Source organism: Ovis canadensis, chromosome 17, assembly GCF_042477335.2.
Source record: "Ovis canadensis isolate MfBH-ARS-UI-01 breed Bighorn chromosome 17, ARS-UI_OviCan_v2, whole genome shotgun sequence".
In the NCBI taxonomy this organism is placed as follows: domain Eukaryota; kingdom Metazoa; phylum Chordata; class Mammalia; order Artiodactyla; family Bovidae; genus Ovis; species Ovis canadensis.
In genome coordinates this window covers 74,032,232-74,276,024 of record NC_091261.1, presented here as the reverse complement: position 1 = coordinate 74,276,024, position 243,793 = coordinate 74,032,232, and the positions used below count along the sequence as shown (strand labels likewise).

At 50.3% G+C, this 243,793-nt stretch overlaps 5 protein-coding genes and 1 long non-coding RNA gene across 12 annotated transcripts; 3 read left to right on the top strand and 3 right to left on the bottom strand.

Moving 5' to 3' along the window:
- The first annotated feature begins 19,320 nt into the window (after positions 1 to 19,320).
- On the top strand, positions 19,321 to 60,126 carry MYO1H (myosin IH). Its single transcript, XM_069557021.1, has 31 exons — positions 19,321 to 19,476; positions 20,253 to 20,368; positions 22,257 to 22,455; positions 24,393 to 24,473; positions 26,911 to 27,090; positions 28,165 to 28,263; positions 29,201 to 29,314; positions 29,663 to 29,734; positions 30,769 to 30,888; positions 32,180 to 32,247; positions 32,596 to 32,701; positions 33,003 to 33,083; positions 34,251 to 34,342; positions 38,684 to 38,778; positions 42,714 to 42,760; positions 43,178 to 43,258; positions 44,007 to 44,112; positions 45,604 to 45,721; positions 47,922 to 48,035; positions 50,782 to 50,858; positions 51,332 to 51,400; positions 52,658 to 52,742; positions 53,406 to 53,565; positions 54,358 to 54,441; positions 55,218 to 55,311; positions 55,524 to 55,579; positions 56,385 to 56,520; positions 57,066 to 57,136; positions 57,502 to 57,599; positions 58,785 to 58,884; positions 60,007 to 60,126. The coding sequence occupies exons 1-31, from the start codon at positions 19,351 to 19,353 to the stop codon at positions 60,124 to 60,126; spliced, it is 3,165 nt and encodes a 1,054-aa protein (XP_069413122.1). The 5' UTR covers positions 19,321 to 19,350.
- A 688-nt stretch (positions 60,127 to 60,814) lies between these two features.
- KCTD10 (potassium channel tetramerization domain containing 10) lies at positions 60,815 to 95,984 on the bottom strand. Of its 2 annotated transcripts, none has more exons than XM_069558028.1 (7): positions 95,900 to 95,984; positions 82,459 to 82,672; positions 76,019 to 76,188; positions 73,122 to 73,208; positions 72,741 to 72,793; positions 71,123 to 71,318; positions 60,815 to 63,558 (listed from the first exon to the last, which is right to left on the bottom strand). In XM_069558028.1, exons 1-7 carry the CDS (start codon positions 95,900 to 95,902, stop codon positions 63,334 to 63,336), a joined length of 948 nt encoding a protein of 315 aa, XP_069414129.1. In that variant the 5' UTR covers positions 95,903 to 95,984; the 3' UTR covers positions 60,815 to 63,333. The 2 variants fall into 2 exon arrangements, with proteins under 2 accessions (XP_069414129.1, XP_069414130.1); XM_069558029.1 differs by having other exon boundaries at positions 73,122 to 73,211; positions 95,900 to 95,973.
- A 43-nt stretch (positions 95,985 to 96,027) lies between these two features.
- On the top strand, positions 96,028 to 143,784 carry UBE3B (ubiquitin protein ligase E3B). Of its 2 annotated transcripts, none has more exons than XM_069557977.1 (28): positions 96,028 to 96,419; positions 100,262 to 100,364; positions 101,678 to 101,859; positions 102,381 to 102,501; positions 104,224 to 104,283; positions 105,084 to 105,188; positions 106,680 to 106,776; positions 108,360 to 108,445; positions 109,318 to 109,400; positions 110,568 to 110,673; positions 110,948 to 111,068; positions 112,063 to 112,240; positions 112,681 to 112,844; positions 113,979 to 114,146; positions 119,017 to 119,188; positions 120,801 to 120,919; positions 121,731 to 121,845; positions 122,626 to 122,725; positions 124,853 to 124,972; positions 129,296 to 129,472; positions 129,581 to 129,691; positions 131,490 to 131,627; positions 131,980 to 132,045; positions 135,227 to 135,285; positions 138,124 to 138,306; positions 138,790 to 138,901; positions 140,501 to 140,593; positions 141,426 to 143,784. In XM_069557977.1, exons 3-28 carry the CDS (start codon positions 101,699 to 101,701, stop codon positions 141,615 to 141,617), a joined length of 3,207 nt encoding a protein of 1,068 aa, XP_069414078.1. In that variant the 5' UTR covers positions 96,028 to 96,419; positions 100,262 to 100,364; positions 101,678 to 101,698; the 3' UTR covers positions 141,618 to 143,784. The 2 variants fall into 2 exon arrangements, with proteins under 2 accessions (XP_069414078.1, XP_069414077.1); XM_069557976.1 differs by having other exon boundaries at positions 96,030 to 96,430.
- LOC138422684 (uncharacterized) lies at positions 128,564 to 130,929 on the bottom strand. Its single transcript, XR_011249977.1, has 2 exons — positions 130,503 to 130,929; positions 128,564 to 129,715 (listed from the first exon to the last, which is right to left on the bottom strand). It is a non-coding gene; the product is annotated as an uncharacterized lncRNA (long non-coding RNA).
- A 10,437-nt stretch (positions 143,785 to 154,221) lies between the features above and the next one.
- On the bottom strand, positions 154,222 to 165,518 carry MMAB (metabolism of cobalamin associated B). The gene is made up of 9 exons (XM_069557570.1): positions 165,279 to 165,518; positions 163,468 to 163,529; positions 162,764 to 162,857; positions 160,625 to 160,682; positions 158,095 to 158,167; positions 157,762 to 157,859; positions 157,134 to 157,198; positions 155,220 to 155,279; positions 154,222 to 154,621 (listed from the first exon to the last, which is right to left on the bottom strand). The coding sequence occupies exons 1-9, from the start codon at positions 165,392 to 165,394 to the stop codon at positions 154,522 to 154,524; spliced, it is 726 nt and encodes a 241-aa protein (XP_069413671.1). The 5' UTR covers positions 165,395 to 165,518; the 3' UTR covers positions 154,222 to 154,521.
- Positions 164,979 to 184,230, top strand: MVK (mevalonate kinase). Of its 5 annotated transcripts, none has more exons than XR_011249903.1 (11): positions 164,979 to 165,766; positions 167,013 to 167,104; positions 168,377 to 168,524; positions 169,648 to 169,792; positions 170,878 to 171,033; positions 174,026 to 174,129; positions 174,732 to 174,777; positions 178,418 to 178,508; positions 178,872 to 178,988; positions 182,377 to 183,194; positions 183,518 to 184,230. XR_011249903.1 is itself a non-coding variant. In XM_069557565.1 (11 exons), exons 1-11 carry the CDS (start codon positions 165,616 to 165,618, stop codon positions 183,667 to 183,669), a joined length of 1,356 nt encoding a protein of 451 aa, XP_069413666.1. In that variant the 5' UTR covers positions 164,979 to 165,615; the 3' UTR covers positions 183,670 to 184,230. The 5 variants fall into 5 exon arrangements, 4 of the variants coding, with proteins under 4 accessions (XP_069413666.1, XP_069413667.1, XP_069413668.1 ...); XM_069557565.1 differs by having other exon boundaries at positions 182,377 to 182,530; XM_069557566.1 differs by having other exon boundaries at positions 165,656 to 165,933; positions 182,377 to 182,530.
- The last annotated feature ends 59,563 nt before the right edge of the window (positions 184,231 to 243,793 follow it).

Sequence of the window (243,793 nt, the reverse complement as noted above, 5' to 3'; positions counted from 1 at the left end):
TAGCCTTGACTAGACGGACCTTAGTCGGCAAAGTAATGTCTCTGCTTTTGAATATGCTGTCTAGGTTGGTCATAACTTTTCTTCCAAGGAGTAAGTGTCTTTTAATTTCATGGCTGCAGTCACCATCTGCAGTGATTTTGGAGCCCCCCAAAATAAAGTCTGACACTGTTTCCACTGTTTCCCCATCTATTTCCCATGAAGTGATGGGATTGGATGCCATAATCTTAGTTTTCTGAATGTTGAGCTTTAAGCCAACTTTTTCGCTCTCCTCTTTCACTTTCATCAAGAGGCTTTTTAGTTCCTCTTCACTTTCTGCCATAAGGGTGGTGTCATCTGCATATCTGAGGTTATTGATATTTCTCCCGGCAATCTTGATTCCAGCTTGTGTTTCTTCCAGCCCAGGGTTTCTCATGATGTACTTGCATAGAAGTTAAATAAGCAGGGTAACAATATACAGCCTTGACGTACTCCTTTTCCTATTTGGAACCAGTCTGTTGTTCCATGTCCAGTTCTAACTGTTGCTTCCTGACCTGCATACAGATTTCTCAAGAGGCAGCTCAGGTGGTCTGGTATTCCCATCTCTTTCAGAATTTTCCACAGTTTATTGTGATCCACACAGTCAAAGGCTTTGGCATAGTCAATAAAGTAGAAATAGATGTTTTTCTGGAACTCTCTAGCTTTTTCCATGATCCATTGGATGTTGGCAATTTGATCTGTGGTTCCTCTGCCTTTTCTAAAACCAGCTTGAACATCAGGGAGTTCACGGTTCACGTATTGTTGAAGCCTGGCTTGGAGAATGTTGAGCATTACTTTACTAGCATGTGAGATGAGTGCAATTGTGCGGTAGTTTGAGCATTGTTTGGCATTGCCTTTCTTTGGAACTGGAATGAAAACTGACCTTTTCCAGTCCTGTGGCCACTGCTGAGTTTTCCAAATTTGCTGGCATATTGAGTGTAGCACTTTCACAGCATCATCTTTCAGGATTTGAAACAGCTCAACTGGAATTCCATCACCTCCACTAGCTTTGTTCGTAGTGATGCTTTCTAAGGCCCACTTGACTTCACTTTCCAAGATGTCTGGCTCTAGATTAGTGATCACATCATCATGATTATCTGGGTCGTGAAGATCTTTTTTGTACAGTTCTTCTGTATATTCTTGCCACCTCTTCTTAATATCTTCTGCTTCTGTTAGGTCCATACCATTTCTGTCCTTTATCGAGCCCATCTTTGCATGAAATGTTCCCTTGTTATCTCTAATTCTCTTGAAGAGATCTCTAGTCTTTCCCATTCTGTTGTTTTCCTCTATTTCTTTGCATTGATCTCTGAGGAAGGCTTTCTTACCTCTTCTTGCTATTCTTTGGAACTCTGCATTCAGATTCTTATATCTTTCCTTTTCTCCTTTGCTTTTCACCTTCTTTTCACAGCTGTTTGTAAGGCCTCCCCAGACAGCCATTTTGCTTTTTTGCATTTTTTTTTCTTGGGGATGGTCTTGATCCCTGTCTCCTGTACAATGTCACCAACCTCATTCCATAGTTCATCAGGCACTCTGTCTATCAGATCTAGGCCCTTAAATCTATTTCTCACTTCCACTGTGTAATCATAAGGGATTTGATTTAGGTCATACCTGAATGGTCTAGCGGTTTTCCCTACTTTCTTCAATTTAAGTGTGAATTTGGCAATAAGGAGTTCATGATCTGAGCCACAGTCAGCTCCTGGTCTTGTTTTTGCTGACTGTATAGAGCTTCTCCATCTTTGGCTGCATAGAATATAATCAGTCTGATTTCGGTGTTGACCATCCAGTGATGTCCATGTGTAGAGTCTTCTCTTGTGTTGTTGGAAGAGGGTGTTTGCTATGACCAGTGCATTTTCTTGGCAAAACTCTATTACTCCTAATTTATCCCCGGCTTCCATGTTGAATCTTAAAAACAAAACCAAGCAAAAACCCAAGCTCATAGATATAGAGAAGAGACTGGTGGTTGCCAGAGTTGGAGATTGGGAGAAATGGTTGAAAGTGGTCAAAAGATACAAACTCTCAGTTATAAAATAATTAAGTTATGGGGATGTCATATACAGTATGGTAGCTATAGTTAAGAATATTGTAGTTATATTTGAAAGTTGCTAAAAGAGATCTTAAAAGTTCTCATCAAAAAAAAAAGTTCTCATCAAAGAAAAGAATTTTATAACTATGTAAGTCGGTGGCTGTTAGCTATAGTTTATGGTGACCATTTCACAATGTATTAAATCATTACCTTGTACACCTGAAACTAATATAATTCTATATGTCAGTTATACCTCAATTTAAAAAAAAATGTGTATGAAGGGAAAAAAATGCAGTAAGCATCCGAGATCTTTGTGCTGTATTTATTGGTCTAATTTGTTTACTTATTGTTGGGAAGTAGTAAGAGAAATCTAGCCCTTGCGTTTGATTTTTTTAATCCTCTACTTTATGCTGAAAAAAATGTATGCAGTTGCTTGCCCATTTCTTTCCCCACCTGGAACTCCCATGAAGCAATTAAGACCCTGTGAACTGTTCTAATTCTTACTAGGAGACCATCTAATCCCTAAGGTAATTTAGAAGCATTATTCTGTTTACTGATATTCATAATTATACACATTCAGTAGTGATTAAGAGGCTGCAGTTGAATAATCAAAAGCTGACAGTCTTCTTGTCGTTACAAGAAAAGATAGTCCTGCATTTCAGCCGTTGAGCAAATCGGATGCATAAAAACGTACAATATGATAATGCTCTTATCATTCAAGTTTAATCCTTATCCTTTCCACAGCTGAGACTCCCCCTTGAATCAAAGTATCAGACCTTGCTTTCTTTCTTGATGTATGTTTGATTCAAATTTTGGCTGCCACTGAGTAGTACCACCCTTCAGATGGTTTTCTTGAGAGCTAGAAGCATTGTTTATGGAGCGAACACACACTAAGTTCTCCTGGAGATACTGCTACCTGCTGTTTGCACAGTTAATTTGCTGTGTGTGTTTGAGCAGCTAAGAAGCAGCAGTGGGTCTGGAAAGGTACCATCTCACCTCGCGTTCTCAATGACCCTATTTTTCGACATTTAACAATGCTGGATATAAATATCTTAATTAAGAAGTAGCCCAGCCGTAAGTTTGAGGGATTCATCATAAACCATCAAACATTTGTTTGGAAAGGGTTATACTTGAAACTCCACTTTTTTTTTTTTCCTCTTGGTGCCTACAATTTTTAAATACCATTGATTTGGAAGGCTGGACCTTAAGGACTAGAGACATGTATGCTATATTGGATATAGAGTAGGGATCAGAGATTTTTTTTAATAAAGGGCCAGATAGTAAACATTTTAGGTTTTGTGGACCATTCAGCTTCCTTGGCAACTACTCAAGTCTGTCATAGCAGGAAAGTAGTCACAGACAGACGTACACGATAATCATGGCTGTAGTCCAATAAATGCTAATGGACACAGACACTGGAATTTCATACAATTTCCTCACGACTTAAAAAAAGTTATTCTTTTGTTGCGTCAAAAGCAGGCAGCTGTCTGGGTTCGACCCATGAGCCCTAGCTTGCTATTCACTGACACAGACCATCATAACTGTTTCATATTTTTAGAATTTTATTGACCTGACTGAGCTGCTGTGACTGGCTTCATTATGAATCTTGCTTTCTCTTTAAGTACCCACTGATTTTCTGTGGCATATTCTTGCCGTTTGACTCTGAAACCAGAGGCAGTTTCCTCTAACCCATCAGGATAATGATAAAAAGCAGGTATAACATGCAAACAGCTATAAAAAGAGCCATACCGTGACATGAATCATTTTTGAGACTCTAGGAAAGCCAAGCCTATCTGTCCTCACTAGTTTCTCATCAGTATATTCTGGAAGCATCGCTAGGTGATATACAGCCTTCATGTAGTTTGCAGAGTCGAGATGGAACTAGAGGTTTTTAGATTTGTACATATGCCCATACATCTTAATCTGCTTAGACTCTCAAGATAGGATCTTTCCCCACTACCTTAGGGAAGAATGCTCTGCTGTCAAACTATTTTATTCCGTCACATACCTTCTTTAAAAAATGGCTGTAAGATAAACGTTCCCCAACTTTTCCAATGACTCCAGATCCCTGGGTCTGAGTTTTCGGTTAACATTTTTTTTAACGTAGGCATGAAAGGAATATACATGCAGCCCATTGGGAGTGGGCATGTCGTCTCTCGCTGATGGAGCAAATGTTTCAGACTGTTGTTATTCAAGATGGTTTTCTGTGTCTGTGCCCCAGGAGATGGCCCTCCACTACGGGAGGGTGGGAGGTGACCGGGAGCTGCCTGGCTAAACCAACAGAAGTGCGGGCTGGATTTCTGGCCTGAACCCAGACGTTTGAGCGCCTCATAGCTCCTCGGGGACCTGACAGGCAATTGTATTATGAAAGCTGACATGCTGAATGGGCCGCTTTTACAGATATTCTTTACCTGTCTCTTTGTGTTAAAGTGGGAGAAAGCCAAGTAGCAGAGGAGAGAGTCGAGGCAGGCGGCGGGGAGCTGGCAGGTGGAATAGAATATCGGGCGGGTTTCATGCACGGAGCCCGATGTAGACTGTGTAACAAGAAAGGGTTGCACAGAACAAATCTCTTTTGTTCCCCGTCATCTTTAAATGAGTGTCAAAGTAGGCAGGGGGGCTTTGACCGTTAACCGCACAATTTAGCCGGCCTGTTGTGTCCTGCGGGCCCCACCTCCTCAGAGTTTCTCAGATTAGAAAAGAAGACCCCAGCCCCTTATAAATGGGCCATCTCTTGTTCTTTGTGTCCAGACTGCCCAGTGTGAAATCCACAGTGACGTTAAATGTTTTCTAATGAATAATTACTGAAAGGAAATGGAGGACTATATGTGTAATGGATTGTAGCGCATTAAAATGTTTTATTTTGGGCACAAAAATGTTGTCCTTCACAAGCACCACGATTGTTGCAAAAGGGCCTTTGTGCGGGACCTGTTTCAATGGATTATCTGCCAGCGTTTCCATCCCAAATGGGAATCAAAGGCCGCCTTTGGCAAACTAATGTTTTTCAAGATGGCAGCCATGAAACACATTTAGTATTTAAAGTTGTGGGGTTTAAAGGAATGTTTGAACTCCGGAGATTTTCTCACTTACTTTCCCCCCTTTTGATTTGGGAAAGGGTGGAGGCTCTCCCCACCCCCACCCCCTCGTCCTGCTCCAGCAGCAGCCGGACAGTCTGCCTTTACCAGACTCTCGGAGCGTGTTTCATACAGACGGGCAGGGGGTCCCAGGCATGGGTGGCTGCCGCTTTCTCTGGACTAAATATCATTTTATTTTTTCCTGAGTGTGTGTGGGGATGATTATGAGACTGAAGAGTATCTCAGATGGCACGTTGCGGTGAACTTGCTGACAATTTCCCAGTGGGTTTTTGCTGGGGAAACTGCTGGGATCTGAGTGGCTATTCAGTGTTGAAGCATTGAGATCCTTAGGTCTGTGTACCAGCTCTAATCGGTTTATGACAAAACTAACAGGAGTTTCTGTGCTGCTTGAATTGGTGTGGAGATGTCAACTTCAGAGTTTCAATGCTGCTTTGTTGCCAATGAGACAAGTGCCATAGCCAGGGTCTTCTCTCTCTCTCCCTGGAATTTTCCTAATATGAATGTTAGCGAGATGAAGGCAAAAATAGCTGTGACTGTCTGATGCTCATAGGTAAAATGATTCCTGGAAGGTGAAACACTCCAAACTCTTGGGTCATCTACCTTCACAGAGTGGAGGGTGAATGTGTTTGTTCCCTGGAAAACGTCTCTGGTCCTCGTGGATGTAGCCGAAAACATCCACAGTCTCAACTTTTTTCCATGAGATTAATCGTATGGAAGTATTGTACTAAGGAAAAAAAAAGCTAAGCATTTCTCATCTGTGAATTAAAGACGTTGACAGAAGTGGGTCTTGCTTACAAGACTCTGCATGAAATCCTCATTGGCTTTTAAGCTTTAGGTATGAGAAGCAGCCACAGGATTCTGTGTTAGAGGAGAAATAGATGCAAGAATCAATACTTTTAAAAGCTGCAACAGAATGTTGATTTTCCTTCTGACATGTGAACATAACTTCCATCCTCCCAGTCTTTCTCTTTTGGTTTATCTTGTTTACCTGCTGTCTCCACAAGTCTACCTAATTTTCAGTGAAGCAAAGCATTCAATGACTCAGCTTCCTCAGCTCTGATTTTATAGCGAATAAGTGAGAAATAAACATGGACTTCCTCATAGCCACTGCTGCCCTACATTCTTTGTCTTGAGAGGAAACAATAAAGATACGATGTTTTCAACAGGTTTTTGACTGTGGGCTGTAACCCACACACTGAAAAATATGTAAATAAAAGTGTGTGCCTGCACGCTCAGTCACTCAGTCATGTTTGACTCTTTGTGACCCCGTGGACTGTAGCCCACCAGGCTCTTCTGTCCATGGGATTTCTCAGGCAAGAGTACTGGAGTGGGCTGCCATTTCCTTCTCCGGGGGATCTTCCTGAGCCAAGGATTGAACCCATATCTCTTGCATCTCCTGCATTGGAAGGTGGGTTCTTTACCGCCACGCCCACAGAGAAGCCCAGATAAATGTGCAGTTTGATGAATTATCATAAAAGCTCGCACCCATGCAACCACCATCTTGGTTGCCTCTTTCATTCAACTCCTTTCATACTCACCAAAGTGTGAAAGTGAATTTGGCAGGTGGATTCTTTACCACTTCACCACATGGGAGCCCCTCCCCCCCAGATTTTCATGACTTAAAAAAAAATCATTTGCTGTGCAAATAAAAATTATACTTTTCAAAAGAAATCAGACTAGTGGAAGCATCTAGATGATTTTAAGTGGTATGGAGATGGCATAGTTGTGTGTTCATGTGAACTGGAGAAAAGAGCTGGCAAACCGGGTACATCACCTTCAGATCCTACACCTGAGAACAAGCCAAAAGGCCTTGTCGTGCATCTTGAAAAAGGCAGGACTTGGACACGGCAAAAGTCACAGCTGAAACGTGGAGTGACCAGATTCATTCATGATTATCTTTTGCATGGAGCCGACTGCTTCCAGTTAAAGTTCGGAAAGAGAAAACAGACCCAACGGCCTTTACTCTTCAGCCACCAAAGGCGTTGTAATCCTGTCAGCAAAAAATGAGAGCTTTTACCCACAAGCTACAGGTCACCCAGCAATTGTTTGGGAACCTGCAGGTGTGGCCTTGTTATTTAGTTGATGGAGGGAAGGGACCTAGTGATCGTGAGATTTGTTGACAGGGCCTTTCCCTGCGTCCAGCCTTGTCGTTGTTCAGCCGCCAGTCATGTCTGACTCTGCAACCCGATGGACTGTACACAGCACAACAGGTTTCCCTGTGCCTCACCATTTCCCAGGGCTTGCTCAAAAACCGTACAGTTTACAATTTGAGCTCCAGTTTGAGTCAAAAGATCATCTTTTTTCTTCTGGGTTTATTACAATTCTATCCATTATGTTATTGTTACCAAACCTAAGTAATACAGAGTGAAGCCAAACCAGAAACCTTGGAGTTAGGAGCAGAGAAAGGTTTATTGCAGGGGCATGCAAGAAGACAGGTGGCTCGTGCCCCCCAAACCCCAAAGTCCTTGAAGGGTTTCAACAAAGCAGTTATAAAGGCAAGGTAAGGGAGGGGCATGGTTAGTTGTTGCAAACTTCTCAGTGTGGAAATCCTTTGTTTTTTGCAACTGTCCACATAAGCCAGGTCTTGTCAGTTCACTTCTTTTCACCAAAACTTCTTAAACCTGTGCCCATCAACTTTAGACACAACAAGTGAGCCCAAAGCAAAAGGATCCATAGTGAGTTTTTAGCCAAAGTACAATCTATCCAAGATAGGGAAAGGTTTGGAGAAGTTTGGGGGTCCCCTTCTGTACCTGTACAGTCTAACTGCATAGGGATCTTTGAAACAGCCCTAGAACTGACTTTGAGACCATTGTAGCTAGCGGTTTTATTCTGTGGTTGAAGTAGGATGAGCAAATCTATTCAAGGTTCCAATTTCATTGCCACAGAATCAGAAGTTCCAAACGCAGAACAAATCTGTGGTTCTCACTCAGATGCAGATAAACCTCTTCTAACCTGTTATATACAAAAGAGATGAAGCACCATGGTGGAACATTGAAACAAACACGGAGAAGTGCTTGTATTTGCTATGCAAGAGGCTAAATTGAGTAGAGATAGAAGAGTGAGTTTAGAGTGACAGGTGTGTGTTGAATCCCAGCTGGGTCTCTAACTGGCTGTAAATTTAGTTCTCACTATTATTGGGTTGGCCAAAAGATTTACTTGGGTTTTTCCATAAAATGTTACAGAAAAACCCCAATGACCTTTCTGGCCAACCCAATATTACTACATTCATTGTTATTTTTATCATCTACTACTTCTGGAGAACAAACTACTATTTATTTGGTGCTACCTCATATCCTCACAAAAAAATCTGTTAAAGAAATATTATGACCTCACATTATATGGTAGTGATCTATTGAGAAGAATCTGTACCTCTATAGAGCTCCATTGTGCTGTGTTTTTTATTGATGAATATTTAAATTTTATCTTTGTGAGATCATATATAATAGATTAAATATCTATAAGTGAAATTATTACATAAAACAATGTGTACTTGATTTTTAAATATATTATCAAGTTACATTTCATAGATGTTCTATAATATATGTGTCCTCTCACCTGTAATGGATACAAGTAATTGTTTGCCACGCTCTCATGAAGACTGTGTTCTCAAACTACCTATCAGATTGCCAAAACTGAGAAATGGTATTTTAGTGGTATCTCAATGTATTTTAATAGCCTTTTTCTTTGGAGTGAGTTTGAGTACCTTTCTCTAATGTTTAAAAGACAAATTTTCATATTCATTTCTGTGAATTGTTGTTTATATCCCTTGCCCACTTTTGATGGGATGCATGTTGAGGGATGTTGAACTTTTTCTTATTGATTTATGGAAGCTCTTTATATATTAAGGAAATGAGTCATTTGTCTAAGATGTGAATTGCACTTTTTTACCCCAAAATGTTTTTATCTTTTGACTCTGCTTATGATGCTCTTCCTAGCCTGAAATTTTTCTTTGTAGTTGAGTTGATCAGTGTCTTTTTCCTCTGGCTTCTCAATTTTGTATCATACTTAAAAAGGCATTCCTCCCTTCACCTGTATTTTCCCCTAATATTTTATAATTTTATTTTTTGATGTTTCAATCTTTGATCCTTCTGGAATTTGTTTTGGTTTCTGTTCTTTTTTGATAAGTGTAATTATCAAGACAGTTGAACTGTATCAAGTGCCATTTCAGAATCTATGAGATGTGTAGTTTTCCACTCTTGATCAACTGATATGATGTCTATTATTAATAGATTTTCTAATATGCCTTCCTGGAATAAATCCCACTTGGTCACATTTTACTATCCCTTTATTGTTATATTGAATTCTGTTTCCTAATCACTTATTGAGGAATTTGGTATCGCTATACCTGAATGAGGTTGGCCTAGTTTCTTAGTACTTTTATTGCAAAATAACATCCATGAAGAAGAACACATATGCTTAACCTAAAGAATAATAACTATATTGTTTTTACCCAGTGTTAGATAAATACAATCCTTTGTTTTCCTGGTAGTTGGATCACTTGTGCATGTATCCTCAAGCAGCAAATTGCTTAATTTTGCTTTTTTGGGGACCTTGGTTAAAATAGAAAGAAACTACATACGTATGTGTATATTCTTATGTGATTTGCTTTTCTTTGAACAATGTTGTTTATTTAAAATCAAATCATGTTGATGAGCCTAATTGTCCTTCATTCACTTTCACAACTGTACACAGCATAATAGTTAAATTAAACATCTTGGAATCTCCTTTTCCAGGATCTGACATGTATTTCCATTTCTTGAAATCTTGTGTCCTTCTGGAATATGTAAAAAAGAGCATGGATGGTTTAGATTTGAATATAAATGGTTTAGATTTGAATCTCTGTCAACCCTACTCTCCTTGTGGCAAGCTATTTAACCTCTCTGAGCCTCAGTTTTCACATCTGAAAAATGGGAGTAAAATATCTATTACCTTATAGGGTTGTTGAAATGTTTCAAATGAATCCATATATGAAAAGTACTTAAGGCAGTGCATGGTGCTCTGTAAAGCTGTGAATAACTGTCTGATGTGATTATAGCATTATGCGGTAGTGATAGCCATATATTTTATTATTGTTAAAACTTGACGTTTTTTCCTGTTTTGAGGCTTTCCCTGGTGGCTCAGATGGCAAAGAATCCACCTGTAATGTGAGAGACCTGGGTTCGATCCCTGGGTTGGGAAGATCCCCTGGAGAAGAAAATGGCAACCCGCTCCACTATTCTTGCCTGGAGAATCCCCATGGACAGAGGAGCCTGGTAGGCTGCAGTCAATGGGTTCAAAAAGAGCTGGACACAACTGAACAACTAAGCCTATTATAGCTTGTTACAAATAACACTGCTGCTTGCATTTCATGTTTGTCCCTCGCTGCATATAAACAAGAAGAAGGAAGATGCCTGGTTACAGGGCATGTGTCCTCAACTTTTACTAGGCTGTGCTGAATTGTTTTCCAAAGCAACTATACCAATTTACACTCCTATCCACAGAGTTTGAGAATTTCTCTCACTTGACATTTTTGTTATCCTATAAGGTTTAAAAATTTTTACCAATGTGTTAAGTATGCAACTGTATTCCACTGAGGTAAAAATTTGCATTTAAAACATTTTTATTAGCCATTTTATTCTTCAAAATGCAAAACAAAATGCCTGCTAGTCATTGAGTCAGTTGGGTTTCTATTTTACTCATCCCTAAATTCTCTTTGTGTGTGTGTTAGTCACTCAGTCACGTCTGACTCTTTGCAATCCCATGGACCTGTAAGGCTCCTCTGTCCACAGAATTCTCCAGGCAAGAATACTGGAGTGGGTTGCCATGCCCTCCTCCAGGGTATCTTCCCAACCCAGGTGTCAAATGCGGGTCTCCTGCATTGCAGACAGATTCTGTACCATCTGAGCTCACTAGGGAAGCCCCAAATTCTCTTCATGCCTTATTTTTTCACTCTGTACTTTTTCTTTTCACTTTCTAAATATCTTTTGATAAACAAAAGCTCATTTTTCATACAGCCAAGATTGCATGTTATTCCCTTTATGGTTGAGTTTCCCTGGTGGCTCAGATGGTAAAGAGTCTGCCTGAAATGCAGGAAACCCAGGTTTGATCCCTGGGTCAGGAAGATCTCCTGGAGAAGGAAATGGCAACTCACTCCAGTATGCTTGCCTGGAGAATCCCATGGACAGAAGATCTTGGCGAGCAAATACTTTACTTCCCTTTATGATTGATATTCTTTTGTATAAATTATGAAGAAACTTTTCTCTACCCCGTGGTCATGAAGATAACTTTTACATTTGTTTCTAAAACTTTATAGTTTTGCCTTTCACATTTAGATCTTGATTTTGTGACAGTTTTGAAATCTAATTCACATACCATTCAGGAAATTCACCCTGTGAAGTACACAACTCAAGTTTGTTAGTATATTCAGAGTTGTGCAACCATCACCAAAATCAATTTTAAAACACTGTCATCACATTAAAAAGAGACCTCAACGGGGCTTCCCTGGCAGTCCAGTGCTTAAGACTCCATACTTTCACTACAGAGGGCATGGGTTCGATCCTAGTCCAGGAACTAAGATCCCACATGCTGAGCAGCCAAAAATAAAGAAATAAAATACATATTAAAAGGAAAGAAACCTTTTATCCTATAGCAGTTACTTCTCATTTTCTCTCAACCCCCCTGCCCTTGGTAACCACTAACTACCTTTCCATCACTATAGATTTGCCTATTCTGGACACTTCATATAAACGGAATCATATAAGTGATCTGTTGTGACGCTTCTTCCATTTAGCATAGTGTTTTCCAAGTTGACCATGTATGTATCCGTACTTCATTCCTTTCTTTTTTTGATATTGTTTAAAAATATGTATTTATTTCTGGCCATGTCATAGTCTTAGTGGTGACCTGCAGGATCTTTCACTGAGGTGTGTGGACTTTGTAGCCCCCTGGCATGTGAGTTCTTGATTCCCCAACCGAGGATCAAGCATGCATCTCCTGCCTCGGAAGGCAGATTCTCCACCACTGGGCCACCAAGCAAGTCCCATTTCATCCCTTTTTATTGCCAACTAATATTCCGCTGGATAGGTGTACTGCTGCTGCTGATGCTAAGTCGCTTTAGTCGTGTCTGACTCTATGTGACCCCATAGACGGCAGCCTACCGGCCTCCCCCGTCCCTGGGATTCTCCAGGCAAGAACACTGGAGTGGGTTGCCATTTCCTTCTCCAATGCATGAAAGTGAAAAGTGAAAGTCAAGTCGCTCAGTCGTGTCCTATTCCTAGCGACCCCATGGACTGCAGCCTCCCAGGCTCCTCCGTCCATGGGATTTTCCAGGCAAGAGTGCTGGAGTGGGCTGCCATTGCCTTCTACATTTTGTTTGTTCATTCATCAGCTGATGGACACTTGAGTTATTTCCACTCCGGGACCATTATGACTAACGCTGCTGTGAACATGTCTATTTGAGTTTTTGCGTGGACACATTCCCATTTCTCTTGGGTATATACCTAAGAGAAGAACTGCTGGGTCATATAAGAAGTCTATATGTAACCTGTTGAAGAACTGCTAAGCTGTTTTCCAAAGTGACTGCACCATTTTATATTCTATCAACAATATCTGAAGATTCCAATTTTTCTGTTTCCTCCCCAACACTTGCTATTGTCTGACATTTCGATTGTAGCCATCCTAGTGGGTATGAAGTGATGGCTTATTGTGATTTTGATTTGCATCTTTCTGTTTCACATCTTTTAATATGTATATTCTCCTACAGTGTTCTTCAGCAAATGATGAAGAAAGTAGATGGTCTGTCCCATAGAGTTTCCTAGTTTAAATTTAGGTGACTACTGATGGAAGTGGTTTTTTTTTATGAAAGTGTTTCTCATTCTTTGTTTTCCTTTGAACTGGAAATTAGATTCCAGACCTGTGCAGCCTAAACACTAGTCACTAGCCACCTGTGGCTATTTAAATCTAAGTTAATTTAAATTAAAAAGTAAGTTTCTCCATCCCATCATATTTCAGATGCTCAGAGGCCACATATAGCTCATAGCTGTTGTGTTGAACAGTGAAGCTACAGAACATTTTCATCATCTCAGAAAGTTCTATTCTGTTGAAGTGTTGACCTGATCAGATTTAGTGAGGCTTAATCAAGATTAAGCTTTGCATGATTTGAATCCATGGAAATCTGAGATTTGCTTTATGACCTAGGTTGTGGTCAATTTTTAGAAATGCTCTGTGTGCAAACCTTATACTGTATGATTGTAGGGTGCAGTATTATACTTGTGTTAGCTAATTGTTCTGTGTAGATTTTCTCTGTCCTACTGATTTTTCTGCCATGGTTTTCTGTTCATTTCTGACAGAGGTTAGTTAAGATCTTTTACTATTGGACTTCCTGAATAAACTATCGTACAGTTGACCTTTGAAAAGCATGCGGGGTTGGGGTACTGACCTTCTGTGTAGTCAAAAATCCATTTATAACTTAGGGTTGATCCTCTGCAGAGTCAACCAATCACAGATTCTGTAGTCCTGCTGAAAAGCATTTACTATTTAAAAAAATGCATATAGTGGACCCACAAAGTTCAAACCTGTGTTGTTCAAGGGTCAACTGTATAGTATGTACATACAATGGAGTACTTTGCAACCCTGAAAAGGAATGAGGAATGTCATCATAAACAGCTCTGAAGGGATCTCCTGGATAGATTTCCCAGTGAAAATACTGGTGGAAAAACAGCATTTTGAGTTTGCAAGCACATGCCTAAGAAAGGAGGAGAGCAAATCTTCATGTGTATTTGCTTCTATTTAAGAAAAGGGACAATTTTTAGTATTCTAAAGCTTTTGAAATGATTGTTTACAGCAGGAAGGAGGTAATAGGGCAGAAGGGACAAGTATGATAGATAGATCTTTGAATATGCCTTATTTTGTTTTTGGCATCATTAGGTATATTTTACATAATGATAAAATAAAATTTCAAAATCGGTCTCCCCAAATAAAACAATAAAAGTGAACCAAAATATGTATCTCGTTGCTGGTATAGATGGTCATGTGGAAATCAACTATTTAAAGGGAGCTTAAAGCACAGTAATGTGCCTGTACAAACCCAGTGAAGTACTCTGAAGACAAATACTTTAAAAAAAAATTTTTAATTTATTTTTGGCTGCTCTGGGCCTTTGCTGCTTTGCGTAGGTTTTCTCTAGTTGCAGCGAGCGGGAGCTATCCTCATTGTGGTGGCAAGCTTCTCGTTGCAGTGGCTTCTCTCTTCAGAGAGCACAGGCTCTAGCCGCACAGGCTTCAGTAGTTGCGATGCATGGGCGCAGTTGCTCCTTGGCTGTAGAATCTTCTCAGGCCAGGGAGCAAATCTGTGCCCCCTGCATTGGCAGGCAGAATCTTATCCACTGTGCCACCCGGGGTGTCCTGAAGACAAATAACTTTTGGACTTCCCTGGCTGTCCGAGACTCTGCACTTCCAATGCAGGAAGCAAGGGTTTGATCCTTGATCAGGGGACTAAGATCCCACATGCCGTAGCACAACCGAAAAAAACAAAACAAAAAAATAGAGAAGTACCTCTTTAAAAAATATTGCAAACACTCTCGGTAATCATATTGATGATTGTGTTAGTATTGCTGTGTTGAGACTGTTGTGTCACTTGTGCAATAAAGCCAAGGAATAATTGTGTCACTGAACTGGAATTTTAGATAGGAGAAAGGGGAAGAGATATAAGTAAAGTAAGTTTAAGTACAAACCCCTTAATTGTGTATTTAAATTGATAGAATTAGAATAAATTCATGTATTTTACTTTAAAAAAAAATACTCCTTGGTGTCTCTAATGAAAAGGTTTAGAAACAGTGAGCAACCCAGTGACGGTGAGCACCCCAGGTGTCTGGTTGTGGTATCTACCACCTCCCCATTGAAAGAAATCGGAGCTCCTTGGGCAGATTCAAGGTCCAGTTTGAGAACATATAAAATAAACCTAAAAGCAACTTGGCATTTTGAAAAGCAAGGAAAGCTATCAAAGACTGTTAAGGTCATGTCAAAAGGACTCAAGAGCCCACTTAAAGGGTTCCCCCACTGTCCAAAAGTGGGATAATTTTAGCATGTGAAGTGAAAGTCGCTCAGTCATGTCCGACTCTTTGCGACCCCATGGACTATCCAGTCCGTGGAATTCTCCAGGCCAGAATATTGGAGTGGGAAGCCTTTCCCTTCTCCAGGGGATCTTCCCAACCCAGGAATTGAACCCAGGTCTCCCACATTGCAGGTGGATTCTTTACCAACTGAGTTATCAAGGAGGCCAATTTTAGCATCAATAAGAATAAATAATTGCCATGGAATGAAATATATCAAATCCAGTTAAACCTGCAATCCCATAATATTAAAAGCTCATCGTCCCCTTTGAAGAATGGTATGGAACCAACTCATTCTGAAAACAGGCAAAGCAAGCATTTATCCTGCCTTTTTTCTTCCCAAACTGAACCTTGGGGCAACCAAATAGTTGATAAAGTTTCTCTTTATAGAAAGATTCCAGCTAATAAATAAAGAAGTGAAAGAGTTAGCATATTACCATTCTTGGCAGTCTCTTAAGAAAATCTGGATTGAGGCATGTGTATTAGAGCGCTGACATCTTAAAACATCAGCCAGACCTTATGTACTTCTGTTGGAAGTACACTGTACTGCCTATAAAACCTTTTTGCCTGAATAATTCAGTCTTGCATCTGGTAAGTCTTCTAGATCAAACTAGCAGTTTTCAGAAAATGCATGAGACAGAGAAACATATTATATGACTCCATAAGAAAGCAATCCACAAAATCCAGAATGTGGGGGATTCTGCAGGGCAAACTGTTCAAAAAATTCTATGTTTAAAACTTCTCTTGAAGAATTGGAGGGTTTGCAACACAAGCTGGACACCCCTGCCTGGTGTCAACCAGCTCACTCCGAGCAGTGGCTGCACGTAGATGGCCACTCACTCGCTAGTCTGCGTTGAGTCCTGCCACCTACAGCTTGACTCGGGCAGTACCTGCCCTTTAGGTAGCAGAGTCTGTGATCCCTGCTCTTTGTGTCTGCATCGTAGTATTTCCTAGTTTTATCACCCCAAAGATGGAATTCTTTCTTAGGTATAGCAAAGATCTTACTCTTTAATTTCCCTCTTGTCTGGTTGTTTATGGTATTAATGTCTTCTTAATGATAAAGTCTCTTTCGTCAAGATGAAACCCTTCAGTTTCTTCATTACCCTTTGTCCTGCTCCACTATTCATCTCTCTGACCATTCTTGTCAATATCATTAGGACCCTCTAGCTTGTCCATGTCCTTCTAAAGATATTTTGAAATAAACTAGATAAAAGGAATCCAGATTTTAGTACTGAAATACCGCAATGAACGGAACTCCAGGCTGACATGGATGCATTGTTCTTTGGCCGTTGCAAGTTAAAATCATTGTCACATTCTTTAATCTATGAGGTTTTATCAAATCTCTCTGGGCCACATAAGGCCCAGGGGCTGACTGCTGGACTCACTCCAGCAAGCATGTTGCCACTCCCCTCTCCAGGACCGGAATAAGAAAGAAGCTTTGTTAATCTCTGCAACCCTCCACAGGCAGAGATTGGACTGCTGTAATATTTGTGGGTGCAGCTCTAGAGATTACTTCAGACTCCAGTGAAGAATGAAGAGTGTGCATGCTCAGACGTGTCCGACTCTTTGTGACCCCATGGACTGTAGCCCGCCAGGCTCCTCTGTCCATGGGATTCTCCAGGCAAGAATCCTGGAGTGGGTTGCCATTTCCTCCTTCAGGGGATCTTCAGACTCCAGCCCACTCCCAGTTTCATATGGTGCTTGTTGACTACTCACCAGCAGATTTCTGTTTTGCTTTGTTACGATCTTGTTTCTAACAATCTAATTATTAATAATCATGGGGATGGAAGCAAGAACTCACAGAGCTGATATTGTCTCTGGCACTGTTCCAAGAGCTTTCCATGGTCCTGTTCAAACCAATAATCCTATGAAGTAGCTACACTTATGATTCCATTTTTACAGACAGGAAACAGACAGGGGCTTGGAAAGCTTAAGACTTTCCCAAGATTATACCACGCGAGATGAGATTTGAACAGAGATGAGATTTGAACCTGACAGACTCGTGTTCCAAAGTCTTTGCATCTTTCATCACTATGCTATACTTATAAAACATAAGTCTCTTATAAGACAGAAGGGGACGACAGAGGATGAGATGGTTGGATGGCATCACCGACTCGATGGACATAAGTTTGAGCAAGCTCCGGGAGTTGGTGTGCTGGAGTCCATGGGATCGTAAAAGAGTTGAACACGACTGAGCGACTAACCTGAACTGATACATCTCTTAATCTGAACAACTGAACTGATAAGTCTCTTAATCATCTTTTTTTTTTTTTTGGTCAAGCTGAAACCCTTGAATTTCTGTATTACCTTTCATCCTTCTATACTTATCACTATGCCTCGGTTATAAAAAAATTTTTTTAATGGGAATATTTGTAATCTACTAGAATGTGGGTCTCTTAGCCATGTCTGACTCTCTGTGGCCCCATGGACTGTAGCCCACTGTCCATGGGATTTCCCAGGCAAGAATATTGGAGCAGGTTATCATTTCCTACTCCAGGGGTCCTCTCAAAATTATTTGATCTAAATGCATAATTTTTATCCTTTGATTACTCCTTATTATCAAGATTACTCCTCCTTCTAGCTTCATTTGGCTAGTGTAGGGAGACACCTGGTGGTGATCCAGTTTTTTAAAACGTCTCATTATGGAAAATTTCACACACACACACTGGCATGCTGCAGGCCGTGCAACTGGACAACGACAGAAACAGAACAGATTAATAAATCCCTTCTATACCCATCACCCAGCTTCAACAGTTATGAGTATTCTGCCGTTCTGTTACCATCTTCACCTCCATCCACTGGCGATCCTCCACTCCCCATCTGATTATTTTCATGGTTCTTTTCAAAACAGAATTTACATGTATCAAAATGCACGACACTGTAGCCATTCATCTTGACAAATAGATACACCCGTGTAACTCATAGCTGCCCCACGTCAGGGAATGTTTCTATCACTCCAGAAATGTCCTCGGCCAGGCAATCCCCCATAACCAGGCAACAGTTGTGACTTTCACTGTAGATTAGTTTTGCTTGTCCTAGAATGTCATATAAATGGAATCATACAGCATGCAGGCTTTTGTGTCCGAGGTCTTTCGCTCGGCATAATGTCTGTGTCATTGGGCACACCTGTCGTTTCTCTTTCACTGCTTACCCATTCTATTGTATAGATGTTCCACTTCTGTTCTCTGGTTGATAGGAACTTGGATTGTTTCCAGTTTGGGGCCATCATGAATAAACTCGATGTAAACCTTCACGTTCCAGTCTTTTTGTGGACCTATGTCTACATTCCCCTTGTGTAAATACTTCGGAATGGAATTGCTGCATCAAAGGGTAGAGGCTTGGTTAACTTCATTAGAAACTGCCAGACCTTTCCCCAGTGATTCGTCCGGTTGATCTTCCTGCCAGCAATGTATGAAAGTTCCATCGTTTTACATCCTTGAGAATATTCAATGTTGTCTTTTTCATTTGAACTCTTCTGGTGGCACCTCATTGTGATTCTAAGGGTACATTTCTCCGATGACTAAAGATGTTGAGGACTTTACTATGTGCTTATTGGCCATCTGTCTATCTTCATTTGTGAAGCATCCATTCGAGTCTTTTGCCCAGTTTCTGTTAGGTCTGAGTTTTGTTTTGTTTTGTTTTTCTTTTAACCAAGCTGGGTATTTTATTTTAGATACAAGTTCTTTGCAGGTATATAACTAAACTCATGAACATTTTTTTGCCAGCTTGTGGCTGGCTGATTTATTTCTTAACAGTGTCTTCTGATGAGAAGGTTTATGTTTGATGAAGTCTAATGGGCATGATAATAGCACGTCATAGGGTGGGAATGAGGATCAATAGAGATAATACATGTCAAACGGTTAGTGTCATGCTGAAGCAGTGAATGCTGAGTCCCTGGCAGCAGCTGCTGGTGCTAGTTACTGCTTTTACTATCATTACTTGTATCCCTAACCAGATCATAAATGCTTAATGAAGAAAGCATAATGTAATCTCTGCTCTCAGCTATCCCCAGGGTCTGGGATCTTGCTATTTCCATACTAGACATACGATAAAAATGACATGATAAGTGAGTTGCTGAGGAAGGTTGTGTTTTCCGTAGAAAGAAGAAGTGAGACGCAAGCGCATCCGTCTGCACATGGAAGGCGCGCTGACCGCCCGGGACAAGGTTGGGGTGCAGGATTTTGTGCTGCTGGACGCATACACCAGTGAATCTGCTTTTCTGGACAACCTCCGCAAGCGTTTCAGCGAGAACCTCATCTATGTAGCGTAACTCATTTCTCAGCTGTTTTTCCTAGAGTGGTGGTTCCCTTCTGGTCCTTGGCCTTAAAAAAATTTTTTTTAATGTATTTAATTTGTTTAGCTGCACTGGATATTAGTTACGGCCTGTAGGATCTAGTTCCCTGACCAGGGATAAAACCCGGGCCCCCTGCATGGGGAGGGCGGAGTTGTAGCCGCCGGACCACCAGAGAAGTCCCCCGGTCTCTAGTCTTGAGGGCTGCGAACAGTATCACTCTGGGCTGACCATCAGAGGGGGCGTGCCCAGGAACCACTGGCAGGCGCACTGTGATCCTCTGTATTAAGGCCTTTGCGGCTGCCAGTGCTGGAGATCCAGCTGAAATCAGCCTAAGCCCCGAGAGAGAATCTGTCGACCTATGTAACTTCAGGGTCCAGAAGCAGATCTCTAGGGCCTAGGATGATGTCTTGAGGACTCTTTCCCATACCTTTGCTTTCTTTTGCGTCGGTTTCCTTCAGCATCAGCCTCTCTGTATGGTGGCAAGGCGGCTGCCAGCAGAACCAGGCCTTTCTTAACACACTAAGCGGGGCAGTCTTGATCACTCGGTTGTTTGTCTGCCCGTGCCAGCTAGGTTCCATGACAGTGGAGACATCCCCGCCCCCTACACACACACAACCTGACCTATTTATTGTGTTGTATCCCAGTACTGAAGGGGCACATGGGGATCATAGCACATGCTGGTCTTTTGCCAGAGCCATTTGCACCCTGGAATGCCTCACTAGTGCTTTGGTCTGTTCCTCTAGACATATATTGGGACCCTCCTTGTGTCTGTGAACCCATACCAAGAGCTGGGAATCTATACTCTGAGCCAGATGGAACTTTATCAAGGGGTCAACTTCTTTGAACTGCCACCACATGTGTAAGTAGCACCCATGGAATCAGAAATAGAAGTATTTTTCCCTTTCTGCCTCTCTTCCCCCCCGCCCTTCATCACCTATGTTCATCATATTACCCACCCACCTACCCATCTATCCACCCATCCATCATCCACCTCATTCATCCATCCATCCATCCATCCACGATCCACCCATCCACTTGTCTACTCATCCATCCATCCACCCACACACTCACCCACATACCCACCCATGTATCCATCATCCATCCACTAATCTATGCATCCAGCCATCTACCCATCCATCCATCTTCCACCCCATTCATCCATCCATCTACCAGTCCTATTCATCCGCTTGTCTACTCATCCATCCATTCACCCACACACCCATCTGTCATCCACTCCATTCATCCATCCAGCTATGTATCTACCCACCTACCCACCTACCCATCCATCCATCCACCCATCCATCCATCCATTCATATACCCAGCCATCTACATTCTTGATGCATGCTCATTAGGTTCTGTACCTCACTTAAATTACTCCCTTATTCTGAAATAAATTCAACACAATAGGAAACATCCGCAGATCATTATCAAATCTCATTTTAACTGTGATGAAAAGTAGAATCTTTGTATCACAGCTGTAGCTAGTTACCTTCTCTGGGAAGTGGACTGCTATAGTGCCACCTACTGGTGCTTGAATATCATGGCAGCTGAGAAGAATGCCGGTGACTAGGAATTTACCAAGACTGGCGATCCGTTAAGAAAAGCAATATTCTGCCTGATCTGTATCTGACTCTCGGGCTTTGCTGAATTTCCCTCTTCTCCTCTTTGGTTGACTTTTGGGCTATTATTTAGGGTCTTGCTTCCTTTTTCTTGGTGATTCACCCCCTCCCAAGGCATTTATAAATCTTTCTGCCTCACCACCACCAGCGATTACAGAAATACTCAGCTTTCAAACAGCCACATCCTAAGAGTAAACCCCCGGAAACCTTCATGCTTCAGTTTCTGATCTTGTATATAAAGCCTCTATAATAGTGCCCTAAACTTCTGTTTTTAAAACAGAAATTTTTAATATTTTTTTGTTTCCTATCTCTATATATTTAGTATTTTAGTTTTTGAAGGAAAAAAATGAGCTCTTTTATCTGTTGCATTATTTCATATTTAGACAAGATATTACTTCCACCTACATTTAATAGAACATCTCTTGGGGATGTAATTTAGTACATAGATTATTCTTAGAAGAAATGTTGATTGATTATTTTTAATTTGTAAATTCTGAAAAAATTTTTTATTCCTGCCCCAAGTCTTTAACTACTATTAGAGTTTGGGGACTTCCCTGGTGGCTCAGACAGTAAAGAATCCACCTTCAATGCAGGAGACCCAGATTCCATCCCTGGGTCGGGAAGATCCCCCTGGAGAAGGGAATGGGAACCCACTCCAGTGTTCTTGCCTGGAGAATCCCATGGACAGAGGAGCCTGGCGGGCTACAGTCCACGGGGTTGCACAGAGTCAGCAGGACTGAGTGACTAATACTCATTAGAGGTTTGCTACCTAGTGGGTAATGGTGAAGGTTTGCTAGCTTTCTGAGCTAAGTGCCTGGTGCCACAGTCTGGATGTGGCTTCTGAGAGTCCGGGTAGTTTGCCCTTCTGCTCTGATGGGCATCAGAGCCAAGGGAAATAGTGTTATAGTCACTTCCACTCCTTAAAAAAAAAAAATTGTTTGCCTGGTCTTTATTGCAGACATGGGAGCTTTAGTTGCAGCCTGTGAACTGTTAGTTGCGGCATGTGGGATCTAGTTCCCTGGCCAGGGATCAAACCCGGGCCCCCTGCATTGGGAGCTCAGAGTCTTAGCCACTGGACCACTAGGGAAGGCTCTACTCCTTCCGTTTCTGTCTCACTCCTTCTCCAGCTATGCCATAGCTGACAACGCTTACCGCATGATGTGCTCTGAGCTAAATAACCACTTCATCCTTATTTCTGGAGAGAGCGGGGCAGGGAAAACAGAGGCCTCCAAGAAGATCCTCCAGTATTTTGCAGTGACCTGCCCGATGACCGAGTCACTGCAGGTAGCCCGTGACAGACTGCTGTTCTCCAACCCAGTACTGGAGGTAAGTGATCTTTAAGGACCTAGAAAGGGGGGTTCCAAGGAGTCACTAAGTAAGAAGGGCTGCTGCTTGGGTGGGTCGGTCAAAATGGGCAGGTCTGGGGGTTAAGAAGAGAACAGATCACATGGGTAGTAAAATCAGTGGAGTTAAGAAAAGAACAGATCACATGGGTAGTATAATCAGTCCCTTACATACGAATGAACTGCATTCTGATAGAGTGTTCTAAAGTCCCGTTTGTTTATAAGTCCAACAAAGTTAGCCTAGGTACCCAACTAACACAATCAGCTATACAGTACTGTGCTGTAATAGGCTTATAATGCTTTTCACACAAATAATACATACATAAACATTTTTAGCCTTATAGTACAGTACCTTGAAAAGGACAGTAGTGCAGCAGCTGGCATCCAGGGGCTGGCATCGAGTGAACAGGCAGGAGGAGTTCCTGACTGGTTGGGGGAGAGGAGGTGGGACATGGTAGACCTGAAGGATCAGCAGCAGCAGGAGGTGGAGGGCAGCCTGTACATGAGACACGCACTAAGTTACGCGACTGGACACGCAAACGCGTGTTTGTATCTTTGAAAGCTCACACCTCGAAGCTTCGTACACAGGGGACTTACTATACTATTAGTATATAGTTAATTGTGTTAGTTGGGTCCCTAGACTAACTTCGTTGGGCTTACAAACATGCTTTTGGAACAGAACTTATTCATGCGTAGGGAACAGGTTCTGTATCGTGGTGAAGGGTGTGACCTTGAAGTCCAGCAGGCATGGAGACTAAGCCCAGGGTGATCACGTACCAGCGAGCTTCTGCATATCATTCATATGCTGGAGCCAGTTCCCCATCTGGAAAGTGGGCCTACTCATAGTACCTGCCTCTTAGGAGGTTTTGAGGATTAAACAAGATGAATGCCAAAGGGAAAAAAAATGTGATTTGTAGCTCAGTTGGTAAAGAATCTGCCTGCAGTGCAGGAGACCCAGGTTCGATCCCTGGGTTGGGAAGATGCAATGGAGAAGGAAATGGCACCCACTTAGTATTGTTGCCTAGAGAATCCCATGGACAGAGGAGCCTGGCAGGCTATAGTCCATGGGGTCGCAAGAGTCAGACACGACTTAGTGGCTAAACCACCATGCATAAAAAGCACACAGCAGAGTTAGTAAGCACTAAAACAATACGCTATTATTCATTAATATTTTTATTAATTAAAATCATCCTGATTATTGTTTTTACTACTGTAATTCTCTGACTTGTTGGATGATTTTGAATATGTTATTTTCTCCTGTGTTTTTGTTGCTCTTTGTGTAAAAGGCATTTATGGTTGAAGGGATTTTCCCAGTAGACCTTTGAGCTGAACAATGTACATCTATACTATAGGAAGATGTCTGCTGACGGGGGCCAGCAGGGATGCCTTCTGTAACAGCCAGAGCCTAGGGTCCTATCTAGCTCTCCTTGCATGCGTGCCAAGTCACTACAGTTGCTATAGTTGTGTCCGACTCTTTGCAACCCACCAGTCTCCTCTGTCCGTGGGATTCTCCAGGCAAGAATACTGGAGTGGGTTGCCATGCCCTCCTCCAAAGGGTCTTCCAGACTCAGGGACCGAACCTGCATCTCCTGCCACTCCTGCATTGCAGGCAGATTCTTTACCACTGAGCCACTAGGGAAGCCCCAACTTCTCCTTAGGCCGTTTCTAATCTATTCCTAGAATGGATTCTAGAAAGAAGATATTTTCCCCTTCTTTTCTCTGTGTCAAACCCCAATATTTCTCATCAAATGCTCTGTAAATAGTGATTTCTTCTTAGCAGATAAAGTGGCTTCCATTCCTGGCTCCCCCTTCTCTCCTCCAATGAGCTTGTCATTCAGGGTCAGGAATTCTATGAACAGGAGAGCTTCAGTGTCAGCAAAAGACAGATGGGTTCAGCGTCCTCTCCCTTTGTGTTCCAAGGCTTTTGGAAATGCCAAAACACTCCGGAATGACAACTCCAGCAGATTTGGAAAATACATGGACATACAATTCGACTTTAAGGTACATTGATGTTCCTATTACGGCTTCCTGGGGACCCCTTAACTTTGAGAGCAACAGAAAGTCAACTCAAGGCCCCTTAAGAAAGGGAGGGTTTTCTTCTTGGCTCGAATATTTGAAAAATTTAGGGTTAGCAATAGTTTTAGGAAATGCCAATAAAGACCCTGATGACATATCATATTAGTATGTGGGCAAAAATGAAGAAGCCTGGTGATACCAGGTGTTGGCAAAGATGTAGATCATGAGGAATTCCAACACACAGCTGGTGGAAGGGGTGTACGTTGGGCAAACCCATTTGGAAAACAGTGTATCATCTTGGGGTGCTGAAATCACATAATCTAAGGTGGAGCCATTCCACTCCTGGAAATATTCCTACAGATGGCTAAGCATGGCCTCAACAGCACTGCTCATGAAGGTGAAGGGGCTGGAAAGAACCACATATCTGGCTAGGACTGAATGCCCATCAACAGGAGAAGGGCCCAATTGTGGGGTGCTCACACGATGAGACATTTTATGGCAGCGAGAGCATGTGAATGCCAGCGGCATGCAACCTAGACAGGTCATGAGAATGTACTAGATGTCAGTGAGATGCCATTTCTTACAAAGCTTGAGAAGATTCCAGAGTACACACTCTATTGCTTAGGCATACATGATTATATGACGTGAGCTGGCAAACTTCCATGGATAGGGTCTTGGGCTTTGTGGACCATACAGCCTCTGTCCCAGCGACTCAGCTCCACTGTTGTAGTATGGAAGGAGCCAGAGAAGAAACATAACAAACTGTACACAGAGTTTAAATGGGGGTTCATGCAGTGCTCTTGCCTGGAGAATCCCAGGGACGGGGGAGCCTGGTGGGCTGCCGTCTATGGGGTCACACAGAGTCGGACACGACTGAAGTGGCTTAGCAGCAGCATGCAAGTAGGAGGGGTAGGCAGCGTTCTCAGGGACATGTAATTCCAAGTGACACCTTAGACTAGAGGACAGTAGCTGGCTGAGCGTTTAGGATAGTGATGAAGACAGACAGATTAAGGATTTCCCAGAGGCTGGAACATGAGTTTCTGGTCATGCATGCACAGACTGAGAAAATTTTAATAGCATACATATTTTTAAGCTTTTTTAAGAATCCAACACTAAAAAGGACACAGCTCATGGCCACAGCTCAATAAATTTTTCCATTTGAATCTACCTGTGTAACCACCACTCATCTCAAGATATTAACATTTCCAATGCCTCGAAATTTCTCCTACCCATCTCTGACAAATATCTGCCCCCCGCTTCCCAAAAGTTATCACTGTTTTGGCACTATAATCACAGACTCATTTTGCTGGTTCTTGAGCTTCAGAAAAAATGGAATTATATAGTTGTTCTATTTCATGTTTGGCCTCTCTGAATCAGCGTGTCTTGTAAGATTCAACTGTGTTGCTGTGTGGAGTTGTTCATTTTTTGATTGCTCAACGTTTATCACCATTTACCTGTTCTCTGTGATGGACATTTGGGCTGTTTCCAGTCTGGGGCTAGCTATTGCAAGCAGTGCTCTGAACATTCTAGTACCTCTTTTAGGAGATGTAAGCACTCATTTATGCCGGCTGTATACCCAGAAGTTGCCCTGCTGGATTCTTACCAGCGATGTTATAACTGAGTTCCAGTTTCTCCACGCCCTTGCCAACATTTGGTATTGTCAGTCCTTTAAATCTTAGGCATTCTGGTGGCATATAGTGGTTTCTCTGGTGGGCTGCCGTCTACGGGGTCGCACAGAGTCGGACACGACTGAAGTGACTTATCAGCTGCAGCAGCAGTTTTAATGAAGTTTTGCTCATTGGTCCCTTAAAGTCCCTCTTGTATATTAAAGTCTTTTGCTCATTTTTAATTGGGTAATTTTTTCTCATTGATTGGCAAGTGTTCAATATATGTCATGGAATACAAATCTTCATTGAATATATTATTTAAAACAATAATTAAGACAATAATAATTAGTATTGGCATAAGAATATATTGACATTAAGAGGCTGATGGCCCAGAACAGAGGCTGGAAGTAGCCCAGCTCTCCTTACCTATAAGGTCACCAGACTTATGACCAAAGCACCACTGAGATTCAGTATCGATAAAATTGTCTTTCCAATAAATGGTGGTCAACTGGAAATCCATATGGATAAAGAGAACTTTGGCCTCTGTTTCACTTCATATACAAAAATTAAATCATGATGTATCATAGTCCTAAACATGGATGGTAAAACAATTGATTCTAAATGAAAACAGAAAATATCTTCATCACCTTGGCGGCGGGGGGGGGGGGTTTAGGAATGGAACCCAGAAAAGGTGAATCTTAGAAGATGGATAGATCAAGCTGATTCAGACTCAAAATTTCAGTTCATCAGAAGACACTAGTAAGAGAGTAGCCTTGATTATTGTCTTGGCTGGATTTTTTTGTTCTCTTTTGAAGGGCATTCCTGTAGGCGGGCATATCATCAGTTACCTGATAGAAAAGTCTCGAGTTGTCTATCAGAATCAGGGCGAGCGGAATTTCCATATCTTCTACCAGCTGCTAGAGGGTGGAGAAGAGGAGCTCCTTGCTTACCTGGGACTGGAGCGAGACCCCCAGCTGTATAAATACCTCTCACAGGTTAGAAGGACCATAACCTGTCTCTGGTGCCCCTTTGGCGGTAGGGTGGGGCGGGGGCGGTGTTAGTTCTGTGGGATGTTCAGTAACTTTCTCATGACCGCGTTACCGGATCCTGATGCCACAGTGCTTTGGAAATGGCTCAGGCATTTCACCAGTACTATTTTGATTGATTCCACGATCTTCTGTGACTTTGGCAACCTTGGTGCCCGTGCTTTGCAGTATATTGGCACTGTTTCTAAACCTCTAGGTGTTCTTTAAAGTCTGACTTAAACTAGCCCTGTCCTTGAAGGGGAGGGAGTCCATGGTGCTGGTTGTGTGGGAGGGATATTTGGGAAGTTGCAGATTTAACATTCCAGTTCACTGGTGAATATTTTCATGGTATGACACCTTTGTTTTTGCCGTGCAACAAGGAACTCTTTTAAAATGATGAATCTTCAGGTAATCGGGAAAAATCTGTACTACAAAAGCAAAATAATAGTAAAAAAAAAAACCAAACCCTCATGTAGAAGATTTTCCCTTTAAATTGTGACGCTGGTAGTCTGTTACTTATTTAAAAGAAAACTTCTGGACTTAGTGGGAAAAGTCTTATCACACCTCCTGTATCATCTGTATTTCTCTAGATACAAACTTTCATTTCCTTCAGGGAAGCTCTCCTTCTATCTAATCCTGCCTTGAAGTTTTTGATGCTGGTTCCTAAGTGTATCAAGATTGTTTTCTTGAGTTTAAACACTGTCATTTATGGTATGTTTTGGTAGATATCTATTGAGATAAATGTCTTCAATTTGTTCAGCAAAAATAGCAAGAAAGCCTACTTTAAAAACCATACACACAAAAAGATATACCACTGATATGTATCTTTGAAAATTTTCGCAGAACAGATTTTTTTAAACAAAATCCCAAATTTGAAAAAGCTGCAGTTGGCAAATCATCAGGTGCTAGACAAGTAGAATAAAACCTATTTTTTCACAGCTCAGAACATTATAGAACTAGCTTTTTAATGCTCGCAGAGAAAAATTTTGACACCTAACTGTCCTCATGAAAATGCTGTTAAGCGGCCCAATGCTGTGTCAACAGGGTCGCTGTGCCAAAGAGTCGTCTGTTAATGACAAGAATGACTGGAAAACTGTTTCCAATGCCTTTTCTGTCATCGATTTTACCAAAGATGACCTTGAGGTATGAGCCCCTCGAGGGTGGAGCTCCCTGTGGTCAGGCTTGGGGTTGAGGAAACCATCCTGGTTTCTTGGTGATGACACAGAGTTGCCAGAGTGAGCAAATGAAGATACAGGATACCTAGGTGCATTGAATTTCAGATAAACACTGGCTAGGTTTTTAGTAGAAGTATGTCCCAACATTGCGTGGGACAAGCTTCATGCTAAAAAAAATTAAGACATTACTTACTAACACAACATTGTAAAGCATCTTTACTCCAATAAATTTTTTTTAACTAAAAAGAATTAAACATTAGGCATTGCTTATTTGAAATTCAAATGTTAGCTGGGCATTCTGCATTTTATCCAGCAGCCCCATATTTCCCCAGTGTTGGGTGCCAGCAGGAAGTCATGTTTTTTCTTCCTCTCAAACCCAGTCTCAAATATTTAATCCCCTAGCATGCTAGGAATAGCATTTATTTATGCTTTTATATTGGAACAAGTTGGACCAAATGGTAGGATTTATAAATATTTTGTGTTTACATCTTTTGTCTTTTTGGCGGGGGTGAGGAAGATTGTGAAACTGTTGCCCTTTCAAGGACCAGAATACAATTTAAGAAAAATTTACGTGTGTATGTGTGTATCCGGGGCCATGGCATTTGAACACTGGATGGCTTATTGGCAGGGGACAAAGGGAGATACCAGAGTAGTGGTGTTCCGTGCTGGACATAAGTGAGGGAGCATCCTGCCCTCCACTGAAGTTCCTTCCCTCTTCCCTTAATATCAGAAGTGGCTAAGAGCCCACAGGGCCAATTTCTGGGGAAGGATCTGTGATCTCCAGTCTGGAATTAGGGGTGCAGTGGGGGGCAGGTCTCCCCCAGGTACCACTTCTGATGACGTTTATCAATCAGGCGGCCGCCGTCTTCTCTCCCTGCCCTCCTCACCACTTCCCACGTTCCTAGAATCTCTTTGGAATTATTGCCAGTGTCCTGCACCTGGGGAACATTTGTTTTGAAGAGAACCAGCAAGGCTGTGCCTCTGTACCAGACACTCACGAGATCAAATGGATCGCCAAGGTGATGGTCCACTTTGGGAGAGTGAGGGTGGCGGGCAGGAGAGGCCCCAGACCCTGTCAGAGATGGAGGGGCGGGGGAGGAGAGCAAGACAGCCAGGTGCCCATGTCCCAGGTGGCTACCATCTCGTTCTCCCACTTGACACTGGTTAGGAGGTGGGCAAGGGAGCGAGTAAAAGCCAGTTGGTTGAAAGACCACACGTGGGCTGTGCTTTGCACAGATATGGTCTGTGTTGCACCAGAACACGATTAGCAGGTGGGAAAGATGAACCTGAGCCTGGAGACACCACCGACTTTTTACTAGGGAGTCAAGTTGGGTTGCTGAATGGCATTTTGTTTTCCATTTATTCAGCTCCTAGGGGTCGACCCATGGGTCCTTCTGGAAGCGCTCACCCACAGAAAGATTGAAGCCAAAACAGAGGAGGTAAAAATGGTTCTGGGGGGGAATGTGCCCACCTTCCCCGCTGCTGCTGCCAGTAGGGTGGTGGCCCCAGGAGAGGCCAGACTCCTGAATCCTGCCTACCAGGTCCTGTGTGGTCCAGCTTCTGTCTGCATCTCCGGCCTTCACCTCCCCCATCCCTTGACCTCCCACCCTCATGAGCTCTTGGTGCTTCGTGCTTGCCCCGCCTTCCCTCCATGGGGTCTTTGCATATACTCTTCTCTCTGCTGCAACACCCTTCCGTGTGCTTCACCTAGTTAAATCCTTCCCAGACTTCAGTTCCCAGGGATCACTTCCTCAGAGACCCTCCCCTGCTCATCCCTTCCTTGCCCTAAAGCGCCATGTGCATCTCCGTATAGCGCTTGTCACTTTCAGCTTCAGAACTCTGCGATGCTTCTTGGTGTGACTTGTTAGATGTTGTGCTGTGCTCAGCCACTCAGTCGTGTCCGACTCTTTGTGACCCCATGGCCTGTAGCCCGCCGGGCTCCCCTGTGCATGGGATTCTCCGGGCAAGAGTACTGGAGTGGGCTGCCGTGCCCTCCTCCAGGGGATCTTCCCAACCCGGGGGCCGAACCTGCGTCTCTTGTGTCTACAGCACTGGCTGGCAGGTTCTTTACCAGTAGTGTCACCTGGGAAGCCCTGGCTTGTTGAATGCCCTCTGCCAAATATGAGCCCACAGAGGCTGAAACTGTGTGTCTTGGTTGAGGCTGTATCTCAGCACAGTGCCTGGCACTCAAGGAACAGCACAGGCAGGAGGTTCTTCCCCCATCAAGTATCCTTCTCTAGTCATCTTTATTTATTTATTTGGCTGTGCCAGGTCTTCACTGCAGCATGTGGGGTCTAGTTCCCTGACGAGGGATCGAACCTGGGTCCCCTGCATTGGGAGCACAGTCTTAGCCCCTGGACCGTCAGGGAAGACCACCCCTCTCCCCCAGTCATCTTTAAAGCCTGGGTTGAAAACTCTGGGGGCTTTAAAAATTTTTTAACCTCTGTAATGATGTACATGTTGTTCTTCCCAGGTGATATGCCCATTGACATTAGATCTCTCTGCCTATGCTAGAGATGCAATGGCAAAGGCTGTTTATGGGCGAACATTTACTTGGCTGGTCAACAAAATCAATTCCTCCTTAGTGAACAAGGTTGGTCCACGCATATTGTGTGCCTTGTGCTCTTTAACATGGCCATGTTTTATAACCAACACCTTTAAAGAATTTGTGAGAATTGAACATAAGCTCCTGGTGGGCAGAGATACTGTCTTTTCATGCCTACATTCCCAGTCTCTAGCACACAGTAGGCTCACGAAAGTCCACTGACAAATGATCTTGTCAGGGTGTACCCAAGTCTGGGATGCACAGCATTTGAAGTGTACACAGAACCTTTTCATTTTAACAGTAGTATATTTTAACGTGTATAAGAAAAAAAAAAGACAGGTCCTTTGAACTCACCCTAAGGACATATTTCCTTTTTAAGCAGAATTATTTAAATTAAAAAGGGAAGGGTGGGATGATTCGGGAGAATGGCATTGAAACATTTATAATATCATATATGAAACGAATCACCAGTCCAGGTTCGATGCATGATACAGGATGCTTGGGGCTGGTGTACTGGGATGACCCAGAGGGATGGTACAGGGAGGGAGGAGGGAGGGGGGTTCAGGATAGGGAACACGTGTATGGTGTTCCCAACATGGTGGATTCATGTTGATGTATGGCAAAACCAATACAATATTGTAAAGTAATTAGCCTCCAATTAAAATAAATAAATTTATATTAAAAAATAAATAAACGTTTAAAAAATTAAAAAGGGGGCTGATGCAAAGCTGGAAGTTGAGGCAATGATATAAGGGCAACGGGGGTGCATGGATGCGGTGAGACTCATGGAGGAAATGTGCAAAGGATGGATTTGGATACATTGACTCAGTGCATCATACAGAATGCTACATAGTGTCCCTTAAGAACAGTCATATTCTTTTAAAATCTAGCCATCCTTGCCTGACAGCACTTGGCCCTCTGTTGAAAATGATCCAATGATGCTCTCTCTCCTGGGTGAACATATCTTCCTGCTGTCAATAGCTCCCTTCTTTCCTCATTCCCTCCCTCCCTCTCTCCATCTCTCTTTTTCTTTCCCTTCCTCTCCTCTTCCTCTTTCTATCTCGCTCTGTTTTTGGACTGAATGTGGGCTTAGGGGGCTGAGGAGGGCTGAAGCAAGGAAGTGACTCAGAAGGGGAAGGTCAGTCTCTCTGCTCTGATGATGAATATAAAGCAGGGATGGGACCTAGGGAGGCTGCAGGCTGGAGGAGGCAGGCTGGGAAAATTATCTCCACCCTGTTTCTTCTGAAAGCCACATCCCAGATTCAGGGGCAGTTGCCAGATATTGAGTGTTACAAAGTAAATAACCTCAATGATTAATGGTGTGTGTTACTTTGACTAGGACTTTCCTGGGAAAACTGTGATTGGATTGCTGGATATCTATGGGTTTGAAGTCTTTGACAAGAATGGGTGAGTTTGTTTGATTTCATTGTGATCCATTGGTTCTTCCTTTTCCTTTAAGGTCTGAGTCTGGTTTATGACATTTCTGATGTTATTGAAACTCATTTTCCTGTTCCTAGAAATTCTCCAGGTTTGCATAGCCCCTGCCTCATAAACTTTTCCAGAACCAGAATAACCATTAAAAATGCAAATGTCTTTTACTTTGACTCTTCTTATCAGTTTATTAAATTATTTGTTTAATAAGGACTTCAATTTTCTGTATGGAAAAAGCATCCTTAAAAATAAGTAAATATAATTTTTTTGAAAAACTTGGTCTACTCACGTAGCTTTAGTTACTTAAATCTTTTGCACCTCCAGTTTTGAACAGTTCTGTATAAATTACTGCAATGAGAAACTCCAGCAACTATTAATTGAGAGAACCCTAAAAGCGGAACAGGCAGAATATGAAATGGAAGGTATAGAGGTAAATGTTTCAATGTTTTCTCCTCATTTGATTTCTTAACCAAGCAAAAGACATTTCCGTGAGAAATATCATTTCATTGGAGGTTTTTCCTGATGAATACTGAGAATTATTTTTTCCACTCCTTCTCTGATTGTTTCCTGGGAAATTATTTTGATATTCAGCAAGTATTCTTTTTGAAATGTTAGAGATAAAAAAAATCAGATTTGGAAAAGAAAAGTTGGACAATCAATTTAAAAGAAATATATCTGATGCTCAATTTTAATCCTTCCTGGAGAATTCTTTTTCCTCATTGTCATTTTAGTGGGAACCAATTCAATATTTCAACAACAAGATCATCTGTGATTTGGTAGAAGAGAGACACAAAGGAATCATTTCCATTCTGGTGAGAAAATTAACATTCCATGGTATCCTCAATACTCAGAAGATCTTTTCTCCAGGCTTACAAAGAGTTAAGAGTGAAATCCACTGTATTATTGAAGGATGCAAGTTGAACTCTTTTGCTGAATTTTCACTCCAAGTTTTAGACTGAGCTTTCCCCTCTTATTCAAATTCATCTATGGTTTGCCATAGATGGATTCAGAGAGCATAGAAATGTTGCTTTGTAAGAATTGTCTCACCAAGCTGAACCCAGTTTTCTTGTTGTTTTAATAAAAGCTACAGGGTTGATTCATTCTAAAAAATATTTTATATTGGACTGTAGCGCTAGTTTCAGTTATACAGAAAGTGATTCAGTTACATATATACATGTATCTATTTTTTTTCAAATTCTTTCCCCATTCAGGTTATTACAGAATACTGAACAGAGTTCCCTGTACTATACAGTAGGTCTTTGTCGGGTATCTGTTTTAAATAATGTAGCGTGTATATGTCAATTTTGATTCATTATTTTTTAAGCTTTATTTCTCAGTCTTGTTACATATTATGGGTCTGCAAGTGGTGGGTGTAGAAGATGTTCTCTGCTGTCTTTCGGCCACAGTACTTGGCATGGAGGATCTTAGTTCCCTGACCAGGGATTGAACCCACTCCCCTGCAGTGGAAGCACAGAGTTCTAGCCGCTGAACCACCATGGAATTCTTTCGGTTCTTTTTTTTTTTTTTTAAGATGATCAATTAAATGTTATCACTGTTGAGGACCCAACATAGAAAGTAAAACAGCTTGTGAACTGGGGAAGGTTAGACTTAACTAGTTTTATGGCTTGCTTTTTCTGAAGGCTTTGCTCCTCATTAAAGAAGGTATGTTGTTGGCCAGCTGGTGTCTCAGTTGGTTGTGGAAGCTGCAAAGTGTCCCTGGGAAGTCTTTGGAAATAGACGTCAGATAGGCGGGAGAGCTGACTTTTCATTGGAGTTTCCAGTCCCTCTGGTTCCATGGTTCCCTAATCAGATTTGATAAGATGATTACCCCTTCTTCCCCCTGGAAATGTTGACCCAGACTTGTGCACAAGATGATATGGTTCAATCCACTACATTTTGCCACAGCTTCTGGGAGCATTTAAACTTGGAATTGATGGAATGTGGTGTTGTGACCGGAAACTTCTGTTTCTGTTTTGAAGGATGAAGAGTGTGTTCGTCCTGGTCCTGCTACAGACTTGAGTTTCCTGGAGAGGTTGGAGGAGAAAGTGGGGAAGCACGCACACTTTGAAACGTAGGTGTCTCACTTGCCAGGCTGTTGCGTGGGGAAGGCTCATGTAGTTGTGCAGTTGACTTCTAGTGTGTGTGTATATGGCTGTCCTCGGTCTTAGTCATGCCATGCAGGGTCTTTAGTGGCAGCATGCAAACTCTTTCGTTATGGCCTGTGGGATCTTGTTCCTGGACCAGGGATTGAGCCTGGATCTCCTCCATCAGAAGCGTGGAGTCTGAGCCCCTGGACCACCAGGGAAGTCCCCTGTATAGTTGACCTTTGAACAATACTGGTTTGAACTGTGCTGATCCACTTATACACGGGTTTTTCTTCTCAATAGTAAATGCTATAGTACTTCGTGACCCCATCCCCTGCTGGTTGAATCCATGGATACAGAAGGCCAGCTACGAGCTACACACAATTTGTTGACTGTGTGGAATCCCTAAGCCCCATGTTGTTCAAGGGTCAACTGTACATCATTTTCTTAGGTATGTGGACAGTTCTCCCCAGTAGTATGAAAGTGAAAGTTGCTCAGTCATGTCTGACTCTTTGTGACCCCATGGACTATACAGTCCATGGAATTCTCCAGGCCAGAACACTGGAGTGGGTATTCTTTCACTTCTCCAGGGGATCTTCCTAACTCAGGGATCAAACCCAGGTCTTCCGCATTGCAGGCAGATTCTTTACCAGCTAAGTCACAAGGGTAGCCCCCTTAGTATAGCTCCCCAATAGTATAGCTACTACTAATTTGGTTTTGGCTGTGCTGTGCAGCATCTTAGTTCCTCAACCAGAGATCAAATCCATGTGCTCTGTATTGGGAGCTCAGAGTCTTGACCACTGGACTAATTCATACATAGAAAGGCCCAGCTACTAATTCATACATAGAAATAGCATGATGATACACCAGCTGCACAACTTTCATTGGCAGGAGTCAAGCTCATGCAAATTCCAAGTAGAACTCTTTTTTTAAGATTTTGTATCTTTATTTATCATCATTTCATTTTGGGCATGTCCACATGCATGAAACAGTAAAAAAAAATTCAGGTGTAAAACACAGGCAGTGATGTGTGTAGATGTGAAGTGTGCAACCTGGTGAATCATTACATGTGTGTGTACCCACATCACCTCCCCACAGATGAAGACACAGAGCATTTAGAGTCCCAGGAAGTCAACTAGAAATGGAATGCACTCTGAGACGAGGAGGAGAGAATTTAAGGGCATGTGCTCTGGAGTCACAGAGACCTGGGTTTGAATCCCAGCTCAGACACTTAATAGACACGTGACTTTAGGCAAGCAGTAAGTACTCCTGAGTCTGAGTTTCCCCTTCTACTGCTGCTGCTGCTAAGTCGCTTCAGTTGTGTCCGACTCTGTGTGACCCCACAGATGGCAGCCCACCAGGCTCCTCCATCCCTGGGGTAATTAATATGCCTGCCATAGAGCATTTGTAAATGACCATGTAAATCACCTAGTGTAATTCCTGGTCATGGCAAACATTCAATATATGGTAGTGACTTTATCAAACCTATAGAATATTGAAAGGATAAGTGAGTGGAATTGGATAAGTATATGAATCAAGATTGGAAAAAGAGGACTTCCCTGGTGGCTCAGTGGGAAGGAATCTGCCTCCCAGTTCAGGAGACACAGGTTTGATCCCTGGTCCGGGAAGATCCCACATGCCTTGCAGCAACGAAGCTCACGCGCCACAACTACTGAGCCTGCGCTTTAGAGCCTGGGAACTGCAATTACTGAAGCCCTGGAGCCCATGCTCCGCAACAAGAGAGTAGTCCCCACTCTCCACAGCTAGAGAAAGGTCTGAGCAGCAACAAAGACCCAGCACAGCCAAGGATAAACAAATAAATTTTTAAGAAAAGATTGGAAAAATTAATTGTAACATCTTTACAGATTGGGATAATATATGGCCAGGAGAACGAACAATCTAAATGCAGGCAGTGATGTAGATAAATCACAAAAATGCGTAATCAAGAGAAATCAGACACACAGGAGCACACACTGTATGGTTCCACTTTCCTAGAGTGCTGCTGCTGCTAAGTCGCTTCAGTCGTGTCCGACTCTGTGCGACCCCAGAGACGGCAGCCCACCAGGCTCCCCCGCCCCTGGGATTCTCAAGGCAAGAGTACTGGAGTGGGTTGCCATTAAACAACCTGTTCTGTTAGATGTCAGACTGTACCTGGAGAGAGCTCAAGGTTGGGGGTTCTCAGGGACCAGAAATGTTCTGTCTTTTGCTCTGGTATTATTTACACAGGAGAATTCGGTTTGCAAAAATTCATTGAGCTGTGCACTTCAGATATGAGTGCTATCAATATACTTGTATATGCCTTTCAAGAACAGTTGTAAAAAACTGTAAATCACCCGAATCTGAAAAACAATGTTTTGTGAATATCTTAGTCTCTCCATGTCATAAAAATGTAAAGTAGTAAAATCTGTTTTGAGTCATCACCAAGAAAAATGAACCTTATTTCACTGTACAAATAAGTGTGTTTGTGTGGCTCATGTACGTTTTTCATCCCTCAGAGCTCGTGAGAAGGAAGGGTCTAATTTTAGTGAGACCTTGGTCTGTGGCCGGAAGAAATAGTTGAAATAGTGCCGGGGTCCAGCCCCGGTGGATTCAGGGTGATTCGAAGGTGGGGGGACGGAGTCGGCGTCTTTGGAAAAATACATATTTAATCACAGATGTAGAGAGATTAGAAATGGATAGTGTAGTAGGAAGATCAGTGGAGAAAAAGAGGCTGAATAACTTGGATTATGTGGAATAGCATCCATGCTCCAGATGGGAATTCAGCCAGAAAAATGGGAGCAAGAAAGAAGCGACATGGGGGAATCAGTCTTTCCGGAAACTGATCCGATTTCTTTATTTTTGGGTTTGCTTATATACCTTTTGTTACACATAGGGATGAATACAGAGTCACACGGGAGTCAGCAGTCCTGACCTTTATCAAAATCAGGTGCTTCACATAAATGTATAGAAAAGGTACATCATCTTCTGGCCATGAGTGAGACCTGCTGACATTTTATGACCCTTTCTTTCTGATAACCAAAAAACTTATTTCTTCTAAGCGTGTTTTTTTTTAAACCAGGCACCGCCCTCCAAATAAAGTTACATTCCTATAGGGTGAGGGTATAGTGAGTTACAGTCAAGAAAGGAATTTATTTAACCCAAGGTTAACATGATTCATCTTAAAGGTTAATACTTATTTCTCCTATATGCTTAAAGGTTAATGCTTATTTCTCCTATATGCTAGTTATATTCATTATAAGGGTAGGGAACATGGAGATTTAGCAGCAAACATCAGCCCAACAACTGAAAATCCTTTCACCAATGCTCCCCTTAAGATCTATTTAGTCTTAAGATATGATAAAGTTACATTTTTACATAGCAAGGACACAGTGATTTATAACAAAGTACAGTGATGTATTACAAAAGAGAAAATCCATTAACTCAAAAAGTCTAGTATTGCTAACATCAAAAACTACTCTATTTCCTTTGCTATATTCCAAATACATTGATTAATATATTCCCAGGTGCCTAAGGATATGGAGGCCTGGTGGCAATCATTGACTCAACAAGAAGAAAAAGCCCTATGCTAATTAAGACTCTCAAAATACTCCAAAACTCTCTGTGCTATTTATGGTTGAGAGGTAGTAAACAATCATGTGGCAGGAGTATGGATAATCCTGTCACACAAGCTAGTCTGTCAGCAGAGAGGTTTGACCTGAGACATCCTTGTCCCACCCAGAGCAGGGAATTAGCAGTAATTATTGACACAACAAATGAAGAACGCTTCACCAATATAATTCCTAACCAACCCACTATACTAATAATTTCTAATTCCCCAAAAGAATTTGCCTTTAGTAAGTCTAAAACATCTCGTGCCTCTCAGGTTGGGAGGCTGTAAACAATCACATGTGGCCGGATGAACCTATACAGGTGGGCTAGATAACCTTCAGAGGAGTCCGTAAGGTGAAACACTCTTATCACACCCAGGAATTTTTATTGCCTTGGAACTGCTTGTTTACTCCTTCTCCGAGAGAAACGGTTATGGGGGAGAGCCCCCCGTAAAGTCAGAGATGTAGGTGAGAGCATAAAACAGACTCTGGTTTTGGGGTTAGATGCTCGGGAACAGAGGGTTTCCTGAGGCTTGATCACGCCTTTGCGTATGCCAAGCCTCCTTCCTCATGACCTTTGCCATGGGCAGAGTTCCTCACGCTGGCTCCCGGCAAAATAGACTCAGTGTTGACCTTCAGCTGATCATCACAATCCTAAACAGCTTTTGCTTTATACGTTGGTGCATTTTGTTGCCGTGAGGTAGGAAGGTTCAGCCCCTGTCTGTTTCTGTCCTGCTATAGCCGGAAGCTGGCAGGTCCAAAGGGCAGAAAGAAGATTGGCTGGATGGAGTTTCGGCTCTTCCACTACGCGGGAGAGGTCACGTACTGCACCAGGGGTGAGTGTCTATGGGGTAAAGGTCATAGGTCACAGCCATGCAGGTGCCCCCGAGTCCACTCTAAACACGCTGCATATCCATCTCAAATGTTCCCTAGCCCCACTGCCATCACGGCATTTCAGAAGTATTTTAGGGACTTCCCTGGTGATCCAGTGGTTAACCATGCCTTAAACGCAAGCATGGTTGGGAGCTAAGATCCCTCATGAATCGCAGCCAAACAACCAAAACGTAAAACAGAAGCAATATAGGAAAAATTTTTAAAAAGAAGCAATATTATAACAAATTCAATAAAGACTTTTAAAATGTTCCACATCAAAAAAAAATTAAGCATTATAAAATGTAGTAATTTTATATATAACTACTTTCCTGAGATGATTCACATAGCCTCTGTTTCACTCACTTAAAGTGTGCAATTGACACGTGTTTAGTGTATTCTCTGTGCACTTGGACACCTGTCACCACATTCTATTTCAGAATCACCCCATCACCCCCAAAAGAACCCCTATGCATGTTAGCAGGCACTCCCCGTTTTCCCCTAGCCCATCTTCCAGAGCCCTGGGCAACAAACCAGTCAACTTTCTGTCTGGACATTTGCCTGTTCTGGACATTTCCTAAGAATGGACTTACACAGCGTGTGGGCTTTCGTGTCTGGCTTCCTTCCCCTAGAATAATGTTCCCAGGGTCCATCCGTATCCTCGCTCCTAAGTGCCAGATGGCGTTCCACCGTGCGGCTACGCTGCCCTTTGTCGGTTCACTCCTCAGCGGGTGGGCGTTGGGTCTTTGCACTTGTTGGCTGTTGTGAATGATGCTGCTGTCAACATGACTGTGTTTGTGTGGCCGCATGTCACCCTTTCTCTCGGGTAAATACCTGGGTGTGGAGTTGCTGGGTCCCGTGATAACTCTGTTCTTAATTTCTTGAGTACCTGCCAGACTGGTTTTCCAAAGTGGCTGCACCATTTTGCTTTCCTACCAGCAGTGTGCGGGCCTCAGTTTCCCTATTTCCTCACCAACGCTTGGCATGGTCTGTCTTCTGATTCCAGCTATCCTAGCGGGTGTGAAGTGGTGGTTTGGGTGTGAAGTGGTGGTTTGGGTGTGCATTTTTCTAATGCTTAGTGACGCGGAGCATTTTTCCTTGTGCTTATTGGCCATTAGCATTTCTTCCTTGGAGAAATGTTTGTTGCGTCCTTTACGCATTTTTAAATCGTTTTAGTTATTAGTGTTGAGTCGTATGGTTCTTTATGTTCTAGCTACAAGTCCCTTATCAAATTGATGGTTTGCAGGTATTTTCTCCAGTCTGTGAGTTATCTTTTTTCACTGTCTTGATGGCATCCTTCAAAGCCCAGAAGTTCTTAACTTTGATAAAGGCCGCTTTGTTCTCTATGACTTAGGATAATGGTTTCACGGTTCATCCCTGCTGTTACTCTGTTTTAATTGCCAAATAAGATTTCACTGCATGGTTACACCACATGTTGCGTATCCCTTCATCAGTTATGTGCATGGGGGTCGTTTCCACTATTTTGCTTTCATGAATAACGCTGCTGTGAACATTTTTGCAACACATTTTTCATGCATTTTCTTTTGTCACCTCTGCTTTAGGTTCCAGATAATGTTTACTTCTACATAAATTTATTTCACTAAAAAGTTTTAAAAAATAAAATACCATGTATTAGGGGTTTTTTCCCCTTAAATATGTAGAGGTATAAAAAAGAAAAGTGAAAGTCACTCAGTCGTGTCTGACTGTGACCCCATGGACTATACAGTCCATGGAATGCTCCAGGCCAGAATACTGGAGTGGCTAGCCTTTCCCTTCTCCAGGGGATCTTCCCAACCCAGGGATCGAACCCAGGTCTCCTGCATTTCACGCAGATTCTTTACCAGCGGAGCCACAAGGGAGCCCAAGAAGGAAAAAAAATGTTAAATAGGACAAATCTCTTTAAGTAGATAACCTACTGATTTTTGTTTAAAAAGTAAAGTAATAGGAAGGTAGGGTTTGCTTGGTGGCTCAGTGGTAAAAAAAGAAAAAAAAACAAACAAAAAAAAACCAGCAACAACAACAATCCACCTGCCGATGCAGGAGATGAGGGTTCAGTCCCTGGGTCAGGAAAATCTCCTGAAGAAGGAAATGGCAACCCACTCCAGTGTTTTTGCCTGGGAGATCCCATGGACAGAGGCACCTTGGTGGGTGCCATGGGGTCAAAATGAGTTGGACATGACTTAGTGACTCACCAATACACATGTAAGGCTAGAAATTGCTCACAATACAGAAAGGTACAGAAGGGAAACTAAGAACCCCTTTTACTCCTAGTCTCTCCTTTAGGTAACCACAAGAATCAACTGGAAAATAAAAATATCTTATGCATATAATTACATACGTGGGGACGTGTATGCCCGCATATCTAAAGAGCACAAATACACGTCTAAACAATACAGATGGCTATTTTGTGTTATCTCCTTTGCATTTTTCATTCAATAGATATTGGCGACGATTTGGACTCCAGCTAACATCCATTGAGCACTTTCTATGGACCAGGTCCTGTCCCAAATGCTTTACCTCTGTTTCTTGTTTAAAACTCACAGAACTCAGTCAAGTGGGCAGCATTATTGGTCCCTTTTTAATCTATGAGGCACTGAGCTCAGAGATGTGAAGTAACTTGCCTGAGGTCACTCAGCTATTAAGTGGCAGAGCTGGAGGTCAGACCCAGGCCTTTTGCCTCCAGACCTGCATTCACTCTCCATAGTGGCGGATTCCTCCGCGTTTCTTCTGAAAAGCTACATGCACGCCCCATGGGGCTGTGTCCTGCCACCTGTCTGAAGGCCTGTGGTTGTTTCCAGCTTTGTCTCTTGTCCTCTGTGTTTGACATCTTTGTATATTTCAGTTAGCCAGCCTGTGCTCCTTGTATGCCTGCTGCTGCTGCTAAGTCACTTCCCGACTCTGTGCGACCCCATAGACGGCAGCCCACCAGGCTCCCCTGTCCCTGGGATTCTCCAGGCAAGAATACTGGAGTGGGTTGCCATTTCCCTCTCCAATGCATGAAAGTGAAAGTGAAGTCGCTTAGTCATGTCGGACTCCTAGAGACCCCATGGACTGCAGCCTACCAGGCTCCTCCATCCATGGGATGTTCCAGGCAAGAGTACGGGAGTGGGGTGCCATTGCCTTCTCCGCCTTATATGCCTAGGATTAGTTTTTCAGAAGTGGCTTTGCTAAGGTCATCAAAAGTTTATTTTGACTACCTCTGGGTAGATATCCAAAAGAACTGAAAACAGGAATGTGAACAGGTATCTGAACACCCATGTACACAGGAGCTTTATTCATAGTAGCCAAAAGGTGGAAGCACCCAAGTGTCCATCGATGGATGAATAGACACACGAAATGTGCTCTGTCCTTACAATGGGCCATATTTCAGGCTCAAAAAGGCAAGAATTCTGACACTTGCTACTATGTGGATGAACCTTGAAAACGTGGTGCTAAGTGAAATAAGCCAGACAGAAAAAGAAATATGAAAGAATTCCACTTACGTGAGGTGTGCAGTCCAATCCATAAAGACAAAAAGTAGAACAGTGGTTATCAAGGGTCTCAGGCAGCGAGGCATGGGGAATTAGTGCTTAACCCGTACAGAATTTCCACCAGGGGAAAAAGAAAAGAGTTTTAGAGATGGATGGTGGTGATGCTTGTGCAACAATGTAAATTCATGAAATGCTACTGAACGCACACTTACAAATAGTTTAAATAGTAAATTTTACATTGTGTATCTTAACAGTGCCCAGGACAGACACCCAAGAACAAGAATGACCCAGCCCCAAATGTCATTATTGCCCAGTCTGGGAAACTCTTAATTAAGAGATCAGTTTTAGGATTTCCCTTTGCAATCAGTATGGAATTATATTTTTAATCAAAGCCATTGATTCAGGAGGTTTTTTTTTTCAATGTTTTACAGGATTCTTGGAAAAGAACAATGATCTCCTCTACAGACATCTGAAAGAAGTAAGTCTGAAACTTAACTCTGTGTATGTTTGAAGGTTATGAGATATCACTCAGAATACTGATTTGGGAGGTTTGGCCTTCTGGATTTTTCTCTTTGATGTATTCTATTAGAATTCCAGTACTTCATGGCCAGAACAGACAATTCAAGACCACCTTTGTTTTCATTTTTTGGCCGCACAACACACGGCATGAGGGATCATAGTTCCCTGCCCAGGGTTCGAACCCTCGCCCTCTGCAGTGGAGGTGCTGAGTCTTAACCACTGGACCACTAGGGAAGTCCCTTTTCCGTCCTCTTTTCAAGTGCTCCCAAGGCAAACAGCTCTGGTCCGTCAGAGACACACCGATGTGAACTTTCCTGAAGAGCCCTTCGTGATTTCTGAAGCAGCAAGTGTGGCGGTCACTTCTCTTTGCCTACAGGTGCTGTGCAGGTCCAAAAACAGAATCCTGAAGGAATGCTTCCTGGTGGCCGAGTTAGAGAACCGGAGAAGGGCACCAACAGTGAGTGTGTGTGTGGTTGGGGGGGTGCCTGTGCAAAATTGGAAAGGCAGCAGAAACCACCCAATTTGCACCAAAGTGCAATCACTTCACTTAACTGTATTTTGTAAGCTGTCCACTCCTTTTTCTGGAAATATCCTTCTCTAACAAGTTTTACTAAATATATATTTTCCAAGGTTAGCAACCAGTGTGTTCACTGGCGGACATTCATTGAACACCTACTGTGTGCCAGGTGCTGTGCTGGGCACAGGGGAATCCGGGAACAACCAAACAGATAGGGGTCCTCCTCTCCTTGTGGGGTTTACAGTCTATAGGAAGATATTACCCATCAAAGAAAGAAACTACGATAACGAGCGTCCTCTCATAAAGGAAGCTTGGTAACAAGGAGACTGGCTCAGCGGTAATGCTGGCTCCTGCAGGGCGCTTGCCATTCAATGAGTGACAAAACCATCCTGGGACCATGTTTGTCCAGCCTGTGCTGCACCAGACGGAGGTCAGGCTTCTCATGCCAGGACACCCAAACCCTTCTCTTCATTGGCAAAACGGCTCGTGACAGGTAGTAAGTACTGGGTTGGCCAAGAAAGTTCATTCCAGTTTGGCGGTACCATGCCCGAGTGAACTTTTTGGCCAGCCCACTAGAACTGGTCTGTTAAGAGTTCGGGTCTGAAAGACCAGTCTCCGCCTTGAGCCAGCCTTTTCTGTATAAACGGGGAGCAATGCTGTGTGGTCAGCTCATTCTGTCTCCCTGCAGGTGGGGACTCAGTTTAAAAACAGTCTGGGCAGCCTTCTGGAAATTCTCATCTCCAAGGAACCTTCGTACATCCGTTGCATCAAGCCCAATGAGAGGAAAGAACCCAGTGAGTTGAGAATCGTTTGGAACCCTGAGCGGAGGGAAGGGAGGCCGGGAGGAAAACCAAGATGGTAGCAGGGTAAAGTCCTAAAAACCAGCACAGGTTTGCTGCTTGTCGTTAGTATTTAATAACAGAAGGTAAACGGGGCTTCCCTGGTGGCTCAGTGGTAAAGAACCTGCCTGCCGATGCAGGAGACACAGGTTTGGTCCCAGATCCGGGAAGATCCCACAGGCTGCAGAGCAGCTAAGCCCATGCAGCACATCCACTGAGCCTGCGCTCTGGAGCCGGGGGGCTCTGAGCCCTGGAGCCTGTCCTCCGCCACAGAAGCCACTGCAACGTGAAGCCCATGCAAGGCAACTAACTACAACCTGAGAAAAAGCCTGCACGGCAGTGAAGACCTTGCACAGCCAAAAATAACATTTTCAAAAAAGAATGCTTTTAGAAACCGTATCAAAGAAATAGAAGGTAAATGAATAGGAAGGAAGGTGACTTTTGTGGGCCCTGTGAGCATGGCTCAGAGCCTGGCCAGTTTTGGGGCCAACGAAGCTGAGCCTGGCAGACCTCAGTGGCGAGGGGAAGCCACCCTGCTTCTTTCCAGCCAGTGCAGTTTTCCAGATGGTCTGCTGCTGCTAAGTCGCTTCAGTAGTGTCCGACTCTGTGAGACCCCATAGACAGCAGCCCACCAGGCTCCCCCGTCCCTGGGATTCTCCAGGCAAGAACACTGGAGTGGGTTGCCATTTCCTTCTCCAATGCAGGAAAGTGAAAAGTGAAAGGGAAGTCACTCAGTCATGTCCGACTCTTTGCGACCCCATGGACTGCAGCCCACCAGGCTCCTCCGTCCATGGGATTTTCCAGGCAAGAGTCCTGGAGTGGGGTGCCATTGCCTGCTCCGTTTCCAGATGGTCTAGGCCTGGGGTATTTGCTGAACCTGCGCCATGCTCTCACCATCAGGTCATGCAGCCAGGCAGGAAGAGCAAATGAGGGAAGCAGTCTGGCTGTGAGGCAATAGGGAATGGAGGGGACTGTGGCGAACTGCAGCAGGCACACCCTGTCTACAGGGCACCTATCGCCACATGAGAGTCTAGGTCCAGAATGACCAGATCTTATGGCTTTTCTGAAGATTTTTTTTTTTTAAGTCTTCATTGGATTTGTTACAATATTTGTTTTCTGTATTGGTTCTTTTGGCCACAAGGCATGTGGGATCTTAAGACCCTGACCAGGGATGGAATCTGCACCCTCTGCCCTGGAAGGTGACATCCTAACCCCTGGACCACCAGGGAAGTCCCATCATGGTTTTTCAAGAGAAACCAGAAGTTCAGATTTTCCTGATAGCCCCACCCCCACCCCCCGTTAAAAGAAACACACTTAGAACCTAACAGGACATATCTGTGGCTAGACCTAGTCCAGAGAGCGTCAGCGTGTAGCCTCTGGTCTTGTCTTAGATAAAACACGCCCATGTGCTCCTTTATCATCACTCCTCCTTCTGTGTTTCCAAAGGCAAGTTCGACGACTTCCTTATCAGGCATCAGGTCAAGTACCTGGGGCTGATGGAGCACCTGCGGGTGAGACGGGCTGGCTTCGCCTACCGACGGAAGTACGAGCATTTCTTGCAAAGGTAAAGTTTGTTTTGTGGATCTTAAGCCGATGAAGTGAGCAGCGATGAATAAAAGGTCATCCCCCCAGGAAACTCATTTGGTTCTTACCTGCTGCAGCTGTGACAGTGATGGCATTCCAGAGAATAGGAAGCTGACTTGGTTTACCACCTTCCCTTCATTTCGCTAAACCACTAATGCATTGGGTTGGCCAAAAAGTTCATTTGGGTTTCCCAAAACCCGAATGAGCTTTTTGGCCAACCCAGTACTTCTTTTCTGAGAAGGCAATGGCACCCCACTCCAGTACTCTTGCCTGGTAAATCCCATGGATGGAGGAACCTGGTGGGCTGCAGTCCATGGGGTCGCTAGGAGTCGGACACGACTGAGCGACTTCACTTTCACTTTTCACTTTCATGCATTGGAGAAGGAAATGGCAACCCACTCCAGTGTTCTTGCCTGGAGAATCCCAGGGACGGGGAAGACTTGTGGGCTGCTGTCTCTGGGGTCGCACAGAGTCCGACACGACTGAAGCGACTCGGCAGCAACGCAGCAACAGTACTTCTTTGGCATCTAGGAAGTACAAGGGCCAATGCACAGACTTGCCACCAGAGGGCAGACGTGGGCCACACTCCCCTGGAGTCAACTTGGCTGGGGAAGTCTATTCCCAGGGCTGCTGGTTTATTGCGGGTCATTCTGGGAGCAATCCCCTTGGCCTCATGGGCTGTCAAGACACGCAAGTGTTAAAAAAAAAAAAATTAAGATGCAGGGGTAGTGGTAAGAAGGTGGGCATTGGAGCCACAGATTCTTGGGTGGGAATCCCCGATCTTCCTCTTCCCCCGTGACCTAATTGCTCACGTGCAACACGGGGATTAAGCTGCTCTCAAGGATTTGGTAAGGATTTAATGATATATCCACCACCACCGCCATGGCCCAAATTGCTTGTGCATTAGTTGGGCTGCTTGTTGTGTGTGCAAACAACACATTTTTACCCTTTCAAGAGAAGCATAATAAAATGGTTGTTTTTGTAGGTTAACATGGTTGAATATTGTTATTCCATATTTTAACTTAACATTCAATTTCTTTTGAACTTTTTTTTTGGGGGGGGGCATGCCTCACAGCAGGTGGGATCTTAGTTCCCTGATCAGGGATAGAATACGTGACCCCCTGCACTGGAAGTGCAGAGTCTTAGCCACTGGACCGCCAGGGAAGTCTCTGAAGTACAGCTTTTTCATAATTATAAAAAGCACAGGCATAGGTTACACTTTAATCCAATTCCTTGCATTATCCCACTTACGTCAAGATACTACACTCTGAAATTTCAGCATTTTGGGATGTTTATTTTCAGTCTTCGTTTAATATCAGATTTTTCTCTGCCAATGGTGATGCTCAGTTGCTCAGCCACGTCCAGCTCTTTGTAGCCCCAGGGACTGTAGCCCACCAGGCACCTGTCCACCGGATTCTGCTGGCAAGAACACTGGAGTGGGTTGCCACTTCCTACTCTAGGGGATCTTCCTGACCCAGGGATGGAACCTGGCTTTCTTGCATATCCTGCCCGGCAGGCGGATTCTTTATCACGAGTGCCACCTGGGAATCCCTTTCTCTACCGAGGATCTTGCTGAATTTTCTCCCAGAAGCCTTGTGTCTTGATAATATGTTTATATGCATTTATTAAGTAACAATCTCTTCCCCTACTGCTATTTTAATAATTTACCTACCTGCTAATATAAACCTCTGATGAGCAGTGTCCTCCTGTCCCAAACTGACATCCACCCTCAGAATGTGATTCTTATCAGAAATAGGGTCTTTGTGATGTTGTCAATATAAAGATTGAGATGAAATCACACTGAATTAGGGTGGACCCTAAGTCCAATGAGAGGGTTCTTACAACAGAGAGAGACTCACAGAGGGACTCAGGGGAGAAGGCCATCTGAGGACAGGGGCAGAGACTGGAGTGATGCTTCTAGGAGGCTTCGGTGTGAAGTCTCCTCTGAGCGGTTGGCATGCCCAGAAGAGCAAAGCAGATCTCTAGGGGAGCTCAGGGAAGGTGTGTGCATGCTGTTGCTTAGCTGTGTTCTACTGTTTGTAGCCCCAGGGACTGTAGCCCACCAGGCTCCTCTGTCCATGGGATTTCCCAGCCAAGAATAGTGGAGTGGGTTGCCATGTCCTCCTCCAGGGGATCTTCCCGACCCGGGAGCTTTCTAAATGTGCCTGTCCTCTCCCCAGGTATAAGTCCTTGTGCCCAGACACCTGGCCGCACTGGCACGGGCCTCCAGAAGAGGGCGTAGAGCGGCTGATCAAGTACATTGGCTACAAACCGGAGGAGTACAAGTTAGGGAGGTGAGTCCCGGAAATCGCAGTCACAGTGTTTTACGCATTGGTTCGTCTCCATCTTGAGCCTGGAGGTTCATCCTTCAGGAGTTTACGTAAATTTATTAGCAGATACTTTCGTCCACTCAATTTAAATGCAGTTTTGTAAAGAAAATGCTCTCCTTCACTCTCAACACTTCACTCACTCAGAACCTTCCAACACACACACCAGCTAGCTGGGTGTCCTGCAATGAAACTCACATCTGTCAGCTCCCTGGGGGGTGTCATGTCCCGCAGGTGGGGGAGCTCAGTCCTCCAAGGCCATTCTCCCCTCAGAAGCCAATCACAAGAGCTGTTTGTCACCTGAGTTTCTGAAAGTTCTCATGACCCCTGTCTTGGGTTTGATTCATTATTCTAGAGCAGTTCAAAGAATCAAGAAAAATAGAGGGTTGGTCAAAAAGTTCATTAGGATTCTTCCGTAACTTCTTATGGAAAAGCCTGAATGTTTCACCAACCCAATATTTTACTTACTGGATTACCAGTTTATTACAAAAGGATATAACTCAGGAACAAGGGTAGCAGAGATGAACAGGGCAAGGTATGTGGGAGAGGGGAGGAAGCTCTTCGAGGTGTACCCAGAAGATCTCCAAATTGCATTCTTTGGGGGGTTTTATGGAGGCTTCATTACACAGACATGATTGATAAACTCATTAGCCAAGGGTCATTCATTCATTCCACCTCCAGCCCCTCTCCCCTCCAAAGCAGTGGGGCTGTAACTTCCAACTCTCTAATTTTTCTAAGACTGGTTTCCCTGGCGACCAGTTCCCATCCTTAGGTTATTGAGGGGCTTTCCAAATATCACTTGTTAGGTGATGGTGTAGTTGAAAGGGGTTTGTTATGAATAATAAATGATACCCAGGGAAAAGAAGGTCAGGGGATAAAATAGGAGTGCGGATTGGCAATATAAAACTATATATAAAATCAATAAACAGCAAGGTCAGCACAGGGAACTACATTCACCTTCATGCAATAAACCATAATGGAAATAAATTTTTAAAAAGACACCCGTTGCACCTGTATCGCTTGGAAGCTATTTCAGGAGCAAAAACCAAGAGTGTTAACAAAAGAGGCCCCTGTTGCTCTAATCACTTGGGAAATCACACAGGTTTGGGGAGCTGAGACACTGCAATGGGACAAAGACCAGACAGATCTCTTTTATAATAAAACCCAGTATCACAAACTCTAAATGGCAAGAAAGAAAGGCTACATCACTGCCTACTGGAGATTAAGTGTAAAGGAGCCCTGAGTTCTTAACCTGCGTCGGGAGCTGGGATGAACTGTGTGTCAACGGGCGGACGGGAGCCACGTGAGCCCCCTCACCCCTATGTGCCTGGATCCCTTCCTTTCTCAAATGTGTGCCCGACTTCTCGGGGGGTGCTAGGACTTCTGTGATGTGAACGCTCCTCCAGCTTCCCAGAAGGTGGTGTTCTGGAACCCGGGGTCCCATTACTGCAGAGCTGTCATTGTTGGCGAGCAGGAGGAGTCTCATTCATGTTGAAGGCTTGAGGCAGAGCTCAGTGGGGCCAACCAGGATGATTTTCGTCTGCTCTGTTGGTCATTTTGGTCAGCGTTAATTTGATTGCATAGGACAGGGCCCGGGCATGAAGAGGCTCCATTCTCAGGCTGCAGAGATGGCAGCCTTAGGGATCTCTGCCTTTGAATCTGCCAATGGGCTTTGCCTGCCAATTTGTATATAGCCCTCTATGACCACCCTGGCCCCATCCCATCCTTTATTCTTGTATTCTGGGCCCTACTCCCAGAGGCAGTGGCTTTTCCAAACCGGATTTCTGAGGGGAATTGGGCGTAGCACTTCTGAAGGGAGGTGGGTCATGGGGGTCAGAGGTTGTATCTGCCCCCATCCATAACCTCGGATGAGAAAGTGGGTTCCTGTGACACCACGCGGTGCTGCCTCCCAGTGGCTGCCTTGGGAAGTTTCCCTTGAAGTGTTGGGGCTGGGGGAGAGGGGTGGGCTGACAATATGAGATCAGTGAGTGGCTCACTGGTAAAGAATCCACCGCCAAGCCGGAGACGTGGGTTCGATCCCTGGGTCGGGAAGATCCCCTGGAGAAGAAAATGACAACCCACTCCAGTGTTCTTGCCTGGAGAATCCCATGGACAGAGGACCCTGGTGGGCTACAGTCCACAGGGTCGCAATAAAGAGTCGGACACAGCTTGGCATCAAAACATACACACATTTGTAGTTAATCTTTGCCATTTGGTGGGATCTCCTCTTAAACTTGGACCCATACTCTGTGTCGTCACCTTTTAAAGCTCAGGGAAGTAACTTGGGGTTTGAATGATGAATTAGTTTCCTAGGGTTGCATTACAAATTAACTGTAGGATGGCTGGCTTAAAACAATGGAAATTTATTGTCTCACAGTTCTGGAGGACAGAAGGCCAAAACCCAGCTGTTAGCAGGGTATGTTCCCTCCGCAGTCTCGCTGGGGGGCTCCTCTCATGCCGCTTCCAGCTGCCTTTTCCCCATGTTCCTCTGTGTGTCTTTCTCTAAGAACACTCTCATTGGATTTAGGGTCCACCCTAATTCAGTGTGTTTTTTTTTTCTCAATCTTTATGATGACATCTCCAAAGACCCTATTTCTGATAACAATCACATTCTGAGGATCTAAGTGGATGTGAATTTGGAAGAGGGGATACTATTCAACCCACTGCAGGCGGTGATGACCAGTGAATAATGAATTTTTTTTTTCATTTCTAGAACCAAAATATTCATTCGCTTCCCCAGAACTCTGTTTGCTACTGAAGATGCCTTTGAATTTAGTAAACATCAATTAGGTATGGTTTTTCCCTCAGCCTTGACTTTTGAGAATTTATCTATCGTGTTCGGCTGTGCTGGGGCTTCATTGCTGCACGTGGGCTCTCTAGTTGTGGCGAGCGGGGGCTACTCCTCATTGCGGTGCTTGGACTTCTCACTGTGGGGACTTTTGTTGTGGCGGGCATGGGCTCCGGGGTGTGTGGGCTTCACTAGTTGCACAGGAGTTTAGTTGCCCCGTGGCGCGTGGAATCTTCCCTGAGTAGGAATTGAACCTGCGTCCCCTGAATTGGCGGGTGGATTCTTAACCACTGGACCCCCAGGGAAGTCCCTGCCCTGATTTTAATAGGGTCCTTCCTGTCACACCCCACGGCTTCTTCGGTCACCTCTACCCTGCATGCCCCCAGGGCCACTGCTGATACCCCCTTCTGAAGGTCACAACTGCTAAGATGCACAATTGAAAGCCACTTCACCAAAAGCTTTGTTTTGTTTTAAGTTGCGAGAATCCAAGCCACGTACAAATGCTGCCTAGAAAGGAGAGCATACATGAGAAAAAGACAAGCAGGTAAGAGCTGGACAGGACCTCTCCAGTTTGCCAGGCCCACCGTTTCCCTGTCATCCACAGACCTTCCAATGAACACCCAGGACTGATTTCCTTTAGGACTGACTGGTTTGATCTCCTTGCAGTCTAAGGGACTCTCAAGAGTCTTCTCTAGCACCGCAGTTCAAAAGCATCAATTCTTCGGTGCTCGGTCCTTCTTATGGTCTGACTCTCATATCCGTACATGACTACTAGAAAAACCGTATCTCTGACTATATGGACCTTTGTTGGCAAAGTAACATCTCTGCTTTTTAATATGCTGTCTAGGTTGAGCAGAGATTATAACACTGCAGTCTCTACTTGTTTTGTGGACGTGTTTTATTTGATCCACAACATATATGTGTGTTTAAAGGACAATTTTTTTAAGGTTATTAACACCATGACTGTTCTTGGAGCCCCTCTGCTCTGTCCCTCCCAAATCACTTCTCAGCATCACCCCCTCCCTCCACACACACCACTCTTCTGAACTTCGCATTATTAGTTCCGTGTTTTTCTTTACAGTTTTATCATCTCTGGATGCATCATGAAATAATACACTTGTGGGACTGTTTTGAACTCCATAAAATTATACCACTTTTTTGTGTGTGTGACATTTTTGTTGCAATAAAACTTTATTTACAAACGGGGCAGTTGGTCCCGGGGGCCACAGTGTGCTGACCCCTGGTGCTCTATGAGCGCACCACAATTTAGCTGTTCTGTTGACAGACGTTTGGGCTGTTTCTGGTTGTTTGTTTTTGTAACAGTGTTGCCATGAGGAACACAAGAAAAGCACTTTGAGTTTCATAATTAACGGGAAAAAAAATCTGAAAAGCTTTTAAAAATTGGGACATGAGCCAAAAGTCTAATTTTTATATGTCCCGATTTTTAGCGTAGATGGCTAAAACTCTACACAAGATAGAGGCAGGGCAAATGCAGGGGTGGGACCAACCTGTGTCACCGAGGGCCACTCTGCTCCCTCAAAAAGGCCTGGGGACCCCGGCCCCCAGCACGGTTTCAGGCTTTGCCTTTATACCCCCCAGTTCCCTCTGCTCCTCTGTCCTCCTGGTTCAGGGGTCCCTCTGGGTAGAGACTGAAGACTCTCATCCCACTTTCCATCTCGGGGACTGGCAGAGTGCTGCAGCGGCGTCCAGGAGTTTGTGGAGGGGGTGCATCATTCTTGAAGAGGCTTTTGTATTTAAGGGATTGCGCTCACCTTCTAATGCCAGCGGTGACCTCTTTCAGCCATCACGCTCGAAGCCCACTGGCGTGGGGCCCTGGCTCGGACGGAGGCCAAGAGGAGGAAGTGGGCGGTGCAGACTGTAAGGAAGTAAGTTCTCCATCGACTTTGGTAAGGCGGGGAGGTTTCTGAGTGCTGCCGCCATACTGCAGAGGGTGGTCGTGGACTTGGCTGAGATTTTGGCTTTGGGCAGAGAACCCGTCTTTCCTGCAGGACGTCAGCCCTGAGGACTTCCATTCCATCTCCTTCCTTTGAGTACCCTCACTGGACGGTGATCATAGCTCACAACATTCGACGTTTCTCTTAGCCTAGTTCTCAAGTCACAGAGTTAAATGCTTCTGAGGCCAGGCTGGTGCAGCAGGTCTCATGAGCTGGGATGAAGAAGAACCATAGGGTGGGTACCGAGGCCAAAAGAAACCCTCAGTCCACCTCAGAGGGGCAGTCATCACCCCGCTTCAGCCCATGGCTCTCGGGCCAGTCTGGCCAGGCCTTTGGCTTTCTTTCAAGGAAAGCTGGAAATCTGGCTTTCATGCAATACCTCCCAGATTCAGGTTACTCAAAATAAAACCAAAGCATGGCATGGGTGAAATAGAACATGTCTTTGGGGGCAGGTTTGACCCGTGGCCCTACGTGGTGAGCAAATTTAATCTCCCATCGTTTTGGCTGACACTGACTCAAACCAGTGCAGGAGAGAACTCAGCGAAGAAACAGGAAGCGAGGAAATAGCAACTAACAACACTCTCTCCCGCACAGGTTCATAAAGGGGTTCATCAATCGCAACAGGCCCCTCTGTCCTGACAACGAGGATTTCATCGTGTTCGTGCGCAAGAATTACATCTTGAACCTTCGGCATCACGTCCCGAAGAACGTCTTGGACAAGAGCTGGCTGAGGCCTCCTGGCATCTTGGGAACTGTAAGGACCCTTCCAGAACACATGTGGCAGATGGCATGGGTGGAGCTTAGCGAAAGTCGCTCAGTCGTGTCCGACTCTTTGCGACCCCGTGGGCTGTACAGTCCAAGAAATTCTCTAGGCCAGAACACTGCAGCAGGTAGCCATGCCCTTCTCCAGGGGATCTTCCCGACCTAGGGATCGAACTCAGGTCTCCCGCACTGCATGCGGCTTCTTTACCAGCTGAGCCACCATGGAAGACTGTTGCTCTGTGCTGCCTCCCCAGATAAAGCATTTCCCCGTGAGGGCGATGCCTGAGCAACTGAACTCAGAATCTGTCATATTCTCTCTCAAAGCATGACACCAGAGGAGGTCTGTTTACACACGGCACTTCTGAATGGCTTCTGTCCTTATTGCAACCTTTCACATGGGTTCAGGGATGGTCGCTTAGAATAGTGTTTTTCAGAAGATGCTGCGGGGAACCTGTGTGTCTGGAGCACAGAGTGGGGGCGATTGTAAGATTCCTGGGCCCCCTCCCACCAGGGCCCCTGAGTCGGCGTCTCTTGGAACCTCCTAGCCAGCAATCCAGGGGACTCAAAACTCATTCAGGGTTAAAAACCACCAGTTTAGCCCTAAGACAGTTTATCGGAAAGAGTGGGAGATGAGCAGCTCTCTTTGATCAGAAAATATTAACGTGCTGCTTGTACATCACAGTGAGTTCGGCCCTGCTTTCAAAGCTTCTGTTTTGGTGGCTGAAGCCTGAAAGTGGGGGCGGGTGAGGGAGGCAGGTGGAAAACAGGTGTGTTCCCCACACAGGCATCCGATCTGCTCAGGAAGATGTGCACCAGGAACCTGGTCCGGAAGTACTGCCGTGGGATCACCGCCGAGAGGAGAGCCCTGGTAGGCACGCAGCATGCGGGCAGGTGGCAGGACCGGAGAGGGGTGGGTGGAGCCCCGCGAGGGCCCGCGGTCCTCATCCACCGTCTCACCTGTAACGAGGGTCACACAAGGCCCATGCCTCATACATCCCTTGAGGATAAGACGCACATGGACCACTTAGCACAGAGCCCTCCTGAGGTGGCAAGTGTCATAAGCACCATCACTGTCTGGCTAGCACTGTTACCATGGAAACACCATCCAGACGGCCCCCTCTCTGGAGGTGTGGTTTTATTTCATCTGCCAGTCAGCAGATTTTTTTTTTCCTATGAAGAGCTAGAGGGCAGTATTCCAGGCTTTGTGGGCCACACCATTTCTGTTGAAATTACTGTTCCACGGCAGCACACAAGCTGCCAGAGACAACCTGTAAATAAAGGGCACAGCCCTGCTCCAAAATATACACCACTCACAGCGCTTTACTGGATTTGGCTCGCGGGCTGTAGTTTGTCACCTCTGACCTAGAAGAAAGTGCTCTCTCAAACAGTGAACATTCTACTTCCAAGAAGTCAGTGCAAGTAGGGACAAGCCCAAGCGTCAACGTCAGTCTCTCAGCAGTAGAACGTTTGGAGCTTTGGTCCAAGCCAGATGTGTTTGACTTCTGCGTGCTCTGACTCCTCGGCAGAGGTGTGGCAAGGCTCCCCAAGGAGCCTGACTTGTTCAGGAAAGTCAGCGCTAACATGGACCTCTTTGGGTCCCCCAAGAGCCTCACGGCTACCGTTCTGTACTTTTAACTGTACCAGATGCAGGAAAAGGTGGTCACGAGTGAAATATTCAGGGGAAAGAAAGAAGGCTATGCAGAAAGCCTAAATCAACCCTTTGCCAACAGCCGAATAGGTAAGTCCCTTTTTCAATCTACATGCTCGTTTGCCCTATTAAAAAAAAAAAAAAAGAGTCAAAGGAAGATGTTTGACGCCTAGCATTTCCTGACAGCTATCTCCCAGCTTGAGGTCTAGGTCACAGGGAGACGTAAAACCAGCCAATGCCTCTGGCTTCTGCCCAGGGCTGGTACCCAGTGATGACTCACTGTGTTCTGGTTGCCTCCTTAGATGAAGGAGACATTAATCCCAAAGTGCTTCAACTCCTCAGCAGCGAGAAAGTCCAGGTAAGGAGCTGTGTGTCCTCGCCTGAGACAGGACTTCCCCTCAAAGTCTGAGAATAGGGTGTGTTTCCTACACAAAGCGGGGCTGGAAGCACTATCTGAAAGCAGGGGTGCATTGTGGGGCCCCAGCTCTCAGCTGTGCTGCTCCAGATGCTGAGACAAGGGGGGCCCGTAATCTTTGGTGCCCGTTGCTGTCCTTACGGCCCTTATCTGTCACCCCACTGTGTCTGATGTCCTGTGAAGTTGAGTGGAATGCGGCTATGCACGTAATCATTAAACATCCCGTTAGAAGCGGCGTGGCGGGGGTGCCGGGCACCCACGAGGGCTTCGTAACTGAGCTGTGCGACCCCTGGGCAGGTGACTTATGGTCTCAGTGCCTTTGTGTTTCTGTGAACGGGGAGGACGGAGGGTTGGGGGTGTGAGGGGCGCAGGCACGCAGCAGCCAGTGACCGTGGCGGCTCAAGGGCTGCTGGGTCACTTGGTCTCCTGGGCACCAGACACCGGTGACCAGGTTAGATTGCTCTCCAGCGCCCGCAGAGTGTCTTCATCTCTGCTGAGTTTTCAGAGCAGCCTGGTGAGGCCGATGCCGGGGCCTTGAATTCCTCAGGTCACACCATAGGCAGAGCCAGGAATCACGTCTATCTCACAGAGAGCCAGGGTTCAGGGAAAACCCATCTGTGCACCATCTGAGCCCCTCAGTTGAGTGCCTGAAGCCACGATGCTGGAGTCCGAGGAACTGGGGACTCGGTGGGCTGCCCCCTCCCCTGTGATTTGAGCATCCCTCGCAGTGACGGTCACCTCCTTGCAGTACGGCGTCCCAGTCACTAAATACGACAGGAAAGGCTTTAAGACGCGGCAGCGGCAGCTCATCCTCACTCAGAAAGCAGCCTACGTGGTGGAACTTGCCAAAATCAAGCAGAAAATAGAGTACCCCACCCTCAGAGGTAAGAAGCAGGCGATCTTAAGCTGACTCACTGGGTGGACTCAGCTCCCAGGAGCACCAGCAAGGAAGCAGCTCCTTCGCTGAAAGACCAAGTGAGGGGCTTCCCTGGTGGCAGTGGCTAAGACTCTGCACTCCCAATGCAGGGGGCCCAGAGGGCCCAGGTTCCCTGTTCAGGGGGTCCTGGACAGGGAACCAGATTCCCACATGTCACAACTAAGACCCAGCACCATCAGATAAATAAATATTTTAAAAATGACCTAATGAAGGGTGCCCACAAAACCCAGGGCAGCCAGGCCTGGCCTGTGCCTGATTCTGGCATAAAGGCCCATGGCATCTCACTCCAGCATCCAGGTAGGATGCCAGTCACCTGTGACAGCTTCTTATTCCAAGCACAGACGCTGACTGCTGGAGTATTTGCCTGCCACCCCATAAAGCCCAGCTAGGAGGGAAAAAGCGTGGGGTTGGGAACCCCCAAGCGGGCCTCTTTTCCCTGTCTTTGCATCAACTTGTCCAGTTCCTGGCCCCTGACTTTGCATCTGCCCTAAGGTGTCTCCACCAGCAGCCTCAGTGATGGGATCTTAGTCATTCACGTTTCGCAAGCAGACATCAAGCAAAAGGTAACTGCTGGCCGTGGGGCTGTTAACAGGGAGAAACACTGCCGATATCTTTAGCTGCCCCCAGTGAAACCTCAGTGGTATTTTTCCTTGAAGCCACTGTGACTGAAGGGCTTCCCAGGTGGTACTAGTGGTAAAGAACCTGCCCACCAATGCAGGAGACTTAAGAGAGATGCAGGTTCGGTCCCTGGGTTGGGAAGAGCCCCTGGAGGAGGAAATGGCAAGCCACTCCAGGATTCTTGCCTGGTGAATCCCCATGGACAGAAGAGCCTGGCGGGCTCCAGTCCATAGAATCACAAAGAGTCGGACACAACTGGTAACCGAGCACGCGCCGCTGAAATGGCTGTGCCCTCTCCTCTCTGCCGCAGGGGGATGTCATCTTACAGTGCGAACACGTATTTGAAGCAGTTACTAAGCTTGCCATGCTGGTTAAGAAGGAGAGCCTCGTAAATGTTGTTCAGGGAAGGTAGGTGGTTGCATCTCGACTCAGTAAGTCCCTCAGTGTTAAATGTCTATTATCTCATTATGGACTGGGGGAATTTTACCGAAACTAACACTGGTGGCCAGTGATTTTCATTTTGGCCGGCCAAAAATATAATTGTTAATTCACTAACTATTGAATATAACACTATTATATTCAACAGTGACACCTGACACGCCTGTAAAGCCTTCTCCAGCACTGCTCCATTTTCACTTTCCATATCAGAACCAGTCACTCAGGTTTTTTGTCTTTTTGTTGGTCTAACACGCACACCATCTGAATCAGAACTCTATTCTAAAGAGCTATCATCTTCTGAGACACTAGTATCTATGTTGCTCGGGCAATCAGAGAAAAGTATCTGCATAAGATTCACCAAAACATCCTTTTCCATTCAGAATTTCACGATGTGTCATTTTTGAAAACTTTACGGTAACAGACTTGGCATTTATGATACACACAAGGTTGGAACAAAAATCTGATGGGGCAAAATGTGAATGATAATGACAACCGTAAGTGGTGTAATGAACCTTTGATCAATTTTAAGCTCTAACAACTAGGTACGGTGATGTTAATTGCATCACTTTCTAAAAATGTATTGATACAACTCCAGTCAATAACATTTGGCTAACAAAAGACATGTATTAACAGATCAAGGAAGAGGCAAACGTTAATTGTTTCACCCATGCCTGCCCCTCCCCGAAAAGCAAGCACTGCCTGCCTGCAACAACTTTCTTCCCTCCTTGGCACCCAGGACAAGGGCTCCAAAGAAATGAAGTCAGTGATCACTCATTTTCCTAAGGGAACCAACAGGGGTCTTACTATCTAGTTTTCTGAAGAGGTGCATATGGTCTTAAGGGAAGTTGCCACCCCGTGACAGGGAGACCCCTGGGTCAGAGCAGGTGACAGCCACACCCCTGCTGTTGATGCCTATGGAAGTGCTGTGCTAAATTGATTTGAGAGTAACTCTAAGAATGCATAGCCGTTTTCCTAGCTGCAGAATTGGTTTTCTTCTGATTACTCAAATATACAATTAAAGTCTGTAATGAAACAGGAATTTGATCTTGAAACTAGTAAGCGTCACAAGTGAATTTCTTTTGCAGAACCAAAGCTGGGGGAGAAAAATAATGGAGCATGTCGGTAATTTATCACTTTGTGTATTAATATTTTAAGTTTACAGTTTTGTATTAGTCCTGGAAAAGAAGGCACAATAGTTTTTGACACCGGACCAGAGGAACAAATTTATAAAGATAAAAACGGACAGTTAACAGTGGTGAGTGGCTGGGTCTGGGGGAGGGAGGCGAAAGCTGTTTTAAATGAGACTATAGGTTAAAATCCTCCTAATTTCAGTCCTCCTTGGGCTTCTTTGGTGGCTCAGACAGTAAAGAATCTGCCTACAATGTGGGAGACCTGGGTTCAGTCCCTGGGTCGGGAAGAGCCCCTGGAGAAGGGAACAGGAACCCACTTCAGGATTCTTGCCTGGGAAATCCCATGGACAGAGGAGCTTGGTGGGCTACAGTCCATGGGGTCACAAAGACTCAGACATGACTGAGTGACTAACACTTTCACAGACTGACCAGAATCATCATCTAGTTTGTTTCTTCCTCTGTCCGAATCGACACTGAACAAGTCAGGAATGGGCGCTAGAGGGACAGATGCAGATGCTGAACGAAAAGGCAGCAGTTTACTCGCCACATTTAGTTGTCAGTGGACCAGAAGCTGACATTCTTCTCAGTATTAAATATCCAAGTCCAACTCTTTACTGAGTGGCGAAGGCCTGATGCCTTAACACGTGGTGCTCAAGCGAGTCTCCACGTGGGTAACTCCTGGCGAGCTTTGAAAAATACCAAGTGTTCATGTCTCCCCCGTCACCACCCCCGAGACACCAAGAGGCTACTGGCAGAGGGTGAGGCCTGGGCTCTGGGATGGGAGGAGGCTCCTGGGACCAAGGAGGAGAGGTTTGGGAAACAGGTCCATGTTAAAAAATCAAGCCTAGTACTCCTCCCTAGCAAGTCTGATCCAACCTGGCTGGGAAATAACTATTCCACCCCAAGGTGTTTGAATCTTTAAGATTATGTTGTATATGTACCAAGGATTGACAGTTTGCTACAAACCAATTTGAAAATGGTCTAACGACATGGAGCATCTCATACACATTTAACGATGAAATGGATTCTGTCAACAGGGACAAAATATTTAAGCGTGACTTTTACCCTAACGGATCAGGTGATTTTTTGGTTTACATGCTGTCCTAAAGCCTTCGCCCCGTATTTCTCCCTGGCTGGCTCAGGCTGAAGCTAGCAGGCCTCAGGGAGCCCATTTCTAGATGTGGCTCAGCTCATGGTGGGGGTCAGGCTGTGGGGATGGTACAGGTGGCGGGGCCGGCTGCTCACAGCTTAGCCGCGTCCGCCTCAGCCACGTGGGCGTCCTTCCAAGCGAGGCGAGACCTCAGCCCCGTGTGTACCCCTCGCCAGGTATCAGCCTGCACGAAGTCCTGACGGAAGATGGCATCTGACCTCGCCCATCGCCACTTTTGCTGCCACCGAGGAGAACGGCCAGGAAGCTCGAATCTGGGCCCGCGAGCAACACCTTCAAGCAAAGGTTCCAGCAGTTCTGGGAAAAGGATCATCCCTGAGGGATGGAAAAGACATCTCACGCCAACCCCTCAGATGTCCTGTGGCACTAGAAGAGCCTTCTAGGGAGCCAACCTCACATCACCCAAGGGGGTGCCTTTAAACGTCCCCAGTAGGACCTGCGCTCGACGGGCACTTGAGTACGTCATTACGGGGGGTGGGCGACAGGGTCTGTCATGCTGTCCCTGAGGCAGAATGAAATACGTGGTCTGAGCACATACGGCTGCAAAATGTGAATTCTGCTTTCAGTAAGTGGAACTCAGGAAAATCTCCAATTCCTTCACGGCTTTAGGCTCCGCAGGGGTGAGGCGAAGCTCTCCCCACCCCAAACCTGCACTCCGGGGCGAGAGCCGCTGACCAACCGTCCGCGTTTCCACCAGTCCTGGAGGCTCTCCACCTGAGACTTCCTGCCAGTGTCGGGAGTTCAAACACTCCAAAACATGACTCCACTCTTCCCACCCTAAGCAACCTGGAGGTGGGATCTCTGTTCTGAACCGCACCTTAGTGCAGCACCTCAGTGTGGTGGCCGGGCTGTTCTGAGCATTTCTGAAAAGATCCACACAAAAAAAGTTTAAGTAGAAGCATATATAACTTTTATTTTACATACATCCACAGAGGCTGGTACAACATACAGTGACTGCTTCTGAAGCTCAGAATGTACTTTTTCCCGTGGCACAAAGACAGAAAGGTCAGTGACACACGTGCTACGGTGACTCTGGGTAGTAGGGAGCACACATTCCAGACGGAGGGCTGGGGTACCTGCACAGCGACCACCCCGCTAAATCACTGCAAGGGGGCGGCTGTCAGGCCTGCCCAGGAATTGTCATGGGCAGAGGCCCCCCAGTCACCGCAATCAATGACTTATTTGGAAAAAAACCTGATTATGAGGGACCCAAAGCCGTGTTGGTTTTTCCCACTGTAAGTTATTACAGCGTAATAAAAACTACACTCTGTAACAAATCTTAGGGCCAGTAATTTGCTTGGATGGTTCTTAATAAATACAGGTATTGACTTTTGCTGACCCTTTGTGCTCACGTAAGAGATCAGTTCCTTGAAGTATATGTCTGATAACAGAGCCCTGGACCAGCCAATGCTTCGTCATCATCAGCTCACGGCTACAGGCAGCTAACAGTATCACTCACTGTGGAATGCTTTCACGAACTTGTTCATATCCCAGGGAAGCAAAGACTCCAGACTCCAAGTGCAAAGTTGGAGGAGAAGTGAAAACAGAGATGGCCAGAAACATCAAGTCATAAGGAGCAGAAGCCCCAACAGCTCAGACTGATCCACAAGCTCACTCTTCACATGAACACTTAAAAACAAGAGAGAACTTACATGATGGCTTTTCCGTTCCTACAGAAAACATCAGAACTGACATTCACTTTACCGTTCTAGAAAAGGATGACCCCAACAGCAGGGTTGGTGTTTAAAACTTCCACAGTAGAAAATATTTACAAACCATATTTAATTAAGCCCCCTCCCTCCCGTCCTCAGCACTTAATAAAATCCAGGTGGCCTATATACGAAAGTTGCCCGCGCAACAGTTTAAAAAGCATCTACCCCTGTACGTGATTTTTAGGTTCGATCATGATTGTTTCCAAGTTTTACTGTAGGCTTTGCTGCTGGATACAAAATAAAGGCATACAACTGTCCCAAGTAGGGCCGGATGTACAAAGTCTAAGCAGTAAAAACCATTTCAAAATATAAACTCATTTTTTGGGGAATACACTGTCAAAGGCTGCCCTTATTAATACCTTTGGTATAAAACAGTCACTTGAATAGCCAACAAAACCCATCCAGACCATACACACACCTTCACCTTCCTGGAACTACTCTACCAGCCTAGTCTCAGCCAGCCACATTCGTCACAACTTGCTCTGGGCCAGCACGGGCGTCGTGAGGCGGGGAGGTAGGTCACCGAGAACATCCGCCCCCCACGAGCACCGTGCCGGCAGCAGGGCTCCAGCGCGGGCCCCCCCGGGCCCCCCAGGCACACATCCTCATCCAGTCACGCACGTCCCTTAAACAATCATGAACACAGACACCGACTGGACCCCAGAAACCTGCACCACCTCTGGGTCTGCTCACTGACGGCCACATCACACTGTGGAAGACTCCGAGGCAGAGACCCGGAGGGCATCTCCGGGTGACAGTCATCCTGAGGCCACTGCAGTGAGCACTGGTCCTGCCTGGACGCCAGGACAGAGTCTGGGGCCAGGCTTCCTTTCTTCTAAGCAAAGGGGAGGGCATCCGCTTGGGGCAGCAAGCCCCGCTTAACAGGGGAGAAGGCGGGGGAGGAAGGAATGGAGCCCACCAGGCAACAGTCTGTGTGAGCAGGCCAGACGGCAGGCCTGGAATGGAGTGGGTCCCCAAGGGGGGCGGGGGGTGGGCGGCAGGGGCATTGCTCGCAGCCAGACCGCAGACTGGCTGAAGGAGCAACAGGCCTGCCCTTCGGCAGAGCTGGGCAGCCAGGGCCACGCTGGGAACCGCAGCAGAGAGGCAGGAACCTTCCCACTGCCAGGAGCGGTGGGTCTCCACCCACAAGCTCGGAGCAGCACTCATGGCTGGATAGGCGGCTCGCAAAGCCCTGGAGCCTGTGCCAGGCCGAGCGCACAGGAGCGGGGCCAGGGCGCTGGGCTGCAGGGTGGGCAGACGTGGGGACCGCTGGTGGCCACCGACCACAGGGGCCCGCTCCCAGCTGGCAGACTGAACCCTGGAGGGGAGGCCCCCGAGAAGATCAGAGAGGCAGTCAACAGCCACCAAAATAACTACTGCAGAGGCATTTCTCACACGCACGCCCCACCCGTTCACCCACCCCCTCCTCCGGGAGCAGGGAAAGCCCGGCTCCAGCGCCGCTCGGACTCTGAGAAACAGAGACGGTGGACCGGCTCGCTTACCAGCTGGCGTGCGTTCGCCCGGGCCTAAAGACATCAATTCACCGCGCCGAGAAATACCAAAATCGTTTGGTTTGTAGGGAAGTCTGTCCGGACACTGGGGGAAGTGGCAGGCGTCTGGGAGCTTGGGGGGGTGCTCGGTGCACAGCAGGGGGGGCAGGTGGGCGGGTGGGGTTGGTGGGGGCCCCCACCCGCTCACTGGTGGAGGTGGGCCCGGTCGTCCGGGCGCTTGATGTGGATGCGCCGCACGCGCTCGATCCGCTCCCGCTCCCGCTCCTCATCCTCGTCCAGGTGGTGGGAGCGCCCAGCTGCCCCACCTGTGGCCTCCAGGAGCGCGTTGTCAGGTCCCCGGCCATCCTGGGCCTCGTACAGCAAAATGTTCAGGGTCTCCTCGTATATCCGGGCTTCAGGGAACTCCACCTGCGGCCCCACAAAGCACAAGGCAGAAAATTAGCATCGCCCAGCTCCCCCACCGCCCACCTCTGCTGCTGCCGAGGATTTGAGAGCGGCGCCGTCTGGCCCCAGCAGGCCCCCAACAATCTGTAGGGGCACGTCCCAGGCGGTTATCGTTTTCAATGGGCAATGCCTGCACACGGCTCTGGAGTCACAAGCGACAAGACGGACACAGTGCAATGCGTCTCTCTGCCCCTTTCCTTGGACACTGGCATCACTCCCAAATAGGGCTGCACCCTTGCACGCCTGTCATTCCACACCTTAAGGGAGCGTTCTGTCCAAACAGGGGCCAGCAGCAGGGGGTCCTCATAAAACGGACAGTTACAATCCCTCCCCGCTCAGTAAAGCACCGTGTCTGTTCACCGCCCTTCGGGGTCAGGCGCCAGGAATAAGAGGCAGGTCCCAGGCACCTGTCTCAGGCAATAGAATGAATCAGTGAGAATTGGCAAAGCACCTGAGATGCTGCACCAAGGAGGATGGCAATGACGCAGAAACCCAAGTGGGACATCTGTACAGTGACTTGGGGCAACAGAACCCAAGTGTTGGCGCCAAAGCTCAGCTTCTGGAGATTCGGGCTCAAAGGAGGAGGAGGAAACAGTCCCTCTGAAGGGGTGGCCATCCCAACACCACCCCCCTGGAGACAGGAGCCTGACAGAACAGAATGCAGAGGGAAGGAAGCCGGGAAAGGGGTCCTGGCCACCATCCTGGCTCCACCACGAACCAGCTGCCCAAACAAGAGCTCAGGCTCACTCCAGAGCCCATCCAAGAATCTATACATGAGATCCGACCGTGAGGTCTCTCAGGACCTTTCCTGCCCCTTAAACTCCAAAAACATAAAGTAACTATTTTAAAGTTTAATCAATATGATGACTAGACTTTGAATATTCAAGGGCAGATTCAATCCACATACAGGAAAAAAAAAAAAACCAAACTAGGAGCACTTTCCCGGTATTCCAGTAGTTAAGAAATTGCCTTGCAATGCAGAGGACTCAGGTTCGATCGCTGGCCTGGGAACTAAGATCCCACATGCCGCAAGGCACCTAGGTCCAAGAGCTGCACTATGGCACCCACCCACTGCAGAGCCCACACACCACAGCCAGAGTCTAAGCGGACAACGAAAGATCCCAAGAGCTACAGCTAAGACCAGGACACGATGGGGAGTCCAGTTACTGGTGGAACTCACAGCCCTGAGGACAAGTTCACAGGAGAAAAGAACCACGTGCCTCCCCAGTGCTGGAGAAGGCGTTAGTCCTCGTGTGTCTGACTCTCTGTGACTCCGTGCACTGGAGCTCCTCTGTCCACGGGATTCTGCAGAGAATACTGGAGTGGGCTGCCATTCCCTTCTCCAGGAGATCTTCCAGACACAGGGATTGAACCCGGGTCTCCTACATTGCAGGCGGATCCTTTACAGTCTTAGCCACCAGAGACACGCCAAGTGAACAATTCTGGTCCCCCCAACTATCTCTGGAGGGAAAAAAAGAACCTCAGTGCTCTTCCCTTCCTGGCTACCTTAAAGCAATATGTATCTTTTAGGATATGTTCTACATAAATGAATAAAATCTTTTCAGAATTGAAAAGTTTTTAATTTCTGTTTTTTACTTGGTGGTCTGATTTTCTCATTTGCATTCTGCCTCTTGAGGCTGCTCCAGGAGCACACAGAGCTGTGGGCTTCTCGGCTACAGTGCAGATGACGACCTGAACAGGGGACCACAGACCTGTGTGAAGGTGACAGGGAGTGACCTACTGCATGCGTCCCTGGTCATCAGACTTCCCTTAGGTTGAAAAGGAGAGGACAGTGTATGATATGGTTAAAAACAAAACAGGGAAGCAATCAAGACGGCGGAGGAGTAGGATGCGACTGACGCTCACCTCCTCCCACAAATTCATCAAAAATATCAAAAACGGACACGTGTGATGATTCTCACAGATTGTCTACTGAATGCTGGCAAAAGAGCCCAGACTGCTCAAAGGGCAAGGAAATCTCCACAGACTGGGTACGAAAAAAGAAGAAAAAAAGCAAGAAACAAATCAGGATGGGACCTGTGCCCCTGGGAGGGAGCTGTGAAAGAGGAAACGCTCCTGCACCCTGGGAAGCCCCCCACCCCGGGAGATCTGCCGGCACAGGCGAGCCTGGGAGGAGAACACGGCGGCCAGAGGATGGAAGGCAGCACAGACGGCCAGTGGGCTTGGGCCGGGTGCAGCTCGGGCCGGGCGCTGGCACCTGGGCTTCGGAGATCAGAACCAGAGAGCGGCTGGGGGATGGCCACGCAGGGACAGACGGGGGGGGGAGGGGGCTGGAATCCAGTGCGACCGTGGCTAGAGTGCTCCCAGGGGAAATCTAGGCCACCCTAGAGACCAGCGACCTTAGCAGGGTGCACGTGGGGAGGGGCGGGACCCAGATTGCAGCCTTCTTCCCTGTGTGCACTCTCGCAGAGGGCAGGACACTGCCTGCACGGGCTCCAGGGGTTGGTCACAGGCCAGAAGCTCCCTCCCCGACCCCGGGAGTGGTTGGGGGGCCCCCTCTGCTGCCCGATGCCTCTGCCCCCATCACATGGTGCAGGGGTGCCTGGGCCGCCTGCTGCCACTGAGAACCCCAGGACAGGGCACCAGCCGCCGCACCTGCACACCACCTGTCAAGCGGCGAACCACCAGCACGTGCCAGGGAAAAGGTGACCAGCATCCATACTAAAAACAGCCCTGCACCTAATCCATCAAACCCACACAGGCTACACAGGACGACCCCACACAAACAGCTCTCCAAGACCACAGAAGACAACTGTTCCTCCTAAGCTCACAGAGCGGGAGAAGCGTGAACAAGATGAAAGGGCGGAGGAACCAGTCCTGGTTATTCCCCTGAAAGACCGACAATGAAGCAGACCCTCCTGTCTAACAGACACCTGCTTCAAAAAGAGATTAAAAGTACCGAAGGAATTTAAAAAGGCTATCGAAAAACGCCTCTTCACTGTGTTCATGGAGTTCTCGAGGCAAGCATACTGAAGTGGTTTGCCATTTCCTTCTCCAGTGCCTGACATTTCGTCAGGCCCTGACTAGCAGGGACACATCTTTCAGCTGCTCCACAGTCAGACAACATGCCTGGCCACCTGGCTGTCTCACCACTGGTCTTTGTTGAGCCTGTAAACCTTCGCTGGCTGCCAAGTGTCCATCAATGTGCTGCAGTCCTTGAGTGCAATCTCAAAAACAGAATGATCTCTGTTCGTTTCCAAGGCAAACCATTCAACATCACCACAATCCAAGACTATGCCCCAACCGCTAATGCCAAAGAAGCGGAAACTGAACAGTTCTATGAAAACCTACAAGACCTTCTAGAACTAACACCAAAAAAAGATGTCCTTCTCATCATAGGGGACTAGAATGCAAAAGTAGGAAGTCAAAAGATACCTGGAGTAACAGCCAAGTTTGGCCTTGGGAGTACAAAATGAAGCAGGATAAAGGCTAACAGAGTTTTGTCAAGAGAACACACTGGTCATAGCAAACACCCTCCTCCAACAACACAAGAGACGACTCTACACATGGACATCACCAGATGGTAAATACTGAATTTAGACTGATATTATAGTTTTTGCAACCAAAGACTGAGACACTCTATACAATGAGCAAAAACAAGACTGTGGCTCAGATCTTGAGCTCCTTATTGCCAAATTCAGACTTAAATTGAAGAAAGCAGGGAAAACCACTAGGCTATTCATATATGACCTAAATCAAATCCCTTATCATTATACACTAGAGGTAACTAATAGATGCAAGGGATTAGATTTATTAGACACAGTGCCTGAAGCACTATGGATGGAGGTTCATAACTTTGAACAGGACGTGGTGATCAAAACCATCCCCAAGAAAAACAAATGCAAGAAGGCAAAGTGGTTGTCTAAAGAGGCCTTACAAATAGCTGAGAAGAGAAGCAAAAGGCAAAGGAGAAGAGTAAAGACATACCCAACTGAATGTAGAGTTCCAGAGAACAGCAAGGAGAGATAAGAAAGTCTTATTTAGTGAAGAATGCAAAGAAATAGAAGAAAACAATAGAATGGAAAAGACTAGAGATCTCTTCAAGAAAATTAGAGATACCAAGGGAACATTTCAAGCAAAGATGCACTCAATAAAGGACAGAAATGGTAAGGATCTAACAGAAGCAGAAGACATTAAGAAGAGGTGGCAAGAATACACAGAACTGTATCAGAAAAGGTCTTAATGATCCAGACAACCACGATGGTTACTCACCCAGTCAGACATTCTGGAGTGTGATGTCAAGTGGGCCTTAGGAAGCACTGCCATGAACAAAGCTAGTAGAGGTGATGGAATTCCAGCTGACCTATTTCAAATTCTAAAAGATGATGCTGTTAACACGCTGTACTCAATAGGCCAGCAGATTTGGAAAGCTCAGCAGAGGCCAAAGGACTTGAGTAGGTCAGTTTTCATTCCAGTCCCAAAGAAGGGCAATGCTAAAGAATGTTCAAACTACCGCATAACTGCACTCATCTCACATGCTAGTAGGTAATGCTCAAAACCCTTCAAGCTAGGCTTCAGTAGTACGTGAACCAAGAGTTTCCAAACATACAAGCTAAATTTAGAAAAGGCAGAGAAACCAGAGATCAAATTGCCAACATCCGCTGGATCTTAGAAAAAGCAACGGAATTAGGAAAAAAAAAAATCTACTTCTTGTTCACTGACTATGCGGATCACAACAAACTGGAACATTCTTAAAGAGATGGAAATACCAGAACACCTTACCTGTCTCCTGAGAAACCTGTATGCAGGTCAAGAAACAATAGTTAGAACAATGGACAGGTTCAAAATTAGGAAAGGAGTACGTCAAGGCTGTACACTGTCACCTTGCTTATTTAGCTTATAGAGTATATCATGTGAAATGCCAGGCTTCATGAAGCACAAGCTGGACAAGATTGCTTAGAGGAATATCACCAACCTCAGATATGCAAATGATACCTCTCTTAGGGCAGAAAGTGAAAAGAAACAAAAGAGCTTCTTGGTGAAGGTGAAACAGGAGAGTGAAAAAGCTGGCTTAAAACTCAACATTCAAAAAACAAAGATCATAACATCTGTTTCCATTACTTCATGGCAAATAGATGGAGAAAAAGTGGAAACAGTGACAGATTTTATCTTTTTGGGCTCCAAAATCACTGCAGATGGTGACTGCAGCCATGAAATTAAGACACTTGCTCCTTGGAAGAAATGCTACGACAAACCAAGACAGCATATTAAACAGCAGAGACATAAATTTGCCAACAAAGGTTCATACAGTCAAAGCTATTTTCCAATAGTCATGCATGGATGTGAGAGTGGAACCAGAAAGAAGGCTGAGTGCTGAAGAATTGATGCTTTCGAACTGTGGTGCTGGAGAAGATTCTTGAGAGTCCCTTGGACAGCAAGATCAAATCAGTCAATCCTAAACAAAATCAACCCTGAATATTCATTGGAAGGACTGATGCTGAAGCAGAAGCTCCAATACTTTAGCCCCCTGACACAAAGAAGTGACTCACTGAAGAAGACCTTGATGCTGGGCAAGACTAAGTACAGGAGGAGAAGAGGGAGACAGAGGATGACATGGCTGGATGGCATCACTGACTCAATGGACAGGAGTGTAAGCAAACTCCAGCAGATAATGAAAGACAGGGAAGCCCGGTGTGCTGCAATTCATGGGGTTCAAAGAGCCGGACCCAACTTAGCAACTGACCAAGAGGCAATTACAGATTATCATATTATGCAAAGGCTGCTAAGTCACTTCAGCCGTGTCCGACTCTGTGCGACCCCATAGGTGGCAGCCCACCAGGCTCCCCCGTCCCTGGGATTCTCCAGGCAAGAACACTGGAGTGGGTTGCCATTTCCTTCTCCAACGCATGAAAGTGAAAAGTGAAAGTGAAGTCCCTCAGTCATGTCCGACCCATAGCGACCCCATGGACTGCAGCCTTCCAGGCTCCTCTGTCCATGGGATTTTCCAGGCAAGAGTACTGGAGTAGGGTGCCACTGCCTTCTCTGCATGCAAGGGCAGAAAGAGCAAAACAAATACAGTGGATCACTTATGCTGGGCTGTAATTAGTCACTCGGTCGTGTCCGACTCTTTGCGACTCCATGGACTGTAGCCCACCAGGCACCTCTGTCCATGGTGATTCTCCAGGCAATACTGGATGGGTTACCATGCCCTCCTCCCTCCAGTGGATCTTCCCAAAACAGGGACTGAACCCAGATCTTCCACATTGCAGGTGGATTCTTTACCATCTGAGCTACCAGGGAAGCCCAAGAATACTGAAGTGGGTAGCCTATCTCTTCTCCAGGGAGCTTCCCAACCCAGGAATCCAACCAAAGTCTCCTGCATTGTAATTCTTTACCAGCTGAGCTACCAGGGAAGCCTGATATCACTTATATGTAGAATCTCAAATATGACAGAAGAGAACCTATCTATGAAACAGAAACAGAATCACAGACTTGAAGCACAGACTGGCAGTTGCCATGTGGGAGATGGGTAGGTGGATTAGGAGTTTGCGATAAGCAGATGTAAACTATTATACATAGGATGGATACACAGTAAGGTCCTACTGTAAAGCACAAGGAACTTTATTCAGTATCCTGTGATAAACAGGGTATTTGACCTTGGGCATCTGGCTGTGACCTACTCCTTCCTATATGTGTGTAACTGAGTCACTTTGCTACACAGGACTAATTTAATACCACAGTGTATAATAAACTATACTCCAAAAAAAATTAAAAAAGGAAGGGGGAAGAAAAGAGAAAGGGTACATAGCCCAAGGAAGGGAGGCAAGCAGAGACGTAAAGGGAGTGAATTTCAGTGAACAGGGGACCTGATGAACCACACTGCAGCATGATGGAGCTCTGCAGAACAACACAGGGACAGAGGCCAACGGAAAGGTCAGGCCCACTGGCTTGCAGAGGATGACATAAAAATGGGTCCGCAGAGTCCAGATCAGTCAGAGAATTGCGCCCTGGGAAGGAAGCCCCCAGGGTTCAGGAGGAGCGCCGAGTGAGCCCCGTGAGGGCGGAGGGCTGCCCGGGTCAGTGGGGAGGAGGACAGATGACAAGGAAGGATTAGGTCACAGCCAGATGCCCAAGGTCAAGCCCTTGGAGGGAGCACTGCTCCTGATGAGCGAGACAGATGTGGCCAGGCTGGTGGGAAACCACGCTGTGTGGAGGACGGCAAGGTGGGGTCAGATCACCGACGGCAGAGGAAAAAACATGGGCAGCAGGGTACACGGGGGGACAAGGATCCGTGTGAATCCCAGTCACAGAAAGGGACCCCAGCAGCCGTGCGACTGCCTCTCCTTGCTGTTCCGCATCAGAAACGAAATGCCATGCTGTTTTTCCAAGCTGACAATGGGACCCTTCCAGGGCCCCAGAGATAATGAGTACTAGTGAGGAGTAGTGGGTCCAGAAAACATCTTTAGAGCCTTTGCCTCTTGAAGTGGACTTGGCTCAAGGGAAAGGGAAGTTGGACGAATATGGATTTCAGCCCAGCCACTTGGCACTGTCCTCTGCACGCCCTTACCTTTGTCTGTTTCTTCTCAGTGGCGTAGACGATGGAGGTGCAGCAGACCTCAGCGATCTTGCGGCCCTGGCCGTAGAAGGACCAGCAGCAGATTTCGTCCCCAATGACGTCCTTTATGAACAGGACCCTTCCGTTAAAGCGCAGAGACAGCTTATCAAACAGTTCGATGTTTTTCAACATATTGTCGTCAGAATTGCTACAAAAGAGCAGGTGATAAGGCAACTGATTACCAGCACGTGTTAAGGGCCACCACCGGTGGGGCAGTGTTTCCACATGCAGGCCCCTTATCCCCACCAGTTCTTACCAATCTCACAAGAAGCCCAAGAAGGCAGCAGTACAGTCCCTACCGCTCAAAGGAAAGCAAGGATCAGAGAAATCAGGGAACTGCCCAAGGTCAAAAACTAATAAACTGCAGAGCTGAGTCTCAAAAAGACAGCTCTGGCCCCCAAGGCTGTGCTCGAGTGGCTGTCCTGCTGTGCCAAAGCCAGGGATGAAATGCTGAGAACGCAGGGCCCTGCAGGCACAGGCGGCAGGTGGGGAACATAGAGGCACGCTCCATGGAGCCCCGTGAGAGGCTGAGCGACCAGCCCTAACAGACTGCTTATCCTGGGTCCATTTACTGGTCTTGCCTGACTTCATCAACCCCAAGTCTTTTAATTCTTGATTCGGAGCCACGTGTTCCGAAGAGGCAAACGGCGCTCTAGACACCCATATATATTGCTAGTGGGAACATAAAATGGTGTAGCGGTCACTGTGGAGAACAGTCCGGCAGGTCCTCAAATGATTAAACCTGCAGTCCCTGCACGACCCAGCAATTCCACTCCTAAGTATCTACCCAGGAGAAATGGAAATGTGTGCATGCACACACATCCACAGCAGCATTATTCCTAACAGCCAACAGGTGGAACAACCCTGACCGCCCAGCCGTAACTGGTGGAGAGATAAACAATGTGGTCTGTCTGGAGGGCAGAATATCATTCAGCCATAAAGAGGAATGAAGTCCTGATTCATGCTACAACATGGATGAACCCTGAAAACATCATGCTGAGTGAAAGGAGCCAGACACAAAAAATAGCACACTGCACGATTCTATCTACACAAAGTGTTCAGTGCAGGCAGAGCCACAGAAACAGAAAGCACAGCAGTGGTGGGCTGGGGGGTAGGAGGGTGGAGTGATACGGGGAGTGACTGATAGAAACAGAAAGCACAGCAGTGGTTGCCTGGGGCTGGGGGGTAGGAGGGTGGAGCGATACGGGGAGTGACTGATAGAAACAGAGAGCACAGCAGTGGTTGCCTGGGGCTGGGGGAGGTAGGAGGGTGGAGCGATATGGGGAGTGACTGATCCCAGGTTTCCTTCTGGGATGATCATAACAGCCGACAATGAGGTAAGTGGCGATGGGTGCGCAACTCTGTGAACACAGTAAGCAGCACTGAGCTGTATATTTTTAAAAGGGTGAATTTGACAGTATGTGGGAATTAGATTCCATAACTGTCTATCCAGCAGGGCACTCTGGAGGTGCAGAAAGGGAGCGTGTGTTTCCAGCTGAAGGGAGTGTGGGGGCAGGGAGCCGGGCCTGGCACGCATGAGTCCAGAGGTCTTTCCCGGCCAACACCTCACCTGGTATACGAGTATTTGTTGTTACTTCTGTTGTAGAGCAACTTCACGGCTGGCTGTGGGTTGTTTCAGGGAAAAAAAAAACAGAAAGAAGAGAGTTACTTGGGAGCGCAGGTGCAGAGAACCACTGGCTTCCCTTGGAGCTGGGGCCCTGCCATCAGCCTGAAAAGGCAGGTAAGCGTAGCCTGCGGGGTGGGGAGGGGCTGAGAGGGAGACGGCATGACCTCAATACCAGGGCCAACACAAGGTGAGCCGCAGGCTCCCATTCTTGACACTATCTCAGACCTTGTGCAAGCAATTTTACACATATTTCAAAACTTTTTCAGAAGAATCCCCACCACTTTCAGTAGCAAAAGAAATGCCACAAGGGTGCCTCCAACATACCTTATTTGACGTCGCTATAAGTTTCTGTTCTTCCTTGGATGACGTGATGACGGGAACTTTGCAGAATGGCTCGTAAGTATCTTTGTTCTGCTGGAACAAAACATACTTTCAGCCTGGGAGGCCTGCCCAGCATTGGATTGTTTAAGCTGGCCTGCCAGGCAAAGACAGGTTCTGGTGAGAGGAGATGGGGCAGCCACGGCTGCGAAGAGAGGAGGACGATCTTGTAAGCTGGGCGACGATCAAGAGTGGAGCTCTCCAGTGAACCTGCTCTTTGGCCAGGAGTCTTACATGCCAGGGTGTTCCGTAAATACTAACAATGATGACACTTTCATAGCCCAGGGAAAGTGAAAAGAAAGGGAAGCTGCTCAGTCGTGTCCGACTCTTTGCAACCCCATGGACTGTAGCCTACCAGGATCCTCCGTCCATGGGATTTTCCAGGCAATAGTACTGGAGTGGGTTGCCATTTCCTTCTCCAGGGGATCTTCCTGACCCAGGGATCAAACCTGGGTCTCCCGAATTGTAGGCAGACGCTTTGTGCCACCAGGGAAGTCCTCTCATAGCCCAGGAAGCCACTCAAAAATAAACCATAAACAAGGCAGATGAAATATGATTGTCTCAAAACTCCTACAAACTCCACTGCAATGACTGTAGAGAAATAAAAAGGTATAAGCCCATAGGGAGAAAAGGAATAGAAGTACGGTCAGTGGCAAGAGATGTCACGAATTAGAGGCTGGAAAGCAGATCTCAGAGGAGTGACAACCAAGCAGAAGGAGAAAGCTGAACCCTAAGCAGCTGATGGGAAAGAGTCTGGGAGATTTTCCCAGAACAGCTCTGAAGGCTGGCGGGCTGAGAGCAAGAGTTTGGGACTGACTGCTTGTTGGCAGAAGCACTGGTGAGACCCCAGATGGATGTCCTACCCCAGCCTGGCAGGAGGAAAGTCCACTTTCCTGGATTAGTTTGTACAGGAGAGGACAAGGCTGACTTGCTCTTCTGAAAAGGGGGGATTCAGTGAATGATCTACGCACTCAATAGTGAGCCCTACCCCTTCTGCTCAGATCCCAAAAGGCAGCCAGTCAGGCTCATACCAACCAGGCTAGAGAGGGGAGGACTCCTCTACGAGAACCACCTGTCCGGAAGAAGCGTTTATAGATTCTGACACTGAGAGTTCCCACTGAAGAAGTCAGCCTTATCATTCACCACTGAAGCCCACGAACAACAAAGACCAATACCTACAGCTTTTTTCAGAGCTTAAATTTCAACAGACCAAGGATCATCAGATTAGATTCAGAAAGCCTCTGAAATATGAGACTGAAACCAAGACAAAGAGAGAAAGTAAGAGGAGCCGCTCGATGAAGGCAGCAGAAAGCAAACTCCAATAGCGAGATGGGAACGGCAAGGGCAGGCATCACATCCTATGAAACAGGCCGGCATGCCACATCAAGGGCACGTGGAGAACAAGAAAAGGCTCCTGGGGGTCAGAAATACGAGAGCAGAAATGAAAAGCGCAACAGAAGCCTTGAAAAGACACAACTGTCGGAGAAAACGGAACAGTAACAGTGACAGAGCTAGGAGGCCAGTCCCCTGAGGTTTAATCTCAGACTAACAGAAACCACAACAGGGAACCAGAGGGCGCGTCTCTAAGACGAAGGAGGAACAGATTCCCTGATGCGTCTGAGCAGACCAAAAGGAGACTGTGGTTTCTGGGAACTTGGGGCTACATTCGGATTGTGTGCTGAGGAAACCAAGCCAACAAAAAACAATGAAGCAACGGCTAATTCCGGCAAACTGAAAAGTTATGAGAGAAAGGAGATAATCACTGTATACTCTATGGCTCAACTGTTAATATTCACGACTCACTGCGAGCTCTGAGTACCGGTTTAATCAGAACTTTGAGAAATGATACTGAGAGGAGTACGTGCATGCAAGCTTGGTAGCGGCTTGGGGTGGTGCGTGAGTTGACTTCCCACTTTCTATAGAAATGTCAGTGGATGATGCTGAAAACGGAAAATCAATAAATAGCAATGTGAGAAATACGAGAAAAAACAACTGCTGTAAGAATCAGAAGAGGCTGCTTCAGGGGTGGGAGGGGGTAGAGGGCATATGGTAGTGTTTTAGACATCAACCTTGCCTACAGTACTAACTTGCCTTTGTAAATGCTTTACCTACATTACTTCAATAAACACAAACATGACATGAAAAGAACAAAGTAAAGACTTCAGCGTTCCATTAGATGCACAGTGAGTCCACCCATTAGATGCACAGTGAGTCCACAGACTCTCGGGAGAGGCGGTATGTGCAAGCTAACAGTTCCTCGGGCAGACAGGCGTGACGGGGGCTGCCTCCACGGGGAGCCACACAGACAGGCGGCTGGGAGAGGTGCAAACGTGAGCCTCACAAATACAGATCCGATGCCTCTGACAACCTACAGGGACTCTTCTGATCCCCTGCCACGTCTTCACAGCTGCTGGCCCCATCAAGAGGCACTCTAGTTTTGCAGGGATTTTAACTCTCCCTAGACTTGATCGCAGTGGTCTTGCCCCAGGTCCAGCTAAGGAGTAGGGGGTATCTGTCTGCAGAGATTATGGTGGACTCTCAACAATGACTCATGGGTAAGTCCCCAGAACAGTCCAGAAAACAGATCAAGTTGTATACTCCATAGCTGGGTACTGAAGGGCTGCAATGTACACAGGAGAGGACCTGAAACCATGGGGGCTGAAATATGCTGGAGAGCAGTCAGGTGGCCTGGGCATCCCCTCTCAGGGGTCAAGCTGGCCAGAGGGGAGCAGCTCCGAGGTCAACTCATTAACTCACACAGCAGCTCAGTGAGGGAGGAACTGCCCTCCTCCACAGAGAGGGGAACCGGAGGCCGGTAGCCCCGGGGCAGGGGGGACACCTACTTGCAGGGCGGCCTGGCACTCTTCCACTAGGCCCTGGACCAGGTAGTACTTGGCTTCTGCCAGCAGCTCCTCGATCTCCCGACGGCTCTCGGGCAAGGGGACCGCCCCGTCACGAAGGTAGTTGAGTATCGTACCGAAGTGCTTGCCACACCGGTCAATGAGGATCCAGCCTGCGGTGGGAAGAGGCGGGAAGGAGGGGTTCGTCACCTGGGCATGCCTTTCCTGGAAGGCCCTGATGGGAATGGGGTGGCTCTTGGTTCCATCTGCCTCCCGGGAACAGCTGGACCATGGAGGAGGCAGCGGCCTCAGCCGCCTGGCTCCCAGCAGTGGGCTGACGGAGGCCCTGCTTGGCAGCGCCACCACAGCCTCCCGGCCCTGCTGGCTGCAGACACCGCACCCGGACTCACTGGTCTTGGGCTCTTCCAGGTGCAGGGCCCCTGTGTCCTAAAAGCACGTTTCTAAGTTGCCTCAAAAATCCCTTTGTCAAGTGCATCCCAAGAGGCCTAATGCCCCACATCTGGATGAAAATAGGGTCCCAATGACCACAACCCACGGACAGTGGAAAGGCTTCTGGGGTGAAAACATCCACTCCTTTTTCAACAATACTTTTTTCAGACTCCTACACAGCAGAGCCATTTCTAAGGAAGCAGAAGGCTCGCTGTCCACAGGCTGTGACATCTGGCTCCTAAAGGTGACCCCAGGCACTCACCAGCACCACCAGAAGAAATTCCACCTGTGACCCCACACAAGGCATTTAGGGACCTGAGATACGGTGGTGACCAGACAGACCCTGCCCTCGAGTGGTTCAGCCTGACCTGGGGAGACGGCACTGGCATTTACGGGAAATGGAAACAGCTCCCAGCTGCTGACTGGAAGCGGGCATGGTGCAAAACTCTGCCTTGGGGGTGGGGGCAGGACAAGGCAAGCCCTCCCACTTATCAGCATCCTCTCCAATCTCCAATCCCGCACTGGCCTGCGATGCCCATTTCTCCTCCACTAGAAAGCCATGCTTCTCAGGATTCCTCGGCTGAAATGTACATGCTATTGGGAGGGGGAAAGCGGACTAGAGCCTGGGAAGCAGAGGAGGAGGTACCAGAGAAGGAAGTAAGACCAAGCATGTCTCAAGAGAAAATGTGAAGCCACACAGATGGGAGGGGTCCGGGCCTTCCCAACCCATGGCATCACCCCAGGAAGGGGGCCCCCCGTCTCCTGCTGCATGCTGCAGGGGAGAAAACACCGGCGCCCAGGGCAGGTAGGAGGTTTACACAGCAATCAGTCACACTCTGCCTCTGCTTGCTCTCAGTCTGGGAAAAGCGCCAGGTTTCCACTCCGAAGACCACTATGTCCTTCCCGAGTCCTCCTTAGACCCAGGCCCTGGATCAGCAGAGGTCAACGAAGGCCAAGAGCAGCCAAGGCACCTTTTTACATCTGGAGTGGTAAGTCGGCCCACCTGCCCCAAACCCAGCACCACCACGGGTGCACAGGTGCTCTAGCACACGAGCTGGGTGGCGCCTATCACCATCACCAGCAACGCTGACAAGGCCATTTCCACGCTTCCCCAGCAGCTACTCCTCAGTCCATGGCTCCCGGGCCTTTGGTTACAGCTTGGTCACAGGCTCTGGTTTCCTGAGCACAGTGCGACGTTTATCCCCAGTCGCAGCAAATGCAAAGCAAAGGTGGGGCCCTGGATCCGAGGAAGGATGAGGTCTTCACGGGATGGCGAGTCTTGTCATCTTGATGGTGCCCCCTGATGCTACCGCTCCTTTCTCCAGCAGAGACAGCACAGTACAGGCTTAGCGTCTGTCCAGCAGCTCAGATCCTTGAGCAAACAGGACCACTGAGTGTGTGGGCGGGGCCAATCAGAGCACAGGCCCCGCCCCCCAAAGGGAGCTCCTCCCACTCCAGCCAAGAGTGGCCAGGCGGGGATGAAGTCCAGGGCTGAGAGCCCTGATACTCCAGGAAAAGCCAAAAATGTAGATTTCCAGTGAAATCTCCTGATTTTTCAGTAAACTGAAGAGCTGATTCACTGGAAAAGATCCTGATGCTGGGAAAGACTGAGGGCAAGAGCAGAAGGCCCCAGGCAGCAGAGGATGAGGAGGTTAGATGACATCAGTGACTCAATGGAAGTGAGTTAAAGCAATCTCGGGGAAATACTGAAGGACAAGGAACCTGGTGTGCTGCAATCCCTGGGGTCTCAAAGAGTTCAGACATGACTTAGTGACTGAACAACAAAAATTGTAAACCTGTCATTAACCCACCACAGGGCAGCCAAAACAGGGACCACAGGCCACTAGCTTCTGACCTCTGTGTTACTGTGGATCAAGTGCCCCCTTCCAATGCGCTGACACGGTATCGTAAGACCGGATTACCTTCCCACCAGTTCTTGATGAGAGATGCTCACTCTCCTACATTTTCCATAGATAAAAAGAGAGGTTCAGGGACATCCCCTTGTTGGGGAGGCCGCACTAAGCCACACAGAACAAGCAAGAAACTCCTTTCATTGCACAGAACTGAGGAACCATGCAGAACCTCGGTCTTTGGAGAAATGGCAACCAGTTCCACTCAGCTCCTCCGGGAAGAAAACCTCCTCCCCTGTCTCACCGAGTGGACAACTCGGCCGCCAAGAGCGAGGGCCCCTGAAATCAATTACCCGAGTGACACTCCAGAGTCTCCATAAACCAACAGCCGGACTGTGACGCTGGGCTCCAGCTCAAGAATGCTGCCAGGAAATGCTTGTGGTGAAGGAATCATACTTTGGACAAATAAGGGAAAAAAAAAAAAAGGAGAGCCAGGCGCGCTCTCCATGAGGTTTCAATTAGCGTTTTGACTTCAAAAATATTTTTGCTGCTTTCAGAGCAGGAATCGATCCCTTTGAAATGGTCAGCTCCGGTCCCTAGCATGTAGACAAGCTACGAGAGGCCAAGCCACATCAGGATGACCTAGAGTCCCCCAGCCCCTTGGGCAAGGCTGAAAGAAGGGCGAGGGGTGCAGACCCAGAGGCTCTTGGATGGATGGGCTGAGAGACGCACCCAGCGTGGGCCTCCGCTGGAAACCCAGCTCTGCGCTTGCCTGCTGGATGAGGTAGGCATTTCACTGAACCTCTTGGCCCGGCAGTTTCCCGTTCTAAAATGGTGCCTCCCTGCGCTGGCATAAAGGTGAGAGAATGTGCCGGAGCCACAAAGCACAATGCTGGGTCTATCAGCAGCATTCAAACCAGGTCTCTGACGCTGAGCCCTGTATACAGGTCCTTGTGACTTAGACAGCGTGTTCCAGCCCCGGGAAGTGGTCTGCATGGCTTCCGGGGAACCTGGGAGAAGGCTCCACTTAGGGTCGGGGGCAGCAGACCACATACTTCCTCTCTCCTTCCCTCCCCCACCTCCTCCAGGAAGCTTTCACTGACCTCTCCTTTGCCATACTAAGGTAGGTCTTTATGGTCCCAAACTTGCCTAGGTACTTGAGTCCCTATTATAAACTCAGACTCTTGGAAGCACCCTCCTTCATGAACTGGGATCTCCAGGGCAGGGTTTCTCTGCCTCGGCACTCCTGACACTTTGGGTTTTTTTGGCTGCACTGGGCCTTCATTGCAGCACACAGGCTTTCTCTCTAGTTGTGGCCTGTGTGCTTCTCCTACTGCGGCGAGGGCTTAGCTGCCCTATGGCATGTGGGATCCTAGTTCCCTGGTCAGGAAGTTGAACCCTGTCCCCAGCACCAGAAGGCGGACTTTTAACCATCAGACCACCGAGGACGTCCCTACTGACACTTTGTGCTGTGCTCAGTCACATTTGTGTCCAACTTGGTGCAACCTTATGGACCACAGCCTTCCAGGCTCCTCTGCCCATGGGATTCTCCAGGCAAGAAAACTAGAATGGGTTGCCATGCCCTCCTCCAGGGGATCTTCCCAACCCACACGATATACAACTCAGACAGGCAGAAGAGCGTGGGGTGCAAGAGAGTCTGCCGCCACCCCACCCTGGGTCCCCTCCCCAGAAGCCACCAGCTTCTCAGGTATCCTGTGGAGCTTTCTACCAACACAATGCACACAGTTTTGGACCTTCAGGGCCCTTGTTCCGAAACCAGCAAGCGGTCCTGCTGGCTTCGCCCACCTGTTTGTGGCACACTTCACTGTCACCGACAGCCTTCTCACCTGAAGGCCAGGATGAAGCTGTGAGACGCAGAAAGTCTACCCTGTTTTGCAGAGTTGAGGGCGTGCTCAGGCCATGGGTGGGGCTGTGCAGCGTCTCCCCAGGGGCCAACGGGATTGCTCTGCCAGCAGTGCCGGCTGGAGGACCAGACACCCAGCCTGACGTCACAGGCCTGAAAGGGCTTCAGTTCTAAGCCAGTGGGTGGGCCACAAGGCTGCCACACTCAGGCGCCCCGGCCCGAGGGCTGAGCCCACCCCAAACCACACAAAGCAGATAGTAAGAGCTAGCCAGTTCTGCCTGCAGTAGCTTCCTCGTTTCCAGCTCTGTAAGTTTTGAAAAAGCCTTTCACCTCTCTGAGATGTGTGTGTGTGTCAGCTGCTCAGTCATGTCCGACTCTTTGCAACCCCATGGACTGTGCCCAAAAGGCTCCTCTGTCCATGGGATTCTCCAGGCAAGAACACTGGAGTGGGTTGCCATGCCTTTCTACAGGAGATCTTCCCGACCCAGGGATCAAATCCAGGTTCCCCGCACTGCAGACAGATTCTTTACCATCTGAGCCAACAGGGAGTGGATTTCTCACTAATCAGTAACAGCAGCAGCCACCCCCCAAAGGGTAAGGGTGAGACTTAAGTGTAACAAAGCCCCCACAAGGCCATACTGTGAGCTGTTCCTAATGGCTCGAAGGGGGCTGGCGCTCCCCTGGAGTGAAAACAGCTGTGGTTTGGCATATCCAAGACCACACTCCTTCCCTGGGGGTGCTGGGCTTTCCAGGAAGCCCCAGGCAAGCACACACACGGCAGCTGTTGAGAAGCCCACGCAGGCCCGCTGCTTCCACTCCCGGGAGTCTCCCAGCGGGGGGCGGGAAAGCCCTCGGACTGCGTCTCCTCTGTGACATGGCAACAGGCCACCAAAGGCGAGGGCCCTTCAGGGAGACGAGGCTCCCACTCTGCTTCTGCAGTCACTCGGGCGCTTTTCCTGAGCCCCGCCAAGGACTGGGCAGGGCGGAAGTAAAGCCACAGCGATCCATGGCTCTCAGATAAGGTCTGTTTCCTTCGGCAGCTGGGGCGCTATTGTCTTGATTTCCACAAACACTCCCACAATGCTGGGTGTGGCCCAGCAGAGGGGACCCTCCCCTTCCTAAGAAGCTCCGCGTTTTCTGGGTGCAGCGCGGAGGCAGCTCTGGGGCCCTGGCCTCGCAAGGTCACTGGGAGCCAGGGGAAGGGGGACTTTGGGCCCTGCAGACTGGCTTCTCTAGGACAGAGGGAGATGTGCCCACTGGTGGACAGCCCAAGGGTGCGCTCTCTTAGGATCTGAGAACACGATGTGCACACCGGGCCCAGGGCCCCCAGTGCCACCCCCGGGGTCAAAACTCGCCCCTCTCCCAGGCACTACCATCCCCAGAGATGCAGGGTGTCAGCACAGATGCCAGCCTCAGAAACAGGGAAGGTAAGGTCAAGCCAGGCTGTGGCCTGGTCTCAAGGAAGCTCAGGCCAAGCAACGAAAGATGGGGCCATCTTTCAACCACATGCCACCTTCCCCCATAAACCCGGTCAGAGAAGGATGCTCTTTCAGGGCTCTGAGCATTCCCGGTGGGCTGGAAGTAGGACCACTGTAAGCAATTCTTCATCTTGTATTAACAGGACTTTCCATGAAAACAAAAAAACCCACACTGAACGCACATATACTCAGCACTTCCGATGGACCAACAGCCCCAGGGAGGAGGTGTCACTGCGCCCATTTAGCAGATGGGGAAATGAGATGTCAACAGATTAAACAACTTGAGGAGGGCCACCAGACACGAGAACGGGGAGCTGCGACCCCAGTTCAGGTCTGTGAGTCCTCGACAGGTCCCAGCCTGTGAGGACAAGGGTCCCGAGCAGACGCTCCTGCCTCGGTCACACCTGAGTCTCACTCTGAGATCACAGGATCATCATGGAGAGAATGGGAAGGGAGCCAACCAGGGGAGCCAGTCCAGTGTCCACTGCACAAAGCTGAGGCAGAGGAAGTGACATTCTCAAAGTCACAACGCAAGCCAAGTGGAGACTATGACCCCACTCACTTCCCCCAGGGGCCACCTCCGTCATCTTCAGGTCTCAGCTTAGGTGTCACCTCCTCAGGGAAGCCCTCCCTGACCACACCCCGGATAGATGTGGTCTCCATTACTAACACTCAAGGCTCCCTCCACGTCTGGTAACACCGAGCACAACAGGAAACCTGAGCCGGTTTTATGTTGCTCTTCTGAGCTGGAAGGAAGCCCTCGACAAGAAGCACAGCCCCGGCCCAGGACGCTGGGCTTACCTTCACTGTCGGTGAGCACCTCCATGCGCCCGCTGAACATGGCCTTCAGCATGGTGTCCTGCTTGGTCAGCGTCTGCATGGTGGTGTAGTACAGAGCTCCGCCCACGTTCAGCTTCACGTACTTGGAGCTGGGGCTTGTGCCCTTGAAGGAAGTGGTGCGGGTCGCAGCCGCTGGCACCGCTGAGCTCACCACACTTTCTCCTGACATCTCTTCCTGCCCGGGGACAAGACGCAGGGTCAGCAGGGTCAGGGCACCGGGCCTGATTTCCTTTCCTCAACCAGTGGGCTGTGGCTGGCCTCCGATGAGTCCTGCTTAGTCCTAGTGTGTCCTGCACTGAGATCAAAGTTCACTCCTGGTCTTCACAGCTCAGGAAGAGTTCAGAGGAAAACCTGGATTTCTGGCTTCTCTTAAAATCAGAGGCCAGGCCTTCCCTGGTGGCTCCGGGGTAAAGAATCTGCCTGCCAAGGCAGGAGACTCAGGTTTGATCCCTGAGCCAGGAGGACCCCACAAGCCATGGAGCAACTAAGCCTGGGAGCAGCAATGACTGAGCCTGCAAGCCTAGAGCCTGTGCTCTGCAAAGAGAAGCCACCACAGTGAGAAGGCTGCACACCGCACTAGAGAGCAGGCCCTGCTTGCCACAGCTAGAGAAAAGCGCGCAGAGCAAGAGAGACCCGGCATAACAACAACAACAATCAGAGACCAGCTAGGCCAGCAGGGGAATGCGTGGTGTGAGCTGGGGTGCTGGCTGCCCCGTGGGCAGGCGTTGCAACCCCCAACTGGCCCTGAACTCCACACAGACAGCTGGGCTCACACACCGGCTTCACCCGTTGGGCCTGCAGATCTGAGTTTACCACCGAGTCCTGCATTACCAGGAGTTCCTTTGTGCCTACTGCTGATATGACTAAAGGGACACCCTGGCTGTACCCTAAAGCGGCTAAGAGCCCTACTCTCTGTCCCCTTGTCGCCACTTACCACGCAACAGCTGAAAGCAACACTTTTCAGCTGAATTACCCATGAAACAAGCTTGGAAGAAACTGAGTGTGATCTCAACTACCATTCCCCTCCTGGGAAAAAGTCTTTCCCAGGACTCAGTGAAAGACATAAAGATGCGGTGAAGCCACTTACTGCAAAATTAGAAGCTTCCTGCACTAGCGTCACCCCAGACAGCAACATCCACCGAGTCCCTCCCAGAGCCCTGCTGGCGACCGTATGCATCTCAGGTCGTAGAAGCGGATGCCGCTTCTGACCGAAGCAGACGGACGACGGGAGACTGGAACCTGGCGTGCGTGTACGCCCAACTGTTTATAAAATATAATTTCATTTGTACTGAACTACAGTTGGTTTACAACGTTGTGCCAATCTCTGTGGCACAGCACTGACTCGGTTATACATATACACACATTTTTAATATTCTTTTCATTGCGGTTTCCTGTGCGCTAGTTAGACCATGCTGCTTATCTAGCCTCTATCTAAGTCAAGTGGGCCTTATGAAGCATCGCTACAAACAGAGCTCATGGAGGTGAAGGAATGCCAGCTGAGCTATTTCAAATCCTAAAAGAAGATATTGTGAAAGTGCTGCACTCAATATGCCAGCAAATTTGGAGAAGTCAGCAGGGGCCACGGGACTGGAAAAGGCCAGTTTTCATTCCTACCCCAAAGAAAGGCAATGCCAAAGAATGTTCAAACTACCTCACAATTGCACTCATCTCACATGCTAGCAAAGTAATGCTCAAAATTCTCCAAGCCAGGCTTCAACAGTATGTGAACCAGGAACTTCCAGATGTTCAAGCTGTATTTAGAAAAGGCAGAGGAACCAGAGATCAAATTGCCAACATCTGCTGGCAGGAGTTCAGAAAAACATCTACTTTCACTTCACTGATGACGCTAAAAACTGTGACTGTGTGGATCACAACAAACTGGGGAAAATTCTTGAAGAGATGGGAATACCAGAACACTTTACCTGCCGCCTGAGAAATCTGTATGCAGGTCAAGAAGCTCCAGTTAGAACCAGACACCGACAACAAACTGGTTCCCAATCAGGAAAGGAGTATCTCAAGGCTGTATACTGTCACCCTGCTTATTTAACTTATATGCAGAGTACATCATGAGAAATGCTGGGCTAGATGAAGCACAGGATGGATTCAAGATTGCCAGAAGAAATATCAATGACCTCAGATATGCAGATGACACCACCCTTATGGAAGAAAATGAAGCCTCTTGATGAAAGTGAAAGAGGGCAAAAAAGCTGGCTTAAAACTCAACATTCAAAAAATGAAGATAGTGGCATCCAGTCCCATCAGTTGGGGAAACAATGGAAACCGTGACAGCCTTTATTTTTGGGGCTCCAAAATCACTGCAGATGGTGACTGCAGCCATGAAATTATGAGATGCTTGCTCCTTGGAAACAAAAGCTATGACAAACCTAGACAGCATATTAAAAAGCAGAGACATTACTTTGCTGACAAAGGTCTACAGAGTCAAAGCCATGGTTTTTCCAGTAATCACGTATGAATGTGAGAGTTGGACCATAAAGAAAGCTGAATGCCGAAGAATTGATGCTTTTGAACTGTGGTGCTGGAAAAGACTCTTGAGAGTCCCTTGGACTGCAAGGAGATCAAACCAGTCCATCCTACAGGAAATCAGTCCTGAACATTCATTGGAAGGACTGATGCTGAAACTCCAATACTTTGGCCACCTGATGCGAAGAGCTGACTCACTGGAAAAGACCCTGATGCTGCGAAAGATTAAAGAAGGAGTAGAGGATGACAGAGGATGAGATGGTTGGATGGCATCACTGACTCGATGGACATGAGTCTGAGCAAACTCCGGGAGTTGGTGATGGACAGGGAAGCCTGGCATGCTGCAGTCCATGGGGTCGCAAAGAGTCGGACACAACTGAACGACTGAACTGATGTAATAGCTTACATCAGCTAATCCCAAACTTCCAGTAGAAAACTTTCTTGGATAGGTAAAATTCTACAGCTGGAGAAGTGTCCAAGAGTGGCTAAGTCTTTACTGAACCTGGGGATCGGTGCTGAGAAGGCAGCCCCTGATGGCCAGCAGCTACCTGGCCTGCATGCTGAGGCTCTGGGCTGCCTGCAGCCCATCACCACCAGACAAGGCCACTTGGTGGCCAACGGATCAAGATCCAAGCAAGGCCTCTCCGTGATTATGTCTGAACACGGACAAAAACACTGTCCCCCAAAAATGACCAGTAGGAGCCACGGCTGCTTCTTCCTCAATTAGAGCCCGAGCTCCATTCTTCCCACCTTGAAGGGAGGAATTACAGAGACCCAATCACAGAATTGGCCCTATTTCCTGACAGCATTCTACACAAAGTGAAGCCTCACTTCCCTGATTTCTCCCCAAAATCACCCACCGCCAGCCAGAATCTCCTGAGCCACCTCATACTTCTCCCTCAAAGTATCAAGGAAACAAACTCAACTTTGACTGCAAACATGCTCCTGCTTTTGGCTGGAGGGCGTAAAACTATACTCTGATAACTGCAAAAGGATTTTTAAAAAATATTCTTTATTCCTTTGTCAGCCTTCCCCCATGAACATGTATTACGTTGATAACTGATAAAAACAAACAAAAAAAAAAGTGTCTTTTTTCTGCTGCAACACCTGGCATGTGGGATCTCTAACCAGGGATCGAACACATGTCCCTGCAGAGGAAATGTGGATGCTTAACCACTGGACCACCAGGCAAGTCCCACAAATGTTAATTTTTAAAGGGGCTAAGGGATAACTGATGGCAACCTGCTATCCACTGGTGATAGCAGAGGCAATGACCGATCTGCACGACCTCTGTCCCCTCAAGAGTGGCCTGGGGAACTGGTGTCAGGGCCTGTAGCGGGACACAGATGAAGGACGGCCTCCTGAAGAGAAAAGTGTTTTCTCAAGAAACTGTTCCTGCTCCATCACGCAAAAACGGCACAAGCAGTTAAGGTTTGAAAAGTGCAGGCTGAGCTCACCTGGGGTCTCTGTGGCCTGATGCCAAACGCAAAAGACAGAGGCCAAGAGGAAGCAGGGCCCTCACCTCCCAGCTTCCTTCTGAAACCAGTCCCCTGATTTCAGTTGAAATTCGAGCCCTGGTTAGAGATCCCACATGCCAGGTGTTGCAGCAGAAAAAAAGACACTTTTGTTTATTTATCAGTTATCAACATAATACATGTTCATTGTGGGAAGGCTGAAAAAGAAAGGAATAAAGAATATTTTTAAAAAATCTTTTGCAGTATGAGTCTAGTTTTATGCCCTCCAGCCAAAACCAGTTGGTGACACTAACAGTTATCACCAACTACTTTCCCCAGAAAGACACATCATCCATGGGATGACAGAAACAGCTTACGTGAATAAGGAATTTTGGAAAACTCTGAAGACCTGGAGCCAGGGGTTAGAAAGCTTATAGTTCAAGATGGTGGAGAAGGACTTGCCCTCATCTCCTCCTGCAAGAGCACCAAAACTGCAACTAGGTGTCGAACAACCATCAACAGGAGGAACTAGAACTCACCAAAGTGAGATACCCGGCAAACAAGCCTCAGCAAGACGGCAGGAAGGGTGCAATCACGAAAAAGTCAAATCCTACACCCGCCAGGGGGGTGACCCACAGACTGGAGAACAGTAATACCAAAGAAGTTCTTGCACTGCTGTGAAGGTTCTGAACCCCAAGTCAGGCTTCTCAGCCTGGGGACCCAACAAAGGGACTGGGAATCCTCAGGGAATCTGACCTTGAAGGCCAGCAGCATTTGAGGATAGGACTCCCACAGGACTGGGGGAAACAGACTCCAGTTTTGAAGGGCACAAATGAAATCTTGCCCACACCAAGACCCAGAGGAGAGGAGAGGAGCAGTGACCCCACAGGAGACTGAACCAGAACTCCCTGCTAGTGTTGGAGGGCCTCCCGTGGAGCACGGGTCAGCAGGGCCTCACCACAGGGACGGGGGCACTGGCAGCATGAACCCTCTTGGAGTTCATCCCTAACTCTACCACAGAGCCCAGGGCTGGGTCGTCTCAGGCCAAACAACTACCAGGAAGGGAGTGCAACCCACCTACCAGTTGGGTTAAAGCTTTACTGAGCAAGGCCCTGCCCACCGGAGCAAGACTCAGTTTTTCCCATCTCCATCTCTCCCACCAGAAGCTTATACAAGCCGCAGCCTCCTCTGTCAGAGGGTGGACAGAAGAAGCAAGAAGAACCACAGTCCCACAGCAAATAAAACAAAAACCACATTAATCAGCATGAAAAAGCAGAAAGTTATGTCCCAGATGAAGGGACAAGATAAAACCCCAGAAAAATAACTAAGTGGAACTAGGCAATTTTCCAGAAAAAGAATTAAGAATAATGATAGTGAAGATGATTCAGGATCTCAGAAAAAGAATGCAGGCAAAGAATGAGAAGATGCAAGAAATGTTTAACAAAGACCTAGAAGAACAAAAGAACAAAGATGAATAATACAGTGGAAGGAATCAATGGTGGCAAAACTGAGGCAGATAAACACATAAATGACGTGGAGGACAGAATGGTGGAAATCACAGCCACAGAACAGAATACAGAAAAAAGAAAAGAAATGAAGACCGCCTAAGAGACCTCTGGGACAACATTAAATGCACCAACGTTTGAATTATAGGAGTCCCAGAAGGAGGAGAGAGAGAGAAACGACCTGAGAAAATATTTGAAGAGATAAGAGCTGAAAACTTCCCAAACATGGGAAAGGACACAGTCAACCAAGTTCAGGAACTATAGAGAATCCTAAGAAGGATAAACCAAGGAGGAACACATGGAGACACATAGTAATCAAACTGACAAAAAGACACAGATAAAATACTAAAAGCAACAAGATAAAAACTACAAATAACATAGGAGGGAACTCCCTTCAGGCTATCAGCTGACTTCTCAACAGAAACTCTACAAACCAGAAGAGAATGGCATGATATACTTAAAGTGATGAAAGGGAAGAAACTACTACCATGAATACTCCACCCAGCAAGACTTTCCTATGAACAAAGCTAGTGGAGGTGATAGAATTCCAGTTGAGCTGTTTCAAATTCTGAAAGATGATGCTGTGAAAGTGCTGCACTCAATATGCCAGCAAATTTGGAAAACTCAGCAGTGGCCACTCGACTGGAAAAGGTCAGTTTTCATTCCAACCCCAAAGAAAGGCAATGCCAAAGAATGCTCAAACTACCGCACAATTGCACTCATCTCACATGCTAGTAAAGTAATGCTCAACATTCTCCAAGCCAGACTTCAGCAATACGTGAACCGTGAGCTCCCTGATGTTCAAGCTGGTTTTAGAAAAGGCAGAGGAACCAGAGATCAAATTGCCAACATCCGCTGGATCATGGAAAAAGCAAGAGAGTTCCAGAAAAACATCTATTTCTGCTTGATTGACTATGCCAAAGCCTTTGACTGTGTGGATCACAATAAACTGTGGAAAATTCTGAAAGAGATGGGAATACCAGACCACCTGACCTGCCTCTTGAGAAATCTGTATGCAGGTCAGGAAGCAACAGTTAGAACTGGACATGGAACAACAGACTGGTTCCAAATAGGAAAAGGAGTACGTCAAGGCTGTATATTGTCACCCTGCTTATTTAACTTATATGCAGAGTACATCATGAGAGATGCTGGGCTGGAAGAAACACAAGCTGGAGTCAGGATTGCCGGGAGAAATATCAATAACCTCAGATATGCAGATGACACCACCCTTATGGCAGAAAGTAAAGAGGAGCTAAAAAGCCTCTTGATGAAAAGTGAAAGAGGAGAGGGAAAAAGTTGGCTTAAAGCTCAACATTCAGAGAACGAAGATCATGGCATCCGGTCCCATCACTTCATGGGAAATAGATGGGGAAACAGAAACAGTGCCAGACTTTATTTTTTGGGGCCCCGAAATCACTGTAGATGGTGACTGCAGCCATGAAATTAAAAGACGCTTACTCCTTGGAAGAAAAGTTCTGACCAACCTAGATAGCATATTCAAAAGCAGAGACATTACTTTGCCGACTAAGGTCCACCTAGTCAAGGCTATGGTTTTTCCTGTGGTCATGTATGGATGTGAGAGTTGGACTGTGAAGAAGGCTGAGCGCTGAAGAATTGATGCTTTTGAACTGTGGTGTTGGAGAAGACTCTTGAGAGTCCCTTGGACTGCAAGGAGATCCAACCAGTCCATTCTGAAGGAGATCAACCCTGGGATTTCTTTGGAAAAAATGATGCTAAAGCTGAAGCTCCAGTACTTTGGCCACCTCATGCAAAGAGTTGACTCATTGGAAAAGACTCTGATGCTGGGAGAGATTGGGCGCAGGAGGAGAAGGGGACGACCCAGGATGAGATGGCTAGATGGCATCACGGACTCAACGGACGTGAGTCTGAGTGAACTCCGGGAGATGGTGATGAACAGGGAGGCCTGGCGTGCTGCGATTCAAGGGGTCGCGAAGAGTCGGACACGACTGAGCGACTGAACTGAACTGAACCCATCTTTACAACAAATGCTAAAGAAACTTCTCTAGGCAGGAAACAAGAGAAGGAAAATACCTATCTACAGAAAATAAACCCAAAACAATTAAGAAAACAGTAATAGGATCACACATATTGATAATTACCTTATATGTAAATGGATTAAATACACCAACCAAAAGACACAGACTGGCTGAGGAGATGAAAATATGTGAATACATGCACTTTCACTTATCACATCACTCTGCTTGATCCTTCAAACTGTATGTAATTATTTTATATTGTGAGGTTAAACACATTCCCCTGTGGCCTGCAACTGTAATGACCTTTTATTTCTTTTGTCTGGCTACTGACTGTGAAAACCGATAAGTATTTTTCATTATTGTGATTATGTAACTATTACTCACTTAATAGCACTGTATCATGATTGGTCAACAGTAAAATAATAAGAGTTTTACATCACCAAAATTATCATTTAATAGAAAAACCTGCCCTTTTTAAAATCCAGATGCATATCAGAATTATCTTGGAATATTTTGAAAAATACTAAAGGCCAGATATTGCTTTTTTTTTTTTTTTCTGCCAGAGCTCAATATGTTTCTAATCAGCAGCCATGTTTAAAAACTGGACTATATAAGGATCTTTTACTTTTATCTAGTTTGTTTCACTTTTTCTATTTCATATTCAGCGCTCCCATTTAACTTAGTTTGTTTTCCAATTCGTCCATCTTTTTTTGATGTTCTTTCTCAAGCCTTTATCAACAGTAGTAAAACTCTTGTATACATACATAAAAATAATATGCATAATGTATATTTTAGAAAACATGAATTTTTGCCTAACTAAAAAATTTATGACATTTTGATTCCACTTGTTTGACTTAGCCTGAATAGAATGTTAAATTTCTAATTAAAAAAAAAAGATATGCAACAAGCAACAAAGGTTTACTGTATAGCACAGGCAACTATGGTCAATATCTTATAATAACCTATATAGGAAAATTGCAAAAATAATATGTGTATAACTCAATCACGTTTCTGTGTACCTGAAACATTGTAAGTCAACTACACTTCAATAAAATACAAATATTCGAGGAAAAAAGCTTGTATTTATGGTTTTCGGGGGGTTTTGGGTGGGACAGGAGTTCACTAAGGAAATCTGCCCCAAAATGGAAATATTTTTTTAAGCACCCTTGTCAGATCAAAATTTACACAAAAATATGTTTTCAGGAGATGATGTAGCATTTTGAAAGGTACCTAACATGAAACAGGTAAATAAAAGTCATAACGGATAACTTTGTGTACTGTACTTGTTTTGCTTTCCAATACCTTTTTAAAGACAATGTACATATGATAAATGTTTTTTGTCTATTTTGGTCGCGTGGGGTCTTCGCTGAGGCGCACAGGCTCTCGAGTTGTGGCATGGAGGCTTCAGAGCCGGAGGGCTCGGTAGTTGCGGCACGGCCTCAGTTGCCTTCAGGCATGTGGGCTCTTCCTGGACCAGGGATCGAACCTGTGTTCCCTACACTGCGAAGCAGGTTCTTAACCACTGGACCATCAGGGAAGTCCCAATAAAGTGTATTTTAAGTGCAGAGTTGGATGAGTTTTGATCAATGGATGCATCTATGTGTATGTTAGCTGCTCAGTCAGGTCTGACTCTTTGCAACCCCAAGGACTATAGCCCACCAGGCTCCTCTCTTTATGTGATTTCCCAGGCAAGAATACTGGAGCGGGTGGGCATTCCCTTCTCCAGGGCATCTTCCCGACCCAGGGATGGAAGCCCGGTCTCCCTCACTGCAGTTAAGATTCTTCACTGTTTGAGTCACGAGGGAAGCCCATATATGTAGCCCCTACTCAAGACAGAGAACACTTGCATCACTCCAGAGAGCCCCTTTCCCGAAGATGCCACTGTTCTACTGTGTATCATCACAAACAACCATTTAAAATTCAACCAGGGACTTCCCTGGTGGCCCAGTGGCTGAGACTTCATGCTTCCAATACAGGGGGCCCAGGTTCAATCCCTGGTCAGGGAACTAGATCCTGCATGCTGCAATTAAGGCCTGGCATAGCCAAATAAATATTTAAACAAATAAAATCTGAACAGTGCTGGAAGACAGCTATCATTATTTCCCTTCTGTGAATCTGGACACCTTGAGCCCACATTCAGTCGCTTCCTGAAGTGCATGATGACAGAGGCGGCCGATGACAAAGCGAGAGAAGAACGTGGGCAAGCCCTGCCTGGCCTCGAGCCCACGGTTTTATCAATGGTCACACTTGGTACATACAGAGCTAGGACACGGAAATTGAGAAAGGGGACCTCACCTCAGTCATCTTCAGAAAAGCTCCAAAGTAAAGACAGGAAGCCATGGCTGAGGGCTTGGGTTTGCAAACCAGACCTGAGTGTAAGCCCCTGGCCCTGCAACTGACCAGCTGTGGGAGCCTGAAGGAGCCATTCGAGTCTGTGCTTAGCCACTTGGTCCTGTCCGACTCTTCTCCACCCTCAGGCTATACCCCGCCAGGCTTCTATATCCGTGGGAATTTTCAGGCAAGAATACTGGAGTGGATTGTCATTTCCTCCTCCAGGGGCTCTTTCTGACCCAGGGATCGCACCTGCTTCTCTTGGGTCTCCTGCATGGCAGGCAGATTCTTTACCTGCTGAGCCATCAAGGAAGCCCGTGTGGAACCTAGTCTGGTCTAGCAAGCGGGACAGCAGCCAAGTCTCCCTCCCAGGGCCGTGGTGACAGAAGCCCCAGAGGGTGCTGGGCCCGGCCCCTGGCTCAGAGCAACAGGAAGCACCCAAACCATGATCACCTGAGGATGTGCTCCCAGTCTCAGATTCTCTTCTCTTTGGAAACCATTTCCAGCTCTACTGACATCTGACTGAATTACTAAGAGGATGAAGGTGGAAAATATCTTGGTCTAGCTTGAGAATTCCAAGTGGACAAAGCAAGCCTCGCACCTTTTTGGAGCCCACTTCAATACTAGGAGAGGACCTCGGGAAACACGGTTCTGGCTGTTGTCTGTCCCTAAGCCCGAGTCACATGGAGCGGGGACGCTAAGCTGTAGACAAGGAGGCTCTCACAGCCAAACCTCTCTTCGGAGGACTCCCCGGCCATCCTTGCTGAGACCCTGCTTAGTTTCAAAGGCTGGAGATCATTATCAGTGAGGTTGGGGAGGTGAGGTGGGAGAGAGCAAAACCGGCTACAAGAAACACAGGTAATCAATACTCGACATACTGGTTACCAATTTTATTCAATCAAAAGTTTACTCTAATTATATCAGTAAGTAGCTTTCTTTCCCCCACCTCCTCTGAGCACTCTCAATGGTGGCTCTGCACTTACCAAAAAAAAAAAAATACTGATGCCTGGGCTCGACCTGTCTGGGGATATGGCCGGGAAATAGAAATTTAAAATTCCAACTCCCTGGGTGATTCTAGTGTGCAGCCAAGATTGCACCCGCAGTTCTAAAAGATCTGTGTCACCCCCGGGTCAAACAGGCTACATTTAACTTCCTAGTCTTGCAGAAGCTGCCCCTCCTCTGGCTCCATGGGCCCTATGAATTCTGGACCACACATAAAAACAAGCCAAATCAGAAACAAAAGCAGGCCTCTGCTTCACAGCTTCAGGCCACACACAGAGAGGAAGTAACTGTACACTAGCTTAAAAAAAATAAAAATCAGCCGTAAGGGAAAGCCCTTGACTTGAAAAGAGATCCAGGCAAGTAAGTACAATAGGAAAAAGATACTGAATCCCTCAACCTCTAAAGTGTTCTCTACACCTCTCCGCAGAACTGTCTTCCTTGTCGTGTGTTGGAGGAGACGTGTGTGTGGAAGGTTTGAACAAGAGTTTAGCAAACCTGGACTGCAGTTCCGTGTGACGTTTAGACACACCAAGTCTGTTTCCTAACTTTTTTTTTTTTTAATCTATGTGTTCCACCTGGGAGGATCTGATAAGGGTATTTATTGATTTATTTGGCTGAGACGGGTCTTAGCTGTGATACATAGGATCTTCTACCTTCATTGTGGCATACAGGATCTCTAGTTGCTGCATATGGGATCTAGTTCCTGAGACCAGGGATCAAACCCAGGCCTCATGCATTGGGAGCACGGAGTCTTAGCCAATGGATCACCAGGGAAGTCTCTCAGTTTCCTTACTCATAACATGAAGTTAAAGCCAAAATCTTCAGAATAATCCTCAAGGAATAAATGTTAAAAAAAAAAAAAAGAGAGAGAGAGAGAGAGAGAGTGTCCTTTCTCTTCTGCTCCCCAAGCTATCCTTAAGACCAGAGGGTCCTAGCCCGGGCAGTACTGGAAGTACCTGGGTGCTCTTAGATGTGCTGAGTTGGCTTCAGCCCAAAACAATTAATCAAATTGTGGAAAGGTGTGGAAACTCAGAAACTAGTGTTTAAAAAGCTCTTCAGGTGATTCTAATGTGCAGCCACAAAGCTCAGGTGTTCTTTAACTAGATCTAAGGGTTCATCGCCTTGAGGCTAATTATAAAACTTCCCAACTCTGGGCACTTCTGCAATTCAAAAAGTCTGTTCCATTTCAAATCAACTAAATTCAACCAGTCACAAAACTGTAGCATTATTTGGTATCGAAAACCTACAGGATAGCCACTGCTACTTCCAAGTGTTTTGTCAAATTACTTGCTCTTCCAGTGTTGTCCAGACCATTGTCCTATTTCTTTCAACAGTCTAGTGAGAAAAATGTCATCATTAATCCCATTTTCAAAGGGAAAATGAAAGTATCAGAACTATTAGGGTCCTCTGACTCCCACTCTCATGCACTTCTCATAACAGCCCAAATCAAGAAATCATGACTTTAATCATTTGCAGGGCTTGCTGGGCCTTACCCCCAGATTAACTCAGTAGTCTGGTAGGGTTTGAAAACCTGGCCATTTCTAACAAGTTCCCAGGTGATGCTGCGGGTCTGGGGACCACAGTTTGAGAACCACTGCTTCAGTGCTGCGTTTCCCTTAGGGTGGAACTTACTTGGCACAGAAATGGAGTAGTTCAAAGTCAAATACAGGTAGAGAGTTATTTCTTCTTCCATATTGGCCTTGGGACTGGTGTTCCCTAAGACTGCACTTTTCAGGGAAGAGACTCCGGACAAAAAAGTAAAAAAAAAGGGTCTGGGCTGAACTTTGGTCATTCCCACTCAGGGACAAAGCCAAACAGCAAAGCCCTGAAGGATTCCAAGCACAGAGAAACATTCCCACAGATAGGCGATAAGACGGTGAGACATCCCGAGCTCCTTAGGTGTGGCCGCCACAGTCTCGACGGAAGTTGACTAGATAGGTACCCGGGCACCAGTTAAGGTGCTGAACTGCGTGGCCAAAGTACCCTGATCTCAGGCCCCTGGCGTCCCTCCGCGGAGTTTCCAGCATCTAATACACGCCCGCCCACAGGCTCCTTCTCATTTCTTTTCGCCACGCCACTGGCCCGAATACTCAGACGCACCTCGCCCACTTCCCCGAAACCCAGTGACTTTAGCACAACTTCCAAACACCCCAAACGCCCCGCTCCAAGCAATCTCACTTCGATCTCTCGTCGCCTACACATCCACTTTCACAATTCTTCCTATTTTCCTCATTTTCCACCCCCAAAGTCCATTTTCAATGACATCTCTTTGTTCTCTTCGCAATCACCAATTCTCATTTCTAACCAGCACTGGTGGTCCGGCTCACCACTACCACTCAACCCCCACAACTTACTCAAGCACATATCTACTCCCCAAGCCCAAATACCCTTTCCCGCGTCCCCAAGAGCCAGGGACAAGCCCCCATCCCACAACAGAGGCACAATTCTCCGCCCAGAGCCCTTCCCCCACGCCCAACCTCGCCCCCCATCCAACCTCCCAACCTCCTCTCCCCTATCGCGACAGTCCCTCGTCGGACCCCTTCCTCTCGGTCCCTGCCCTCTCTATTCTGTCTCTGACCGGCTCTCTCAAGCCGCTCTGCAGCCCCTAGTTGGCGGGCAACGCCCTCCTTACCATGAAAAGCCGGAGGAAGCCGGAGTCTCCAAACCCGGACTGAAAGAGACAGGAAACACCCAGCTCCCGTGAGCCGCGGGCGGAGGCGGGGCCGGGGCGGGGACTTCCGCTGTCTGCACCTCACTTCCGCCCCGCAGAGGACACCTTGCTAAAGGGTCCGTCATACTAATACTAGATAAGAGACCGCTTTTCTTCCAAGCTCCCTAGCTAGAATGGGTTGCGTCTCTTCTCGGCTGGGTCAGGCGTTTATCCCTCTCCTGAATGCTCCGCTTTTCCAGCTCCCATAAATGACAACAAGATGCAGGGAGGTTTTCCCATCCGGACGAAGAAGCTCTTCGGAACTGTCGTTTACGGAACTGGTTGTTGTTTTCCGACGGAACTCTCAGAGTGAACACCCCGGGGCAAGATGGCGGACGGACCTCGGCAGCTGCCCTGGGTCTGGCAGAGTTCGGGGGTATCGGGTTGAAGCGGTGGTAACTGCGGCCCCGATCCCGAGCGCCGGGGCCTCGAGCGGATAAAGGTCTACGGCCTGTGGGTAGCGAGTGGGAACAGGGTTGTGGGTTGTCCGGGTGGTGGGATCGTGGTCTGGGAGGGAGTTAGCCCTAGGGCCGGGTCCCTGCTTCGCCTGGTCGGGGTTGCAGGTGCTGGGGGCTGGCTTTTGGGCTCCAGGGGACGTTTCTCCGAGGCCTTTTTATTTCCGGAGCTACCGAGATAAAAAGAGGCAATAGGCCATTATAAACAGACTAGTGCTGGATGAAAAAAATTTGTTATTGTGGTTGTTGATGCCGAGGACAGACGCCGGGCCTCAGAAGTCATCCGAACCGGAGTTCCAACCGATTCCCTATAACCTTGAGTGAATTCCTTCCCTTCTCTGTGCCTCAGTTTCCAACTCTGTAAAATGGAGTAACTAGCTCCTGTCAAATGGAGGAGCTCGTGTAACTCAAGTTTTAGTACGATGCCTGACGGCTCTCAATAAAAACAGCTGCAGTTATTGATAACAGTAAAGAAAAACCTGGTAGTAATCTGACTCTATGTTGGCCCCACGGGCAGTCTTGCCTTCTCAACTTTGCCTTCTGTGAATGGGGGCGTCCATAGGTCTTCTCTGTTTCACTTAAACTAAGTAATTGTTTTGGAGTTAGAGATGAGTTCAAAATCAGGAGCCTTGTGAACTCTGACAAGTCATGTCCCTCTCTGAATATCGTTTTCTCTGTGGGAAGGTGGTAGCATGCACCTGTATAGGCTGCAGCCTTCAATAAATGATAGCTGTTATCATTAATCTAAGTCCTGTTGCTTATTCTTAAGAAAATTAGGCTATTGAGACCTGATAGAGCTGTTGAAAAGTCAGAGGTGATTAAATATCTGTACAGTCTTTGACCCATGGTCCATGCTTAACCAATGGTGATGGTCATTCAGCCTGGCTGCCCAGCTGTTCCCACCATGAGTGGAGAATTCTTTGGGGCTCAGACAGCAGGTGGTATTTATGGTGCTTCACCTTTAGATGACACTCTATGGTCTGTCAGGCTCTTTCATAGTTCTCCATGAAGTTGACCTCATCCAGAAAAGACTGAATCTCTTATGGAACTGTAGAAGTAGGGTCCTAACTATTAAAATCTTGGCTCTGTCCCTTACTAGTGGTCTAACCTGGGCTACGTGTGTGTGTGTCAGTTGCTCAGTGGTGTCTGACTCTTTGTGACCCCATAGACTGTAGCCCACCAGACTCCTCTGTCCATGGAATTCTCCAGGCAAGAATACTGGAATGGATAGCCATTTCCTTCTCAGGGGACCTTTCTGACCCAGGGATCGAATCTGGGTCTCCTGTGTTGCAGGCAGATTCTTTACCATCTGAGCTCCAGGAAAATCCCAAATGTCAGTTTACAGAAAAGGAAATTGAGGGCGTACAGAGGATAAGGGACTTGGCCAAATGAGAAAGAATCAGAACTGAAAAAAAACAAAGGCGGCTTTGACCCAGGGCTTTCTCTGCTATGCACAGCTTTTCCTTTCATCCTCCAGGGCATTTAGCAGAGTAAGTACCTCACAAATACTTCTGATGTGTTTTTATTTGATTGATGAACTGTAATCGACCTTATGCAGCTAGAAGAAGTGAAGAAGAAAGGATTCAAAAAACTGCAAAATATAAGCCGTTACGTGGTGTAAACAGAAACCAGCATATAGCATTGCTAAGGGGTTGGTGAGCGCAAGAAAGAGCCCCTGGGAGAAGTGAAGTTTTGAGATAGCCTTATAGGTGCTTAGTCACAGTTTGCATGCAACCTCCCGTTCTTCTGTCGGGGAAAAGCTCTCTCTTCTTCTCCCTCCCCATCTTTCCCTTGCCCCCCAAGAGAGGCTGTCTCCATGTTAAGGAAAGAGGATACCATTGTGCTCATGGCTTGGGCAGGTTTGTTTGCGGCTCTGAGGCTTGAAGCTGTCCCCCAGTCTAAACAGGGCCCAAGCCCAAGGCTTCATAGCCCAGGTGACAGGACTGGTGATAGAAAAAACTCTTTTAACAGGTGACCATTCTTTCCTACCCGCAGACCCGGAGTGCCTGTACAGATAAGGGCCTTTAGTAAAGAGTTTTTAAAAGGCAGATCTTTGTGTGTATAAAAATAATCTGTCAGGCTTATTGACTGTGTGCCCTGTCAGCCACTTCGATGGGTGCTTGATGTCATCATCTCATTCAGTCCTTATGATCAGCCTCTAAGCTGATCAACAGACAAGACAGGACGGCTCAGAGCTGTATCTCCGCAGTACACAGCACAGCTACGGATCGCTCCAGCTCTGCGTGCCTCTCACAATGCCATGTCGCCCGACCACATGCCTTCTGTGGAGAATTCAAGAAAACAGACCAGTTAGGGAAGCAAAATGTCCCACAGTCCCACTACCTCAAAGCAACCATTCTTCTGTGATTGAAATATAGTTGATGTATATAATACATGTAAGTTACAGGGGTGCAGTATACGGCGACTCAGTTTTTAAAGGTTGTCTTCCATTTGCAGTTGTAAAACATTGGCCACTTTCCCCCACGTTGTACAAAATATCCTTGCGGCTTGTTTTGTTTTCTGTTGTTGCACCGGGTCTTTGTTGCTGCGTGTGGGCTTTCTCTAGCTGTGGCGAGTGACGGCTTCTCTCTAGTGGTGTGCAGGGTTCTCATTGCCATGGGTTCTCTTGTTGAGGAGCTCGGGTTCTAGAATGCAGGCTCAGTAGTTATGGAACATGGGCTTAGTTGTCCCTTGGCATGTGGGATCTTCCCAGACCAGGGATCGAACCCCTGTCCCCTGCATTGCGAGGCTGATTCTTAACCACCAGACCACCAGGAAAGCTCCTGTAGCTTATTTCATACCTTCCAGTTTGTACCTCTTAGTGCCTTACCCTACACTACCGTTTTCTCCTTCCCTGGCCCCACTGGCAACCACTTGTTCTTTCTATCTGTGAGCTTGCTTCTTTTTTGTTATATTCACTGGTTAAAACAGGCATTCCGGTTTTTTCCCCAGTTTTTTATCTACCTGTGCACGGGACTTTTTTGTGATGTAATTGGGGTCATAGGGAAGAACCTTTTGTATTCTATTACAAGGTAATCCCTACAGGGATGTTGCATTTAAGCCTAAATTATACTCAGTGGCCCATCTTTGGGAACTCTGCCTCCCAGCTAATGAACCTTAAGCTAAAATACCTTTGTTTAGCTCACAGGAAATATCCTGACCAGGCCCACCCATGAATGACTGCAGGGAGGAAGACCTGAACACATCCCGTCTGGAGCCTGACGGGAACCAAGAAATGTTTGACTTTATTCCCTCCCTTTTTAGTATAAAAGAAGCTTGAATTCTAATTCAGGCAAGATTGTTCTTTGGGACATGAGTCCACCATCATTCTCGGTTTGCTATCTTCTCAAATAAAGTCACTGTTCCCTGCCGCAGCAGTGGTCTCTTGACTTATTGGACTGTTGTGTGACAAGCAGTGTGAGCCTGAACTCAATGACAGTATTGGTTCACAGCCAGCCCCTTTTTCATTTCTTAAGCATAAACATTTTTCCAGTTTGCTGAAAATGCCAAACGTAATTTGCAATGGCTTTTAAACATTCCGTTCCCTGTGTTATCCTTTCTTGGTTGCCATCATAAAGCCTACAGCTCTAATTCAGCAACTTCTTTGGGCTTATTCTCAACCTGCTTCCTTTAAACTGAGGGCTGGGTAGATACGTGTGCCATTTAGATCTGATATTAATTAAAGAGGACACGGGTGGGTTTTTTTGTTTGTTTGTTTTTATTTAAACCAGAGGCCCTGTTTTTATTTTTTTTTTTTCAGTGAAGAAGATAAGACGAAGCCCTGCCTATAAAACTCAATCTGAAATCTGGATTTTTTTTCTTTTGCCAGAAAAGACAAGCTCCTCTGAAGTGAGAAGCCTCCCTCAGCCGTGAGTCCTGTGTAAGCTCACTAATGATTACCTGACATTTCTGCATCACCAGCAGGTCCTCAGGTGAGAAGACTCTATTGCCTGTCTTCTCACACTCCCTCCTGGGATCAGGTGAAGGTTTCAGGATCAAATTATAGGTGCTTAGTCACAGTCTGCACGCAGCCTTCTGTCTTAATATTGGTTAGAGGCTCCCTCTACTGCTCCCTCCTCCACCACCGCTCCCCACCCCCAACACACACTCCAGGAGGGTCTGTCTCCATGTTTGTCTTGAGAATTACTGATGAGAGACCAGCATGTTGGCAAAGCTTTGTTTACCAGCTGTGGATCAGCGTTGAACAGGGGTCACACAGGTACCTCGATGTGTGGACATGGGAGGAGCCTCACGTGACCCTTTTTATCCTGGATGTTTTCACATGGGCACTGCTTTGAGTGGGGTAACCTGGTAAAGAGATGGTTTTCCAGAAGTCTGAATTTCTGAATAGTTCATTTCAGTGCCTGTGTCCGCCAAGCTGATTATTTTGCATAAAAGGACAAAGTTTTCAAGCATCTAAAGACATTATCTCAGTGTGAGAGGCTCCATGGACCAGTGCTGTGTGCTCTAGGCTGATAGCCACAACCACCCCTTTGGGAAAAGACAGTTACTGGTGATTTAGATGACACTATAATGGCTAATTGAGAGCCTCTGTCCAAGAATACCAGTCTGTGGATGGGGGCATCTCTGCTCTAATATCTTCATCAGCCCTTGGCCAAATGGGAATAGTAAGGACAACAGAATAAGTTGTCCTTAGAACCAAACACATTCAATGTAATGGATTGTCTCACATTCTGGAATCACGTACCTTTGGCTTTCTTTATGTTTAATTGGCCCTTAAAAAAAATGAAAGGCTTCTTTTGTGCTGGACACAAAGTAGGTATCAGTAAATATTTGTTGAGTGAATGAATGAATAAAATAATGGTAATAGTAAATAATTATGTTTAATGTTTTGCCCTCCAGTCTTTACTCGGCAAAATAAAAACTGACTGTTCAGTGAAATATCCAGGGACCTTTGACTTAGAGGATGCCTGGTTTGAATTAGAGCTTTATAGATGGAATCGATTCATGCTTTGTTTATTCATTAAACGATTACTGAGCCTGAACCCTATGCCAGGCGCTGTGTTCTTTCTCTTAAGAAAATGTAATTATTTAGTATGGGAGAAAGCGTCGCTGATCTAGGGAGTTGCGTGAAAGGAGCTGATAGGAAGTTGGGACTCGTGCCAGGAGAGCCATTAGCCCTTGGGGAGGGTGCCAGGGCTTTCTGCCCTTTGCTCCTAAGCCCCTCTCCGTGAGTGTTTTTCGTATCATGACTGACATCAGCCACTGGCTGTTTTCCTTGCAGGGTTTGTGCAAGTTTGCAAACATGTTCACCGTTTCTCAGACCTCGAGAGCTTGGTTTATCGACAGAGCCCGTCAGGCTCGAGAGGAAAGGCTGGTGCAGAAGGAACGAGAACGGGCGGCCGTGGAGATTCAGGCCCACGTACGGAGCTTTCTCTGTCGGCGTCGACTGCAAAGAGAAATCAGGTGGGGGGCAGGAATCCTCAGCACGTGTTTTTTTTTTAATGTTGTTTTCTGCAACTTAAAAAGGTATATTTATTTTGGCTGTGCCAGGTCTTTGTTGCTGCATGCCAGCTTTTCTCCAGTTGCGACAAGTGGGAGCTGCTCTCGAGTTGTGATGAGAGGGCTGTTGCTTGTGGTGGTTTCTCCTGTTGCAGAGGATGGGCTGTGGGCATACAGGCTTCAGTAGCTGCAGCTTGCAGCCTCCAGAGTGTGGGCTCAGTCCTTAGGCACCGGGGCTTAGTTGCTCTGGGGCACGTGGGATCGCCTCACACCAGCGACTGAACCCACGTCCCCTGTGTTGGCAGGCAGATTCCTAACCACTTGACCACCAGGGAAGTCCCAGCACGTTTACTTTTATTCCCAATAAATAGGGGGGAAAAAAAACCCAGCTAGTATTTTCTTAGAGTTCTTGAACAGCCTTCTAGCTGCTGTGAGCTCCTAACTAAAAAAATCTTTTTTTTTTTTTTTAACCCTTCCCTCCCTAGGAGAGAGATTGATGAGTTTTTTAAAGCAGAAGACTCTGGGTCCAGTAGAAGAAGCGCACTTTGTATTTTTAAGATTGCCAGGAAACTGCTGTTCTTGTTCAGAATTAAAGAGGATAACGAGGTAAAATAATAACAGCAACACACGTCATGCTCACTATGTGTCAGATCCTTTTATAAGTATTTGATAAATATTAACTCGTGTAGTCGTTACAGCAGCTCCGTGAATCAGGTTCTGTTACCCCCACGTCCTGCCCCTTTTGTTTTCTTGGAAGCTGTTTTGTGGGGATTATACCCACTGCTGAGAATCGTCATGATTTTTTTTTTCAATAAAGAAATTTGGGGGATTTTTTTTGCTTGTTTGTTTATTTTTTACCATTTATTTATTTGGCCGTGTGGCATGTGGGATCTTACTTCCCTGACCAGGGATCAAACCTGTGCCCCCTGCAGTGAAAGCACAGAGTCTCAACCACAGGATGGCCAGGGAAGGCCCTCATCACGATTGGTTTCATGGTAACTCCTGTAAGCAGTTGTCCTCAGATGCCTATAGAAGCCAGACAGGTCAGCAGATGAGTGAGAGAAGCTGTTCATGAGTTACAGCACAGTACAGGTCATAACTCATGGTAACTGACAGACGGTGGTGAGGGCATCAGAGGGAGAGGTGGGCTGTGCCATGAGCAAGCAAAGGAGCAGCCATCCCTTGGCTCCAGCCGTTGGGGGACTGATACTCTGGTATTTTTTAAAGAGATGCTGGAGATCTTTGCTACTCAGTTTTCTAATTTGAAAACAAGTGAAACTCACTCAGTCATGTCCAACTCTTTGCCACCCCATGGACTATAGCCCGCAAAGCTCCTCTGCCCAGGGGGTTTCGCAGGCAAGAATACTGGCGTGGGTTGCTATTCCCTTCTCCAGGGGCTTTTCCTGACCCCGGGAATCGAACCCAAGTCTCCTTCCTTGGCAGATGGATGCTTTACTGTCTGAGCCACCGGGGAAGCCTGGTTGGCAGCTAATTTGAAATTTCTTTTAAAATCCTGCAAAGCAAACAAACCATGCTAGTTGTACCTTTGGAGTCAGAACCATCAGCCTAGGAAGCAGCATTCCAAGGAAGGAGCTAGTTATCTGTGACCGTTGTAAGGATACCACTGGGGAGTGCCTCTGTGTTCTCGGGGTCAGGCATCCATCGCAGCTAAGCGTCTCGTTGCACCAGACCCTCTTCTGGGCACTGGGGTTCCCGAAAGAAACAAAATGGGCTCCATAACCCAGCGGGGGGAGAGGAGGACGCTGGCACTGAGCCCAGTCACGCAGGTGAGGACAGTCAGCAGGGAGGGAAGGGCTCCCCAGTGAACAGAGGCGGAGACTGCAACTTGGTGTGGCCGGGGGCCGCCGGGGCCACGCCGCTCCCACAGGTGGACCAGGCTTGGCAGAGCCAGAGCGTGACCCGGGCTCCAGTTTCCACTCTTGCTTTTTCGTTTCAAGATACAAGTGATGATATGACAGCTTGTGAGGCAAAAGTCCGTACGCATGGTGCTTACAAAACGGCAAATGGCTGAGCACAGTTGAGGAGAGACAGCTGCTGGTCTGCGGGGCTCCAGGCCCAGTTTGCCAGGCTGATCTTGTTTTCCAAAAGGACCCCCACTCTAGAGCACACCCAGGGCTCCTCCTGCCTGCGGGCCACCCGTTGGAGAGCCTTCCCTCAGTCTTTCTGATATCCTCGGTCTCCACATCTGCCAGTTGGAATTAAATAGGGTCCCCACGTGAGTCATTTGGCATGCCACACCAGGGAAACGTGAGGCCGCCTGATATCTGTTCATCGGGAATGGATAACCCCCATTGTGCCTCTCTGCAGAGATTTGAGAAGTTGTGTCGCTGCGTCCTGAGCAGCATGGAAGCTGAGAACGAACCCAAGGTGAGTGGGGTTGGTGGCGGGGGGGGGGGGGGGTGCCAGAAAGTCTCCCATGACCCCGCAAGCCAGCCTGCTTGGCTCTGAAAGTTCCCTTGAATGTTCTGACTGTTGTGTATGAGTCTGCTTATGTTCGCGTGGGTGTGCGCATGTGCTAAGTTGCTTCGGTCGTGTTTGACCGCGATCCTATGGACTGTAGCCCTCCAGGCTCCTCTGTCCATGGGATTCTCCAGGCAAGAGTACTGCAGTGGGTTGCCATGCCCTCCTCCAGGGCATATGTTCATATCCACACGCAAATAAGTAATGGATCAGAAATATTAACAAAGTGCAGCTGATTTCCTCAGTCTCTACATTATCCAAGAAGCTGTGTTCAGCCCTTGCCTCTTACTCAGGATGGTAAATCCTCTTACCAGGCTGTTTTACCTTTGAGTTTAGTGTTAAAATGAGTCCTGTTGTTTAGTCCCTCAGTCATGTCTGACTCTTTTGCGACCCTATGGACTGTAGTCCACCAGGCTCTTCTGCCCATGGGACTTCCCAGGCAAGAATACTGGAGTGAGTTGCCGTTGCCTTCTCCAGGGCATCTTCCAACCCAGCAATTGAATCCGTGTCTCCTGTACTGGCAGGTGGATTCTTTACTGTTGGGCCACCAGGGAAGCCCAAGAGAAATCCTACTTCTTATTTATCCATTCATCCCCTGCCTCATCTGACTCTAGACCTGGCTGTTTGATCCCATTCCAGTGTCTGGAATGTATGTCGTTTGATCCGTGTAACTGCCCGTTACATTCCTCTTTTTTTCATGCTTGCAGGTGTGGTACGTGTCCCTGGCTCTTTCCAAGGATCTCACTCTCCTATGGATTAAACAGATCAAAGACATCCTGTGGTATTGCTGTGAGTTTCTTGAGCAGCTCAAGGTAAAAAATAAAAACAAGACTGTAAACCTGTCCTTCCCACATGCGGGCTCTAGGATGTGCTTTCAGAGTCCTTGTGGCTCGCTCATAGATGTTACTACCTGTATGATCTCCCAGCTGGAGTCTAGTGATGAATTACTGGAGCCCTGTCCCCGAGAGTGAGCTGGATGCTGTTATCAGCCTGAGCGCCTTTTTCATGCCCAGTGTTTTGAATATTGACTTGGTCTCACCACAGTCTTGATGACAGGAGTCTGTTGTTTTCCCTTCTGCCCTTTGATGTAGTGGATACTTTAGAGTTGACATTATTATATGAGTCAGGCCCCTTGTGACAAGTGCAGACACCCAACGTGAGTGCAGCCAGTAATACACAAGCTAAGGAAGGAAGAGGACATTTCGCTGTAGAGTCTTTCTGTAACAGGCAGCTGGAGATGACTGGAGCCAGGGGCTGGTGGGGTTGCCATCTCTTAACTTATCTCCTCTATGCTCCCTTCGGGAATCCCCTCGGCCTCTCCCGCTGTAATCACGGTGGCCAGCAGTTCCGGGCCTTACGTCCTTACTGTGTCCTGACCGAAGGGAAAAGGGATCAGAGATCTGGAAGGACTCGTAAAGGTCCAGTGGGATCCTGGCCTCAACCCTGCACTGGGCACGGTGGCAAGACAGATGGCGTGCCACCCTCACCCCCACCTGGCCCAGTGCCCTCCCGTGTGCTTTAGGAAGGTGGGCAGGGTGTGTGTATGCCAACAGCGGCCATTTCCACTTCACTCATGTGGAGACTAGACGTTTCAGGGGCAGAGGCTTGGCACGGATTCCACTGGTGACTGAGTTATGGAGCAAATGTTGCCAGAGCCCCCGGTGATCCATTCCCAGACATCTCTCTCAAGGTGCTCGAGAATGGCTCTCTCGGCCTTGACCCAGGAGAAACCATAAATTATAGTCATCGTTATAGGAATAGCTAGTATTACCTAGTATGATCTGTGTGCCAGGCACTGTTCTTGGTGCTTTATATACATTAATCCATTTATGTCTCATAACAACCCAATGAAAGAAGCAGCGTTACTGTCTCTAGTCAATAGGGGAGGAAGTACAGAGAGGTTAAGAAACTTGCCCAAGGTCACACAGCTAGTAAGTGGTAAAGCCAGAAGTCTGAGGTCACTGTCCTTGTTCTGTTCAATTCATTTCTTCTCTGTGGCTGCAGTGTACACGCATACATGTGTTAAATACTAAATGTGTACATATAAGCAAGCCCGCGCTGGTCATCTTGTTTTCTAAGAATTCTCAATTCACCAGTCTCAAGAGTCTTTCAGGATCTGTGGTCAAGCCCTCATGTGCCAAAATCCCCATCATTTAACTCCTGAAGCGGTGACTCCTCAAGAGAAAAAGAATAAGAGCTTAGAATCCCAACTCGTTTGTCTGCAGTCAGAAAAGTTGTAAATGGATTGTTTTGCTGCCCTGGGCTGGAGGGCGCGTGTCTCAATCTCACTTCATTGTTTCTAGCCGGAAATTTTACAAGACTCCAAACTCATCACCCTTTACCTCACGATGCTTGTCACCTTCACGGACACTTCAACGTGGAAAATTCTCCGGGGAAAAGGTCGGTGAGACTCACTTCAAAGTCTTCCCCAAGTCACATTTCCATAGAGAGTCTGGGGGATGTTTTCAAGAAGTGTTTTTGCCGCCGTGAGCCTCAGGGAAGGGCCTGGAACCACACGCCTGGAGATGCCCTTGGCGTGTCCCATCCGGCTGCCCCAGGGTGTCTAGAACACGCTCAGTATTGAAAGAAGGCACAGTCCCTCTGAGCTCACTTGATACAGCTCCCAGAGCACCACAGCCTCCAGGCAGTCATATTCACTTAAGCCTCCTCACTTCACACGGAGGATGTTCGGCAGCAAATAATTCTTAGGGACTTCCCTGGCGGTCCAATGGCTAAGACTCCATGCTTCCACTGCAGGGGGCGTGGGTTCTCAGGGGAGAACTAAGATCCTGCGTTCTGCACAGCGCAGCCTAAAACAACTAAAAGCTCATAAAATAATTCTATTTCGCCCATAAAACTGCCTCTGTCCCTGAATCCTGAACTCAGCCTCACGTCTCATACGTTCGTGTCGTTCATCCATTCAGCATAGCCTACTCTGTGTGAGGTGCTGAGGAGGCACCAGAGATGCGGGAAAGGTCACTGTCCTCCAGGGGCTGTAGGGCTGAACTCTGTGCGCCCGCCCCTCCTCACCAGACTTGAGTGTGGGGGCCAAGAGGAGACAGATGTTGGAGAGAGTACGGGGCTTCCCTGGTGGCTCAGTGGTAAAGAATCCGCCTGCCAGTGCAGGAGATGTCAGTTTGATCCCTGGGTCGGAGAAGAGAGTGGCAACCCACTCCTGGAGAATCCCAAGGACGGAGGAGCCCTGTGGACTACAGTCCACAAGGTCATAAGAGTCAGACGTGACTTAGTGACTGAACGACAACGTGTGTGTATGTGTATATATATATATTTTTTTGTATGAATATGTGTGACTGTGTGAGTGACGTATGTGAGTATGTACAGGTCACGACACCAGTGTGGCAGGTGGCACTTGGAAGGAGGAGCCCAGGAGAAGCGAGGTGCAGTGGGGTAAGAGGCCCTGCCTTGTGTGGGGCTCAGGCTTTCCTGACGAAGCGGTGTCTGAGCTGAGAGCTGGGGGGAGAGGTAGGGTGCGCAGAGGACGGGCAGAACTGTGAAGCAGAGGAAACTGCGTGTGTCAAGGCTGCAGGCCAGGGAGGAGGGATTCTTTGGGGCCTGATCCTGGACTCTGGGTGGGGAGGGATGGGGGAGCAGGCATTTAAAACTCATGTTCTGGGCCCTGCGAGGGACCTTGTGTCCCATTGGGAAGCAGAGGTCGCTGCAGTGGGTACAAAGTGCCAGGCCTTGGGACGTAGAAAGGTGCTGCAGGAGCTTGGAGGCCGAGGACGATGCTTCTGGGAGCGGATAGGACCCGTCTCTTAAGAGGTGACCCTTGAACCAGGCCTTGCAGGAAATACCCTGGAAATACCGCATCTCTTCTGATACCAGGCCCAAGGGGAGCAGGAAGGCAAGCCAGAGGAGCTCTGGTTTCCTTACAGCCCAGGGCCTGGGCACATAAACAGTTCACATGGTGGTCAGAGGTTTTTTGGTTTTTTTTCTTTCTCAGCCTTTTTTCCTTCGTTTAGGTGAGAGTCTTCGACCAGCCATGAACCACATTTGTGCAAACATAATGGGCCATCTCAACCAGCGTGGGTTCTACCCTGCTCTGCAGGTCTGTCTCTTCTTGCTCTGATGTGTGGCTTCATTCTCCAGTACCTGACCTTGGGTTTTAGCTCTGGTTTCGGCACATCTTCCGCCCTCCTCAGAGCAGCACTTCCTGCAGAAAGGGCTTACGGCCCAGAGCCCTCTCTGCCCTACCCGCCTTCATGGTTTGTGTAAAAAGAGGACAATAGCTGGGATCCCTTTCTTGTGTTTACCTTTTAGTTTTAAGGACAGTCCAGTCACTTGAAGCTCAAGCTCAGGCAGGAGGCCTCAGGACGCACCCTGTCAGGCTCCTTCTTGGTCAGCGTCTGGAACTGTCTTTCTCGTTCCACGTCCTCCAGCAGCCTTTGGTCCACCGTGCATGTTATTAGGCCAGTTCGCGCATCCAGGGAATTGTCAGAAATCTGTCTCATCAGTGTTTAAAAGTACTTTGGAATTCCGCAGCTTGAGAAGTGACGTGGATTGAGTCCATCCTTCCACCTGGGGCTGCGGTGGGCTCTCATCTAGTTGGGCTTCCTTTTCTCCTCACGGTAGCCCTGCGAAGCGCCGTGGCGGCCCAGGGTGGATTCTCCACAGCTCCTCTCAGTGGCAGCTTCTGCTTCACACCCTAACTCCGAACTGCTTCTAAAATAATTGAGATCTTAAATCTGGTATTCTTCTTCTCAGCTGTGAATTTTTTTTTTTTAGCTATTCTTAAAAACTTAAGAGTAATACTTAAAGTAGAGTGGACAAATTGGACCTCCATACCCATTACTTTTCTTTCATTTTTTTAGAAACATCCTAATACAGTTTTTTTTTAATCTGAAGCACTTGTACCTTTTCTACGTATACGTGAATATAAAGTTGGCATCACCCCCTGACCAGTTACAATGTTCTTTTCAGATCCTGCTAACCCGTGGCCTGGCGAGACCCCGGCCTTGTCTGTCCAAAGGCACTTTAACAGCCGCCTTTTCCCTAGCAATGCGGTAAGTAGGGGGCTGCAGCTGAGGGGCTGGTGTGCTTCTGAAGGCCCCTTCTCCTGCAAACTCCTGAAGAAGGCCAGCTAGCGAGTGTTTTCAAATCTTCTGTCACAGCTGCTCTGCCACTGTAGCCAGGCAGCCACAGACGGGGATGGCTGCGTGTTCCCAGGAAACTCTAGTACAAAAATCAGCAGTGGGCAGATTTTGACCTGTGGGCAACAGTTTGCCAACCTGGTCTAGACTGTGTTTACCACTTAACTAGCCACATGGGACTGTTTCAAATGGAAACTTTTAAAATTAAATGCAATTAAGAATTCAGTTCCTTGATTTCATTAGCCACATTTCATGTGGTTCAGAGACCACAGGTGGCTAGTGAAACCCATATTGACAACACAGCTAAGGAACATTCCATCATCACAGGAGGTTCGGTTGGACAAGGCTGCTCTATCTGGGGAGAACTCTATGTAAAAAGTCCAAATAAAGGGGAGATTAGTGACATAGTTTGTTTAAACCACTGTATCCAAAATTGCCATCTTTGCATGGAATCAATACTTTTATTTATTCTCATTAAAATTGTGTGCATACTCACACACTAAGTCGTATCCGACTCTTTGTGACCTCACAGATTGTAACCCGCCAGGCTCCTCTGTCCATGGGATTTCCCAGACAGGAATAACTGGAGTAGGTTGCCATTTCCTTCTCCAGGGAATCTTCCTGACCCAGGGATCGAACCGACCTCTCCTGCAATGGCAGACAAGTTCTTTACCCCTGAGCCACCTGGGAAGCCCTGTTGGTGACTTAGCACGCAGCAAACACACCCATGTCAGCGTCACAGCGCTGGCAGCCCAGGAGCCCCTCTCCGCTTCCCTTCCTGTCACTACTCCCCCCTGCTCTCCCATGTATGTAGTTCCTTACCCTGCCTTTTTTAAGTCAATTAAAGCCTGAGGATTCTCTGATGTCAGTAAAACCTCAGTGAATTGATTTTTCATAGCTACATGATAAGCCATCACTGATTGAACCCTTCCCCCAGAGGATGGGCCCATTTTGCGTCCAGTCTTCCTTGAAGTCCTGTGAAGCATACCTTCAAGGGATTTGGGGGTGTTGGTGGGATTGTTCTTTTGTTCCAGGTTCACAGTATAGTCCTCCTGAGTGAGGTGATCTGTCTGTGTCTAGCCCCGTGCTTGCTGCACAGTTTTCAGACAATCTGATCCGGCCGTTCCTCATCCACATCGTGTCCGTGCCCGCCCTTGTGACTCATCTCAGCACCGTGACCCCCGAGGTCAGTGGGCTCTGCACTCCCCCAATCCCATTTTTGCCTTTGTCCTTAGAATAGAAATTTTAGCCTCTTCCCTTGATGTTTCTCCAAAATCAGTAGCCACCGTAGACATACTCATGCTGGAAGCCCAAAGAAAAGGGGTCTCATCTTTGTTTTCTCCCTGGTGATGGAGAACATGTTTGGCAGCCAGGGGGTGGTCTGCAGGTGATGGGGTTCATGCTCTGGTGGAAAACTCCTCCTGTCAGCCTCTGCTTTAACAGTCTGCGATTGTTCGCAGCGCCTCACTGTTTTAGAATCTCATGACATGCTCCGTAAATTCATCGCATTTTTAAGAGACGAAGATCGATGCCGTGACGTGTGTGAAAGCTTGGAAGGATGCCATACGCTTTGTCTCATGGGTGAGTACCCATGGTTGAAATTTGATGGTGTCCTGGGCATTGGGAAAAGCCCAGGTGTTTTGCTTTCCACCATTCTGGAGGCCACGAGCTGTTTTTAGTACAAGCTGGAAGTGCTACAGGAAAAGGTAAATAGTTAGAGTAGACACATAAAATTGAAAGTCGCATGGAGAATATATCAGCCTGGCAGACTAGCTGAGTGACTGTAAGTGAATGTTACATTTCAGCCCTTTTGCTTCCTGGCAGCCAAGAGAAAAATGGAAACGTGTGAGTTCCTGGAGAATTCTCAGCTCAGGAGAGCAGAGGGCACAGAAGGGTGGGGCTTAGACCGGAATGGAGTCTGTAGCGTTCACTTTATGACATTTTTATTTAGATGAGGAAAGGGTTTGTGGACAGGAGGGTTTAAAACAGCAGAGGTGCAGAATTCTGTTTGCCTAATTAGAGGAAATAGAGGAATTAGAAATTAGAGGGGGAAGAAAGGTTAGAGGAAATATAAAAAGGTTCTTGGGGCTACATTTTAAAGGAGTCGATGGTAAGAGTAAGACATGAAGTAACTTCAGTGAACACGGAATAACAGGGGTTTTCCAGGACTTTCAGATTTTCTTCAGAAGATCATTCCTTGTGTTGACCCTTGATTTTAGAATACTAGTATAATGAAGTGTTATACTCACTTAAAAATCTGGCCTTTTGCCTGTTAATTCAAATAACCCTCACATCAAGATAGGGGACCCCTGTTGCAATGTTGCAGAGGAGGAAGCAGACTCAAGAGGTGGTTTGAGGGTCGGCCAGCTCGCCTGCAGCAGAGCCTGGACTGGAGGCCGGGTCGGCCTGTTTCTGAGCCTCAGCCTGTGCTGCAGTCCCAGCGCCACAGGACCCTCTCTGGGGATTTATTCCTGCCCCTGGACATGGGTGCCTGGGTCCGGGGCAGGGAGCGGGGCTGGGAGGCGAGGAAGCGTGTCGGCCCCGGCCCATCGCACTCCGCCTTCTCTCTTTGCAGGCAACCTCCTGCACCTGGGCTCCCTCAGCCCCAGGGTGTTAGAGGAGGAGACGGACGGCTTCGTGAGTCTGCTCACCCAGATGCTCTGCTACTGTCAGAAGTACGTGTCCCAGAAGAAGTCCAACCTGACCCACTGGCACCCCGTCCTCGGCTGGTTCTCCCAGTCCGTGGACTACGGGTGAGTCCTGGAGGCAGAGCATGCCTGTCTCGTCTCCTCCTCCTCCTGCCTCCCTCCCACCACTGCCCCCGCCTCTCGTCGAGATCGGTGGGCCAGCTATGAAGACGACGGTGCACTAGGCATTAGGCAGCTTTTGTCAACGGGGTGGTGAACAGGATGGAATCAGGATGAAGCGCAAACAGGTCGAGGGTGGCTGGGAGGCGACTGGGACGTGTGGGGCCTGGGGAGAGCCGTGAGGCTGCCCCAGCAAAGGAAGGCTGGGTGGAGCATGAGCCGAGGAGGAGCTCGGTGCCTCTGCACCTGGGCCTCGGCAGCCGTTTGGGGACCCCACACCTCTCTTAGGGCCCTATCTGCCGTGCCAAGGGGCAGTGCTAAGCCACCCCTCCAGGTGGCCTTCCATCAGGTGGGGCTGACACGCCCATGCTCCTGCTCTCGCCCAGCCTCAACGAGTCCATGCCCTTGATCACCAAGCAGCTGCAGTTCCTGTGGGGGGTGCCTCTCATCCGGGTCTTCTTCAGCGACATCCTGAGCAAGAAGCTGCTGGAGAACCAGGAGCCAGCCCACGCGCCGCCAGCCTCACCGCAGAATGTGCTGCCCGTGAAGAGTGAGTGGCTCCGCCTGCCCCAATGTCCAGCTCCTCAATGGCCCTGGGTGCCTGTCCCCTCTGTCACATGACCTCTGCCCGTTCTCTTGAAGGTTTGAGATGGCTTAAGTCTAGCAGAACAGTGACAGAAAATCCTTAGGGAGAGAAAACAAGGGCTAGGGACTATCACTGTGAACAAAATCAAGGTTGAGTGTCCAGAACATCCATAGATGGTCCATGAGGGCAGCTGCACTCATCTCTGAGCTTCTGTTCGGCTGGAGGTTTCTTTTTTTGGCTTTGAATTTCTAATAGCCAGAAATGAGGAGGAATTTATGGACCTTTTCTTACTTCTCATTAGTAGAAAGAAGGAGGAGGACTGATTTCTTAAGGGAGGTAGAGATTTTCTGAGTTCCTAGTCATAAAAGATAACCTCCCCTGTGGAATTCCTAATATAGGGACAGTGGTCACTGGGCAGGCTGCCACCTCAGCGTCCCCCTTGCAGGATCCATGGAAGCGGGTTCCATGGAAAGGTTTCTCATAGCCCATGCCGATAAAATGAAGGCAGTGCTTCTGGCACATAATCTGGAGGACTTACCTGCCTCTGGCAGATTGTGAGGTTCAGTGTGGCTTTTCTCCTGCCACCCAGCGTATTGCAGAGCTCCATATTGTAGCCAGCAGTGAGCATGGGCTTGTAACTTCAGCAGGATATAAATGGGAAGGTGTAAACGAGTGCAACCCCAAACTGAATATGCGTACTTGAAGCTGATGCTGCTACTTGCCTCTGAAAGCACAGCACGTTGGGAATCAGCCAGGCTCCACACTTCCCCCTTCCCCCAGTAGAGTCCTCAGTTTAACCTTTGTGGGTTCTAAAGTTAAGTGGTTATAGTAAAGGAATCCACAGACTGAATCGATATGTTCTGCCTGTTCTGAAGAGTCTCCTCCTATTCTGAAGAGGTCTCTGCGTTCTCCCTGAAAACCTGTTGTCACTGCTTTTCTGATTTACCCCAAAGAGAGGATTCGAATCACGGGAAAGCCTCCCTGTCTGGCTCCGGCTGGAAGTTTGGCACTCTGCTGAAATGCCCTTCCCTTTTCTGGGGAGGCGTTGGGCAGATGGCTGAGCTCCTACTCACATGTCCCCTCCCCTCTCGCCGGCAGCTCTCCTGAAGCGAGCGTTTCAGAAGTCAGCGTCAGTCCGCAACATCCTGAGGCCCGTCGGGGGCAAGCGCGTGGACTCCGCGGAGGCGCAGAAGGTCTGCAGGACCTGCGTCCTCTACCAGACCTCGCTGGCGACTCTCACCCAGATCCGGCTGCAGGTCCTCACAGGTCCGGGGTCCCAGGGCGGCCTTTGCCCTCACTCCCATCTGCCAGACCAGTCCTCCGAGATGCTGATTCTCTCCTGGCTTCCTTGACTCAGAAATCACGTTGGAGAAGGGTGTCTTTGCTGTTCTTCTTAGAGATTGGTCCACCTCACTTACAGCTCGAGTTCCTCCCAGCCTAGCACTCCTAGATTGTTCCTGAGGCTTGGCTTTTATTTTCATTATGAAGTACAACTGGCTTTCTAAAAAAGTTAATTTTTTTTTTATGAATAGAAAACTAGAAAAGTCAAGAAGCAGAGAAAAGAACATTTAAACCACTCTTAATCCCACAGTCTATAGGTAACCATTTGATCCTGAGTGTGTTGCATATATATGTGTTTAGATTGAAATGTATAGTTTTTTCCCCTTTCTGTTAATCACATTATAAGCATTTTGTCATCTCAGAATTCTTTAAAACCTCATTTTTTTTTAACTTTTAATTTTGTATTGGGGTATAGCCAATTAACAATGTTGTGTTAGCTTCAGGGGGACAACAAAAGGGACTCAGCCGTACATATACATGTATCCATTCTCCCCAGACTCCCCTCCCACCCAGGCTGCCACTTAACATTGAGCAGAGTTCCCTGTGCTCTCCCGTAGGTCCTTGTTGTTAAACTCTCATTTTTATTGGCTGCAGGAGACCTCATTTCATGGATATGCCTGACATTTTCCTTTCTAGCTGAGCAGGGAAGAAAGTCCCCACTGTGCGCAGAGAATTGGGCATCAGGGCTTGGAAGTTGCAGCGCAAGAATTGTTAGTATGGTTGGTATTGTGAGGACAAAATGCAAGCCTTGAAGCTGCTGACTGCGTAAAGGGTCAAGAGCTTCTCTGTTGCTTTTTACATTTTTCTGAATCAAATTGCTGCTGCTTCTGTCTTTCACTCTTAACTTGCGTTGTTGTTCAGTCGCTCAGTCGTGTCTGACCCTTTGTGACCTCATGGACAGGCTTCCCTGTCCTTCACTATTTCCCAGAGTTTGCTCAGACTCATGTCCATTGAGTCGGTGATGCCATCTAGCCTCATCTCATCTTCTGTCATCACTTACTCATCTTCAAATATTTATAGAGCCTGTGAGTGTCGGGCATTGAAGACACAAGAGGGAATAAGACAGCCAAGATCTGTGTCCCAAGAGTGTTGCAGTCTAGTAGTATGAGGACAATGATAAGCAAGAGGTGACTACATTTGCTATAATGAAGGGCACGGTGACAGTCAGAGGGATGAGAGACGTTGACTTGGACCAGAGCAGTGTTCTTCAGCCTCAGCACTGCTGACATTTGGGGCCAGACAGTTCTGTGTTATGGAGGTGGTCCCGTCCATGGTAGGACCAGCTGTTCCTGACCTGCAGGTTCCAGTAGCCCCTCTCCCACACTCATGACAACCATACGTGTCTCTCAACGTTGTCCAGTGCCCCTTGTGGGGCAAAATCATTCCTAGTTGAGAGTCACTGGGCCAGTGGAAATGAAAGTGGAAAGATTATGATGTGTTTTAGAGGTGGAATCGACAGGTCTCACGGGTAGATTGGATCTGGGGAAGTGAGGTGAGATCATGGGGCATCTAGAGTTCTGTTGGGCTGTGATGAGTGTAGGGTGCCTGCTGGACCCGCAGTGGAGATGCCAAGCCAGCGTGCGAATGTGCTGTTCGGGGGTTGAGCAGAGGGGCGGGTGAAAGGCCTGGGGCTGAGAGCTGCTTCCCTGGGTGCATAGAAGTGGGGCACAGATGAACTGGCATCCCAGCACCCAGTGGGAGGGTCTGGGAAGCAGACTGAATCAGATTTTGAGGTGGTAGCCTGTGTCCAATTTTTTAAGATAACCAGAGTAAACATCCCCCGTTGTCCCAGTGAGAGCATCCAAAAGGAAGTTTCCTGGGCAAGCAGAAAATACATGATTTTAGGGAATTCGCTTCCAGTGGTTAGAACTCAGCGCTTTCATTGCCGGGAACCAGGTCCAGTCCCTGGATGAGGAACTAAGAATCCCACAGGTTGTGCCACGTGGCTAATTAAAAAAAAAAAAAAGATAAACTAAAGTCTATGTGTAGTATTCATTCTGTCAGTTTGTCTGGACACAACACTATACACGAATGATAGAAAATAACATAGTGGTTTCAAAAATACTGCAGTTTTCCTCCTCTCACAGTCTACAGAATGTCTCTGTTTGTGCCCCTCACGTACGTGTGTGGGTCCTGGAGCCACGTGCTGCCCCTCTGACACGGCTTCCAGACCATGGCGTCCCTGTTTCTGTCCAAGCTGCTCAGGAGGCAGCCCCACTGAACTGGTAGATCACACTGTAAATGAGTATGTTTTCCCTGTAGAAGTATACCTGTCATCTCCGCAGTGTTAACTACTTACCCCGTTTCTTTTTTTTCTTAAACTGAGTTTTAATAGTTGACATGTAGCATTATCTTAGTTTCAAGTGCACAGCATAATGGTTTGGTATTTGTACACATTGCAAAATGATCCACACAGTAAGGCTTGTTAACATTTGTCACCATACATTGTTAAAATTTTTTTTTTCTTTTTTTTTTTTCCCCTGTGATAAGGACTTTTAAGATCCACCCTCTTGGCAGCTTTCAAAAATGCAGTATATATATTGTTAACTGTGGTCCCCATGCTGTACTTTACATCCCCATGGTTTATTTACTTTGTAACTTGGAGTATGTCCTTCTTTAAAGATACGTTTTGTTTACTTATTTGGCTGTGCCAGGCCTTAGTTGTGGCATGCACGATCTTTAGCTGTGACGTGTGGGATCTAGTTCCCCGACGAGGGATCGGACCCAGGGCCCCTGCTCTGGGAGCACGAAGTCCTAGCCACTGGACCCCCAGGGAAGTTTGTTGTTTTTGATCCTCTTCACCCGTTTTGCTTACCTTCCCCCCCACAGCCCGCCCCTTTCCCCAGCAGCCGCTCGTCTGTTCTCCTTGTCTGTGAGCTTGAGTTTGTTCCTTTGTTTTTTGGTTTTCACATATAAATGAGATCGTTTGGTATAATGTCCTCAGGGTCCATCCTTGTTACAGGTGGCAAGATAACCGTCCTTTTTTTATGACTGAATAGTATTCGTGTGTGTGTGTGTGTGTGTGTGTACATACACACTGATGGACACTTAGGCTGTGTCCTTATCTTGGCTGTTGTAAACAGTGCTCCAGTGAACAAGGGGATGCATGTATCTTTCCAAATTAGTGTTTTTGTTTCCTTCCAGTGAATGAATATACAGAAGTAGAATTGTTGGAATCATATGGTAATTCTATTTTTTTTTTTTTTTGAGGAATCTCCATACTGATTTCCATGATGGCTGCACCAATTTACGGTCCCACCTATGGTGCACAAGGGTTCTCTTTTCTCCACATCCTCAGCAGCACTAGTTATTGTCTTTTTGATGATAACCATGCTGTCAGGTGTGAGGCGATACCTTACTGTGGTTTTGGTTTGCATTTCCCTGATGACGAGTAATGTTGAGCACCTTTACCTGTTGCCTATTTGTATGTCTTTTCCGGAAAACTGTACTCAGATCCTCTGACCGGTTTTTAAGCAGATGACTTGGGGGTTTTTTTGGTGCGTTTCATGAGTTCTTCATATAATTTGGATATTAATCCCTGATCAGGTATATGATTACAAGTATTTTCTTCCATCCCGTAGATTGCCTTTTCATTTTGTGGACGATTCTTCTGCTGTGCAGAAGCTTTTTAGTTTGCTGTAGTTCCACCTGCTAATTTTTATTTTCATTGGCTTTGTTTTTTCCGAGATCCTTGTCAAGCAACTTATATGATTTCTTCTAGAAGTTTCATGGTTTCAGATCTTATATTCAATTCTTTAATCCATTTTGAGTTTATTTTTGTGCACAGTATAAGATAGTAGTCTAGTTTCATTCTTTCGCCTGTGGTGAATTTTTTTATAATGCTTCAGAGTATCTCTGCAATGGTTATGCACTGCTTTCCCATTTCTAAGAGATAGAAACATAGAAGTGGATGAGAGAAAGCTCTGCTCAATGTGGAAAAGCCTACAAGATATTTTAAAACAGGGATCAGCAAACTATGGCCCACGGGCCAAATCAGCTCACCACTTGGCTTTTGTAAGTAAAGTTTTGTTGGAACACAGCTACATCTGTTTATTTCCCTATTGTCTGTGGCTGCTTCTGTGCTGTGATAGTAGCATTGAGTAGTTTTGACGGAGACTGGTCCAGACTAAAAATCTAAAAATACTCTCTGGCTTTTTCCACAAAAAAATTGCTAATTCCTGAAATAAAACATTAACACTGAGGGGACTTCCCTGGTGTTCCATTGGTTAAGACTTCACCTTCCAATGCAGGGGGTGTGGGCTCAGTCCTGGTTGGGCAGCTAAGATCCCAAGTGCCTCATTGTCCAAAACCCAAAACATGAAATGGAAGCAGTGTTGTAATAAATTGAATACTTTTCAAATGGTCTACATCAAAAAATCTTAAAAAAAAAGAAAAAAGAAAAACATAAACTTTGAGTCAGGTAGATCTGGGTTCTATTCTTGGGTCTGATACTTCCTGGCTGTGTGATTTGGGGCCAATTACTCAGTCTCTCTGGGCTTCAGTTTCCTGCCTTATAAAATGGCAATATCATGGGGTTTCACAAGGTAAAAGGAAGTAGTGCCTGAGTATTCAGAATGGTATCTGATACATAGTAACTAAGCACCCATTGACTGTTAGCTGCTCTTATCATTGTTCTCATGGGTAACATTGTTCTCACATGCTTTTCTTTGTAATGGCATTTTCTTTCTGTCACAGGCATTGATAAGTTCAAGCATTTTGCTTTCCTGGAGGGGAGGAGAAATAAGGGACCAGGTGGAGCCCCACTTGAAGCTTCGGTTTCTGTCTCCTTTTTCAGGTCTCACGTACCTCGATGACCTGCTGCCCAAATTGTGGGCGTTTATCTGTGAGCTGGGGCCCCACGGAGGGCTGAAGCTCTTCCTGGAGTGCCTCAACAATGACACGGAGGAGTCTAAGCAGCTTCTGGCCATGCTGATGCTGTTCTGTGACTGTTCCCGGCACCTCATCACGTAGGTTGACCGTTGTGGGACTGAGTTCCTTTCCCCGAACGTGGGGTGGAGAGACCCAATTACAGTGTCAGCAAGGAAGCCATTGCTGATGGGATTACCTCGAGCACTCGGACCCATCCTTAGAAGGAGCAGACGAGACGGTTAACAAAGTGGGGGGCTTGTAGCAGATAGTCAGCATTTGTTAGCTCCCATCCTCTACAGGAGAGCCGGGCCACTACCGCTCGATGTGGGCTTTGGGGTCCCCTGGAGCTGGGTTCAGGCCACACCTTGGCTATTTACTCACTGGGCTAAGTAGTTACCCGGAAAAATTCCAGAGCCAGGGTGCAGAAGGTGGCCCAGCCACTGGCTGAGACACCCTGGGCCAGGGAGGAAGGGCCTCTGCCTCTCTGGGCCTCAGTTTCCTGAGCTCTAGTTGGGAATTCGTAGCACCTCTTGGCCGTGTGGCAAGGCAGAGGAGATCAGTGTTCAGCATAGTCCTGGCACAGGAAGAGGTCAGGATGTGCTGGTGGTTCTTGTCAAGCTGACCCTGGGCAAGTTGCTCAACCTTTCTGAGCCTCAGGTTCCTCAACAGTAGAATGGAAAACAGTATTACCAAGCTGATAGGGAGCGAATGAGACAAGGAATGGCAAGGAGTTAGTACAGTGCCTGGCACGGCAGGAAATTAACAAATGTGAGCCCCTTGCACTTCCTTTTTCTTTAAGCATATGTGTCTACTTGAGTATTTCGTATTTTTTGAAAACTTCACTTTTTCCACAAAAGATTAGTAAAGAATTGTAAGATGGAATGGACCTCAGGCAATTGCACACGGATCTAGGAGGCGTTGGCAGATGAGTATTAGGGACACGTAGGTGGCAGATTGGGTAAGAGTCATGTAGGGAGGGCTCAGAGAGTAGTTAGAGGCGAGAGCAGGGGTTTGCAGCTGCTGGAGAGACACCCTTAATTGCCAGGCCAAGGGTGACCCAGGAGTGACGGCTGTCCTCCCACCCACTCCAGCCCTGAGCAGCTCCCAGAGCAGCTCCCAGACACCGCAAAGCGAGACTAGAGCAGCTCGCGGGGCTTTTTAGCTAAACTGCGTCGCGTGGCTCATTCATCTATATGGTCTTTCAGACACTTAGTCGTTCACCTTCAGATGCTTACCAGGTGCCTCCTAAGTGCCCCTAGTGTCTGCCACAGACGCAGGCTAAGAGTCTGCTACTTCCGCCTGTAGACACAGGCTCATCGTCAGGATCCCTTGGTAATTCAAACATGAGTTGTGCTCAGGTGTCACAGTCAGGTCCTTAGGAACACGGAAAGTGTAGAGTAGAGCGTGTTGTACCTTTCCTTTCTCAGTTGTATCTTTTCAGCTTTCTACTACAGACAGTTTCAAATCAATTGAAAGTGGAAAGAACGGTATGAACCTTCACATACCATATCGGTCACCAGCTTCAGTAGTTATCAACTCACGGCCACTCTTGCTTCGTCTCTACCCCCAACCCCCTCTCCCACAGATCATCTTATCTGTAAAGTTTATTGACAAGTTAGAGCTTATTTCTTAACATTGTTTTGTCCAATGCAAGCTATAGATCTCTCCTTTTTCAGTGGGGAACTGTGAGTAACTTTCTGTCTGATGTAGGATCCTCGATGACATTGAAGTTTATGAAGAACAGATTTCATTCAAACTGGAAGAGCTGGTCACCATCTCCTCTTTTCTGAACTCCTTTGTGTTTAAGATGATCTGGGATGGAATCGTAGGTAAGGTAAAGATGTCAGTCCTCTTTCACTCTACACTACACCCTGGGAGTCCAGAGTCTAGAACATCAATTGATTCTTAGCCTTGTCCATCAGAGTTAATTAGAAAAATGCACCTCCATTCACGTAATTAGAAGTTTTATTTCTCCAGTCTCTGTGATCCCTTAACATAGTAGTGTGGTTGTGGAAGTCAGTCTGCCAGGAAGCCTTCAGGGTTTACGTGTGTATGTAGGATTGTTGTTGTTTAGTCACCAAGTTGTGTCCAGCTCTTTGTGACCCCCATAGACTGTAGCCTGCCAGGCTCCTCCGTCCCAGACAAGAATACTGGAGTGGGTAGCCATTCTCTTTTCCAGAGGATCTTCCCAACCGAGGGACTGAACCCACGTCTGCTGCATTGCAGGCAGATTCTTTACCACTGTGCACCATTATTCATGATTAATTTTGCCCTGAATCTCCTTTTGATTCTTTGAGTTGATCTCCACGAAGGTAAAACATGTGCCTGCTCACACTTAAGTTAGAGTGTACCTCCTGAGACAGTTCCAGTCGTTCAGCACTGAACTCCTAAAGATCCTTTAGATGGCATCCAAGTGGGAAACAGCACGCGTGATTGTGTCTGAGCTATTCCTGGGTCCCACAGTTCCTTAGAGTGTACCCACGGAGCCTCTTAATCCTCTTGGTTCCATATCACATTCAGCCTGAGGGAAATGACGTCCTTGGGACTCAAGGATGACGAAAGGAGACACAGCTGTCCTCCCACCCACTCCAGTCCTGAGCAGCTCCCAGACCGTGGCTCTCCCCATTATTCACCCCACAGAGAACGCCAAGGGCGAGACCTTGGAGTTGTTCCAGTCCGTCCACGGGTGGCTGATGGTGCTGTATGAGCGGGACTGTCGGCGGCGCTTCGCGCCCGAGGACCACTGGCTGCGAAAGTGAGCGCCGGGTTTGTTGGGGAGGCAGGTTACGGAGGCCAGGGTCCCTCCATTACACTGGTCGCCTGAGTGCTCAGCACATCGTGTTTTAGGGCCAAGAAAACTTGGTCCTTCATCTTTATCCTGTCCTTTCATCTGCATGTGTCCCTGTAAAGCACCTGTCAGGACAGGCCACTGCCCAGTCGCTTCTGTTAGGACCCAGTTACACTCAGCGTGATGAGAGCTCATTCATGGCCACAGAGCCAGATCACGTTTAGCAGGTACTTCAAATGCAAACTGGAAAGAAATGGGTTCTTTTCAGCCAAACTAAGCAACAGGTTACGATCATTAAAGGACGGTTTTTTCCCGGCAGGATTAGTGGAATAAAAATACCCGCAGCCGGTTTGTTAGGGAGTGGGGTAGAGGAAGTGCTCTCGCAACAACTAAAAGTAAGATCACATCTGCCTTTTTTTTTTTTTAAATCAAGCAGATCAGCTCTCACATAATGCCACAAGTTGTGCCACTAGAGTAGGGACTGGTAGACTTTTCTGTATAGGGCCACACAGTAGGTAATTTAGGCTTTGCACACCAGTGTCTGTTGCCCCTACTGAGTGCTGCCATCGTAGTGCAGAAGCAGCTGGAGAGAGTACCTGAAGCCTGGGCATGACCATGTTCCGTGAAAGCTTGATTTATAAAAAGTGGGCAGCAGGCTGGATTTGGCCCATCGGCCGTAGCTGGGCAACCCTATCTGGAGGATGGTACTCATGCTCTTAATCCCAAACCCGTGTCTTTGCTCTGCAGGGATCTCAAGCCCAGCGTGCTCTTCCAGGAACTTGACAAGGACAGAAAGCGGGCCCAGCTGATCCTGCAGTACATCCCACATGTCATTCCTCACAAAAACGTAAGTTGCCCTCGAAGCCGGGCTCCTCACACCACCGTGGGTCCTGACTGTCCATTTTCGTCGCAGCAGTTGATCAGACATGGATAAAAGCAATCGTTCAGTCAACGCAGGTGCCACTGGGCGTTCACTCTGTGCCAGGCACCATGCCAAGTGTTGGGGGGTGCAGTGTGAACTGGCTGTTCAGGTCTTGTGGTGTGGACGCGGCAGGAGCCCAGGGCAGGGGCTCAGGAGGGCGCTCCATGGGCAGAAGTGGACAGTGCTTACAGGCCCAGGGCAAGGGAGACTTCAGTGCCAGTGGAGGGCCAGGTGGAGTCTAGAGCTGGAGCCAAGGAGGTCTGTAGGAGCTGGAGCAGGAAGAGCCTGGGGAACCAAGAGCAGCAGCTTGGATTTTGTCAACAGCCATTGGAGAGTTTTTAGCTCTGGAGGCACCTGGTCAAAGTCTGCTTAGGAAGCTTCCTTCTGGCTGTAGTGTGGAGGACTGGCAAGAGGCAGATGTCATGGTAGCCTGGCCTGGACTCACTCTGGGGCCCTGGGAATAGAAAGACAAGGATGTCAAGAGATTTTGAAGGAGGCCCTATAGAATGATGACATTTGGGGGGAAGGAGTGGAGGGATTCAGAGGATGCTCAGGCTTCTGGCTTGGGTGAGAGGGAGCTGTTCTCAGAGGTGGGGTACAGATGAGGGCGGGACCGGGGGATCGGGGAGCAGGGGATGGGTCTGCGACCCCTCAGTGCCAGCGGACATGGGGGTCTGGGGCTAGAAGAGCTCCATTGGTGGGCTGGAGGTGGACTCAGCAAACGGACGACACGCGCAGCTCCTCACTGCATTCATGGACGAGGACGAGGTGGTCAGGGAGCCAGGGGCCCTGAGGCCTGGGGGTAGGGAGCAGCCCCCCTTCCCAGGAGGTGGTTTTGGCTGCTCCTTTTTCTGTCACAGCCGTACATACTTACTTCCGAGCGCTCACAGAGTGATCAGTGAAGCGTGTCAGCCTCCCCTCGTGCCTAGTTATCCATTATTACCACTGATGTTGTTCTTACAGTGTTTGTATTTAACAGTGCTCTTCACTTTGGGGAGATTTCCATTTTTCAAAAAAACAGCTATGATTGGAGCAGTCATTTATACATTCTGCTGACATGATTTGAGTGTGCTATTATAGGGTGGGGTCAAAGGTAATGTGCTCCTAAGGGAGCCTGTCAGAATCTTGAGAATGCAAGAGGCTTCTTTTTATTTATTTTTAATTTTTTAAACTTTTTATTTTCTGTTGGAATATAGCTGACTGACCACATTGTGAGGGTTTCAGGTGGACAGCAAAGGGACTCAGCCATACCCATCCACGTGTACATTCTCCCGAGAGGGTCTTTTTTAAATGATGGTTGATGGAGAAGGCAATGGCACCCCACTCCAGTACTCTTGCCTGGAGAATCCCATGGACGGAGGAGCCTGGTGGGCTACAGTCCATGGGGTCGCAAAAAGTTGGACACGACTGAGCGACTTCACTTTCATGGCTGACTCATGTTGAGGTTTGACAGAAAACAGCAAAATTCTGTAAAGCAATTATCCTTCAATAAAAAGTAATTTTAAAAACTAAATAAATAAATGATGCTTGAGAAATATTACTCTAGGACTGCAGTGTGCTTGAGAACACAGAGGAGGCGGATAGAAAGGTCAGGGGCTTTTATACAGTGGGATCATTGAAAATGTTTTCTGCCAGTGAAAGAAATTCTGTGAAATGTTTTTTTAAATTCACGCTATTGATTTCCTCTAGAGCAGGCACGGTTATATAAAGCAGCCTCTGTAACTCGTGCTGCTGTTGGATTTTTACAGTGAATTATTGACTGAACATGGAGAATGGTTTTCGCTCAGACTATTCTTAGCCAGGCGCTGGCTGCAGCCAGACCACTCCTTCGGGACCCTTTCTCCCTTGGCACGGATTCAGCTATCTCTATAATCCCCAGGAGCAAGTAGAGGAATGTTCACTCTTCTCAAAAGGCACTTCCTTCCCTAGTGCACATCAAAGCGTCGCGTTCTGGGGGCCTCTCCAACGCTTAAATTTCGTTCATTTTGGAGTGCGTTTTCTGGGATCCTCCACTGTTGACCCCGTTTCCGGTCTCACCTTTGCTCATTTCAGAGAGTTCTCCTGTTCCGAAGTATGGTGACCAAGGAGAAAGAGACACTGGGGCTTGTGGAAACCAGCTCGGCCTCCCCGCACGTCACCCACATCACCATCCGCCGGTCCCGGATGCTGGAGGTGAGGAGCTTGTCGATGAGTGTGCTCAGCCGCAGGGCTTCTGTTTCCAGTGGATGACCCCTGAATGGTTCTGACCACTGCTTGACCTGATGACCCTGAAGCCAGGGCTCTGGGAGCAGGAGACGCCCATTCGTCCTGCCAGATAGCCTGAAGACTGCTTAATTAGACATGCCCTCAGTGCTGGAGACCCCCTGCACAGCGATTCCCTCCCTTTCCCCCAGGAAGTGAGAACAGCCTCTCCTCTACAGCGAGGACAGACAGGCTCAGGTCTGTGCTGACTCCATTGTCCCAGCAGGCAGTCTGTCCCAACACCCAGCCATGAGTGTGGAAGCTGGAGTGCTGGGCGCTAAGTTCCTGAGCTGTCCTGGGAAACCCGTCCATCACAGGACCCCAAGTTCTCTGTGGACATAAACTTAGGAGGTGCACATGAAGTGGCCCACCTTCGCCGGACCTAGCGTCCAGGGTTCCCACCACACAGCAACTTGATGTGACTTAAAAATAGGTGCCTGCCCTCGGAAGACTCGCCTCCCTATGTCAGGAAGTTGTCCTCGTATGTTTTGTTGGAACAAGACCCTGGAACGTGATCATCCTGAATGCAGGCACCTGCAGTGTCTATGTTGCGCCTGCCAGCCGCTCCCCCAGGTTGCGTAGTGCACAGCCTGCCCATCTGTGCTGCTGCGCGTTTGGTGACTGAGCCCCATGTCCCTGCTCCCAGGAGTGGCTCGGCCTGTTGGTTTGCCCACGCTTGCTCTTTGGACTTCCACCCACTGCACTCCGGCCACAGTTCCTCATCAGCACGTTCTATAGGACAGCAGGACAGTCACGCGACCCCAGGTCAGCACAGGGCCACATTGCCAGCCGCCAGCACCAGGCATCCACGGCGGCCCTTCCTCCCCACCTGTTTGCATTCCTGCCTTGGGCTGTTTGCGCCTCGTTTGTCCCTCCTAGAGTACTTGTTTGAGTTTTCTGACCACTGGTGATGGACGCTGACGTCTGCTGGAGAGAGACAGCGTGTGGTAAACAGACGATTTTGACAGTCATGGGCGGAGGAGCCTGGGGGGCTGCAGTCCATGGGGTCACTAAGAGTCGGACACGACTGAGCGACTTCACTTTAACTTTTCACTTTCATGCATTGGAGAAGGAAATGGCAACCCACTCCAGTGTTCTTTCCTGGAGAATCCCAGGGATGGGGGAGCCTGGTGGGCTGCCATCTATGGGGTCGCACAGAGTCGGACATGACTGAAGTGACTTAGCAGCAGCAGCAGCAGCAAAAGTAGAGATAAGAAATATAAGTCACGGGGATAAGTAACACTGGCTGACATTGTCTCAGTGCAGGTACATTTTTTTGCCTGCCAAACAGATAGAAATATCCCCTTCCCCTGTTCTTTCCTGTTTTTGTTGGAGCCCAGCCCTTGGACCAACCCCACGAGTGCCTGGATGAGTGACAGCTGACAACCAGCCTCAGTGTTGGGGCACAGGAAAGGGTCGGCAGGTGGAGAACACGTGCCCCTGAAAGAGGCCGCCTGCATGTTGCCTTGTGGAGATTCAGGCTCCGTAATGCTCTGACTTTTTAAGAGAAGACTCAAATTTTAGGGTTTTGAAGCCCACAGATCCTTGTGCTATGAACTAGTCAGTTTTTGTAAACCATCTGGAAGGTCGGCAGTCTTCCGGGGACCTTTCTGCCAACTAAACTCAACCCGCGGGCCACCAGAGTGTTCAGCCTCAAGGGAGAGAAAGCCCGATTGTGTTCTAGGAACTCGATTCTCCAGCACTTTCTTCTTTGGGCCTGGATGCACCTCTCCTGTCAGACTCCTCCATCCCGCCGCCCGTCATACCCACTCTGATGTGGCCAGCATGACGGGGCGTCTGGGTGGTGGAAGCTGGTGTCTCGTGAGAGTGACAGAATCCCCACCGCCCGCCTCAGATGTCCCTGGGAGAGTCACCCGCTTACCCCCGCCTGCTCTTTTCAGCACATTCCCCAGGGGCATCAAAGAAGGGAGGGCTGTCAGGATTTTAGGCAAAGTCCATTTTCCTCTTTTAAGCTCCTATGGGATAGATCATGTCATTAAGTTGAACCCTGGTGTTCATATTGAACCGGGAAGGGGAAGGGGTCATTGACTCAGTTACCTCAGTTCTCAAGACTCAGTGGTTCAGGTCATTAGAACTCGGGAGCCCAGTGACCTTTGCTTGGCTTGGACACAAGAGGGCATCAGCAAGCTGATACTCACCCACTGATCTCCTGGGCATTTATTCTGTCCCCTTTTTTATAGTTTGTACTGAAGGTGAGGCTTGTGTAGGAGGTTTCCAGTTAACAGTCTAAAGTCCTGCAGGAAGGCCTCCCCTCACAGGGGTGAATGGGGGCCAGATGCCAGCATTTCAGAACTAGAAGGGACTGTAGACACACCGTCGTCTGCCTCACCCCATCAGAGGCCAGACTGAGGCCAGAGGAGCTCAGTGATAGCGCTGGGCGTGGAAGCCGGTGCTCCTGTCCCCACGCCTCACCTCCCTGCTCCCCTCACCTCCCCGCTCTGTGCAGGGCACAGATGGACTCTCGAGAGGGGGCAGTGGGGTGCAGTAGGAGGTGTGTCAGAAGAGGCAGCGAATTCCTCTCTGCAGTATTTCGGAAGGAGGCTAACGTGGGGCTGGTCCATGAAAATTGAGCTTTGAGTCCAGCACACACTCCTGGCGCACCGGCCATGCACTTGGCCACTTGCTGAGGGCTTACACAGGGACCATCTTGTTGCGTCTGTGTGTCACTGACGCACCTCCTAACTCGCTCTGAGTTAGGCAGGCATGTTTAGTGCAGGGTGGAGAACCTGCCTTTCCTGCGGGGCCTGTTAGGATTCTCCCCGTCCCCTACTCAGTGCCAAGATCATTATCTTATGCTTAGGCGGAGTGACTTAAAAGCCCCGGCAGCTGCATGGTGACTTCCTGTTTTTTGCTTCTTTTCATCCAACTTAATGGTTTTCACATTTCACAGGCATAAAAAGTCCTTTTCAGGACCGTGCGCTCAAAATCGAGTTCTTGTTCCTTCAGGGGACTTCAGAGGTAATTTTTCTTCCTTGCTCGCTCACTTTGGAGCCTACCTCCTGAGTAAGACGGGGGCCCTCATGACCCAGTCCTTTGGGTCAGGAGGTGAGCACAGGGGAGACGTAGTCGGCAGGAAGGGCTCCTCAGAGCAGGTCCGGCTGTACCAGCCTGTGTGCTTGGTGACAGGGCGGCAGGTGGGCCGGCGAGCGGGCAAGCAGGCACCGTGGAGAGGGCCTGTCTGGCGTCCGCAGGGCATCTGAGAGCACAGCACTGGTGACTGAGGGTGAGGGGTATGTTGGGGGGCCAGTGCACAAGAGGACGGATGTGGCAACTGATTCGTAACCTGTTCTGGGACAGTATCTGAAGACACAGGTTTGTCCCTGGTTAAGCTGTGGGGCTTCTCACGCCAGGCCAAAGGACTACCCCCTGGGCCCTGTCCTGTTCCGAGCACTCTGAAATGAAAGCCTAAGCAACTTGCCCGTCAGTGCCCACATGCCAGGAATCCATTCAATGACAGGATCATGCATCAGGAAGACCTCAGCAGATCAGAACCAAGAGAGAGACTGAGCATGGCGATTTATCTAGCAGGAGGACACAGACGTCACATCCTAGGTTCACATCGGGCACAGGGATACGTGTCCAGTGGCTCCGTCTCGGGCGTGGACTGCAAGCCGGAGGTGCTGAGGCTCCCCCTCCCACTGCCCCTGCCCTCCCCCAGGCCCAGCATCACCCCTGCACCCATCTCCCCACTTCCCACCAGCGCTCGGCTTTGCTTCCAAAAGAAAATCTTCCTAAGACGAAAGCCAGCCATGTCACTCTGCCTAAACCCTTCTGTGGCTCCCCAGCGCTCTCAGGTTCTAACCTAAACTTCTCAGCAGGACTCACAGCCTCTCCTGATCTGGGCAGAGGTACCAGGAGTTGAGTGGTGAGGGACTTCTTTTATTTGTCTCCCAGAATTCATCTTGTCTTCGTCTCTCCCATCCTGATGACCGAGAGCTTGTCATCACGCATCTGGTCTAATTTGTCCATCTCACTGCTAGGCACCCTCCCAAGGGCAGTCTCCCCTTGCCCAAGAGTGGTAAAGCCACATCCCCCAAAGTGAATTCCTCTTCTACCAGGCTCTCATCTAGAAGCAGGTGAAAGCCGCTGGCTCTCCTCAAGCCCCCGTGCGTCCTGACACATTTCATAATGCGCCGGGAAGGCTGCACTTGGGGGAGAGGGCACTTTGAGGAGCGAGCCCTGAATTATGCAGGGGCCTTGGGTCCCTAATGGACTGTAATTCTGCCCTTGCAGGACGGCTACGAGCAGCTCCGGCAGCTCTCGCAGCACGCCATGAAGGGCGTCATCCGCGTCAAGTTTGTCAACGACCTCGGGGTGGACGAGGCTGGGATTGATCAAGACGGTGTTTTCAAGGAGTTCTTGGAAGAGATCATCAAGAGAGTGTTCGACCCAGCACTCAATCTGTTCAAGGTATTTAAAGGGCGCGAGCACACGGTGGACGGCAGCCAGACTCAAGGTGACAGATGAAAAGTGGAGGCGTTTCACCTCCCTGCCCCTCCCCATCCTTCTGCCTTGCAGACGACCAGTGGAGACGAGAGACTCTACCCTTCGCCCACGTCCTACATCCATGAGAATTACCTGCAGCTCTTTGAGTTTGTGGGCAAGATGCTGGGGAAGGCAGTGTACGAGGTAAACATCTTAAGGACCATTGAGCTGAAATGGAAAATAAAATGTTGTAAGTACAGAGGGCTTCGTATATGTGGAGGTGACCAGACGCACGTAATGACAGTTACCTGTCATGAAGATCAAGTCAAGGACAGGGACAGGGACCAACACCAACCATGTTCTTGGCAGTGAGGTGGTGGATAAGAGAGCTGGTTACTGGTCGCTGTAGGTAGTAAATGAACTGATACAGGTGAACACCTCCTCTGGTGGCTGGCAGGTCAGGGCTGCCAGCGCCACTGTTACTAGGAGGGAGGGTGTCTGAGCTTCCGCTCCTCGATGTCATGGATTTGGGGTGGTGTGGACTTCCCAGCCACCCTGGGAACCCACCTGGCTCCTGGTCCCCCTCCCCTGAGACCCCCTTCCCCCCCAGCCATCAGAACTGCCTCCAGGTGGTGCTGGGTCCCCAGCCCTTCTGGTCCTGCTCCCCAGGAAGGAAGTAAAGCCACCGCTCCAGCCCATCACCACCTGTCCTCGTGGCCTTGGCAGTGGACTCCAGAGGGGCAGGGAACCGTTCCCCTCTCACCCCAGGGGCTGACCCCTGAGCCACACTCACATCCCACCCCTCACAGAGGCCAGGGAGGCCAGGACACCCTCCAGAGGCACAGCCCGCTGCAGGCCCAGCTGAGAAAGGAGGCCATGTGGGCCAAAAATGCTTTGAGTCTCGAATAATACATCATTCCCCCTGTGTAAACGGCCCCATCCACGGCCTCAATCCCTGCTATGATGATGTCAGGGGCCCCATCTGAGTCCAAGTCCCCTCCAGTCCTCCTCCTACCTGAACTGGTTAGGTGGCCTTCTCTGTGCTTCCGTTTCTACATCTGCAAAATGGTAACGCTTCTCAGTTGATCCCCCTTTTTTAACAAAACAAGCAAAATCCCAAGGCCCCTCCTGGTCGTTTGCCCTTTTTTTTTCTTCAAATGTGTAGCTGTGACGAGACTCAGAAGCATCTGGGCCAGCTGAAGGCATGACTTCCTGGCTTTGTAAATGTCCTCCCCCACTTCCTGGGCCGAGTCTCTGCCTCCTCCCTCTCCAGCAGCAAGGACACCACGGGCCCAGTGAGGAGCGGCCTGTGTTCACTCACTTCCCCCCTCTTGATCCTCAGGACAGGGTGTCGTGGGGTCAGCCTGCCTCTCCCCTCTCTGTCTCCCTGATCCGCACACTCCCAGTCCTGGCTGTGTCCCTGCCTCCCAGCCATTCCCCACAGGAAGTACAGATGCACAGGCCCCTGCCGGGAGCCCTCCCAGGGCTCGGGAGAGAATCCAGGCTCCCGGAGGCTCGTGAGCACTTCCCAGTCGGGCCCTGCTGCCTCCCTGGCCTCCCCGCTCACCCCCTCCCTCACACACCCTCCTGTAGCCAGACCTGCATCCAGCCCTGGAGCACACCTGTGGGCCTTGTACTCAGGGCCTCACGCTCAGCTACCCTTCCTCCTGGAAGTGTTCCCCCACCCTGCTCAGTTAACCCTTGAAGCTGAGGCTCTGCTGGCGCGCATTTACAGATGAGCAAGCTGGTACCCTGTGGCCTGGCAGCTGAGCTGTGTGGCTGCAGAGCCGAGGCCCTCAACCACTGTACCTTGGGGTCCCCACAAGGCACCCGGCGGTGTTGTAAGTGCTAGGGGGCATCGTCGTCCAGAGCGAACATCTCGGCAGTGTTTAGAGGTGTCACTGGGGCCCTCGGAGCCCCCTCTGCAGCCCGAGCTGCCCCGATGAGATCATAAGATAGGGTCCCGGGCAGCAGGTGGCAGCTCCCGCCTCCTCTCTGGCAGGGAATCGTGGTCGACGTGCCCTTTGCGTCCTTCTTCCTGAGCCAGCTGCTCGGGCACCACCACAGCGTCTTCTACAGCTCTGTGGATGAGCTGCCCTCTCTAGACTCGGAGTTCTACAAAAACCTCACATCCATCAAGGTCAGTGTGGAAGGCAGGATGGCCTGGCTGAGTGCCCATAGGGACTCAGGGAAGGGACGCCCACAGGCAGGCTCCAGCTCTGCCTGGCTGCCGTGGGAGGGGCGGGATCGCCTGCCATGGGGAAGTGGCCCACTCCCTAGTTGCGGCAGGCCCTTGTGTCCTGAGCACTTCCTCCCGAGACTGATGCTCACAGCCTCCTTCCTGCAGGGGATGAGGGGCCCCTTCCTCTGCTTCAAGTCTCATGGCAGCCACAGTGGTAGCCGTCCAAGCAGACACCGTCAGAGGAGTGTTAAAGCCGTCAGGGCTGTAGGACTCACCAGCCCCTACGTTGTCCCTTTCTCTGTTGCTTTAGCGGTACGATGGGGACATCGCTGACTTGGGCCTGACGCTGTCATATGATGAGGATGTCATGGGTCAGGTACGTGGGCTTCTCCGGCTGGGCTTTCTGCTCCCTTCCTCCTTTGGCTCCCTGACACCTGCCCTCAGTTCAGTTCAGTCACTCAGTCGTGTCCACCTCTTTGCGACCCCACGGACTACAGCACACCAGGCTTCCCCGATCATCACCAGCTCCCGGAGTTTACTCAAACTCATGTCCATCGAGTCGGTGATGCCGTCCAACCATCTCATCCTCTGGCACCCCTTCTCCCTCCTTCAATCTTTCCCAGCATCATTCGCATCAGGTGGCCAAAGTATTGGAGTTTCAGTTTCAGTATCAGGCCTTCCAATGAATATTCAGGGTTGATTCCCTTTAGGTTTGACTGTTTGGATTTCCTTTCTGTCCAAGGGACTCAAGAGTCTTCTCCAGCACTACAGTTCAAAAGCATCAATTCTTCGGTGCTCAGCTTTCTTTATAGTCCAACTCTCACATCCATACATGACCACTGGAAAAACCATTGCTTTGACTAGACGGACCTTTGTTGGCCAAGTAATGTCTCTGCTTTTTAATATGCTGTCTAGGTTGGTCATAGCTTTTCTTCTAAGGAGCAAGTGTCTTTTATTTTCATGGCTGCAGTCACTATCTGCAGTGATTTTGGAGCCCAAGAAAATAGAGTCTCTCACTGTTTCCATTGTTTCCCCATCTATTTGCCATGAAGTGATGGGACCGGATGCCATGATCTTCATTTTCTGAATGTTGAGTTTTAAGCCAGCTTTTTCGCTCTCCTCTTTCACTTTCATCAAAAGGCTCTTTAGTTCCTCTTCACTTTCTGCCTTAAGGGTGGTTGGTGTCATCTGCGTATCCGAGGTTATTGGTATTTCTCCCAGCAATCTTGATTCCCGCTTGTGCTTCATCCAGCCTGGCGTTTTCCATGATTTATTCTGCATAGAAGTTAAATAAGCAGGGTGACAGTATACAGACTTTACATACTCCTTTCCTTATTTGGAACCAGTCTGGTGTTCCATGTCCGGTTCTAACTGTTGCTTCTTGACCTGCATACAGATTTCTCAAGAGGCAGGTTAGGTGGTCTGATATTCCCATCTCTTGAAGAATTTTCCACAGTTTGTTGTGATCTGCATAGTCAGAGGCTTTTGCGGAGTCAGTAAAGCACAAGTAGATGTTTTTCTGGAACTCTCTTGCTTTTTCGATGATCCAGGGGATGTTGGCAATTTAATCTCTGGTTCCTCTGCCTTTTCTAAATCCAGCTTGAACATTTGGAAGTTCTTGGTTCACATACTATTGAAGCCTGGTTTGGAGAATTTTGAGTATTACTTTGCTAGCGTGTGAGATGAGTGCAGTTGTGCAGTAGTTTGAGCATTCTTTGGCATTGCCTTTCTTTGGGATTGGAATGAAAACTGACCTTTTCCAGTCCTGTGGCCACTGCTGAGTTTTCCAAATTTGCTGGCATGTCAAGTGCAGCACTTTCACAGCATCATCTTTCAGGATTTGAAATAGCTCAACTGGAATTCCATCACCTCCACTAGCTTTGTTTGTAGTGATGCTTTCTAAGGGCCACTTGACTTCACATTCCAGGATGTCTGGCTCTAGGTGAGTGATCAAACCATCATGATTATCTGGGTCATGAAGATCTTTTTTGTACAGTTTTTCTGTGTATTCTTGCCACCTCTTCTTAATATCTTCTGCTTCTGTTAGGTCCATACCATTTCTGTCTTTATTGTGCCCATCTTTGCATGAAATGTTCCCTTGGTATCTCTAATTTTCTTGAAGAGATCTCTATAGTCTTTCCCATTCTGTTATTTTCCTCTATTTCTTTGCATTGATCCCTGAGGAAGGCTTTCTTATCTCTTCTTGCTATTCTTTGGAACTCTGCATTCAAATGGGTATATCTTTCTTTTTCTCATTTGCCTTTAGCTTTTCTTTTCTCAGCTCTTTATAAGGCCTCCTCAGGCAGCCATTTTGCTTTTTTGCATTTCTTTTTCTTGGGGATGGTCTTGATCTCTGTCTCCTGTACAGTGTTACGAACCTCTGTCTATAGTTCATCAGGCACTCTGTCTATCAGATCTAGTCCCTTAAATCTATTTCTTACTTCTACTGTATAATCGAAAGGAATGTAATTTAGGTCATACCTGAATGGTCTAGTAGTTTTCCCTGCTTTGTTCAATTTAAGTCTGAATTTGGCAATAAGGAGTTCATGATCTGAGCCACAGTCAGCTCTCGGTTTTGAGACCTGGCCTACTCTGGTGTTTTCCCCAGGATACCCACAGACTCTGTCTGTGTGTCCTTCTTCTCTGCCTGCCCCACCCCTCTCCCGCACTGCCAGGCAGGAGGGCGCTCGCCTCCTCCCTGCCATGACCCAGCCTGGACCTGCTGGCCTCCCATAGAGACCCTGCTCTACTTCCAGCGCATTTTGGGGTGATACTTGAGGGAACAGTGACTCCCGCTTTTCGTTACCATAGTGAGGATTAGCTGTTCCAGATGGAGGATTTGGACTGGGATGGGGCCGAAGCCTCCCAACAGGAGGGACCTCTAACAGAATCCTGTCCTTATTCCTTCTCAGCACGAAGACAGAGCAGGGAAATAAAGACCCTTGAAGTTATGGTGGCAGAGGGGCTCCCCCTAGACTCGCTCTGTCTTGCTTTCCCCCACAGGGCTCCCGGCCCCTCCACTTGGATCCCTGGACCCCTGCACCAGCCCCAGTGTGCACGTGGTCCGAGGGCTGCCCCGGAGCTCGTAGTATGAGGCCAGCTTCCCAGGGCCTTAGCAGGGTCACTGCGTCTCCCCAAGCTCACTTTCCTCAGCTCAACAGGTGCCGCTTGTCGAGTGAGTCCTTGCTGGGGCCAGCGTCGTGCCTTCACCATACTTTCTAACAGCGCCGCTGTGTCCCGGGGCATGGTCAGCATGCCACCGCTTATTACCCATTTTTTCGTGCCCTTCACTAACATGCTCCCCTCCATGACACCCCGGAGCCTTAATACACACATGTGAACGAGGATGAGAGGAGAAGGAACCTTTGCTGTTGATCAGGCAGGGCCCGCTTGTTGATATTTAGGCCCTGACTTTCTGTGGAAATGATTGTTCCCGCACACCGCTCATCTTCCTCCTGTGATTATTGTGGATGTCAGTGTCGCGCCTTTCGTCTTCGGGAAGCCTTACTTCCTCATTAGAAACCTCTTGAGTAATTGCTCCCCTTCCTTTCCTCCAGCTTGTTTGCCATGAACTGGTTCCTGGAGGGAAGACCATTCCTGTTACAAATGAAAATAAGTGAGTATGGCAATTAAATTTTTAAGGTCACCACTTGAAAAGACTTCATTCTGGCTCTCCAGGCTTTCTTTGATAATTTATTAAGATAGATTGAAGTAGAAAGAGGCCGTAAATATCATAATGGAATTTACTGGTTACAGTTCATAGGCCGAAGTCGTATTAAATTCGATTTGCAGAATAAGAATTGACAATTTGTTTTTTTGCAGTAGCACTTCTAAGGTCAGAGGCACCCAGGCAGCAGTGTTCCTAGGAATTTAATGACGGCTCTAGATGCAGACAGATGGGTTCTGAGCCATTTGGGTGTGCAGCCCTGAACCCAGAGGGCGCAGAGGTGGAAAGACTCCTCGAAGGAGCAGATCATTTTGGAAGGAGGGTGTGTGGCCATGGTATAAAATGCTGTTCTCGAAAAGACAACAGTGATGAACTCAGATGCAGCAGACAGGTCCTCAGTCGTGGGGAGACCCCGAGGCCAGGCAGCCTTGTCCCAGAAAGCAGCCTTTTATGAGTCTATCATCAGTGGTCCCTCAGAGCGCAGCCCTCCAGGCATGTCTGCACCCAGCCCTGCTCTCGCCTGACTGGTCGCAGGACCTGGCACAGGGAGTCGGTATTGGCCCTTCCATCAGTCTGTCAGTCTCCTCCTGTGAGCAGGCCCAGCTGAGCATCTGAACTGCTCATCTGAGCTTCGCTGTCTTCGGTGATGGGTGAGAGCTTAGCCCTGCCCGGTGAGTCACGGGGATCAGATGCACGTCACAGCCGCTGTCCCGAACATCACGTCCCTCTCGGGTTGGATCTGTTAGTCCCCGCGCTCAGGTAGCTTTTATTTATTTAGACTGTCAGTACAGCGGACTGAATCATCACGATTGATTGATTCTCGTCATGCAGTTTTGGCTCTTGGCCTCGGGGCCTTCGTGTGACGACAGCTGAGAAAGATCAGGGACCACAGGGTGGGAGGAAGCTACCTGGGGGTGTCAGAGAGCAAGGTGGGTCCTGAGCCTGCCTACCACGTGCCTGCACCATCCCTCCAGAGGGCTTCACGCAAGAGCACACGCAGAGTATCTTCTGGGATGTCTGGTGCCACAGAGGGCCTTAATCAATGAGAGCAGTGACCCCACCATCGTCACATGTATCCCCCCTCAGGAGGGCCCTGTTTTGCCAGGCATGGCACGGGGGTGATGGTCAGAGCTGTATGTCCAGCAGCCAGTGGAGGTGGGTTGATGCAGTTGGAGTGAGGTTCCTATCCTGCCTGGAAACCTACGTGGAAGGTCATTTCACAAACTCTTCCCTGTTCTTAGCATAAAACCTCAGTAGGTTTTATGAGGGCAAGGGCATTCTGTTTTGCAGGCTCTTTAAAAGGCCTGGCATCACCGGCACCCACTTCTGCGGGGTGAGGCCTGATCTTGCACTTCCTGGGTGTTTGCCAGGGAAGTCTCGCAGGCTCCCTGCCTCTCTTTTGGTAAAAGGAAAACTGTCAATCACCAGCTTCAACGAGCCCACGAAAGGAGTAGCAGTGATAGAAAGTCATATTTAAGTGTATCACATGCAGGCTTTCCAGTGGAAGCTTTTTTTCTTAATGCTTATTTATTTGGGTTGCTGTGTAGGCTTTTCTCTAGTTGTGTCGCCGGGGAACTGCTCTCTGGTTGCAGTATGTGAACTCCGCATTGCGGTGGCATCTCTTGTTACGGAGCACAGGCTTTGGCGCGCTGGCGTCAGTCGTGGCGGCGCACGGGCTCAGTAGTTGTGGCACAGGGGCTAAGCTGCCCCGAGGCAGGTGGGATCCTCCCAGATCAGGGATCGAACCCACATCTCCTACATTGGCCAGTGGATTCTTTACCACTGAGCCACCAGGGAAGCCCCTGGAAGCTTTTTTAAAACAGGAACATTTCCAAGGTCAGTAACTCAGATCTGTGCATCACGGGGTAAATGATTTATTTGGACTGTACGGATTTGGGATGTTGAGAGTTGCACCTGGGCTGGGCTCACATTCTTCCGTCTCTGAGTAACTAGTTTGCTAAATAGTTTACAGTGCTGGCAAGCCTGTAGGAGTGGCTCTCCCCTGGCCTGAGGCGTGGCGTTGTGTCGTGAGCTGCGCCTGAACTAAAAGCAGACCCGGAAGGCCAGCCGCTTGGAACCCTTGTTGGTGCTCCAGCTTCCTCCCTGAGCCTAGTCGTCAGCCAGCCACACGTGGTTAAAACTTTCCGCAGCCCTGCCTTCTCCTGGCCTGGACTCTGTCCAGTCTAGGAAGATTTTGACTGAAGTTTCTTTTCTTTTCTTATTTTATTTATTTGGCTCCATGGGGTCTTAGTTGTAGCACGCGGGATCTTTCGTTGCAGATATGGTATCTAGTTCCCTGACCAGGGATCGAATCCTGGCCCCCTGCACTGGGAGCTTGGAGTCTTAGCCACTGGACCACCAGGGACATCCCCTAAAGTTTCAGCATGAAACAGTTTTTCTCTGGAGAACTGAATAGTATTTAAATGGTTTATGTCCAAGAGGATGAAATGAAATAAAAGTCCCTTTGTACTGAGAAGGGCCCTCTCCTTAGCTGGAGCACGTCTCACTGTGATTCTTGACGGTGGAGTGGTACCCCCTTGTCTGACCTTCTGGCTCTGGGGAGGCGCGCACAAGGTGATGCCCTTGACACTGAGGCTGTCCCGGAGGCCAGCCGTGGGCCGTCCAGGAGAGCTGTCATCCTCGTCGCCGTTGTTCTGGTGAAATGCCCTGGCGCTCCTTGTGTTTGTGTAAGAGACGCTTCAGAGCTGACCGGACTCATCTTCCAGCCCGTCGGCAGCCAGCCGCGCTGCCCCGTTAATTTCTGTTGTTTTCCCCTGTCGGTGACAGAATTAGCTACATCCATCTGATGGCCCACTTTCGAATGCACACGCAAATCAAGAACCAGACAGCTGCCCTCATTAGCGGCTTCCGTTCCATCATCAAGCCTGAGTGGATCCGGATGTTCTCGACCCCTGAGCTGCAGCGACTCATCTCTGGGGACAACGCCGAGATTGATCTGGAAGATCTGAAGTAAGGAGCAAGTGCGGGGGCAAGAGTGAGAGTCTTAGGCCTCCCAGAAAGCACGCTGTTCCTTCACCAGGCTCCTTTTGGAGGGTTCTCAGGGTCCCGCTTCCAGAGGGACTCCACCTCCCTGGTCTTGCCTTCCCTGTGAACTGCTTTGGAAGAAAAGCTCAAAACCCTGTCTCCCTGGAGACTAAGAAGGGGAAACAGAGTCTGAGGCTGGGGTGGGGGAGCTCTCCGAAGTCCTGGAAGACAGATTCAGGGTCTCTGTCAGCTTCTGCTGGGGAGCACCAGGGCCTGCCACACAACACTCTGCCTATTGGGCTTTTGGGACCAGGGGCTATTAAGGCATGAACTTCTGACGTAAGAGCAGTTGGTCGTCATCCAGGCCGGGCAGAGTTCACTGTGCCACTTGTCTGAATTCCATGCCTGCCTGTGTCTGCATGCACCTGGCAGCGTGTGTGACTGAGCCCTTGTCTGCATTGTTTTCAGGAAGCACACAGTGTACTACGGTGGTTTCCATGGGAGCCACAGGGTCATCATCTGGCTCTGGGATATCCTGGCCTCTGACTTCACGCCCGACGAGAGAGCCATGTTTCTGAAGGTAATTTATACGTTACCTCTGCTTTCAAGGGGTCATCATCCCAGAAGCTAATTTTCAGGAGAATCAGTTTTTCCAGGGACTTCCCTCATTATCCAGTGGCTAAGACCCTGTCCTCCCAGTGCAGGGGTCCCGAGTTCGATCCCTGGTCAGGGAACTAGATCTCACATGCCACGACTAAGATCTGCTGCAGCCAAGTAAATAAAAATTTTTAAAAATCACGCCTATTGGAAAAAAAGAGAGAATCAGTCTTTCTAACAGGGTCTCTTGTAAGCCTCAAACAGTCTCTGCCGACCTATAGCACAGCTTGCCCCCCTCTCCTGGAAAGAGGAAAGCAGGTCTCTCCTAAGCACGCACTCGCGCCCCTCACTGCAGGCAAGTTTGTGTGTCTCGGGGGCCTGTGCCCACACCTGCAGTCCCTGGTCCTGGGCTTGCGCTTTTCTGTGGCTGCAGACGCTGAGGAGGGGTTGGGGGCGGCCCCAGAACCTTCCTACAGGAGGGGATGTGCCTTCTTTAGATGTAACGATGGCAGAGCCCCACAGCTGCCCCTGCCCTCCAGTCCTCCTCCCATCCCAGGAGGCTGACCGCGCCTCCCTCCCTGGACCAGCCCTGGCCGGCCATGGGCAGCGGGCCCCAGCAGCCCAAACTGGAAGGGGCACAGACTCTTCCCGTGTCTGTCTCCACATCCTTCAGACGGGTGGAGTCATGCAGTGCCTGAGGCCTGGTTAGAAGGGGTCAGGTTCACAGTGGATTCAGCTCAGGGTGGAAATGCTTATAAACCAGGTCTGTTGCTACAGTCTTTCTGGTGGAAAACACAGGATATTAGGCTAGTAATATATCTTGTCAATAGTTTTTGTAAAAACAGTTTTTGAAGCACGACACACAAACTTTTTGGATGGTCTCAGAAATCTCACTACCATTTATAACATTGTTTAAATGGGAATCTTTATTTCTAAGACCCAAGTGCTCATCTTGCTGGGGAACTTTGGCGCCAGCTTGGCACTCTCAGTAGTAGGCCCCTGGATCCCCTCGAGAAGGGGAGTGTTGCACTGACGTTGGACTGAAGAAAGCAAAGGGATCCTCAGGACTTCCCTGGGCAGGGGTAGCACTTGGATTTCCGGGCAGGTCGATGCCTCTGTCCAGGTAGAACTAATCCTTTATGGAAATGACTCGGGAACCGCCATCTGAAAAATACCAGGAATTGCAGGGCGGCAGCAGGGATACAAGGCTGGCCCCACAGCCCCCCACTGGAGGCGTCCAGTACCTTGGTCCACCCTCAGCATCGCTGGCTCCCAAGGCCAGGTATTGGTCAGCCTGCTGAGAGCTGGTCAGGGGCCAAGCTTACAGGGACAGCCCTGCCACCTGCAGGCATCGTTGCCAGTGTGCCTGACCTGCCAAGTGGGCAGGCAGGTGCCGAGTGAGCGAGCTGTTGGTGGTGTGATGCGTGTTCCAGAGCCTCAGCCCTCGGCTCAGGCCTCGCCCCGCCACGCTTAGCGCAGCCCCTGCCTCCTCCCTCTCTCTCCCTTTCTGGTGCTGTCCTTTGGTCCCTCCCCCAAGGACGGCATCTCCAATTCTGACACCTGGCCTTGCCTTGTGTTGCAGTTTGTGACGAGCTGTTCCCGGCCCCCGCTCCTGGGATTCGCCTACCTCAAGCCTCCTTTCTCCATCCGCTGTGTCGAAGTGTCGGATGATCAGGTATACCACTGCTGGGGTAGGGCCAGCCCCTCCCGGGGGTCGTCTGCTGGGGCCCACCAACCAGGCAGGGCGCTCACGGGGTCGTGTCTACTGGGCTGGCCGCTCGGCGCCTTGGTGCCCCAGGCGGTCCCTTTTTCATGACTCCCTCGGGAAAGAATACCTGTGGAGTATTTCTCATAGCTGCTCATGCCGCCCTGGTTCCAGGTCTGAACTGCAGCGTGGGAGAGGGCTTGGGATATGGGCTCAGAAATGGGACAAGCTCAGGCCTCAAGTCCAGCTTCACCACCTGCCAGCTCTGCTTACCTGGGCCAGCGGCCACCTTCCTCCTAGGGGTGACCGCGTTCCATGTCCCGCTGCCTGACCCACAGTGGGTGCTCAGGTGGTGGCCGTTGTTAGACGTTTATCACCCCCGTGAAAACCCAGGGGTCTCTGAGCGGTCGCTGTTCTCCAAGGCGCCCTGTCTGCATGCTGCACCCTCCCCTTAGGTGACACCAGATGACTCTACCCCTTGCTGAAGCAAGGCCTCTCCGAGTTACAGTCCATGCTGCCAAGATCAGGGAGGAAATGCTAGGCTGTTTCAGAAATGCTTTGTTACCAAAACATGTGGACAGTGAGTGCTCCGGCTCTTTGAGAATTGGCTGACTGATAGTTAGTGGTTGACCAGAAGGCCCTGTTTCCCAGAGCTGCTTCATACAGGCCCCTCTGTAGGAGACCTGAGGAGTCAGGCTCGCTTCCCAGGCACCCATCTCTCCAGTTGTCCTCCTCGGGGGGACCAGCCCAACCCTCTCCCAGGGCACCCCCCCCAACCCAAGGCTGTGGGCTGTGCTTGCAGGACACGGGGGACACCCTGGGCAGCGTCCTCCGGGGCTTCTTCACCATCCGCAAGCGGGAGCCAGGCGGCCGCCTGCCCACCTCCTCCACCTGCTTCAACCTTCTCAAGCTGCCCAACTATAGTAAGAAGAGCGTCCTGCGGGAGAAGCTACGCTACGCCATCAGCATGAACACAGGCTTCGAGCTCTCCTAGCCCCCGTCCTGCCGACTCGAGGCTCCCAGGCAGCCTCGGCTCTTCTCTATAGCCATGAGACGCCCCCGTGGCCTCAAGAACCTGGATGCACGTGAGGACGCGACCCAGCGCTCTCCAGGTGACACTCACGGGAAGCTGGTGTTGGAAATAAACCTCCAGATTCGGCCATCATCGGTCCCTCTTTCCTGCTTTCCAGGGGCCTCATGCCCAGGCCTGTGATGGCAGCCGGGCTTCTCTTTTTGATAGTCTGGTCTTTTTGTGAGTCTTTCTGGTCCTTAACTTCCTGAGCGAGCCATGCATGAACAAGTCCCAGGAACCCCCAGGCTCCAGAGTGGTTTTCAGGGCGTGGGCCTGAACCCACCAAGCCGACCAGGCGGGAGATGCTTCCCTTCCGTTTCTTAAAACTCTCAGGTAAGGCCTCGCCACGCCTCTATGCACCCGGCAGTCTCGACCTCCGGCCCTTCCGCAGCGGCCTCTCTGCAGCCAGCCAGGCCCGCCGGCTCCCAGGGCAGCAGAGGCACCTGCTGGGGAGACCGTGGGGCACCGGGGGCTAGGGGTGCTGTTCCCACCTGGGAGCCCCGTGTTCCCATGGCGGCGGTCCCCTGCCCACTCTCCCCTCAGGGGCTCCCGAGTCCTCAGCGGCCCGCTCCCATCTTGGGAACTCACGTCGGCATCCTGAGCTTGGGAGAGAAAACCCATCGGTCCTTAAGAGCAGCTGCTTCCAGTGGGCGCTGGCTGCTTGTTGGCCACCCTTACAGTCCAGTGGGGGACAAACACCAGCTGAAGGTCCCTGTCCCGTCTGGCAGTGGCTTCACTCCGTAGATGGTAGAAGTCCTCAGAACCGTGGGTCTTGTTCCCCGTCCTTCCTCGGCACCGGGAGCCCTTGACGCTGACGGGGGCTCACGAGGCCGAGGAAACATGAGGGCACTCTGGGGTGGTGGTTGGTGTTTTGCCTCGTTTTCTCCTCCAACCCATTGCTCTCATCTGCTGTCAGCTTCACCTTTGTCACAAGAACTGTGCTCCAGATCCAGGGAAAAGAGGCAGAATCCTTGTTAGTGTCTGTGTAGACAGCCATGCGGAGTAGGCACTGGCGACCCACTCCAGTGCTCTTGCCTGGAAACTCCCATGGACCGAGAAGCCTGGTGGGCTGCAGTCCATGGGGTTGCGAAGAGTCGGATGTGACTGAGCGACTTCACTTTCACTTTTCCCTTTTATGCATTGGAAAATGAAATGGCAACCCACTCGAGTGCTCTTGCCTGGAGAATCCCAGGAACTGGGGAGCCTGGTGGGCTGCCATCTATGGGGTCGCACAGAGTTGGACACGACTGATGTGACTGACTTAGCAGCAGCAGCGGACAGCCATGCATCCTCGCCCGCCTCACCACACTCCCTGTGTGTCCCTGCCACCCAGACTGAAGTCAGACGAGAGGTCAGGAGCGCCCAGTCCCTCAGCCCTGCGGAGCCAGTGGAGGGCGTGCCACATAACTCCTCCAAGCAGAGAAAAAAAAAAAAAAAAAACCCTTCCAGAAAGAACCTTCATGTTGGCGGCAAAGCAGGCAGGACCTATCTCCGTGGCCTCTGGCAGGGGGTCTCAGCTGGGTAGCGGCGTCCTCCCCAGGCCTAGGCTGGCCCTGTTAGAGCCCCTGGCTTCTAAAAGACAGAGCGCATGTTTTCCCTGATGGGAAGACGGCAAGGAATCTAAGGATAGACAGGAATTTATTATTATTTAAGATATGTTAGTAACCTCAGATTCTGTGGACTTGCCAGTATCTAAACACTCAGTTCCTTTGAAACTCTTCTACACGTGTGTGTCGTGCTCTGGGCAGGTGGGTACATTTGTGCCGGTGCCTGAAGGACTGTGAGCCTCCATGAAGAGGTTTGATGTGTGTTCCCTAGGAGTCTGCCGGGCGGGATCGCAGACGGTGGTTTTTGTGCACCAGCGTCAGCTTCGCTCTTTTGATGAAGAGGGGTAGTTTGTAATTCATTTAGCTTCTGGCTGGCAGTACTGCACTAATGAAGACCCGTATCTGTACTTTTCTAGCTGGTGTTCACAGACACCATAATGGCTCTTGATGGCTCTAAAAAGTTGCGGGGGGTGGGGTTGTTTTCATAGATAACTTATGGATTAAAACATGATCAAAGACAATTAAATTTGTATTTCAGCACACAGTGGCAGCTTTTTCTCTCTTTCTTGGTCCTTGCCTGGTGGCATGTGGGATCTTAGTTCCCCAGCCAGGGACTGAACCTGCACCCCCTGCAGTGGAAGCTCAAGGGTCTGAAACCACCGGACCACCAGGTTTCTCATGTCAGGAAGAGCTCTTTCGACTGAGCTCCCGGAGAACTGACGATGGGGCATCTGGGGCTTAAAGAGCTCCGAGGCTCCCGTGGTGGGGAGAGGACTCAGGACGAGACGGCAGACAGCCAAGGCCACTGCCTCCCCAGGGTCAGCGCCAGTGGAAGGTTTGTCCTGCAAAGCGAGTCACCTTTCAGATAAAGTTCAAGTCCCTTAGGCGCACTCCATGTCCCGCACCCCGACCCCATCCTTCTCACACACTCTCCAGAGGCAGCCCCTCCCTGGATCACACGTCTTACCCGGTAACATAATACGGTGACAGGTGTCTGTTGAATCCAGATAATTCGAAAATGCTCAAACTGAGATTTTCCAGCTCCTCTGGGTGTGTTCAGCTTTCCTCCCTTACCGAAGATTGCAGTTGCAGGCCATGCCAGCCCAATCTCATCCTGTCACACAAGCCCAGGTTTATACTCAGCGGAAAACCCATCTAACCCTGCCCGTCTTTCCAGCTCCTCCCGGGAATTCTCGCTGATTCCTCTGGCCTGGGAGCATCTGAGCATCAGGAGAGGTCTTAAAAGCCTGACAGCTGGGGCACCGCCTCCCGAGAGGAATCCGAGAGTAACTCTGAGAAGGGGCTGCTCTCAGGCCCAGACGGGAACCGTGGTTCTCTCCAGCCTTCGGAGCGTGGAGTCAGAATGAAGCAGCCTCCTCATTATAACCCTCATGATGGTTGACGTTTGTTGCAAGCACGCTCTTAAACAGGTCACAGCTGACTCCCCGAGTCTGGCTGAGTGCAGCTTTAACTGAGGGCACTGGAGAGACCTGGGGCTTGAGAGCGTCTGTGGACCTGGATTCGTGTCCAGCTTTCCCTCCCACTAGGTGGGAGGCCAGGGGGCAAGGCCCCTTGCTTCTCTGGGCTTCCATCGAATAAGGAGCAAGGCGCCCTCCACTGAGAAGGGGAATGAGAAGTGCTTCCTCTCCAGAGCAGTTTTCTGCTGACTAACGTCAGCAGGACCCCCGAGGATCTCCTGCTGGGCTCCGGGCCCCAGGGGCATGGCTCCTTTTCTGCCCAAGCCCCGACCGAGCTTCGAGTTTCCATGTGCACTCAGGCCAGGGAGCTCCCCAACCCAGGACTCACAGCCACATTCCCTTTGCACTTATCTCAGCCCTTGGGAATTTGGGGGTACTGGGGTGAGTGTGGGATTACAGACCTTCCACCAAGAAGCCAAATGGCTGGTATCCACTCAGTGACAGCAGCAGCAGTCCTGCTGAAGACGGGCCCAGAGGAGCCGAATCAGAGTGTCCTGGACACTCACCTGCACGTTGAGTCCCTGGGGAGGTCCTACTTCCACGTGTCTGGCTGGGCACCACACCACAGACCACACTGAGAAGCAAGGGTCAGGATGCCATCTTCCACGGCCCAGCCATCAGGCGAAGACCCTGACCTTGGCATCAAAAACGAGCACAGATCAGCTGAGTGACCCCGGGTAAGTTTCTAACTCCCTGAACCTTCTTGCCTCATCAGTAAAATTGCCCCAGTGATAGTTATCTCTGTCCCAAGAGCCTCACAAACTCAGGAAACGGGCTGTGGGCTCCCAGGACAGGCGCTGGGCCCAGCCCGGCCGCCCACTGGCTGTGACCGATTTGACCACCTCTACGAACCTCTGGTTCCTTCTCTAAGAACTGGGTGGAGTGAGGCACGTCTTAAAGAGCACCTTCCTGGTAGCAAGTAGTGCCTGGGTCAAAAAGAGGGGTTTAAGCAGGAAAGGGCCAATAAAGGAGGCACTTTTTCATTTTCACTTGGAAAGAGGGTTTCCCCTTTTTTTTTGGAGATGGGAAGGGAAGCATCTGGGGCAGAGAAAGCAGCCAGACCAGAGGGGTGGAGGTTGGGGGGTGGTGGTTAGAACACATCTGTCAGCAAGGACAGGAGTGGGGGCATCGTGCCATGAATGGTGATGATGGTAGCTGCCTTCCCCCGGCCTTCGCCCAAGCCCTCTGCACAAGCAGTCACATCGCATCCACCCAAGGACCCTGGGCCCCGGGAGGGTCCCTGCTCGGTTCTGCAGATGAGGAGGACACAGCTTCAGAGAGGTGGATTCACTTGCCTGAGGCCACGCAGCTCAAAAGCACGGGAAGTGGGATTCAGCCCTGCGTCTGTGTGGCCAGGGAGGTCACCCTTCCACCTCCACGGGCCCTGTGGCCACAGGGAAGTATCCACGATGGACACCCCGTGCGGTGGGGGCTGCCGGGGGTGGGAAAGCCAAGGGGGCTAGAAATCGTGGGGTGCAAGCAGAGCCGGGGGGCTTCGGCGGCCAGCGGCAGGCAGGGGAGCCTGAAGGAGGCAGAAAGAGACAAGTCGGGGGCACAGGGACTCTGTCCCCCATGGTCCTTTCCCCCTCGCCCGGCCCTGGCCCCACTGACAGCCTGCCCTGCCCATGGCCCACCCAGAGTTCAGTGAAAGGGGGCGCCACCCACGTGAAGTTGGCCCTGCAGCCTGGGTGGTGTGGTCCCCATTACAGAGGGTGCCAGATGGGCCTGGCAAGCTGGCAGGTGTCCCAGCCCCAGAGCTGGCCCGGAAAACCAGACTGCCAGGGAGTTCAGGCCAAGTCCATTCATCCAGCAAATATTAATAGATACCCAGGACCTACTAGTCTCCAGGCTGGGCTAGGCGCTGGCGGTTCAGGTAGAAGAACATGGATACTACCCTGCCCTGCAGCGCTCGCGGTGGAGTCATGGAAGAGGTGTGACTATCCGAGACCTCACACAGGTTGGGGGCTGTGCCTGCCTGACCCTCCTGCCTCTCTGTTACAGCTTTAGCCTCATTGCTCCTCCCTCCTGATAGGTTTAATAAGACATCCAATCCTACCTTTGCTTCCTTGAACCCTCCCCAAAGCACCCAACAGGAGCCCAAGTCCTCTAAGTCCTTTCTGACACCCGCTTCCTGCATCATGTGCTAACTCGCGGCAACAAGACAATTTGCCCAACTGTGGGTGCAATCTTAGCGGTCTTTGGTTGGAGGGCACTGTAAATCAAAAACCCAAAAGTGTCCTCCTGAACAAAGCTTTTGTCTCAACTAAATGCAGCCCGGCAGGGAGGGGAGCAGGACCTGCTCCTAAAACAGCAGGAAACAGCCCTCAAGGGAACTGAGACAAACAGCAGCCCAAGGAAGTGGCTTCTAGAACCACGGCTTCTGGAACCACAGCCTCTGCCCTCTGGAGGCCTGCCTGCTGGGTGATGGAGGCAGGAGGTTGGAGGTGGGCTGGGGCGGGAGGCGTCAAGCCATTTCTCACCAGCTTTAATCTTAACTTTGCATGTTTTAATGTGAAATGTAATTACAGATTCTAAATTACAGTGGCACACTCGTCAGGGCTGACTAATCAATTAGTCAAATTTATAAGGATTTCGTTCTCGGAGATTCTGTGACCCTTGATGTGTTGTCTCAAAGCCCTGAGAAGTCCCTTTCCGGCCCGTTTGCTCTTGGGGGCCGGGGGCGGGGGGGGCAAGGGTTGCGAGAACCCTAAAGGCAGCCTGAAGATCCATACCCACCTCTGAAGTTCCCACCATTTGGAAATCTGTGAGGGTTTTGGCCCAAGATTCAGAAATGTCAAACACACGCAATTTATTCCATTACCTCCATAGCAAGTCATGGCAGACATTACTAATGGATTACCAAACTCGTTCCTGCGGAATCTGGATCCAGCTTCCAGTTCCTTCTTCCCGCACCCCTCAGGCAGCCACTGCCGATCAGTTGGACTTGGCGTTGTTTCTTGCCATCTCTGAGATAAGCCCTGTCTCAGCAGAACAGAGCTGAAAAAAGGAAGCTGGATTCTGCCCTGGAAGGCCCGAGGTCAAGTGCTGGTTTTTCCACTTGCTGACTGCGGCACCTAGGAGTCATTCGTCTACGGGTCAGGGCGCCAGCTTGTCCAGGTGAACGCAGGGTGATAACGCAGGATGAAAACCCACACGAGATGATTAAATGTGGAAGTCTGCTGTCTCCTCTCAAATTCTGTACAAGTCAAAGATGCAGCAAGCAACAGAGGAGAAAGAAGGATGCCAGCGTCCTGTGAGAAGCTGGCGTGATGCCCCGCCGGGGGCCCTTTAGCGGGCCTGTGATCATTTCTCTTCCCTCTGCTGTCGTCCTAGAATGGAAGCCAAGCGTCCACACTCAGGCTGCATGGGGGGGCTGCTCTCTGGAGAGATGGCTGTCTCTAACAGAACAAACTCAGGGCACGGTCTCTGGGCTTCTAGTCTTTGGAGAGGCCCTGTGGCTTTGGCTACTGGTGGCCACCCTCTCCTGGGGCTGTGCTCTTGTAGGGAAAGCAGTTGTCAGTTTCCTTACACTTTTAAAATTATGTTTATCACATAAGCAAGCCTCTGTCAAATCTAACCCAAATTCATCATAAAAAAAATTAGAAAATTAAAACAAAAATGAAAGTTTAAACCACCCAGTAATCCTGTGATTTAGAGGTAAGTATTGTTAGCATAGGGCTTCCCTGGTGGCTCAGACCGTAAAGAATCTGCCTGCAATGCAGGAGACCTGGGTTGCATTCCTGGTCAGGAAGATCCCTGGAGAAGGGAATGGCAACCCACTCTAGTATTCTTGCCTGAAGAATTTCAAGGACAGAGGAGCCTGATGAGCTACAGTCCATGGGGTCACAAAGAGTCAGACACAACTGAGCGACTCACACACAGATACACACACACATATGGAACAGATCCTTGCATTTTTTTTACACTCTGGTATATTTACACTTGTTTATCTCTCTAACAGGATTTCTATCATTCTATACCTCTCATTTTATAACGTGGTTTTTTTTTTCACTTAATAAATTATGAACATTTTTCCATAGGAATAAAAGTATAGATACCATTCTTTTCAGTAGCTTTATTTCTTACAGTCCTTTATTGTTAAATATCCATTCTTGAATAATGAGCTCCCTATTGTTGGACATTTGTTTCCAATTTTTCTCTTTAATGAGCAGCAAGCACTGAAAACCAACAACAACCCTATGATTTCACTGATGAATCTCTTTCCTTCGGTGAAATTCTCAGACTTGGAGTTGTGGAGCCAGAAGGATGCACATTTCCACGACTCGGATAGGCGTTGCCAGAGCGCCCTTCTGAGAGGTCGAACCTGACGCCACCCACCAACAGTGCAGAGTCAGCGTTTCTCTCTCCCCGCTGATATCTGCAGGTGGAGATCCACAGGCTCAGAACTCTCTCCAGCTGCTGGTCCTGCAACCAGATCCCTGAAGGCCCCAGGACTCCAGTTCCTCTTCTCCCAATCCCCACCCGAAATTACCCGAGAGAACCAGTCACCAGGCAGGGCCAGGGTCCCGATGCCCCCTGGCGTGGCCACCAGCAGACCCCAACCCTGCTCCCCTTCCAAGTGGGCGCCTGAATGCCTCTTCTCGAGGCCCACAGCCCCCACCTCTTGACGGGACAGTGAGCTTCTGAGTTATCGGCAGCCTCGTTTCCCTCTACAGCTCCTACAGAGTTAACAGATGTACGCACGTCTGAGGCAGTCATGCGGTAAGAGACTTTGGGGCCAATCCTTCCCGTTTTGACAGTGTGTAATCGAGGTAAAGCCATAAATTTTATAAACAAGAATAAACGACCCTCAGCAACATATGTCTGCTCGACCCTTCCAAGGTGATCGTAAATAAAGGCACCTGCTCGCCAGGGAGGGGCGTGGGCGCCGCAGATGGCCAGAGTCAAAGGCCAGAGGGGTCCCTGCCTTGGGAGCATCTGGTGGGGGGAGGACCCCCCACACCCTGGTCCTGGGTGGACTGGGCACCTTTCTGCCATTTATTCAATCTCTTCCCCAGGCTGCCTTTGCCCCGGTGTACCCTGAGCTGGCCTGCCTTTCACCCTTCCTCAGAGAGGTCGCTTGAAGCTGGGTCCTCCTGGGTTTATGGTCCCCTCTTCTTCTCCTCAGGGCTTCCCTGGTGGCTCAGTGGTAAAGAAGCTGCCTGTCAAGGCAGGAGACACAGGTTCGATCCCTGGATCGGGAAGATCCCCTGGAGGAGGAAATGGCAACCCACTCCAGCATTCTCACCTGGGAAATCCCTTGGACAGAAGAGCCTGGCAGGCTACAGTCCATGGGGTCCTAAGAGTCAGACATGACTTAGCGGCTCAACAACTTCTCCTCCTCTGCCCAAGTTGTCACACTCTCTGTCCCAAGAGGAAACGCTCACAGGAATCTGAAGACCAGTCTTCTTGTCTAGCTCTGCTACTGCCCACAGGGAGTCCATGGCCGGCGACCCCTTAAAGCTCTCGCTAGCCTGTCACCAGGTCACTTCTCTTTCATTTGGCCCTGGTGCTCCTGGAGCCACGTCCCCCTGGCTCACCTGGCCCCACCAGAGGGGGGAGGGTCCCTGTCTCCCGCAGGCTCAGGACATCTCAGCAAACCAGAGATGCTGCTCAGTGGTCCTCTGTGCATCACCTGGGCCTGAGCTATTGAAAGTGCTTTGAAAAAGGATAAACACTTGATTCGACAATAGCTACATTTTTTTTTTTTGAGCTGCAGCCATGTGCCACACCCATGCAGGCCCATGGGCATATTTCCTGAACCCTTGGAAGCTGGTATCATTATTCCCAAAGATTAAAGTAGACAATAGAGGCTCAGAGTGGTTGCAGGATTTTCTCAAAGTGCCTCAGCTAGGAAGTGGCAGAGCTGGAACTTGAATTCAAATAGTAACAATCAACTATAATTATAGCAGCTAATATGTGACAGGGGCACCAAGCCTTTTAAACATTGCCTCATTAATCTCTCCCAGCAGCCCTGTGGGGTAGATATGCTTCACGTTCCCATTTTACAGACAAAGAAGCAAGTCTCAGGAAGATGGAACGATTGGCCTGAAGTCGTGACACTAGAAAGTGACAGAGCTGGTCTTAAACCCAAGTCTGCCTGAAGCCAATGCCTGCGCTGAGCGTTTGACTGTTGCTCACACCCCCATGCTCCTTGTCACACCTCTGGGGCTCCACAAGGCTGGCAGCGAGGCCAATGAAGCAGGCAGCCCCATGCATGGATTTGCTCCTGCAGTGGGTGCTATACTGGAGAGCTAAGAGCAAGGGTTCTTCCCTGGGGCTTCCACAGACCTCTTCATGTTGTACACAGACTGTGAACACCTGTGTGTCTGTGTCTATCCAGAGAGAAGGTGCACAGAGCCTTCATCCCAAGTCTCTGAATCTGGGGACTTCCTAGGTGGTCCAGTGGTTAAGACTCATCGCTCCCCAATGCAGGGGACTCCGGTTCAATCCCTGCTCAGGGAGCTAGATCTCGCATGCCACAGTGAAGATCAAAGATCCTGTATGCTGCCACTGAGACCCAGTGCAGCCAAATAAATAAATGTTTAAAAGAAAAACGCATGTACACCCGTGGTAGATTCATGTCAATGTATGGCAAAACGAATACAGTATTGTAAAGTAAAATAAAGTTTTAAAAATTTAAAAAAAAAAAAAGAAACTTCCGAATCTGTGGATGGGTGAACGCCAGGACATCCCCCAAAGTTCCTGGGTACCCCCTAACCTCCCAAATGCTATGTCCCCAGCCAGCACATCTGCTTCAGCTCACATCCAAGCACTGTCTCCCACGATGGACTCCCAGAGAAGAAAAGCCACAGGTCGAGGCAAATGAACCCTGCACCCCAGCTGGGCTGCAAAGGAGGCCTCGGTCCCCTCTGTAAGCAAGATCAGACTGGCCTGAAGGGAGGGATGAGGCACAAAGCCTCCCAGGCACTGATTTATGTAGCGTTCGTGTGGAATTTATTACACAAAGGATTTTATTCAATTAAACTTGAAATGCGTCTGGGTTCTTAAAGGTTCAGTAGTGATAACTGGGACAGAGGGATCATAAAACTGGATGGGTTGTCGGAGAAAGGTGTCAGGGCGGGGTAGGGAGGAAATGAGGGTGACATTGCAGCTGAGGGGGGGGATTCAGTACTGGGGACGTTTGTCATTGGGATGTGTTACAAGTTCGGGCTGTGAAAATTACTCGGTGAAAAAAATGCACATTAACAATAGCCATGAAATATCAGTTAAGGGAAACTAGGTTGAGAAATGAGACAGCAGAATCTATTAGCGCCTGACATTGTTCTCGGAGGCCCAGGTCGTGATTAAAACGACTGTCAAGTGGCGGCAGGGGGAGGGGCACCTGGCCAGGAGTCACAGGGCCATGTCCTGGGCCCAGGTCCTGGCGTTGACTCCCTGACACGAGTCGGTTCTCAAGCCTGTTCCCTCCACTGCTGGGAGGACACAGACGGTGCCTCCCTCGGGGCTGCTGGGTGATTTCAACAAGATAATGTCGGTGGAGCCCCCGGCCCAGGGCCTGGCACATCAAGCCCTTCAGTGATGTCACCCGGCGGGCTTCTCGCTGCTGGAATATCCAACCACCTCCGGCCATGGCACTAAATACATTCCTGAGAGTCAGACCAGGACTAGCAAGAGGCAGGTAGAGCACTTTTTTGGGTGCAAAATTTATGGAAATGCCTCCAGATCCAGGAAGCAAGAGAAATAATGCTTTCATGCCATAATTTTTTAAAAATCAAAATTATACAAAAAAAAATCTGATCAACAAGGTATCACAATTATAAATAAAAACTGCCTGCCCTTTCTCCCCTGACCCTTGTTACTGTGATGGAAACAATCATTTACGAGGGTTGACAGTGGCTGTAAACGGGCTCTGTTTACAATTGTGTTTGGATTGTGGAGTTTAACTTTTCCCACTAGGTGCCAGACCCAGGAGGATCTTTTGAGGAGTGTCTGGGGGATGAACACATTTTTCCTTTTGCTTCTGGCTCCCACATGGCTGTGTCAGGCACAGGACATGCCTGTATCTGAACGTTTCTCGGAGATGTTTGTCTCTTCGAGTGTTTGTTTCTTGGAGATGTTTTCACAATGGAAGGGATGGTGTGGAGCGGTCGGGACTTGGGAACCTGGGGCTACCATCTGGCCTGTGACAGCCCTTCCCAGCAAGGGCTGGTGGGGCGTGGATTTGGCTACAGGCAAGATCAGCCCTTGAGAATGCTGTCTACTCAAACCACTTCTCTTGTCCTTTGTAGGATGGTCTACCATGGTAGGGAGTGCAGGACTATTTATTATGTACAACCTGCTCCCTCTAGGATGATGCTGAGGTGCAGGAAGGATCCAGTGACTTGATGGATTCTGGGAGCTCCTGGAACATACCCCTCCCCAGCCCAGCCTGAGTGCCCACCCACTCAGCCACAAACTGCCTTTAGCCTATTCTGTGCCATTCTCAGCTCCATTCACACCAGCCAAGCCGCCTGCTGTGCACCAGACCTGGTGCCAACCGCTGGTCGGGGCCACTTCCTGGAGGGTTTTCGCTGTTACTCACGGTCACCTGCACCTTACCACTTTGCCCAAGTCCAGGAACAACAGGACCCAGAGGGGAGGAAATACGGTGTTCCCTCCAGCAAAATGAGCAGGCAAGTTGGTTAAGAATGAAAGCAGAGGCAAGCACAAAACTCATCATTTTACTGTTTGCTGACTTGCTGGCAAGGATGGCCGGAGGGACCTGCCTTCTCGCGCTTCATGCTAATGACCGATGGCCGGATGGAGTTCACTGGATCTTTCCGCCATGACTGTGCGAGCCTGCCCCTCCCAACTCGTTTCCTGCAATTAGCAGCGTGGAACCTTCAGGATCTCAGGGCTGCTGCCTCGCCCTTCATAAATATCTCCCTTCCCAAGGACACAGCTGGCGCGGGCAGTGTCGCTTCATAGCGGGAGGGAGCCGCAGTGACAACTGAAATAAAATACAGCCGTGGTCTGGATCTCAGAGGGATAAACCAGCCAAGTGCAACGTCAGAGAAGTCGGTCTGGTCTGTGTCAGCCTCGCTGGAACCGTGAGCTTATTCTCTGAAGCTGAAGGCACTCCACCTCTGGCCCTGGATGCTGCCACCCTGGGCAGGACATGGCCCCCTCAAAGTGGCAGTCTCCCTCTCTTGCGGGGGTCTCTGGCCCCTGATGGAGGGAGACTCCCCTTGAGAGAAGATTCCCCAGGTCACACCCCCGCAATGCACACACTTCAAGTCCAAGTGCTTCCGAGGCCTCGCCTGCCAGTCTGCAGCCGTCCTCCGCCTGTGATGAGTGGCTCAGAGGTGACTAAACTCCAAATCCTGTCTGCCTTCCCCTTTATAAATGTGACATTTAAAGCCCCTTTGGCACAGGTAAATCACAATTACATTTCCAAGGGCCTCTGGTACCATTCCAAATCCTCGGACAGCCAGAGTTGCCAGTGGAAGGCCTTGCGCTCTGACACACACACACTCACACAGACACACACACACACGGTGCAAGCCTTTCCCACTTTTATTCTTTTTTTCTGCTTGGTTCCTCAATGAAGCAATCACTTTATCTTTCTTTCCTGCAACACCGACTTCATTCCCACTTCCTGGAAGACCGAGGAGAGCCCAGGGGAGGAGGGGAGGATTCTCCACCAGCCACAGCTCCCAAAGGAAGTGGCAGGGCTGTGAAAGGAAGCCAGGTCTAGACAGACCAGCTTCTGGCCCCTGTGGGTGAGATCTTCAGGGGTCAGGATGCGAGGGCGAAGTCTTCCCTTCACCGTCGTCACTTCCATTCTTTCCCAGAGCCTCAGGTGCGGTCCGACAGGTCATTTTTCTTGTATATCTTTTCTGGATTCCCTTCCTTCATGGCTGTGTATCTGGCTAATGTGAAGAGATAGTCGCTGAGTCTGGAGGGGCAGAAGCAGGCAAACAGAATGGACTGAAATGAGAGATCAATGCTAACTGGGTCCTCCCTAACTGAGCCTTCAAGGAGGAAATATCAATCACACGCCCCCAGGAGCATTGGCAGGACAGCGGGTGCTCAGCCAACCCGGGCTTGATGGATGGCATGTGAGGCCAGCTTCCGTGCGAGCCCGGCACCCGGCTCTGGCGCCAGGGCTGGGGCGGTTTCCCCAGGAAGAGGCCGCTGCCCTGCCCGGCCTCAAGGGGCTGGCGACTTTGGGCCCCGTCCCTGCTTTCTGCACCTTCCGACAACCAGGCCTGGTGCCTCCCAATCTGGGGCATGCAAACAAATCCCTCGGGGATCCTGGTGACATGCAGATCAGATTCTGATTGGAGAGGACCAGCTGGGCAAGTGTAAGCGACGCCCAGGCGATGCTGGCACTGCTGGTCTGAGGAACTCGCTGTGAGCAGAGGGGGCCTAGGCCCGGCTTCTCAACCTTGGCACAACTGAAGTGAATGAATGAGGGAGGCTCGTTCTGTGGTCGTCACTCCCCACAATGTGCCTACGTTTTCTGGCAGGCTCTTCAGATCCCATCTGAGTACCTGTTTAAGAACTTGACCACGTTTGCATCGGTCTCACCCGTCTGGACAAGAGGCACCACGCTAGAAGAGGAGGAAACACAGCGTCACACTGTTGTTAGGGGCTCAGCACGCTCGGGGCCCGGGGCTGCGTCCTGAGCCGATACCTCCCTCCCGCTGCAGCCTGACCGGGCGTCCTCGCCAGTCTGTGCGCAGACGTTCTAGAGGGTGCTCACTGGAGATGAGGGCCCATGACGTGGTAGCCCCTCCGGGGCCCATCACCTCTGCTGCATAACCCCTGCTGGGAGGCGCTCACCCCAGACCAAGGTCCCAGGTTTCTGTCCCCTCTCCCAGGGGCTTTGTCACCTGTACACAGGTCTGGCGTCCTGAGGACCCTCCTCTGCTTGGCCAGTTCCCGTTGTTGGACCTTTCTTTGGACCATCTCCACGTTTTTGCTACTATGAGCACTGCTGACGTGGATGGCTCTGGGCAAATGACTCTTTTCTCCTGAAGCTGAAGCTCTTCTGTGACCCAGCATCCCTTTACGAACCACTTGGGCCCAAGAGCCTTTCATGAAAAGTGAAACTTTCATGACATGGGGCCGTGGACAGAGCTCAGGTTTGGAGCAGACACACCTGGGCTCCAGTCTGGACTCTGCCATGGACCACCCAGGGGACCCTGGCCACGGTGTCACCTCTGAGCCCCAATTTCCTGACCCTGGCAGAGTGGGGACTGCCACCACCTCTCTTCCAAGCTTACCACAAGGAATCAATGAAATAATGAATACAAAGCGCCCAGCACAGCCTCGTCTGTTGTATACAGACGTTTTATTATCTTTATTGTCATTTTTGTGTAAAGCTGGGTGGCAGCCTGGCCTATGAATCGTGTTAAATGGAGATTTTGCACATCACTCTTTTGTTTATTTCAATATTTATTTGACTGTGCTGGGTTTTATTTTTTATTTTTTTAATTAATTTATTTTTTTGTGCTGGGTTTTAGATGGGATCTTTGATCTTTGTTGTGGCATGCAGTATCTTTTTTTTTTTAATATTTATTTATTTTGCTTCCCAGGGTTTTAACTTGTGGCAGGTGGAATCTTTTCAGTGGTGGCATGTGAACTCTTAGTTGTGGCATGTGGGATCTAGTTCCCTGACCCGGAATCAAACCCGGGCCCCCTGGGTTGGGAATGTGAGTCTTAGCCACTGGACCCTCAGGGAAGTCCCTGCAATTGCTCTTTTAATGTTTCCTTGATAAGGCTGTCAGCAGCTTCTGGGAGGTTCCCTCCTGTCTGATTCTGAATTTAGGGATGGGGTCAGCAGGTGGTTGGCTGGTCTGGGCCCTTCTCCACCCAGCACCCAGTAGTCACCCCACGGCCTAAAGCCGGTCATCAGCTTTCAGGATAAGGGCAGAGCCCTTGGGTGCAGAAGGCCCTGCCCGGCCTGGCCTCGGCTCAGCCTCGGGCCTCACTGTGCCCCACGCCTCTCACTGGGGACCAGATCTTCAGCCTCCTTTCTGTGCGTTCAGTGCAGGCTGCTGCCTCTGCCCTTGCTGTCCCCTCGCCCTGGACACTCTGTCCACCATTCTCCCCCACTAACTATTGGCCCCCCCCCAAGCCCAATCCCAGGCTGGGTCCCCCTGGGGCCAAGCACCCTCCATCACAGCTTTCATCATGCTGTGGAGCTTTTTGATCTTTCTGCTCAGCAGAGGGCCCCTCCTGTTTAAATTAACCTGAAGAACGGGAAACCTTCACTGAAGGCTGAATTTCACACCACCTGAGTGGTACTATCATTATGATTAATCAACTAGACCCGCTGGGCCTCCCCCACCCCCCTGTTGCTGGAGCTGTCCGCTTCAGCACCAGCTCTGATCTCACCAGGGACCCGTGTCCCCCCGCCGCCCCACCTCCCCACTGCGGCCGCGCTCCCGGAGGCCCTGTACCGTCTCTCAGCTCGGCGACAAACGGCCCGACAGAAGTGCAGTGCAGAGCTGCTCTTGCCTCCTGACTGAAAGAAGAAAGCGGGTGTTGGCTGGAGTGGGGATGGGGTGGAGGGGGCTGGGGGGTGCCCACTGCAGACATGGAGCTCAGACGGACTGACGGACATGCAGGCTCACCCTGCCCACAACCCAGGGCAGTGTTCTGCCTCCAAGGGCCCTACCGGGGCGTAGTCTCTGGGTGTTGTCACTCAGCCGTGTCTGACTCTTTGTGACCCCATGGACTGCAGCCCGCCAGGCTCCCCTGTCCATGGGATTCTCTAGGCAAGAATACTTAAGTGGGTTGCCATGCCCTTCTCCAGGTGATCTTCCTGACCCAGGGATTGAACCTGGGTCTCCTGAACTGCAGGCAGATTCTTACTGTCTGAACCTCAAAGGAAGCCTCTGGGTACCCCTCTCTAAGGCGGGCAGGGGTGGGAATGGGACCAGTGAAGGTCTGGAGGGGACTCGGGGGCTGGGGGACAGCTTCTGTCACCGTTACACATAAACGAGGGGGACTTCGTCACTGCTGGTATGTTGGGGTCAACACACGCGCCCAAAGCCACCCTGCAGGCTGAGGCGGCCGGGTACCTACAGGCAGGATGAAAGCGGTGAGCGGGGGCAGCTGGCGAGAGTATCTGTCGATCCACCTCTCCAGCTCCAGGATGGGCCCCACCTCAAATGTGGCATGCTCTGCGGAGCCAAGGAGACCAGCACTGCGTGAGGCCACGGCCCCAGGATCACAGGAACCCGCCCGTTCCTTTCCATCCAGGTGCCCCGCAAACCACTCCACTGGCTCAGAGGCACCTTCCCTCTCAGGCTGCAAGGCCAGGCTGACAGGGGTCCCAGGTGCCCCCCAGGAGAGGGCTCCCTGGGCCCCCACAGGGCCCTCTGAGCACACACCCAGTGCATTCAGGGAGAGATTTACTTAAGTGAGCCTCCCTGGCTGAGGAGCTCGGAGTCGCCAGGGCAGAGCCGACGTCCTGCAGGGAGCACTGGATCTGGGGGAGGAAAGGAAGGCACAGATGAGAACCTCGTCATGCCAGCCACGCGAGGTCCCCTGCGTCCACGCGCAGAAGCTGGTGGGCTGGGGCTGGCAGATCGCTAAGGAGCCAGCATTTAAAGGCTATTAGCAAACTGTCTGAACCCACAGAACATCTGCCCTGGTCGGCAAGGGACCTGGCTCCCTTGGGGATATCTGGGTGACGCAGACAGTGAGCATCGAAGGCCCAGGGTGGATAGGAAGAATCCTCTCCCGACCCTCCTCTCCCATAGGCAGGGGCCCTGGGAGGTCTTTTTCTTTTCTCTAACCTGACGGCCTTGGTTTTCTAACCTATAACACCTGGGCTGAGAGACCCAAGGCGGCAGTGCCTTTTATTTTATTTTGATCTGTATTCTTCTTCTTTTTCAATAATTTCTTTTTGGCTGCGCTGGGTCTTTGCTGCTGCGTGGGCTCTCCTCGAGTTGTGGCGAGTGTGGCTACTCTCTAGTGGCGGAGTCTGGGCTTCTCACTGCTGGGGCTTCTCTTGTTGCGGAGCACGGGTTCTAGGGCTCCAGTCTCAGTAGCTGCGGCACGCAGGCTCGAGAGAGCAAGCTCAGTAAGTTGTGGTGCACGGGCTTAGCTGCTCTGCGGCATGTGGCACCCTCCCGGATCAGGGATCGAATCTGTGTCTCCGGCATCGGCAGGCAGAGTCTTTACCACTGAGCCACCAGGAAAGCCTGCCAGTGCTTTTTAAACTGGACAGGACAGATGTGCCCTGATGAGAAGGCAACCATGTCAGGGTGCTGGAAGCAGGACAGAGCTCCTTGGGCCACCAGGCCGCAGACTCTGCTTGAGTTATGTGACCATGTGGTGTCTCCATGGCTTCTGGCGCAAAGTGACTTCACAGTCCCACCCCGCCATTGGCCACCTGCAGCATTCACCCTGGGGCTGGAGAGAGGTGACTGCTGCCTGGGAATCAGATCCCAGCCCCACTGGGATTCCTGGCTGCAGGGCCTTGGCCTGAGCCTCGCTTTTGTCCTCTGTAAGATGTGAAAGCTGGCCTCCACCTCATGGGCTTCTGCAGGGAAAGCTGGGAACAGGCTGCCTGGCCTTCTACAGGCCCTGGGGCAGCCTAGGAGAACAAGCCACAGTCCATACCCTTGGGATGCCCAGGCCATATGCCTGGTGATTCCCATCTGTGGTAGCTCAGATGGTAAAGCATCTGCCTGCAATGTGGGAGGCCTGGGTTCGATCCCTGGGTTGGGAAGATCCCTGAGTCGGGAAGATCCTCTGGAGAAGGAACTGGCAACCCACTTCAGTATTCTTGCCTGGAAGATCCCATGGACAGTGGAGCCTGGCAGGCTATAGTCTATGGGATCGCAAAGAGTTGGACAAGACTGAGCGACTAACACTTTCAGTTTAGAGGCAGAAGCGCAGGAGCTGTGGGAGCCTGGGAGAGGCACCAGCTGGAGGCTGGGGTGGGTGGCCTGAGCAGCGCTGGAGAAGATGATGTTGAAAGTGTCACTCAAAGTATGTGGCCTAAAGTAAGGGGGGGCTCATCGTGTCATTGCACCCCCCTGCCCCCAGGCAAACCCTGCTCAGAGGTGGGCACAGCAGACCAGAAACGACTGCTGTGGGCACCAACAGTTCCTCATGATGAGGCTGAAGACCAGCCTCCCTCACACAGGAGGTGCCGCGTTCATAGAACATTCATAGAACATTCCAGCTGTTTAGGCCTCCCAACCTTGGGCAGCCCCTCACTGCCCTACGTCTGCTCCCAGGGCCCCCGTCCTGCTCCAGTCTGGCCTGGAGGACTGAAGCGGGCCGAGGGCTGACCCTCCAGGGGGCAGCAGACTCAGGGCAGCACGCAGACTGAAACCTGGGGTGTCCTTCGTGCTCTAGGGGTGGCAGCGCTGCCTCCATCTCAGAAGTCCTCTCTGAGGGCCAAAGCCTGGCTGCCTCTTAAGGAACACAGCAGTCATTCTAAGAACCCTACTATCCCCCTACCAAGGGCTCCCCGCGGCTGGGCCTCCCGGGTTTCTCAACCTCACAGCTACTGACACTTTGGCCCAGGTCATCCTCTGGGGTGGGGGTTGGGGGGTGTCCTGTACATTGTAGGACGTTTAGCTGCTTTCCTGCCTCCACCCACCAGACCCCAACAGCACTTCCACCTCCAGTTGTGACGACTGAAAACATCTCCGGACATTGCCCCATGTCCCCTGAGGGGCAGAACTGGGCTGAGACCACTGACCTCACATTTCCCTCTCTGAGAGCAAGCCTCTACACTCACCTGTGAGGGAGGGTGATTTCTGTGTGTTCCCATCTTACAGATGAAGAAACTGAGGCTCACAGAGGGAAAGTGACTAGTCCCAGGTGACACAGAGAGGAAGTGATGGTCAGACGGCAATTATAGTTATCGCCACCAGGCCTCAGGGTTGGAAAAAATCCCAGCTCCCGGTAAGACAATGTTACTCACTTTCTGAAGCTCTTCCACAAACGGGTGGCCCTTTTCTGCAATTAATTCCATAGCAAACCTACGAGGAAAAAGGAAAAAGAATTTGCCTCAAATATAACATCCCTAGGCCCTGTCTTGAGTGTTAGTCGCTCAGTATTTGAGATCTGTAGCCTATCAGGCTGCTCTGTCCATGGAATTCTCTAGCCAAGAATACTGGAGTGGGTAGAGATTCCCTTCTCCAGGGGATCTTCCCAATCTAGGGATTGAACCCAGGTCTCTCACACTGCAGGCAGATTCTTTACCATCCTAGCCATCAGGGAAGCCCTGTCTTGCTGGAAGGTAATACCTTCTCAGGTGACAGACCATTTTGCTAACTGAGCTATCACAGGAAAGGGGTTATATTTTTGTTGACAATGTTTTTATAACACCATAACCTTACATATGATTGGGGGTATTTGTTTTTCGTATCACTCATCCAGCCAACAACTCTTTCAGTGCCTCCTCTGACCGGGTCCAGGTGATGCATATGAACAGAGCTGAACAGGCAGAAGAATCCACATCTGAGTTTTGGCCAGGCTCCGGCCCCAGGTCACCTGAGGGATGATGGGCTGCTGACTGGCTAATTCTGAATAGCCAATGATGCTAGAACCCGCCTTCCCGGCCCTCCACCTGCTTCCTCTTGTGTCTACCCCTCCTTTTCCATACTCTTCCCACACACGCCAAGGAGTCTGCCCTCTACTCTGCAGGCAGTCTAGCTCCACCTCCCATTATCCATCCTGAAAACCTTATTTAGTCAGGCCTGTCATTGAGAACTGGCAGCCCTGAACAAGCAGGTCTTAATAATTAATAATGATAATAGCTAGCATTGTGATTAGTGCTAGCTACCTAGCACTAAGAGGGGAACATGCAATTTTCTCATTCCATCCTCACAAGAACCCAATGAGATTGGATACTTTTACTATGATCATTTGACAGAACAGGAAACTGAGGCTCAGAGAGGCCAGGTGATTTGCCTGAAGTCACACAGCCAGTAGGCAGTGTGACAGAATTTGAACCCATGTCATTGATTTCTATTGTTGCCTTTGAAATGTATTATAAGTGAAACTTGCTCAGTGGTGTCCGACTCTTTGTGACACCATGGACTGTAGCCGGCCAGGCTCCTCTGTCCATGGAATTCTCCAGGAAAGAATACTGGAATGGGTTGCCGTTTCCTTTTCCAGGGGATCTTCCCAACCCAGGGATTGAACCTGGGTCTCCTGCATTGCAAGCAGCCTCTTTACCATCTGAACCACCAGGGAAGTCCTTCACACTATGATCATTTGACAGAACAGGAAACTGAGGCTCAGAAAGACCGGGTGATCTGCCTGAACTCACACAGCCAGTCGGAAGTGTGAGAGAATCTGAACGCAGGTCCATCTGATTACCGTGACCTTCACCCGCAAGGCCACACTAGCGCTTAAGAACAGCGCTGACAGTAACTGCAGCTCACGCTGCCAACAGCCTCCTGAGTGGCTTGTACTTTGTTCTCTAATATTTGCTGCCCCTCCCACCCCTGCCGCTGGCAGGTGTGTCCACGTGCCTGGCTCTGGCCAATGAAACATGAGCAGAGATGGCGCGTCACTTCATGGAAGCCTTAAGAACCAGCATGGGCATTGCCTTGACCTGTCTTCCCCTCTGTCATGATTACTGGCCAATGTCAGTAATCGTGTTCCAGACAGAAGCTGTCCCACCAGCCTGAGTCCCAGAGCGAAGGCCATGCAGAGAAACACACCCAACCCAGGATGGGCTTGAAGTAAGAGGATGAAATATCCCTTTGGTGGCACAAGTCATGAGATGTGGGCACTGTTACCCCAGCAAGGCCTGGCCAATCCTGACGACTTCCCCAAGTCCACCTTCTAAGTCATGAGCACAGTGAGGGAGCAGGGAGGGAAGGGTGAGGCAGGGGCACACAGCCAGGGACAAAAGGCAGCACACGAGCAGACAGGAAGGGTGAAGGGGGTCCGCGGCCCACAGCCTAGTTGAGCTGACCGGCTGCCCCTGCGCCTCCAGGTTCATCGAGAGCAAGCAGCCTCCAGGACTGGCTCTGGAGGGCCGCACCTCAGTCGCACCTGCTAATGACCCACTCATACCCAACCTCAAGGTCAATCCTGTCCTCCTTACCCGATGGCTGAACTTAATTCATCTGTAGTTCCCACGGCTTCAAACACCTGGTCATCTTTGGGTCTTCTTTCTCCAGTGAAGGTGCTAGAAAACCCTGTGAGAAATATTTTGCTCCCAAAATTAAAGATTTTTTTTTAAGCTTGATATACTCTTCTTTCCCCCCAATATTTATTGATTTATTTGGCTGCACTGAGTCTTAGTTGCAGCATGTGGGATCTAGTTCCCTGATCAGGGATTGGACCCAGGCCCCCTGCATTGAGAGTGCAGAATCTTAGCCACTGGACCACCAGGGAAGTCCCCTGTTCTGACAGATTTTAAATTATCAAAACAATATATGCTTGTTACAAAAGATAACAGGATAGGATAAAAGTATGTACGGGAAACAATGAAAGCCTGCCTGTTCATTCCTCTCACTATTCACTCTCTCTCTCAGGTAACAGTCCAAGGTGTAACCTTTCCCATTGCCTTTCTGAACACACATATAAACACACACACACACTTTCATCCAACGGATCCCAACTCTGGATTGTTCTGCAACTTGCTTTTGTCATTCAATTTATCTGGGGCATCTTTCATTTGCATCACACTTGGGTGATGCCTACTGAGATCTGTCACATACTCTAATGTCTGCAAAGAATATGGAAGAACTTTCAGAGGGAATCTGCCATCTCTTCCTTTTCATTTTTCGCCTGTCCCCACCCTACCTTTGTCTCCTGTTTTGGTGTAGATCTTGGGGACCTTGGGAGTCTTCGAGGAAGGCTGTAGCCTAAGGAGAAATACACATCAAGAGAGGCTGAGTGAGGATATATGGCATATCCAGTGAGACGCCTTCTTCAGTGGGTCACCGTTTGCTACCTGTACCCTTAGTGTCAGAACTCACTCCTTCAGCTTGCATCTCTTGAAATTTCTCCCCTCTGTTCCTCTTAGTTTTAAGCCCTTTGTGGGCCAGTTCTGTGTCTTGTCACACCTGTACCTGCAGAGTAGCTGATGTACTACATTGCTCAATGAAGACACTCAATAAATATTTGCTGAAAGAATTTATTGATCACTTTCCTAGTCTCTGCACTGTGCTAAGTGAATTATTGGCATTATCTCCTGGTATTATCCTTGGAATATTCCCAAGCCCCAAAGGAAGGCACTATCTATGACGTTCATTTTATGTCTGAGGAATCTGTAGCTCACAGGATGAGACTCACCTTTCTAGGTCACCCAGGAAAGAAGCAGTAGGGCTGGATTCTGGCTGGCCCAAGACTTATTCTGCAACCCCAAAGCATCACTTCTGTTCTACCAAGCCAGGGACTTTCTTTTTAAAAAATATTTACTTTTATTTATTTGCATGCACTGGATCTTTAGTTGGGCACCTGGTTTCTTTCATCTTCACTGTAGCATGTGGAATCTTTAGTTGCAGCATGTGGGATCTAGGGATGGAACCCAGGGCCCCTGCATTGGAAGATTGGTCTCAGCTACTGGTAAAGAATCCTCCTGCAATGCTGGAGACCTGGGTTCAATTATGGGGTTGGGAAGATCCCTTGGAGAAGGGAAAGGCTACCCATTCCAGTAGTCTGGCCTGGAGAATTCCATGGACTGCATAGTCCATGGGGTCGCAAAGAGTCAGACACAACTGAGTGACTTTCACTTTCACTGGAAAACCAGGGAAGTCCCAAGCCAAGGGCTCTTGAAAGGGAAAAAAAACCCTTCACACTATGAAGCTTCAAGTATACTCTGAAATGGAGAATTGCCAAAATAGGGTTCAAAAAGAGGCATTTTCAAATAGCAACACCTTTAATACAGACTTCAACATTAAAATGTGACATTAAAAGGTTATTAGAGGTTGAATTACTGGATCTATAAAACATATTGCTGCTGCTGCTAAGTCGCTTCAGTCGTGTCCAATTCTGTGCGACCCCATAAGACGGCAGCCTACCAGGCTCCCCCGTCCCTGGGATTCTCCAGGCAAGAACACTGGAGTGGGTTGCCATTTCCTTCTCCAATGCATGAAAGTGAAAAGTGAAAGGGAAGTCACTCAGTAGTGTCCGACTCTTCCCGACCCCATGGACTGCATCCTTCCAGGCTCCTCCACCCATGGGATTTTCCAGGCAAGAGTACTGGAGTGAGTCAGGTTTGAGGTCCAGGATGGGGTGCTAGTTTCAAGGTATGTGATGAGAGCCATCTTTACAACGCGCTGGTGTCTCTCTGTGTCTTGACTGCTTTGCAGACAGGTTAAGATCCGAACTGAGGACCCCTACTGATTGTGAGGTCAAGCAAGATGACCCTCTTGGTTCACGTGGGCTATGCCCGGTCCTGATGGATGCTGGGTTTCGTTTGGACTTGTCTCGTGCTAAGAAATCTTGGTCTCTGGTTTCCCCGGAGCCCAAGTTGCCATGGTGACGTCAGGATTAAAGAGGAGGTCACCTGGTGATTGCTGCGGTGACCTCCCATCGGTGTGATGTAAACACGGCGACGACAACACAACTCAGGTCAGGTGTCTGAGTTAACTTCTCAGCCAGGTACTCACCTGTCCCCGTCTTCCACGCCCTGGGGGCCACGGCTCTGGAAACGGGGACACAATAGCTTGCGGGCTCCAAGGCACTCGCGCAAGCCAAGGCGACCTCCCAGGCCCCACACAGCCATGCCCCAGGCCGCTAGTCGAGGGCTGACCCCGCCAGCTTGCCGTCCAGGTTTCGAGGCGACTCCACCTACCGCCGGCCGCGCCACCGCTCAGCCTCATCTTCTATTGGTCCGTGGCTCTCTCCCCAGGGCGGGACACTCCCAGGGACTTGCTTCCCATTGGTCCAGGGAAGGATTTGGGCGGGGAAATCCGTGAGGACTTGGTGAACGGCAGCTATTGGCCAATGCTCAAGCCAATTGGTAAAGGGAACTCTCGGCTCGTACGCTCTGATTGGCTTGGCGGAAGGAAGAAGCCGCCTCACCTCGGGTACCCGCGAGCTCTGGTATGGAGTCTTGGAGCGGCTCGGTTTCGGGAGCAAGCACCTGAGGCGACAGGTGAGAGGTTGGGGTTGCGAGGCGAGGTGGAGCGAAGGCCGAGGCCGAGACCCAGAACGACCCCGGACTGGGCTCCCGGCCTTTCAGGCTGTTTCCTCAGCTCTGAGAATCCGTCCTCAGGAGCCGGCGACCTGGAAACTGACAGGATTTTGAATCGCGGACAAGCAGTAGGTCTCCTCACTTGGAGTCTGAGTTTCCCTCCCTGAGGAACTGGGGTCATGATAGCACTTAGCTCATAGTTCGGTTCAGCTCTCACGCTACTGAAGTAAAGCCTTAAATAGATAGTTTTTTTCTTTTCTGTTTTTTAAGTCGCTCAGTCGTGTCCGACCGTTCGCGACCCCATGGACTGTAGCCTGCCAGGCTCCTCTATCCATGGGATTCTCCAGGGAAGAACACTGGAGTGGGTAGCCAGTCCCTTCTCTGGGGGATCTTCCTGACCCAGGGATCGAACCCGGGTCTCTTGCATTCAGGCGGATTCCTTACCGTCTGAGCCATCAGGGTAGCTTTGCATTATTCATAAAAATCTAAAATGTGCACACGCACACCCAGCAAGTCACTTTCTAGGACTCTGTCTTGCAGAGATCCTGACTTAAGTGTGCAAAAAAAAAAAAGGGGGGTGGGGAGGTGTAACAGCTGTTTATCTGCAACTTGTTTCTAATTGTGAAACGTTAGAAACAGCCTGAAAATGCCCAGGAAAAAAATTTCTTTCCAGTCCATAATTTCATTTAAATTTCTACCTTTAATAGTAGTACTAATAAAAGCTGGAACCAAAAACAGAGTCAGTAATACCGAGCTATCAGTAACTGACTGTGGTGTGCCAGACACTGCTAAGTGTTTTGCTTGCGTTATTTAGTTTAACTTTCTCAGAAACCATTAAAGTAAATAGTTACTGTCCCTGTGTAACTTTTAAGGTTCGTGGCTATTTGATGGCTGTGTGGCTAGCTAAGATGACATCACTGGGGAGCAGTGGGTTCGAACCCAGATTTTTTGGAGAATTATTACTATTATTGCTTGGAGAATCCCAGGGACGGGGGAGCCTGGTGGCCTGCCGTCTATGGGGTCGCACAGAGTCGGACACGACTGAAGCGACTTAGCAGCAGCAGCAGGCTGACTGCTGCCCCGCACTGCTTTTGGGGCACACAGCAAGTGCTGAATGGTAGCTGCCTTTTTTGTTATAATGGGGTGCTTGAATTAGGGGTTCTCTGAGGTCTGGGGACCTTCCATCCTCTCTCTCTTTCCTTTTCAGGACTCCCAGGAGCCATGTTGTCAGAAGTCCTGCTGGTATCTGCTCCAGGGAAAGTCATTCTGCATGGAGAGCATGCTGTGGTCCACGGCAAGGTACAAGGCCCCCTGAACCTTTGAGGGTTGGGAACTGCTGCTCCTGGACACTAATCTTTTCTCTTTCTTAAATTTAGTTTTGGCTGCTCTGGGTCTTCGTTGCTGCGTGAGGGCTTTCTCTAGTTGAGGCAAGTGCAGGCTTCTCCTTGCTGTGGCTTCTCTTGTTGTGGAGCACAGGCTGTAGGCAAGTTGGCTTCAGTAGTTGTGGTTCGTGGGCTTAATAGCTGCAGCTGTCAGGGTCCTGGAGCACAGGCTTTGTTGCTCCACAGCATGTGAGATCTTCCTGGAACAGAGATCAAACCTGTGTCTCCTGCATTGGCAGACAGATTCTTAACCGCTGGACCACCAGGGAAGTCCCCTGATGCTAATATATTAAAAAAAAATTTTTTTAATTTATTTGACTGTGCTGGGTCGCAGTTGCGGCATGTGGGATCTAGTTTCCTGACCAGGAACCAAACCCAGACCCCCTGCATTGGGAGCGTGGAGTCTTAGCCACTGGACCAGCAGGGAAGTCCGCTGATGCAGTCTTAGAAGAAGCTGAAAGAAAGGCTTGAGGCATAGCCTGGGAGATCAGAGAGGAGGTCAGTTTCTTCCCAGCTGGGCAAAGAAAAGGCAGGTGTTAGGCTCGCTGAAGGACTTCTCTGGCCCACCCAGTAAGATAGCAAGAAAATGACACAGAAAGCCATGTGGGCGTAATGAAGTCACTTAGGAAGTAAGCTTCAGTGGAGAAGAGATGAAGTTTAAGGGCTAAACTCTTGGGGAAAATGAATAGGATCCTGCAAAGGAGTCTGAGACATGCATATTTCGTTTAACTCTTAAAACTGTCCTCATAGTTAAACTTTTATTGTCCTATTTTACAGTTGTGGAAGCTGAGGCTTAGGAGGGCGTTGGCAACTTGTTCAAGGTCCCGCACACCTCGGTAGAGCTAGGAGTGACCCTGTCTGCTTGAACCTAAAGCCATGCTTTTTCTGCTCCTCCCTGCTGTCATTTTTCACATTCTTATATTAATCTTTGAAAACATGGTGATTAGGGAAGCCGTCCCTTGGTGTTGAGAAATTCTGAGTTTTACGTGGGAAGGGAAAAGATATGTAGGTATTAACTCCTAATTGATTGGTAGTGGTTGTGCCTGTGAAGAAGGTGCCAAAGTTGATGAGAATCGTCTGCCAAGGGCACAGTTCAGAGTGGCCCATGTGCTAGTACCTAAGTCAGAAGCCATGCATGTTGCCAACGCCCCCCAGGCTAACTGCTGGTATCGTGCCCTTTGTTCTCTAGGTAGCACTAGCAGTGGCCTTGAACTTGAGAACATTCCTCCGGCTTCAGCCCCACAGCAATGGGAAAGTGGGCCTCAACTTACCAAACATTGGCGTCAGGAGGGCCTGGGATGTGGCCAGCCTTCAGCTGCTGGACACCAGCTTTCTGGGTAAGTGCAGGGAGCAGGAACCAGGGGTGGGAAGAGGCTGGGCCCTGAAGAGAAGGGGAAAGAGGACAGCTGGGCTGTCATCCCAGGCTGTCCCTGAGGGACCCAAGGCATGGCACCCTGGGGGTGTCTTCCCTCCTGTCCCCCCTAAGAATAGCTTTACTTATTTATTAATATATTAATTTATTTAAAATTTAAAATTTAAATTCTCCATGTGCTGGCCTTTCCCTTCCACCCAAGCAAATCTCCACCTTTCATATACGCTTGATGTACTTGTCCTGTTCTCACTAATTATGTTTTGGGAGAGGGCAATATTGGGGAAGTGATGTGGCCTTTAGTTTGTGTGTGTATGTGTGTGTGTGTGTTTAATATTTTGTAGCAATTTTTAATTTACTGGGCAAAAAAATAAATAAATAAAATAAATTACTGGGCAGTCTTTTAAAAATATATCTACATACTTATTTGGCTGCGCTGGGTTCTTAGTTGCAGCACACAGGATATCTAGTTGCCGCGTGCCGGGTCATTTAGTTGTGACACGTGAACTCTTGCTTGCAGCCTGTGGGACCTAGTTCCCTGACCAAGGATCGAATCTGGGCCGCCTGCCCTGGGACCCTGGAATCTTAGCCATTAGACCACCAGGGAAGCCGCGTGGCCGTTAGTTTTGATACTGTGCCATGGAGGTCAACCCGGGCCTCTGGTACGTGTGTGTGTGTGTGCACATGTGTACATGCGTGTGTGTTTGAAAACTACTAGCAATTAAGCCCTTACTACATGCCAGGAGCAGCGCTAAGGGTTTTCTGTACCTTTTTTATCTCTGCGACAATCCTGGGAGGATACCCCTGTTACCTGTTTACCCCTCAGGGAAACTGAGATGCAGACAGATTAAGTCCCCTACTCAAGGTCAGAAAACCAGTCTTTGGCACAGTCAGGACCCACCCAAACCCAGGCCTGCCTGCCTCCCAAGCCTGCAGTCCACCAACAGCCTCGGCTGTGGTGCTCGGGCCCTGAGCCCACGTCTCTCCAGATTCTGCCGCCTGGAATGGCTCCGTTTTTTTGTATTCTGGTGTCTGTAAAACCGCCGAGGCCTTCTCATCCACCCACGTGCGTTTGTTTGCCTGTGTGACAGGGCACAGTGATGGCGCAGTGCTCACCGCGGAGCATGTGGAGAAGCTGAAGGAGGTGGCGGGCTTCCCCGAGGACTGTGTGGATCCTGAGCGTCTGGCTGTGCTGGCCTTCCTCTACTTGTACCTGTCTATCTGCCGGAGTCAGAGGTATGTGTGCTGCTGGGGCACGGAGCGCTGGGGCGGCCTGCCCCCGAGATTGAGCCGAAGTTTTGGCCACTAGACAGCACATGGGCTCCTTTCCAGGCTCTGAGTACCCATCAGCTGTCCTTGCTGCATTCCAGGCACCATACTGGTGGTGGTTTAGTTGGTTTTAGTCGCTTAGTTGTGTCCAACTCTTGCGACCTCATGGACTGTAGCCCTCCAGGCTCCTCTGTGCATGGGATTATCCAGGCAAGAATACTGGAGTGGGTTGCCATTTCCTTCTCCAGGGGATCTTCCTGACCCAGGAGTCGAACCCAGATTTCCCACATTGGAGGCAGATTCTTTACTGACTGAGTTACAAGGGAAGTCCACCATGCTAGACCGTGTGTGTGTGTGTCTGTGTCTGTGTGTGTCTGTGTCTGTGTCTGTGTGTGTGTATGTGTGTCTGTATCTGTGTGTATGTGTCTGTGTGTGTGTGTGGTCTGCTTTCAGTATTCACAGCAACCTCACGAGAAGGATACCCTCTCCATTTTGTACAGGGAGAAACTGGGACCCAGAGAGTTAGAGACTCTCTGGGCCACATAGCTAGTTAGTAAATGTTGAGAGCTGGGAAGTCAATTCTGTTCTCTTCAGTTCAACACCTGCCTTTTTAACTCACGCTGCCTCCTTTGGCCTTTCAGTTCAGCCGAACCAAAGCCAGAGTCCGTTCTCGGATCTGCTGGGTGGCTTCTCTGTGCCATGTGCAGGGAGGCATGCTTGTGCCATGTCCCACAGGCTCCAAGGGAGCTCTGTGATTAGCAGAGTGAAGCCTTTGTTACGATAAGATCTGGGTTGTCTGCCCTTGGGGAAGCCAGCTCCTAGAGAGGGACATTCCTGGTTGAGATGGTGTCACGGGGTGATACAGGGCATGGGCTGCATGTGGCTGAGGGTCAGACAGTGTGGGTTCAAACCCTGGGTCACTTTCTAGCTTATATGAGGTTCTTAGCCTTCCCGAGCCTCAGTTTCCTCATCTGTAAAATGGGGATGGTGCCAGCACCTACCTCCAAGGGGTCCTGTGGAGAGTCAGAGCTCTGCCGCCTGGTGTGTTTCAGAGCCCTGCCCAGCCTGGACGTCACCGTGTGGTCGGAGCTGCCTACCGGGGCTGGGCTGGGCTCCAGTGCCGCCTACTCCGTGTGTTTGGCAGCCGCCCTCCTGACCGCGTGCGAGGAGATCCCATACCCACTGAAGGATGGGGAGGCTGCCGGCAGGTAATCAGGCCCTCCCCCTGCTCCTTGTCCCTCCTGGGCACGGCACCCCAAGCTGAGATCTGTCCCGTGGGCCCCTTACAGCTGGGCATGCTGAGGCGCAGGGTGGCCACACAGCCTGTGGTGGTGGAGTGGGATCTGGACCCGGTGGTCTGAATCTAGAACTTGAGCTCTTTGCCACTGCCCCCCGCCACCTCATCCCAACCTTGCCTCCTTTGGGTTCAAATGCCGTGGTTTTTTAGAAAGAACCTGAGCCCAGATGTAGGGCAGTGGATCAGATGAGCCATCATGCTTGTCATCAGCTCACTGTGGGACCCTGACCAGCCCACCCTCCCCACTGGGAGCCTCACTCATACCCAGGGGGTCATTGCCAGGTCGCACCAAATGGTTATGACAAATAGCATGCTGAGAAGGAAACACAGAAGGAGCGTCTGTCTGGCCAGGACATCTCCCCTCCCGTTGATCTTCATGCCCACAAGGTCGTAGCGTTCTCACTGAGTCACTGAAGCTTGTCCCAACAGGGCTGTGGCTGTGCCGTTTCTGTTACTTGGGGAAACTTGAGAAACCGGCCCAAGCACGGATAAATGCGGTTTGTCCTGGGAGTCGGGAATGAGGCCGCAGCATCCAGCCTGGCAACTTCTTGCTGAGGCCTGTCCTGGGCCCTCATGGCTCCAGGGAGCCCTCTTGCTGGGGGGCTTCCAGTACCAGCCATGCGGGCCCAGCTGTGCTGTGGGGAGACTGTGCTGCTTGCCAAGGCCCAAAGCTCAGTTTGGTCCCTATGGCCACACTGGGTCCCGGGGCTGTTGATAGGGTTCCCAGTCTGAATTCTCCAAGGCTGCTCTGAAGGGGTCACGTGCCGGGGTGTGGGGGCTGGTGGAGATGGCCTTGGGAAGCATCTGACAGGTAATGAGCAATTGCAGCTGCGGGGGGGCCATTTTTCAGGAATCGCAGTCACATTTGCCTGTTAACTCGCTTCTCTCTGGGTGGGGCTCTGTTTCTTCATCTGAAAAGGAGTGGCTGCACCTGATGAACTCGGGTGGGGGAGCTTCCAGCCTTGACACGTGCTGACTCCAGGGCAAGAGGGTGACGCAGGACAGAGGGGACAGGACCACCGCTCAGTACCTCATGCTGATCGCTGATTGTAGCGCAGAGCAGTGAAGGCCAGGTGGCCTGGGCCCCCCAGACAGACATCTGCCCACGGACCGGCAGACCGGCTCCACCTTTCAAAGGATAAGGGTGGCTGTGGGTGTGTGCGCACATGTGCACGCCTGCAGGTATCCAAGTATGCGTGTGGTCTTTCCTGTCCTGCTTCTTTCCACCTGGTTCCCCCACCTCCCGTGAAGACCACCACTGCTTCTGAGAACCTGTAGGGAGAGCAGACCTGGGCCCCCTCCCGCCCCGCCCTGCACCCAGCAGCTCCCAATCAGAAGAAAGAGTCAAGTTTCCTGAGGGGACCGGACCCCAGGCCACGTTCAGGTGCCCCTTCCCCACCTCGCTCCTGGCTCATCTGTGGCCCTGGAAAGGGCCAGCTCTTGTCCAGTCCCAGGCACTGCACAGGCTGCACAGCCTCAGGCTGGACTTCTTTGCCCCCACCTCCTGCCTCCCTGACACCCACCCTGTCCCTCAGGCCCCCCACCCCTTTCAGAATGGGGTGCACTTTGTCCAGTCGGCATTACACTTCTCGGAGGCTATAGTTAAATACCGGTGACTTTCTGACATCCATTCTGCATTAGACTCCAAGGCTGCAAGCACTCAGGGACCACGTCTGTGTGCAGTTAGTCACAGGTGTGTAGTAGATGCTCAATGTATATTGAACAAGTGAGCGAGTGAGTCTCGTTGGCACCCCAAAGGTCAGTAGTTACGAGCTCAGGCTCCGATGAGCAGATGTGGTTCCGATGTCACCGTGAGTGGCACCGTGGTCTTGGGGATGCTGTTTCACCTGTCAGAGCCTCAGTGTCCTCTTCTGTAAGAAAGGGAGTGGTGACTGTGGTGACCTCCCTGAGGGGTTATTGTGAGGATTAGGGAGAGCCTGTGACACAGTAGCTCTGAGCAGTGTTGACTGTTAATCATAGTTTCACAACCACTGGGTGAGTCTCAGGTCCATAAGATCCTCCTCTGATCCTTGAGGAAAGAGGCTCAGAGAAGGTAATTGACTTGCCCAAGGTGCCAAAGCAAAGGAGTGTGTGGACCGGGCTTGGAGTGACTCCAGGACAGACACCCCGGGTGGAATACACACCGTTCACTGGGCGTTTTGCAGAGCACCAGTGTGCTTTTCCATCCCACGACGTCCTCTGTGATTTGGCACCTTTATCCCTGTTTCCCGAAGGAGGACACTGAGGGTCAGAGGTGACACGGCTGCTCAGGGACGCCCAGTGAGATGGCGGCAGGATGGGTTCAGACCAGCTCCCTGCTTAGTCCACAGCTCAGTTGCACAACGCCCAGCAACTTCTGTTGGGTCTCGGGGCAGGGACTGGACAGAAGGGAAACAAGAGCCGAGAGAGAGGGCGGGGCAGTGGGGCTGAGCACGTGTCCTCTTGTGGTCCTTGCAGGTTTTCAAGTGATACTCACTGTCATAGTGAGTCCACACCCCTTCTGGGGAGGAATCCAGAGAGGTCTGGGGTTAACGGGCCCACATGCCTGCTGAGCCTGTGCGGAGGCAGGAGTTACGTTCCTCCAGAGGGGGAGAGTGGGCTTAGAGAGGGCAGGCAAGGGGCCCAGAGTCCTTCAGCTCAGGAGAGGCAAAGCAGAGCCCCATGAACCCCAAGCCTCGAGTCTCTCTGCTGCACTGGGCAGGAGCGCTCTTCAGGGCCGGCTTAGCCGGGGAGGCTCAGAGCTGTCTGTCTGTCTTCTTTCTCAGTTTGGGGGCCCAAACCACTTTGCCTTTTGGTCTCCAGCAAGCCCCGCCTGTGACCCCGGTCCTCTGCTGCCCTCAGTGACCCCCAGCTCCCCATTCACCACTGTGGATGTTAAAGACAAATCTCTGTGTCTCCTACAGGTGGACCGAGGAGAACTTGGAGTTAATTAACAAGTGGGCCTTCCAGGGGGAGAGGGTGATTCACGGGAACCCGTCCGGAGTGGACAATGCTGTCAGCACCTGGGGTAGGTGCTGCTTGGGGCCCGCGTGCTCAGTTTTTATTCTTTTAGAAATTCTCCTGAGAGGCGTAGCTGCCCAGACTCTGTGGATTTGGGATGAACATAAGAGTCCATGCGTTCTGAAGAAGATATCATTTTCCTGATAGGAGGGGGACAGGGGGAACCTCAGGGTTTCCCACCTTCCCGATCCAAATTTCTAGGGGTGGGCCAGGGCCTGGGAAGCTGTGGTTTCAGTGAGACCCCCGCCCCCGGGGATCCAGAGGGTGCAGCTGTGGAACCACTGCCATGGGGGCTGCAGACCGCACGAGCTGGGCTCCCCTCTGGGGAGGACGCCTGCTCACTGCAGCTGGATGCCCTCTGGCCCCACCTCCACCGCATCACCATGCGGCCTGTCCAGGGAAGCCTGGACGGAAGGAAGGGATCCCCGGCCCTGAGCACGGAGCACCTCCACGCCCTCCTGGGCCTTTGGTCCTTGAAGCTGAGGTGCCTCGTTACGGGGCTGAGTCTGTTATGGTGACACTCTCCCCCACCCCAATCCCACCCCTTTCCCAGGAGGCCCAGATACAGAGCTTTTCCTGCGACTTTAACCCACCCATTCTTCTCTTTAGGAGGAGCACTCCGATACCAGCAAGGGAAGATTTCGTCTTTAAAGAGGTAATTCTAGGGGAGCCGCAGCTTCTGCGTCTGGTGGGCGACAGGGAGCCCCATTTCTTTGTGAAGGAACCCGGGGCAGGTGCCCCTGGGCATTCCCCTCCCCCATGTGGCCCCAGAGGCCGTGGGCGTGAGGAAGCCTGCTCTTCCCTCTCCACTTTGGCTCTGAAGTTGCCGAGAGATCAGAGGGGGTGTTCAGGTGAGGCTGGGCCATTCCCCTTCCAGAATGCGGCTGTTCCCCAGACCCTCCTTCAGTTACCAGTTCACCATCCATCCGTGTAATGAACAAGAAGTGATTCCTTCTTGTGTCTAGCTGACCCTACCCTAGGACCCTCGGTATAAAAATGGATCTCAGACGTAGTTCTGGGTGGTTAGAGACAGACGTGCACACTTGGGCCACCAAAAGATGCCGTGGCATTTGCTGTAGTGACGGCACCATGTCTGAGCAGGACTGGAGCCCCCAGGAGGCTCATGGCAGGCCGAGGGGACAGATGCTCGGCAACTCTCAGCCTGCTGTCGATTTCCTTCCTTCCTCCTTCCAGAGGCACTAGAATTGCAGATGTGTGTATTAAATTCCAGTGTCGTCTGCTCTGTTTGCTTTCAGCGTGGGACCGGCAGGGGCAAGGCATGAGCCTGCGGCCAGAAGGGCAGGTGCCTCCTGGCTGTCCCGAGCCCTCCCTCATCAAAGGGAGGCGGCGGAATGATGGTTGTCCCAGGGCACTCTGCTGCCTTGCAGGGGCGTTTCCACACGCTGAGGGTCCCGGGGCCTGCTCTCACCTTCTGCACCCAGAATGGTCTTCTTGGCGGCCAGACGGCAGGTCCCGGACCTCTGCTGCCTCCAGTCAGGCTGCTGCATTTGGGGCTCAGGGGCCTGGCAGGCCGTGGTGTTTACCCCTTCTCTCTACACCTGTAGCTTCTTCTCACCCCTGCTCTTTTGGCTTCCAGAGGCCAGACCTGCCTTTCTGAGGCTCCAGGTCAGCATTCCTTTAGCCTCAGCACTGTGGGCATTTGGGGCTGGAGAATTCCTTGTGGGTGGACCCGTCCTGGGCAGCGAGGGATGTTGAGTAGCTTCCCTGGGCTCTACCCACGAGAGGCCTGTAGCCCCTCCCCCGTCTTCAGTGCAGCAACCAAAGATAGGTCCAGATGTTGTCACACAGCCCCTGGAGCGCAAGTCCCCCGAGTGACAACCCCTGCACCACACAGAGGAGGGAGCAGGGCCATTCAGAAGGGTGGAGTAGCTTCCTCTGGCTGCTTACGGAAGCGATGAGGGGGAGAGAATGGGAGGTCTGGCCCTTGACGGTCGGTGGCTCTGCTGGGTGGCCTGAACCCGCACGCAGTGAGATCAGGAGCAAGGTGGGAGGCTGAGTGTCTGGGCCCGGTCTGCCCGCAGCCCACGGTCTCTCAGAGGAGACAGTCATGATGTCGATCTGAAACAAAGGTGTTCTTAGGGCTCTAAGTTGTTGGGGCTGACAGCAGGGAGGTCCCCATCTGGCTGCAGATCTGGGGAGTCCTTCACGGGGCAGGGGCAGGTCTCTTTCCTGCGAGCCTGTTGTATCCTAAGCCCTGAGCTGGGCCCTGGGCACAGAAGACCAGTGCAGATGTGGCCGAGCAGGTGATTAAGAGTGAGCAATGGAGGGTCTCCCAGGCACGGGAGATGGGGGAGAGGCCCAAAAGTGTGTGCAGTTGCGGAGGGGCAGGGGGCAGCAGGTGCTCTGAGGTCCCAGGGTCCAGTTGGAGCCTGGCTCTGCCGTTTCCCTGCTGTGGGCGCTTAGGTGAGTCACTTCCCCCAAGGCTTCTGTCTTCTTATTTATAGAATGGGACTCCTAGGCATGGGAGTCCATGGCAGAAATGGTTATCTGCCAGGTGCTTTTTACTCTTTCCTGATGAAATTCATCCATCCAGTCCATAAGTATCTCTGAACAACTACTGGGTGCTGAGGTCTCAGCAAGGAACCCAAAGTCCCACCTTCATGGAGCCCCCACTTTGTGGGAGGAGACAGTCCCTGGACAGTTGTCTCTGTAAGGGCATAGCAGGCCATCCCCATGGCCTTAGTACACAGGAGAATGATGGCTGGGGTGTGAAGGAGCAACTGGAGCCCTCTGCCTGGATGGCATCTGAGCAGAGTGCCAAGGCCGGGGGCAGGTCCCTGGCAGCAGAGATGCATGTGCAAAGGCCCTGAGGCAGGAGTGGGGCTGAAGTGTTGAACAGTAGCTAGGAGGCCAGAGTGGGTGAGTGGAGTGAGCTCCAGGGACAGGGGAGATGAGATGAGCTTGGCGATGTCACCCAGCCCAGATCACACAGCACTTAGAGGATGTGGCCTGGGGGTGGTCACTGGATGTCATAGGAGTCCTGAGTTTTGTGGGGCTGGCAGGGCTGGCAGGAGGCCTGTTTGCAAAGAACTTTATTTAAGAGAGATGAAGACATGATACCCAGACTCCTCCCACTCCGATAGATGGGGACACAAAGCAGGCGACCGACCTTCGTCACTGGCTGCAGGGCGCCACGGTGAGCAGATGGCAGGTTCTCTGAGAAGCCAGGAGGCCAGACTCCACATTAATCCTGCCCGTGGCTTAAGGAGAAGCCCTTTACCCCCAAACCACGCATGGTGCTTCACAATTTAAAAAAAAATGCATTGTTTGCCAAGTGGATCAAGACGCAGCCTCCCAGAACGCCGCCCTTTTGAGGAACGGCTTCTCTTTAAAGGGAAGAGAAAAGCCAAATAGAATGTTCATCTTTGGTAAAGTTAAAAAAAAAAAAAAAGCCAGCCTCCAAGGCTGAGAATCAATATTAATTTCATGGGCTTATGGGCGGTGAGATCAAGCCGGTTTCTGGCAGCCTTTCCCAGCCCTGCTGGACTTTACAGTCTCGATCAGTGAAAAGAAAAGCAAATAAAGGTATCAGGGGCCTGTCTGTCTGCAGCTGTGTCCGGCCAAAGCTCATTCAGGTCCTCCACCCCTGTCCCCAGCCTCAGGGCTGTGTTCTGAAAGGCATACGAGATGACAAGAAACAGTGGCTTAAGTCCCCAGAGACAGCCAACCACAGGGACCACTGGGGCTGTGGTTTTAGGAGGGATTGATTATAGAGCCCAGAGGGCAGGTGAGGTGGTGCTGGCAGGCCAGCTGGGCGTGGCCGCCCCAGGGCATCCGCACTCCTACCTGGGCATGACTGACTCCTGACCACACCTGGGGTCCTGCCAGGTCTGGGCACCAATGAGGCAGGGCACAAACAGGCTCAGGACACTGGGACCTGACTCTGCCCACCTGTGACTCATCTCTGGTCCCGGGGCTTTTTGATTCTGCAGCACCCTCCCCTCCAGCTCCCTGGGGTGGCCCACAGGACAGAGCCTCAGCCCCTTCTTGTACCCTTGCTGGTGGCGCCTTTGAACTTCTAACTCCATACATGCCGGGCCCTCTGCACATTCATTCGAGGTTGAAACGGCTGAATGAAGAGTGAGTCACAAGCCAAAGGAAAACAACTGTCTGCCCAGGGGCCAAAGCGGGGATGCAGCTGTGGGCACCCACAACTGGGCATCAGGAACCATGCTTCCCAGACCTGTCTCTAGCTTACCTCCCCAGGCCTCCGCTTCCTGCCCTGGGTCAGGTGCCCCATCCTGGGCTCACCTTGGACCCTCTTTGCCCCACAGGCCACCGGCTCTGAAGATCCTGCTGATCAACACCAAAGTGCCTCGCAGCACCAAGGCCCTGGTGGCCAACGTCAGGAGCCGGCTGCTGAAGGTGCTGCTAGTTCCACTCCCGGGAGTGTTCCCAGTGGGGCCACGACACTCAGGTTTGGGTGTCCGAGCCCTCCCTCTGCCTCCTGGGTTAGTAGGGGGAAGGGGCAGGGGGAGCAGGAACTTGGGGAGGCTCCGTGCATCCACAGCCCAGCAAGGAGGCAGGACAGGAATCCTTAAACATCCTGCCTTTGCAGTGAGAACCTCCTTTCTGCTTGGGTCCGTGGTGGCCAGGCAAGGCAGGGACCAGGCCCAAAGGAGAGGGTTTCCATCAGAGGATGGGTGTGGGCTATGGGGACACCTTCCCCCTCCACCAGGTGTCTGCTGACCCCTAGGCCTCACGGGCCCTCGCTTCCTTTCCCTGCAGTTCCCGGAGATCGTGGCCCCTCTCCTGACCTCCATAGACGCCATCTCCCTGGAGTGTGAGCGGGTGCTGGGGGAGATGGCGGCGGCCCCCACCCCGGAGCACTACCTCGTGCTGGAGGTAAGAGCCCACCTGCAGGCTCAGGGTCCCCCACCCACGGCACTGTCCCAGGCAGGGGCTCCCCGTCTGTGCTTAGAATCCCCGGGAGCCAACGCACAAAGGCTGGGCCTGGAGCCTGTGTGTACACACCCATGAACAAGTGGGTCTTCTCTTGAAGCTCTTCCCAAGTGACTGGGAGCAATCAAGGGAACACAGACAGCCCTGAGCGTGGTATCTAGTGTGTGATAAGTGCAGTAGGACAGGTTTGGGGTCGTGCGTATAAGGACACAGTCCCGCATAATTCCAGGAGCGATTTCTCCCCTGGCCACTTCTTTCCTGCTCTGTTTGCTATGTACATCTAGTTAGTACTAAATACATCAAGTTCACGCAGTAGCTGTCTCTCAGTCAATGTGCTGTGGATCAGACATGGTCTGAAATCTTGAATCAGTGCTCTAGCCCCAACCCTTTGCCTAATTCTAGCTTAGCAGTTGAGACCTTGGGATTTCATCAGGCCCACATCTGAATCCTGGCCTCACTGGAGTGTCTTAAGAATGAAGTGAGATCCCACGGGCGACACAGGAGCACAGTGCCCAATGAGCCACCAGCTCATCCAGAGGGCGCGGGCTCATTCCCAGACCTGGCCCATCTGGCCCAGTGACTGTGGACTGGCATTAAAAAGCCACCTGGCTTCCATGGAAGAACCAGAGGATCCGGCAGGTCCGGCCGACATGGCTGTGCAGCAGCGGGTCAGCCGGAGGTGCCAAGGGCGCCACCCCGAGAGAGGCCCTGGGGTCTCCGTTTCTCCGCATTCCCCAGCACTTCCTGATCATCGCCCACAGCCACTGTACCCCATGCCTGGGGCTTTCCCGTCCTGCTGTAGGCGCTGAGTCTGCAGCCCCTGTCATGAGTGGGAGCTGGTACTCTGCATGTCTCTTCACAGATGATTCCTCACTTAATCCTCCAGCAACCTACCTGTGAAGTGGGTACATTGCCACCCTGTTACAGATATAAACACCAAGACCTAAAGAGAATGACTTTCTCTGAGGTGTTTCAACAAGTGAGTGGCTGAGCTGGGAGTCACTGGCTTGTTTGTGTATTCCTTTAGTCAGCTTTTCTTTTCTTTGGTATCACTGCACAGCTTGCAGGATCTTAGTTCCCTGACCAGGGACTGAACCTCGTCCAGGGCACTGAAAGCACCAAATCCTAACCACTGGACCACCAGGGAATCTGCCCACCAAAATTTTTAAGAAGTGTATACTCCAGGCTCGGTGCAGGGACTCCATCGAATTCATTTCCAGGCTTTTGCCCTCATTCCCCCAGCCATCTCCCTCCATCCCTCCAGCCTTTTCCCTCTGGTTCTCAATTCGTTTCGCGTAGAAAGGAAGGGAACACAGTCCTCCCGAGGAGGAAATTAATAATGATGGAGTGCTGCCTAAAATACACCCCGTTGAGCCCCTGGAGAATGCCTCGGAACAGCACGTCGATTATACACTGTGTATATTTTTGGCTGCGGCAGCCGCTGAAATGTGCAGCTTGCCTCCCGGACAGCTCTGCACTCAACGCCAGCAAGCTGTTCTCCTGTGTCGCAGCCTGTCATCCGATCCTTGACAGACTTTGGATTAGAATGTGACAGGTGTCTGGAACCTGCCTTGGCAACATGACACCTGGTGCTCAGGCACTGAGAGAGGCCCCAGAAGTTTCCGCTCCCCTCCAGCCCCCAGGACCGGCGAAAGACACCCAGGGCTGCCACCGGGCCGTCACCTGTGTCTGCTTGTTTGTCACAAGTGCTGGGGTGCGGGAGGCAGGCTGCCGGGGAGAGGCAGACACGACCCTGCCCGACGGCCCCGGGGAAGGGGAACCAGGTGGGCCTCGGCACACAGCCCCGTAACGGGCATCCTCCCGGAGCCCCGGGGTCGAGCTGTGCACCGTGCAGCCGCACACAGCAAGGGGAGGGTGGCCACAGGGAGGCCAGGGGTGCTCCCAGCGGCGAGAGGCGCGCGCGCCACACCAGGCAGAGCCAGCTCTGGTGCCGGCTCAGCGCTGACAAGCTCAGCAGCCTTAAGTACACCACTCTCCCCTCTGAGCCTCAGTTTTCCCCTTTGAAAAATGGGGATACTGGAAATGCAGCATAAAAGTACTAACAGCAGCTGACATTTGCCGAGCACTTACCTTGTGCCAGGCTTCATGGGAAGGATGCCTAATTCCATCCTCCTGGCAGCAAGGCAGATACTCTTAGAATCCCTGTTTCACAAGGGGGAGCCTGGGGGCTTTCCAGGTAGGACAGTGATAAAGAATCCACCTGCCAATGCAGGAGACTCAAGAAACTCAGGTTCGATCCCAGGATGATCCCCTGGAGGAGGAAATGGCAATCCACTCCAGTATTCTTGCCTGGGGAATCCCATGGACAGAGGAGCCTGGAGGGCTACAGTCCACAGGGTCGCAAGGAGTTGGATACAACTCAGCACACAGCACACAAACGGAAGCTCAGCTGAAAGACCTCATTCCAAGACATGCAATCAAGAAGTGTCCGAGCCGGAATGCAAATCCAGGCTCACCTGCCTTCAGATCCCATGTTCATAACTGCCCGACAGCAGGGAATGGAACTCATTCTTAGAGCCCCAGCATCTAACAAGGTGCCTGGCATTTTGATGGGATTTCCTGACACCACTGGAGTAAATGAAATATAAATAGGGAGTGCCTGGGCAGTGGAGACTGTGAGCTTTTTTATTCCATCAACCTGCCTCTTGGTTGATCTGCAGGAGAGCAGAAATTTTATTATCCATAATCAGAGAAATCTGAACATTGAGCAATTCTGCCAACTCATGACCTAGTTAGAACTATACACACCCATTCTTCTGAAAGTCGGTTCCTGAGGAAGCAGTAGGATAGCATATTACTTGAGACTTCTTCCGCAAATGCCCCAAATCCATCTCAACCAGGCTTTAACAGAAAAGACATTTACTGGCTTCTAAATGAGACGGCCAGAGGAGACAGCTTCAGGCATAGCTGGATCCAGGGGCCAGGACAACCTAGTCTGAAATGTCTCTCCGTCTTCAGTGTTATCTCTGAGAACATATGCAGGGAACATAACTCCAGGGGCGTGTCTCTGAGGTTGGCCAGTTTTAGCAGCTCCAGTGGAAAGAGGCAGAGTAAACCGTGGGAGGGCTCTCATTGACCAGTCCCCATGGCCAGAGCCTTCCACAGCCAGACCTGGGACGTGCTCACCGACAGCTCCATCCCAGCCCCACTGGGAGTCCTGCAGGAAGGAGAGGGTCTCTTTTATCAGTGCAGGACAGCGTGCTGGGCAGTCAAAGCCTTTTGACGTCTCAAACCAGCGGCTGTCGGATGGGGCGGGCCCAGGACCTCAGCCTCAGGCAGGCCAAGCTGGAACAGAGAACTTTCTCCCCAGGAGCTCATTGACATGAACCAACACCATCTGAATGCCCTCGGTGTGGGCCATGCCTCGCTGGACCGGCTGTGCCAGGTGACCACGGCCCACGGACTGCATAGCAAGCTCACTGGCGCGGGCGGCGGGGGCTGTGGCATCACGCTCCTCAGGCCAGGTACCCAGGGGGCGGGCAGGGTTGCCAGCCTGGACTCGCACAAAGTGTCCACACAGGCAGTTCCTGGGGGAGGAGGAAGCCTGTGAACAGTCTCACCTCTGCTGTGTGGCCTTAGTCAAGAGAATTAACTGCTCTGGGCCTACATAACATCTAGTTTATGTAAAATCGTTGCCTAGATTCAAGGAGGCGAAACATGCAGAGAGCCTGGCACAGGGCTTGTTCCTCCCATCTCCTTACCTGCCAAGCTAAGCACAAGCTTGAGAAATAACCAAGGCATTGTCACATCTACCATCACCGCCACCACTACCGGCCTTGCATCCCCTGCTGTCTCCTGATGTGGCCAGGACGGGAATGACCTTGCTACAAGAGAAACGTGTCTCTATCCTCTCTGGCCTTTGGGGAAAGAGCAGGGCTGAGGAGCGGGCTTAGAGCAGCACGCCCTGTGCTGGGGCGTTGAGTCACCGCTGCTTTCAGTCGGCTTCCTTCCCGTCTCCTCCTTTCTTTTCTCGTCCTGCTCTCCCCCTTGCTTTGCTGTAAGCCCACAGTGGACCCCTTACCCTCAGTAGGACTCCCAGGCCTCAAGGAGTTGCCGCATCCCAACTTTGGCTGACCACAACTGTGAAGCCTAGTTCGGGGCAGTGACGATAGTGGGAGAATATTCCTGGTGAGTGTGCGGTGCTCTGGGCCAGGCCCTCCAGCTGTAGTAGCCCATGTCAGCCTCTCCGTAAGCCTTGAAGGGCAGGTCTCATTGTCAGCCCCAACCCCAGAGGAGAAGATGAGGCTCAGAGAGGGGACATCATTTGAGGCCCCACGGCCAGGTTCCACATGACTCGGGGGTCCATAACCTTGGAGGATGCCAGGCTTGGCATTCCAACAGGAAGACCAGTCCCCTGCCTGTGCCGCAAGCAGGGCTGAACGTTCTCCAAGGGAGAATGTTCCCCGAGGGAGCTGATGGTTGGAGTGACCTGCTGCCCTTCCTCCCCGCAGATCTGGAGCAGCCGGAGGTAGAGGCCACGAAGCGGGCGCTGAGCGGCTGTGGCTTTGACTGCTGGGAAACCAGCATTGGTGCCCCAGGTGTGTCTGTCCACACGGCCACCTCCCTGGACGCCTCTGTCCAGCAAGGCCTGGACAGCCTCTGAGAGGAGCCCACACAGCAGCAGTCCCACCATGAAGCCCCCTCCCAGATTATTCCAGGCTCTGGAGTTAGCTTCTGTGCTGGCCAGTGGGCGCCCAGCTCCTGACGCTGACGGGAGGCCCCCAGCCCCTCTGTGACACCCCTCCCGCCAGCCGTGCCCCACGTTCCGCACCGTGAGCCAGGCTGCCTGGAAGCCATGGTCTGTGTTCTACAACATTCTCGAGCCAGCCCATCAGTGGGGTGTATGTGGTCGTCTGAGACAAGAGGGCCTCTTTCCCGGCCTCCCAGAAGCTTCCACGGACCCACAGACTCCGACCGAGCTGCTTGGATGCCACATGCAGGGGTCTGATTCCCAGAGCAGTGGACCTTCTCCCTCCCTCCACTTCTGTACTCCTGCCTGTCTGTCTCACCCCCACCAGAAAGCCTTCCTGGGGTGTTCGGGTGATGGTCTTTGCCTTCTGCCTTCCATGTGGCCTGGGTTGGCCGAAGGCAGGGTCGATGTGCAGTACCTTTTGGTCTGTTTCAGAAAAGATGGCAAAGGGGAAATAAAAAGATCTTGAGTAAACAGTGCTTCACTCACTTCTTTCCATGTCTAGAAAGATGGGAGGGTCTGGTAGTCTCCATTGCCCATACCTGCCCCCTCTCTCCTATCCCTTCTCCAGCCACTTTCTTAGTGGAAAGAAGGACTTTGGGTCATCTGGTTGTCTGTGTCCATGGGATAGGGCAGGGTTTCTCCAGATGGCCCTGGTGGACAGGATGGATGCCCAAACATCAGACAGCCTGTCAGCACAGCTTCAGCTCGCTTTTCTAGAAAGGGGGATTTTAAACTTGCTAGCTCAGGAGGAACTTCCTAACTCATATATACTTAGAGCTGATTCACATTGTTGTATAGCAGAAACTAACAACATGGTAAAGCAATTATACTCCAATTAAAAAGCAGAGACATGACATTACCCACAAAGGTCCATCTAGTCAAAGCTGTGATTTTTCCAGTAGTCATGTATGGATGTGAGAGTTGGAATATAAAGAAAACAGAGCTGAAGAATTGATGCTTTTGAACTGTGGTGTTGGAGAAGACTCTTGAGAGTCCCTTGGACTGCAAGGAGATCCAACCAGTCCATCCGAAAGGAAATCAATCCTGAATATTCACTGGAAGGGCTGATGCTGAAGCTGAAACTCCAATACTTTGGCCACCTGATGTGAAGAACTGACTCACTGGAAGAGACCCTGATGCTGGGAAAGATTGAAGGCGGGAGGAGAAGGGGACAACAGAGGATGAGATGGTTGGATGGGTTTACTGATGTGATGGACTTGAGTTTGAGTAGGCTCTGGGAGTTGGCGATGGACAGGGAAGCCTGGCATGCTGCAGTCCACGAGGTCCCAAAGAGGTGGATACAACTGAGTGACTGAACTGAACTGAAAAAAAAGTAAAAAGTAAACAAATAAACTTCCTAACTTCTCAAATTGTGAGCATGCACTAATTCGCAGACTTTTGTAAGAAATCGAAACGGGGAGGGAGGTGGGAGGGGGGTTCAGGATGGGGAACACGTACACCCGTGGCGAATTCATGACAGTGTATGGCAAAACCACTACAATATTGTAAAATAATTAGCCTCCAATTTAAAAATTTTATATTCAAAAAATAAATAAACTAATGGTTAAATTAAGAAAGAAAAAAAAATGGAAACAAAATCTGCTGGCTTTGGGTTGTGGAATATTCCTTCCTCTCTAAAATTGACTGGGTGGGGAAAAGAGACTTGAGTGCTGGTAGCCAGTGTCTGGCACCCACTGGGCCCTATTGGAACTTTATATTGCAAGTCAAGTCTCTTTATGAAATGTCAGAATCCACCCAAAACCTCTAGTAGCCAGCACATTGCCACCCACGGCTCTTTATGAAATGTCAGAATCCACCCAAAACCTCTAGTAGCCAGCACATTGCCACCCACGGCTCTGGGAGCCCTGGGTCGAGAAGGTGGGGGCGCTGGGGCAGAGTGCAGGATTTGGTTTAAATGGCTCTGTGCTTCTGCCCTTGGCCACTAGGGGGCAGCTGGCTTCTTTCCCAGTGTCTTCAGGGGTGGGTGGGTAAGAGCAACCTTACAGCAGTCTCTCTACCCTCCCGCATATATCAGGGTTCTGCCTCTCTAGGTTCTGCCTGGGGTCACTGCCAGGAATCAGGGCACTGGGAAGAATGTCTGCCTCAGCTTAACGTGTGAAAATGACCCCGGCATCACTGACCTGTCTCCGGCCTTCAAAGCAAATAAAACATAAAATGATATCAATACCGGGTCTTACTACGTGTGGGGCACTGTCCTAAGTACTGTTCCTCAGTCATCTCTTTTTACCTACCCCCAATCTTGGAGAATAATTGCTAGTCCCATTTTACAGATCGGGAAACCGAAGCTCAGGTCGAGTAACTCGTCCAAGGCCACACAGCTAAGCAGCATCTGCAGCAGGATTCCACGCCAGACGGTCTGACTCCAACACCAACCCCCTGCCCCTCTGTGCTTCTGCCTAAACACAGGTTTGTTGTGATTCTTGCTGTTTTCCACGCTTGGGCTCCTGATTTCCTGTGGACGCTGATGTACTTAGTCAGAGTGGACCTGGGCCTGGGTGTTTTTTGCAAGCTCCCCACACGGTTTGAATGAGCAGTCAGGGCTACACGATGCCTTCTCAGGGCTGATGCTGGTTGACAACATTCCCGCACTGCGGGAGGTGGGCCTGCGAGGAGAGTGTCCAGAGGCCGAGGCCTCAGAACCTATCTGCTCCTTGAGACCCTCCCTCTTCCTCCCTGGGGACCGGGTGTCTCTCCTGGAGCATGAGCCAACCCGTTACCCTTGCCCCACCAAAGCCGCCACCTGGCACGCCTTGGCCTGCAGCCTCGCCCGAGCCACCACCATCACTGGCCACCATATGGGCCTGGGGGCTCCCACTCCTGGCCACCTGTCTTTGATGTCACATTTGCAGGTGATTTGCATTTGTAGCCTTGCCCTTCTCGTTTTGCCTGGTGTGGCATTCTCACTCCGAGCCGCGCCTAGAAACCACCCCCAAATGCCTCCCCCGACCCCCAGCTCTTCTGATTTAACACATCTCGAAGGGCTCAATCCTGAGTGGTCTTCACAAGTTCCCAGGTGATTTTAATGTGCAGCCAGGGCTGACGTCACTGAACTAGATGTTGCTTAAAGTCATCCCTGCCAAGAGCTCACCTCTACCTGGGCCCCCATTTCACTCTGCCAGCCACTTGCCCCTTGACCTCTACTTTCAAGGCTGCGGGCTCCCCATCGGGAAGATGGAAATAATAGTAACGCCCACCTTATAGAGTTCCATGAAGATTGAATGAGAAAATGCACGTACACCCTTGGCACAGTGCCTAGCACATTGTAAGCACTCAGAAAACACTCACTATTATGATTAGTATAATTGCTGGCTGCAGCACGTGGCACACAGAACTTCTCCAACCAGGGATCAAACCTGCACCTTCCACAGTAGAAGCTGGGAGTCTTAACCACTGGACCGCCAATGCACCTTATTATAACTGTCCTGAACTGAGAAACAAGGGTGTCTCTCAGGGTCCAGAATTTCTGAATGGTGCACAGAGCTAATTAGAAGCGCCCAGTCCTGTTGATTCAAACCCCCTAGGTGGATACCGCCAGGATTGCTGTTGGGGAAACACAAGAGAATGACAACTGGCTTTCCAGCCTCCTGGCTTCCTCCTCAAAGACGCGGTGGCACAGCCCCGCACCCTGTCCGCCAGCCCGAGGACAGCAGTTTCTCAAGTCAGCATCTGGAGCAGCTCCCAGCCTCTGCAGCCGGTTTAACAGCCACCCTCACAGCCTGAAGTTCTCAGGAAATTTCCCCACTCTGGCAGAGGTCTCGCCTTGGGAGACGGGCAGCAGACACTGTGATCCCTGCTGACAGAGGAGCTGCTGCCATCGCCCTCTGTTCTTCCTGTCAGTGAGGATCGTCTTCTCTCCGAGACGGGCTCCTGCGGACCACTGGCAGCCCGGCGAGTTGGGCGGCGCTGGCCGCCGCCCTGCCCGGCTGAGTGGCCTTGGCCCCGCCCCTTTGCCTCTCAAGGTCCCTCTTTTCATCCTTGTTCTCTGGCCAAAGCTTTTTCTTTTTTAAAAAAAGAAAGCTAGCACACACCCCCTTCTGCAGTGCTGCCTGCTTTCCAGCTCATTTTGGACAACTCCTGGGCTGTCTCTTAGCACCTACTTTGTGCCAGGCTCAATCATCAGCTTAGGTGAGGAAGGTGAGCCCCAGAGGGGCACAGCAACATGCTTATGATACGCTTTCATCGCCAATGCCCAGAGCATAGGCACATTTCCTCCTAATTGTCTCCCAAATGTCCAGAATCCTGTCCAGGACCATGCATCTGACTGTTACAGCCCTGAATTCTCTCTTAAGCTAGCACCGCTGTCCTGCACACACACAGACACACAGATACACACACACAGACACACACACACAGACACACAGACACAGTCACACACAGACACACACAGACACACACAGACACGCACACACACACACACACCCCTTTTCTATTCATTACGTGCCTTGCCTGGCCGGCCATCCTGCAGAACGTCCCATCTTCTGCACTGGTCATTGCGAGTTACACCCCTCCCTGTGGCTCTGTCAGCTCCCAAGTGGCCAGAAGCAGCCATCCCTAGCATCTGCTCCGTGCCTACCACTTGAGGTGACTTCTCCCTGTGAATCCCCTCAGGGAGAGGAGACAGGGAGGTTCTCGTCCATTGATGAGTAAACTGAGGCCCAGGAGAGGGAAATGAGTTGCCTGAGGTCCCGAGGCAAGCAAGCGGCAGAGTGGAAGTTGAACCCAGGTCTGCGTGAGCCCCAAGCCCTGCTCTTAGCTGCTGTGGTGGACTGTTTCTCGGGAGGTGACCCTCCCCAAGTCCCCCTCCAGTCCCTGCTCCGCTGTCATGAGTTGTCACACCTGCCCCAGAAATGCCAGTTCAGCCCACCCCGCCAGCCCCCTTGGCCCTCGGTGCTGTACACACACCTTGGACCCCCCACCCCCCAACCCGTGGTCCTGCCAACACTGCCTCCTGGGCCACCCCCACCTCCCTCCAAGCAGCGGGAAGGGATGGGGAGGCCCGAACGCATGCATTCACCCACCCTCGTGGGCTCACCGAGGGGGCAGCTGCCTAATCACATACACAGGGGAAGAGACGGGAACTGGGCCTCTTTGGCAGGCTGCTCTGCCAAACCCCCCTGGCACGGGAGATTAACTGGGTCTGTTCTCGCCCAATGTTTTAAATCTGATAGGGAAAACATCCATTTCAACGCATTTGCATCGTGCATTGGCTGAGGAGGTGTTCCCCCGCGGATGCTTTCCTGGGATGAGGGCATCCTCCCTGCCCAGAGAGAATGGAGAGAGAATGGGGCTGCCCTCCTCCCCATGGCTGCCCAGGGCTGTCGGCGGATTCTGGCCCCTGAGCTCCTGGACGCTATTCATCCAGCAGATATCAAATGTGCACCTACACGTGCCAAGGGGGCTTCCCAGGTGGCTCAGTGGAAAGAACCCGCCTGCCAGACGCAGGATTGATCCCTGGGTCGGGAAGATCCCCTGGAGAAGGAAAGGGCAACCCACTCCAGCATTGTTACCTGGAGAATCCCATGGACAGAGGAGCCTGACAGCTACAGTCCATGGGGTCGCAAAAGATTCAGACACGACTGAGCACGCACACACGTATGCACGTACATACACGTGCCAAGAACTTGGCAGAGCCCCGGGGAAGCTGGGTGATCAATACTGGCTGCTCCTCTTGTCGGCAGGCTGGTCTGTGGCTCTGGATACTTTCACATTCATTCTCTCCACCTGTATCCGTGAGGCATAAGAAGCCTATGAGGAAAGTAGGGTGAGCCCCACTTTACAGATGAAGAAACTGAGGCCCCCAGAGGGAGTCCCTGCTCCGAGCCATGAAGTCAACAAGTGCAGAAGCTAGGCCTTGAGATGGGTCTCTAGACACCAAGGACCGTAATCTTCCTAAGATGTTCTGGCTGTGAAGAGAAAACCAAAAGGCAGCTTACTGTGTGAACTGAGGCAGTTTCTTGCCTTCTCTGGGCCTGAGTTTTCCCATCCGTAGAAATCACAGGGCTCGTTCACTCTGCCAGGAGCTTGCCCTCATGCCCTGGTTTGATCTTCCCAGTGATTACCGTTTTGTGGTCTCTGAGCTCAGACAGGTCTGGCCTTGTTCTGTGGCCGGATCACCTCCAGCTGTGGGGCCTGCAGTGGCCACATCACCTGTCTGGCATCCGATTCCTCATCTGTAAAGTGGGGATGCTAGGTCACACACTTGGCCTGGAGCCTGGTACCCGGAGTGAGCATCCAAGATGCATCAGCTCTTGTTGTTATTAGAGGTGGGGAAACTGAGGCTCAGAGAGGTGACGGGACAGCTCTGAGGTTGCCGAGCTGGGACTGGGAACCGGCAGCATCTGACTCCAAAGCCTGGGGTTTCTTCCACTTTCCTTGCCTGGCATGGCTGGGTTTTGCCGATGGGACATCCTGCCCCAGGAGAGAGCAGGATCCCCTGACATCCTTAGGGGGCTCGGAGCAGAGCCTGCTCCCAGGAGGGGTGATGGGACAGCACACAGATGCCAGCGTCTTCACTGCTTTGCTGGGAAGCAGGGACAGGGAAGGAAGAGGGGCAGAATCAGGACCCCCATCTCCTCACCTGCCGCATGTGGCTGAGAAGAGTGCTACCCACGTCCTGGGAGATTTCTGAAATGCTGTGTGACTTAACCCTGTGGCTTTCCCTCTCTGGGCTTTGGTGGAGTATTTCTAAGGATATTATTTTCAGTCCCATGAAAAGTGCCCCAGGGTCTTCCACGTGCCCCTCAGCCCCACTCTGAGGAACCCTACCCACCCAGGGGTCTCAAGTTCACAGCGTCCAGGGGCCAGCCAGGCGACACCAACCAGCCAGGCCCCGGGGAGGGTGCAGCACCCCCACCCCAAAGCTCCAGACAGTTGTTGCCCTGTGGGGTGGTCGGTCCACAGCCACCCAACCTTTCTATTTAGTTTTTAAAGAGAATTCAGAAATCTGGAAATTTTAGAGGGTATAATAATAAAATAATAAAGGCTGTAAATCAATTTTTAAAACCCCCAAGGGTCAAATCCGACTCTTCTGCAGCTGGAAAACTGCCCGGGGTTGAGACCTCTTTCAGAGCCCGTGCCCCCAGCTCCGCTGTGCTCCGGAGAGTGAGCTGGGGAGCGGGGGCCCACCTGTGGGCGGGCACCCCGCCCCCGCGGAATCTGATTACCCCCGGGCGCCCCCTCGAATGGCAGACGGGCGGGTGGCGGGGGCTGGCGGGGGCGCCAGAGGTTGGGCTGAGAGCGCTTCCCCATCAGGCACAGATGGGTTTTTTTTTTTTTTTTTATCAGTGTCAGCATTGGCTTCTTTCTGCTCTGATGAATAGATTCTAAAGAGGCAGTGACATTATTCGAGATAACAGAGGGAACAGAAAAAGGGTCAGCGATGGAGAGAAAATGGCAGAGCCAGCAGATAAAGGGGAGGCCGGAGGGGGCGGGGTACCGCGGCTGGGGCGCTGCCCCCGCCCCCGCCGCCGCGATGCCCTCCAAGCCCGGCTTCCTGCGGCGGGGGCTGCGGTGCCGCCCGGCCCGGGCAGGGGAGGCCCCCGGCAGCTGCGCGCGCGGCTCCCTCCCAGCATCGCGGCCGCCCATTCCGCCTTTTCAATTCGATTCAATTAGGCCTCCCCGCTCGGAAGCTTGTCTCCTCTGATATCCAGTTTAACTGACAGGGGATTAGAGCTGTTTGTAATACACACACACACTCTCCGCGGCTAAACCACAGGCAGGGCCCAGGGACCCGGGTTATTTATGGAGCCTGCAGCACTGTTCTTCATGACCTGCTGCCTTTGGAGGGGGGCGCGGGGGGATAGGGGCCTGCTACCCTGCCACACTTCCCATGCGCCCCTCACCCCCTCTCCGGGCCTGGGCAGGGGAGCAAAAGAGCCCAGGGGGAACTGAGTTTAAATCCCAGCTCTGCCACTTGCAAGCCTCAGTTTAGTCATCTGGCAAATGGGAGCCAAGCGACTCCATCGTCTTCATGAACGTGGGGGGCGGGGAGGGACGACCTGCAGGGGCAGGTGTAGGCCATTTATCCCAGTACCTGTACATTCCCTTGGCATGCCTGCGTGCATGCTCAGTCATGCTCAGTCGTGTCTGACTCAGTGACCCCGTGGGCTAGCCCACAGGCTCCACCATTCATGGGATCATCCCGGCAAAGATATGGAGTGGGTTGCCATTTCCTACTCCAGGGGATCTTCCCAACCCAGGGATCGAACCCAGGTCTCCTTTACCCCCTGCAACTGCAGGCGGATTCTTTACCACTGTGAGCCACCTGGGAAGCCCACCTCCCTTGGCATATCACTCAACAAATAGGACTTTTTTTTTTTTTTGGCTACAGGCTCTTAGTTTCTCAACCAGGGATCCAACCTGTGCCCCCTGTGGTGGAGGCGCAGAGTCTTAACCACTGGACTGCCAGAGAAGTCCCAACAAATGTGATGGAGGGAAGGACGGCTCTGTGCCAGGTGCTGGTCTGCATCGCTGAGGACGTAAGGCCCTGGGCCTGGCTTCAGGAAGCTTACATTCCAGAGCGAGACTTGGAAATGAACGAGGACTCCCGGTGCGACATGGGGAGCACCAGACAGGTGAGAAGGAGAATAGGGATGATGATGGGGATGGAGTGAGTCCCACTGCAGGGCCTCTGCCTCTGCTGTGCCCTCTGGCTGGAACGACCCCCCACCCCCACCCCATGTCTCCCTTTGTTTTCTCTCCAAACTGCTATCACTTGCCGTTACATCACCAGAGTCGATTGCCATCTCCCCGGGCAATTGCCAGCTCTCCAAGGGCAGTCACCTTAGCTGTCTTCTCAACTGCCACCTCCTCCCCAAGTTAGCACAGTACCTGATAGGAGTGAAGGGTGAATGAATGGGGACTTCCCTGGTGATCCGGTGCCCAAGACGTCATACTCCCTAGCAGGGGGCCCAGGTTCGATCTCTGGTCAGGGAGCTAGATCCCACATCCTGCAGCTGAAAATCCCATGTGTCACAAGGAAGATCAGAGATCTGTGTGCCACAGCTAAGCTCCAGCACAGTCAGAAAAAAGTGTCAGCAGGGCCACGCTCCCTCTGAGACTCTAGGTAGAGACTCCTTGCCTCTTCCAGTTTCTGGTGGTGGCCGGCAGTCCTTGGCATTCCTGGGCATTCCCTGGTGTTGTGGCGGTTAAGACTCTGCTTTCCAGTACAGGGAGCATGGGCTCAATCCCTGGTTGGGGAACTGAGACCCCCACATGCCATGCCATGTGGCCACAAAATCCCAAAAATCACTCTGCAGAGCGCACGACATTTCCTCTTCTCATAAGGGCACAGGTCACACTGGATTTGGGCCCACCCTCTTGACCTCCTCTTACTTGATGACACCTGCAAAGACCCCATTTGCAAATAAGGTCTCATCTTCAGAGATACCAGGGGTCAGGACTTCATCTATCTGGTGGTGAGGGGGATGCAACTGAACTCATGATATGCTTCAGGGCAGTGGTCTTCCCAGTTTCTTTCTGCATCTGTGGTCACTGGCACAGAGCCTGGTGTTACGTCGTAGCCTGCAGGGGAGTCGTGGGGCGAACCCAAGAGCAAACGGAGTCCAGACGTCCAGCCTCTCCTCCATAATTGACCCCAGCTCCTCTGGCAACCGCAGCCTCCCCAGCCCGAACGGCCCCCTGGGCCGGGCAAGTCTCCGGGGGCGGCCTCTCCCGGGAAGCAGTCAATGTCAGCAGATGCCTATCAACGTTCCTTCCCCAGCAGTCTCAGCTGTCAGAGGAAGTGAAACAGTGGTTGCTTAGCTTTGCGTTTGAGATTTTATTGACAGTTTCATTGTCATCCAAAAAAAAGAAAAAAACCTCCTTTTCTCCAGTTGCGTTTTCATCAGCAGAGCCTGGGGGCAGAAGGGGAGGCAGGGCTGGTTCCCCAAAACTGGTTTTGGCAGGCCGTGGGCGCTGGTTCCGCTGGGCTGGGGACAGCAGTGGCAGATTTCCGTTGTGTGATCTGTCTTGCCTGGGCTTCAGGCCTGCGTGGCATCCCTCATCCAGGCGGCAAGAGGGAAGGAGAGGGAGGCGCCCTGAGGGCCTCTGGAAATAGCCACAGTGGCCAAATGGGTAGCCCAGACCCCACGGCAGGTCCTTGCGCCCTCCTCCAGTCCTACCCAATGGGCATTTTGTGGCCTCAGTGGTGGGTGAGAGCCCAAGCTATGCAATCAAGCCCACTGGGATGTGATTCTCAGCCCAGCCTTGCACTCCAGGGCAAGTCCTTCACCCTGCAAAGGCTCAACAGCCTCATCTGTCCAATGGGGTAGTAACATGCGGCCTCAGTGTCCAAGGCATCATCTGAGCCAAGTGCCCCTTATCCCAGTCAGTTCTCACGAGAACCCTGAGAGCTGGTGCTGTCAGGAGCCTCACCATCATGATGTGGGACTGAGGCTGAGAGGGGAAGCCTGGCCGTACCTCCACGGCTGGGACGTGTTGGAGGCTGTGTCTGAACCCAGGCCAAGGTGCCAAGCCTGACTGGACCTCCTCTTCGGGTCAGTGGGAGGGTGCGGGCGTCAAAGTGTCATGATGCTTGCACACTGAGAAAGCCGGCTGCCATTACCGTGGTTGTTTGCGTAGGGTGGAACTGGGCCCATCAGCAGCCACTCTGCCCCCAGGACTCTCTGGACGTTGCTGGGAGGCATTGGCCACACGGAAAGGTTAGCTCAGGGCACAGAGCGAACTCAGAGGCTGAGGGTCCGATCAAGGGGTCCTGTTCTCCTCCATGCCACGGCTCCTCTGCGCTCCCCTTTCCTGGCCCCCAGCAGGGCTCCAGGCAGGGCTGTTAGTTACCTGGTGGGCAAGGGCAAGGTCAGCTGGCCACAGCATCAGCCTGAGACCTTGAAAGGCTGCTTCCCCAAGTCCATGCCTCACAGATGGGTGACAAGGGCTGGACAGCTGCCCCTGCTCAGGACCACCCAGTGAGGCAGGTGGACGCCCTAGTTAAAACAGCCTGGGGTCCATGAGTTTCTGGTGTGGCCACCTGCTGGCCAGCAAAAGCTGCCGAATGTCACTGAGTCTACATTTCATCCTCTGTAGGATGAGATACAGAGAAGGCAATGGCACCCCACGCCAGTACTCTTGCCTGGAAAATCCCATGGACGGAGGAGCCTGGTGGGCTGCCATCTGTGGGGTCGCACAGAGTTGGACACGACTGAAGCGACTTAGCAGCAGGGGCAGCAGCAGGATGAGATAATACAGGGTCTCCCTCGTGAGGTCCAGGGACTAAATAATGCGCACGGAGTACACTTAGCACAGTGTCCGGCACACAGTGAAAAGAAAACAGAATTTTATAACCTAAAGGCGTCATTTTTTAAATGTTTATTTTAATTTACTTGTCTGACTGCTTTGGGTCTTAGTTGTGGCATGCGGGATCTTAGTCTCCTCACCAGGGACTGAACCCAGGCCCCCTGCATTGGGAGCATGGCGTCTTAGCCACTGGTGCTGTTAAGTCGCTTTAGTCGTGCCCAACTCTTTGTGACCCCATGGACTGTAGCCTGCCAGGCTCCTCTGTCCCTGGGATTCTCCAGGCAAGAATAGTGAATTTGGTTGCCATGCCCTTCTCCAGGGGATCTTCCCCACCCAGAGACTGAACTCGCGTCTCTTAGGACCCCTGCATTGGCAAGCGGGTACCACCCGTCCACCTGGGAAGCCCCTTAGCCACTGGACCACCAGGGAAATCTTGCACCTAAAAGCTTCTTAAAGGATCTCAGGCTGTCGACCCCTCCATGAGAAAGAGTCAGGAGCCCAGAAAGGAAAAGGTTTCCTCGTATAGCTGGTCCCCAGAGCAGGGCTTGCACTTCGGCCACGGGACTCCCAGTTCAGTGCTCTGCCACCATCTCACTCAGCCCTCGGGCCCCCGCCCACGCTTCTCCCTGCGTCTCCGTCTCCCGTGGCTTCGAGAGCCCGAGCCGCAGGCCCCTCAGCAAGGCACGCCATTCTCCCTCTCCCTGGCACACGGAAGGTTTTGAAAGTTAAAGTATTACCGTCGGCTTTGTTGTTGCCTAACTACGACAGACAAACTGAAAACCAGTTGTCAAAATGTCAGCGCACAACAAATCAACATGCAGAGCGAGTGGCGGCCCTCTGCGGTGTATAATTAAACAAAAAATCCCTTTTAGAAATTTCAGCGAGCGTTGGTTCCACTTTATATTTGTCTGTGTGATTAATAAAGGCAGCTAATTTTCAGACTTTAAAAACAGCTAGAAAATAGCTCCTAATTACATATTAGGTTCCTAGCGGCCCCCGCTGCGCTGCGCCGGCATTGGTGGGCCGAAGAATTTGGCAGAGCCTTAATTGCATTCTGAGCATCATCTAATTTTAGTTAAATGTAATGTAATCAGCAGCAGATGTCTGAAATAAAATATGAATTATGAATATGATGAAATTTCATTCTTGAATAAAAAAGTAATTTGCTATTTAGTTCATTAAAGTCTTAGAGGTTTATTAGGAGCAGGTACATAAAGCCCGGCGAGGTGATATATTAAATGATATGTGGGAGAAAGAGACCCCAAAGAGATGGGAAGTTTTATGCTGAAGTGTCCAGTTATGATTAATTACTATGGGGCCTGGAGAAGGCCCCTGGGTTATGGCGGGCTCCGATGGATCTCTCAGGCTCCTTGAGGTGGGCATGAGTTTTAGGGCAAGGAACTTGGAGTGGGGAGCCGTGGGTGCCTCTAAGGCCTGTGCCACCCCTGGGATCCCACCCCATCTCCCTAGCACCCATGGCTTCTGAGATGAGCACGTGGAGGGCTTGCTCCCAGTGACACTGCTCTGTGGTGGGAACCTTGCTGGGTCTGGTGACACCGTGTGGGGCAGTGAGGGGTGTCCCAGGCCGGGATTCAGTCTCTGCCTCCCACTGTCAGTATGATATTAGTTGAAGACCTCAGCCTCCCATTTTAGAAAATGGGCATAATAATAGCACCTCTCAGACACTCAGAATGTGGCAAAGCCCCTGCTTTGCATTGACCGTTGTTGTTGGAGTTATTATTATTCAGAGAGGTCACAATCAATCAGTATAAAAATGCCTTCTTTGGTTTCATCTTTCAGAGCAGCCTGTGATGCAAATCATAAACTCTTTTGCTTTTTAGCTGAGGCTCAGAGAACTTAAGCAACTCACCCGAAGTTGCACAGCTAGGAATTGCCCGAATCAGGATCTGGATCTGGGACCATCACTGCCTCCAGAGTTTCCTGCAGCATCCCAGAGCGGTGTAAGTGCTAGCAGAGCTGACCTGGAGGGAGGCGGGGCTGAGAATTCAGAAGGGGTCTGGGCAGGGGGGCAGGAGGGAGCAGGATTCATTTGCTCCAGATCTGAGGCAGAGAGAAGCAGGCAAGGGCCAGGAGGCTGGGCAGATGGTCCAGGAGGGCATCCTGGCCTCTGCCCAGGGGCCACTCTGGGCAGGCGGGGAAAGAGTCTGCCTCTCCACCCCCACTTCACACCGACCAATAATTTCCTGCAATTATCTGGGAAAGATTAATTAGCGAAGCACACCGCATTGGCTCGAGGCTGCCCTGGCAATCGATACACTTGGGGCTGACTCCTGGGTGCCTGGAGGAAGAACCAGAACTTGAAAGCAGGGAGGAAGGCCAGGTCTGAGCCTCGCTTTCCAGCCTCGGGAGGGGTGGGGCTTGCTGCTCAACTTCCTGGGTGGGGGCCGAGCTCTGTGTGACTTCCTGGTGGCTTTGAGCAAGTCCCTTTACCTCTCTGAACCTGTTTCTCCACCTGTAAATGGGGGTCCGGGCCGCCCCCAGTCAGGGACTTTCCCTCTTCTCCTGTAAGCTTTGGAAGGTGTCGGGGAAAAGGGGTGTAGAGGCCAGTGAGCCAGCAACTGTGGAAGGACCCCTCTTCTCATGGCCTCAGCTTCTCTCTGCTGACATGGCGGCCTGCTGGGGACCAAGGAAACAGAGAGCATTCCCCGAAACGGCCTTTTAAGGACAAAGTTGAACATCTGGTGTTTCCGAGGAATCATCATCGTAGGGCTTCAGGAGGCCTCTGCTGCCCCAGGTTCTGGTCACATGAAGAGCTAAGTATGTGCAACCCTGGGGAGAAGGTGACAGGTCAGTTGAAGGATGGCTCAGGTCTCTACTCCCCTGCCTCCCTGCCGGGTGCCCCAGCCAGTCTCCTGACCCCTCTGAGCCTCAGCGCTCCACTCTGAAAATCACACACCCCACTGAGACCATTGGGAGTTTCCAATGGGCCAGGGAATGCCCGAGGCCCAACCCAGTGTCAGCACAGAGCAGCCGTGGGCAGGATTCCCACCCGCATCCTGCAGTATCCCACATCATCCGGCGGCGGGACCTGCCGTCCCACTTGGATGTACCAGTGAGGAAAGTTCAGTGCATGGATTTATGTACGTAGAGGTGCAAGCCAGCCAGGGAATGAGCCCTCAGACTCAAAGGTACACAGAATGCCGCCCCAAGGCAGGCAGAATGAGGCAGATGTACCCTGAATTCGCCCTCTCCCCCAACCCCCAGCTTCTGATCCTTCCTGGAAGCCAGGGTGTGGGGAAGCCCATGGAGCTTCCCAGGGCACAGAGCTGGGCCAGGAGAGCGGAGAGTGGCCGGGTGGTGAAAGGAAAGAAGCCACCACTCTACAGCCCCTCTTCCCAGGACTTTGGATAAGTCTTGTGGGGAGGGGAGGTTTTGGATGGGAGTTGGGACAAGGGGGTCCACAAGCAGGCATGGTGTTCACCCCATGTTTCTGACAGTGAGTTCCATGTGACCTCTGCCAGGGGTCCTCCCCTCTCCCCGTTCAGCCTCATCTCACCCATCAGTCTCACTTCGCACCAATGCTCCCAAATCAGTGCTCCCTGGGGAGTCAGAGAGGATGGCTGGACAGCCCTGGGTCCTCCAGTTCCTCATGGGCTTGGGCCCCGGGCGTAGGGCCTCCACCTCCCTGAAATTAACTGAGGCCGCATCAGCCAGAGCACCTCGCACTGCGCCTGACACACAGCAGGTGGTCCCCACAGCATCCCCTTCCTCCGCTCAGCACCCTCTTCCTAATCAGCCGCCGTGGCCTCACCCACTCATCGAGAGCAGCTGGACTCCTGCCGTGAGCTGGGCCTTCGCCAGCCCCCAGCCCAGGTTGCAGCGAAGCGAGAGCCATTTGTCCCGTGGTGAACACTTGCCCTCCGAGCTGGACTCTGGGGACACAGTAGGGACAGGGCAGTGCTGGACTCTGCTCCTGTGAGGTCCACGGCGTCCCGAGGAAGCAGACTCAAAGCCAGAGTTTCTAAAGTCTGAGCTGCTGTGGCAGGGAGCCCCCAGAGGGCTGGGGGGTGGGGCCCCGGAGGTCAGGTGGCGACACGCTTCCAGGAGACCCCCCACCCCTAACCCGGGTCCTCAGCCTGGGGCCCGGGGGGTCACTCATGTGCAGAGCCTCAGTCGGTGGGTCCAAACAGCCCTAAATCCTGTGCCTGGAGGGGGCCCTGGAAGGCTGGATGACTCTGGTGTCTCCCCTCCACCTCACCTCCCGCCAGGCCCCGGCCGAGGCCGCCGGCCTGCCTGCCGCCCCCTGGCCACTCCCAGGCCCAGGTCAGCCGCCTGTCCCTGCTCTATTCATCAAGGGCATGACAGCTAAAATTCATTTGAAGATGAAGAAAGTGCCCGCTAATCCGTTCTGCAAGACATTGATAGACTAGCAGCTCGGGGAGAATTGCACAGCAGTAATGAAATTAGGCTAAAACTGCTGGCGGATTGCAGATAATTGCCCTTGTCTGTCACTAGGAATAACATCTCCCAAATCCAACACAAGGATTGTTCAACTTGTAGGAATTTCTTTTTTTTCTTTCTTTTTTTTTTAAATAAGAGAGGCAGGAGAGGCAAAGCCAATCAGGGCTTGGAATCTTTGTTTGGGCAGTGGCCTGGGGTGAGGGAGTGGGCATCCCCGTGGTGACTGTCTCTTCTTCCCCTAGAGGCCCCCCGGGAGTCCCAACTCCAGCCAGAGAGATGAGGGGGCTGAGCCACCGCCCTGGAACATTCCTCCGGGAACAGCACTTTGAGGGTCCCCTCCCCTCGAACCTTGGTTTCTCCTCGATGCCTACCAGCATGGTCCAGCTGGCAAGGCCCTGGGCAGAGATCAAGGAGCAGGGAAATCTTAGGGGACTTTGGCCACAGCAGTGATGGCTCCAGGTTCTGGGGGGAACAGAATCTTGTTGGAAGAGGCCGTTGGACCTGTATGGAAGTTGCCTTTGCGTGTTGTTGTTCAGTTGCTAAATCGTGTCCCACTCTTTGTGACCCCATTGACCGCAGCACACCAGGAGCCCCTGTCCTTCACTATCTCCTGGAGTTTGCTCAGATTCATATCTATTGAGTCAATGATGCCATCCAACCATCTCATCTTCTGCTGTTCCCTTCTCCTTTTGCCTTCAATCTTTCCTGACATCACGATCTTTTCCAGTGAGTCGACTCTTTGCATCAGGTGGCCAAAGTATCATAGCTTCAGCTTTAGCATCAGTCTTTCCAATGACTATTCAGGGTTGATCTCCTTTAGGATTGACTGGTTTGATCTCCCTGCAGTTCAAGGGACTCTCGAGAGTCTTCTCCAGCACCACAGTTCGAAGGCATCAATTCTTCAGTGTTCAGTCTTCTTTATGGTCCAGCTCTCACTTCCGTACACGACTATTGGAAAAACCGTAGCTTTGACTGCATGGCCTTTGTTGGCAAAGCGATGTCTCTGCTTTTGAATATGCTGCTCGGTTTGTCTTAGCTTTTGTGTTATGTTTAGATAAGGCAATGCTTGTATAAGTGGATGGACCATGGGAGATGGGGACAGCCAATATCTCTGGAAGCCATTCTCTGGAGCCATCTTGAGGGTCTAGATTCCTGGAAAGGAAAGTTCTGAGAAGTGACAGTTTATGGATTCACAGCTTTCCTCAGGCTGTTGGCGAGACCAGCACGCAGCTGGCACTCAATTCGCACTGATGTCATAGAGCATTCAATGTCAGCCACCACCCGTGTGAATGTCAGAGTACTGTCTTTTACTGTGTTAGCATTATAGACTGATGTCGATCTCACTGGGTGATGTCACAGAACATTTGAATGTCATTGCCACGCTATGTTCAAATGTCAGTGCCCAGAAAGCTTGACTGTCCTCTCATGGGAGGTTGGGGTGTCAATCAACATCACGGAGTGTTAGCACTGAAGTATCATGGACTCAGAGAATTTGGGAGCTGTAGGACTCTTAGAGATTGATCTATACTCTTCATTTGACAGATGAGGACACTGTGGCCCAGAGAAGTTAAGTGATTCGCCAAAGGTCACACAGTGGGAAGGACCCCAAATGCAAGTTCCATCAAGGTCTCAGGTGTCTGTCTCAGCCATCAGAGAACTTGTAACCCCTTCATCTCCTCCAAGCCCCACCCATCCCAGTCTCCCCCAGGTGCTGGGGGCGCTCTGCTCCCTGGTGCTCAGCTCTTGGGGTTATACCCGTGTTCTGGGATTCATAGCAGAGCTTCCCGGGGTCCTCCCAAATTCTCTGAGTCCATGATACTTCAGTGCTAACACTCCGTGATATTGATTGACACCCCAACCTCCCATGAGAGGACAGTCAAGCTTTCTGGGCACTGACATTTGAACATAGTGTGGCAATGACATTCAAATGTTCTGCTGTTAACTGGTATCACTGATTAGCCCCAGCCACTGGCCAAGTCACACTTGCCATCTCCTCATTTCTTTGGATCAGCTTCGTTCTGTTGAGAGCTTATTGTGTCCAATGCAGATGCTGAGAGTGAGGTGAAGCTGAAAGGGAGATGCTGAAAGGACTGAAGGTTCAGAGGAGGGAGACATGATCCCCACTGAGGGCTTGTTTCAGGAAGAACTTGACTTTGAACAAAGTCTCGAAAGAGCCAAAAGGTTTCCGTTAGCAGCTTCATTTAGACTTGGGATTAAGGGAGGACACGTCCCCCCCTGAATGCAGATGTGGCCCCTGATGATGAAGGCAGGGATGGTGGTGCCTGACTGATGAATAGCTGCTCGTTAAGGACCATTTGCCCACCCTACTTCATCTGCATTTTCCAACAGCCCTGGTGGCTCTGGGATAATCGCCCTGGATCAGTGGTTCTCAAAGTGTGCTCCACAGACCTCCTGGGACGCCTTTCAGGGAGCCTGGGAGATCAAGACCATTTTCATAATAATCCTGAGTCCTTCCTTGCCCCTTTTCACTGTGTTGATGGTGTAAAAGTACTGGGCAGATAAAACCCACTGGCTTCATAGCATGAAGAATCATGGTAGAGACACCAGTGTGGAACAGCGATGCGTGCATTCTTGATCCTGAACACTCCCTTTGCTAAAAATTTAAAAGCCAGTTTCGCTTACGAATATTCTTCATGAAAAATAAAAATTATTAATTTTTAAAAATCTCAACTTTTGAGTACACATCGTTTGAACACTCCATGTGACAAAATAGGAAACACACCAGGAAGGGCCCGGAAGAATGCCATGTGACTGTCAGAGTCGCGAGCTGCGCTAGCCACGTGTTTCATGGAACATCGTCTTCACTCTAAATAATGACTCACGGACCAAACTATAGCCTTGCAGGCTCGACAATTTGGCAGACATTTTCTCGAAAATGTACAAAGTTGCCTGTCAGCTGACAGTACTTGTTGCAAATGATGAAATTTGACTTTCAAGCAAAAATCTGAATTTTGGAGAACTTGTACCTGCCACTCTGGGTTTGACAGCTTCCTACGGAAAAGACTTCTCGAAGAGCTGGGTGGTAATAGTGAATGTGACTTTTTTTTTTTTTGGATATTATATAATGAAATATGTCAACATTTGGAAGAGCTACACAATTTAGTAAACCAGTACATTCCTGATGACCAAATGCAGAATGTTACAAAGCGATAAAAAGACCATTCAGAGTGCAGAATAGACCATATTCAGAATTTGTGTTATTTATTTTTAATATAAATTTATTTATTTTAATTGGAGGCTTATTACTTTACAATATTGTAGTGGTTTCGCCATACATTGACATGAATCCACCACGGGTGTACCTGTGTTACCCATCCTGAATCCCCCTCCCACCTCCCTCCCCATCCCATCCCTCTGGGTCATCCCAGTGCACCAGCCCTGAGCACCCTGAACAGAACTGGAGAATTAATGTATGTCGTTTCAGGTGTCATGTTACAGCTAACCTTTAGCGAACGGTCACAAAAGGGCTTTTGGTTTAATATCAAAGAAGAATATCCATAATCATCTGAGATGGCTGTTAGAATGCTCTTCGTTTTTCTAGCACACACCTGTGACAGGTCAGATGATCTTCCTCTGCTTCAGCCGAAGCCAAACGTCATGACAGATTGAAACGCAGAGGCCCATGCGGGACCCCAGCTGTTTCGTTTGGCCAGATGTTAAAGGGATCTGCAACACCGTGAAACAAAGGATGAACCATTCCACTTTACAGATGCAGAAACTGAGGCTCAGAAGGCGACGGAGCTAAGCCTTGGACCAAATCTCTGTCCCTGTCTGGGCCTCTGTCGCCCCATCTGGTCAATGACCTCCAAAAATCCTCTAAGAATCCGAGGCCAAGAGTCCTTGCAGGGCTCCAGCCCCAGCCTCAGGGAGGTGAGGCAGAGCAGCGTGAAGTCAGCCCCTCCCCACCCTGCTCCCATCCCTCCTCCAGCCCGCTAGTCACCCTGCTGCCCAAGGTGGGTGGGGGCCCAGGCCCAGGCCCAGGCAGCTGGCAACTGGCTCCACGTCCCTCGAGTTGGTGAGGAGGTGACCAGGGCTGTTTGCGGTAATGAATGGCGGGCGGGTGGCGGCTGGGTGAAGGAGTGCGCCGGCCACGGCCCGCAATGCCTCACGAGCCAGCTCTGGCACGGGTAATTTACTGCTGCCGACAATAACATATTTCACTTCCCGTCGCCCCGATGAAGATTAGTTGTGTTTGAAAGTGGCTGAGTACACAGTCAATTCCGCTTAAACGTTTACAGTCAACTGAGCACAGATAATGCCCCCTCCAACATGTGTCTGAGCCTCCTGTGGCTTGGGGAGGGGCCCGGAGCGGGGGTGCTGGGGGTCCCTGCCCCGGGAAGGGGCTGCAGCTGCACAAAGGGAGGGATTTGGGAGCTGGGGGCTGGGCAGAGGTCTACAGCTTCCTCCGGGCCCCACTTTTCAGATAGTCTTTTAAAATCGTCTGTTCAACAGACATTCAACTGGGACTGGTCAAGGACATCAGTATAGATGGGTACAGGAAGGATGTAAAGCCGTGATTGCCTTTCATCCTGACAGCATCCCTGGGAGGCAGGTCTTATCTCCAGTCTCCAAAAGAATGGAAGCTAAGACTCAGAGAGGCTCGTTCATTTTCCAGATGTCACACAGCAGACACCACCTGGGGCCCTGATTTAGACCCCAGCGTGATGGAATTTCTAAGTCTTGAGTTGTTCCTGGTGACCTGGAGTCTACCAGCTTGAGCCCTGGGCTGGGTGGGATTGCCTGCTCAGGTCTGCTGAGTGAACTGTATACTTGCACCCTCTGCACTCGTGTTTGGGTCGACGACCAGGCTCCCGGGCTCCAGTTTTATAATCCCTGGGTCATATGGCAGGTCCCATAGCAGGCCTGGAGGGCCGCGAGCCTGATGGGATGGGAGGCTACAGAGTCCCAGACCCAGAATCTCAATTGTTGGGGAGGGGACGTTTCCCCTGACAAGCACGCTTCTTGCCGTCTTTGGGAGCAGAGTGGTTTGAGGGTTGGTGCAGCTCCCACCAGGCCGACCTGTGACACTTGCAGGGGTCTGGATCGGGTACATATGGATGCCCAGCGCCAGTCCCCTCAGGCTTCTCTTCCCATCGTGGGCCATGTCCGGAACTGGAGGGATCTCATTCCCTCACTGGGGGACACCAGCCTGCCCAGGTCCACACGGCCTGCTCAAACAGCCTCCCCTTGACCACCCCCTGGGCCTAGGGGTGCTCACATCGGTGGCAGGATCGTGTTGGGAGGATGGTCCTCAGATGGACCTCAGGAGAGGCCCTCCAGGCTTGGAAGGGGGCTCAGGGTTCTTAGAGGGGGGATTTCACGATGCCTCCTTCCTAAGTGTGGTCCGCAGAGGCACAGTCTTCGGTGGGCTTGTCTCCTGGGCCCGTAGAGATTTCACGCAGTGGGAACGGGCATGGTCAGCCCTGTAAGACATAGGTGTCCCCGTCCAAGGTGGTGCGGCCACCCAGCCAGCCTTGATCACAGAGGGGTGTGAGTATGGGTGGCCAGGCGCCTCCCCTCTGCACTGCTTCCCACCCCAGGCCAGGGGATCCCCGAGGGGCATCCATGCCCAGGGACCCTGCAGACACTGCACCCACTCGTGTCCCTGTGTGACAGATGGGGTGTGTCCCATGCCGAGTGTGATCCTGTGTCTGGTGAATGACGCCCGTGATGCTGTGGGCACTGCTCTGACTGTGGTGACGCTGGCCCCGTTGCACTATGTTTTTCCATGTCTCCAGGACATGGCCACGTGACCTAAGTTGTTTGTGTGGCACCATCTATCCATGTCTCATGACACTGTCGGGTGACCTCGTTGTGTCTGGGTGGTACCGTCCCTATGAGGAGCTGTGACTGGGTAATTCCCAGGCTTGAGAGCCCGTGCTGGGCTCTGGGTGCTGGCAGAGCCTGGTGGTTGCTGGACCCGATGCAGCCCCAGCCACCTCACCCCCCTACCCAGCCATGCATAGACTCTGAGGCCTGGGCCCCCGAGTCGGGGAGTGGTCACAGAGGCTGTGGTCCTTGGCCATACCGAGCAGAGTGTCTGCTACTGGGCAGGGCTGACCCCACAGCATCTTGTCATCACTCCGTACCGGGGGCACCTCTCACCAGCAACAGTGTCCTCAGCGGCAATGGTGGCAGAGACCTCCATGCCAGCCCTTCTGTGGCGTCCCCACAGGACACTCCCCCCATCCACTCATCTGGTTCCCATGAGCCAACCCCGTTTGACAATAGGGATTCAGTCAATTGCCTGCCCTCACCAAGCACAATGAATAAACGTGCCCAGGCCAGGAGCGCCCCCATTCTACCACCTTCAGAAGCTGAGCCCCTGCCTACCTTCTGCCCCCACGGTGCCGACAGCACAGCTGAAGCCTCCTGAGTTGGAGCATAAGGAACTCAGGACAGGATCCATGAGCCTGCCCATTGTCCCTTGCTATGTGTCCCTAGATAGATTGCTTAACTTCTCTGGTCTGAGACATGAGATGACCTAAGGAAGGGCTTGACAGTTTGGAAGGGCAGCAGAAACAGTAGCCTGCCTTGCGTGGCGGAGAGCTCTGTGGTGTTCAGAGGGCTGCTGCCACCGCCTCTGATACTGATGGAGATGTCAGTTTCCATCTCAGTACAGGCCTAGGGCCAAGCTCCTAGTGTATTGGGTCTCCTCGGGGGCAGGCCCTCTTTTGGTTTTCACTTTGCAGATGTAGAAACAGATTCAGAGAGAGCAAGTAACTTGCTCACAGCCACACAGCAAAGACCAAATCTGAGTTAGACCAAATCTGTACTCAGAACAATCTCTGTGAAGCCTACCGTTGTCTCCAATATGGGATGGATCATGGCAGGAATGATTATCCCTTTAAAAAGATTATATTTTATTTTATTTTTTAATATTTATTTTGTTATGTATTCATTTTCTTCATTTGGCTGCACCGGGTCTTAGTTGCGGCATACAGGATTTTTTTTTTTTTTTTATCATCCTTGCGGCATGCAAGATCTTTAGTTGCAACACCTGAACTCTTAGTTGTGGTGTGTGGGATCTAGTTTCTGGTTCAGTTCAGTTCAGTTGCTCAGTTGTGTCTGACTCTTTGCCACCCCATGGACCGCAGTACACCAGGCTTCCTTGTCCATCACCAACTCCTGGAGTTTGCTCAAACTCATGTCCATTGAGTCAGTGATGGCATCTAACCATCTCATCCTCTATCGTCCCCTTCTCCTCCTGCCTTCAATCTTTCCCAACATAAGGGTCTTTTCTGATGAGTGAGTTCTTCGCATCAGGTGGCCAAAGTATTGGAGTTTCAGCTTTAGCATCAGTCCTTCCAATGAATATTCAGGACTGATTTCCTTTAGGAGGGACTGGTTGGATCTCCTTGCAGTCCAAGGGACTCTCAAGAGTCTTCTCCAACACCACAGTTCAAAGGCATGAATTCTTCGGCGCTCAGCTTTCTTTATATTCCAACTCTCACATCCATACATGACTATTGGAAAAACCACAGCTTTGACTAGATGGACCTTTGTTGGTAAACTAATATCTCTGCTTTTTAATATGGTGTCTAGGTTGGTGGACCAGGGATCAAACCCAGGCCCCCTGCATTGGGATGTGGAGTCTTACCCTCTGTCACCAGGGAAGTCCCATGATTATCCCTTTTACAGATGGGGAAACTGAGGCTCAGAGAGAGGATGTGACATTTTGGGGTCTCTGAACTCCCAAGCCAGTGCTCTCTCCCACCCTCCTCAATCTCTCTACCCTCCTGAGTGCAAATCCCCATGGTGGGGTGGGGGAGGGCTGGGAGGCAAAGAGAGAAAGGCTGTCAGAGACAAAGCGCTGCTGTGGCCACACAATGGTGACAGTCCAAGCCAGATGACAGACACTGGGCTTCAGGAGCAGCCTGGAGCCCACCTGCAGCTCCCTCCAGACAATGGGCAGCCTGTGCTCCTGGGGACACAATAGACACCCTGTGTTCAGGGGCCTGCCTGTCCCTGCACCACTCTGGGGATGAGAGATGGCCCGGGCAGCCATCGCCCAGCCTAGGAGCAAGGGGCAAGAGACTGGTGAGCTCATACATGGCGGTGGTGGGAGAGGAGAGGGGGCAGCCCACCCACACGGCAGGAGCTGGAAGGTCTCTCTTTCCTGGCCTAAACACTCCACCATCAACGTGCTCTTACCTTGCCTGAAAGTGTATTAGTACCTTTCCATTCCCCCTAGGCAAGCAACTTAAACATCTCAGAGCTTCCGTTTCTCCATCTGTAAAATGAAGGGGATAGATTTCACTTGGCAGAGATGCTGTTAGGATTAGATGAGGGAGGCATTCTGAATGACACATAGTAATGGCTTGAGGTGTGTCAGTTCCTTCTCATGATGGGGGAAAGGACGGATGGTTGGTGGGTAGTAAGATGGGTGGATAAGATGGGTGAGGGGGTGGATGGATGAGTGAGTGAATGGAGAGGAGGTGAGTGGAAGCCTGGCTGGAAGGAAGAACGGATAGATGGGTGGGTGGGTGGATAGATGGGTGGGAGATTAGATGAGTGGAAGGATGGCTGGCTGGCTGGCTGGATAGGTGGATGAGTGGATGGATGGATGAGGGATTTGATGAGTGGAAGGATGGGAGGATGGAAGGATGGGTGATGGATGGAAGGGTGAATGAGCAGATGGGTGGATGAAGAAAGGATGGATGAATGGGCGGGTGGGTAGATGGCTGGATGAGTGCATGGGAGATTACATCAGTGCAAGGACAGGTGGATGGATGGAAGGGTAGATGGGTAGACAGATGGATGAAGAAGACAGTGCATGAGTGGAAGGAAGGATGGGTGAATATCAGATGAGGCTCCAGGTAGCAGGTGCACGGAGGAGTGGCAGGTGGAAGGAGGGATGATGGCTGGGAAAGTGAGAGAAATAGAGAGGCGGGTGCTGTGTGTTCTTCAAGGGCAAGCTATGTTCATCTCCTGGCCTGCTCTCCCCCCACCCCCCCCACTCCCACCCCAGGAACAGATGCTCAGAGATCCCATCTCCCTGGATCTTGAGTCTGTGCTGATCAAGGTCCCAGAGAGTCCCGTCTCTCATCAGGCCCTTCCGATGGCTGGGGTGAAGACTCCAAGCCCCTCTCCATCATTGGTGGCAGTGACCAAGGCCGGAAACTTGGAGTCAGTTGGACCTGGGTCCAAGTTCCAGCTCTGCCTCCTGCTTGCTGTGTGACTTTAGGCCTGTCCCTTCCCATCTCTGAGACTCAGCTTCTTCTTCTAGGCATCCTGATCGCAACCTCACTGGTATTGTGAGCAGCAAGAGAGATGGAACACTCAGCAGTGGCCCCAGGACTGGAAAAGGTCAGTTTTCATTCCAGTCCCAAAGAAGGGCAATGCCAAAGAATGTTCAAACTACAGAACAAGTGTACTCATTTCACATGCTAGTAAGATTATGCTCAAAATCCTTCAAGCTAGGCTCCAGCAGTATGTGAACTTAAAACTTCCAGATGTACAAGCTGAGTTTAGAAAAGGTAGAGGAACGAGAGATCAAATCGCCAGCATTCGTTGGCTCATAGAGAAAGCAAGAGAATTCCAGAAGAACATCTATTTCTGCTTCATTGACTATGCTATAACCTTTGACTGTGTGGATCACAACAAACTGTGGAAACTTCTCAAAGAGGTGGGAATACCAGACCACCTCACCTGTCTCCTAAGAATCCTGCATGCAGGTCAAGAAGCAACAGTTAGAACCAAACATGGAACAATGGACTGGTTCAAAATTGAGAAAGGGGTACGACAAAGTATTTTATCCCTCTGCTTATTTAACTTCTATTCAGAGTATATCATTCAAAATGCTGGGCTGGATGAAGCACAAGCTGAAATCAAGATTGCCAGAAGAAATATCAATAACCTCAGATATGCAGATGACACCACTCCAATGGCAGAAAGTGAATAGGAACTAAAGAGCCTCTTGATGAAGGTGAAAGAGGAGAGTGAAAGGCTGGCTTGAGACTCAACGTACAAAAACTAAGATAGTGGCCTCTGGTCCCATCAGTTCATGGCAAATAGAAGGGGAGAAAGTGGAGACAGTGACACTTTTTGTTTTCTTGGGCTTCAAAATCACTGCAGATGGTGACTGCAACCATGAAATTAAAAGACGTTTGCTCCTTGGAAGGAAAGCTATGACAAACCTATTCAGCTTATTAAAAAGCAGAGATACCACTTTGCTAACAAAGGTCCGTATAGTCAAAGCTATGGTTTTTTCAGTAGTTATGTACAGATGTGAGAATTGGACCATAAAGAAGGCTGAGCACTGAAGAATTGATGCTTTCAAACTGTGGTGCTGCAGGAGAGTCTTGAGAGTCCCTTGGACTGCAGGGAGATCAAACCAGTCAATCCTAAATGAACCCAACCCTGAATATTCATTGGAAGGACTGATGATGACGATGAAGCTCCAATACCCTGGCTACCTGATGCGAAGAGCCAACTCACTGAAAAAGACTCTGATGCTGGGAAAGATTGAGGGCAGGAGGAGAAGGCAGCAACAGAGGATGAGATGCCTGGATGGCATCACCGACTCAGTGGACATGAATTTGAGCTAACTCCAGGAGATAGTGGAAGACAGAGGAGCCAGGTGTGCTACAGTCCTGAGCGACTGAACAAGAGATAATGGAGAGGGAAGCTCCCAGCACATAGCAGGTGGGCAGTCACCAGCCTGGCTGAGAATTAGGGCAGGGGAGAAGCAGATGCCAGTGAGGAGACTCAGGACTCAGTGCCCCACCAGCCCTGACCCGTCCCCTCCTTAATCCCAGTGGTCCCATCTCCTGTTCTCTGATCTCTGAAACAGGAAGGCGCCAAAGGGACATTTCATACTTAAAGAGAACAAGCAAGAGGCCTTGAGCCACAGCCACCTCTTTGGAATTACCCAAAAGGGTTTTTCAGTTAAAAACAAGAAGTTGGGGACAGGTTCATATCCTTAACTCAGGGCCTGGGGCTGTGGCCACCCATGGTTTCATTCCCCTTTATATGCATCTCACTCGTGGCATGATCTGTATTATTAAAATCCTGCACGGAAAACAGGCCCAGCTTTTCAGGTGGAGCTGTAAATATTTACCCTGCCAAACGCGGGTTCCCCTGTCATGGAAACTTTGGGGCTTTTAAATGCAGCTTAAGACATCCCGGAGCTGTCTCATTAAAATTTACTCTTGCCTTTTCCATCTGCTGTGATTAAGGCTCAGGGCATGGGAAAGGCGGCTAGGGATGGGGACTAGAAGTTGAGAGGGGAGAGGGTTAGGGGATTCTAGCTGTGCGGGCCTGACATCCTCCCCCCTCGTGGGGTCTCAGGCACCCTAGCCCGGAAGGTTCGACAGGCAGGGGATGTGGTTGGGAGCTTGTTCTGCCTCTGGGAAGAGGCTTCTCAGGGCCGGTCTGTGGGCTGCTCCATCTCTACCTCCCAGCCCCGTCCTCACAGAGGCAGGGGTAGCCCCTCACACCTTCCTTTCTTCTCCTGAATACATGCTCTTTCTCTCTTTTTTTCCCCTTTTTTTCTTTTGGCAGCACTCTGCGTACCATGTGGGATCTTCGTTCCCCAACCAGGGATTGAACCCATGCTCCCTGCAGTGGAAATCTGGAGACCTAACCGCGACTGCCAGGGAAGGCCTCTTTTTCTTTGCCACACTCTCTTGAGCCTCTAGGCCTTCGCATCTGCTGCTCCCTCTGCCTGGAATACTTTTCCACCCTGGAGTTTCTTCCCATCTCTGCCTGCATGTCCGCTCCTTGGGAGATGGTCCCGGTACCAGGCTAGGGGAGGGGCCCTCCTCTCTGTGTTTGCTGGCGTTGTAGCAGTGTCACACCAGACTTTCGTTTCTGCATGCTCGTCAGCCCCACTCTGTCTGTCAGCTTCCTGGAGGAAGGGAGAGTGTCTTGCTCTCCACCAAGCCCCCAGCTCCAGCACCGAGCCTAGAAAGTGGAATGAAGATTGAATGGCCGCGTGGGCTCGGGGACGGGCCCAGAGCATCCCCACGGGAGGTCCCTTGTATTACCTCCAGGGTTGGACCGTATGGCCCTACCCAGCTCTGGGGGGAGTCTAAAGGCCTGAAGGTATGCCAGCTGGGCCTTGCCTCCAGCCCAGATGCGGGGGCTGAATCGCAGAGACTGTGGGCAGGGTCCGCTCACCAGGATTTTGGGGGAACAGCTTCTGTGAGAGAGAAATCATACCTTCAAAGTGTATCATTCGATGGTTTGCAGTATCTGCACAGAGTTTTGCAAACAGCACGACCATGTTAGAACATTTTCATCATTTTCCCCAAAAGGGAACTCCTCGACTGTTAACAGACACACACATATGTGCACACACATGCACACAGACATGTAGCCCCTGGCGACCGCTCCTCTTTCTGACTCGTGAGTTTGCCTCTTCTGGGCGTGCCACGCAAATAGGGTCATTCATATAGCACGTGTTCTCTGTGACCAGCTTCCTTCACTCAGCGTCACGTGTTCAAGGCTCGTCCACACTGTAGCATGGGTCGGGGCGGCGTTCCTTTTTCAAGGCTGAATACTATTCCACTATTTGAATGGACCATGTTTTGTTTGTCCCTCCCTCAGCCAATGGACATCTGAGTTGTTTCTGCCTTTTGTCTGTTATGAATAATACCGCTTTGTGCATTCAGGCACAAGTTCTTGGTGTGGACACATGTCTTCATTTCTCAGGGGTAGAAATTGGGGAGGAGAAGGAGTTCCCTGGTGGTCCAGTGGTTAGGACTTGGCGCTTTCACCGCCATGACTTGAGTTCAAGCCCTGGTCGGGGGACTGAGATCCTGCAAGCTACGTGCTGTGGCCAAGATTTCTGTTTAAAGACATTGAGAAGGAGAATATGCTTGGGTTTCGTGATGGCATTTTGGCAGCTCTGAAACTTTCTGGTGGCCTCTTGGGTGGTGAGGGGAGGCTGTGCTGAGAGACGGTGGGAGGGAAGGGGTGCCAGGTGGAGAGGAACAGTTTCTAGTTACCTGCTGTGGTATCTGGCAAGTCTCTGAGCCTCGACCTCTCATCTGCCAAGTGGGGACAACCAAGGTGCCTCCCAGAGTTGGTGGGGGCCTTGGGAAATGACAGGGCTGCAGGAAGAAGGCTCACAGGAAGCATCCTCATTTGCTGGGTGTGGAGAGGGCCCTGGAGATACTCAGTTGACTGTCCAGTACCCCCATCCCTGTCAGCAGGGGATGCAGAGGAAGAACCACGCTTGATGCTATTTGATTTTGTTGCCCCGGGAGGAAGGTGTCATTACTGCCGCCATTTTGCAGATGAGGCTTCAGGAATCAAAGTCGCTTACTGAGGTCACAGATCCAGTCCGCAGTCTTCCAGATGATGTCTGTCCCTCAGCCCACTCCCAGCCTGGCTCTCCTTCCTCCTGGCGGCTATGAGAAGCAATGAGAAACCAGGCTCCATTTGTGGCTGTGAGTCCCTAGATGGCTGGGATTGTCTGTCTTGTCCCCCGATGTGGCCCCAGTGCCCAGAACAGCCCTTGGCACAAAGCGGGCACTTGGCGATTTTGCTGAAAAGATGTGTGATTTGGAGACTCAGTTTCCCCATCTGTGAAATGGGTATGACATCTGGACCTCCCCCCACCCCTGCCAAGCTTGAGAGAAAGCACTTGGCACAGAGCTGAGCTTTTCAGATGGCATTCCTGCCTCTTTGTCGTCCCCCAATGGTGTTGTGGGGGTGGGTGTGAGAGCGGCCCTCACGTGGGGGTCACTCCTCTGGGAGGAGAATGGGATGACAGAGTCCATGGAGCTTGTGAGGGCACCTGGCTCCTGCTGCTCCATCCCTCCTCCCAGGCTGGGTATACATCAGTCAGCTCTTGCACACTTGTGGGGCCCCAGCCTCAACTTCTGCCTGTCCTGGAGGGGTCAAATGAGTGTGTCTTCTGCACAGAGGTACCCTGGCTCCTTTTCCAGCTAATGGAGCCAATTGGTGGCTCAGTGGTAAAAAAAAAAAAAAAAAAAAAACTGCCTGCCAGTTCAGGAGACTCAGTAGATGTGGGTTTGATCCCTGGGTGGGAAAGATCCCCTGGAGGAGGAAATGGCAACCCACTCCAGTATTCTTGCCTGGAAAAGTCACGTGGTCAGAGGAGCCTGGTGGGCTACAGTCCACGGGGCCATACAGAATCAGACATGACTGAGCATGCTGGATAATGGATAGTGATGTCAAGAGGCCTCTCCTCTGTGATTCCAACACAGCAGCCAGAATTTTAGTCCAGATTATCAGATGCCCAGCCCTGCCTCTTGCTCACCCCAGAAACCCAGCGGGATGGGCGTTCCCGAGGTGGGGGTGGTCAGAGACCTGGCTTCGAGCGGGCCCTAGCTTCCCTCCCTGCATTTGCAGGCACTGCTCGCCCAAGGAATCGGTCCCTGCCCTCTGTGGACTGTGGGCTGGTGAGGAGGAGGGGTATAAGAGTGAGCTTGAAGCCTCCCTGCCTTTCCCTGAACCGGCTCACGAAGGTAGCAACGCTGACTGTAGGGCTGAAATTCCCCCGGGGCTGCCAGGCCCAGAGCCCGCACTTTGTCAACCTCGGTGACAGGCCAGTGCTGCTATGGTGTTGTTATTATTGTCAACATCACTCCCCCGGATACACTTGGCAAATGGCTGCCCTGGTGAAAAAAGCCGTGGGGCAGGATTGAGGGGCCTGGGGCCTGGTCCCTATCTGCTGTGGCCCCGGAGACCTCAGCAAACACCGTCTCCCTGGGCCTGGAGCCGCCGTCCCTACAGTGGCAGCGTCTCGCAGTGGCCGAGACCTGGGCGGGGAGCCGGGCTGCCTGCTCTGCTCTGCTCTGCAAAAGCCAGTGAGCTGGGGCAGGTGACTTCAACACTCAGGATCTCCGCTTCCTCATCTGAAAAGAGGGAGCAGAAGAGTTCTCACACAGCTGGGCCGCAGGGAGGATCTCAGTCGGGGTTACACGTGCAATACCCTGACACAGCGATCGTCAGGCATTGGACTGAGCTGGGGGTCAGGAGGCGTCATAGGAATGAGACCACAGGGAGGTCCCTGACCCCTTGCCTGTGGCAACCGCACAGGTAGCTGTGTGAGGGGGGCTCTGGCCGTGTCACCCGGAGGCTGCGGTTGGAGCGGCCGCCGGTCATGTCATTTTCCAATCTGCCACAAGGAATCAAAGGCTCTGACGGGCCTGTTAGCGCCCATTCTCCGAGGATCACTCAGACAATTTCCGCAGCGCTCCGTGACAATGGGCCGTAATTAAGGTGTCAGCATATCATTTAGCCCTTTCAGCGCGGAGCCCAGAGACAGGCCAGGCAATCTGCAGCCCTTAATGAGAAATGCTCAGAGGGAGTGGGAGGGTGGGAGATGCGCGGGCGTGGGAGAGGGGTGCACATCCCCCCGGACACCTTCATTGGCCCAAGGGGACCGACCAGGTGGGTATCTGAGCAGTGGAGGAGGGCGGGAGAGGAGATGGCCCTGGAGGTCAGGGGACCGAGATTGGGCCGGCTGGGTGCCTCAGCTGTGCCCTCAGCGCCCCTGAGTCCCCCCGTCAGAGTCCTCTTGAGGCTGCATGGCCAGCATCGTGTGCAGCCTCATTGCTCAGCTCTGGACAAGGAGCTTCTCCAAGACAGAGGCCACAGGTGCCTCCTCTGTCCCTGTGCCTTCAGTTCCTTGACCAAGACTGGCACTCAGTAAATGCCTAAAGGGCATAAGAGAGAGTGGAGAAAGGGAGGGACGACAGGAAAACCAACAAGGTAAGAGGAACCAAAGGCAAACATTTGATAGCAGAACTTCCGACACCTGTCATTGGATTTAGGACCCACCTTAATTCAGTATTCTCCGCCCATGGGACTCTCCAGGCAAGAATACTGGAGTGGGTTGCCATGCCCTCCTCCAGGGGATCTTCCTGACCTAGGGACTGAACCTGCGTCTCTGGTGTTGGCGGGCAGATTCTAGAGCCACCTGATTTTATCTATTTGTTTACGGCTGCACTGGGTCTTTGTTGCTGCGTGTGGGCTCTCTCTAGTTGCCGCAAGCAGGGGCTACTCTTCATTGCGGTGCACAGGCTTCTCATTGTAGTGACTTCGCTTATTGCAGACCATGGGCTTTAGGCTCACGGGCTTAGTAGTTGCGGCCCACGGGCTTAGTCGACCCACAGCACAGGGAATCTTCCCAGACCAGGGATCTAACCCGTGTGGCCTGCATCGGCAGGCAGATTCTTAACTACCAGACCACCAGGGAAGTCCCTGAACTCTCATCTTAACTTGATGAAAGCTCTCACCTTATCTTGATGACACTTGCAAAGACCCAGTTTCCAAATAGGGTCACATTCATGGGCACTAGGCATTAGGGCTTCAACATATTTGCGGGCAGGGACACCATTCTTCCCACTACAGCCACTGGCACACTGGCAGCTCATTACTAGAGGCATTTAATAAGTTCCTCATGGGCCCAGGAGCTGGCCCAGATACGGGCCTCCTGGCCTCACAAAGTTTAGCGTCTATGACCACAACGTGGGGCAGAAACTTGTGGGGCCAAGGATGGGGGCTCAGCAGGGTGGGTCTGTGCCGGGACCACATGTTAGAATGCTGTCCTCAGAGCTGGACTAGGAGAGGAGGTAGGCTGGGGGGAAGGGGCTGCAGCCTCGGCCCCCAGCCCTTCCCCTTCTTCCCTGGCATTCGGATAAACCCACAGAGGAGCTCCCGACATCTGGAGCCCGTGTAAACGGAACGTAAATCAGCTCTAACCATCACGTCTGCAGCTGCCACGTTGCAGACTGTTTCCCACTGAAACCTGGGTGGGCTTGGCATGGGCAGGAGGGCAAAAGCGGGTCCTGAACGTTAGCAGGGCCCCCACAGTTAGCATCATTGTGTTTAGAAGCTCCTGCCGCAATGTGTTCATGCCCAGGACACGCAGGACCCAGGCGTTTCTTTGTAGATGGTAGAACGGGGGTGTTAAGAGATGGGGATGTATGGGACTTCCTGGCTGTCCAGTGGTTAAGACTCCCGAGTTGCCACTGCAGGGGACACAGGTTCAATCCTTAGTGGAGGACCGAAGGTCTCACATGCTGCACGGCACAGCCAAAAGAAGAGAGAGATGTGGACGTAGACAGGAAGAACTTTGAAAGGTGGAAGAGGAGGGATGGGACACCTCTGGGGGATGGAGGAGAGTGAGGCAGGACCGAGTGGTTACGGGGGCATTCGGGGGCAGGGCGCAGGCAAGAGCCAGTGAGGCTCCAGGGCCAGCTCCACACCTCAGAGAGGCTGAGGTGGCCCTTAAGAGGCATCTAAACCAGGACCCAAACCTCGTACTTCGACTCTTCCTCATCTTCATCGTCTCACCCTGCACCTGATGGAGAAAGCATGTTGCATGCGCGTGTGTTTGAGTGGGTAAGGGCATAAGCACATGTGTGTACATGAATGTCAGCATGCCTGTGTACGTGTGTGAATGTGGGGGGGAGGCAGTCTCTCCTTGAAACCCGAGATCAAAGTACAGAAACCAGAACCTCTCTCCCCTTTCTGAACCAATCAGCACGATGATCGTCTTCATCCAGTCTTAAGCACCTACTGTATACAGGACCAGCACTTTCGGGCTCACAGCCTCTCACCCACCTACTCATTCATTCAACTTCACAGGCCATTTCGTGAGCACCTACCACATGCCAGGCCTTGCACTGGGGACCCTATGTGAGTGGGACACCACCCCTGACCCTAAGGTGCTCGCTCTCCAGTGAGGAACAGCCATGGAACGGCTGAACTGGCAGCAGACTGTGGTTGGCATCCTAAGAGATTAAGCAGGTAGGTTTCCAGAGGGTGGCATTTGGGAATTTGCTCCCGGAGCACGGGGACCATGTCTGTCTGGTGCCTGCTGAATCCCAGCTCCCAACGCAGTGCCAGGCACGCGACTGAGCCTGTATTTTTTTGCTGAATGACGATTGAATGAAAGATGGGCAGGTTCTCAACATGCAGAGTCAGGTGGGGCTGGTCATCCTGGCTGATGACTCTGAGGTGCAGAGGAGGGGGAGGACTGAGACGGTTGGAAGAACAATGGTTTGGGGAAAACTTGACAAGGAGAAACCTGTCCCCAAGAATCAGGCTTGAGGGAAACCTGGCCCCCACTTGTAGGCTCTAGCTGGGTGAGTCGAAGGCAGGCTTCTTTTCTTTTTTAAAAAGCAGTATTAAAAAAAAATAATAAATAAAAAAAATAAAATAAAAATAAAAAGCAGTATTATTTATTTGTGCTTGGCTGTGCTGGTTCTTCATTGCTGCACGGGCTTTCCTTTAGCTGCAGAGATCGGGGGCTACTCTCTAGGTCTGCTGTGTGTGCTTCTCAGGCTTTTCTTGTTGCGGAGAACGGCCTCGAGAACACAAGCTCAGGAGTTGAGGCCCTCGGACTTAGTGGCTCCCCGCCAGGTGGGATCTTCCTGGATCAGAGATCGAACCTGTGTCTCCTGCCTTGGCAGGCGGATTCTTAACCACTGAGCCACCAGGGAGGCCCTAGGCAGGTTTCTTAACCTTTCTGATCCTCTGCGTTCTCATCTCCAAAATAGAAACTCATGTATTTGCAGGGCTATTATTATTTGGTAGGGGAGGGGGTGTTTTCCTTTTTAGTATGAAAACTCAAAAAACAAAGTATTTATTTGGCTGTGCCGGATCTTGGTTGTAGCATGCCGGACCTTGTTCCCTGACCAGGGATCGAACCCAGGCCTCCAGCACTGGGACACAGAGTCTTAGCCACTGGACCACCAGGAAAGTCCCAATAGACGATATTAACTAACGCAGTTATGGAGGCTGCAAGTCCCAAGACCTGCAGTCAGTAAGTTGGAGGCCGAGGAGAACAGATGGGGTAAGTTCCAGTCTGAGTCGGGTTGGAAGGCAGGAGACGATGGATGTCCCAGCTCAAAGACAGTTGGTGGGGAGAGCGCGAATTCTGTCCTCAGTTTTTCGTTCTGTTCAGGCCCTCAGTGGATTGGTTGGGGCGCAGACAGTGGGGAGGGCAGTGTACTGTCCTCAGACTACGATTCAAATGTTCACCTCGTCCAGAAACACCTTCACAGATGCACCCAAAATGATGTTTAACCGAAATGTCTGGACACCCTCAGTCCCAGGCAAGTTGACACATGAAAATAACCCTCGTACTCCCAGCACCCAATACAGCCTGACACAGAGTAGGAGCTCAATCCATGTTTCCTGAATGAATGAAGAACGGGGTTGGAGAGATTCGACTTTGACGTGGGACACACACCCCCAGCCCCCGCCCCATATGGCTGAAGCCACTCTTGCTTCAGATCCTAAAGCCTGCCTGCCTCTCTGGGGCATTCTCCTTGCACCTTCCCCTCTTGAGTTCTGTTCTCCTAGACCCTCTCACTAGCTTCCACTTTAGACTCAAACATGAGGTCATTCCCCACTGGGCCTCAGAGGTCTTTCCATGTTCAGAGCTGACCCTGCTCATCCCCTGCCCAGAGTCCTCCTGTGATCCCTCAGTGCCCCTGGGACACGGTGCCTCCCCTCAGCCTGCAGGGTCTGCTTTCCATAAACACAATGATCAGACCATTTCGAGTGAGACCCTCCCCAGACCCTGCCTTTTCTCTCTCCAGGAAGTGTGTGTTAGTAGCTCAGTGGTGCCCAACTCTTTGCTACCACATGGACTGTAGCCTGCCAGGCTCCTCTGTCCATGGGATTCTCCTGGCAAGAATACTGGAGTGGGTGGCCATTTCCTATGCCAGGGAATCTTCCCGACCCAGGGTTCGAACCAGCATCTCTTACGTCTCCTGCATTGTCCTTTCCGGGGAGGGGACGCACGTAATCTGCCTCCTGCCAACTCCTCTGACCTTTGTCTCCTTGGGCCTCACAGCTCATGGGATCATGTTGTCTCTGTGGGGACCCTCCAGACTGTCTCCAGGGGTTCAATCCCAGGGAGGATCCCTCTCCCCCTGGTAAGCATGCTCTGGGACAGCATCTGGATTCCATTCATTCTGAATGTGCAAACAGCCAATGCCCCTCCCTGCTCCAGCCCCATTCAAAATAAAGGACTCATGGAGTCTAGGCTTTGAAGGACCTTCTAGCCCCCAGAGGACTCCCTGTTCCTTGTAGTGGGCCTGGAATGCCCTGGAGCATCAGTCTGGACGTAGAGCGGTATCCTCAGGAAGCCCCGCCACCTCCCACCGACCCCAGGAAGGTGTAGAGGGTCTACGTTGCCAGGCCCTGGGATTCATGAGTGTGTGGACAGAGCACAGGTGGGGTCTTGTCCCCTTGAGCCCTTGGGGGTGGGGGCAGAGACAGGGGGTATCACTGCTGTGCCCATGTTACAGATTGGGAGACTGAGGTTTATTGGATGAGGAGGGTCACAACTGAGAGCCTGAGTGACCTGCCTAAGATTTCCCTGCTGCTTCTCAGAGGAGCCCAGAGTCAGATCCAGGGCTTTCTGACTTTATACCCCATTCTCTTCATCCGTCCGCTAGGTGGGATGAAGGGCGGGATCCCTTCATCCTGCCATATTTGGACCACATTTGGGCTCTGACCCCCAGGTGGCACAGTGGTAAAGAATCCGCCTGCCAAGCAGGAGATGCAGGTTTGATCCCTGGGTCGGGAAGATCCCCTGGAGGAGGAAACAGCAACCCACTCCAGTATTCTTGCCTGGGAAGTCCCAAGGACAGGGGAGCCTAGTGGCTTACAGTGCATGAGGTCTCAAAGAGTCAGACACAACTGAGGGCCTGGGCACACAGGCACACACACCAGCACTATTAGAGGGAACTGGTTTGCAAAGTGCGAATCCCAGGCCTCACTCTGGAGACTGTTTCAATGGATCTGAGTTGGGACTCAGGACTCTGCATCTTCAGCCTGCTCCCAAGCCAACTCTGATGCTTTCTGAAGTGTGAGATCCACGGTCTACACTCTGCTGCTTGAAGGTGAGACGTGTGGCTCAGGAACCAGAAGTTTGAAAGCAAGAGTGAGCCAGTCCCTGCCTCCCTGAAGGTGGCTGGTCCCCCGGAGCCCTGCTTGATGGGGACTCAGGCTTCTGCCTCCACCCTCTCCCTCCTCGGGGGCTGCTGCCAGCGAGTGCGGCTCTGCTGGTAAAGTCTTTATCGGGAATGTCGCCTAATGCATTCATATCAAACAATAGCGCCTCATACATCATCCCTGGCAGAGGCCACCTCCGCTAGGACAAGCACAGTCCATTACCCTGACGGGCACAGGCCATGCACAAAACAGATAACGGGTCCCAGCTGCCTGGGGGAGCCCTGGGTGCAGAGCTGTCACGGCCCCGGCAAGCATCAAGGGTGCCCTGGGCACCTGCCCCTGTGTGCGACAGAGGTCACAGCCTTACGGTGCGATAGATACAGTGTTGGTTGGGAACCTAGCTCTGCATCTGCAGGGAAGTAACTCAGCTTCTCTGGGTCTCATTTCCCTTTGGTAAGAAGGGGCTCAGCATAGTACTTGCTTCGCAGAGACCTGTGAGTGGGCTTAAGGAGAGGACTAGGGAACTTCCCTGGTGCTCCAGTGGTGAAGACTCTGCACTTCCCCTGCAGGGGGCACAGGTTCGATCCTTGGTTGGGGAAGTTCCTCATGCCACATGATATGGCCAAAAAACCCAGAGGACTAAGGTGCGCCCAGGTGGTGAGAGTGAGGGGATATGGGTGGGGCAATGCTATGGGCTGAACTGCGTCTCCCCCAAAATTTGTATGTTCAAGGCCTAACCCCCAGCTCCCCACAACGTGAGTGCATTTGGAGACGGGCCCCTGACGCAGGGAGCTAAGCTAAAGTGAGGTCATGTGGACCACACCCACCCCAGTGGGACTGGTGTCCTTATCTCAAGTGATCAGGACACAGACACACGCAGCGGGGAAGCCACGTGGAGCCCCAGGAGGGAGAAGACGGCTGTCCACAAACCAAGGAGAGAGACTCCGAGAAATCAAACCTACCAACACCTTGATCTTGGACTTCCAGCTTCTGGAACCATGAGAAAATATGTTTCTGTTGTTAGGCTCCAGTCGTCTGGTTAACATCACACATGACTTTGAACTGTATGCAGCTGCATACTTTGGCTCCCACTTTTAAATATTATGGCAGGGGTTTTACGGCTTGTAAAACAGTTGAACAGTACTGTGTGTTAGTTATTATTATTGCTAATCCCATTTTAAAGATGATAGACCTGGAGCCTAAGCTGGCAGCTGGCAGAAGGCCAAGAGCAGGAGAGGGCAGATTGGTGCCCCCCCCCCCCCCAATATATGAGGCCAGGGTGGCTTCATACCTCCGTCCTTCTCAAAGGCAAAGTGCAAGGGTCCTCAGGGGCAGCAGCTTTATAACATGCCCTGTTCTCTCCACATCATCCGAGTCATGTCAAGGGATCATAAACCAGGGTGGAATTAGCTGCCCTAGTGGTGGTGTGGCTGGTCTGAGCTGGGTTTCCGCTCTCGGAACCCAGAAGCTCAGAACCTGATGACCATCTCCCACACAGCGCCCCGAGCCCCTGAATAATCCAAGAGGGCATACCTAGGGCAGACGGGAATGGAGGTTAGGTCTGGGGTCACACAGCAACCCAGAGAGAGTGAGGGGCTTCCCTGGTGGCTCAGCAGTAAATCTGCGTGCAGTGCAGGAGACGCAGGAGACATAGGTTTGATCGCTGAGTCTGGAGGATCCCCGGGAGAAGGAAAGGGGAACCTACTCCGGGAAATCCCATGGACAGAGCCTGGCGGACTATAGTCCACGAGGTTGCAGAGAGTCAGACACAACTTATCAACCAAACAACCACCACAGCAGCCCAGGGAGTAGGAGAGTGGGCCAGAGTCTTAACAGCGTGTGATTAAAGATCCTAGTAATTGTGTCTGACAGCGGACTCATCCCCAGGGTTGGAAAGGAGGGGGACCCAAAAACCCCAGGTGTAGCCCAGGGTCGGAGGCTGATGAGGGTAGGGGAGCGGCCCCCCTCGGAGCTCCTGAGCAGTGAGTCCTGTGGTTTTAGAAGATGGTGTCATACATCACCCGACACGCCTTTCCATGGGACCGGCCTGGCTGACAGCAGCCATTTATCTGAATGTCATTGGCAGTAAACTGGCGGGGGGGGGGGGGGGGGGCAGTGAGGAAGGGAGCTGGGGGCGGGGTCTCCTTGGGAATTTCCCAGAGGCCAGTTCACACACAGCCCCATCCCTGGAGGGGAGTGGGTCTAAGCAGGGAGGCGGTGCTGTCCATGGTCCTGAACCACACGGGCCCCTTTTTATTCCTGCGGACAGTGTGGGCAGAGGTGGGAGAGTGTTTGGAACTCAGCGCTACCCTGGAGTCAGATGGGAGCCGGGGACCGCTGCAGTGGTGAAACACTGGCAGGAACAGAAAGTAAGTCATACATCTTCATGGTTATGGACATGAAGTTTGGAGCCATAATCCCAGTGTGTTCACTCATTTAAAGGATATTTAGTGATTAAGAACAGGTTCCTCATGAGATAATCCCTGAAGATGTCAATCAGTCATACAACCTAAGGTGAAAATGTCGACACTAGCTGTGTGACCTTAGGCAAGTTAATCAACCTCTCTGTGCCTCAGATGACCTTATCTGTAAACTGAGGGTAGTAATCATAAACACGTCAGAGGATTGTGAGAGGATTCCAGTCATGTAATTAAAGTGCTCAGAACAGAGTCTGGCTGGTGGAAAGTGCTCAGTAAGTCTTAGCACAATGACAATAATGTTATTGTCATTATTTACACTATGGAGTGTGCCAGGAGCTCTCAGAGGCAATAACGGGGGAGCCATATTTTGTTTAGAGAATCAGGGAAGACCTGAAGGATGATGAAGGCTTGCATGGGGGAGGGTGAAAGGCATGGGCAAAGGCCCTGAGGTAGGAAGGGTGCAGGACACCACCAAAGAGCTAAAAAGAAGCCAGAGGGGCTGGACCACAGAGAGTGATGGGAGAGCCTCAGTTTCTTTCTTTTAATATTTATTTACTTATTTGGCTGCACTGGGTATTAATTGCGGCACGCAGGATCTTCAGTCTTTGCTGCAGCATGTAGGATCTTTAGTTGTGGCATGTGGGATCTAGTTCCCTGACCAGGGGTTAAATCCTGGCCCCTCCACTTTGGGATCAAGTAGTGTTAGCCACTGGACCACCAGGGCAGCCCTGAGCCTCAGTTTCTTAATCTGTTAAATGGCCATAATAGTAGAGCCTACCTTCTGCAAAGCTATGAGGGTTAAATGAGATGGTGTGCTTCAAGTTCCCAGCACAAAGCCTGAGCACGCATGGTGATTGGTTGGCTTCCTGGTTCCAACCCCAGGGAGACCACGTTCAATTTGCCACACCCAACATGAAAGCTGGAAAGGATGTCAGAGGCCACTCATTAAACAATAGGAGCACAGAGAAGGGAATCTGTAGGGGCTGTCTGTTCTGGCCTCCGTGGGTGGGAGAGAGTGTGGAGAGTAGGGCCTTGGGGAACGGAGAGGTGGGATTAAATCCTGACTCTAGTGCTAACCTGTTGTGAGATTTGGTGGGATGGATGTCTTTAGGCACTGTTTTCTCATCTGTAAGAAGGGGATAATAACACCCTGATTCTGGGAAAGACTGAAGGCAAAGGAGAAGGGGTCAGCAGAGGATGAGATGGTTAGATAGCATCACTGACTCAATGAACATGAATTTGAGCAAACTCCAGGAGATAGTGATAGACAGGGGAGTCCATGGATCTCAAAGAGTTGGACTTAGCAACCTGAACAACAACAACAGTTACCCAGAAGGCATTTTTGGCTCTCGAAGGGGGTCAGACACTTGGATGCCCACAGGGACCAGGCAGACAATGTAAAGGGGACTTCCCAACGTAGCCCTTCTTCTCAAGAGACCCCTAAATCCTGATTTTATGTAGGTTGTCCCTATTTGTCAGTGTTAGAAATCAATTCAAGTTTTTTAAGAACACAAGGTGGGTCAAAGCTACCATGTTTGTGACCCAAATTTGATCGGTGGACTGCCAGTGTGCAGCCGCTGGTGGAAGGTGGCACTCTGAGTAGGTGCTAAGTAAATGAGGTCCCTTTCTCTTGAGCAGTCCCTCTCTGCCCCCCTGCCCCCCATCTCCAGTGCCCCTCCCTCCTCCGTCTCTATGCCACTACCTGCCTACTTGGAATTTAGACCTTCCTAGAACCCTCAGATTCAGGAAGGGGCCGAGTCCTACCCAGATCGAAGCCCCTGGCCACCCTCACCCCTCCTTTGTCCCCATCCCAGGAGGCCCTGTCTTACCCAGAAGGCACTGCCTGCCTGCCTTGGGGACCCAGGGTCACACAGCACACAGGCAGCTGCTGTGGGAGGCTGGTGTCACAGCCCCATCACCACCACGGTTGTTCCCTCCTCCTGTCTGTGGCATCAGGAAACTCTGGGAACTAGGTGACACTACCCCCAGGGAGTGTGCCTGCCTCGAGGAGTGGCGGCTGTGACTCAGAGGTGCAGCCAGGCTCGGATGCTGGCAGATGCATCAGTAAAACTGGCAGAAAGGGAGTGATGTCAGGTCAGAGCCTCGTGGGGCCTTGGAGCACAGCCCGACAGTGAAACCAAGGCTTAGAGAGAGGCAGGCCACATGTTGCTGACTCACGATTGAATGCTCTTTCCGTGACATCTTCCTGCCAGACTAGAGCAGGGATGTCAGAGCCTGGGGAGGGATCACACTCCCTGGTCTTTGAATCCCCTGCATCGTGGCAAGAGGAGGCCTGCAGACTTTGTTTCCATCCTGGTTCTGCCACTTCCTGCGTGTCCTTGGGCAACTCCCATATCCCCTCTGATCCCCAGTTTCATCATCTATCAAGTGAGAATGAACCCTTTGCCAAAGCTAAAATGAGAACTTGTGTAAAATGCCTAGTTCATAATGGATGCTGGAAAGTCCTTTTTGAAGGCACTTATAAAGCGCTAAGTATTAGTTGCTCAGTCTTGTCTGACTCTTTAAAACCCCAAGGACTGTAGCCTGTCAGGCTTCTCTGTCCATGGAATTCTAAGGGCAAGAATACTGGAGTGGGTAGCCGTTCCCTTCACCAGAGGATTTTCCTGACCCAGGGATCGAACCCAGGTCTCCTGCGTTGCAAGCGGATATATATAGCCTCATTTCAAAAAAGGCTTAGAAGTGGCTTACAAATATATACCGCAATGCCATTGTAGGAAAGACCTAGATGAGAAAACAGGATGATGGAATGGTGGGGTAGGGTCTCACATGGTTTTGAGCAGTGGGCCGCACATCTGGATCAGAGTTTCCTGGCAGCCAAGCAAAGAGAGAAACGTGAGCCTTATTTGAGCCATGGGGTCCATAAGCTGAGAAACTTACCACTTGCTTAGGGGGAAGAAAATGAACTTTTCTTGGTAATGAGATGTGAGCAATTTCTCACGTGAGTCTTCAAAAACAGGCCCTGCAGGAGGAAGTAATTATCTTACCGTTCCACTCCCTCGCTTTGTTTCCTAGCTATTCGAGGGGGTCACCCAAACCCTATAAACCTCTTGGTTAAGAGGCCTGACCCCGAAGGAAAACACCATTTCTACCACTGTGCAGCCTTGGACTAGAGACCGCCCCTCTCAGCCTCAGTTTCCTCATCTGTAAAACGGAAGGTTATAATGATAACTAACTCCAGGTTCTTGATAATTAGAGGTGGCAAAACAGCGTGTAAAACACTGAACCAGCTTAAATTGGTTTTGCTTCCTTAAAACCTTCAGTTATTTTTTCAGACAGCACTGCAGATATGCAAAATGGGCACCCCTCCCCCCCCAGCGTCTCCAAGATGATTCTGGAACCAGGAACCTTCAGCTGGCGGAACCTAAATAGAAATGTTGCCACTGGAACCCTTTACAGAAGTCCTTCAATAAGGATACTCCGACTTCCAGCAATAGTAGCTTAGTTGGACTGATTCAAGCCTAGCCAGGTAGCTTCCAGGTTTGAAGTTCCCCTAATCCTGTAAATTTCACCCTGGATGGAGGAGACAGATTTAAACCCCCACTTCCTGTCTCCTTGCAGGTCGACCTTGGCAACAAAACTCGTTCTTTCCTCAAACACCAATGCCATAGTGTCACTGACTCCTTCCATGCCTCAGGCAGCAGGCCCTTGCTGGGTAACGGCTGTATCTTCCATAAAGACCTTCAGGTGGCGTCTTGCACACAGTAAGTGCTCCATAAATGGTGGCCGCTCTTACAGCAGGGACTCAATAAATGGTCACTGAATGAGTACCATTGGGCAGCAAAAGCATTTCCCCTCCCAAACTGTCTCTTCAGTGCTTCTCAGCAGCAGGCTTTCTCCCCAAACCAAACTGAAATGGCGTGTGTGTGTTTTAATCAATCCCGTGGTTTGTGGGAGCCAAAAAGCCCAGGTTGATGGAACACAGCCCAATCCCCCATGAATTTCAAACCCTCCTCGAAAGGCCTCTGCTTTTTCCTGCTCAGCCACTCGGAAGCCGCCGCTGCCTCCACTCGGGGAGGAGAAATTGAATAATTGATGTAATTTAAATAACACTAGGATTTGTAATGATATTGAAATGTAAAGATAAAAAGGGGCGTGAACAGTGGGGGGGGTGGCGGAAGAGGCAAGTTGTTAATAGGCACTTAGGGACTCGTGGGGTGGGGGGAGCTCCCCTGGAAGCGTGCACTAAAAAGGCATCTGAGGGAGGAGGCGCTGGAAGGGGTGGGGTGGGCAGCCTCCCCCCACGAGAGAGAAAAGCCATATTCATAAACAAGATGCGGAAATTTCTCCCGACTCAGCACCACTAACAGTTAGAGAGTGGATAATTATTTAAATGCCAAATCATTCCGTTCATTAGAATCCCAAATCATATCTGAAGAAACTGATTGCCCAGGGCAGGAATGAGAGGGGGGCCAGGGGGAGGAAGGGGAGGTGGCTGGAAAAGCAGGAAGTGAGGGGGGAAGTCTCCCCAACTTCTGGTTCAGGTCAAGCGGAAGGTGGGGTAGAAAGGATGGCAGGATGGTAGGGAAGGAAGGAACACGGGGTGGAAAGAAAGACGTGGGTTCAAAGCCAGGATCTGATACTTTGTGACTGTGGATCTCCTTGGTTACCCCTCTGAGCCTCAGTTTGCCCAGCTGGAAAATGGATTTGATGCTAAGATGTACTTTGCAGGCAGTGAATGTTAGCTGCTATGATTAACGGAGAGGGGTCAGGATGGGGAATGGACTAGGGCTGGGGGTGAAGCCTCAAACAAGCCCTAAGCCAGACTCCTTTCTCCTCCCCAATGCTCTCCTGTCTCCCACCCTAGTCAGAGCTGACTTGAGAGGTAGAGACTGAGCCCCAGAGTGGGTAAGGGACAGGGGCTTGGCCAAGATGACCCAGAGCCAGGGACCCCACGCACATGCACATCTTATAATCTCCACAAGCCCCCAACACCCAGCCCGATCTGGACACCCTCCCGGGTGCCAGGAGGTCTCCAAGGTGGGAGCCAGCTCAGCCCCCTGGAGTGTTATCATGTCTGTGGACCAGAGTCATAAGGACAAGTCGGTAACAATTCAATTATGCTGAGAGGTTCAGGGCTGGCTGGCGCACCCCCCCCCACCATGGTGGCTGACCACGCCGCCCCTCCGAGACGAGCAACCAAGCGGGGGTCCTGGAGCAGGGGGACCACAAGGAGCGCTGGCTGGGCTCAGCTGGGACAGGAAAACCCCAAAAGGTTAGCAGCATGCTCCCAGAGTAACGCTCTGAATGGCAGTATTAAGGCAACGCACGCCTGTCGTGCAGTAGTGTGTCAGCTTTTATTCTGCGCCAGGGCCTGTGCTAAGCATTTTATATCACTGAACTCTCGTTAGAACCCTGTGGGCAGAGACAATGGGGAAGCTGAAGCCTGGAGAGGTGAGGTGACTTGTTCACGCAGCTCAGAAGCTGTGAGGCTAAGGTGTGAATGTGTCAGCCTGAAGCCCAAGCTTCTCAGTAGCTCTGAGCGGCACCCCCAGGCTCAGTCCACAGCGAGCGCCTGACTTGGCTCCTCACCGTGACTCTGGGGGGATCCCTTGGGTGCTGTTCTCAAGTGAGACTCTTCGTAGCCCCACGGAGAGTTCGAGAGGGAACTGGGGTTCAGATGTGGGCTTTTTAATTTTGGCTGCGCCGCGTCTTCGTTAGGGCACATGAGCTTCTCTAGCTGCGGTGTGCACGTTCAGTAACTGCAGCACCCAGGGCCTCAAGCTGTGCACAGGCCTAGCTGCCCCAAAGCATGTGGGATCTTAGCTTCCCGACCAGGGATCGAACCCGCGTCCCCTGCACTGGGAGGCGGATTCCTAACCACTGGACCACCAGGGAAGTCCCCAGACGTGGGTTGTTCTGTTCTCGGTCTCACACAGCCCTCTGTCTGTCCCTCTCTGGAGCCCCAAACCCTCCCCATGTTCTGGCCCATCCTGCTGGCCTCTCTCCACCCTCCTCTTCCTCCACAGCCTCCCTGTTAACGCAGAGAGCAGCCCAGCTGCCACCCTCCCCCCGTCCCTTCAAATAGGAACATCCGGCAGCCACATACTCACCCCAGAAGCCTGGGGAAACCAGAGGGCCCCCCACCCGCTTGCTTAAGGTCACCGTGGTGGTCACACTCAGTGGAGGTTAGGGGCCAGGCCTTCCAAAGTGCCTCAAGTAGTCACTGGAACATTAGCCCAATTAATATTTCAGTGGCCAGTCCTGGCAGGCGACTGCGGTATCTGGGAAGCTGGGTCTTTTCCCAAGAGGCCAGGCGGAGATAGCTGGGAAGCCTTGGGGCTGGGGACAGTCAGGGGATTGGAGCCTGCCTGCATTGCTGCATGGTTCTGATCAAGACCCTTCCTCTCCTGGGCCATGTCTGTCAAATGGAGACATCACTCTTACCTGTTTAGAGCGTTACTGGGATTAACCTGGGGCCTGGCATACGATAGGTGCTCGGTAAACGGTAGTACCCCCGAGACCTGTGTTTTCCAAGTTGAGCCGCACATTCTGCCTGCTCCAGAATCTCATGGGGTGCTCATTACAAGTAAAGACTCCTGGGCTCCTCCTGGACCGGTAGAGCCTGTGTGCTGGGGCCCTGGAGTCTGCGTTTATGACAGTTGCCCCCAGTGACTCCCCAGCAGCCCTGCTCCCTACTGAGTGAGGAGGAGCCTAGGCCCCGGGACAAGCAGCTGAGCCTCGGATCTGTTGTTGTTGAGTTGTTGAGTCGTGTCTGACTCTTTGCAACCCCATGAATTGCTGCACGCCAGGCTTCCCTGTCCTTCACCATCTCTCGGAGTTTGCTCAAACTCATGTCCATTGGGAGAAGGCAATGGCACCCCACTTCAGTACTCTTGCCTGGAAAATCCCATGGACTGAGGAGCCTGGTAGGCTGCGGTCTATGGGGTCGCTAGGAGTTGGACACGACTGAGCGACTTCACTTTCACTTTTCACTTTCATGCATTGGAGAAGGAAATGGCAACCCACTCCAGTGTTCTTGCCTGGAGAGTCCCAGAGATGGGGGAGCCTAGTGGGCTGCCATCTGTGGGATCGCAGAGTCGGACAAGACTGAAGTGACTTAGCAACAGCAGCAGCAGCAGCGTGTCCATTGAGTCAGTGATGCCATCCAACCATCTCATCCTCTGTCACCCAATTCTCCTCTTGTTCTCAATCTTTCCCAGCATCAGGGTCTTTTCCAGTGAGTCAGCTCTTCATATCAGGTGGCCAAAGTGTTGGTGCCTCGGACTCCTCGTATGTAAATAGGAACAGAGACACTGGCTTCTCAGGGCTTCCTGCAGGGATGCATGAGACTAGGTGCTGGCACATAGTAGGTTCTCAATAAATGATACCACCCCACGCCCCACCACCCACCCACCACACATGCCCCTTGAGTGGAGGAGTGAGTGTCAGTCCCCCAAAGAGGGGATCAAGGGTGTCCTGCCACTGCGGAGCCTCGTCAGCAGGGCCCGCTCGAAATCGATCTTTCCCCCCCGTTTTCACTCTCAGTGTCAGCATCTCTTGGGGCGGGAGAAGAAAATGCCAGCATCAGCACACCGCCTGCCCCAGCCAGACACCGCTGCTCTTTATTAATTAACCGCCAGATGTTAGCTTTGCATCTTTCATCAGAGGGAGGTTTATCGCCAGCACCCTCTATGTCAGGTCATTAGGGAGCAGCAAGAAAACATCCTCTGTGGGGTCCTGGAGTTGACAGGGAGCCAGGGAGGGGTACAAGAGGCATGGTCCCCACCCAGAGCACCCCTCCGCCCTGGCTGCCCCCCTCCCCCACCCCGTGCCTGCGTGGTTGTATCCATACTGGCCGTTTGGCCCATTTGAAGTGGCTACTTGGGCACCGGCTCACAGGGCCACTGTGGTGAAACAAACCAGACCCAGTCCCTCCTCTCCGGAGCTCATAGTCAGCTGGTGAGACAGCCACATTCCAGTAAACCCAAATAAATAACACAATGACAAATTGTGAGGGCTGTCATGAAGGAAACTGACAAGGTTTTCAGAGCTGGCAAACAGCCGGCAGGGGACCTAATTTAGATTGAGCGGTCTCCCTGGGGAGGTGACATTTAAGTAGCCTCATGGAAAAGGAGCCAGGGGCAGAGGATTCCAGGCAAAGGGCACAACTAGGGCAAGGGCCCCGGGACAGGAACTGACTCCACTCAAGGATCTGGAAAAAGATCCAAGAGGCACCGCCTGGCCTGCTGAGGTCGGCTGGGCTGGGACCATGGGTCCTGGCGGGGTGCAGAGAGCAGTGAGGATTTCTCATGTTGGGGCCACCAAGGAGTGACAGGAGAGTCTTGAGTAGGGGAGCGGTGTGATGATGGGATTTTAATATGAGAAAGAGCCTTCTCTCTCTGCCCTGGAGGCTGAGGAATGGATTAGAGGGGAGGGAGGGAAGCCCGCAGGGTGGTCAGACTGGAAGAGACAGCGAACCCTTAGCACTGACTGAACATTCACAGGGTGCCGGGCAATGTTCATACGCAAGAAATATTAGGAAACGGAAATGGGGGGCGAGGGAGAAGAGGGGTCTAGGGTCACTCCGGGTGCCTTGCTCCACACACACCCTGCATGCTCCCAGCATACACGAGACTGGAGTCAGGATCATCTTCATTTCACAGGTGGAGAAATGCGGGCCCAGCAAGTGCAGCCGCTTGCTCAAGGTCACACAGCAAGCAGCAGCAGATCCTGCACTTGAACTTGGTCTGCCTGCCGCACTGTCCTTCGGGCAAACAGCTGCCCAGGTTCACGCAGGGGGCGGCAGGTAACTGCTGTCTTCCTCCTGCTGCTTTGTGAGTACCGTGCTGCCCTGCCCCCACCCCCATTACATGGGGAAGGCCACTGGGCGGATCAGAGGGGGCCCGGCTGACCTGAGCAGGTCTGGGGGCAGTGGGTTCCAGGTCTGGCCCTTGTCTGGTCCAGGGCACAGCAAGTCCAGATGACGGTCAATATCATGTTTTCAAATTGATGGGGCACCATTAGGCAGGGTCATTATTTTCTGCCTGATCCACTTGCCATCTGATAAACAGGTGATTACTTCTCCTCCCAGTTCAGTTTCTGATTTGCATACAATAAATATCACACACACACACCCCCTGTGGAACAGTGTGTGTGTGTGTGTGTGTTGGGGATGGAACACAGGGCTCATGTCTTATTTATGAGAAATAAACAGGAGCACAAGCTCGCATAATCAACATATATTTAATCTGGCTCTTCACCCTTTTGACTCTAATCAGGCCAGGTCTGTGCATGGCTCTGTGTGTGTGTGTGTGTGTGTGTGTGCCCTGCACTCTCACAGGCTGCACACTCACACCCCTGCCAAGATCTTCATCCCAGCCCGGTGGGGGCTGTTTTTTCGGGGAACAGGCTGCCTAAGAGGTTCTCCTGACCTCGGCACACTCAGTTTGAGAATCCAGGCCTGAGGTATGGGAGGTGGAGGCAACTGCACCCCTCAGCCACTTTGCAGAGAGAACCTTTCTTTCTAATATTGCCAAAGCATGTGTGAACTGTCAGAAGTACCAGCGATATAAATAGTGCAGCGTTAGCTACAGTTCTGTTGGCAGCGACATCCAACATCACATAGTTTTCATCAAGATAGAAAAGCCAAACAGGAAAAAAAAAAAAAAAAGGCTAAGCCTTGTGTGGAGAATCAAGGTCACATGCTCATAAATGCCAGAGCTGCAGCTTGAACTTGGGACTCTGACCACAAAGTCCAAGTTAGTATCATCGTATGATGCTGACTGACATGATGAATAAGAGATCTGGAAAAACCAGCAGTGGGATCACCTACCTCCATCCAGCTCCTGTTCCACTGATAGAGAAACTGAGGCCAGAAAAACAAAGGGACTTGTTAATGGTCTTACCCAAACCATGTCAGAGCCAGAATTCAAACCCAGATCCTAATTGTGTGTGTGTGTATTAAAACTAATAATAATAACTGTTTTAGTATGTTGGCCTATGCCGGCCACCAAAGGGATAGCTTGTATTTGCTTGCCGATGACTGGGTTCTAATTTGGAGCGGTTTGAAAGCCTAGAAATACAGCTGGGGCCCCAGTTCTGCCAAATGGACTCCTAGGTTCTTCAGCGAGTTGCGTGTGCTGGGGCTGACGTGTGCAGCGTGGCTCTTTGACACGCATATCTGATGCCCGGGCTCAGTGTCTGGAAAGGCTGGAGCTGCCTTACTGTCTCCCTTCTTTCCATGCAGCCCCTCCCCTCAGTTAGCTTGGGTTTCCTTACAGCATGGTGGTCTCAGAGTAGTGAGGCGTCTTTCATGGCAGCTGACTTCTACTGGAGAAAGCACTGTGCAGTCTTGCGGGTGTTTTTTATTTTGGTATGCTTGCTTGCTTGTTTTTATGAATGTATCACTTTTACACAAACACATGTATTATGGGCTTCTCTGGTGGCTCAGATGGTAAAGAATCCACCTGCAACTCAGGAGACCCAGGTTCGATCCCTGGGTCGGGAACATCCCCTGGAGGAGGGGAATGGCTACCCACTCTAGTATCCTTGCCTGGGAAATCCCATGGACAGAGGAGCCTGGAGGGCTACCATCCATTAGGGTCACAGAGAGCAGGACACAGCTGAGCCTAAGTGTGCAAAGACTGTTACCACGATTGCTACTGCTGCTATTACTGCCACCGATTCTGCTGTTATCGGTACTACCTCACTATTACTGCTCTTGCTGCTGCTATCACAGGTACGGCCACTATCACCGCTGCTGCTGCCGTGAGTGTTGCTGCTACTATTACTTCCACTGTTGCTGCTCGTCTTATAACTCCCTGTCTATAGTAGATGGCGCTGTCTGCTATTACTGCTAGTATTGCTACTGTTACCACTGTTAACCAATACTACTCTTACTATTGCTAACATGATCACTCTTACTACTCCTCCTCCTTCCTCCTTCTTCCCCCTCTGCTATCATTTTTATTGTTATTTTTAAACTACAACAAAGGTAATGCATGTTCATGACAGAGAAATTAAGAAATTTTAGAGGTAATTTCAAAGACAAATGAAAACTCACCCCCGCATACCACTGTCCGGAGGTGTCAGCCCCTGGTAGGTCCCCTTCCTCAGTGGGGTCTGCAAGGCCCCATAGCCAGCTGCTGCCCACCTAACCACCCCATCTCCTCTCTGACCATGTGCTCCAGTCAGACCGAAATGCTAACGCCCCCAGACCCACCTGCCTTCCCTCCCCTGGCCTCTGGGCCCTTGCATGGGCTGTTCCTTGTGCTTGGCATGGTCTTCTTCCTGCGCTCGGGCTGGCTGACCCGCATGCTTCCTAGGCTCTGAGCAGAGACACAGATCCTCTAGGGAGCCCCGCTGAGCACACTGCCCCTTAGACGGGTCAGGGGTCCCCATCAGGCCCCAACAGTGCTTAGGTATTCCCTGCAGAAGTACACCTCACTCCTCTCCATTTACCCTTGATAGAAAGCGGGGACTGTGTCGAGCCATCTCCGTGTGCCCAGAACCTGCCTCCATATGTGCTTCTTGAGTGAGTAAGTGAATGCATCTGTCTGGAAAGGTTTCCTAGAAGATGTGGCCTGTGATCCATGCTGGTCACACAATCCATACTGGCCCTGGGTTGTAGGGCCAGGCAGCTTTTTCGGCACTGCATAACAGCCCTCTGCATTGACCTTTGATCTGGGCTGTCACCCAGGTGCAGGGTCCCATGTTTGCAAGTGCACCAGGCTCCCAGTAGTGTGTTTAGGGAGGGCAGGTGCTTCCACCCTCCCGCACCGCTGAACAGACAGCGCCAGACACGAGGAGCAGGGTTTCTCTGTGCGCTATTGATTTGTCATAACTGCCTGCCTACAGACAAGGTGAGCAGTTCACTTTTATGTATCCTTGTTAACAGTGTGGCAAGAGATATTTCACTTTAAGTGCCCCCTTTTCACTGAAAAAGAAAAAGAACAGAAAATGTAAATTGTCTCATCACAGAGACGCTGAGAGCTGCGAGCTGGGTCTCCTTCAGAGGAGACAGAGAGGAGAGTCTGGCTGGGATGCCAGGAGGGGAGGCTCCTTCACGCCCTGTAAGCAGTCAAGGCTGGCTCAGCAGAGGTTCCCAAAGCAGAACTTGGCAGGGGAGTGTGGCCACACAGCCGAGGGCCATGGCACAGGTGGTTACAGCATGGAAGCCAAGTCTGTGCATCCAAACGGGCAAAGAGAAAGAACAGAGATGCTCATGGCAACCTTTAAGAAAAGCATAAAACTGGAAGCAATAAGCATCCATCAGCAGGGCACTAGGTCCATGTACATCGTAATACAGCCCTTCGAGTGGAATACTATGAAGCTAAGAAAAAGGACAGGCTCGTCCTGTGTGGACTAATAGAGAGGAAAGCATATGAGACGCTACTGAGTGGAAAGAGCAAGCTATAGGGCATTTTATAATGTGCTCTCATTTACGTAAAAGTAGGCATATTTGTGCTTGATGTACATGAAAAGGATGTAGAAAGAATCACACACATATCTCTTCACAGTTTTTTTCCTCTGGCAAGTGAAACCAGAGAACCCAGGATGGGGACAGTTTCTGGTTTTCGTTTCACCCACTTTTGAGCTGGTTTAATTTGCTTTTTAAAAAGTCATGATTTATCTACTCATTTGTTCGTTTATTGATTTGGCTGCACCAGGTCTCGGTTGCGGCACACAGGATCTTTAGTTGCGGCAGGACAATGCCTAGTTGCAGCATGTGGGATCTAGTCTCCTGACCAGGGATCTAACCCACACCCCTGCATTGGGAGCATGGAGTCTTAGCCACCAGACCACTAGGGAAGTCCCTCATTTAATTTGCTTTTTACTATGTGCAGTAGGACTTGTATATTTTTAAAGTTTTAATGCTTTTAAAATATTCAGCTCCAGAGGCATACTTTAGTTGTTTCCTTGATAATAGTCTCCATGGTTTGAGTTTTTACAACAACCAACTACTATGTCTGTAAACATAAAAATATAATACACAAATTTTAAACAAGAAAGGCAGTCTGGATTAAAATCCCTGCCCTAATCCTCGGCAGCTGTGGGACCTGGGGCAAGTCACTTGGCCTCCCTAAGTCTCCATTTCCTAGCGCCTGGCTCGCTGAAGGGTTACAAGTAGTAGATAAGTTGCTCCACCTGAAAGGATTTGAATAGTGCCTGACACCTGGCCTGGGTGAGCCCTTATTAAGATCATTCTGCCACATTCCCACTCATTGGAGTGCCTATGTGCGGCCTCAGACTGACATACACGCATGTTCTGTCATGTCCAACTCTTTGCAACCCCACAGACTGTAGCCCGCCAGGCTCCTCTGTCCATGGAACTTACTGGGCAAGAATACTGGGGTGCATTGCCATTTCCGTCTCCAGGGGCTCTTCCCGACCCAGGGATTGAACCCGCGTCTTCTGCATTGGCAGGCAGGGTCTTTACCACTGAGCCACCTGGGAAACCCTTCCTCAGACTGACAACTCTGAATAAAACCATGCCTGCTATGCTGGTTTCATTGACAAACACCCTAAGATGGCTTTTCACAAAACTTATTGGCAGCTGCTTATCTGTGGCTTAGGATTTTCTGGAGAGTGACCTCAGTGCTGGGCTCCAGGGTCAGAGAGATTCCCAGAGGAGTTTGAGGGACGTGAGCTTGAGCTCAGAGGCATAGTGCACGGCATTGTCTAAGGATGGACCAGGCTGCCCTTCAGGCAATGAGCTCCCTGCAACAGGAAAGGGTTCACAGTGAGGCTGGGCTCCCGTGCAGTGAACGTGTCATAATAAGAATGCCAGCACCAGACGGGAAAGAAGGCTTCACTTATTCTTTCATCAAATATTCACCGTGACCCAGGCACTCGGCTGTATCCCCATTCACTTCAGATTAGGTCATTTCATAAATGATTTCTTGCTCAGATAGGAGGCCTTCTCTGCCAGGCTTCTGGGGGCCGTTTTCATTTTTAAAGAGGATCAGGTGTCAGTGGTTAAGGAATGGGCTTCTAATGGTGAACTCAGGTGCTTGGGTGTAGAGAGGGGAGGTGGTCTGGCATCTCACTTGACCAGTGGACAGAATAAGGGAGAGGGACACGCCCCACACCTCCCAGGCGGGGTTGCAGATACCACAATAGTGGTGTTAGCGTGACCAGCTGCATATACAACACATGTGCTGTTTCATTTCATCTCAGCTGCCCCCGGTGACTGTGGGAGTGCCCTAGGCAGGCAGTTTGGCCTCAGACAGCCCTCCCACTTCTGCCCGTCCCCATCCACCAGGAAGTCCTCAACTTTCTCCAGTGCTGAGTGAACAAACAGGCAGGCTGGGGACCACAGATCAAATTGTCCCATTTTCAGATGGGGCCTGAGAGGAAAAGGTCTAGCTGGAGGCTTGCCTCTGCAACCCCCATAATCCTCCCCAAACCTCCAAGGGTGGTTTTATGCCCATTTAACAGGTGCAAAAGTGGAGGCCCAGGCAGGTAAGTCACCTGCCCAAAGTGTCATGTGAGCTGAGCCAAAGTTCAGCCTAGTTCCATCTAATTTCCCACCCTGGGGTTCCCCATTCCCTGTGGCCTCCCAGAGCAAGACCTTACATAGACAGAGTGGGGTACACAGGCCATTTTCTCACTCAGGGGGAAGTGTGTGTAATTGTGTGGAGTGGGCTGCAGGCCGGTGCTGGGAAACTATCAACCCACCTCTTTCTCTGCAGCCTGGGGAATATCTCACCTGTATTTGCTGCAGGTGTAGCAAATACATCTTTATGTTTCTTCCTCTAAATGTAAATGGAAGACGAGTGGCATGTTGTGGGATTTGGTAAAATAAAAAGCAACAGAAAAGTAATTTGCATTAGATATGTGACAAAATCTCAAGAGACAAGGGTTTCTGTGCTCTCGATTAAATCCTGGGCCTCCACCTCGGAGGGTGGTGAGGGTCACAGGAATAATCGGGGCTCTTCACATCCTGAAAGGACAGCCTCTCCCTCTCTCCTCTCATTTCTCCTTTTGTCTCCCTCCCTCCCTCACCTCTCCTTCCTTTCCCAGCTCTCTGGTTTTCTCTCTCCCCAGCCCCCCCAGAACCCCGCTGGTGCAGCGCTGCACGGAGAAGCAATTTATAAAGCAGATGTTTATTGCAAGGTTTCACACAAGCTTGGTGCCTTGCCAAACGTTATAGTAATTGGAGGCTGTGTTTAATTACTGATCAATGTAAAGTTGGGACGAGCCAGGCCTGGAAACCGCCTTTGGTCTAGACTCTCTCCGTTTCAGAGATGGCAGGAGGCCCTGGCCCTTAATGTCTCAGCCCATCCCAAACCAAGGATTGGCCACTGACAAGAAAGGAGGATGTGGGCTTACAGCGGGTTATAGGCCCACTGGCTTCTAAGAAATGGCTTTGGGGGAGAGTAGACCCATTTCTGCTACTGTCCTTTTCTTGCCATCCTGTTACTGCGGAGGCCTGGTCTGTGCCAGTTATTGGGGTGACACGGATCAGTGAATTTCTCCCAGTGCCTGGATTAAGAGCTTTGCACACATTGTCATTCAGCCTAACACAAGACTGGTGAGGTAGCCCTCAGTGATCCCTGCCTCCTGGTATTCACCTTGCTAGGTAGTCCTCTCCCACACAGAGAGATGCACCTGCAGAACCAACACTGCAGAAGTGACAGCTTGTGACTTCCAACGTCATTAAAGACCTTGTGGCCTCCGCCTTGCTCTCTTGAATCACTGGGGAAGGCTGGTAGCCGTATCATGAGGACACTCAAGCAGCTTTGGGGAGCTCCATCCAGGGAGGAGCTGAGGGGCCTCTGTGGGGATTGGAACCTCCAGTCCAAACACGCCTTCAAATGAGACTGTAGCCCCCGCTGACGGGAGAGCTGCAACCTCATGAGAGATCCTGAGCCAGGACCACCCAGCTAAGTAGCTCCCAAGTTCCCGAACCCACAGAAACTATGAAATACAAAGTGGTTATTGTGGTAAGCCGTCAAGTTTTGGAGTGAAAGTGTTAGTCACTCAGTCATGTCCGACTCTCTGCGACCCCATGGATTGTAGCCCACCAGGCTCCTCTGTCCATGGAATTCTCCAGGCAAGAATCCTGGAGCAGGTTGCCACGCCCTTCTCCAGGGCATCTTCCCAACCCAGGAACTGAACCTGGGTCTCTCACATTGCAGGCAGATTCTTTACCGTCTGAGCCAATAGATAACTGGTATAACAGCCATGGGAAGGAAGGAAACAAAAGGAAAACTGATGAACAGGAAACAAAACGAATACAGCAAGAAAGAGCCCCGCCATGTGTTGTGTGTGTTAAGTTGCCTCAGTCGTGTCCGACTCTTTGCAACCCTATGGACTATCGCTCGCCAGGCTCCTCGGTCCATGGGATTCTCCAGGCAAGAATACTGGAGTGAGTTGTCATTTCCTCCTCCAGAGGATCTTCCTGACCCAGGGATCAAACCCATATCTCCTGCGTTGCAGACGGGTTCTTTACCACTGAGCCACCAGGAAAACTCAAATCCAGCCATATAATCTCATAATTATATAATGACTATATATGGATATAGATTTTTTTAAATCTATATATTAATGGGATACATTCTATATATGATAATACAATCACAATAAATGTGAATGAGTTAGATTCACCAATTAAAATAAAAAATATTATTTCATTCTTTCCTCCAAATAACCCCACAAGATAGGCATTATTATACCAAATTTATAGATGAAGGAGTTGGCTCAGAGTGGGAAAGAAACTTGCCCAGGGTTTCCAAAGTCAAGAGTGAATAAAGTTGGGATTCAAACCCAGGCCCTTCTATAAATCCTGAAGCTCTAACACCATACTGTGTTGTTAGCTCCCTTGGCTAGAAGAGTAAACTGAGACTCGGAGGGGGTTAGTGACCTACCCAGAGTCACACAGCAAGTCATTTCAAAACTGGAGCCAGAACTGGGGCCAATTTGTTGTCTGGCGTCTGCCCCCATGAACTTCGGGGCTCTGCCATCAAAGCCCAAGGCTCTCATGTGCTCCTGTCTTCACAGCTGCTTAAGACAGCTGGGGACCTTTGGCCGTGGCCAGAGAGACCCTGTGGAGTCAGGTTGGGGAGCGTTTTCAGGGCAGACACCAGCACAAAGCAGTGTGCAGGGCAGGGTTGCGGTGGCTCAGGCATCTGCTGAACTCCAGTAATTACATCAGGGCCGGCAGCATAATTTGTATCTGGGTGATGAATGTCTGTGTTTTCGGGCCTGATTGCCCTATTTACATTTGGAATTTGCCGATCTATTATTAATGTCTCCTGGAGGCCAGGGTGACAGGCACGAGCAGCTGGGGAGTCCTCTCCCCCAATCTAGGGAGTACTGGTTCTTAGGCCCTGGCTCCCCACAGCCCCTCCGTAGCTCACTTTGTGTGACCCTGACTTTCACGGGGCTCTTGGACTGAGTGGCAGAGGAGCTGACCTGGGATGGGGTTTCCCCGCCTCTAACCTGCGTGTACACACTCAGATGTACTACATATATGCACAGACACAGCACGTGCTTACATGCACATACTTGCACATATGCGCACATACACATCCCTATATATCCGTAGGCAAATACATGGAATTTACACAAACACGCACATACATGACATGCATGCATGGACATGCTAACACACTCGTGTGTACAGGCACACTCATGCGTGTACATGTGCACAAGTGTGCAGCATACATACTGTTACTGCTGAGTGTCTGTGTCCCCCTGCCCCCTAAATTTATATGTTGAAGCTCCAACACTCCATGTGATGATGGTATTTGGAGATGATGTCTCTGGGAAGTAACTGGTGCTAAACGAGGTCGTGAGGGTGGAGCCCTCATGGTGCCCTTATTAGAAGAGACACCAAAAAGAGAAATCAATTTTTTCTCCATGCATGTGAAACAAGGAAAGACATGTGAGCATACAGCAAAGAGGTAACTGTCTACCAGCCAGGAACTGAATAGGCTAACACCTTGAACTTGGACTTCTTGCCCTCTAAACTATGAGAAACTGCATTTCCGTTGTTTAAGTCATCCAGCCCTTCGTTTCTATGGCAGCCTGAGCTGAGACACACTCGCACACATTCTCATGTGTCTAATCGTGCTGGGAACAGCACAGCAACTTGGCAAGGTCGCCCCCCTTGAGAGGGACGGGTCTATGAACTGTGGGCCCAGATGGCCTGGGTTTGAATCCGAGCTCTGCCACTTCCCAGCTGTGTGGCCTTGAGCAGCTTACTTTCTCTCTCTGTGCTTCTGTTTCCCCTTATGTAAAATGGGAATGATCACGTTGCTATTTCACAGGGTCGTTGTGAGGACTGACTATGTTAATGGAAGCCACTTGCCTGGTGTACTTTTAGCAGTGGACACATATCTGTGGTGTTGTTGTTGTTGTTTATGTGCTTGTCACATAATAGGCTCCGAATCCAGGTGGCGGCAGCGGTGAAGAACCTGCCTGCCAACGCAGGAGACATAACAGATGCAGGTTCGATCCCTGGGTGGGAAAGATCCCCTGGAGGAGGGCATGGTAATCCATTCCAGTATTCTTGCCTGGAGAAGCCTGTGGACAGAGGGGCCTGGTGGGCTACATAGTGTCTCTGAGGGTTGGGCATGACTAAAGCGACATAGCATGAACATATAACCGTATATGAAAACCCCCAAAGCTGCAATAACCACTACGCTACCCGGAGTATTTACTACGCACTAAACATTTCCTATCTGTTTTATCTCATTTCACCCTCATAACCAGGAAACCAAGGCAGAGACCCGCACATACTTTAGGTCGCACAGGTAGCAGAAATGGGACTTGAACCTGGGTCTTTGCTGCCGCAAGAGTCGTGGCCCTTAGCTTAAACTGCTGCATGTCCCAGAAGCAAAGCAGAGAGCAGTGGGTTTGCAAGCTGCAACAGGCGGGCTGACCTGAGCACAGCACCTGGAAGCCCATGAGGGGGTGCCAGGCCCAGGAGCTACAGCAGCAAGCCTTGCCCGCTGCACCCTCCAGAAAGGGCCCCCCGTTTCCCTGCGATCCCAGGGAAGGTCAGGCAGCGAGCACATTAAGGCCATAAATTTGTCATGAAGGCCTGGAAATGAACGAGGCTTATCATTTATGGATGGAATAATTAAGGCACTGTGCTCGGCGGTTCGCCAAGGCCTGTGCCCTGATGCCAGGCGTCACCAGCAGCTGAACCGGCTTGGGGTGTTCACTGTCACTCTCCGTGTCTCCCCCCTCCCCCGCGATCCCCCGCCTCTGCAGCACCTCAACTCGACCCCTGGAGGAGCAGACTCCATCAGCATCAAGGCAAATGCAAGCCCACACTTTAGCGATGGCCCCGCCCTCATGTTGTCATACCAGCCCTGGCCAATCCCAGGGATATTTCTCTTGAAGCTCCGCCCATGGTGGGGGTGCTGCCCCACCCTCTTAGATGGAGGTAGCGGGCCTGGCTCCTTCTTGGGAGGCAGGCTGGGCTCTTCATATGGCGCTGAGAATCTTGGACTGATCTGCATTCAAATCTTGACTTTCTCATGCTCCTGCTGTGTGCCTCTAGGCTAGTCACGTCACCTCTCTGAATCATAGATTTCTCCTCTCAAAAATGGGCAAAATAATATTGTTATGGATTGCGTGGTGGATCAGATTAAACCAGAGTTGGGAAGTGCATCGTGAGGGTCTGGCTTAGAGTAAATGCTCCACAAATCCAGCATTTCATGGCTTTTCCCAACAGAGGGCTTGGAGGACAGGCTGGAATCAGAGGCTCAGAGAGGCAACGAGATTTGACCAGAGATGCATAGCAAATGAGCAGAAAGTGGGCACCTACTTCCTTCCCCTGGGGTTCCTGTCACCTGTCACTTGTGGGTGGGTTCAGCCCATTCCCCAACAAAAGGTCGAGGCCCCTGCCCCACGTTCCCCAGGTCAGTGGAGGGGAGAGGTGATCGCCACCACTAACATGCAGAGAGGGGCACTGTTGTCTTGCTGCCCAGGCCCTGTTTCAGATGCTCTGTAGTTAGGATTTCTCTTCATTCTCCAGACAGCCCTCCGAGGTAGAAGCCATTATTACCCTTCTCGTTTCAGAGGTGAGGAAACTGAGAACTGCAATCAGCCCCCTGACTTGAGTCACTCAGTCAAGAAGTTGGAATTTGTGTGTGGTTTCCTGGGTCCAAGCACTGCCAGGCTTGCTGGGAGAGTGGCAAATTAACGACCATTTGAATTATTAAAGAAATATCACTTGACATGTTCCAGAATTCTAGTTTTAATATTCTGTATTCTCAAATGGGACTTCCCTGGTGGCTCAGACAATAAAGAATATGCCTGCTATGCAGGACACCCAGATTCGATCCCTGGGTTGGAAAGATTCCCCTGGAGGAGGGCATGGCAACCCACTCCAGTATTCTTGCCTGGAGAATCCCCGTGGACAGAGCAGCCTGGCAGGCTACAGTCCATGGGGTGGCAAATGGGTTCAAGCCCTCACTTTACAGATGGGAAGACTGAGGGCCAGCCACCAGAGACAGAGCCCTGGGGCCTGTCCCATCCTTAGTGGGCATCAAGGCTGCTAGAGAGGGTTTTGGCACCTGCCTGGAGGAGTCTGGACCCTCCTTGGCTAACCCCACCTACCCTCCATCACCATGGCAACCGTGCAGGTGAGCCTCATCACTGCTAATCCTCTAATTACCAGCCACCTCTTCAATCGGCTGTAATTACTTTGGGGACACAGTTAACCTCTCATTAGGAACGCACGGCCGCTTTCTCCAAAAGCACAGCAGTGACATGCCTAGTAATTTACCGCCCCGGCTCGCAGGGCCGCTTTGTGTTTAACTCGGGCGCCATCGCATCCCTGTCATTACTCCAGCCTGGTTGTCATGACGATTAATCATTCAATCCCTCATCAGCAACTTTTGCCAAATGTCACCCCGCTCTTGATCAAAATCCATCCTGCAGCCCGACACTGGGGGACTAATGACTTGGAAATAGGCTTCTCCATTCCAGAGAGCTTTCCCCCAGGACTCCTCAGCTCCCTCCAGGAAAGGGAGAGGGGGCCCTGAGTTCAGTGTGGTGGGGGATGAGGGGCACAGAAAAACCAG

Coding starts and splice junctions, on each gene's coding strand:
- MVK (XM_069557565.1), top strand. CDS start 165,616: ATGCTCAAGCCAATTGGTAAAGGGAACTCTCGGCTCGTACGCTCTGAT. Junction 174,130..174,731: donor CAATGCTGTCAGCACCTGGG/GTAGGTGCTGCT, acceptor TCTTCTCTTTAG/GAGGAGCACTCCGATACCAG. Junction 178,989..182,376: donor AGCACTACCTCGTGCTGGAG/GTAAGAGCCCAC, acceptor CTTTCTCCCCAG/GAGCTCATTGACATGAACCA.
- UBE3B (XM_069557977.1), top strand. CDS start 101,699: ATGTTCACCGTTTCTCAGACCTCGAGAGCTTGGTTTATCGACAGAGCC. Junction 129,473..129,580: donor CAGCACTCAATCTGTTCAAG/GTATTTAAAGGG, acceptor TCTGCCTTGCAG/ACGACCAGTGGAGACGAGAG. Junction 129,692..131,489: donor TGGGGAAGGCAGTGTACGAG/GTAAACATCTTA, acceptor CCTCTCTGGCAG/GGAATCGTGGTCGACGTGCC.
- MYO1H (XM_069557021.1), top strand. CDS start 19,351: ATGGAAGGCGCGCTGACCGCCCGGGACAAGGTTGGGGTGCAGGATTTT. Junction 34,343..38,683: donor AAGCACGCACACTTTGAAAC/GTAGGTGTCTCA, acceptor GTCCTGCTATAG/CCGGAAGCTGGCAGGTCCAA. Junction 38,779..42,713: donor GGTCACGTACTGCACCAGGG/GTGAGTGTCTAT, acceptor AATGTTTTACAG/GATTCTTGGAAAAGAACAAT.
- MMAB (XM_069557570.1), bottom strand. CDS start 165,394: ATGGCTGTGTGGGGCCTGGGAGGTCGCCTTGGCTTGCGCGAGTGCCTT. Junction 162,858..163,467: donor CACCAAAACAGGAGACAAAG/GTAGGGTGGGGA, acceptor TATTTCTCACAG/GGTTTTCTAGCACCTTCACT. Junction 160,683..162,763: donor GAATTAAGTTCAGCCATCGG/GTAAGGAGGACA, acceptor TTTTCCTCGTAG/GTTTGCTATGGAATTAATTG.
- KCTD10 (XM_069558029.1), bottom strand. Junction 76,189..82,458: donor GGTGCTCACCGACAGTGAAG/GTAAGCCCAGCG, acceptor TTCCCACCGCAG/GCTGGATCCTCATTGACCGG. Junction 71,319..72,740: donor AACAAATACTCGTATACCAG/GTGAGGTGTTGG, acceptor GCTCTTTTGTAG/CAATTCTGACGACAATATGT.